General features: G+C 49.9%; 6 long non-coding RNA genes, 1 other non-coding gene and 1 pseudogene across 12 annotated transcripts in view; all 8 read left to right on the forward strand.

Moving 5' to 3' along the window:
* The window catches only part of LOC109268974 (uncharacterized), a 14,309-nt gene extending 3,806 nt beyond the window's left edge, over positions 1–10,503 (forward strand). The window contains exon 2 of the long non-coding RNA XR_002080864.2: positions 8,842–10,503. This is a non-coding gene — a long non-coding RNA (uncharacterized LOC109268974). The remainder of the gene's footprint in view (positions 1–8,841) is intronic.
* A 24,006-nt stretch (positions 10,504–34,509) lies between these two features.
* LOC109268977 (uncharacterized) lies at positions 34,510–195,600 on the forward strand. 5 transcript variants are annotated; one of them, XR_008418125.1, is made up of 10 exons: positions 34,510–34,888; positions 36,262–36,447; positions 37,716–37,858; positions 38,966–39,163; positions 39,975–40,113; positions 114,003–114,120; positions 114,624–115,008; positions 115,893–116,792; positions 190,512–190,749; positions 195,011–195,600. It is a non-coding gene; the product is annotated as an uncharacterized LOC109268977 (long non-coding RNA). The 5 variants fall into 5 exon arrangements; XR_008418124.1 differs by having other exon boundaries at positions 114,624–116,792; positions 190,512–190,815; XR_008418123.1 differs by having other exon boundaries at positions 114,624–116,792.
* On the forward strand, positions 37,246–37,352 carry LOC128773722 (U6 spliceosomal RNA). The gene has a single exon (XR_008418156.1). It is a non-coding gene; the product is annotated as a U6 spliceosomal RNA (small nuclear RNA).
* On the forward strand, positions 41,076–45,331 carry LOC128773693 (uncharacterized). The gene is made up of 2 exons (XR_008418128.1): positions 41,076–41,381; positions 44,997–45,331. It is a non-coding gene; the product is annotated as an uncharacterized LOC128773693 (long non-coding RNA).
* On the forward strand, positions 155,825–158,723 carry LOC109267386 (uncharacterized). The gene is made up of 2 exons (XR_002080085.2): positions 155,825–156,183; positions 158,089–158,723. It is a non-coding gene; the product is annotated as an uncharacterized LOC109267386 (long non-coding RNA).
* Positions 195,601–200,770: 5,170 nt separating the features above from the next.
* LOC109268994 (uncharacterized) lies at positions 200,771–207,322 on the forward strand. Its single transcript, XR_002080878.2, has 2 exons — positions 200,771–202,531; positions 203,185–207,322. It is a non-coding gene; the product is annotated as an uncharacterized LOC109268994 (long non-coding RNA).
* A 60,242-nt stretch (positions 207,323–267,564) lies between these two features.
* LOC128773708 (U4 spliceosomal RNA) lies at positions 267,565–267,636 on the forward strand (annotated as a pseudogene).
* A 5,017-nt stretch (positions 267,637–272,653) lies between these two features.
* LOC109268998 (uncharacterized) lies at positions 272,654–276,594 on the forward strand. Of its 2 annotated transcripts, none has more exons than XR_008418129.1 (3): positions 272,654–273,132; positions 275,078–275,369; positions 276,317–276,594. It is a non-coding gene; the product is annotated as an uncharacterized LOC109268998 (long non-coding RNA). The 2 variants fall into 2 exon arrangements; XR_002080882.2 differs by having other exon boundaries at positions 275,081–275,369.
* The last annotated feature ends 9,020 nt before the right edge of the window (positions 276,595–285,614 follow it).

Consider the following 285,614-nt stretch of genomic DNA (forward strand, 5'->3'; position numbering starts at 1 on the left):
GCCGGCTTCTGGATCCTCGGGAGGTGAAGTCAAATGCTGGCAGCAGAGGGAGGAGGCAGCTCTGAACTTGGAGGAGGGTGAAGGAAGGTGGCCGCAGCTCCCTGGGGCTGGCGGCCAGGCTGGGCGAGCACCGAGAATCTCCGGTTCCAGCTCAGGCTCTCAGGCTGCTGCAGGGACACGGGCATCTTTTGAGACTTGGGTTTCCTCTTGTGGAGGTAATGTAGGGGCAGGGTCGAGTTCCGGTCCCAGTGTACCTCCGACCTTGCGTGACCTTGGGCAGCTTGCTGTCTCCCTGGGCCTTGGCTTTCTTATCTCTGTAATGAGGAGGCCAGACTAGAAAAGCAATAAGGCCCCCTAGAGACCTGGGATTAAATTTAAGGCCACAGTTTGAAGATTGTATTTATTTCGCTCCTGATTAGCATAGGAGAGGCGGAAATGAGAAGTTAATATTGAGGCATGCCTGAAACACGAACCTAAGAAGTGGGAATTTCATTACTACTTTGGGATTTTGCATTGGGTTCTTTTCCAGAGAATTTAGGTTTGTAGGTTAATTACAAAAACGTTACCGGGGGGGAAAAACCCTCCTGATTTTTCATGGTTGATTTATGTGGTTGTTGAGTGCCCTTGTCTGTTTCTCTTCTGTCCGTTTGATGTCGGCATCTAGATTATTTCAAGGCTCTTTGGCTTCAACAGCCGACAGGGGAATAGTGAGGCAAGAGGGTGAAGGCTTTGTTTTTGTTACATGTTGGCAAGCTCTGATGAAATCATCTATTTCTTCACTGGCTTGTTCTTACATTCATCAACAAACCCTTAGTGAAAAGATGGATGAATGAATACGTGTGGGGATTGAGAAAGAGTGTGGAGAGACCATTTAATAATTTCATTTATCTCTGCTCTTTTGACCTCCGCCTGTTATAATGAAAAATTATGGAAATTGAAAATAGGCCATTTATGACATTCATGAGGGGAAGGCAAGCAAAGAGAAAGCAAGTGGATTATGAGTGCATTTAGCTATGTACTGAAACTAAGTTTGGAGTTAACACTGGTCTCAAGGGATTTGGGAAATGTGAATGGGGACATTGTTTTCTCTCGTAAAACAAGCACCTCGAAGCCATACGGCAATACGTAATGCATCCTAACGAAAGGAAGCATGTTGAAGAGAAAATAATATTTCTATTCCTTCAGACTCCGTTTACAGGTTGAGAGAACACCGGGGAACTTGGAAGCTCCTCTTATCCGAATCCCGTGAGTCTTGACCCAAGTCATCAACCATCTCCTAGCCCCACCCTCTTTCCCTCTGTGAGAGAAGAAAGGTCTTTAAGAGCATCTGTACTCTTGTGCAGGCCGTGGAGACACAGCTCCGCCTCCATCCCTCCCCGTCCTTGGGACACTTGCCTTTTTTCCTTCTGATTCCAGATGTTTGTTGAAGCAATTCAATTTCATCTTCCTGGGGTAACTTACTCTGGAGTCTCCTAAGCTGCTCGAAGTGCACTGGCCGCTCTCTGGGCATCTGAACTCAGTGTCCTCCATGCAACTCCATGATCCCAGGGGATTCCTTTGTTTCTGTTTTCAAAAATGAACTGAAGTGTTGTATGCAAACAAAAAAGCACACAGAGCATAAGTACGTATCTTGATGAATTATCACAAAGGGCGTATGCAGTTGTCAAGAAATAGAACTTTATTAGTACCCTAGAAGCATCCCTTATTTCTCTCCTAGTAACCATCCCTATCCTGCTCTCCAAAGGCAACCACTATCCTGATTTCTTCTCCTTCTCCTTCTTCTCCTCCCCTTCCCCCTGCCCCTCCTCTTCCTCCTCCTCCTCCTTCCTCTTCTTCTTCTTCTCCTCCTTCTTCTTCTTGCTCTTCTTCCTCTTCTTCTCCTCCTCCTCCTCCTCCTCCTCCTTCTTCTTCCTCTCCTCCTCCTCCTCCTCCTTCTTCTCCTTCTTCTTCCTCTTCTTCTTCCTTTTCTCCTTCTCCTCCTCCTCCTCCTCCTTCTTCTTCTTCTTCTTCTTCTTCTTCTTCTTCTTCTTCTTCTTCTTCTTATTCTTCTTCCTCTTCTTCTTCTTCTTCTTCTTCAGTAGTCATCACACCCAGCATGGAGTAGAGCCCAATGTAGGGCTTGATTTCAAACCCTGAGATCAAGACCTGAGCTGAGATCAATACTCAGGCACTTAAACAACTGAGCCACCTAGGCACCCATATCCTGACTTCTAATAACACAGATTAGTTTTGCTGTTTTTCACTTTCATATAAATTGAATTATACTCTTTGAGGAAGAAAATGTAGTTTGCTGTTGTTGGATGGAATATTCTATAAGTCACAGTGAGATCACACTGGCTGTTTAGGTCATCTATACTCTTACTGATTTTCTGCCTGCTGTATCTATCATTTACTGATTGAGGGTGTTGAAGTCTACAGCTACAATGGTTGATGTGTTTACTTCTCTTTGCATTTCTATAAGTTTTTGCTTTATGTATTTTGATGCTCTGTTATTAGGTGCATTCATGTTAGGGATTTTTATGACTTTTTGGAGAATTGACCCTTTTATGTAATGCCCTTCATTATCCCTGGTAATCTCCCTATTTTGAAGCCTGCTTTGTTTGAAATTAATGTGGCTTCTCCAGCTTTCTTTTGATTAGTGTTAGCATGTTATAATATGCGTTCCCAACCTATTTCCATGAAACGATGATCCCTGTTAACTATGTTCCCCTGCCATTTCCTGGGTAGGCAATATAGGAAAGCTAGAGGGTACTATATTGGGGGAAATGCCCTTTCCCAAGCTGTGATAGCCCTGGCAGTCTTCTTCCTTGGAAAATTGGCATCTGTTATGGAGAATACTTGGGGCATGTTACACATGATTACCTTCCTTCCTCCTGCCAGAACCATGGCAGGGATATTTCTTGATTCTTCATTGTGAGAACTTGGTGGGGTTCCTGGAAGTAAACCCCCCTCCCAAAATGTGAGAGCCAATCAATCCTGCAGCCCCAAGAGTTTCTGTCTTTTAGACCAGTCCACACTCACCCTCCAGCAATTTGTTAAAATTATCACTTAAGTGTCTCTACCAGTTTATGACTCTAGTTTATGACTTTTGCTCTAGGTAAGATCTTGGTTAAGATTTGGGATGTACCTTGTCTCTCCTGACTTAGGGGTGGTGGTTTGTCCTGCAACACCAGGTCTCTGATGAGTCCAAAAAAAGTCATTATTTTCAGTTTTCCATCTCGTAAGAATGGTGGGTGACAACTTCCAAGGTATTTACATGTTGGAGCTAAAACTGGAAGTCTGAAGCTTACTCTTTGATCATGTCTTGTGTTGGGTTTCATGCATATTTTTATAGTCTTTGCTCTTCTTTTGGTGGAACAAATCTTCCAATAGCTTCTTTTATAAAGTTTATTTTGAGAGAGAGAGAGAGAGCAAGTGCGAGTGGGGTTGGGTGGGGAGGAAGGGCAGAGAGAGAGGAAGAAAGAGACTCCCAAGCAGGCTCTTCACTGTCAGCATGAAGCCTGACCTGGGGTCCATCCCATGAGCCATCAGATCCTGGGCTGAGCCAAAGTCAAGAGTTGGATGCTTAACTGACTGAGCCACTCAGGTGCCCCAGAATCTTCCAATAGCTTCCTGAAGGTATGTGGGAGGTAAATATTTTGACCCTTTGAATGACTAACACTATCTTCCTTGTACCCTCACACTGAATTGATAGTTTGGTTTGGTACAGAATTCTGGTTTAGGAATGATTTCCCCCTTCCCAGATTTTGAAGACCCTGAATTGTAATCTAGTATCCAGGGTTGCTCTTGAGAATCATAATCATTCTGATTCCTGATCCTTTGTATGAGACCTATTTTTATCTCCCTGACAGCTTGTAAGGTTTTCTTTTGTCCTCAATATTCTTTTTTTTAAAAGTTTATTTATTTGAAAGAGAGAGAGAGAGAGAGAGCAGGGGAGGGACAGAGAGAGGGAGAGAATCCCAAGCAGCCTCCACTCTGTTAGTGCAGAGCCCGACCTGGGGCTCAAACTCATGAACTGTGAGATCATGACCTGAACTGAAACCAAGAATTGATGTTTAACCAACTGAGCCACCCAGGCACCCCTATCTTCCAATCTTTCTAGTGAGAGGCAACAGTCTGTGGGAGGTATGGATGGAGAAATGACCAGGCCCCTCTGACATGGATGAATTGGGGGTGGGAAAGAAGAGAAGGGTCAGCAGCAGGGACTCTTCTCGTGATGCAATGTTCTGACACAGAAGTCAGAGATGTCTGAGAATTCCAATCTGAATCTGGCAGTTAGAGCTTACATTACGTCCTCCAAAGAAGGTGTGTTGAAGTCTGAACCCCCAGCACCTTAGATTGTGACCTTTAGAAATAGGGTCCTTGTCGAATGTCATTAGTTAAGATAAAGTCGTATTGGAGTAGAGAGAGTCCCTAAGCCAATATAAGTGGTGTGTTTATTGTTTATAAGAAGGCCATGTAAAGACAGATGGGCAGGGAGAAAGCCACATGAGGACAGAGACAGTGATGGACCTATAAGCTATGGGATGCTAGGATTGCCGGCTGTCACCAGGACACAGGCATGGGTCAGTTTATCCCTCAAAGCCCTCAAAGGGAACCAGCCTTACCCATACTCTGATTTCAGACTTCCAGCCTCCAGAACTGTATTGTTTTATGCTCTGCAACGTGTAGTACCTTGTTAGCGAGTCCTAGCAAGCTAACACGTCGTCCTTTTATATTATCAAGAAGGCACGTTTGTCAAGGTAGAAGAGAGACGGCAGTTTTTAATCTTCTCAGCAAAGTTTGTTATCCTGATTCAGCCTTTTTTTCAGAGTTAGGGCACGTGGCTTGCTTCGGTACTCCTGCCCAGGCCTTACAAATGTCAAGGGCAACTGGCTTCTTGGCCCTCTCAATTCTGGTTTAGGATTGAGCTTGATTATCCTACTTGTCTAGCCGCTTACCATGCATCCCGTGCTTTCCAGCTCCCAGCATTCTCCCGCAGTGCTTTCCCTACCACCTTCGCTCTTTGTGGGGCTCTACCAGCATAGTCCAATAGAATCTTCTGTGATGCCAGAATTGTTCTTTATCTGTGCTGCTCAGTATGCGAGCCGCTGGCCGTCTGCAACCGTTGAGCGCTTGAGGTGCGGCTAGTGCACGGCACACACTAAATGTGAGAATTTATTTCGTAAAAATGTAAACGTGGCACACGTGGCCATTGGCTGCCATATTGGATAGCACAGATCTGTAAAACAAAACAAGAAAGTTTTCGTTTTCAAGGTAATGAGGGACGTAGTGAAAGTACAGGAATGTCTTCTATCTGCTGTCTTTACCCTAATGTCTCTTGCAAGCCTTAAATTTTATTTCAAAGAGACCTTAGAGCTAAACCAGCGATAGTGAATATAAAACGAAGTTCTGGCCCCATGTAGCAGGTGAGCCCTGTTGTATGGTTCTACGTGTAGGAGGCGGCCCTTGTGGTGGTTCCTCCCGTCACAGGGGAGGGCCTGGGCGGGTAGGGAGGTGGGAAGGGTCGGTGCTACCTGTGGACGCAGAACGGACTTGGGACCCCCGTCCCCAGGCCTGTTCTGGCTGAAGCCTAGCTTTCCTTCCGTGCTCCCGGCTCCTTGGCCAAGTGGCCATACCTGTCAGCTGAGGTATGCTTGAAGCTTCCTGAGACCCACACCTATGTGAGTCCCGAATATTCAAGTTGGCCTTCCGGGCCCTGCGGCCACTGGGCTGCTGGAAAACAGATTGGATCGGTAAAAATATATGTGTGTGTGTGTTCTCACAAAACCTGAGAAAATCGCACCTCCACTTTGACAAAAAAATCTGTTTGTGCTGCTCCAATAATCACTTCCTAGCTGGTGGGAAAGCAGGCCATATGTCTGCGGAGCGGCTCGCAGAGGAGATGCCGAGGAGATGGTCTACTTCCCTCGCGCCACGCAAAACACCTTTTCTCCAGCCGATCGGCCCCGAAATAAAAAGAACCCAAGCCACACGCGCTTCCGCTTCCAAACAGTAGTCCCTGTGCACACTGCAGACGGGTGGAGTGGGGACCAGAAGCAGGGCCCCCAAGGCTCACGACACGCCTGCGTCGTCGGGAAGTACCAGCCAATGGGAGTTTGGGTTCAGAGGTTCAGCGGTGGGCATGGGGAGACGCCCGGCACCCACATGTAAACCAGGAAGGTTCCATCGGCAGAAAGTGGGGTTTGGTTTACTGGGGAGGCCTGCGGTCCCTCCTGGGGACCGTGGCACCCGACTCTGAGGGCAGGTGCTAGGCGAGCAGCCCACAAGCCTCCCTCCGCCTCCACTCCTGGCCTGCAAGCCTTCTTGAGGGTGTGGCTCCAGAATTCAACCCTGAAAGTGGTGGCGGTGGTCCCAGGGAGGCTAGTGCGCGTGGTAGAAAAGCAGAACACCAAGGAGTTTTCTTCTCTGAGCCCCTTTCCCAAGAGTCAACTTAGAGGTATTCTGGAGTTAATGATCATCTTTCCCGCAGTGCCGTTTCTGGAACAAGCCTGTCACTCCACAATTGGTTTTGTGGCCTCAGGTCAATCCCAAACGTTGTGTTTTGATTTTTTTTTTCACCTGGGACTCCAAAAGGTAGTGTGAAAAGAAATCAAGTTAAGGGATACAAAAGTACTTAAAAAAATTTTTTTTTAATGGTTTATTTATTTTTGAGAGAAAGAGAGACAGGGCATGAGCGGGGAGGGGCAGAGACAGAGGGAAACATAGAATCTGAAGCAGGCTCCAGGCTCTGAGCTGCCAGCACAGAGCCCGACGTGGGGCTTGAACTCACGAACTGAACCGTGGGATCATGACCCGAGCTGAAGTCGGATACTCAACTGACTGAGCCCCCCAGGCACCCCTGAAAGTACTTCTAAAAAGTTACTGATTTTTGTGCCCATTTCAGTTTTTTTTAAGAGAAAGTGCAAGCAGGGGAGGGGCAGAGAGAGAGAGATAGAGAGAGAGAGAGAGAGAGAGGGTGAGAGGGAATCCCAAGCAGGCTCAGCACAGAGCCCGGTGGGGGGCTTGAACTCACGAACCGTGAGATCATGACTCTGGGCCAAAGTCAGACACTGAACTGGCTGAGCCACCCAGGCACCCCTGATTTCAGTTTCATTTAAAAAAAATTTATTTGTTTTATAAATAAACAGCTAATCAATTTTCTATGTAAACCCTCTCTCTTTTTTAGAAAAAATATTGATGTCCCTTGTGCTCTGAGTGTATTATTTGGAAGACTCAGGAAGCAAAGCTTACCTCTTGGAGTTTTCATTATCCATCAGGAGGGACTTTATAAAGAAATGCAAGGGGCTGAATGCTTGTATCCCCCCACCCCCAATTCAGATGTCCCCCCCACAAATCCCCAAGGATGGTATTTGGAGGCAAGGCCTTTGGGAGCCGATTCAGCTGCGAGGGGGGCGCCCCCATAAATGGGGTTAGTGCCTTGTTATCAAAAGAGACACGATGAGATGATCTCTCTCTGCACCCCACGAGGACGGGGCCAGAAAGCGGCATCTGGAAGCCAGGAAGAGGGCCTTCGCCAGAACCCAGCGAGGCCGGTGCCCTGAGCCCTTCCGGCCCCCGGAACCGTGAGACAAGGTGTTTGGGTAGGCCACCTCCTCTGCAGCCTGGGCTGAGATGGAGAACATGGCCTGTAATTGTCAAAGCTGATCCCGCGTGGTCTGCGCCAGTCTGGCCAACTGCGTGCGACGCGCGTGCTCACTCCATCCTGGGGCCTGCTCGGACACCTGTAGCTCCCGCAATCCCAGGAGTGCCTCTGGAGACCCAAGAGCCAGCTCTTCCGACCACATTGGCTTCGCGATGCCGTGGCTCATGCGGGGAACAAAGGGTGTTCAGCAAAAGAGCACTTCCAGCGGCAGCTAATTAAACCGAGAAGGAAGCCCAGGGGAGATGAAGGAGGGACAGCATTAATCCAGACCCTGGCAGTGACATTGGCATGCATAGATGAGGCCTGGACCCCAAGGGCCCTGCCTCAGATGCTGCTTTCCTGATCTCTTCCAGCTGGAAGTAATCTCCCTTTGGAGCTCCCTCAGCACTTTATCTGCTCGTCTCTGGGGCACTTATTACTGTCTGCCTCCAGTGAGTTATTTCTGAACCTGCCTTATCTCGCCTCTTGGACCGCTAGCGTCTCAAGGGTTGGGACTGTCGTAAACACCTGCTATCTTCCTGCCGAGGGCCTTTGCACAAGGGGTTATCAGTTAGCTGAATCCAGTCCTTGTTGCCTCCGACTCTGTCCCCGGATTTCGGGCCCGGCGACTTCCGCACCAGCAGGCTGGCGCCCTGGAAATGGGGCAGCGTCCGCACGGGCTGCCATCTTGGAAACTGAAAGCCCCCTGGAGGAAGTGCCCTGGGACGGCTGTGGTGGTTTATTGGCCCCCTTCGCCATTCCTGCCGTGCTCCGCCCTGCTGCGTGTTCAGTGTCTTTCCATCAAGTACTCCTCCCTCTGCTGTGTCTTCTCCCAGCTGATGGTCATTCTTCCACCTCTCCTTGTTCAGTGCTCACCTTGCTGGACACTTCCTCTCCCTCAACCTTCCGTCTTCTTGGCCAGGCTTCTCCCACGGGGTCCGGTGGCCCGCTATTTGCTGGACGTGGTGTGTGGTTTTTAGCCTTCATCTGACTTGCGTGTCTGTGTATTTCACCCCGCTGATGACTGATGACTGATGACTCTCTTCTGGAAGCTTCTGCTCCCTTGGCATCCTCATCAGACTCTCCTTGTTCTTCTCGGACGGCAGCATCTTTCCTACTCCTTCTCTGAGTCCTTTTCCTGTTCTTTTTCTTCAGCTCTTCGTGTTCTCTGCCCATTGCTCGCCTCACACGCCCAGACGCTTTCTTTCCTTCTGCAGGGCTTCAGCCACCACCTGGACGCGGACACCCCTCCAGCCTGCAGCTGCGGTTCTAGGCTTTTCCCCGATGTCATTTCACATACACGTTCCCGGTCGTCCTCTGTTTATTGCCAGAAGCTCCCCACACCCTGGTGTCTGAGATGCAAGTGAAGACTGACCTTCTGGCATCTCCCGCCACAGTTAACGACCCCCCGCCCCCACCCCGTCACCTGGCTGCCCATCCTGGACTCGCCTCTGTCCTCGGCCCCGTCCAGTCCAGTGACCAGGGCTCCGATCGCCCCGGCGCGGTCAGGTGGGCTACGCTGTGTGACAGGTGGCCCGGAAGCCTCAGTGGCTCCCCGTCTCGAACGTTTGTGTCCTGCCCGCGTGCAGTCTGACGTGGGTGGGGCACGACCCCAAGCGGCTCGCCTCCAGGTAGCCTCTCGGAGATTGTTCCAGCTCTAGGCCTGCCAGCTGGAGCCCACGCCTCTAGGATTGCTGCGGAAGGGAAGGAGCACGCCAGGGGACCCTGCCAGACGCCGGGGAAAGGCTCACGTCACCTCTGCCCCATCCCACTGACCAGAACTCAGCCCGTGGCCCCCACGCTCCCTGCCAGGGGAGCAGGCGATGCGGCGCCTTGTGTGCTGGGGGGAGGAGATGAGCCGGTGCCCGCGGCGTCTCCTCCGCCTGCCGCCCTTCCTTCTGCCTCTGCCGCCACCCTCACGGCCACGGCCCTCGTCTCGGCCCGTGTCATCTCTACCCGGACCCGGGGGCACCCCTCGCGGCAGCAGGAACGTCTTTGTCTTCCGCGGACACCCCCGCCTCCTGCTCACGCTCTTGCGGAGGTGCGACTCCCGTGCCCCGGGGCCTCCGTCCATTCTCTCTTTCAGCATCGACCCAGGCGGGCGGCTCTCAGCCCCTCCGCTCTCTTTTCCCACCGCCGTCCCCGACGCAGCTTTCTCTCCAGAGGCCACGGGCTCCTCGCGGTTCCCCAGATGGCGCGCTGTCTTCTCAAGTGCCCCACCTTTGCCTCCCAGCGGTCTCTCTTCTGGAAGGTGGCCTCGGATCCCCATGCCAGAGCCAGCCCACAGGTTTGCGTGCTCCACTGCGGCCGAGACAGAGGCTCTCTCCTCTGGGCTTCCAGAGCCCTTCCCAGCCCTGTAGGCGGACGCTTGTTGCGTTTTTTTTGGGGGAGGGGGGTCATCGCTTCGCAGAGAATCTGACCCTACCCGCTGACCGAAGGTGACCCGGGCTTCTGTGTGCCAATCCCCGTGCTCGGAACAGCGTCACAGGTTTTGACTCACTGGGTCCTCACGAGCACCCTGTGCGAGAGGGACGACTGCGGTTTCTATTGAAAATCATGGTGGGGAACCTGAGGCACAGAGAGCTTTGGGAACTTGCCCCAGGTCACACAGCCGGCAAGCGGTGGAGGCAGGTTGGCTCCTAGTCCGCAGGTGTGGCCGCGGCCTCTGTCACCGACTGAGCTCTGCGCTCTTTGCCCACAGAAGGCCGGTTGCTGACGTTCGGTCAGACGCACACGTGGGCGAGTTCTGTTTTCGGGTCGTCTTCAACCTCCCCCTCTGCCCGCCTCCACCCTCGCGCCTCTCGGAAGTCTCCCTGTCTTCACTTCTTGCTCCGATCCTGTAACTTAAGAAGTAAGAAAATAAATCCACGAGACTTTCATTATGTTTTATTCAAATAGATGAACGGTCTTGTCTTAACAGCGGGCACCCCTCCCCTTAGACGGTCGCCCCAGGGATGTCATCACCGCCCGGAACGTTCTGGAAGGCTTCTTTGGGGTCTGGTTGCAGAGGTAGCTTACCGGTCACACAGAAGGGCCATTTCCATGACTTGAGGATCACTGTCTGCACAGTCTGAGCGACATCCTAGGGATTCTCCCGAATAGATGTTACTAATTAAACGTGCTTCACCCAACGTGTCGTTAATTTCAGTAGGCGTGCCCAAAGTGATGTGCTTTACGGTTCCCATTCCCTAAACGGCTGCCGTGTCATGGAGCAGCCGAGAAGGGCACTGTAGTCCTGTCCCGGGGCTGCCATAACCAAGACCCTAGACTAGCCGGTTTGAGCAGCAGAGATTGGTTTCGTGTGGTTCTGGAGGCCGTAAGTCCAAGATCCAGGTGTCGGCCGGGCCAGTTCTCTTGAGCCCTCTTTCCTTGGCTTGTGGACGGCCACCTTCTCGCTGTGTCTTTACTTGGTCTTCCCTCTGTGTGTGTCTGTGTCCTAATCTCCTTTTTAAGGATACCAGTCATACTGGATTAGGGCCCACCCATATGACCTCATTTTACCTTAGTTGACTCTTCGAGAGCCTTGTCTCCAAATACAGTCACATTTGGAGGTACTGGGGATAAGGACTCAACATTGGAGTTTTGCGGCAACACAGTTCGGTCCACAGCAGGCAATGACCGAAGCTCGCGTCCAGCACCTCCGTGACCTTGGACCAGGTCCCGCCTCCACGGGTTTCAGTCTCCTCATCACCCACGTGGGGAGTCAGACTAGATCACCCTGGGTCTTTACAGCCTCAAGGCTCTGCCATGACCACTAATGGCATCATGTTAGGATGACACACAGCTTCGGTGTCACAGGCACCACCAGGGCTTCAGCATTCAAGGCCACCAACCCCTGGGGTGCTCTGGTTTCTCAACAGCTGACGACAAACTTTGTTATCTCTGTTAGCAAGCTAAGCATTTCTCCTGGGCTCTGAAAGCCACAGCGACACCATCTCTGCTGGAAGCATCCCCAGGGAAACACCGTTCAGGCTTTTCCAGTCCATTCAGTCCTGAGATAGAAGCCCCTGATCACTCACCGAAAGAAGGAAGGAAGACGTCTGGGGCCTTCGGAATGGAACAAGGGCACTTTCTATCCGGGGTAATTCTATATACATGCACTGGTAAAGATCATGGTCAAAGCAAACCAACCAGTGAAGGAAAAGCAGTCAGCAAGGGCAGCAGGACCCTTCTCGTGGGCGCCAGGGCAGACCCCCTCATTCACAGTTGGCTTTGGCTAGCTTGGAGCCCGTCTGCAGCTTTCCAGGTCCCTGGAGTCGGCCAGGGTAGGCGATGCTCCACAGACGAGCCCGAAGCTTGCAGCCCATTCTTCACCGAACAGCGCTGTGGCGGGCTCCTGTAGGGTATGCCAGCCCCGGTCCTATGTCCTAGGGCAGCAGCTGTGTGGGACCAGCTGGCCTCCTTCAGCCAGCGGGGCACTGACGGGGAGATAAGCAGGTATGGGTGGGAGGAAGGGGAGCTCTGAGCAGGACCAGGTTCTTCCACCTCGAGTGGGATCTTCATCCTTCTGTCCACTTTGAGAGGCTGGTCTGCAAACCCAGCTCCCCGTATTCATGCAGGCAACCAAGCTTTCCAGATTTCTGTTTCCTTCTCCGAGACACGGACGCCCAGGAGAATAGTCGTGAGGCCTGTGATTTCCCACGGGGAATGCTGAGCTCAGCGTGGCGGTCTTCACGATGCACATGGACACCCCACTTGGGGGTGACGTGCATTCTCCCTCCCACCCCCTCCATCACGCTGTGAGGTCAGTGCTGCCCCTTTCTCTTTACACGAGGGATACTGGAGAAGCAGGGGTTAACGCCAGCCCTGCCGGGGTCACACGGGTGGGGGTGGGGTGGGGGGAAGGTTGCGGGAAGAGCCTGGCCTGGGCCCCCTCGCGCTGCTCTGACCTTCTGCAGCTCGGGGACCAGGCTCCATTCACGGTCCCAGCGCTCACGACGGTCCTGCAGAAACCCTGCCTCCGGCCCTGCACCGGCTTGTCAGACGTTGGAGCCTTTCCAGAGTCATCACGGGAGCCTAGAGGGTTTCAGTTCATCTGAGCGCGCCATCGCGAGATCCGAACGGACGTGCTGCGCAGGGGTCTCAAGATACAGCAAAGACGTGGCCTTATTGAGGTGTCTTCTCTTTACCACACATGGGAGACCATTTCTGCATCATCTGCCTAAAAGAAACTTGCTAAAAACTCAGACTGATTGTTACCCATATCAGGCCAAATTATTTGAAGCTCTGGCATATTTTCAAAATTTGCGAAGGCCCAACATCCTTCTCTTATTGTAGGAAACAGTGGAGTGGCCACGGGGTGTAAAATTAGGGTTTATGAGGGGTTGACCAGACACAGGGCCCAAGAGGTCTGCCTGGACTTTCTCATGCTAATGCAGGCAAGTGGCTCTAATGGCCTCAGGATGGGTCTTCGTGGGGGAGGAACCTCCCATAACGTCTATCTCCTCAGACTTCTTTCTTTCTCGATTGCCTACCGGAGTTGTCATACCAGTTAGGGAATTCTGTGTGTGGTGTTGTCACAAGGAGAGGCATTCAGGGGAATTTGTCCTTGATCTTCCCCACAGAGGTGGATCCCTTCCCAGGACAAAGGGCAGGTAAACAGAAGCTTAAAATGCACGTGACCTCGCAGTGCCCAGTTCAGGCTGACAGGCCTGCGGTGGGCGTAGCAGAGTTAGTTATTGGGACAATGACACCATGGCACCATCATTCCTGCAAACATGAGGGCTGCCTCCTCTGCGCCGGGCCCTGCGCTCCAGTCTGAGAACGAGTGACTTTGTCTGGGGCCGATGCAGAGAGCTTAACCCCATGTAGGGGATGCCATGGTGGGCTCACTGTTCCTGTCCATCCGTCCAGCTCTGTGCTTAGCTTATCCACTTCCTCCAAGTGAGGACTCTTGACCCCTTGCCGGACTCCAGCGCACGTCCCTAACCTCTGCCCATGCCACTCACTTGCCTTCCCACTGTGTTCCAGATCCCGTGGTGACTTCTCTTGGGTTCCTGCCTCCTTTTCTCGCCTCGCCTTGGGTTCCAACGCCCCCATCCGCCGCCAAGCGTTGGTCCAGCTGACCCTCTGCCTTAGCCCTGGTAGCTCCCTCTTCTGAGAACTTTCCTGCAGCCTCGCCATCCCAACAGCCTCCACTGGTCACCTCCACTGCTGTCCACTCTCAGGCCGTGCTACTCAAAGATGGCTTCGAGGGTGTGGTTTCTCACAGTCAATCATGACACTGACTTTAGGTTTCTTTTGGAAAGGGCCCCAGGGGTGGCCAAGCTTCCTGGCTGGTGTCGCCAGGGCTCCAGGAAGCACCCGCCCCCATCACGTGCCCCAGCACTGGGGGTCACAGGACCAGTAGCCGGAGGCCTGGGCTGCCGGCCCTCCCTAGCGCCTCCCGCCACAACAATCCTTCTGCTCCCCAGGCCCAAGCCCCCAGGCCTACAAGCACACCCACAGAAAGCGGGGCCTTCTCCATGGCCCGCTCTATGCCTCAGTTTTCCTCCAGAGCAGCACGGCACTGCAGCAGACCCCGCGTGGAAAGAGTGGTTGTTGGCTGGCAGTCAGACGAGTTTAAGAATGACGGCATTTTTTCTTTACAAGAAATAAAGGAAAAGACTGTCTTGCTAAATCAACAAAGCTGCTTATATTGCTGTGCATTTGGCCAGGCAACTCCTCGTTGACTTGTGATGGGTTTTGGCTCTTCCAAACCCATTTTCCTCTGCAATCAAGATGATTTATCATTGAAAGCATTCAGCGCATCGATGGCCAGGTAGAGGAGCTCACCATCGGCTGGCAGGGTGGGTTGCGGACACGAGGGCAGAAATCACCCCGGGGGTCTCGGATCCCAGCCCTTTCTTTCTGTGGCTGAGTGCTGGGAGGCCTCGGCCCCGGGAGAAGGGCTCCCCGTTGATGGTGCCTGGTGCTGGACAAGAGCTCCCGCTGAAGGACTCGGCCCAAGGGGGACGCCTCACTGATGTCCCTTATGAACGATTCTTATGCGAGATGCTGTCTCTGGTGGCCCCTCCTTGGGAAACGTGGAAGGGCTCATGGAGAGAGGGTCCCACTGTAGCATCTGCAAGCATGGGGGACGTGCCGGGAGGGAAGCAACGTCCACTTCCCTCTGCCACAGTCAGGCTCGCAAACCTGGATGGATACGACCAGGCATTTCCTAAACGCAACCAAGAAAGAGTGGCTTTGAACTTTACGGGGCATCTTTATGGCATCGCTCATCACGGCGCTGGAGAGGAAATGGCATTCAGAATTTCGTTTGTGGGCAATATAGAACTTAGGCGTCTGGCTTGGAGTCACACAGGCTCAGCGAGGGAGGTGTAGGCTAGAACTGGGCATCTCCTGACCTCTCCTCCTGGTTTCCCCCGCTCTCTGTGTCCTTGAACCGATGGCCCATCTGGTGGATGTGTTCGACTTTTAGGCGAACTGGGGGAGACTTGTTCTATATGCTGCTTCGGAGCAGAAAGCTTGACCATCTGTGCGAAATCACAGAGAGGTGACTTCGAGCTCGGCACAGAATCCCATCAGCACCGCCCCGGAGCTGGGGGAGCCGCCTTGTGGGGTGGTGAGGGGGGCTCCTTTCGCACTGGGGGTCGCCACGGGGGCGGCAGGGCCATCTGCCCGGAGCACTTCGGGGCCAGGGCTCCTGTCGGGGGTGGCAAGCTGGACCCGACCAATGTCATGTACACCCAGTCTGTCCCAGAGCTGCCAGCCCGCCGGTTTTCCCGCTGTCGTCTCTGTGGTTAGGTTATTGAAGCCGACTTCACTCCTGGAGTCAGTTCTGGGTTAAATGGAAGAGAAAGTAAGGGACCTTGCCCTTCAGGGAAAAGTGTCTCTTGTTCACCAGGAAATCTGTCACCTCTGGTCCGTGGCAGCCTGCCTACCTGGCGCTGTCACCTAAAGGTGACGTTGGGCCAGGACGGGCTTCGAGTGGAGGTTGCAGAGCACCAAGTGACCCGAGAGCAGAGGCAGAGCTTCAGAGGGTCACAGGGTTGGTTACCTGCTCACAGCCCAGGGTAGCTGAGAAGAGCTGACCTGAAACTTTTCTTGGACAACAGGAAGGGATCTTTGCTCAAAGCTGGAGACAGAGGACGGCGCGTGGACGGGGTCCCTGCTGGGAGGCCAAGAGCAGCACTTGCATCTGAGACACTGGGCTCCCGAGGTTACTCAAGTCCAGAGGGTAGGTTTATAATAATAATAATAATAGTAAATTCAGGTTGGGCAATTCCCGCTTGACCGTATATCCTAATCGCGGATTAGTTTAGTGTATGTAAACCTAGTGTTTGTAGACATAGTCTCCATTTTCTTGAAGCCAATGTTATTTTTTTTTTTTTTATCCCCAAAGCACCAACGGATCTGAAATCTCTGTGTGAACAGTGCCTTGTGTTATTAACTCAAGGAGAGGGCATTCCACTCATTCTCTGCTGAGGTCATCTTAATGCCTCCCCTCCCCCCCAGTGCAAAAGGTGCTTTTATTATAGCACAGGGACAGGACCCATGGGCAGAAAGAGCCACACTGATCTAAATGCTTTTCTAGTGGCTGTTGGTGGGAAATTCAACAGTACTAGGGGTAAGAGTCTTTGCAACTATTACCTGGGTTTATCTCTCTCTCTCTCTCTCTCTCTCTCTATATATATATATATCGATATCAATATAGATAGATAGATAGTTGAGGTGTAATTCACATACCTTAAAATCCACTCCTTTAAAGCATGTGATACAGTGGTTAATATATTCATACAATTGTGCAGTCTTCATTACTATCTAATTCCAGAACATTTGCAACATCCTCCGAAGAAAATCTCTTACCTATAAGCAGTCACCCTTCCTCCCCCCACACCCTCCAGGCCCCGGCAACCTGGCAACTAATCTACTTTCAGTCTGTGTGGATTTGCTATATTTCCTATAAGAAAATCATATAATATATGGCCTTTTGTGTCTAGTTTCTCTCACTGAGCGTAACGTGTTCACGGTCCATCTGTGATGTAGTGTGTCAGTTATTCATTATTTTACTGGCAGAGAATATTCCATTTTGTGGACATACCATATTTTATTTGTCCATTCATCAGTCGGTGGACATTTGAGTTGCTTCCACTTTTTGACTAGCATGAATCTGCTGCTGTACACAATCCTGTACAAGTTTTTGGGTGGACCGATGTTTTCAGTTCTCTCAGCTAGAAACCTTGCAGTAGAATTTCTGGGTCACAGGCTAATGAAGTTTAGCTTTTGGAGGAACCGTGAAACTGGTTTCCCAAGTGGACGCACCATTTTACATCTTCACCAACAATGTCCGAAGGCTCCAATCTCTCCTCCTCCTCCTTCTCATCACTTCCTATTGTCCATCCTTTTGGTTCCAGGATCTAGTTGGTGAAAGGGAGTTTCTCATTGTGGTGTTGATTTACGTCTCCCCAATGACTGATGCCGTTGAGCAACTTTTCATGTGCTTATTCAACATTTGCATGTCTTCTTTGGAGAAACGCCTATTCAGATCTTTTGCCCATTTTTAAGTTGAGTTACTTTTCCTTCTATTTTTGAGTTGTGAGAGTTATTTGATGTGTTCTGGTGCTATCCCCTTATCAGACCCATGATTTGCAAATATTCACTCCCATTGTGTGGGTTCTTTTTTTCATTTTCTTGTGGATGTCCTTTGTCACACGAGTTTTTAATTCTGTTGAAGTCCAATTGACCTATTTTTTTCTTTGCTTGTTTGTGCTTTTGGTGTCACCTGTGAGAAACCATTGCCTAATCCAAGGTTATGAAGATTTATAGCTATGTTGTCTTCTAAAGAGTTTTACAGTCTTAGCTCTTAACTCATAGGTGTTTTTATGCTTAAATTACTATGTTCAGCTCTGGGAACATGTCTTCCATTTTCAAATAATTTTTACTGTATAAAAGAAAAAAGTTAAGAAATTAAAATTAAAAAAATATATATATTTAAAAAATTTTTTTAATGTTTTTATTTATTTTTGAGACAGAGAGAGACAGAGCATGAGCAGGGGAGGGGCAGAGACAGAGGGAGACACAGAATCCGAAGCAGGCTCCAGGCTCTGAGCTGTCAGCACAGAGCCCGACATGGGGCTCGAACTCACGGACTGTGAGATCATGACCTGAGCTGAAGTCGGACGCTTAACCGACTGAGCCACCCAGGCGCCCCTAAAAAAATATATTTGAAAGAAGAGGTATCAGACTGTAAGATCGATTTTTGTAATTCACTTTTTATTCATCTAGTATATCTGAAACATTTCTCTACATCATAGCTTTGATTTGAGTGTTCTGTGGTTTGGATAGATATGTTTTGTTTTATCCTTTCCTAGATTCTTCTCATCAAAAAAATGGAAGTAGTCCAGCAATGAATGTATGATAATTTCCTTAGAATAAATACTCAGAAATAGTTTTTAAAGAGTAAACTCCTATTTCCAGCATCCTAATAAAACAAGTATAACAACGGTTCCCTGACGGAGAACATTCAGGAACAAAATAAAGGACAGTTAGATAGGTAAAAAAAAAACAAAACAAAAAATGAACTTAATACTGTGTTCATTTTTGAGAAAGTGCCTTCTTCACCTTGTCTAATATTCACATATTTTCTGTAGATTACCATGCAATAATACCAAGAAACTTTTATTTGTTACTAGTTATCATTTTAATCACTGTGTAATATTCTATTGATTTGATGTAACATAATTTATTTTTGATGTACAGATGTTGAATATCTAAGTTGCATTCAACTTTTAAAAAAAAAATTTTTTTAATGTTTATTTATTTTTGAAAGAGAGAGAGAGAGACAGAGTGTGAGTGTGGGAGGGGTAGAGAGAGAGACACACACAGAATCTGAAGCAGGCTCCGGGCTCTGAGCTGTCAGCACAGAGCCCGATGAGGGGCTCGAACTCACGAACTGTGAGATCATGACCTGAGCTGAAGTCAGCCGCCCAACCGACTGAGCCACCCAGGCGCCCGCATTCAACTTTTAATAACTAGAAAACACCACAGTGAAACATATTTGATATCTGTGCACACAGAATTTTTTTCTTCTGATTCGTTTCCTTAGGGCAGGTTCCCAGCAGATTGATTTCAGGGTCAAAGGGTTAGAACATTTGGAGGGTCTACATATGGTTCTGTTGCTTCTGGAAAGGGTTATAACAATTTTTACTGCCTTCAGGAGTTTATGAGAATCCAGTCACCAGGCAAGCACACCTCCACTCTGACAAATGTTTTAAAATGTTTCAGCAAAGTGTCCAGGTGAATGATTCTTGAGCTAGGGGAGGGCAAAATTACCTTCTATTTTATTGCTATTTTCAATTTTAAAATTTAAATTGAAGAACGATTCTTTGTGGACTGCATATTTCACATGCCTCCCTTTCTTGTTTGCAGAGAATGAAGTTTCAAAAATTATCTTTAATAAAACAATATATGAGGCTATGCTATATTAGTAGGATTGATGTTCACGGTCTCTGAACTGTGAAATGTTGAAAGTGCACAGAGAGATATGACATAGCTTCTAAGTGAAAAAAAAAAGCCTATTTTTTTTTCGTGCAGTGTTCTTCCAGAGACGAAGATTCTCCCCATTTTATTGTTTTGTAACCAGCCCACGCCCTCCCATCCCCCACGATGGCTATAGATGGCTCACCATCACTGCCAACGTGGATCTTTGGGGATTTCTGAGTGTGACGAGTGTGAAAATCATTTCGCAGTTATTGTAAATTCCCTCAGCTGCCTGGGTCCTCATCACCCGAGGGAGGTGGATTCACCCGCTGTGTGATGTGCCCACCTCGGCCACCGGGAGGGCCGGGGACTCAACACCCAAGCCCTTTAATGAGAATCCGCTGCTGCCCTGAGAGCACTTGGTGCCTCGACTGTTCTGTCAGTCGTTTATAACGATATCATTTCCTTGGGGCAGGTTAGCCCAAGAGGGTGTTTGTGCTCTGTCTCTCAGAAGCAGAAAACCTGCTCTTCTGTGGTCACTGTGGGACCCTCCCACCAAGTCAGGGTGGTTTGGCCACGTCAGCCTGGTGGGTTTGGAGGAGAAGTGGGGGGTGGAGGAGGGGCGCTGCTCCCGGGGGAAGTTGGTGAGAAAGCAAGGGGCTTTCTTGGAAAGTTCATGACAGCCGAGGGCAGCCTTCCCTGTCTGTAGAAGCCTGTGAGGACAACCGGTGCGTGTTTGGTGACCGATGCTGCTTCCTCCGGTTGTTGAGGCAGCCCGGATCCTTTGCCTCTGTTTAGAGACGTGTGGAGGGGAGGGTCCTGGCCCTAGGAGTTTTGATGCTGAAAAATGGCTTTGGTGGGATCCTGCAGACCTGACTGAGGAAGAAAACTTTTCACCTGGAAACAGATATGAGCCCTGCCCCCGGGATTGGTCCCCATGAGCATGGCGTCTCCCTGGGAGATAGCGAGTTTCTGGGCTGAGGTGACCCAAGGGCACCTCCAATCTCTCAGCCTGTCTTTCACTTGTGCACCTGTGTCTGTTTGAGTCTAGGCCCTCCCCGTTGCCCTGGGTGGACTTGAACTCTGGCTTGCCCACGTGGTCTGCCTCGGGGAGATCTCGTGGCCCAGTTCTGGACTCTCTGAACCCGGCCCTCCCCCACCTAGGGGGCGGGAACGTGGGCCTTTCTGGTTCTTCCTCCGGAGTGGGAAAGAGCAGGATGTGTTTTCCTACAAACCAGCTCACGTGTAGGCACGTGATGCCTCCGTGGATCCTCCTTACCCGCGCTGGTGACAGCAGTGGCCAGAAGACTGAGATGGGCTTCTGGGAAGGCTGCCAGGAGGAAGCAGACACAACATTGCCGGGAGAGTTGACTTGTCTCAGACTCACACCCTCATATCTTGCAGATGGCACCATGGCCCTGGCTGTCTCCCCAGTTAGAGACCACTGAAACCCCACACCCTGTGGGTGACCCTGTCCTGGTGTCTGCCCTGTGACACCTCTGCCCACCCCTCCCATTTCTGCTCCCACCCTCCAGGAACCCTCTGGGTTCAGGCCTTCATCATATATCGCATAGGGACTCCCTTCTTTTTTTTTTTTTTTTTAAACGTTTATTTATTTTTGAGACAGAGAGAGACAGAGCATGAACAGGGGAGGGGCAGAGAGAGAGGGAGACACAGAATCGGAAGCAGGCTCCAGGCTCTGAGCCATCAGCCCAGAGCCCGACGCGGGGCTCGAACCCACGGACCGCAAGATCGTGACCTGGGCTGAAGTCAGACGTCTAACCGACTGAGCCACCCAGGCGCCCCGGGACTCCCTTCTTAATGAAGGATGCACATTAGCACTTTTCTCGTTAACCGAAAGAAATCAGAAGAGCAGGGAGAGTGGTCCCCCCAAGCGCCTTCCCCGGGAACCAAACTCCGCAGCTCGGCATCCGGCCTCCAGAGCTCTGAACTGTGTCTGTGAGCATCTGCGATTTATCTTGACTTATTTCGAGCATCTGTTAGCAAGATGTGTGCTAAGGTATGAGAAAAGCCTAAGAGAGGTGATTTTGGGAGTCTGGGAAAGCTCAACAATTTCTCCATACACATTAATGGTAATTGTCTCTTCGCTTCATGCCGGTTTAGCTTATGGAAGTTTTCGCAGGAAGGCTTTACTTTCGACAGCAGGGCAAAGCCGTATTTCCGTTGTGTTTTATATATTGCACGTTTATCACGCGTAGTGTGTTTACCATGTATTGTATCCTCATGGAATATCGTGTAGCCATGGTATCTCGCATACTGCGTATCGACTGTGTACCGTTCGTTCCTCGGATGCCGACTCATGGCCATGCGGCAGGGCTCGCGAGTGGCCTCTGTGTCAGGGCTCGCCAACCCTGCGCGCCCCGTGTGTTGGGCTGAGTGGCTGTTTTCCATCCAGCGAAGCCTGTTGCACTCACCTGCCCTGGGTCACGGGTCGGGTTACGTTGTCTCCGTTAGGCCTGAGGGTCCCCGGCCTGGGCCTCCCTGGCAACTTCCTTGCCTGCCTGTCGCTCCTCCTGGTTCTTACGTTCCTTGACGTGTCTGCTGTCTCGCCTTCCAGGCTCAGCAGAGACCTGCCTTTTCTGCCAGGATCAGCCGCAGGTCTTTTCTGGAAACGTGCAGGCAGTTACACAGCACGGGATGGCTCACACAGCGCCTCGGTGGACTTGAGTCCATTCTCTTGACCGTCGTCCCAGGGAAGTCTGGTTGGCGTCTGAGGCGGCCAGACTGAGGGGGCTGAGGTTGGCTGGCTGGAGCAGGGTCACGCAGCTCCGGTGAGGCGGGCTGGGGTCTGACCCATTCTTCCGCCTCCAGAGCCAGGCGATTCCATGGCCCCTGGGATTCACGGAAAGGTCTGCATTAATGCCCCTGACTGTGGAACGAGATTTATCTCCATGACCCTCACTAACCTGCTAATTGTGCTCGGTCTTTATGGGCCACTGGGGACATTCCTCTGAACTTGATTCTCCATGTGGTCTTTATCTCAGTCGATTTTAGCTTTAGCTCTGCTAAAGGGATCCCGTGGGGGATCCCTCGTGGTCCTGTCCGGTCCTCGATAACCTGCCGACGTGCTGGGGCTCAGGGCTCAAGAAGGGGAGCTTCCTGTCGCGCCCCGTCCTCCTGTGCAGCGGTTCCCCGACCTGGAGATCCACACCTCACCCCTCCACCCGCAGCCTCCCTCCAACACACCGCACGCGTGGTGCCTGCAACCTCACTCACTCACGAGCACACATGGCACTCTTCATGCTCATGTGCTTGTTCACAGTCACCACACACGTGCTCACACCCTCATTGCACAGGCGCTCACACCAAGGGCCAGTCACGGTAAACACGCTCACGCACAGCCACGTACCACATGACACACCAGTGCTGGTGCGCCTGTGGTCCACACCTTGACACGCACTCGCTTACCTTTTGGTCACTAATTGGTCCCGGAAGCGGGGGACCCCCCCCCCCCCCAGCATGCTCCAAGGATGCTCTGTAATCCAGGTTCCGGAGGAAGCCCCACTGCCCTCTTCTCCAGGGCCCGTAACTCCCAAGTGCCAGCTGTCTCCAGATAATCAGGTAGTTTTCCTGGTAGACTGATGGATGCATGCTCAAGGTATCCTTGTCTTTCGGGTGAGGGAGGGAAGCGGGAGAAGGAGGAGAGCTGACACAGGAAGCAGGACAGCCCGCCACACTTGGGAAATGCTCCTGGCAGTGCGTGAGTTTCCCTTGGGCAAAATTACGACTTTAGTCTCTGATTTGGGCATTGCCCCGCCCCTTCCCGACGCCTCCAGTTAGTCTGAGCGTTTAAATTCCTTTTCCGGGGCGCCTGGGTGGCTCAGTTGGTTAAGCGTCCGACTTCGGCTCAGGTCACGATCTCGCGGTATGTGAGTTCGAGCCCCGCATCGGGCTCTGTGCTGACTGCTCAGAGCCTGGAGCCCGTTTCAGATTCTGTGTCTCCCTCTCTCTCTGACCCTCCCCCATTCATGCTCTGTCTCTCTCTGTCTCAAAAATAAATAAATGTTAAAAAAAAAAAATTTTAAATTCCTTTTCCTTATCGAGTATTGCAACTTCTGGACACACGACTGCATGTAGTTTGGCGAAGGTGTCAGTGTGTGTGCATCCCCGAGGGCATGGGTCTCCGTGCAAGGTGCGTGTGTCTGTGTGTTTGCCCCGTGTGTGTGTTTGGCCTTGTGCCGGAACTATTTGGGAAAAAAAGAAAAGGATTCTAGGGTGCCTGATGAAAAAGTTCCCGGTGTGAACACTCAGGAATACTTAGGAGCTGTGGAGTCGTGGTGTGAAAGGTTGACCCCTTTCTCCAGGCTGGCGCTTCACCCTTCTGACTTGGTCTGTGAAGATCTGGAATGGGCCATGGGGCCTAGGATGTGGTGGGGGCCCAGTGTCTTCTCCTGTCCCCTCCCCCCTGGCTTGGAGGAGTCTGGGGGCTGCAGTGGGGGCTCCTGTGGAGCTAGGGGGTGTGGCATGCTGAGGACTGGGCCCAGGGAGGAGGCGAAGGGCCAGTCCCCAGGGATGAGGCTGAAAAGTGTGTCTGGAAACGAGGCATGGAGCCGGGCATCTGGGCTGCAGGCCCCTGCGCAGGACCATTGGAACAGCGGGGAGCACACGGGTGGGCTCTGTGCAGCCCGAGGGGGAGCAGGGAGGAGCGGTGAGCGGGGAAGTGGGTGTCAGCAGCATCCACGTGGCCAGATTGCCGTCTGCACCACAGCGGGCGGGGTGGGGGGGGGGCGGGGGTGGCGGGGAACCCCTCGCAGGGAAATTCCAGCCCAGAAAGCAGGCACAGAGAGAGGCTGCAGGAGGTGAGGGCCGGGCGCTCCCAATCCGGGGTATGTGCTCACTACGCTTTGCTAGAGAAAAGAATATTTGGAAACCACTTGTCCTGGGAAGGATGAGAATTAGCTTCTAGCACTTTCGAATTGGCTTGCTGGCCGAATGACTCATCGGAACAGATATGGGTGAGGAGAGAAGGGACACGTGCAAGGGGAAAATTTCTGACGTGGGGTGGGGGGTGAGCTTTTCGCTCACAAGACCGTGCTCAGCAGCTTAAGTTTGTAATCAGATGGGAGGACGTTGGGCATAGAGTCGCTGAAGGCAGAGTGCGGACCACGTTGTAAGGGACCCTGGTGTCCGGTTCTGGATCTCGTGGTTCTGGATCGGGATTTGCAGTGTGACAAGCGGGCACAGCAGGGATCCTTTCTCAGGCCCTGGGGCCGTCTAGTGACAGCTGGTGACTCCATGACTCACGTCCTTTCTGCTTTCTGCTCATTTGCATGTTAGTACCCGCGTGTCTTTCCAAGGAAAACACATTTGTTATGAAGACAAAAAACAAACTACCTGTTATTTACTATTTAACATTTTTTTTTTGGTATGTGAAATCTCAACGTGCATCTAGAAGAGAGTCATTCGAATAAAGAGAAACATTAATTTTTTTTTCTTTTTTTTTTTTTTTAATTTTTTTTTAACGTTTATTTATTTTGAGACAGAGAGAGACAGAGCATGAACGGGGGAGGGGCAGAGAGAGAGGGAGACACAGAACCAGAAGCAGGCTCCAGGCTCTGAGCCATCAGCCCAGAGCCCGACGCGGGACTCGAACTCACGGAATGTGAGATTGTGACCTGAGCTGAAGTCGGATGCTTAACCGACTGAGCCACCCAGGCGCCCGAGAAACATTAATTTTTATGAAGGCATGGGCTGGAGGGCAATTTTAGTCTTGGGTTCTTATTTTATTCTTTATTTTATGGGTTTTTTTTTTTCAATAAAATAACAGCAGGAAAAATAAAAATTTGTTTTTATGGTGTATTTTTTCAAGGGTTTTCACCGGATGGAGAAACAGGCTTCATTGTTTCCAGCTAGGCAGAAAGGAAGAAGCCCACATTGTAGCTTGGGCTAAATGACATCTTTTGAAAGTTTAAAAGGGGCAAAAGCCATCGCCAAATGTCCTCCTGGTTTTGGTGGGTAGATGCACTTTCGGCCGTCTACAACCCTTCGTTCCAGGCCAGCGGCTTCCTGCGGGGAAGAGCAGCCTTAGCAGTGAATGAACGTGGCTTCCCAGCCAAGACGACACTTCTGGGCTCCTGGCAGCTGAGGTGTTCTCTCGCGAGGAAAATGAAGTTAAGGGCGTTTCCGGGGAGAGCTGGGGGGCTCTCTGCCCCGCTGCAGGGGAGGCGCTGGCCCACTTAGAACCCCACTCCATTCGGCCTTCTCCACGCTCCTGGCTAGGGATCCAGCCCACCTGGGCGCCACCCAGCAAATGAAGCTACTAAGCGTGTCTCCTCAGAGTGGGCAGGAAACAGAGGCCTGGACACATTCCGTGGATGGCCCAGACCCGCTCTTAAAGTTATAGCCACATTGTTATTTATTGAACAGGAAAGGGAAATACATTTGGTCAAGTGTGCCGTGGCCTGGGGCAAAGCTTTACCTGGGGTGGGGCGGGAGGGCAGGTGGAGGTAGGCAGCGAGGAGGAGAAGGAGAAATAAGCTGAGACTGTTTCATCACACAGGTCAGCTGACACTTGAACCCCTCTTGTCACCTTGCAAAGATCTCCCCTTTCTCAAGGTGGTGCCGAAATCGGGATTTACCATGGGCTATAACCAGTGCTTGAATCAGTAGGAGCAAACTTCTCTTTTACTGAGGCATGGACGTGTGTGGGGGACAGCCCTTATAAGGAATTTTAATCCACTCTTCTAATGAGGGCAGCCACAGAATGCTCCAAAATGAGATGAAAAATATGGAGGCGAGAGATAATTATTTATTAGTTTACTGGAACTGCCATAAAACTGAATACCAGACTGGGTAGCTTAAACAACAGGAATTTACGGTCTCCCATTTCTGGAGGCTGGAAGTTCAAGATCAAGGGGTTGGTTTCTCCTGAGGCCTCTCTCCTTGCCTTGTAGGCGGCCACCTTCTCTCTGCCTTCTGTTCCATCTTGGGATGAATTCTCAATGTGGGACAAGTCTGCATGGACCATGGGCCCTGCAGCGGCTTGGAATTCTCCCCCTCTGGCCTTCTAGGTTCTTCACAGATATGATCGTATGCATCTTTGGAGAGACTCTCGTAGAATTATTGCTTTTTTCTCTTTCAGCAGTGTCTGGGTGATGGGCCATCAGCCAAGGATGGATTTTTACCTGGCCTTCGGAACCCTGTGCTGATTTTGGTCACCTGCACAAGGTGAGAAGGGACCAGGTGCTATTTAGAAGACCGTGGACGGGAAGCCGAGTGGCTCCCCAAGGCTGAAGTTAGTCAGCAGCAGAGCCCAGAACAGAGTCAGGTCTCTTATCGCAGCCCCAGAATCCAGCATACCCGTCCCTTCTGAGAACCATCAATCCCACCTTGCCGACACCTGATAAGCAGGGAAGCCACTCAGGCATGTGAATGAGGGGAGGCTGTCGCTCAGGATTCAGCCAAGAGCCCTCTTCTCGAAGCTCTGTTCCTGTTACATTCTGCTCCCCACCTGCCCCCTCCCATGGACTCTTGGCTTCTAATGATAGTCTTTGTATGTGTCTGTCTGTCTGCTAACTGGTGATCTGTCTGACTCAGGGCCTCTGTGCCGTGGGGAAATTTGTGCATTGCAAAACCCGCCCAGCTGGGCACGACAGCCCTTGTCTCATCTATAGTGTCAGACTGTAACCCCCTGAATTCAGGAAAGATTTAGGGTTCAGCTTTCTGTGGGTGACTCCCAGCATGTTGCTGGGCATAGAGGAAGCTTTCTGTATGCTTGTTGAATAAATGAATGAATGAATTTCAACATGGAATTTTGGATATGGTAAAAAAAAACACCGCTTCTTTCTTCTGACAGGTGCAGACATCTCTACGATGTCTTTGACTGCATGACCTTGAATGTTGTCAGGGATGGGGCACCCACTCACCAAGTAACAATTTCCCTACTGGGAAACATGGGCACTAAAAACAATTTGTTATAGCCGTTGAACTTTGGTTCCTTCTCTTTTACCCTGTGCTCTTAGCTCAGGGCAGGACTTTGGAGGTCCCTCATGCAGGGGTTCTCAGAAGGGAGAAAGAAAATGCCTTCTGGGTGGGGCCCAGTAGGGTGGAGAAGTCAAAGATCACTTGAGAAAACTAACGCACTGTTATATATTTTGAAATTTGGAAAATGAGAGAAAAACCCTATTATTTTAATGATAACAATTATTAGCAATAAAAGGATGAGAAATTATAAGGGGAGGGACAAGGTGGGGGGGGTGATCTGTCATGAGGTGGAAACCGATTTCTCAGAGTTTACCTGGTTATGTTGTTTTGAGTTTTGAACCACATGAATATTACCGCCTGGGTGGAGTGGACATTAAAATGTTAAAATGAAAATCAGGACAAACACAATAAAAGGAGACGAATCTTACTCAGTTGGGATGAGAAGGACATAATGATTCCCTAGCCCATCCCCCACCCAATTGCTTTTGGCTGCCAAAACGGGGTCCCTTTTCGTGAAGGTTACCAGACACTTGGGTGATTAGGCCCCCTCTCTTTGGGGGAAGAACTGGAAACTAAAGAGGTAGTGTTCAGTCCAGTTACCAAACAGTCACCTCCATTTCTCTGCCTTTCGGACGCCCCATGTGCATAGGGATTTCAGATGCATAGGACACAGTTTGGCCTGAAAATGTCTGTGAACCCCTCCATTCAATTCCTTATGAGTTATTACCTTGGAGCTGACATCAGGTGTAGGTATTTGCTCCTCAGCTATGGAGAGAAACATTTGAAAACTTACTTCTCAACTTCTCTGCACCTACATTACATGACAAAATGAAACACCAGTCACTTGGGAATACGCAAAAAGGATGCTCATTTTTGACTTTATTGACTCATACTTGCAAATCAGATCAAGATGCCAATTTCTTTTCCAATTATATTGGCCAAGATGAGAGCGTTTGGTCGTCTGCAGTATTGACGAGGTCGTGAAATAGGGTTCTCAAACGCTCTCGGTGGTAGTCCCCAGATTTGTGTAAATTGATTCAGATTTCATTTTATTTAGTGGCAATTTTACATTAAATATCAACTTCACAAGTGCATATATTTTGAGTCTTCCTTTTATTTTATTTTTTATTTTGGAAGGAGAGCAAGTGAGCAGGGAAGAGGGGCAGAGGAAGAGAGGGAATCCCAGGCAGACCCCAAGCCTGATACTAGGCTTGATCCTACAACCCTGAGATCATGACCTGAGTCGAAGTCAAGAGTCGGACACTCAATGGACTGAGCCACCCAGGCCCCCCGAGGCTTCCGTTTCTAATTCTAGGGATTTATGCTGCAACTATACTCTGACAATGTGAGCATAGGTAGGTGAGCAAGGTAAGAGCTTGGTAGGTAAATTCTGATACACTATAGAACAGAATATTATACTGCCACTGAAATGAGTAAGACACTTTTTGTGTGGAAAATATGACAAGATAGGCTATTTGACGTAAACAAAAAAGCACAAACTAGTGATGATGATATACAACTATTCTTTGCACAGAGATATTTGTACGTGTCTGTGTAGATGAAAAATTTCTGGATGGTTGCATAGAAAACTGTAGACAGTGATTACATCTAGAGAGTGAGGGGCTCTACGAAATGAGCCGGAAACTGTCTTGAGATTATATAACATTTTGGAGTGACCAAATTTGTTCTCTATGGGCACATGAAATTTTTGTTTTGACAAGGCAGCCCCTCCTGCCACCAAAAATCTAACCCCTCATAAGCCATTCTGAAAATCAGATTGGATAATTCAATTCTCAATTCAATAAACTTTTATACACATGGATAATGTTCCAGCCACTGGGTAATGTATGTAAAAAAAAACTGCTTCACAAACTGTTAACCACCGTAAAAACTGAGAGCAACGATTTATTTTCAATAGTACGGCTAATTAACCAAATATTTATAAGAACCAGCTTCCATTTATAAGAAGGAACCTTCTAGAACATCGAGATTCATTGCAAATAAGCAGCCATTTTATCAAGTGCGGGATTTTAACAATACAGAATCACAGCCTTAAAAAAGCACATACCTAACAGCTCCCTCCAAAGCCGTCCAGAAAGCCAGAAAGCGGTGTGAAGAAATTTTAGGAGCTTGGAGAGGCGGTACATGTCACAAGGCCTGTGATGGGCGGGAGGCGAGGGGACAGAGAAGGCTATGTCGCACCCATCTGTGGGTCACAGGGCAGGCATCCTTTCTCAGGGGAGCCATTACACCACCTTCATTCTCTGACTCATCCTTACTGTGACTTCTCAGCTTGTAGAGGTTTAAAGGTGTTGTAAATATTCGTCATTCCATTAAATAACATCTGGTCTGAGCACCCACCACCTCTGACTGCAGTGCTGGGCAGGGGGGTGGGGTTGATTTCCATCTCCCTGGACACTCCCAGGGCACTGATGGCATCAGGCAAGTCTCTTTAGCTCAGATTTCTTCTGTAGCCAGATGGCCTGCCAGCTCTGGGCAGGTTTCTCCTTGGATTGTAGGAAATGGGCTATAGCGTGTGTCCTAATGGTCCTACGAGGCTGCGGCCGGTGCGTATTCCAACCTCGTCCCCCAGACCAGCGTGAGTCCACAGATCAATGAGCCGGCCATCCTGGCTCTTCCAGGACTATTCCTAGTAGGTAGAAGAGGATACAATTTCTTAGAGTCCAAAAGACACTACACTGCCCTTCGGGGTTTCACACGGCTGTCCTTCCTCCCCCTTCCTTGCAGGAAGCAGTCAGTGTGCATGGCCCAGCTGCTTCGTGCTTTGGAGGAGGGAAGACAGGCTGTCCCGCAGGCAGGATGGCTACTGAGATCGGTCTCACCAGGCGATGCTCTTCCTGGGGAGACAGGCCTGGAGCCATGTGACTTGGGCTCAAGTCCCAGCTCTGGTGCTAACTAACACCCTGGGTGGTCCAGGCAGCCTCTCTGTGCCTTAGTTTCCTGTCTGTGAAAGAGGGATAACAACAGTGAGATCACCCAGTGAGCCAGGACAGGAAGAGCAGAGGGGACCGGACTTTGGTTACAGAGGATAAAGGGAGCACGGAGCCACAGGCACCTTTCTTCTTCTCTCCTTCTAGTCATGCTTTGGGTTGCAAGACTGTTCTGGTTGATCTGTTTTGGAGGCTTTTGACCTGAGGGCCTGTGGGACTCCGTGGGGCTCTGGGAAAGCCAGGGGGGTCAGTGTGGACCCTGAGCAGAGGAGGGTGAGGAGGGCTGCTCAAGGCCAGAAGCTCTAAGGGGAGGGGTACGAGGCTCTGAAAGGTGGACCCCGCTTCAAACGGGGCTCTGCCTTTGACTGGCTGGCTCTCCGGGTTCTGGTTTCCAAATCTGTAAAACGTAGATGGCCTTACACCAAGTTGGTTCAAGAACTGGAGAGATTAGGCATTTAGTGCAATGTGCCAAACTGGTATTTATCACGGAGCTGTTGGCTCTGCGACTGGAACTGGGGGAGGCGGGCAGGACTCAGGAGGAAAGCCCTGCTTCGGGGAGGGAACCAGAGGGCTTCCCCTGGTTGTACCTGGGCCCTGCAGCACCCAGGCTTGCTGCAAAGCCCTGCCATTGTTCCGTGGCACTCATGGTTGGGGCCTGCTACGGCGGGCTGGCAGCTATGGTGACATTTGTTACTGCTGGAGGACACCTTGAGTGAGACAATGAGCTGGGACCAGGGAGACGGGGTGGATCTGGGAGTACAGGGTGTCTGTGCCGTGGCGGTGCCGCTGGTATATCCTGCCTGGCAGCCTTCTAGCAGGCAGAGCCCTTAGGGGAAAGCCAGGTTCCCCAGGAACCTGGGGAAGGGAAGGGAAGGGCCACCTCCCCCCCCCCCCCCCACCCCCAGGAAGGCCGGTGGGGGAGGGGAAGCAGAAGTTGGACCGCTCACTTCCTCCCCTCTCTGGTGCGCACTCAGCACGCTGTACTCCTTGGGGTCTCGATCGGGTTCACCCCAGAGTAAGGCCGGCAGCCTCGGAGGGTCAGATGTGCCCTTCCAGCTGGGCTGGGCGTCTGCCTGGGGCGGCCTGGTGTTCACACCTGGGGTCCCAGCCCCAGAGCAGGCCTCCGGGCAGCCAGGGAGACCCTGCTATTCCTGCCGCACCGCCAAGTGCCGAGTCTGCCCTCACCCCTCGTTTTCTCACTTTACGGCAAAAGTGGGTAGAGTTGACAAGGTTTTTGACCTTCCAAACTCCAGTCTTTGGGTTTTGTGGCACACCCATCCCAAATTTGGGGCGGCTTTAAGATTTGTGGCTGGCTGTCTTGAGCTCTTCCATGCCCTGTCTTGGAAATGAGCTGTTCTGGCTCTGGAGGGGGTGATCTGACCCAGGACCGCCTTCGAGGCCCCTGTGGGGTCCGGCCTGGCCCCTGGCTGACTCTGACTCCACCCACGTCGGTGTGGACGGCTGCTCACCCCGCCCCCACCTCGCCCAGGCTCTGCCCCACCCCCTTGCTGCAGCCCCTCTCTACTCTACCCTGCGGCTCTCAACTCCTAGGCTTGTTCTGAGCGGTAAACGAACCAACCAGAAGTCCCCCTGGCTCTGTACCCATTGCTCTGTCTTCTGAATTTGGTTCGAATCCTGCCTCCTGGACCCTTGGCACTGTGACCCCTGTGGCTTGCCCAGACCTACTCTGGCGTCCCCAGGGGTCCAATGTGAATTCGACTTTAGGAAGAGGCAGGCAAAGCTGGACACCTACAGAGGGGTGGACCGTTACTCGCTGCCTTCCCTCCTGCCCCTCGGCCTCTGAGAACTGCCAGCCCCTTTCTTGGAGCCCAGCGTCTCCTCCTGTGTTGCCAGCAGCTGAGGGCCAGGCTCCTGTTTGTGAGCTCAGAGCTGTGTTGAGGACAGGGTGTGGGAATACCATATGATTTCACTCATATGTGGAATTTAAGGAACAAGCAAAGGGAAAGAGAGAGAGAGAGAGAGGGAGAGAGAAACCAAGAAACAGACTGTTAATTACAGAGAGCAATCTGCTGGTCACCAGAGGGGAGGTTGGTGGGGATTTGGGTTAAACAGGTGATGGGGGTTAAGGAGTGCGCTTGCCGTAATGAGCACCCGGTGATGTAGGGAATCGTCTAGACGGTAGGCCTGAAACTAATATGACACTGTAAAAAAATAAAAGTAAAGTTACACTTACAAAAAAAGTAAAAAAGAAGTCTAACTCCACCCACACATGAAAAACATAGGGGAAAATAAAAAAGAAGGGATGTGGGAGCTGGTATCATGGAGGAAAAGCTTCTTCTAGAAGTGCCCAGTGCCATCTCTGGGGGACCAAGTTCCGCACTCCGTCGCCAGGAACCTGATCACTTCCGGGGCGCCTTCAACACGGCCACCTTTCCTTCTGTTTCTGAGCACGATGTCTTCTCAAATGTCAGGATCTTCAATTGTCACCTTGCACCGTCCATGTCAGGTGACTTGCGGCCAACTTAGAAATGGAAATTCCAGACATTTCTGTGTGGTTTGAATAACAGTAATGAAAAAGGATCCTAAAACAAAATGCAAAAGGCCCCAGAAAACCCAAACGTTCACAGATCCCCAAACTCAGTTGTGCTTCTCCTTCCTCAGGAAAGCGACGGAGTCTTGAGCTCTTGCTGCTGAGGTGTGTGACCGAGGGCACGTTTCAGGTGCTCTGGTGCCGTGCGGGTTCGTGGCAACGGCGAGTGGGTCGCTCCGGTTCCAAATGGACCGGGAAGGTTGCAGCTTGCATTAGTCTCTGGACTAATACGAGGGTTCTCGGGAGAAACAGAACCAGTAGCTGATAGGAAGGGTATGTGTGCCTACATCAACAATTTTCTCACCCGTAAAACAGGTAACACTACTTTTTAACTTGTAGGGTTCTTATAAAGATTAAATTAAATGATGGATGATGTATATTTGATATGCTAGCCAACACTGGCTGGGTGTTTCCCAACAGTCCTGGACACTGTTCTAAGTACTGTACAGACTCATTTAACTCCTTCCCACAACCCTATCAGGTAGATATATTATTATTATTAATAATAATTTTTAATGTTTATTTTTGAGAGAGAGACAGAGAGAGAACTGGCCTGTGTAAGCTGGGGAGGGGCAGAGAGAGAGAGAGAGAGAGAGAGAGAGAGATCCAAAGGATCCAGGGGATCCACAGCAAGCTCCATGCTGACAGCAGAGAGCCTAACTCAGGGCTTGAACACCAAATATCACCTCCACGTATTTTTATTTTTTAAAAACAGTTTTATTGAGACATAATCCACATATGATTCATTGCTTCTTGATAGATTACATTATCAGCTTTGTAAAATTGTGATAAATCATACGTAACATAAAAATGTCCATTGAAACCACTTGAAGTGACAATTCAGTGACATTAATTACATTTACAGTGCTCTGCAGCCCCCACCACTATTTCCCAAACTTTTCATCTCCCCCAAACAGAAACTGTGTGAGTGTTAAGCATATTATACCCATTTCATGGATGAGAAAACCGAGGCACAGAAAGGTGAGGAAACTTATCCAAGGTTACTCAATAAACACGTGGTGGAGGCAAGGTTTGGCTCAGGTAATCTGGGTCCAGAGCTTGTGTTCCGAATCTCCAGTCTGCACTGGGTATCCGATAATGGCTAATGTGTACTGACAGCCCGGAAGTGCCCCCGCTTTTCTTCATTCCTTACAGGAAGGCTACAGATAGCTATTTATTGTCCCTATTTTACAGTTGAAGAAACTGAGGCTCAGGGAGGTTGCCTAAGCACAATCATGGTGTGTGGCAGGCAGAGTTGGCCTGCCTGCCCCGAAGGGTCACGGTCTTCCCACCTTGCAGCACACCCTTGCGCCGGACCAACGGGGTCTTACGGCTCTACTGGTCCTCTAACACTCAGCGCACGTCCGGTGCCCCAAAGACCAGCGGAAATGCCCTCCAAGACTGCACTTGGGAGGCAAGCCCGGCGGTTTCCAGGAGCCAGAGGACAACGCAAGGCAGGGCGGAGGAAACTTCAACCGAAAGGCAGGGCCCGGGGTTCCTACTCTGGGTCACGAGAGTCGGCAGGGGAAGGCTCAGTGTGGAGCTGGAAGTGCGCGCGGGGGAAGGGATGCGAGTCCTCTCCATTCCATTCCACAGACGGTCCTCAAGGAGCCCCCAGGGTCCGGCGGCAGGGCGGCCCCGGGAATCTGCCTGAAGCACAGAGAGTCTGATCAGCCGTAGAGGTTCGCACAAGTTGCGAGGGTGGGGGTAGGGTTTTGGGGGAGTGTGGAGGTGGGGTGATTAAAAGAGAGAAAAATTATATCTGGGTCCAGGAATAACGAAAGGCCTCCTCTAAAAAAGTCTTGAGCAAAGAAACGGGATTTAAAAAGAGGTGATTTTGAGTTTCGGGAGATGCCAGGAGGCAGGCACCGGAGGGCGTAGGGCGGACCAGGCTGGGAGGTTCACCAGGTGGAAACCCGGGCGGGGCGGGCGGCGCAGCGAGCGCGGGGTGGGCGGGGCCCCTCCGAGCCCCGCCCTGGGCCCGCCCCGGGGCCCGCCGCCTCTTCCCGTGAGAGGCGGCGGGCGGGTCCCGCCGCGGAACCTGCGCCTGCGCCCGCGCTGCGGACGCGGCGACCGGTTTTTCTGACCCAGCTGGAAGGGCCGGCGCGGGTGGCCTCGAGTGCGTGTTCCTCTTGGCCTCTGATGTCTGCGAGGGGAATTCAGCAACAGGGACTCCTGTCTGGTGCTCTGACCCCAGCTTCCTCAATCCAGGCTCTAGAGAGGCGCCCTCAGCCGAGCCCCGGGGTCCCGCGGGCCGCGGACCCTCCCTCCCTTTCCCTGCTCTGCACCCCGGGCCGGCGCTCCGTCCTGGGCGGATGCCCCTCTGCGCCCTGTGGGCCCGCGCCGGCGCTTGTCCCCGTCCCGACCTGGGTTGGCCATCACCCTGCGTTGGGTCGGGTAAGCACCAGTCTCCCCACCCCCCCCCTCCCCCCAGCTCTGAGACCGCTTCTGTTTTAAGACCGCGCGTCGTGAGGCATCCAGGGCGTGTTACGGGACGAACGCGTGAGTGTGTGATGCCCGCGTGCCTCGGGCAGAGCGCCCCTTCCCCATGGCCGTGAGCAGGTGGAGAAAACACCGTCAGGGGGCATCTCCAGGGCAGGAGTGGGGCCTCCTCCCCGCCAGGCCCACATCCCACAGCGCAGGTGTGTCGCCCCTAGCCTGTCCTCTGGCATTGAGTCCCCAAGCTGGGTGAGGCCTGGGGCGGGGGAGGAGGAAGCAGCTCCAACACGCAGAGGAAAGGCTCTTTCCTACCGATTTGGGGCTGGTGGGGGTGGTGGCAGCCCGGGCCCCCGCGTCTCGGGACTGCCTGCCCTCAGAACAGGAGCTGGGGGACCTGTGACTGGGACAGTGCCCTGTATTTCAGGGCTGCGGAAGGCAGCTCTAGACTTCTTCAACATTCCTGGAAAATGACCTCAATTTTCTGGAAGAGGGAAGGAGGATCTGGTTCTTGGAACATTCCCACTTCTTCACACAGATGCCACTCACTCAGTTGCACGTGAAGGCTGGGGCATCTGTGGTCAGCACTGGCCACCGCCCTCGGTCAGGCTGTCCCCAGCCAGGGAGCCCAGCCCTGGCTCAGCTCCTGCGGTGGCGATCCGTCCAGCGGCTCTGCGTGGACCTGCCTGCTCTCTCATGCCTGTCCTGAGCCTCCTTGACCGGAAGCCGGTCAAGCAGGCCAGTAACGGCCCTGGGGGCTTCCTGGGGGAACTCTGTTATGCTGTAAATGGCGTCCTCGGGCTGCTCTGTCCCAGGGCTGACTGGCCACCTGCCACACATCTTTCTCTCTTCTGCCACTGTGCCTTTCCTGCGTGTGGCCTCTCTGACCAAGTCCTGCTGAGCAGGGAAGGACTAAGAGGTTAAGCAAGGGCAGGAGGAAGGTGGGGGTGGAAGGGCTTGCCACCTCTGGGCTCTGGGACCATATTGTGACCAAGGAGGATAAGTGTCAGTGGATCCGTTTGGTGTCAGAAAAAGCAGGCGCCCTGGCCCTTTTCCGGAGGTGCTGGGATCCTTTCTCCATCTTTCCCTCCAGCAGGTGCCTCTGGCCTTGGTGTTATTCCTGCTTCCCTCCAGGGTGTCCTCATCCTAGAGGGCCGTCTGGGGGGTCCTCTGGGACCTTGGGTTGGCGGTGTCTCGGGGCCGCAGTCCACTTCACCTGAGCCCTTTGTGTCACGTGGCTCTCTCACAATTCCCCAGCGGGACTTGGGGCTTTGTTGCTGCATCTGGCTGTACCCGGGAGGCACTGACATGTCTGTTCACCGCTTGACCCGCAGGGGCTGTGTTTGTGCTTTCTGGCATTGTATTCGGCCCCAAGCGCTTACTGGACACTCAACAAATGGCTGTCCCTTCTCTGGCTGCTGTCTGCTAGCCCTCTCACCAGCCTGGGCTCTGTCACTCGGCCTGTCTGCTTTAAGGAGTACTCAGTCTACCCCAGCACGCTCCCTCTGCTTGAAGAGTGGGTGAGTTCTCTGAGTGTCTCTCTAAGCCCCGTCTCACATCCTCTCCCCCTCTCCTGGCTTTCGGTTCACAAAGGGCTGCCCCAGGTCCTCCCATGTACACAGAGGTGCTGCAATTTCCAGAAGAATCCTGGGGCCCGAAGAACCCACCCAGCAGGCAGTCGGCCCCATCACCCCGCTGGCCATTTCCTGGCCTCCCTAGGCCCTTCTCTCTACAAGCCCAGCTCTTGGGAACCCCGGCTCTTCCCTGCCAAAGGGGAAGGCCTCACCCCCACCTCTGTGACCCCAGGACAGTTTTGTTCCCCCTGCCTCAGCAGCTCTCCCACCTCTGGTAGGGTCAGCAGATTCTCTCCTGCCTGTTGGGCACCCTGCTCCAGGCCACATGATCTGGGCCACGTCACAGCTACCCACATATCTGTTCCGTTGCAACCTGTGACCTTGTTCTCTAAGACAAGGCCGTAGGTTTTTCTCATTTGCCCCAGAGTTACCTAAAGGGCTGTAGGGTGGTAGGCAGCCCCCACACCCTGAGGGCCAGGGCATGATCTGATGTGGTCACCCAAGGTTTCTCAAGGGAGCGTCATGAAAAATTTCTGAGTTCCACATTGTCGCAGAACAAAATAAAACCCTAATTGCTTCACACCCTATACCACCCTACCAGGGACAAAATCAGAGCTTGCACTGGGGGGGCAGTGATGGGTGCCTTTGTCACGGGGTGTGCAAAATTGCGTGCCTGCCCTTTCCCCTGCCTAGCCCAGTTCCCTGAACCCTGGGACGTATGGAAAGTCACAAGTGTTTTTTCTCGTGCTCGCTTCGACAGCACGTAGACTAAAATGGAAGCAACACAGAGAAGATTAGCGTGGCCCGGGCGCTGGGATGACACCCAGATTCACGAGGCGTTCCGTATGAAAAAAATAAAGTCACAACTGATTTTTCTTTTCAAGTCTGTTGACAAGTTGCAGAGTTTGCCTTCCGAAAATGGATGCTCTGTTCAGTTTAACGCATTCGTTAAATAAGTAGAATTGCTTGAGTCCCTGCTATCGTGGGGACACAACAGGGAGCAGGGCAGACGCAGACCGCCCTCCCCGTCTTTGAATTCGGCTCACATCCCAATTCTGCCGTTTACCGGGTCACCTTGTGCAAGTCTTCGAATCTCTCTGCGCTTCAGTGCTTTTTTCCTATCAGACGAAGATGGGAGTTCCTGCCTCGCTGTATTTGCCTGGCAAGTAGTAGGTGTTCAATAAACGGCCGCTATTCTCATTGCTCTTTTCCAGGCTGGAAGGAGAAAGGTGTCCTCTTTCTGCTCATGTGGAAATTGCCTGGGAAGCTAGTAAGCTGTTGGCTCTGAAGGCAGTTGGCTGTCCTGAGTTTTCGAGTCCCTTGGAAGGATTCTGGGGAGTTGGCCGATTGGCTGCAGGTACCTGCCAGGCTGCGGGCCGTGCCGAGTGACCCGGAGTTGGGGCTGTCGCTAATGTCCTGTTCTAATTTCTGTTTCTCTGTGTGCTTTGTAATTGGGCCACTCTTTCAGTCGGCTAGAGCAGTTAATGACCTTGAGAAATGATCCCAGCCCTGAATATAGAATCCTGCTCTGTTGAAGTCACCCACTTCCTTTGTGGGTCTAAACGTGTTTGTGTTTTCCCTCTCGGGCATGCCTTCTCTTCTGCTTTGATGCCCGCCTCTGTAACAACAGGGCTCGGAATTATTAATTCCTACTGCACAGTGAGGTGCAGTTTTATTACACAGAAAGGGGGAAAATATAATTGCTGTCTCGAGTAATCATTTTCTGAAGGCTGCAAGCATAACCTTTCATTAATATTTCATTCGCGGCCAGGGTGGGTAACTTGAATAGGCCTAAAAATATTGTCCCCTTTGCATGGCGAGATCAGGAGCTGGGAGCCAGTGGCTCTTCAGTTATTTGCAATTATTTCTAAAATTAAAAATGTTTAACCCATTAACCCATAAAAAAGCAGATGAGAGACTTACAGAGACACAGCTTTTTACTGATTGGGGGAAAGGTGCAAATCCCAGGCATAACGCATCTCAGCCCCTCCGTTTGGGGAGTCATCTCACTACCCTCGCGGTGGATTTGGGGCACGGGGTCTGGGGGCCAGTGACTCACTGATCAAAGTGAGGCCGTCAGGTCATGTCCTATAGGTGCCGTGAGGCCGGACATTCGCAGGTCACTGGGTTTAAGGATGCCGTGGGAAGTGCCATGGTCTTTGATGTTCCCTGGAGAGAGGCACTTGAAGCCTTCAAAGTGTCTCCCTGGAGAGAGCCAAAAGCTGATTCTCAGGTTGGGAACTGGGGAGACTCTGCTCTTGGGGCAGAGGGGAGGCAGGCCAGTGGGGAGGGCAGGAGCTGAGCAGGTGGAGGGAGCGTTTCGGAGCCTCAGTGACTGCTGGCCATTCTGGGCAGCTTCCTTCAGCTTCCTTCCCAGTCCTGGGGAGTCCAGCTGGTTGGGGACCCAGTGATGGCTCCTGGGTGACTAAAGTCCCTGCTTTTCATGTCCTCACATATTTCACAGACCCGAGCTCATCTGACGATGTGAACAGCCTCCTGAGACCTGCAGGAATGTGATGACATCAGTCCTTGTCCCCCTAGCTGGTCCACTTTAGCTCATGGGATCCTCTGACGACCTCCCTGGAAGGAGACGCTCCCTTACAGATGGGGAAGCTGGGCCTTTTGGCTGAAGTCATTGATTCCTGAGGTCACATGGCTGTAGGTGAGCTGGGATTACTCAGTGGCCTGGCCGGGTGTGGGCGCCTGTGGATCCTGGTGGGGGTGTGGGCTGCTCAGCGCTGGGTGACCACAGCGGGACTGATGTGCGAGGCCACCGCACTGTGGGTTCTTGCCCGCCGGGCCTCCCTCCACGTTTGGGTTTGCAGGGGTCCTGACTCCTAACTCCGGGTGTGTCCACGTGAAGGGGGGAAGATCACTAAACTCTGTAAGCATGATGGGGATTTTTAAGAACACCCTTGCTCAGGCCTGGGGTTGCTATGTTTCGGTGTTCTTGGCTCACTGTGTTTTCCTGGAAAAATAAATAAATCAAAAACACTGGCCAATAGGTTTATTGCCATATATCATTCGTGACAAAGATGGTTATCTTTCTTAGTTACTAATCACCTTGGGATTTCTAATGTTTATTTATTTTTGAGAGAGAGATAGAGCATGAGTGGGGGAGGGGCAGAGAGAGAGGGAGACACGGAATCTGAAACAGGCTCCAGGCTCCGAGCTGTCAGCACAGAGCCTGACACGGGGCTCGAACCCACAAACTGTGAGATTGTGACCTGAGCCGAAGTCGGACGCTTAAGCGATGGAGCCCCCCAGGTGCCCCAGTCATCTTGGGGTTTCTAGATGTGCTCACGTTTGGGCCCCAAGATGTGGTGTTGTCAGGGGCTCTCTCTTCAGGAGAAAGGCCACAGGGTCCGTAAACCCTGAGACCGGGCTGGGGGCCCTGGGGGAGGCTGGAGAGGAGTGAGGACTTGAGGAGCAGCCGTGAGATTAGTTTTTCTTTTCCTCTGCACCCGGAACAGGGCAGAAGGCGGCAGGACAGACACCGATGGCGGCCCCCCTGTTCCGGGTGCTCGCTGTTGAGCCCGTTTGACCTGCTGACCTCGTGTTACACACGAGGAAATGGAAGTCCTCCGAGGCGAAACAACACCCAGGCGCCAGGTGAGTGCACAGAGCAGGGTTCGAAGCCAGGTCCTGTCCCCGCCAGCCCAGGGGAGAGCTGACCCCACAAAGCGGTGGCTCCTGGCCTCTCCCTCTGCCGGACGTTTCCCCTCTTCCTCCCTTCGCTCCGTGATTATGTGGCTCTGCTCCTGCCAGATCCAGACCTGCTGGTAAAACCACTTCTGAAGAGGTTTAGACAGTGACTGCATTTCGTTTATTTCCCCCCCGTACTCATTCCGCTTCATAAACATAAAGTATTGCTTACTGAGAGCCTGAGTTTTCTTTCCTAATCCCGTGCCCCAGAAGGAGCCGCAGCTGATGGCCTGGTGTGTGATGGGCCGGACTTCTGTTTCCAGGCAGATATGAACCTTTAAAGATATATGTAGATCTCTACACGCAGAGAACTTTTTATTTATCCAGAACGAGTACCTATAAGCAGATGATTATAGTGATGCTTGTGAAAGTCAAAGATTGCCAGTAGCCTTAATAGGGGTTCGGTTCGATCTGTGATAGAGCCTTCCGGAGAATTACTGTTTGTCTGGTAGAAAAAGGGCTCTGCACGCACAGCCGTGAGAGCTGTTTACAACATGTCATTAAACGTAAAAACCGAAGGACAGATTGTCGGCATCATGCGGACACGGCGTCCTGGGCAGCTTCACATGGAAGCGTATCCGGCTTGGGCAGCCGTGGCAGACACAGTCCAGAATCCCCTGGGCCGACTTGACAGTACGGTCGGTGGCTGGATGTCTGTGGCCCAAGCTGCCTGTGACACCGTGACGCCTCCAGCAAGCCCTGGGCTCCCCTCCCCCCGGAAGTTACTCGCTGCCGTGTGCCAGAGAAGTCCTGTGGAAAGTGCTCGTTGGGCAGGGGCGGGGAGGGGCCGAGGGCAGGGGAGACCGTGGTGATCCCCAGCTTGAACTGAACCCTCCCTGGAGGGCAGCGCCTCAGAACTGTTCCATTTGCACACAGGCAGAAACCCAGGCCCGGAGGGGGAAAGTGCTGTGTCTGAGGTCACACGGCAGGGCTGTGGTGGGGCTCAGCAGGCTCCCCAGAAGCACTCTGGGTGTGACTCTGGCATCTGTGCTGGGGTGGGGTGGAGGGGGCTGCCGCAGGTCTCTTCTAGCCTTCCGTGGCATCTCCTCAACTTTCCTCTTCCTCTCCCTTCTCCCTCCTGTCTGCACCCCCCTCAATGTGGTCTACATACCCCCTTGTCAGAGCTGAGGAAACTGGGGCAACTTGTTGGGGAAATCGGGGCAAGCAGATCCTGGGTGAGAATCTGGTTTGATGCCCCTTGGATGTTCCTGGTGTGTGCTTTGTGCCTGTGTGTGTGCGTATGGGTGTGCGTGCGCACATGTGTATGTATGTGCGTGCGCGCGCGTTTGTCCATATGTGTGTGCGTGTGTATAATGCTTTTACATGTGTGCTGTGTGCACGGGTGTGAGTGCCCATATATGTGTGCGTGTATGGTGTGGGTGGTACATGCCTGTGTGTGTGCTGTGTGCATCTGCGTAAATGTGAACGTGCATGAGTATGTGCACACACGCATGCTGCGTGTTAGAGGAGACAGGGTGACTCCCAGCCACAGCAGTGTTGGAAGTGACCCCGGAGCAGGGGCAGCCCCGGGCCGCCGCGTCACCCTTCCTGCAGGCTTCCACGGGAGTCGTGTCTCCAGAGCCCGTCCCTCCCGGCAGAGCCTGGGGCTCCGGGTGAAGAGAGGCGCACGCTCAGAAATAGTAAACCACTGTTTTCTTGCCGGCTGTTTGCCCTTATTAATTCAGGTAGCAATTACCCATTGCGAATATTTGGCGACTAATTAGTTTTTCCTGTGGAGAAGGCAGAATGAGGGATGGTTTGCTCTGACCCGATCCACTTTCTGGGTTTCCTGAGGAGGGGGCTGGAGGGACGGAAGGAGGGAAGGGACAGAGGCTGAGAGAAACCTGCCCGGCGCCTGGGATGCCCCTTTGGCTGTTGGGTCTTTGCTGCAAGTCTACAGTGTGATAAAAATAACCCACCCAGTTTTGGTTTTGTTCTTGCTTTCATGTTGCCTGGCCCATTTCCCCTGCGGGTGCCGCTCCTGGCAGTTTGCCTGGTGATGTATCCGTGGTGTCAGAGCAAGAGTTCGAGGCCGCTTGCTAAGCCGGCGTCACCCCCTTTGGGAGTTGTGCCCCCTGAATCCACCAGGGGACCAGGGACCCTGCGTGCAGGCACGGCATGCCTGGTGAGAGGAGGGGCACCGTTGTGGAGGCTGGGAGGCCGAGAGGTGCACCTTTCGGGGGGACAGGTTGGGAAAGACAGCCACGTGTCCCGTCTGCCTGAGCTTAGCTGGGAGTTGACTTGGAGGTTGCCTGTAGTCAACATCTGGCCTTGGTTCATTTCGCCTTTTTAGTTCTTGAACTTTTTGTTCCTGGGGAATTGTCATCAGGGCCTGTATTGCTTGTGTGTGTGTGTGTGTGTGTGTGTGTGTGTTTTAAAGTTTATTTATTTATTTTGAGAGAGAGAGAGCATGCATGCAAGCTGGGGAGGGGCAGAGAGAGAGAGGGAGACACAGAATCCGAAGCAGGCTCCAGGCTCCGAGCTGCCAGCACAGAGCCGGACGCGGGGCTCAAACTCACGAACCGTGAGATCATGATCTGAGCAGGAAATCAAGAGTCGGATGCTTAACTGACTGAGCCACCCGGACGCCCCAGGCCCTCTCTTGTTCTTCGAGGCACCTCTCAGAAAGAGTTCCAGTAGGCAGGAGGGTTTGTAAGTCAAGTCGGAGCAGCCTCCTGAAATGGAGCACGTGATGGGCATGAGTCTAGTTTGGGGAGGTGGTAAGTAGGTAAGTCAAACAAATATTGCTATACCTTCTCTGGGGACTGGGGAACCATGGCACCCAGACTGTGCGGGGGGAGGGGGGCGGGACACAGATCTGGGCACTGCAGCCCAGCTCACCAGAATGGGGAAGTGGGGGGCTTCCTCTGAGCCCCTCATGTGCTCGCTGCCTGCAGGGACACGCGTGGATCCACGAGGTCCTGGCTCTCCATCCAGCACTGTTGTGGTTTGTGTCCCTGAAGGGCACTCTCTACCCGCCTCCCATTTCAAATGAAAATTTCTGACCGGGATCGGAAGGCCTCCCGGCCACCTTCTTCCTGCAGCCGTGTCGTGGGGCCTGGTCTTGGCCGGGCCTGCCACCCTACTTCCTCGTTCTCAGCGGCCACCTAGGGCGGGCATCAGCACTTACGGCCTGACACCGGCTGGCTGCACCGGCCCCGCCCCCGCACAGCTGCAGAGGCCTCCTCCAGCCCCACCGTGCCCCTGACCGCTCCGCACGTGCTTGTCTGTCTGTCTGACACAGCTGGGCCGGCTCTGCTGATGCAGGAATTTGGCTCTGGTCATTTGCACAGTTGCACGGCCGCCTCACAGCTTTCTGTAGTTCAAGGCCACAGACCTTGTCTTCTGCTGTGTGGGGTTTCCCCGGAGTGCCAAGGCTTGTGCTCTGTGGCAGAGGGTGGCTGATGCCCGGCGACCATGCGGGCTGGTTTCCCCAAACTGTGGTGGCTCCAGTTCCTGCTCAGGGAAAGTGCCAGGGCCTCGGAGTCAGGCTTGGCTCTGTGTCCCGCTTCTTCCAGTTAGGTGCGACCTTGGGCAGCTTACGTAATCTGTTTGAGCACCGCCTCCCTTGTGATGCCTGTGTCTGTGGTGTGTGCTACCCGCATAGTTGGCATCAGAAGGAGCCGGACGCTCAGAGTTCCCGGTGAGCAGCCTGGACAGGTGGCCCTGCGGGCTCCCTTTAATTCCCCAGGAGCCTGTGGGGAACAGGCCATGGCCCCCTCCTCCCTGAGGCCCAGGCCGGGAGTTGGAGCGCCCTGCGGGAATGGGTCCGCTTATAGCCGAGGGAGGGCGACTCCCAGATGGGTTCCAGGTTACCCGAGGGGTGACGTTTAAATAAGCCCCCGCACCGAACCGTGTTTCCAGGCGGGGATGTGAAGCGGCTCGGGGCCCAGTCCAGCTGTCCCGATGGCCACAGACGGGTTTCCTCCAAGGCGTGAAGCTTCCTACACAATCCCTTCAGCTGTCTTGGGAAATGCAAAACACCAGGTGCAGGACTGTCGGTTAGAGTTTCCATTTACATTACCTGGGGCTTTTCTGCTCAGCTTCCCCCACCCCCCTCCTGCAGCTAGGACTTCGCTGTTCCCAGGCCAAAGCCACCTGAGGAATGTGCCAGTCAGCTGGGCTGCTTACAGCGGGCGAGGTACCTTCCACAGGGACTTTTGACCCCGAGAGTCTGGGCGGCACAACGGCTTTGGAGGCAGGGATCCTTGGTCCAGATCTCTCTCATTACCTGGGCGGGCTTGGGACAGCCATCTGAGCGTGGAGACTGTAATGCTTCCTTGGGGGCCGGGTGAGGCTGAGGTAAGCTAAGGAACAGAGACGTTTTGGCACAGGGCTTGATAAGTGACAGCTGATAGTATATTAACAGCAGCCACCCATGCGAGGCTTCCCAAACGTCAGCTCTGCGGAGTGCCTGAGAGCATCCCTCCTTCAGAGGGCGCAGCGATCTTAGAAAGCATGATTGCCCCCATTTTACTGATGGGGAAACTGAGGCACAGAGAAGAGAAGTAACGTGCCCAAGTTCACAGAGCTGGTAATAGGCAGAAGCCCACATGTGCACCCAGGGAGTCGGGCTCCAGGGCCCGTGGGGTCCCCATTCCTCTGTCCATGCAAGATGTCACCACGCTTGGAGGCTGCTGGCCAGTTTGAGCCTGGTTGAGATTCTCTCTCTCTCTCTCTCTGCCCCTCCCCGCTCGCACACTTGTGGTCTCTCTCAAAAGAAATAAATAAACATTAAAGCAAACTTAAATTGTTTTCAACATTTTTTTACATTTCTTTTTTTTCTAGAGAGAGAGAGAGCGGAGGAGAGGGGGCCGAGGGAGCCTGACATGGAGCTTGATCCCACAAGTGATTGAGTGATCTTCTCACAGTATCATTTCACCTTTCCCAGAACATCATATAGTTGGAGTTCTGCAGCACATGGTCTTTGCAGAGTGGATTATTTCACCCAGAAACATGCATTTACGTTTCTTCCACATCTTTTCATGGCTCGCAGCTCATTTCTTTTCGGTGCTGAATAATATTCCGGTGTCTGGAGCGTATTTATCCATAAGCGCAGCTACCGAAGGACGTCTTGCTCGCTCCCGAGCTTTGGCTCTTAGGAATAAAGCTGCTGTGCACGTCATGTGCAGCTTCTCATGTGGATATGCTTCCAGCTCGTTGGGGGCAAACACCGAGAAGCACAACCGCTGGGTCACAAGGTAACGGTCTGGTTTTGTAAGGGGCCACCCGGCTGTCTCCCAGAGTGGCCGCTCCCCTCTGCACGCCCTCCAGTGAGCGTTCCTGCTTCTCCTCGCCCTGGCCCAGCGGGCGGTGTCCTCGGGGCTCCGGGGTTTGGTCCTTCTGGTCAGCGTGCAGTGGGGTCTCCTTTCAGTTCCAATGGATGTTAGCTTTCATTTCTAACCTTACCTAGGTTCCCCTGCTGTTTCTTTTTATGCTTTGCTTATTCAACAAACCTTTCCGGAGGAACTTTTCCTTTGAAGTGGGTGGGTTAATGGGCACGACTCAGTCCTTTCTCATTGCCTGTTAGAATCTGCATGGTGCCTTGTGTGGGTGCGTGTTGCATGGGTGATACCTAATTATAAGGATGTATCGGTGAAAGGGCTCTGCAAACAGGGTTCTGGCAGAGGTACTGGGGGCGGTTGGGGGCATGAATCACTGCAGCATTTACCTGCTCCTTGAGAGTCCAGGCAGGGACCCCTCCTGCCTGTTCTCTGCTTGTTGTCAGCCCTGCAAAGTGCCTGAGCCCCGGGGGGACACTCAGGAAACGTTTGTTGAATGAAGAAGAGGAAATCAAAGAAGGCTTCCTGGAGGAGGTGGCCCTTAAGCTGAGGCTGAAACGGAATTCCCGTTTCATGAGGGAGAGCAGAGGGGAGATGGCAGGCGCCAGACTCAGAGACGTGGAAGGTGCACACAGCTTGCAGACCGTAATCAAGCAAGAGGTCTGGTTGGGCTTTGTTTTGTCACAAGCTATGTGTTTGGGGCAAGCGAGTTCCTGGAAGAAAGTAATAAAGATCCATCTGTTTGTTCAATAAACATTTACTTGCCATATACCCTGTCTGAGGCTTGCGGAAGGCTGACACGAAGCTGTGGGCAGCGCTGGCAGGCGAGTGGGGGAGCCAGTGGGGCTCCCATGGTGTCCTGGGCGCTGGGTGGGAGTCATGCAGGGAGAGGGCGTAGGAGGAGGGCGTCGGGCCAGGGTCAGAAAGGAGGGCGCCCTGTGGGAGCGGGTGTCAGAGAGGGAGGGACAGGCGCAGCAAGGAAGCTGGGGATGCAGGAGCCTCAGTGTGGGTGCCCTTGGGAGGGCCCTGGACGTGCCACGTGGAGGTTGGCAGGCGTGCAACGTTTTCAGGGCAGTGTGCTCATGTCTCACTGAGCTAGGAACTGCTTGGTAAAAGTGCAGATCCTTGGTTTCGACCTTGGTGCAGAATGCAGAGATTTTGACCCCATGGGCCCAGGCATGTGCATTTTCATTTTGTGGGCATGTTTTTGGCACCCCAGGAAATTCCGATTCTGCTGACCCTTCGACAGAGCAGAAATGCCTCTCTCAGGGCCTCGGGAACCCCTGCAGCGCAAACCCGTTAAGGTGCCTAACCTTGCCGCTTCTGCGGGGGCCTGAGGCTTGTGTCTGGACTGCCTGTTCTGCTGTCAGCTGGCCCCTGGGGACACATGGTCCCGGAGGCCACATGCAGGGACATCATATCGGGGCCTGATTTCCCTCCTTGGTCAGGTGACAATCTGACAGCTCATCTTGATTTCATCTCATTTCACATGTTGCCTGTTCAAGAAGCAATTTCAGGTGGCTTATAAGGCATAAAATACATGAATATGGCATAAATTAAAAGTGGAGAAAGATAGAAAAACAGGGGACGAAACAGAGTGAAGAATAATGACGCTCAGTTATCGGGCGTCACTTCCCTGAAACCTGTTCTAATTTCTTGCAGGGTTTATGGCTACTTTGCGGGCCGTGTGGAGGATTAGGGTTTAAGCTGCCAGTGCTCCTTCCGCTGCAAAAAGCCTCGAGTCTCTATAGAAGCTAAAGCCACCAAATCCGTACTTGATTTGTTTAATGAAATGTGCTTCTTAGCAGGCGCGCGATGTCGAGCGAGTATTGTCTGGCGGTGAGAAAGTCTGGATGCCCGGCCCGCAGTGCCGAGCGCTGCCAGTGACTTTTTTGTGCCGGTGAATGCGGGGTCCCGCGGCTGCTCGCTAAGCCGGCCCTGAATGCACAGCAGCTGGCTGCAGGGCCGCTGGGCTCTGTCCCTGACCCAGGGGGTTCCCAGGTCCCGGAGACTCAGGCCTTGGGTCAGCTGTAGGCGGCCACCCCACACTCCGGGGCCTTCCGGGAGCCAGCGGGACAGTGGGCCCCCATCTTTAGGGTGTTGGGTTCTAGGGGAAGCATCTGTGATAACATTTGCTTCATGGAGAGAGAAACCCCTGGTCCAGTAGGGTTAAAAGCCTCCACTCTTCTGTGATCTCCGTACCGCAGACCTGCCCTCCCCCCCAATTTGCTTTTGTGTTCCTGGTGGTAAGAATACACTTGTGAGTGAATGAACCTCCCGGCTGACAAGGTCAAGCAAGCTAAGCTGGATCCGCCAGAGCAACAGCAACCTCCCTGTCCCAGCCTCTCCAAGGAGGGCGGGGCCATGCTGTGTTGTCTCCGAGGAGGGCGGGGCCATGTGTGGTTACCTGCCCAAACATAGGATTTTTTTCTTTTCTTTTTCTTTTTTCTTTTTTTTTTTTTTAGGTTTGTTTATTTTGAGAAAGTGAGTGAGGGACCAGGGGAGGGGCAGAGAGAGCGAGGGAGAGAGAGAGGATCCCAAGCAGGCTCCTTGCTGTCAGCGAAGAGCCCGACCCAGGGCTCGAACTTACCAACTGTGAGATCACGACCTGAGCCGAAACCGACGATGGGCCCTCAACCGACTCGGCGCCCTGAAACATAGGATTTCTGAGATCTGTGGTAATTTCAGTCAATGTTCTTGGAATAGAGAAGTTGATTCTTTAATCCAGTGATCTTTCTTGTCTCCCCTTCTTGAATTTCCTCAGGAGCGCTATGCCAGTGCAGCATCTGCACCGTGTGTGTGTGTGTGTGTGTGTGGGGGGGGGGGGGGTCGCGACTTTCTCTGCAGAGTAATGATTAAGCAAAACCAAAGGGCAGTCTTCTGTAAGGGCGCTGTTGACAAATATTTCGGTTACATAACCGTGAACTGAGGTTGCAAAGTGGTGTATCCCTAGGTCCTTAACTCACCCCTCCCGCCACTGGCTCGGGAGCTGGGCCTGGTCCCCTGGTTGACACCACCTTGTCCACAGGGGTGGCTTCTCTCCTGGGACATAGTCTTCACCCCTTCCCTCTACCCTCCCTCCTAGTGTGGCTTTTCCGGGGCTCTTCATGCGGGTTCCTGCTGCAGCGTCCTGAGGCCCTGGTGCTTTGGCTCATCTTGGCTGGTGAGAGCCTTTGGCTGTAGGGAGGAGCGTGCGTGCGGGTGTCCAGCCCAGGGCTCATCATCTTGGCCCGCGAGGCTCCTGGCTGCCAGTGGGGAGGATGAGGCAGGGCTTAGGTTGGGCTGCTGGTGCAGTGCCCACAGGGGGGCCCCAGGCATGTGGCCTCAGGAAGTGTCCCCTCTGTGCAGCCCAGGGCTTTGGATGAACAGGGGCAGGTGAAGCAGTGGAAGAAGAAGGGTGCTCGGCGGGTGAACACTGGGGCTGCTTTCCAGGCTGGGGATCTATGGGTTGTGTGGGCGGGGAGAAGCAGGGGCCGGGAAAAGCGAGGGGCTGGTAGAGGCGGGGGGGCCAGGAGAAGTGGGGGGCCGGGAGAGGTGGGGGCAGGGTTGGGCTCACCTGGGTGGCAGTCACCGTGGGTCCCAGATGGGTCACCAGGGAAGCGTGATGGGAGCTCAGTCCTCCGTGGGGTAGGAGCTGGTCTTACAGCCTCAGATGGCAAGTGGTTGGCAGAGGCCCAGACCAGGCTGGTGGGTGACCTGGAGGGAGCATTTAGCGGGGCACAGGGCTGGGACGTAACCCTCCCTCCCTCCTTCTCTCCTGTCCCTCCTTCCCTCACTTACTCATCGCCCACTCTGTGTGTCATGGCCTCGCGTTAGGCACCGGGGAGGTGGAGAATGTGGCACGGCCCACACTCAGGAGGTTTCTAGCCCCTGACTTCCTGGGGTAGGAGGGTCCGTAAACACCAGAGGGCCAGGCCCCAGAATTTCCAGCAGTCTGTGTGCCTCAGGAAACAAGGATTAGGGGTGTTTCTGTAGTACCTTCCAGCAAAGAGTGACACCCCCTGATCTGGGTCCCGCCTCAGCCCTTGCTGTGTCAGGACCCCGGCTCGGGAGAGGAAGTGACCTGCCCCTGGCCCAGGCAGCGTGCCCCAGTCTTTCACAGAGCCAACCTGCTGCCCATGTAGATGGGATACTGACACGGAGAACATTCTAGAGGATCTGTAAGAGAGGACTCTGGGTGTCAATGGGGCTTTATTCAATGTGATCTAAATTATGAGGCATAATTAGATGTATTAGGTTAACTGTATAGAATTACTGTTTTTACAGGGCAAAGATGGTCAAATACGGTTTCATAGGGTCTGGCTAATGGTTGCAGGGAATATAAAGAGAACTCATATTGTATTTTAGAATATATTAGTTGCCTCATTCTGACTGAGGCAGTGCCTCCAAGGATACCCGTTCGACAGTATTTCTCGAAGAGTAACCTGAGGATCTGTTTGGGGTTGGACTTGGGGGGTCGGGCTTCGACAGTCAATGTTTGAAGGCATAGCCCCATATTCTCCTGGGTTTAGAGATGTCCTGTGACTTGTTAGTTCATTAGCCACGAGTATATTCAGCCTCTGTTCCAGTCTGTGTGATATACTTTAGTATCTTTTGGGATAAGCAGTGTTTACCGTCTGCTTTGAAATGTTATTCCTTTTTTGCCTCTATATTAGGGTTTTCCAGAGAAGCAGAATCAGTTAATGTGTGTGTATATTTATCTGTCTGTGTCTATGTCTGTGTCTATCTCTACCTGTATCTATCTCTATCTCTATCTCTATCTCTGTATCTATCTATCTGAAAGAGTGAGCAAGCAAGCAAGAAATTTTAAGGAATTGGCTTACATGATTAAGACTGGCAAGTCTGAAATCTGCAAGGTGGGCCATCAGACTGGAGACCCAGGGAAGAGCTGACGTTGTATTTCAAGGCCAAAGTCCCTCTGCTGGCAGATTTCCCTCTTGTTTGGGGAACATCAGTCTTTGTTCTATTCAGCCCTTCAACTGATTGGATGAGGCCCACCTACATTATGGAGGGCAATCTGCTTACTCAAAATTCACCAATTTAAATTTTTTAAAAATGTTTTTATTTAGTTTTGAAGGAGAGAGAGAGAGAGACAGAGCATGAGCAGGGGAGGAACAGAGAGAGAGGGAGACACAGAATCCGAAGCAGGCTCCAGGCTCTAAGCTGTCAGCACAGAGCCCGATGCGGGGCTCGAACCCACAAACTGTGAGATCATGACCTGAGCCAAAGCCGGACACTCAACCGACCGAGCCACCCAGGTGCCGCTCAAAATTCACCAATTTAAATGTTAATCTCATCTGAAAACATCCCCATAGGAACTTCCAGATTAATGTGTGACCACATATCTGGGCCCAGCCAAACTGGAAAACAAATAACTATCACAGCACCTAAAATGACATCTTTCAAATAGCCAGAAGTTCCTTTGGTTCTAGAAGGCCGATATAATTAGTATATGCAAGGTAGGTTCTAGATCCCATGGGGTGACAGGAATGCTTAAAAATGATCAATAGATAGAAAGCCTGAGTTCTTTCTACCAATTAATTGGTAGGCATGGGATAGCCATTCTGTGCCCATCTTGGACAAGTGCACGCATTACATGGTTAATAACATATGTCAGAGTCTTCCTTATTGCAACTCAATTTTTTTGCCAAACCCACCCTTCCATCCTCTTCCCCTCCTTTCCTCCCCTCCCCTCCCTTCTCACTTCCTCCTTCCCTTCTTCCTTCCTTCCTTCCTTCCTTCCTTCCTTCCTTCCTTCCTTCCTTCCTTCCTTCCATATTTATTGGGCATCTAGCATATTCCAGGTACTAGGCCAGGCCCTGGGAGGTAGGGGCGGGGGGGGGGGGGTGGGGGTCAGGAATGAAGACATCCTACTATCAACAGTGGCTTAGAGCCTGAGAGGGGCTCCTGGTGTAGAGTTAGTTTCCCGAAGGTTTGAGGTCAGCCTTGGAAATCAAGTTCCTTTCCCTTTCTCCAGGGCTTCCTCAACAACATGAGGTCTTAACACGCAGCCTGCAATAGTCCTGGGTGGTCCTGGGGGGCAACACCGTGTCTTTCTTATAATGCGTCTTTTCTTCTAGACAGAGGGACCTTGCCCTCTTTCCCGAAAGGAGGGATGGAGGGCCAGCACCTCACCTGGCAGCTGGTTCGAAGTGCAGACCTCAGGTGCACTCACAGCAGCCTACCCAGGGAGCATCTGCATTTTAACAAGATCTTCAGGACATTCTTGTGCACGAAAGCCTCACATGTGCTTTCCTAGTCCTCCTTTCCCTCAAAGACACAAAGTTCCCTTTAAGATCTGGAAGAAGTGAAGGTCTAGCCAATGGACTCGCTTCCTCGGGAAGATTCTCAACAAGTGCAAGAGGTGGAACTTTATTCTGAAACCAAGCAAAATAAAGCGTCCTCTTCTCAGGCTCCCCCCCGAGGGGGAGACGCTGTGTCTCTGCACCTGAGCTGTCCTCTGGAGGGAGCTGGGGCAAGATGCTTCACTTCTCCAAGACAGTTTTCCCTTCTGTAAAATGGGGATGAGAAAAAAGATCCTCCTTTCTGAGTTGTGGGGAAAGTTCACAGATCCACACGGGGTGGACGGTGTGTTGGGAGCCAGGTGTGGCTTATGATGTCACTGCAGTGGGGAGGGCTGGAGCCGGGCTCCTCATCGCTAAGTGGGGGTAATGCCTGCTGCATGGGCTGGCCCAAGGATTAAGAGGCTATGCACGCACGATGCCAGGGTGACAGCTATTATTTTCATAACAACTGGCTTGTGTAACTGCCCTGAGCGCGTGGCAATCAGCCGTGGCTTCAGGGAGGCCCTGGTACCTGAATCATCCAAGGACAGGTGGGGGCAGGTGGAGGAAGAGGCCACTTTGGGCTGTGGCAGTGCCTTCTAGATCATTCACAGAGGCACGGTTTATCCCAGGGCACTCAGGCCTAGATTCCTGAGAGAATCCGTAAGAAGCACTGAAGTTGACATGACATGTTGCTAAGTAGATTTCTTTTAAAAGGTGTTCTCTCTCTGAGGTAATGACAGATGTGAGTGTTGCTATGGTGACAGGTTGTCTGTTTGGAAGTACACAGCACAACGGTTCAGGTGGCTTGCCTACAATTTATGGTCGTAGAATGTAAGCAAGGCCCCTTTTGGGAAATTTTTCCAAGGGGTCTTCTCCTTCTGGGTTCTGGTTTCCAAAGCCGAGTTTATTTTGTGCCTTGGGTGACTGCGCAAGATGGGGAGACCATTGCATGTATTTAGAAGGACAGAATCTATGCACACCACACGGTTGAAAGTTCAGGGCTTTCCAGGAACTGAAGGTGATTGAAAAAAGTCCCACGTGGAGCTTAGAGCATCAAAGGGAAGCAGAATCTGCAGTGAGCCTCGAAGTTATTTTAATACGACAAGCGCTCGGGGGTGCCCGCTGTGTGCTGAGGGTCCCATGGAGGTGGAGGGTGGGTGATGAGGTACGAGTGAGCCGCGGTCCCTGCCCTTCAGAGGTCAGGGCAGAGAGCCCAACGCAGAGCGGACTGGGCTACAGGCTTCAAGTGCTATGGACACAGCTGGGTGTTTGGGGGCTGGGACCAGTCCCAGTGTGAGGGCCGTGGTCTGGGGACTGTGGCAGGATCTTGAAGGATGAGCAGGGTTCCTGCAGAGTCCGTTTATACAGTTGCCTATCATTTCATCCTATGGAAACACAACATGTGTTTGTTTTTTTTGCGGGGGAGGGATCTCCTCTTCGAGGCTCACCTAGGCTGCTTCCAAATCATCTCTGTTATGAGCAGGGTGGTGAGCACTGTCTATGCCTTTTGAGCAAGACAGTTGAAATAGGAGATACGTGAGTGTAGGCAGTGTGTTGTTTTGTTTTAAGAAAGGCAGACTCCCACCCGCAGCGCCTCATTTGGACGTGTCTGGGGTCTTGGAAGCTTGTCTACCCTACGTTCTCCTCCCAGTGGTCCTTGAGAGCTTGCTGGGAGGTCCATCGGTAGGAGGGCAGCATAGTCACTCATATACCCTTGCCCCAAGAATGGTCCTCCTGTGCTGGGGACGATCATCCTCTTCTACCGAGCACGTAGCTTCTGGAGGGACACACATGGGCGGAGGGGGACACCCGCCTAGCCAGCCAGATCAGCCAGATCAACTCTGGAGATCAATGGGGTGACAGATGTCGCAGCCAGAAAGCCCCAGTATCCTGTTCCAGAGAAGCGTACCCCCAGGTCTCCCCGTCTGCCAGGGCCTGGCCTGCCAGTGTTTCACCTTGAGCAGACGCAAATCCTCGTCTTGGTGTTTTATGGCCTCTGCATCTGTTCTTTGATTTTTCTGTATTGTGTCTCTTTTGAATGAGAGGAAAAAATGCCCGTTTATGAGAACAGAAAAAAAACAAGTTTCAGGAAGTGCGGCTCATTTCTTGGTGTACCAATGAATGGCATCTCGTTGCTGTCCAGCAAGTGGTCTGCTGTGGTTTGTTCACCAGGACCATGAGCTGTCACCGACACCGTCCCGGGAACTTTCTTCTCAGGCGTCGGCTCTAAGCTCATCCTCTTGGGTTATTCTCTAGTTGCTTCTATTCTCTTTTCCCGGCACAGCCTAGAAGGCAGCCACTCTCTCCAGAATCCAGAGCCTGCCCTGCTCTTCTTCTCCTACTGGATCTTCTGATCACAGATCCACTGATGGAGGAGGGAAACTGTCTGAGGACAGCCCCGCTCCAGTGACGTCATTTCCTGCCTAGTATTCGGGACTCCTTTTGTTGGAATTACGAGAAACACGTGACACCTGTAAGGGGCTGCCTGGTACCTTTCCTGCGACAGTTTCCAGCAGGGATGGGACAGGGAAGGAAAGGAGATTGCCATCTGTGGGCCTCTATCAGACGTGGACCCTGGCCTAGGTACCCACGCACCAGCTAACAATTGGCTTTGACCTCACATCTGGGCTGTCTTGCGGCACTAAGTCGCAGACTTGCCAGCTGGCTTGTACGATGGCCGGTCAACTGTGTATAATCCCACAGATGTGGACCCAGCAGAACCACCCAGCTACGGCTTGTCGCTGAGCGCACAACTGGGCTTGGACAGAGTCAGTTTGGATGACAGCTGTGTGAAAGGTCACATAGCAGTTTGCACATGGGCAGTGGGCAAATTCTCACAGTCCAGGGGCTGGGCTAGCTGTGCAGGCTCAGACAACAAATCGCAAATCCCTCTCTCTGGGGTAGACTCACATTAACCACGCTCATGGCACTGATGTCTATGCTGGATGTCAGCTTGTTATTTTACAATGAGAACTCCATCTGTCGAAGGGTCTAGAGGGCTGAGTCCTCGGCTTACCCTATTCTGTGTGGAGAAATCTACCTGGCAAACGGTTGATCTTAATCCAACGGTTGCCTGGTGACTGTGGGATCAGAGCCAGGGAGCAGGTTAGCAGATTTGAATGCTTAGTGACATTAGGTTTCCATGCATTTCTTCCCCCGATGTGTTGTGAGAGGTGCTTGCCATCGGGACTGGAGAATTAAAACCCATTCCTCAGACAGACCTGTTTCTCTTCTGGCTCCCTGTTGTTCTGGGTTTCTGTGGCTGAAAGCTTCTCTGCTCTAAAGAATCATTTTCTTTCGTTATGAGACTTGTTTCACAGGCTGTCTTGACTTTCTCACTCTTTCACTTACATCGTGGCTGTTCTGATCTCCAGGCTAATGGTGTTTCCTGTAAAATTGCCCGAGTTTCTCAGCACACAGTGAAAAATGACTTCTGGGGTTTCACTGGGGTTATGTCTGCCCATTGGTAGTTCTTTGTTTTGGGGGGATTGGTTCTTAGTTCCTCTTTTCTGACCTTGCTTGTCGCTGCTCAGCCTGTAGGAAGGCCTACAAAAGGCTTGAGTGGGAAATGTGCCTGCCCCTGTACAGGGCTGTGACACCAGCGTGAGCAGTTGTAAGGGCAGATGCAGCTTTATCGGGCTTATTCTTTTTAGGCTCCTCTTTAAGATGAAAGTACAAAATGTAAAATGTAGTATTAGGCACAAAAAATAACTACTTTTTTTTTACATTTATTTTTTTGGACAGAGGGAGAGCAAGCAGGGGAGGGGCAGAGAGAGAGGGAGAGAGAGAATCCCAGCAGGCTTCACTCTGTCAGCACAGAACCCAACGTGGGGCTCAATCTCATGACCACAAGGTCATGACCTGAGCCAAGAGCAAGAATCAGATGCTTAGCTGACTGAGCCACCGAGGCACCCTCAAAACGACTACTTATTTAAATAGGGCCTAGGTTAGTAAGGACCCTGAGTTTTATGAAATGCATGAAAAATTGACCTCTTCCAGAGGCTGTGGTACAGATAGGGTGGGTTTGGGTCCAGAGAAGCCTTGATCACAGACCATGGGCACTCAGGATAGGGTCTTAAAAGTTCCTGTGCTTAAGCGTAAAAAGTTCACATTGACAATATTTACACCAATAACGCATGGATTTGCTCTTACACAACACAGAACAATCCAGAGTGAAAAGGACATAATTCTCCTCTAACTAATTCTGTTTCTCAACCTGCCTTCTGTAAGTAATCCCTATGGACAATTCAGGACGCACCCCGCCGCCGCCCCCCCCCCCCCCGGGCCTTTTTCATAACATACGCAGAGGCACATCTACCTTGTTATTTCAAAGGATGTGTAGTAATCCAAGCCAAGTGTACTTGGCCAATCACTTATTGATGAGCATGTGGGTTTATTTCAATTGGTTGCTTTTACAAACAGTGTGGCAGTGATTGTCAAAAAAAAAAAAGAGCATGTTTTTGCACATCTGGATGTATGGGGACATTTCTGCGGGGTAGGTGACTAGAAATGGCAGGTCGGGTGAAAGTGGGCGGGATTGAACGTGCTAGATTCAGTGAATCGATCTCCAGGAAGACGACCCCAATTTACGCTCCTACGATGGTATAATGGTACTTCTTTCTCTGTATGCTTATCGGTATCTATTTTTAATCAACATGATGGGTGAAGAATGGCATTACTGGTTTTTTGGGGGATTCTGCTTCCACATGAACGTATACGATCGTCAGGGAGTACGTAACTCACTTGACTTGGGCTAACCCCAGAATGAATGTATTATCTTAAAATCGAGAAAGCCAGAACATCCCATTGAGCCAACGTCCGAAGTATGTACAGGTTCTGGACACTTCCGCCCACCTGCCCTGTTACCACCTGGTGGGTGCCACCATCTTCCATGGCCTGGGCAACCGCCGTAGAGCCCTCGCTGGTCTTCCTGCCTCTCGTCTTGGCTATTTTCAGTGATGGCCGTCAGATCGTCCCGTTACAACTCCCGGGTTGGAGACCTTCCAGAGCTCCTGACCTCCCCTCCCGCCCATCAGTGAGTGTCCACCGAGGGCTTTGGCACTGGCTGTTCCGTCCATCTGGAAGGTTCTTCCCCCAGATGTCCACAGAGACAACTACCTCACCTCTGTCACACCTCTGTTTAAATGTCATTTTCTCAGTAAAGCCTTCCCACGTTGAAAATGGCAAACTCTCAATCTCTCTGGCTGTGTTTATAGATTTTATGGCACTTTCAAACATATTATATAATTACTTACCATTCTGCGTATTGTTCATTATCTGTCTCTCCCAGCTATAACGTCAGATTCTTGAGCAGAGGGCTCTTCCCCCACCCCCTTAATTTATTTAAACAAACAAACAAAATACTAAAAACGGCTCACCCAATTCTCCCAACCCCTACACCCCACCTCTGGCAACCACCAATCTGTTCTCTATGAGCTTGGGAATCTGAGTGTGGATTTTTTTTTAATTAATTTTTCCCCCCTAAGATGCCACATGTAAGAGAGATCATTTATCTTTCTCTGTCTGACTTTTTCACTTAGCATCATGCCCTTGAGGTCCACTCGTGTGGCAAATGGCAAAATTTCATCCCTTTTCGTGGCCGAATAACATTCTATGACATAGATATACCACAGTTTCCTTACCCATTCATCCATCAGTGGACACTCAGATTGGTTTCCATGCCTTGGCTATTATAATAATGCTGCAAAGAATATGGGGGTGCATCCTTTGAAGCTGGCGTTTTCATTTTCTTTGGATAAATCTGCAGACGGGGAATTGCTGGATCATATGGCAGTTCTATTTTTTTGAGGTACCTCCATACCATTTTCCATAGTGGCCACACCAATTTATGTTCCCACCAAAAAGGTGGCGGTTGCGAGGGCGCCCTTTTCGCCACATCCTCGCCAACACTGGCTATTTCTAGTCTTCTTGATGATAGCCACTCAAACAGGGGTGAGGTGATGTCTTATTGTGGTTTTGATTTGCATTTCCCTGATGATTAATGATGTAGAGCATCTTTCTGGGGACCAGCGGGCCATCTGTAGGTCTTCTTTGGAAAAACATCTATTCAGATCTTCTGCCCATTTTTAACTGGATTTTTTTTCTTTTTTGTTGTTTTTTTGTTTGCTTTTTGCTATTGAGTGGCCTGAGCTCCTTATACTCAGATATTAGCCCCTTATCGGATATAGAATGTGCAATCAGTAGGAAAACAGCAGCAGGCAATGTTGACAACCTTCTCTTGTGACAGAAATTCAGATGAGTGCTAAGGTCACTGCAAGGTGAGGGTCACCAAAGTTCCTCAAGAGGGAAGGCCCGGGTAGGACAGGACTCAGGTTAGAGCACACCTGAAGGACCTCGTGGACAGAAAGCCAGCGGCTGCTGGGTACTCCCTGGCCGCGCCCGGTGGTCTAGACGTCACCTGTGAGTGCGTGCTGGGTGCTTTGGTTCCAGGTGTCAGTACCTATCTTGCAGGTACTTCCTGTTTGAGTCCCCTGTGCCGACTCCGCTCCTCTCGGAGTGTCTGAGTCAAAATGGTCAGCAGCCTGTCCTCCGCCCCGCCTCCCCTTTGCCTTGACGCCTGTCCCGGAGCACTGTGCCTCGTGGGATGGGGTCTGGCCCTGCCCTGCAGTGGGGGAGAGTCCCTCACGGCTGGTACAGGAGGAGGCCCTTGCTGGGCGGGCTGGTGCGCCCCCTTCCCGGCGTGGGGGCTGTGCTTACTGGGGTGGCCGCTCCCGCACAGCTTCCCCCAGATGCAGGGCATCCCTGCTTCATGCTCAGCTGCCGGACCGGAGCCTGTGGGCACCCCCCCCAGGTCACCCGTACTGTCACCCGTGCCCCCGCCGGAAGGTGATGATGGCAGGTCGCCTGCCACCATCTCCTCCCGGCCCTGCAAGACTCAGGTGTCGGGGGCCCTGTTGCCGGGCCTCTCTCTCCTCACTGACAGGAGGGGGAGGAGAGAGCCAGGAGGGCTGCCCGTAGTTGAACTTTTCTAGATTCCTAGACACACTGTCACCTGAGACAGGGGCCACGTGCTGCCTGGGGGGTGAGAAAGCCGGCGGGTTGCGGAGGCCCTCCCACCGAGCTCAGGGCCCCGGGCCCGGCCCATCTGCCGAGTGCCAACAGTTGCCTCTAGTGAGGTCGTCATCAGGAGCTCGCTGGGTCCCCACAGCAGCACCGCCAAGCAGGCCCATTGTACAGCCGAGGAAACCGAGGCAGAGAGCAATCGGAAACCGGACCCACTCACGTGGCGGAGCCATGAGAGAGCCGGGATTCCAACGCGGCGACCTGGCTCCGGGGTCCATGGCCGGGAACGTCCGTCTCGCTGTTGTCCCACACCTCAGAGAAAACGAACAAGGGTGAAAGAAGCGCACTGATTTTTTAAAATGTTGTTAAATGAAAAGGAATTAAATGATCAGAATGGCTTCGTGTGGCCCAACGTCATGGGTCATCGGCGAGGGGCTGGGTTTCTTGTCCAGGCTTTCTGCACAGCACGGTGTTGATGAAAAGGACAACTCACTGCCAAACCCAGTTGTTTCAGACCTGAAAATAAATGAAATGAGTCTATTTCTTTAAGAAAAATATCTGACAATATTTGTTGCCAATTATAAAATTGTAATTTTCAAGCGGCACCTGGGTGGCTCAGTTGGTTAGGCGTCTGACTCTTGATGTGGCTCAGGTCATGATTTCACAGTTCATGGGTTCAAGTCCCATGCCAGGCTCCGTGCTGTCAGTGGGGAGCCTGCTTGGGATTCTCCGTTTCTCCCCCTCTCCCTGCCCCCCCCGCCCCCCCGACTTGTGCTTTCTCTCCATCTGAAAATAAATAGATAAACTTAAAAAAATTGAAACTTTCAAGTGAAAATTAGAATTTTAGAAAACTTGTATCCACTGCTGTGAGTTTGATAGCTTCCTAATTCAGAGTTTTCTGATGAGCTTAAATGGTTATGTTATTGCTATGATTTATGGATGTTGTATAAGGAGATATGTCAACATATCACACATGCTCATAACTCAATGAATCAGTATTTCCCAAGTGTTGAATGCATGATGTTGCAAATGCTTGACCAGGTAAAGAAATATCCAAAATATATTACAGTGGGTTTCAATGCAACGGTGTTTGAAAAATTAACTGATATGGTTTCAGATTTGACAGTGCAACTAACCTTCAAGAAAGTACCAAACAGGTGCCTGGGTGGCTCAACCGGTTAAGTGTCTGACTCCGGATTTCAGCTCGGGTCGTGATCTCTCGGTTTGTGGGATCGAGACCCACGGCTGGCTTTGTGCTGACAGGCTGGAGCCTGCTCGGGATTCTCTCTCTCTCTCCTCTCCCTCTACCCCTCCCCCACTTGCTCTCTTCCTCTCTCTCCCTCAAAAGAAATACACACATAAAAAAAAAAAAAAAAAAAAAAGGAAGTACCATATGTTGAGTTTTGGTGTACTATCAAAGAAGAACATCCACAATGACGTGAAAAAGCCATCACGACGTTGTTCTCTCTTGTCCAACTATATATTTGAGGCTGACTTTCCTTCACGTCCCTCAACGAAAACAGCATAATGTGCACATTGAAAGCAGAAGCAGATGTGAGGATACAGCTGTCTTCCATTAATTCAGACACTTAGGGAGCTTGGGAAATGCATAAACTGTTGCCATTCTGCTCACTGTTATTTTTGCTTTGGAAAATGCAGTTATTTTCTTAAAATGTAAAAATGTATGCCAATGTGTGATGAATCTATATTGTGATTTTTGATACAAATTGAAAAATATTCAAAGATTTTCTCAGTTTTAATTTCCAGTACAGTAAATATCTTCAAATACAACTCACATGAACACAAGCTCCTTAGGGATGCTCGATAATTTTTAAGAATATAAAGTGGTCCTGAGATGGAAAAGCCTGAGAGAAGGTGCTTTTTAGAAAAGCCAGCCTTAGTTTAGAATAGTCAAGAGACTTCCTTCGAGGCCCCCGGTCGGGGATGGCAGTGCCCTTCCCCGTCAGCTCCCACTAGCTCTAACTTCTGCCTTCCATGCAAATGGCCTGGACCCCATCTGGTGTGGCTGCGAGAGCCCTAGGCGAATCTCCCCTGTGGCAGGCTATTAATTTTTTTTTTTTTAATGTTTATTCATTATTTTTGAGAGAGAGAGAGAGAGCATGAGCAGGGGAGGGGCAAAGAGAGAGGAAGACACAGAATTTGAAGCAGGCTCCAGGCTCTGTCAACACAGAACCCGACAGGAGCTCGAACCCACGGACCATGAGATTGGGACCTGAGCCGAAGTCAGACGCTTAACCGACGGAGCCACCCCGGCGCCCCATGCGGCAGGCTGTTTAAAAGCAAAATGTAATGTGGGCACCAGCGTTTATTTCTGAACAACGTGCGAAAAGAGAAGAGCAGGATATAAAGTTCAAGAGTGAATGTGTAGTGAGTAATGTGGGTGTCATGTCCCGCGGCCGGGGAGCGGGAGGCGGCACCTGGAAGCCTTGGGGGCCACGCCGACACGGGGAGTGTGGGTGCGATGCTCCAGTGCGCACCGCGGGCCTGCTTCACGTCGGCCTCTCACATCCGCACCTCCGTCTGCTGCCTGCCTGTCTCACCCTGGACTGTTGGACCCCGGGACCTCGCACGCACCGCCTCAGTGGCTCCACAGCTATGGCAGAGGAGGCCGTTGTTCACTGTTGACCTCGAGCATCCCTGTGCTTTCCTCCCTGGCAGGACGGTACCGAGTTTATGTCCTTTGATTTTGAAGTGGAAAGATGTCCTTGGATTTCTGAGCACTAAAGAAAGAACGAGTGAAGCACCTTTGGTGTGTTTTATGCAGGAGTCCTATCAATGAACATTCTTCATCTTCTTCACCATTCCCGACCATGTTTTCCGTGTCTGGGCCCTGCTCTGGATTCAGGGATGAATCAGACTCAGCGGATGAAAGTGCTTAGTCTAACTGGGATTACCTGGGCAGCGGGAGATATGTGGGGCCCGGAGAAAGCCGTCTCTTAGGACATGGGGTTGGGTGGTGGCCAGCGGTCATACAGAAGGATGTTGGGAACGTTGTGCAGGTGAGCCGGAAGGCTGAGTCCAGAGTGCCCCGGCGGGAGTAAGCAGGTAGTGGTGATGAGGACAAGGCTGTAGGTTTAGGGAGGAAAACTCAGACAACTTTTCTGGAGTGGTTTCCTTGCTTTGATGAGTATTTTTTTTTTTTTTAAGTTTATTTATTTGGGAGAGGGTGATAGAGAGAGAGACAGAGAGAGAGCAGGAGGGGCAGAGAGAGAGAAAGATCTCAAGCAGGCTCTGCACTATCAGCACAGCCTGATGAGGGCTTTGAACTCACGAACTGTGAGATCATGACCTGAGCTGAAACCAAGAGTTGGAAGCTCAACCGACTGAGCCACCCAGGGGCCCCTTGATGAGTGTTTTTATTTAGCTGACCTTGTTGAACACGCACTGCCTTCCGCCAGGCCTGGCCTTGGGTTGCTGGAGGAGTCTTGGAGAAGTTCATTGAGAAGGTGGGGCATGGACTTGGCCGTGAAGGGTGGCCAAGATTTGAGTAGGTGAAGAGGAGCAGGAAAAACACTCAAGGCTTAGGAAATGGGGTGAACGGAGGCATGGGAACGGGAAGATTCAAGGCACATGGACCAGCTTAACTGGACCACCGTTACGTGGGGAGCAGGTTTGGGCTGCAGAATGGAAGGTCTTGAACTCCGGGCTTGAGTTCGGAGCCACGGATGGCCTTTGAGTGGTGACCGGGCCTGTGTGCGAAGGGCTCTCGGAAGGGACGTTGATGGCGGTGCTTGGAAATGACAGAAGGAGAAACTCTAGCCCTGGAGCCACAGGGTGCCTCCTCTTTAACGGGCAGTGGGAGAGAAGAGGAAAAGATATAGAGAGAAGCACTCTAGGGGGGCCGCCCGAAGTCGTATGGCGAGGGCGTGGGAGTGAAACCTGCTGCCAAGTTTTGAGCCCGACACCAGCGAAATACAAATACACTTGTGTTTCCTTACATAGCCGAGTGCGCCGCTGATCTTTAAGAAGTGCTTGTCTTATTTGGCACTTAGTTTCTGGGAAGAACAGGAGGAAGAATTCTCTCAGGCTGGGAATCAAGTTTTAGCTCACTTCGAGACTATTATTCTTACTTAAGAACACACAGTTGGGATCTCTGGGGTTAGGAACCGGGCGGGGGGGGGGGCGTAGATAATGAGCTCACGCCTCACATTGTTTGTGGACGCCTGTCTCCTCCGCTAGCCCGATGTGGCGGGCGGCCTCTGAGGTGGCCCACGGCCCTCACTTCCGGTGTCCGTGCCCTACTGCAATCCGCTTGGGTGTTGGCCAGATCCGATGACCTTGCCTCTCGTCAAAAGACAACAGACAACGGCAAAAACGATGAGATGTCGCTTCCGTGACTGGAATACAAGTCAACGGTGACCTCTGTCCTGTTCTCCCTCTCTCCTGTTCCCTCGCTCTGAGCAGAGTGGCTGCTGTGGTGTGAGCTGCCCCTTGGAGAGGCCCACGAGGCAAGGAGGTGAGGAATCCAGCAACAGCCAGCTGAGACCTGAGGCCTGCCGGTCACCGCGAGAGCGAGCTAGGAACCAAGTCTTCCCCCAGTCTCCCCCAGAGGGGACACGGGCTCTCATCTTACTGCAGCTCAAGAGAGGCCAAAAGCCAGTCCCAGATTCCCGACCCGTGGGACGTGCAAGATGACAACTCTGTGTTGTGTCAGGCTGCTAAGTGGGGGGACATTTGTTACACAGCTGTAGATAGCTAATACACTCAGATCCTCTTGGTGGTGTCTGAGAGCACTATTGGAGGCCAGGCTGCATAGGTTCAAGGCCTGGCTCTGCCGTTTACAAGCTGCCCAACCTTAAGACAATTACTCCCGAGTGTCCCAGTTTCTTGTCTGCAAAATGAGAACAAGAATAACACCTGTGTTGTAGGGTGATTGTGAGAATTAGGTAAGACAATCCTCATAAATTGATCAGAACAGTGTTAGCGCTCAGTAAGTATTAGCTGCCATTGTTATTATTTTCTGTTCTTTAAAGGGGAACCTGATGCTAATCCCTCCTGCAGTTTCTATTGTACTGCTCAGCCCATGCTGACCTCTCCTGCTTGGAGTTTCTGTGGCATCTTGTCTGTACCTTATGCCCTACTTTTCCATTTAAAGCCCTCGGTCTTATTCTCTGATCGTGTCAGATGTCGACACTCTTCCTAATGCTGAAGGGTCTCCAGGACTCAGCAGTGCGCTTGACACAGAAAAGGGGGTTAGGGATTAAATAAGGCAGGCAGATGAAGAGGGAAACAGGATCAGAAGTGACCTCCTTGAGGCCAGGGACATGTGGAGTTATTGGTTCCTGTGCGACCAGGGCCAAGCGCTGCCCCAGCACAGAACGGTACGAAGCCATCTTGTTAAACTGGTGGATCGAGCGCGCACAAGACCGTAGACCCAAGACGCGAGACGTGCTGGACCGCACGCATGTGCACAACGGGAGAGGCCAGCACAGGGGGAACGTGGAGGCGCGTGCCGGGGTGGTCCCGATGACACAAAGTGGGTGCCGGACAGATGTCTGTCGCATGAATGGACACGGAACCCGAGGTGAATTCATTGGTGAAAGTTCACCAAACTGGCTGCAGTGATTGGAATCTGGATGATGGGGAGAGAGGCTCATCATGTGAGAGGAAGTGCAGAGGGGGAAGCCAGAGGGAAGAGCTGGGGCCTTGATCTGGGGCAGTACCCATCCCCCACTGGCCCTCCCCTCCCTGATGGCCTGGCCCGAGAGTCTGGTTCTTCTTGGCAGTCAGCTCCACACGGGGCAGGGCTACGTGGAAGTTTGGCAGCAGGTGGGGAGAAGGCAGAGAGCCCGACAAGCAGAGAAAAGGTGCCAGCGGCTTCTCCTGGGCACACGGTCAAGTGAGGATCGACCTTGTCACCCTGTGCCCGGAGTGGCCACAGATGGTGAGACGGTGAAGGGGCTGACCGTGCTCCTCTGTGCTGGAGCTCTGGGCGGGCACCGCGAGGCGACTCTGTCGCCCGGGAGGTGAGGCTCACTGTCAAGTCCCACCACAGGCCAGATGGCCTCCTGAACCCCCACTGCAAGTCCCTGAGTGGTGCCTGCCATGGCGGCCGGCGTGGCTTGTTCAAAACCCTCAGGCAGGAGCTCCGTTCCCTCATCCACGCGTGTTTTCAGAGCATCCACTCTGTACTGGGCCATCCACGGGGGCAGGGCACACCTAGATGCACTCCTGTCCCCTCTGCTCTCACCATCTAGGGCAGGAGGCCGGGGGCCAGCCTGCCAGGGTGTGTGGAAATGTCCACGGGCTTCTAATGCCGTCACAGTGGCTGGCAGGGCCACAGGCATTTGGTGGGTGGGGCCGGGCCCTCCTGCCAGTTCGCAGACAATGCCCCAGGGTAAAGCATTACCCTGCTCAAAATGCTGGTCTGCTCTGGCTTTGGGGACTCCTAGCCCAGGGGGAGAGATAAATGTTAATTAACCACACATGTAAGTGAATAGTTCCAAGCCTATTAACAGCTATGACAAAAATGATACAGGAAGGCCGGTGCGGGGGGGGGGGGGGGGGGATAATACAAGGTATCTCCTGTGTGCGGGTAAGGAGCAGAGGTGGCACAGGGAAGAAGGAAGGTCTTCCCGCGAAAGCAGTGCTTAGGCTGGAATCAGAAGCACGAACGGGGCATTGGGTTGCAGGGGTGAGTGCAGGGGCAGATAAGAGGAACATCGTTTGGGAAGAAAGGGGAGAGACAAAGAGAAAGAGAAATAGTCTGAGGCTAGTTATGCAGGCCCTAAGAGGCCACATTGGGATTCTGGTCTGTGTCCAAGAGCGTCCTGGGTGAGGGGGACCTGACCGCGTCTCAGGTGTGGGAGCAGACGGCGGACCGGAGGGCGAAGCGTGGAGGTGGAAGGACAGCTGGGTGGCTGTAGCGTTGCCTGGTCCCTGAGATGGTCCTGGCTTACGCTGGGGGGGGTGGGGCAAAGACAGAGGACCAAGTGGATGCGTTTGCCAGATGCCAGGAGGGAAACAACTCGGGGTACGTTAGTCCGGGGCAGGGGAAGGGGTGGTGGCAAAGAATCCATGGGGGTGACCATTCAGGAAGCTGCCGACTCGGGAAGCAGAACAGGTCCAGGGAGGGAGTCAGGAGCTCGGGTTTGGACGGGCTGAGCCGGAGGCGTCTCTGACCGGGCCGGAGGGGCTGGTTCGGACTTGCGCTGGTGTTGCTGTGGGGGCCGAGGGGAAGCCCGGACTGAGGAATCCGGGGGAGGCTGGGATACACACAGAGCAGCAGAGACCATGGGAGTGGGCGAGCTTACCCACACGGCGGTGAGCAGGGGCCACGTGACCCCGTCTGAGGCTGGAGGCACCCTCATTTATCGGCCAGGCAGAGAAGGATGACCCAGGCAAAGAGATGGGGAAAAGAAGCAGGAGAGGAACGAGGGACACACATGTCCCTGAGGCTGAGGGGTCAGCAGGTCCTAATGGAAAGTTGAGTAAGAGGATGATTGAGAAATGTGTCGTGGATCGGAAAGTGGGGCCACCGGTGACGTGGGCAAGAACTGACGTGGTGGCTTGACGGGGGCAGCGGGTGGACCAGTGGGCGGGAGGACAGGAAATGGAGGCGGCCTGACATCCCTTTGAAGAAGTGTCGGAGGGAGGAGAGAGAAAGCGGCAGTGAGGGGGTGTCGGGTCAAGCGCAGGCGTGTCTGTGTTTGATTTGGGGTGGGTGAGCCTCTCACGTGCTCCTTCCAGACCAGAGCTGGCCGGGAGAGCCCCGTGTTTGACCTCAGTTACATCATCTAAAATAATAGCTCATTATGTACAGATTATCACCACCAGACAGTTATCCTTATAACGAGCGTGGCGCGACGGCTGTCCTCGCTTCACATAAGAAGCCCAGAGTGGTTCTGTAACGTGCCCAAGGCCACACAGCTAGTCAGCAGAGCTGGGCTTTAACCAGACACAGTTAACCACAGGGTTAACTGAAGTGTCCACGTCTTAACTCTTACACGTGTCCCCCTAAGCCTCAGGCTGTCCCGCGAGCCTCATGTGGGGCGGCTGGTATATTCATCGCCAGTGATGTGCTGGTCGGTGGAGCTCATGGCAGCTGAGCGCGCTGTCTTCCCAAGTCCACGTTCGGAGATCGCACTGGCCACGATGGGAGCATTTCCATCACCGAGGTTGGCACAAATCACACTCTGTTTCAGTCTCTGGCAGAGCCAGCGTTAGCGTCCCCCCGGAGGACACGAGGGTGAACTCTGCAGAAAGCCACCATCTCGGGCAAGCCTTCTGTGCTGGACAAGCCACCTGAGGGCCTCCTGGCTCCCTTGGAGCGCCTGCCCCCAGCGGCTCTGCACTTGGGGGGCTTCCCACCCCTCAGAGGCCACTTGGCCTAGGCTCTACGGGCTGAGCTCTAGGGGGGGCGGGCGGGAGAGAGTCGGGGCCTCCAGCCACCAGGCTGAGTGCCGCCTTCGCTGCCGGTCACACGCGCGGCCTGCGGGTCCCTTCCTGTCACCTTCTTCCCCTCTGAGTGTGCGCCCGCACGGCGTCAGCCCAGAGCGTGCCACTCTCACTTGCCAGAACGCAGCATGGTTTAAGTAAGGACACGTGAGAGGGGAGAGAGGCTGAGGACGCCCTCATGCCTCAGGGAGTGAGCCCGGCCCTCCCCAGCTGTGCATTCATTCGGAGAGCACCTGCCTGTGTGGGGCTCCTGGTAGGGACCCTCTACCCTCCCGGGATGATGCGACTACGCTTTATAGGTAAACAAAGTGAGGGGAAGCGGGGGAGGTGCCCCAGAGCACACGGATGGTGAGTGGCAGTTCTGAGATTTTCTCCAGCCCCACGACAGCCTCGCTTCTGCGTTCTGCTGCCCCGGGGCCTGCCTTGTGTGCGCTCCAGGCTCAAGGTCCTCGCTGTGGCCCTGGGGCTCCTGGGGTCAGCACTGTCGTGGGGCTTGAGCGGGGCTGCGTCCGCCCCGCCACCTGCCTCACACGAGGCCAGGCAGACAGCGGGTGCCCGAGGCTTCCCTTTTCTGCCTTCCACGCCTCGGCCACAGAGGCTGGAGCCCCGGCCCTGTGTCCCAACCTGCAGCCGGCCGCGCCCACCCCCACGTGACGGACTGGCCCATACATTTCCCCATTCAGCTGATGGTGAGTGCTGTGCTATTTTAAGCCCACATGGAAGTATTTTTTTTTTTTTTTTGTAAGGACCATCTGCTACCGGCCCCAGCCCAGATGATACAGTTAGAACCTACCCACAGCATCCTCTCCCGCCTTCAGACAGTTCCAGGAACAAGGGTGAGTCAGTCGCCCAGCTGAACTCCTGTCTTGCTACCCTGAGAGCTGGCCTCAGTGCCAGCAGACGGGCCGCTCCTGCCAGAGGGGCAGGTGCCCCTAGCGGCTTCTCAGCCCCTGGAAGGGCACCCCCGCTCCCCCAGCACTGCTGTCTGCAGGGAGAGCCGAGGAAGGCCCCTGGAGAGCTCCAGCCAGCCCTTCTCAGCTAAGCCCCACCCCCTGGGGCTGCAGTCTGGTTCTCAAGTTCCACTGCACATATGACAGCTTCCACCGCAGCTCCTCAGGAAGCCTGCTGCAGAGAAGCGAGGTCCAGAGGTCTCTGGAAGGACCCCTGGGTCTTTTCTGGGGAGTGCAAAGAGGCTGGGCCCCTTCTCGCTGGGCGGGGTGGGCCCGGCCCAGGGAGGATGTCATTAAACACTGACCGCAGGCACTCAGCTGGGGGCTTTGCTCGCCTGCCCTCCTTCCCTCACCTCCACACCTCCAGGCTCTCTGTGAATAGAGGCTATTTCACCGGGCGCACAGCGCAGAGACTGCACTCAGGTCGTGACTCTGGGTGCTACCAGGGCAAGGTGTACGTAATCCCCTGAGCCTCAGTCTGTTCGCCTGTAAAATGGGGGGAAATGTGACCTACTTCCGAGGGTGTCTGAGCAGTCAAGAGTGGGAGGGACCTGGTACAGCACCTGGCTATTATTTTCTCTATCATGAACTTCAGAGGGTCTGTCCTTTGAATGGCCCACAGTGCTGGGGGACTTTTCGACAACGTGGGCCTGTAACTCAGCACTTCCCCCCCACGCACTCTCCGTGGGCCTGGCCTCTCTCCTCCTGCCAGCTGGCTGTTTTTGCTGCAGGGACCCAGGTTTACGAAGCACATGGGCTTCAGCAGACTGGATCCCAAGGGTGTGATCATCAGAACCACTGCCCTCCCCACCTCCGCCGGTGACAGAAGCCCCTGGAACTCGCAGCCCCGGGGTTTTCTCAGTGCCCCTCTGTCCCTCTGACCCCGCTGCTCCTCCCCGGGGTGGGGGCCCGTGCCCGGCTGGCCTCGCCCTTCACTTCCCCGCGACCCCCCAGCCGCGTCGCCGAGCATTATCGGGCGTGTGCAGCCGGCGGTGGCCCGGGAGCGCCCCGGGAGCGGGCGTGGGGCCGAGGCCCGCCGGCGCCGCTTCCTGTCCCGGAGTCAATCTGCCGCTGCTCTGCGGAGTCCTACAGTTTATCTGTGGTCAGTGCTCCTACCCATTTCCTGCCAGCTGCTACTGGTTTTCTAGCCCCGCGGGCTACAGTAACTGGGAAGGGGCCCGGGCTTCGTGATTCCCCGGCGCGGGGCTGACCCGGTCCGAGGGGCGCAGGGGGACGCCCCGCCTCTGTGTCCGGGCCTTCCCCGGGCCGCGCCGGCGCCGCCGCCCAGAAGGCCCACACACTCATCGCCAACCGAAAGCTGGCGTGCATGCCTGCGCGCGTGCCCGCGTGTGCGTGCGTGTGCGCTGGCAGGGCTTCCCCTCCCCGCCCCCCCCCCCACCCCCCCCCTCCACCCCCCGAATGTGCCCGAGCCAAAATCAATGGTAGCGTGTCGTGAGAAGTCAGAGCGTTCCTCTAGGCTGGGCTTCACCCCTGTCACGGGCAGCCCCGGGTCCCCGAGGCGTAACTGTGGTGAGTTTGCAGGGCCCCGGATTGGGATATCACAGTCACCCTGAAAATTTTACTTCCTGGCATTTCTATAAATACAGAGCAAAATTCCCCGCTGTCACAAATGACTCCTTCAACTAGAAAACGGAGAATGGGTTCTTGAATTTTTTTTTTTTTTTAACGTTGTGGGCCAGAGTTTCGAAGTTGACCAGGATGTGGGGTACGCGTGTAGTCGACTGTCTTGATTGTCTAGAGCATTTCTTCCTAAGGATAAGCACAAGGCGAGGGAGCGGGCGTGGCGGGGGGCGGGGCCAGGCCAGAACCTGCTGAGGGAGCACCTGGGAGCTCTGGAGAAGTGCAGGATCTCCGGCGCCCCTGCAGGCTGGTGGGGCCAGAACCTCTGACGCTGGGGGTGGGGGTGGGGTGGGGGTGGGGGCAGGCGGTCTGGGTTTTACTTGGCTCTCCAGGTGGTCCTGTTTTGCATTCAAGCATGACTTTCATAGTAGATTTTATTAATTTTCTTGACACATGTGGTTTGTGAGGAAGGAAAACAGTCCCCCAGTGCTGAATGGAGCTGTTCATTCGGTGCCTATTTCTTGCCTCCTCCCGGGTCGACTGGGCTCTGTGCTGGACCCAGCAAGGCACTGCCTGGCAGCCGGAGCCCAAACCTACTCTCAGGGGTCCTGCTCTGGAGGAGACAGGATGTCACCTGATCTGGAGAAGCTCCCTCTTCTGACCTGGGCCTGGGGGGCTGGGGAGGAGTGAGCAGGGGCTGACTGGAATCGTAGGTGATTTGGGGATGATTTCATCCATGGTGGGAATTAGACAAAGGGGCGGGAGAAAATGGAGAGAGGGTGGTGGTGGTGGTGGTGTGCAGAGAATGGCCTTGGGGGGCTTGGGACTCATCCCAGGTCTGACAGCGTACAGTGCCGGAAGCTCCGACAGGGCTCCGTGCTAAGCCTCAGTGTTCTCATCTGTATAGTGGGTTTAATGATACTTCCTTTGCTGACTGTGTTGAGCCTTAAAGGAGGTAATACGTGCAGAGTGCTGAGCACAGCCCTCTCTAGAGTCTAAATGGACAATGGTGATTATTGCATCTGAAGACCCTGGGGCACCATCGAAGGGTTTCTGTCTCGTGAGTGACGTGAACACCGTAATCACCCCAGGAATGCCTCGTACACTTAGGCCAGCAGAAGCTCTCTGTTGAGCCGAAGATCCATATACCACTAATATTTCAAGCTATAATCATGTTTAAAGTGTGTCTGAGAAAATATCTTAAATCCTAAAAAGCATCCCTCCCTTCTCTCCATTGCCATATTTTTGGATTCTGAAATCAACAAATGCAGAATCTGACCACTTTCCAAAGCAACGTGCCTTTGGACTGAGCACAAAATTACCGAGCAAAGCTTTACTTTTTTCCTCTCAAAAAGACACAATGCCCAGAAGACAAGGGAACCTTGGCTTTCGAAACCCGCGCTTCTTGGGGGTGGCTGACAAGCCCCACTGCGCACGGGCACGACCAGCTCTGGAAGGCCCCGCTCTGGTGACCTGCTCTCCGCACTTGCTGGCGGGAACAGCCGTGGGCAATGCCGAGGAAGTGAGCCGAGCAGGATTTGTTCTTTCAAAGACGGACGCCCCCTCCGTCGCCCCCCAGGGAGCAGAGCGGGAGGTGAGCCCTTGGGAAGCATCACCGCCCCCAGGACCCTCTGGGGAAAGCCCCATTTCAGCGCAGCTCAGCACAGACGGCCTTTATCCTGCACAGGAATGCTGGGCGCCCTGCTCGCTCCGGTCTTCAGCGGGGGAGATGCTGTGCATTCAGCAAATCGAGCTCCAAGAACGAGGGCCCTGGTCCCGCAGCCACGCAGGGCTCTGCTCGGCTGCGTCTCCTTTCTGGCCCTAGGGTTGGCCCGACTGTCTGCCACCGTCAGAAGGGGGGACGGCATTTCAGGTGGGGCACCTCGCGGCACCCGGATGCCCACATTTGGACGTGACACGGGCGACCAGGTGCATTCGCAGGAAAACGCGTGCAGCTGCTGCACCCACATCAAAAGCGTGTGGTCCAAGCGTGGGAGTCCAGGGCGACGGGAGTGCTATTCCCGGCACAGGCACGGACTTCCTGATGCACAGCCTCCCTCTATCTCGGTTTCTCCATCTCTAAAACGGGGCGAGGTCGAATTTTCCTGGTTCCACAAAACCTCGTGGGCAAGCCACTTCCCTGGGAGGACCCGGGGCACCAGGGACACGCCAGACCCTGCAGTGTGCTCCCCGAGGTTTTCTGAGAATGTACCGGACACGGTCTGCACTGTGTTTCTTCGAGGAAGCGAGGCCATGAGAAGCTCCCTGGTTTCCAGGGCAAGCTTCTCGGTGGCTCTCCCAGCTCCGGCCTGGCGTCTGCACTGCCTCGCAAGGGCGGCTCCTGACCCACAGCCTCGCTCTGCCTCTGAGGTGAACGTGCTCGCAGCCCAGAGCAACTTCGAGTTCCCCAGCGGGGCGGGCCCCTTTCCAAGTCCCGGGGCCTCTGCAAATGCTCCTCCCTCTGTACACTGTTCTCCCTTCTAGTCGACTCGGCAGACTCCTCTTCATCCTTCAGAACCCAGCTCCTTTCCATGCCCTCTGGGAAGTCTTCTCCGGGCCCTGCTACTCCCTCCACCCTCAGGCTCAGCAAATGGGGGCAGTGGTGCCCGGAAGCCTGCTCCCCGCCCCCACCCCCAGGCCGGGCTGGCCGGAGCGCTGCCCCCTTCGGGACTCCTGCCCCCTACAAGGGGGCCTGGAAGTCTGGGGTAGCCCAGGGCCTGTTCTTAGGAGGGGCTGGTGCCCGTGGGGGCCCCTCTCTGTCATTTAGCACAAATCCACGTGGGGTCCTTGTTTGCCAGAAGCCTAGGGGAGGGCGGAGGGCCACCGGGTGCCAAGGATCCTCCTGCCCTCAGGAGGAAGAGGTGGCCGTGAGAAAGGCTGGCCCGACTGCACAGGAGATAAAGCCTGGGAAGGGAGGTGCTGGCAGCCGGTCCCCTTCCTGCCCCAGGCTGACAGCTTGTGACATTCAGATAGCTCCCTGGGTCTGGTTTTTCCTGTTCCTGGAATTGCTGCAGCATGGCCGTTTCTCCGGGCTAGGTCAGAAGTGGCCGTTGTGTGTGTGTGTCTCAGTTCACGGAAACAGGAAATTCGGGATTTGTACGAGCACCGAGTCCCACGCTGCCTTATTTCCTAGAAAGGACAGGGCTGATGGCACCGAGCTGGACCCCCACTGAGGTCTGGGCTTGGAGGAAGGGGCTCGCTCCTGGGTCTGACCTGGCTTTGGCCCATGGCAGTGTCTGATCCCGGCGTGTCCTTTTTCTTCTCTGCTAGGATGAGGCCCAAAGCACTTGCCTGCCAGCCTGGAAGGTGCCGGTGTGGGTGCTGGGCTGGCTCAGTGAGGTCCTGGACTCGGCCTCTTGCCATGTCTCCAAGTTCTGGTGGCCTCTGTCCCGGGAAAGGCACCGCTGATGGGTGACATGGGCCCAGAGTGAGGGCAAGGCTATCCTGGAAGGGAGGGGGGTTACTGCGGGCCAGGAGCGGCTGGACGGCCATGGAATTCGGTGGCTGGGGGGGCTCCTGGGATCTGTGAAGTGGCAGGTTCCAGACGGTTTAAGGCAGCGGGGCAGCTAGTGTCCTTCACAGTGGAGGAAACTGAGGCCACAGAAGTTGAGTGACTGGCCCAGGGTCCCGTGGCTCTCAGCTGCTGACACCACCAGCCCCCACATGACAGTCTGAGACGTCCACGCTCTGAATTCCTGGAGGTGCGTGTTCCTTCCCTCCTCGCTGAGGGAGCCTCCCCTCAGTGCAGGCCGCGCGGGCCTCCCTGCTGGGGCATCTGGGCCAGAAGCCTCCAGTGTAAGCGCAGGGGTCTGGCTTCTCAGGTCACCATGAGGGAGCCGGCCCTGTGGCCCCTCGGGGTAACGAGGTCGGGCTTCCTGGGCTCCGCAGAACAGGTCATGGAGCTTGAACTCTTTGGACGTATCTCTGTCTCTATCTGCTAATCTTACTCTGCTCAGAAGAAACATGGTTTGGGTGTCCACATAGGAGGTACCCTCATGGGACGGGGAGGAGGCCTGGAGCAGCCCGGGGTGGGGGTGGGGGCGTGTCCTGGAGTCTGGGTTGTGGGTTCTGGGCCTCTCCCTGGAGTCTGTTTCTCTGGAGCTCCTGGGACCCAGACCTCAGATGTCAGGTCTCCCCACAGGCCTTCCCTCTGGAGGCACCTCCGCCTGAGCCCCCCCTCAGTGCTCCTTGCTCCCGTGGTTGAGTGGGCGCCTCTGGGAGGGGAGCTGGGACAGAGCCTGGGGCGGCCCGGGCCGGAACAGCTCACTCTGCACAGTCTCCCTGCACCAATTTCCCCCTTAGCTTGTTCCACTTTTAAAAATAGCTAATGAGGAAATTAATTTTGTCACCCAGATGTATTCGGTAAAAACATGTCAGGGAGAGATAATTAACCTCTGCACTGATAAATCCTTCCCAAATTAATGAAGTTAATATTTGTAGATATTGGGACATTCATTTGGGGAGAGGTTCCATGAAAGTAGGGGCCCCCAGGCAGAGAAGGAGAAACAAAGAAAAGGGGGTAAGAGGGGGAGGAGGAGAGGGAGAGGAAGGGAGAAAGGAGAGAGAGTAAGAGAGAGAGAGGCAGAGAAGAAGGGAGAGAGAGGGAAGGAGAGAGGGAGGAAGAGAGAAAGAGGGAGAGAGGAAGGGAGAGAGAGGGAGGAAGGGAGAGGAAGGGAGAGAGGAAGGGAGAGAGAGGGAAGGAGGGAGAGAGGGGGAAGGAGAGAGGGAGGGAGAGAAAAGAAGGGAGAGGGAGGAGAGAGGGAGGGGGAGGGAGAGAGGGGGAAGGACTGGCTGAGCAACACAGAGAGAGGGAAGGGGAGGCAAGAGGGAGCTTCTAGGGAGCAGGGGAGAATGTTAAACTTTCGAGGCATTCACCTGCTGTAGGCTCTGGGCAGGAGGAGGCTTGACAAAAGTGAGTCACAGAATGAAGCATTGGGATGTGTTTAAGATAAGGAATGTTCAAGCCCACTCTGATGGGGTCTGCTCTCTGCTTAAGGGCTCTGGATTCTTCTTCTCATCCGAGGAGGCCTTGGGGAGCCCAGGCCCCGGGGAGTGGCTCACCAGCAGGAGGGGCCAGGCCAGGGGTGGGGGGTGGGGGGGCTGGCTGGTTCCCGAACAGCCATCCCATGTCTCCTTGGAGAGTTCCAGAACCCTGACTGGAGGCGCCCCCAGGTTGAACCTCCCACCCAGCGAGGACGCCTACTTCGCCTCCTGCCCCTTCACGTCCAGGAGTCAGGCTGCAGACGACAACCCCTTAGAAGAGGCCAGCCTCTGCCTGAGTTAGACCTGTGCTTCCCAGGCTGGCGCTGGGGAGAAAGACAGCTGAGCTCATGTTAGCGAGCGGAGCGGTCAGGGGGTGCAGGCAGGCCGGCTCCCCCGTGGGCAGCCCAGCCAGGCCCTGGGCGCTTGCCCCTGTGGAGATTTGGCCCCCATCCGAGGAGCGCCAGCTTGGGAAGCAAACTGTGATGGGGCACTCGGGGAACTCAGATTGAAACGGAAACTTCTCGGGGGACTTCTGGCTTTGGAGACGTCCGCTAGAATGGCCGAGGGGCTGTGTGAGCTCTCGGGGTTCGGCCACCTCTAAGACTGAAGTTGGGCCGCTTCTGGGGTGCTGACTGGCAGGAGGCACCCGTGGAACCTGGCTGGCGTGTTTTCCCAGAGGGGGAGACCTGGCTGTCAGACGCCAGCCAGAGACGCTGCTCTGCTCTCCTGCATTAAAAGACCATGTCTTTATTCATTTCTCCCAAGTGCGTTAAATGCCAGCGAGACACAAGCATTCACCGTTTAATCCTGTCCAATGACCACTTCTGGGAAGGGGGTTCAGGACCGGGGTGGGGGGGTGGGACCTGTATTGCCGTGGAGTTTCAGTCGGGAGGCAGAGAAGAAATGCGAGAGACACGTTCGACCGGGAGCCTGTCCAGAAAACCCAGAGGAAGCGACGATGACCAGCCAATGGGAGGTCCCCGAAGGCTTGGGCCACCATTTTGGGAACCTGAAAGGCCCTTGGGCGAGAGCTAATGGTGTGGAGGCTGAGACCCCGAGGGACCTTGCAAAGGAGAGGCCTGCCGCTCCTTCTACACTTGAAAAAGTGCCAGCGACGCTTGTGTCATGGGCGCTACGGGCACAGACAGAAGACAACCAGATATGAGTTATCTTGAGTTGGATTTATGATGACCGGGTCCTCACTAATCTAATCTTTGCAGGCAGAGTGACAGGCTTGCAGATTGCAGGGAACCGATAGATGTTACCTATCTTGAGTTCGGTTAGACTGTTGCTCTGCTCTGAGTGACATACGTCCCCCTGCTCCCAACCAGGAAACAGGAGGGATATTTGTCCTGATCTCTGGATCCCAAGTTGAGTAGGTCAGAGACGTCAAGGGCCCACCCGACTCAGACAGGGTCTCAGAGTGACCTCTCAGGGCCCAGATGGTGGCTAACACCCGGACGGAGGGCAGGACACCCAGCCGGTTTTGCAGAGGGCCCAGTGTGAGCCGGGAAGGCAGGGGGCCGGGCAGAGAGGCTCTAGATCCGTATGGACCGTGGGGAACTGCGAAGTGGAGAGAAATAGAGCCGAGGTACAGGGGCCAAGGGCAGAGCAGGGCTGGACGCACAGGGCGGAGGGCTCGCCTGGGCACCGCAGGGTCTGGGCCTGTTCATGGCAGGCTGTTTCCCAGCACTGAGCAGGACCGTGTACCGTCTCATTCTGTCTCATTCCAGGGAGAGGGGGAGCCCGGTGACGCCTGCCAACTTCCACAGCGGGCTCTCTCTGCCTCCCACCTGCCTCCCACCCCCAGACCGCTGCCCCCAGAGATTAGTAAAGGCTGGAAAATTAGAAGCAGGAGGGAAGTTTGGGGGAAGCTGAGTCTGAGGGATGATGGTTACGTCTGCAGGAACACGAGGGTTTTTGCAGAATGGGTGTCGAGTGGGTGGTTCTCTGTCTTCTGCTCTGGGCAGAGCACAGGAAGCTGGCTCAGGCTGCTCGGGCCCAGGGCTGGGTTAGAGGTAAGGGGGGGGCGGAGGGGGGGGCGGGATTCGCCAGCGGGGTTGGCTCTGAGCTCATTAGCCATGGGAGCTCCCTGGAGGACATTCCTGGCAGTGGCTAGGTGCTGCCTTCCGGTGGGTCGGTCGTGACCCATCCCGTCTGTGACAGGTGCATTGTGCTTCTGGGAGTCCCTCAGGCTTGAATTCCCGCCCAGCTACCCAGCCAGCCCCAGTCTCAGTTTCCCCATCTGTGTATTAACACGACAGCTTTTTTTTTTTTTTTAAATTTTTAATGTTTATTTGTTTTTGAGAGAAAGAGGGGGAGAGAGTGAGTGGCGGAGGGGCAGAGAGAGAGGGAGACCCAGAACCCGAAGCAGGCTCCAGGCTCCGAGCTGCCATCTCAGAGCCTGATGTGGGGCTCGAACCCGCGAACCGTGAGATGATGACCTGAGCTGACGTCGGACGCCCAACCGACGGAGCCACCCAGGCGCCCCTGAACACGACAGCTTTCACCTCGTGGGGTTGCCGCGAGGATTGGAGGGAATAACACATGTAACACGTGGGTTTTTGGTTCCGCAAGACCACATGCCTGCTGCTGCCCCAGTGACACACGCGTCTGCCAGCAAGTGCCCTGGGTTGGGATGAATTGAGCGTGTTTCGGGGAGCGCCCTGCTGCTCTTTGGCACTCACCCACTTCCCCGGCACCTTCCCGAGGCACAGCAGACGGCACCCGTCTGCGTGAGTAACTAGGTGAGACCCCCCTCGGTTATCTTACCCCCTCTTCTGACCTTTCTCTGGGAGGTGAGGGGAAAGAATCCAGCAGAGCAAGGTCGCTGTCTGGGTTCACTCCCTCCAGGATGCTGACTCAGGACGACTCTTGAGGAGCACCCGCCCCCCACCCCCACCCCAGGAAGGGAGGTTTCATATACCCCTGGCGGCTCCAGGCCTGGGCTGTCCCTGCTGCCCCCAAATCCCTCGGCAGGGGCCCCTCCCTCTGGGCTGGGCCCGGCTGGCCTTAGGCGGCTCCGCGGACCCCCAAGCCAGGCTTTGCTACTGTCAGGGGTTAATTAGCAACCACGCAGGGCAGAAGGGTGGGTACAAAAGGGGAAAAAGTGGGGAAGTGGCAGAAGTTGAAGAAACCTCCCAGAGCTCTGCGAGCCGGGGAACTAGTTCCTGATTGCTTGTTGAGATAGTGCCTCCGGCTCCCCTTCCACCCTGCAGAGAGCAGGGGGCCACTGACTCAGCTCCTTCTTCAGGGGGTGACCATGGCCAGGGGTCAAGTGCATTTCCCAGCTGGCCTGGACTGGATGCCTCATACTCAGGGAGGTCAAGGGACGAGCGCCCTGCTGAAGTTCACAGGGTCAGCGGTGCACCGCGGCGTGCGGGTTGGTGCCCGGAACTCGGCCCCGCTCGGGTCGAGGAACCTTGGCGAAAAGGTCTCAGTGATCCAGACCTCCCGCATCCTCACCTGTAAAACAGGTGCCATTATAGCTCCCGGGCACTTGTGTTGGTCGCTGGGGCAGCCGTGACGACATAGCTCAGAGTGGCGTAGCCGGCAGAGGCCCGTGATCTCCGGCTTCTGGAGGCTGGAAGTCACTATCAAGGTGTCAGCATGCTCCGTTTCTTCGGCGGCTGGGAGGGAGGCGCTCTCCCCTGGCTGCCGGGGGTCTGCTGAGCTCTTGTGTGCCAGGCTGTCCTCCAAGGCCTTTCCATGTCCCCTCACAGCCCCTAAGGGCCCTGCGCCTGCCTCCCCCTGTTGGCTGCCAGCCCTTCCTTGGTGCTGACTAAGCTCCAGCCCCAAAGCCAGATGCCGATTCTCAGGCTGCGGGACGGAGTCCTCCCGCTCCCGCCCGGTTCTGCGTCCTCCCTGCCCCACCGCAGCCGGACCCGGATTGCCAAGGAAGAGCGTTCTTCTTGCTGAGCCTTAGGGACCAGGCAGGGACTGACGGGGGCTTCTTTTCCTCCGGTCTCTTTTGAATGAAAAAAAAAACCCCGAATGTGTCGCCCAGTTTGCGTGCCTCTTGGAATTTGTCTCTGCGGCCGGCTGCTAATCTTACTGCCGTCCTGAGTTGTAATTAGTACCTGGGAAGGACGGTGGATGGATGTCCAGGGCTGGCGTGTGTTCAGCGCGGGGATTCCTCCCGGAGGCATCCAGAGCATTCCTCAGAGACTGCTGCTTTGTGGGGGAGGGGAGCCACCGGTCCGCCAAGGAGATCATGGTCAGGGGCCAGGGGCTGAAGTGCACTTTGGTCTCTCCGTCGTCTTGGCCAGACGTACAGCATCCTTTTCGGAACTGCTAGGGCCGACCTGACCCTGTCACTTGGAGCGGCCAGAGCCAAAGCGGAAGGCAGTTTCCCTTGGACGAGGAGGGTGGGCACACCCCGCAGGAGGGGTAAATTAGGCCCAACGGGGCCCCTCCCTGGCCTCTCCCATCCCCCCCCTTCTCTCTCTGTCCCTCCCTCCCTTCTTTCCTCTCCGTAGCTGTCTGTGTCTCTTTTTATTTTTTTATTTTTAGCCCATTCTTTCAGCCTCTATCTGTCTCTGTTTCTCTATGTCCCTCAGTCTCTCTCGCTGCCTGGCGTCTTCCGTGCATGTGTCTTCTGTGCTCCCAAGCCATATCCGTGCTCCTCTTCTCCACCCTGTCCTCGGGTGCAGAGATCTGTGTGGGACCCTGAGTGGGTGCCTTCCACCACGAGGGAGGGGACGCTGTGAGAGCTGTTTCCGTCCCACGGATGAAGGACAGCGGGAGCCCTCTGGAGAAATCCTTGTCCCCTACAGGCCCGGCCGCCAGGATTCGGCCCAGCATCTCAGAGAAGCCCGTGGCCCGCTGGGCACCAGACGCATGCCCTCTCCCACCACGCGGTTCTGTCTTTAAGTCTTTTAGTGGCCGAAGGGGAACAGATATCCTCCTTCCTTTTCATTTTGAGGCAACTTGGATTTTGTTCTCGTGTGGAACAAATTAGTCTAAAAAATCGTTATGGTTTGAGTTTCAGCTGTGCTCCCCGTGTAAATATTTTAACCCAAATTATCAGAAGAATAATTACAGCCTGTGTCAGCGGGGCTCTGAAGGACGGCTCTGTTCTGTCTCTGGTGGCGGGTGCCCGCACCTTTCAGGTCGCCTTCCGAAGCCGTGCTTCCCCCTCCCTCTGCCGCCTCTGGTTTTCTTTCCCTTTTTCCACTTCCCCGATCTCAATAAGACATAGCCCTGGCTTGCTGGCTTGCTTTTTTTTTTTTTTTTTTTTCCAGAAGGCAGCAACCTTCATCAAGCTCATAACTTGATGAGAGCTCATAACTCCCCAGGGAGATAGATAGGCTTTGCTTGTTCCCATTTTACAGGTGACCGAAAGGAGACTTGAGGAGCTACCCAGCGACTCTTGGCGGGTCTTGCGGTCAGGGCAGGGCGGCCGGGACCCACGCACGATCGTGGGAGGTCGGAGCAGCTGGCAGCAGACAGAAGGGCTGGGGGGGATGTGTGGACGTGCGTGGACGTGCATGCGCGTGTGCAGTGCGTGCGTGCACGGGAACACACGTGTGCATCCCTCTAACGCTCCAGGGTGCGGGTGCCTGTGCCTGCGGTGCCTGGGGCTGGCCCGGGTCGCAGTGAGCCACACAGTGGCTGGCGATGTTGCAGGAGCCAGTCCTGGGACCACGTACGGGGCGCCAAGGACACGGTGCTGAGTCTGACCACTGTCATGCAGGACCTGGGGAGACACAGCTTTCAGTGGGAAAGTGTGTGGTCAGGAGTGTGTTTTGGAAGGCTCACCCCGAGAGCAGTTTGGAGCGTGGACTTGGGGGCAGTAGAGAGAGGGGAGGTGAGGAGGCCAGAGCACAATGCCTGGAGAAAGCCAGTGACGCTTGGTGGGGGCAGGTGGCCATGGGGGGGACACGGCTACTCAGGACAAAGGAGGCCGAATTTCCAGGACCAGCGAACGGGCTGGGCGAGTGCACACGGGGCTCCGGTCTGGCGGGCATGAATGTGTGTGCACTGAGACCCTTCCCCAGGATGGAAGGGAATGTATAGAGGGAGGAGAAGTGGGCTTGGGGGCGAAGGGGCTTTGAATGCAAGACTTTGAGGACCAGAGGCCCTAATTCTCTCCATTCTACTGTCCCAAATCTAGAGGAATGGGAGTGAGCAACCCATCCCCGGAGGTATTCAAGCCTAGTCAGAGGGCCTCTTGGTGGGGGTTGTTCAGAGGGCCTTCCTGAAGGTCTGGGAGGGCAGGCGGAGGATGTCTTAGCTTGGACCGCCCTCCAGAGCACAAATTGCTGAAGACCGTGGGGTGTGACAGCAGAAATTCTCACAGTTCTAGAGGCTGGGAGTCCAGATCAAGGTCTGGCAGGGTCAGGTTCTGGTGAGAAGGTGACAAAGAGAGTGCTCCGGTCTCTTCTCCTAAGGCCACCCAAATTGCCTCTCCAAAGCCCTATCTTCAAATACAGTCGCCCTGGAGGTGAGGGCTTCCGCGTGTGAACTCTGGGGGGCACAGCTCAGCCTGTGGCAGTCGATCAGCCCACCTGGTCCCTCTGGCTCACCACGCTGCGGCCCTGCTCAGCCTGAGCCCCTGGTGGCTCAGAGGAGGGGGAGAGAGCCAGCAAGCGGCGGCATGGCCCTGACCTTGGTCACGGTCCTCGGGGCCTCGGGTGTGCGTGGAGAGTGGAAGAGCCACCTGTGTGCGGGCCGGCCTCTGCCTGTGCCCCTCGGCTTTCCATCGTCCTGCGGAAGTCACCTTGGAGCCGACGAGCTGTTCTCCGCGTCCCGTGGCTGCCGCTGGCGCATCTAATTCGTCCTGCCCTCCAGCTGACAGCTCTCAGCCCCTCTGACTAAATGGCGGTTTCCCCCCAAGTGCTTCCCTCTGGCAAAGCTAAATATTAATTATCTCGCTTTATTTCGTGATTATTCATGGGCGCCAGCGTCACCCCGTGACCGAGTGAGAAGGCAGCACCGGGAGAGGTGAAAAAGTCGTGTGTCATAGTGAACGGCCCAGCAGTCCTGGAACGCGTCAGAGATGGTTCGTTGCCCGGGGATCCCGGGCCTGTTTGTTACCGGGCGGCCTCGGAGCCATGCCTGATGCACGGGCCGCCGTCTCGGGTGGGATTTCAGGGCCCCAGGGAAGAGACACAGTTTGCCCAGGCAGGAAGCGGGGGGCGGGGGACGGGGGGCGGGGGGAGACAGATGTCACCTGGAAGGGCCCTGTACGGCTCAGGAGCTAACGGGTGAAAACCACCCACGGGGCACCCAGGACACTGCTGGTAACAAGGCGGCCCTGGAGGAGAAGATACGGCCCACTGAGCGTGCCGTGCTAAGTCTAAAACCAGACACATGGCAGGAACCAGCCCCGGGGGGTGTGAATCTGGGTATACTGGCGTGTGTGTGTGGGGGACATTTGGCACACCGGGGTGACGGGGAGTAAGGGGAATGGTGAGCTGTGACGAAAGATCCATTTCTTCATATGACACGCCTTCTCGGCACGTGGAGTTCACCACACGTCCGCGTATCAACTGAGACACAGCTGGCCGGGGTCCCGCCCCAGCCCTCAACTCTGGGCGTGCGGTCCCTCCGAAGGCCACTGGTGTGGAGGTTGCCATACAGCCCAGAGCCCCCAGCGTGGCGGGTGGAGAATGCGTCGGAACATTCTGATCATCTCCTAGTGACAGAGGTCATGAGGTTGTCTTAATTAGAATGGTATATAAATAATGTCTAGTTAGGCACCGTCCCACCTTTTCGAGACTTGTCATAGATTCAGATGGGAAACCTTTCAGCTTCTCTGTGGTGAGCCTTAAAATTCTCCATTAGTGTCCCGTCTCTCTCTCTCTCTCTCTCTCTCTCTCTCTCTGTCCCTCCTAGCAAGTGACAGGGCAGACCACATGCTCACCTTCCACGTATGCTCAGCCTGTGTGCTGGCCTGCCTTGGCCCATCTGCCATGCAGAGGGAGAGGCAGAGGGAGGGAGCCCAGGGGGAGACGGGAAGGGTTTGGAGAGGGCCACACTGCCCCTTTTGCCCATGGGGACTCTCCTCTTCCAGGAGACAGTGTCATTGAGGACGGGAGGCTCACAGTAGGCTCCGGGACACCTGACCTCCTGCCTTGGCCCGACTTCCCTCGCCAGGCTCCCCTGTGAATGCCCCGTGTCTCTCTGACCCTTGGTTTCTTCATCTGTGAAACGGAGCTGGTTTTTGAGTGGAGGTCAAAGAGGGAAGGGAAATACACAATGGTTCTTAAACAGAGTTTCTAGGAATCTCACTTTTCAAGATGGAGGGGAGGGTTTTGCTGCTAAAACCTAATGGTAATATCTCCCCCTGGGTGGTAGATGGAGTGACACAGCGTCCAGCGGCAGCGTTGGGACCCCATCTCATGGACTTGCAGGAGACTTGGCCCCTCTCAGGCATCTCTGAGTACTCTGCTCACTCCTGCTCACCTCCAGCCAGGTTGCCACGCTGGGCCTTTCCCCCTGGGCCCTCAGACCAGCTGGTCGCAGCATGTGTCGGCCCCACCCTTTCTGCCCCGCTCCAACAGTGACAGAGCCCTCCCCGTGTCCCCCAAGCTGCCATGTTCACCTGACCTCACCGACGCTGACGAGAAGGTGAGGCCAGAACCCGGCTCTGCGTCTGCTCACGTTCCTGGTCTGAGGCTGGCCTTTGGTCTCCTCACCCCCTCTTCCTCCTCGCTCGTGTGGCTGGGGCAGGTCTCCTTCCTCCAGACCGAGTGTCCCCTCCCCTCTTGCTCCTCCTCCTGCCCCTGCCTTTGAGACTCGAAGATGGGCCTTAACACCGTGCTCTGAAGAATCTGCATTTGGGGTATTTTACCGTTTAGGGCTTCCCCCAAATAACGGGGAAACACTCACCTCGCATCTGCATGAATGAAAGGCCAATCTAAGAGAAAGTCAGGGTTCTTTCTGAACATCAAACGGATGCAGTCACCAGAACGGACAGACTGCCTGGAAACCCAGTCGCCTCCTTTGTGTCAGGTCTTCTCACACAGACCAGGACATCCTGTTTGAAGTTTCTCTTTCATAAAATTTTAAATTGCGGCAAAATACTCAAAATGGCAAAATTCACCATCTTAACTATTTTAAGGTGTGCACATCAGTGGAATTAAGTTTCTCTGCCATAATTTTTAATAGCTGTTACTGGTTACCACCTGACAGTTGTACTGTCTTCTCTGAGGTGGGACAGAATAACATTTGAAGTCGAATGTCCCTGTGCCCTCGGGTGACAGGGGGCACCCGTCTTGGGGACACGTCTGGAGCCCTTCCCAGCCGAAGTTTTGGATTCTGCCCCTATTCGATGTCGGCCCAGAATCCTCTGCTTATTAGCTCTGTGGCTTTGGACGGGTGTCTTTGGTTTTCTTGTCTGTAAAATCTAAACAGTGAGACTTCCCCGGAGAGAGAGAATGAGTAAGAGAATAACGCCCAGAGAGCAGCCAGTGCCGGCTGGTGGCAGTGAGAGGCACATCTCACTGAGGCCGCCCTCGGGTGGTCACGAGCAGTGTCTTTGCCAAGCAGGAAGTGCTGAACAGGCCGGATCCTGTTAGAGCAGGTTAAAAAAATGAAAGTAACTCCAGCAGGAAGAGACTGGGTGAAAACCAGCCCGGCCTGAAGCCGATCACTGACCTCCTGCTTCGTGAAGTCGATACCGACTATCCATTTCCTTTCTGAGCCTTCACCTAGTAGGAAAGTCCCTGCAGGTGTGAGCTGGGACTTACAAAGAAGGTCGGGAGATAGCAGCCCTGGAAAAATAATTCCACCTATAAACACCTGTGTTAACAAGTGCTGTATTTGTACAGCTCTTTTCTTTTTCAAATACTGTTTACACACACCTATTCTCTTACCCGCTCAGGTGTGGGTTGCATGGCATCTGGGGACCCACTGGCTGGGGGCCAGCCTGCCTGGCAACGCGCGGCTCTGAGGCCGGGCCTTCCTGCGGCCTGTTGTGGCGCCCCCGCTCCTGGGGCGACCGTCTGGAGCTCAGCCAAGTCCCGACGAGCGAGCGTGCATACTGAGACAGACTTGGGGCCCATTAGGGGACAGTGACCCCAGCTGGATAAAAGAGGACACCTGCTCCCAGGTCGCTTTGCATTTTCACACGGAGAGGAAATCTGAACCCAGCAAGCACCTGATTACAGCCCCGACCCAGGACGCGGGAATGGGAGTCACCAAGGACCAAGAGCGAGTGGACGGCAGGAGAGGAAGCCGGTTCTGTGCAGACGGGTCTGTAAGAGCTCTAGATTTTGGCTAGAATCCCATTGGATTCCAGGGAAGCCCTTGGACGAACCCCCGTCTCAGCCTGGAGAGAGGTCTCCGCCGTCGTGCACGGGAGCCTCACCCTCTTTGGATGCCTGGTGCTCGGGCCCGGACTCCGCACGAAAATCTCTGCATCAGCGTGACGTGGGGGCGGTTAAGAACAAGTACCCTGGTGGGAGAGCCAGACGCCTCTGCGCGTTTATTCACTATAAACCTTTCATCTAGAAGAGCTGTGCATTTACACCCCCCCCTTGCTAACAGCTGACAAAGCCACGGCGTGTTTGTCTCCAGCAGGCCCCAGCGTCCACTCGTCACTGCGAGCTGAACTCCGCAGGTTGTTGGGATTTCGCTAGTTTTTCCCGGGTCCTTTTTCTGCCCCAGGATTTCCCCCCGGGATCCCTCATGACATTTGGTTTCATGTCTCCGGGATCTCTTGGGCCCCGTGACAGTTTCTCAGACTCTCCCCGTTTTGGATGACCTTGATGGTTTTGAGGTCAGCTGTTTTGTAGGACGCCGCTCAGGTTGGGCTTGTCTGACGTCTTTCTTTTCATGGTTTGTCTCGGGTGAAGGGTTTGGAGAGAAGACCACAGAGGTGAAGTGTCATTTCATGATGTCATGTGAAGGGAGCGTCCCATCAGGTGCCGGAGACTCTCGCTGTGGCCTTTGAATGCCTCTGCCAGGGGTCTCCGCTCTCAAGTCCCCCTGTGCCCCTTCCACGTCGTCCTCCTCAGAGGCAAGTCGCAGAGAGCAGTCCACACCCAAAGCGGGGGGCTGGTTCCTCTCCAGGGGCAGTACTTACGGAAATGATTTAGTATTCTCCTGCAGGGTGAATCCTTTCTTCTCCACATTGTGTATCTACTCAATCGTTTATTTACGGGGGTGCCGTTGATACTTATTTCCAGCTTTGTGCCACATTACCTATTTTGTTGCTCACCTGGGACAGTCCAGCTGAGGCTCCTTCAGGTTGGCTCCTGTGTTCGGGGCACGCTCCCATCCATTTGGTTTTCAGGGGCTCCCTTGAGAAGAAAGGAACTGCTTCGCTCGACACCTGCTGGCTTCTGTTTTGGGCGCTTTATTTGCATTTTCACTGTTTAATAATAACCACTCATTTCTTTCCTTAACACACTCTCTCTCTCTTCCTCTCCGACCTTCAGTTTTCACTCTTGTCCTAAGAGTGGCGTCACGGGGTAGTGAAAGGAACACGGATGGAGAGGCAGGCGGTCAAATTTATCCCAGTTTCACTCCTCACCAGTTGTGTGACCTCGAACCCCAGCCTCCAGCCTCCGATCTATGAGGTGGAGACACCACCGTGCAGCTCAGAGGAGGGCTGTGTGTGCCTGGGACCCGTGCAGACCGTGCCCGGCACATGGGAGGTCCTCACAGACACAGCTTTGCCTTTCCTGTCCCTGGCTCTGTCACTAATGACTGTGTGATCTTCTCAATGCTTTGAAGCTCAGTTTTCTTATCTGTAAAATCGGGACTGGACCAGATGGTCTCCAAGATTCCCTTCCTGACGTTGCCTGTGGGCTCAGGTGCAGTTGGTCGGTGGGGGGAGGCGAGGGGTGGGAGGGGAGAGAGAACAGGACAGAGGCAGCGCGTCCCGCAGCCGGCCCCAGCCCCAGCCCCAGATCAGAATGAGCTTTGCAATCTACCAAGCAGAGAAGATGGCATTTTGCACTAAATTTTACACTGAAAACGTACCCTGCACGTCTGGGCGGAGCCCCCCATGTGATTCAGCACTTAGCGTACCTTGGCTGGCTGGGCACCAGCTGGAGATCATAAGCCAGTCCGGTCTGCCAGAACGTGAGGCACGTTTGCTCTCACTCGTGTACAGATACGCACGTCTGTGTCATTCGTTCTTAGATATCGGGTCTTTTCAGCTTGCTGTGTCCTTCTCTCCCCACAGTGGTATTTGTCAGCTTCTGTCGGAAAGTGGGATTTGGGTTGGGGTATGAGGTTGGGTTTCTGGTGTGAATTTCCGAGGTTACAGGTGCTGAAACCAGGCTCCGGGGCCTGGCTGTCGGTGGGGTGTGGCCGCCCACCGAGCATCCTGTGGGAACTGGGTCTCAGTAGTGATGTGGGCCCGTTCATCAGAGCAGAAAAGGGGCAGATTGGGAGGGCAGGCCCTGGAAATGGCGCCCGGGGGTGCCGGGCAGTGCCGGGGGGAGCGGAGCAGGTGGCCACGGCTTGTTTGGCTGCGAGCGGATGGGGGTGGGCTGCAGAGAGGGCTGCTTAGAGCGAGCCTGAGTCTCGGCCCCAGAGGAAGAAGGCCAAAGACACTCACCCAAGCTGGGTCTCCGGTTAGCAGGAGCCCAGGGCTTTGGCCAAGGTGGTGGGTGTTCCATGGTTCAGGGCTGGCAGGGGGGCGAGTGAAGGGGAAGGGGAATCGAAGTGTGAGCCTCGGTGTTGGTGGACCCAGGGAGAGCGAAGGAGGCCTCAGAATTTCCAGTCAAGGGGGTGAGTGGGAACAAGGACAGGATCCAAGGGGACAGGTCTACTGGCCTCCCTTCTAAACGAACGATTGCACAGATTATTGTACATTACTGGGAAGATGTCTTCCCACATGTGTATAAGGATGCATCTACTAGGATGTTTGAGGAGGCAGTGTTTGTAATAGGGTAAAACTGAGACAATGAGAGTGTCCATCAGCAGGGGATCAGGGTTTATCTGAAATATGTATCTATACCGTGGGATACTCTGGGCATATTGCAAAGAATAAAACAGGCCCGTAGGAATTGATATGGAAAACACTGAAGAGGTGCATTGCGGAGGGGAGAAACCAAGTGCAAAGCACAGAGTATCTTATTCCAATAAGTGAATCTACAAATAGTGCTTGTATATCATATCAATTAGGATGGGTTTTCCCGCAAGGAACAAAAGACACGACTAATACTGGTTAAAAAAAATAATAAGGGTTTATGTTTCTCCTGTAATCCCACATCTGGAGGGAAGTAATTGCGTCTTACCTAGGTTTTCAGGGATCCGGGTTCTTTCTTTCCTGGGCCACCTGCATGAAACACGTTGGCTTTTAAATCCTTCCACTTATTTCCTCATGGTCCTAAAGTGGCTGGTATAGCTGCCAAGTTCACATCCAAGTTCACGGAATGAGGAAGGGGACTGGTCAGTGCCAGATGCAATTGTCTTTTTTTTTTTTTTTTTTAATAATCTGGTCATCGAGAGCTTTCCAGATGCCGCCTGGCCCCTCCTTCCCCTGCCATGGGCCAGTTCAGTCCCATATCTTGTTCGGGACAGGGCCACATGCCCTTGCCCAGTTGCAGGGAAGGATGGGAGAGCAAACGTCTGGCTTTGTAGCCACTCCAACAAGGAGAGAGAGTCCGAAAAAGCAGTTAAGTTGGCCAGCCCATAGTGTTAGCCCTGTGCATGTAAAAGGCTTGTTGGAAGGGTCCCCAGGGGTGGGGGGCTCTTGATAGTAACAGCCACTGGGGCACGGGCTGTGGGCTCAGAGAGGGGAGAAGCAGCCTGTTTTTTCATTGTATATCTTCTCACGCTCCGACTTGTTTGTTGCCGTGTGTATATATGGATTTTTCAATTATAAAAGCATAGTTAATTAAAATCAAACTAAAGCATAATGGAATGTGGGGGATGAATATGCCCAACTGAGACAGTTGATTCAGGAGACAGTCGGGGTGAGCCCTGAGGCTCCTGCTTGTGGGGGGCTTGGGGGCGTGGCCCAGGCCTGGGTGAGCAGGCTGCTGATGGGGGGGGTGGGGCGGCGGTGGTGGCCGCAGATCCCTGTGCTGGGCATCTGGGTGTGGAGCACGGGGGTGGGTCTCACCCAGGTCAGCACCAGCAGTGAGGAGAGAAGGGAGGCAGGCGCAGGGGGGCTGGGAGAGCCGGATCCCCTCGTCTTCTGAGCATTGACTGGGTGGGCATTCATGGCTTTCTTGCTGCCTCTTCTTCTAGAGGGCAGTGTTGAAACTAACTTCTGAGGAAAGTCCCTCCCTGTCTTGCCATCGAGACTGATGTATGTTTCTAATTCTGCTCACCAGCTGGACACATGTCTTTGATGACACAACTCCAAGTGGAAATGGGAAGATGATCCGAATCAGTCCTTGAACCCAGTGACCGAGGTGAAATTGGGAGAGAGTGCAGGACCATGTGGTTTTGCTTTTCCTGAGGGTGATCTCACTTCTGGTGGGCAAAGGGGGGCATTTGTGGCACTGCACCTGTGGGGGAGGGCCAGAGGGAAGGGGAGGCCAGCGGCCCCAGTAAGGGTCAACTCTGTCTTTCCCCACCTGGTGAGTGATCTGTCATGGCCCTACATGTCATGTAGACTCGGGACAGGACTTCTGTGTGGACCAGAGAATGGAACACTCTGGAACACTCTGACCTTGACCTGGTTTTAAAATCAAGTTGCAGAGTTTTGCAGGAGAATGGTCCCCCAGCTCTCCATCGATCTATCTATAGGAGGGGCTTCCCCATCAAAGTCTAAGGTGGGATATACGTAGTTTGAGCCCTTGAAATTTCCCTTTAGCGAAGGATCTGTCTGTACCAGTGGGTATTTGATTTGCTTGCGTGTCAAGAGAACGCTCAGCATCGCATGAATCTCGATGCTCGTGAGCTGAAAAACCAGTGGAGAGTAAGTAGTGCTCCAGGACCTTCCTGGCAATGTATCGGGACTGACCGTAGAGTCCAGGAAGGGTTTTATAGAGACTCCAAGACTTTTCTGGTAGCCGTTCCTTAAACTACAAAGTACACGAACTGCCTGGATCTGAGGACATAAGGGCAAGTGTGTCAGTCAGAACTCACTGCGGGAAACAGAAACCGCTACAGACACGTTAAGTGGAAAGGGTCTTAATACAGGGGATTTGGTGTTTAGAAAGGGCCGAAGGAGCAGGTTCTAGGCTGGGCTACTGACAGGATCCTAGAAGAACACAGAGCTGGCCATCGGGAGAGCGGCTGCCTCTGAGCAGGGCTGGAAGCACGATGTACTGTGGCATCTGATTCCACTGGAGAATCACCCCCCCCGCCACACACACACACACTGAAGGCTGCAGTCCAGGGCTCAGGAAGCCAGATCAGAACACCCAGGAACTGGAGGACGGATGCTGTAAAGTTGCTGCTGATATCTCTACTGCTTCTTTGACAGCAGCGGTGAGGCTCTTACAGGAATATCGTATCCACCTCACTCCGCCTGCTGATGGTGTCCTTTGGTGCGAGCCAGTTTGCATCCAGAACCTAGCTGTGAGGAGGCCTGTGAAATGCCTTCCAGTTCTTGCCTGGGGCAGAAGGAAAGGCCGAATGGGCCATTCCAGAGAGTCCGGCTCCCGGGGCAAGGCCAACAGGTATTGGATGGCTAGCGTGGATGTGTGCAACATTGATTCTCTAGGAAAAGTTCGGCTCAGACAGACCTCATGCTTTGGGTGGGTACGTTATGAAAAGCAACCATGTCTCCCAGTTTCCACCTGTGATGCTAGATGCTTTCGGTCTTAGCTCTCACCGTAGTTTCACACGTGGCCTTGAGCAAACCCCAGCCGCCCCAGTTGTCAAATGAAGGTGTGTGACAAACTCGAGGGCGGCTTTGAGCTCTGAGGCGATCCCGCACGGTATCTCTTGAGCTCACACTTTGGGTCTTGAGCTGAGCAAGTCTTATAAAACACTTCTGTGAAGAGTGACTCTTTGTTCCTGGGTTTTCCAGACCTCAAGGGCACTTCACTGGGGGGTTTTCTGAGAGCTCATGGAGATCAAAGCAAATTAGGAGGAAGAGAACTTGTGGAAAGCTTGGCAAAGCCCGGGCAAAAGTGGACTGTTGCCCAAGCAACCGTGTCTGCTGTTAAATGCTAGGCTTCGTAACCTCCAGGGCTCTGTCTCATTTGCTGCTTCCATGCTATAGCCTCTTTTCGCAGATGAGGACCCGTGGCTTGGCCAGCCTTGTGACGTTGGGGTGAGGCCGTAGGGACACATGGCAGTGGAGAGAAGAGCTGCCTTGGTCCCATGATATGTCCACTCAACCAACAAGGGTAAAGGGCATTTTTCCCCTTGGAAGTCTGTCAGTTCCCAGCCAGCTCCTTGGTATCCAAAGGAGGAAAGCGGGGGGCTGGGGGGGAATCAAAGCGTCGGATGGGATCCCTCCTACCTGTCTACTGCTGGGCTCCAGTGATACGCCAGAAGCTGTTTAACAACTGACCAAAAGAAGAAGGAAAAAGCCCGTGTTTGACCATTTTTGTGCTGTCAATACTGTCGTCCTGTAGCATCTCAGGCCGGCCAGCGAGATATCCCCGAACGCACATTTGGGAAGCGATGGTCACGCTTGGCTTAGCGATCTGGTGAGGGCTGGCCTTAGCATGCCACCGACTTCTGTGGTCCCCCTCATTCATACCCGTCGGTGAAATCCCCCGGTATTTATGGAGGGGCGAAGAGCAACCAGCCTGAGGCTCAAGGAGACGGGGGAGCACAGGTTGCTGAGCCCAAGGGGTCTTGCCCTGAGGAGGCAGAGGTCGCCCTGAGGTGGAAGATGGTCTAATGTCACATGCGGTGACTGTTCTCCGGAAGGAATGGTTTCAGGGCCCCACCCTAACCATTTCCTGTCCGGTGCCAGTGACGTCAGATCAGGGACTTGTCCAAGGTCACATAGTAAGTAAGTGCCCTTCTCCAAAGCTCTTGCCTCAGCTCTGTAGATAAGCTCGTTGATTGGACGCCTCGGAGGGAGTGATGCTTCCTTGCGCAGTGGGCCAGAGGGGAAAATGCTGACCCGAGGCCTGCGTGGTCACTTCCCCACGCCCCCAGCCCTACCGGAACCGCACTCTCTCTCACCCGTGGCTTGCTCCTCCTTCCTTCCCCTCTTCCAGACCCAGGAGGGAGCTGGAGTCCCAGGGCGTGCAGAGGACGTCCAAGGGTTGCTCCTGGAGTTGTTGGAGAAGCCCTGCGGAGACCCCTTCCAGCAGCGGGGCTGAGCCGGGCTGGCACGGGGCACAGATCACAGATGCCCCCGTGGCTTTTCTTCAAGGACTCCAACAGGAAGGGTCCCTCCCCCCCCCCCCCCCCCCGCCGCCTCCCCCCGTCTCTGTTTCTAAGCCTCAGGCAACACTGCATCCTTGGGAATATCGCCTCCGGGACCCCACCTCCCACCGCAGGTGCATCCGCTGTCTGGGGGAAGATGCCCAGGATCAGAAGAACTCAGACGGGCCCGCAGTGCAGCTGGCGCTTCTGAGCCGTGTGACAAGGAGCCTTTTGCTCCACCTCTCTGAGCCTTGTTTTCCTACCCTTAGCCAGGAAGCAAAGTGTTGCCATTTTTACTGGCATTGATTGTGAGGAGGAAGGAGGCACCTTTGTGAATGCTGAGTGAGCTCATCGAAATGTAGCCGACCCAGGGTGGGAGCACGGTCTCTCAAACCCTAGTGCCGAGCACTCCTCCCTTAGGGCACTCCTCCCCAAACCCTGTGAGGAGTCATAGTTCTTAGTAACCCAGCCTCCAGATGATCTGATGGAGGCCGAGGGCCGTGCCACCTGCCCAGAGGCCACAGAGCCAGGCCACAGCCGGGTGGGTGCTCGCCTCACCGTAAGCTCTCAGGCCACCCAGGAGGCCCTGCCCCCTCCTTCCTGTCTTTCCTCCTTTTGCCGTGTTTGAGGAACTCGGCTCGAGAAGCAGCGGCCACAGTCCTGAATGGGCCCTTTCTTCCAGGAGGACACCTGGATGGAGGCTGGGGCATCCGGAGGTGGCACAGTGACAGCAGATGTACAGTGGTTTCTGTTTGCTCCTTGGTTCTTGAGTTTTTCCTCTGATAACATTCACGGAGGGCCTGCCCTGCTGGACATTTTCTTCCCGCCCTGAGGGCTGTCCGGGGCCCCGGCTGGGGAGGAGGGGGAGGGGCAGGAGGAGGAGGAGCGGGAGCCTGAGCACACTGCTCCTGAAGGTGTTTAGAGAGTGGCGTTTTCTCCACAGGACCTTCCTTCTGGGCTGAGGAGTTCTGAGACATTTGCAATGTAAAGGGCGGCCGTCCCTCCATGACGCAGGGGGGACGAGATACCATCGGAACAAGGGTATATTTAGAAGACAGGAAATAAGCCCTCCAGCCTGCCCTGATGTTACCACAGGCGTTTCTCGCCCTGCGAGCACAGCGGCGGGCGGTGTTGAAGGAGGCCGCAGAGCCGAGTGAGAGGAAATGGCTAGGGCCTTCATGCTAATGCATCCTTTTTTTTTCTTCCCTTTTTCTCCTCCCTCTCTTGCTCTGTCTCTCGGCTGGCTGGGGTTGTCCCAAGGTGACGGGGAGAAATTGCTAGGAACTGAGTCATTTTGCTGGATTTTTTTTCAGCTGAGTCCCTGATTAGTAAACCTGTTTCAAGAATGGGAAAATGCACAGGGCTATTTTTAAGTGTTCTTAGCACCAACGTTCCTAACCAATTGCCTTTCTGCCTTCGAGTGTAGACAAACACTTAGCAGCTGCATGACCTTTGGCTAATTAGACTTGCTGAGCGCCAGTTTGCTCATCTGTAAAATGGGGTTAATAGCACCTACCTCAGAGGGCAAAGGACGCGATGATCTTGCGTGCGTGTCCTCCCCGGGCCCCCGCCCCCGGGCGAAGTGCCTCTTGTTGCTGCTGGGGTAAGGCTGACTGTTCCAGGACCCGCGTGGGGCCCGGCTGAGTTCCCCATGTGTTTTGTGCAGGTGTGTTTACGAGTTTCCAGTCTATCTTTGGTTAGCTACTGGAGGAACCAAACCAAAACTTATACTTAGATCATCAACCGGGGGAAACTTGGCGAGTTTGTTGAGTAAACGGGCATTTGCCAAGCCCCTCTGTGCTTGCCCTGGGAAGGCCACTGGAGACAGAGGCAACACGGCCGGGGCCGGGGACTCTGTCTGGGGTGGAGACAGACACAGGAATGATTACAGTGGCAGTGTTGAGGGAGAGGTGGGTGTGGAGGCAGCCAGCTCAGCCTGGGGACTTGGGGAATGGCTTCTCTACAGAAAGTCCGAGGGTACCCTGGGGTGCAGCGGCATGAGAAAGGCTGGGGCAGCTGATCAAGGAGTTTCTACAGGTATGCTCAGGGCAGACACATTCTCTAATTTTTTTTTTTTAATGTTTATTTATTTTTGAGAGAGAGAGAGAGTCAGAGAGAGAAAGACAGAGTGCAAGTGGGTGGGGGGAGGCAGAGAGAGAGGGAGACACAGAATCCGAAACAGGCTCCAGGCTCTGAGTTGTCAGCACGGAGCCCGACGCGGGGCTCGAACTCGTGAACCGTGAGATCAGGACCCACGCCGAAGTCGGACGTTTAACTGACTGAGCCACCCAGGCGCCCCCAGACACATTCTCTCAGAACAAGACACGTGGGATACGCTACCTTCCAAGAGAAACGCATCTATGTGTCTAATATAAGTACCAGTTACTGTCCGGTTAGTGTTTGTCGAGGGCTGGGCACTGTGCTCAGGGCTCTGCAGGGGCTTCTGTCTTCAAAGCAGCTCCGTGGCGTCAGGACCGTAACCATCTCCAGTTTACAGATGGGGCCCAGACACACGCTAAACTTTTTACAGCGGAGAGAGGGCGAGGTGGGATTTGGACAGAGGAGGCCTCAGCCGCTGGGTGAAGGGCCGGCGTGAGGCTCACCTGGGCAGTGTGTGCCGAGAGCGTGGGATTAGCCTCGCCGTGGGATGCCCAGCGTGCTTCACAAAAATCCTGGTTAAAGAACTTCAGCAGAATTACTGCTCTCCTCCACGATGTAGCTCAGTGTGTCACATCACACGCGTTTATATTATGCGGGAAATAGGATACACAATTAGCTATATTATATATCACATGATTGCCGTCTTAGTTAATTCCCAGCCCCGCGGCTTTCTTGCCAGAGGGTCAGGGTTGAACTGAAATTAGTCCGTGTGGCTACCGGTTAGCATTTTCCATAAGTTCAGAGAGGGGGCCCGTGGGAGCTGTGGTTGGAAGGATCATAGGCGAGTCTTGACACTGGGGAACGGGCATTTGGATTATTCTCGAATGACCTGGAAAGCCCAGGTGTGATAGTCTGAATGCAGTTGAAGCATCGCACCTGGGGTTTGGGAGGCTGGTGTGCTGGGGAGGAGGGCCCCTGAGGTGTTGACCTGCATCCCTCAGAGCAGCTCAGTGTCTCGTGTGTGAAGTGAGGAAAAATCACGTTCCCCTGTTAAGAAAGAACAAAAACGCCAGCACAGAAAGCCATGTGCCGGGGCGATGACAAGGGCCACGAAAGAGTGATGGTTCTCAGCTGGGAAAGAGCCCCCGTGCACTCTCAGGGTGCCGTGATTGTGGGTGACGGCAGGGCTGAGGCATCTGGAGGGTTTGCGGAAGTTCTAATGTGCGCAGAGGCCCCAGTGGGTTTGCAGTGTCTGAGGTCCCCCAGCCCCTGCCCAGCTGCCGGGCTCTTAGGAAAAGAGGCCGAGGTGGTGCAGGAGGCCTCTTGCTGGCTCAGGCCTCGGCTTTGGTTTCCTTCTGTGCTCTCTAGCCACTCAGAGCCCCTGCGGGGGACCAGTCAAGACCCCGAGGCCCATCCTTACGTTCTACTCGTTGTCTGGAACCCACCGGACACTCCACGTTTGGTGACAGGAGGAGCAGTGAGGCGTGGAGAGTGCCCGGAAAATTCTGGCTGTGTGGCCTCAGGCCGTTTAAACTCTTAGAGCCTCAATTTTATCTTCTTTCCAGTGGGGATAAAAATATTTACGGCTCTCAGTGCAGAGAGAGGTAAACCACATGAGATATTTGCGGAACGCGCCCAGCACAGCGCCTGGCATACAGAAGGTATTTGATACGCAGAAACTATTATTAATAAAACACAGCAGTTTGGGACAGCAGATTTGGCTTCTTTAAGGGAGCTGCCTGGGGTAGAGTTTTACAACCTACTGTACTGCTAAAGAGACAACTAAATTCCTGTTTACATATAAACCTAAACGCTCTTATTCTAACTGTGCCACCACCTTAAAAGACATATATTTATGCTTTCGGTTTTAACTGTTCATATGTTTAAAAGTGGCACGCACTTCCAGAGTGATTATGCTAATGTACATAAGGAGTTTAACAATCGCACTGACTGCACTAACCATCTATTTGAACTACATTGTGCAAATAAGATGTTATCTTAAATAAGCTCCTAATATAACCCAGTAATCACTGTAATGCTTTTTGGTGAAATTGTGGTGTTATTACTGAATTTAGCCACGAGTCTCAAATACCAAACCTTTGAGGAAACACCAGCACTGCCCGGCTGCTGCGTTCCTGGCCCCAGAGGTGTCGGATGGGTCTGTCCTCGTAGGCGGGGGAGAGCCAGGGTCGGCTGGTATGTGCACGGTCCCGGGACCCGACCCCCACAGCAGCAGGTGAGCCCGTGTGAAGGATCGCACCTACCAGAGGTAGAGCCGCCTTTCTCAGAAGCCTCACCAAAGAGAGGAAAAGGAACTATAAACATCACGCCGCGTACCCATTCCTGTGACGGCAGAGGCAAGAGTGGGGCTCGGCCTGACTCACCTAGTGGAATGCAGACCAGAAGGGACTTCCGCCGGCTCCCTGCCCTCTCTGCAGGGCAGACCCCACCTGCCTGGCCTCCTGATGCTCACAAGGAGGGTGAGAGGGGGCCGTGGGACCTTTTGGGGCAGGTGGATTTCTCTGACTGGCTCCAGGCTGAAGGGAGCGCTCAAGTCTTGAAACCAGGAGTTCGTCCTCCCATCTCATTAATGAAATGGGAAAATAGAACCTCAAGGTACAAACGGAGGATTTAAAAATATAATGACCTTCCTTCCTTCCTTTTTAAAATTTCAATGGTTGGAAGCATTTAGGTTCAAAGAAGGAAATGAGAGCCGAGCCAGCAGAACGCAAGGGATCACATCAAACGCCCTTCCAGGAGAACTTCGGAAGCCTTGGTTAGCCAAGGAGTCTGAAGGCAAGTTCAATGCCTGGCGGGGACATTTCAGGGCGGCTCTCGTGCAGTGCAGGTCCCTGAACTTTCCACAGGGGGAACAAAGCTTTGTCTGTGTGCCGTGGAGACAGTGCTGATCTGGTCAGCAGACCTAGGTGAAGAGTCCCCGTGGCAGGTCACTTAACCTCTCCGGGTCTGAGTATTCAGGGAGGCAATGTGCTGTCCCAGGGACACGTGTTGGCCGCCTATTAAACGATGGGCGCCGTGAGGCACTTCGCACACCTAAGGCGGTCTTGGAATATCTGCGGGAGCTAGAGCGGAGAAGAGCTTGCCTATGTGACCTGCTTGTCAGGACATACGGAGGAAGCTAACATGATACATAGAGGCTCACTACGACTCTGCATAATGTTCACTTACGTAAGGAGTTGTTAGAAACGATCCCACGGTCAAGTGCCTGATGAACTTCCTTTGCACCTGGAGAAAGTAATCCCGGGAGTGGCTATGGCACTTGCCCCCAGTCAGTCAGTCAAGATGCAGAGAGGCTTACGAGTGGGGTCTCCCTGTCCGGAAGGCAATGTCCTTTCTTCCTTGCCCTACCAGCTTGAGGAGTGGCACACGTTTGCCTTCTCTTTTCTGATTTTATGGGTGAGCAGCTGGGAGTCCACAGGTGGAGTGTTTACATCATGAACAAAAATGGCGCCGGGATCTGGAACCTTGGGGCTTCTCTCTCTTTCTTCTGGAATGCAGGGTGGCCTCACCTGCACCCGTCCGTCCACTCAGGAGGACACTCCTGCAGAGGACAGTGAAAGCTGGCTGGCTGGCCGGACCTATCGAGGGGCGTGTCTGTCTGCGTCAGGGGTGCCTCTGTGGTCTTGAACCCTCTAGAAGAACTGCGATCTGTTTTCCTTCACAGACTCATAGACATTCAAAGAGGCCGGCGGAGTTTGGTGTGCAGGCGGTCTCAGGCAGGGGACTTATACCTGTGATTTAAATTAAATTATGGCTGTAAAATTAAACTTCCGAGGCATGTACAGTGTGTGTCCTCAGGTAGCTTCCATGTGGCGGGGCCATTTCTGTTTGCCCCTTGTCCTCGCCCCGAGGTGCTTACTGGTGCAGACTTCGCGACTTAGGGATTTAGTATTAACTTCCCCATTTTACAGGTGAGGATATTGAGGCTTGGCGAGCTTTAAGCACGTGGCTTGCCAGAGACTGGAGCTGGGCAGGGAGTCTGACCCATGAGCCTTTTGTCTTCCAACCCAAAGCTCTTCTGCAAACGAGTGGGAACTTTCTTCAGGCTCCAGTTCAATTTACAGGGCCGTGGAGAGGAGAGAGAGCACGTCTAAAAAGGTGGTGGGAGGGGCAGAGGCTACAGGCTCAGGGCGAGCACTGGACTCTGGCCTCTAACACCAATTTGCTGTGAGATCTAGGAAAAGCCTGGGCTTTCTCGTCTGTAAAACAACAGTTGGGGTGATATTATGGTCTGATTTGTGTACCCCACGTTCATATGCTGAGGTCCTCGCTCCCAGTACCTCAGAATGTGACTGTATTTGGAGAGTGAGTTTTTAAAGAGAAGATGACGGTAAAACGAGGTCCTCTGAACGGGCCCTTGTCCGGTAGGACCGGTGACCACGTCAGAAGAGGCGATGGGGACACAGGCACACACAGAGGGCCGACCCTGTGAGGACACCGTGAGAACATGGCCATCTGCAAGCCACGAAGAGAGGCCTTGGGAGAAACCATCCCTCCCCACACGTCGATCGTGGACTGCCAGCCCCCGGACCTGTGAGAGCCGGACCTCTGTGGTTGGAAGGGCCCAGGGCGTGGTGCTGAGCTGCGGCGGCTCTGGCTGGCTAACCAGACGAGAGGACGCCGCACGTACAGATGGAAACGGCCGTGTAGGGAAACCTCGTTCCCCGCTGCGGGTTACGGCAGACCCTCGCACGATCCGTGGTTGCGGTTAGCTGGGCGCTGAGCAAACGAGACTGAGGTCTTGAGCTGACGTGTGTGTTCAGGGGACACCCTCCGCGCCCTCCCTCCTCACCGCCAGCACGCTGCCCTCCGGCTTCGTCTTAGCCAGTTTTGTCCAGATGTGAGACACAGAAAGCACAGCGACCCAGTAAGTGGTGTCGAAGGAGCAGGGAGAAAGGTCGGAAACGGTCTTCCACGGCCAAGGCCGGCCGGCCTCGGTGGAATGAGCGGCCCTCCCGGTCCCGTCGGTGGGGCCGGCGCACACGCGGCATCACCTGTCCGGGCCCCGCACCCCGCAGGTGGGACCCTCGGGCCGGGGGAAGCGTGGGGTGCCCAGGCGGGGCTGCTCCTGGACCACCCATCCCTCGAGCGCCACTCGCGATTTTTACCCCGGATCGTACTCCGTGTGGGGAGCAGAAAAGGAATAAAACTTCTCTTCAGTTTCAAAAATGCCTGAAGCGGAGACAACAACCCGGGGGAGCTCCAGAAGTCTCCTCTGAAAGCAATTGCTTGTTTGTAAGGCTCATTCTTGGCTGTCTGCAGCGTTTTTAGAAACAGACGTTATCATCCGCCCATTGTGAGAGAACGACAGCCAAGGTCAGAGAAACACACACGCTTATCTCGACTCATCTGAAAATGACCCTCATCACCGGCATTGTCTGTGTCCCGCAGAAGCCCGGGCGCCAGTCTCACGGGGCTCTCTCCAGGTGCGCCCAGGTGAGGGCCGCAGAGGCGGGGGCCGGGCAGGATGCGCTCTGCTGCCTCCCACGGAAGGTGCCGGGTGACTCTGTGGCTGCTGAACGCCTCCCAGACCAGCCTGGCCTCAGCCCGGACTTTCTAAAGAACGGGCCTCGTGACCGGTGTCAGAAGGAAGCAAGACCAGTGGAGCTGACCATGGAAGGCAGCTGCCGACCATGACCTGGGTTCAACTAGGTTCTGCAAACTGTAGCCTCCGATAATTGGGAGCCCACTGCGCGTGCTTGTCTGCGGGGCCTACACAGCTCTGCAGGGCTTGTCATATTGCAGAGAGGACGTGGAGGGGCACAGGGGTTTGGGGACCCACGTGCCCAGAGTCACACAGCCAGAGAATGGGCAGAGCTGGAATTCACCTGTTTGTGGCAAAGCTGAACCCCTTCGTTCGACCCAATGCCCGTGACCTGGGGGGCTTGGTCCCTGACTTGGGACCGTCACAGCGGAGCATCAGGGTTCATCCAGAGAGCCACGGGCGTGGGGCTGGCGGGAGGTAGAACAGGGAGCACAGGTCTTTGAACAATGAAGTGCATGTCTAATTAAACAAGTCGTACTCATCGCTGCAAATTTTAAAATGCAAAAAGAGTAAAGAGAAGAGAAGAAAAAGAAATTGCTTGTATTTCCCCAACCAGAAGTTTGCTACTTCATGCTTTGGTACGTCTTGTTCTGGTCTGGTTTCTCCTACACAGTAATTTTCTTACCTGGTTGCAATTGTCTCCTGGCTGTAGGCCTTGGTAGACAGGATCCAAATTTCTCTCATTTTCCATTTTGTTCCTCTGACCTTTTAGTGCTCAACAACAAGTGGTTTTATTTTTATGTATTTTTTTAAGTTCATTTATTTATTTTGGGGGGGGGGTAGGGGCAGAGAGAGAAGGAGAGAGAGAATCCCAAGCAGGCTCCCTGCTGTCAGTGTAGAGCATGATGCAAGGCTCGAACTCAAAAACCTAGAGATCATGACCTGAGCCAAAATCAAGAGTCGGACGCTTAACTGACTGAGCCACCCAGGTGCCCCTCAACAAGTGGGTTTTTTTTTAACTTTTTAAAATGTTTTTATTTATTTTTGAGACAGAGAGAGAGCATGAGCAGGGGAGGGGCAAAGAGAGAGACTGAGACACAGAATCTGAAGCAGGCTCCAGGCTCTGAGCTGTAGGCACAGAGCCCGACGCGGGGCTTGAACCCACAAACCGTGAGATCGTGACCTGAGCTGAAGTCGCACGCTTAACCGACTGAGCCACCCAGGCACCCCTACAAGTGGTTTTAAAAACAGTTGTGGAAAAAGAATATAAGAACAAAACAAAAAAAAAAAAAAAAAAAGAAAAAGAATATATATCCAGTTTCGTAGCCTCTTGCTCTCATTTAAAATTAAATGTGTTTTCCCACATTTTCACTGTCTTTTTCCAACTAGCATCTTTTAAATAAATGCATATAAAACATAATTTAATGTACATCGCTGTTTCCCTACTGTTGGACATTTAGGTGTTTTCAGTTTTTCAGAATACAGTGTATTCTTAATAAATAATGAAGCAATGAACATCTTTGTACATAAAGCTTTATTTCCATATTCTGGGGTATTTCATTTGGATGGATTCCCGGAAGGGACTTAACGGACCAAAGCATACGAGTGTATCTTTTTCAGAGCCTTTGATACAGATGGCCACTAACAATTTTTCAGAGCACTGTGTCCGCGTGGGCTCCCAGCAGTAGGGCAAGAGGCTCAGGCAGACAGCCTGGGAGGTCTGAGGTCTACACAGCTTCTGCAGGGCCGCTTACCCCACAGGAGGGGAAATGCAGGGGCAGGGGGGTTGAATCCTGGCTTTGCTACTTACTTGCAAGGGACTGTGGTCAATCACTTAACCTCTCTTGGCCTCAGTTTCCCCATTTGTAAAGTGGACATGATAGTGCGTAGCACCCGGGGCTCAGGTGTAATACTTGGGGCTTAGGAGGTTAGTCCTAAGAATGCTGTACTTTCCTGTCCACCTCCTCCGCCTGGGTGGAATCTGAGCCACAGCTTCTCGTGTGTTCCAGTTCTATGACTCAGTTTGCGGTTTGCTCCCTGGCCTGAGTACACAGCCTCACTGTTCTGTTACTCGTGGCTTCCAACGCTCTGTTTGCCAAAGGATCACGTCCAGAAGCACTCGGAAGTGAGCAGTGTAACTTCTTTTTTCTGGTTAGATAGATCAACATCAGAACCATCCCCAGAAGTCTCTTCCCAAAGCTGCAGAGGCAAAGGAAGAACTCGAAGAAACACATGCTGAATTGCAGCCCCCGGTTGGTGAGGGACAGGTCATAGGAAGGGACGAGGCCAGCAGAGGGTCACTGCACAAAGGGAATACACACCTGGGGAACGAGTTCATTTCCCACCCTCATCCCTCTTCAGCTTCCCTTCTTTCCTGTGTGCTCCTTTATGCAGTGTGCACTTGTGGTGGGGACGTGAGGACTCAAAGGCTCAGCCCTGGCTCTTAGGGGCTCTGGCTCTCAAGGCTGCCACTTGGCAGGCAGGTGGGCTCTGGGGGACGGGGCGGGGGCTGGGCCCTGGGGCTGGGTGCCTCAGGGGACAGAGATGCTGCCTGGTCCAAGGCGGGGCGGGGCGGGGGGGGGGGGCAGCCAGGACTCCCCGGGCCCAGGAAAACCTCTCTCCCAGATCCAAAGGGGGTGGCAAATTCTCCTGCTGCAGCTGTGCTGAGAACGTGCGGCACTCTCCGTATCCGGAAGGAAGCTGCTTCGCTGCTCGAACACATCTTCCCATCTCGGCGGACTCCCGTGCCGGGAGCGGGGCTTTCTCAAGTCAGAGCGTGCGCTGACCATCAGGGGGAAAAGGGCTTCCCCTTTTGGGTCTGCGCTATCGAGGATGGGGAACCAACTAGGTGTTTCTTTCTCCTGTCCTTCTGGGACTACACTTGGCCGTCTGTAAAAACGCACAGGTGCTGTGGCTTGCCCCAGCGTTAAAGAAAAATATCAGTAAGTGCGTGTATGGAGGGCACTCCACGTGCCAGGCCCTGGGCTTGCACGCTGAAACCCTGTGCTCTAAAGAAGCCCGCGGGTTAGGGACCACACGTCGCCGTTTTACAGGCGAGGATCCGAAGCTGAGAGATGCCAAGTGGCTTGGGCCAGATCACACAGCTGGTAAAAGGCAGACAGCAGGCCATCGATGCTGGGATGCACGGTCCTAACCACTCCTCTGTGCACCTGCGGCGGAAGAAAGGGCACGGCAGCATGTGTGGTGTGCCTGGCTTCCAGGGAGTTCTGCATTAGGGAGCTGGAGTTGTCGGGCCCCGGTCTGGAAGCCTCCAAATAACGTTCATCTGGGCCAGGCCCCGGAAGCAGGTCTGGGTCAGAGGCACAGGCCGACGACTTCCGAACGTCTGAAGGAAGATCGACACAGAAAGGGATTAAAACGGTGATTGGTGGGCTAAGACGTGGAAGGGAGGTTAGAGGGCGGAAAATAGCTCACGGAGAAATTTAGCACAATAGAAATGAGGGGCCCTATTAATAATGAGATCAATGGTAAATGTGGACTAAGCCGAGAAATGTGCTCGGGCCAGCTCGCGTTCCAACGGCATCACGCATCCGTGGGAGCCTGGGGCTGCCTTAATTCTTCTGAGTCTCCCTTTATCTTCAGTTGGAGAGGGTAAGGCAACGTGTAACTCACAAGGTACTTGTACAGATTAAGGAGAAAATATACTTGGAGGCACCTAGACTCACTGGCACACACTAGGGGCTCAGTAAGTCGTATTTCCTTTCCAACAGTGAGAACTAAAAATGGAATAATCTGCCTCCGTGGGTGGGAGACACCCCACTGGGGCCTCAGATAGCCTCGTGGTGGGCTAAGGCATGAGAAGGATACTGTGATACGGCCCCTCCCCCCAGCGCGATGGCACAAGGACAGTGCAGGGGAGAATCCCTGCCCAAGGGCTGGGGGATCGCTCCGGGCTCTCGCGGGCAGCAGGGGGGCTTCTGCAGCCCTCTTGTCGTCTGCCTCCTGCCTGATAAGGACGTTCACTGTGTTGAGGACTCGGCTTGAAATCCGCCACACTAAACAGAGGGATGGTGGGCGCGGTGGTCGGAGTGGGGCATGTTTCCTGTGGTTAGGATCCTGGTCAAGGGAGGGGCAGACGTGGGGGACCTTCCCTGACCTTCCATCACAGCCGATAGCAAAGCATGCGAACCGGGTCCTGCCCTGATGCCAAACCCCTGCTTTCTATTTGGGGAGGAAGATCTATTCCCATCAAAAGTCAACAGCAGTAGGGGACGACTTATGATTGAGCAGCATCAGGTAAGAAGTCTGAGTGGTGAGGTTACTGGGGCCGGGGGTGGGGGGCTCTGGAGGGGGTACAGGGATGGGACCGCCAACACCCGCTGTGTGTGCTCCCCGCTTCCGTTGACGCCACAGGAGCCCAAGACAGCACGTCGGACAGGTCGGGAGCGCTGAAAACTTTGGCTTGACCGCGGCCACTGGAAGGGGTGACGGTCCTCCTGCTGACTGTCACCTGCTGAGCACCAGCCACGCAGCACGAGCTGTGCTAGGGGCTTGACACACACACGCTCAGCCATTTCCCTGAGGAAATGGACACAAGACGAAGAAGCGGATGGCTCGGTGCAGCGGGCCAGCAAGGGGTTCTGGGACAGAAGCACAACTCCCCGTTCTCCAGCCCCCCCTCCGGCTGCCACGTGGTGGAGACTTCCTCACGTTTTCTAGGTCCGGGGAGCAACCTCCCCATGGGGGGGTCAGCCATTCCCTCTGTTGCTCAGCATTTGCCCTTCCCTGAGTGGCGGACTTGGAGCCATTGGCCAGAAGCTGGTCCCCAGTAAGTGCTAATGGTCTGGAGGACTGTCTCATTCCACCCCCCCCCCCCCCCGCCCCCGTGGTCATGGTCAGTCCACAGTTTTCAGCGCTCCCAACCTGTCCAAGGCACTGTCCCGGGCTCCTGTGTGTCAACAGCACGATCGGCTGTTTCCGTGCCCAGCGGGTTCCTTGCAGGAAGGTGGGCAGTGGAGGCCGAGTGAGTGACTTCTGCAGAAATCCTGCAGGTGATTTGTGAATCTCAGAGGGCTCACAGGGCCCAGCGCCGGCCGCCTGCGCTCAGGGTTATCTCTCCTGGGCTCAGTTATGACGGCCAGTCGCTGTCGAGCCGACGGTTCTACACAGTAAGCGTGGGTGTCGGCCAAGCGAGACTGTCCCTGGTTCTTCAGGTCTTCCCATCTCTACCACGTCCTGTCTGCATCTTCTTTCATCTAAGGAGCAGGAAGTGTTAATGTCTGCTGATAGGTTCGGTTAAGTATGTGTGAGGTCCCTCCACTTTGTTGAACATTTATGGAGTGTCTGCTACTTGACAGGGGCCATGGGGGAAAGGAAAAGCTCTGAAGAGCTTGCAAAACACTAAGAGAAATAAAATTATTCATTATTCTGACATAAAGTAGAAGGCAGCTGAGTCCCTTATGAGGAATAAAGGTTAGGGACGTGGATCTCGGTTTCTTTGCAATGGAGGCCACACAAAGAAGCTGGGGGGGGGGGGCATTTAAACTGGATGCTGTGAGAATGGGAAGGGCTCTCCTGGAGGAAGGAACAGCATGGGCAAAGTGCAGAGGTGGACATGGGCCGGGGGTGTGGGGGACCCTTGGGCTGGTGCATTACGACAGTGTGGTGACAGCTCATGGGGGGCCTGGAAGAAAGACTGGGGTGTGGACTTCATTCTCTGAGCAAAGAGCAGGAACTGAAAGGTTTTGGTGACCGTTATGGGTTGCCTCGCGTGCCCCCAAAAGATATGTTGAAGCCCTAGCCCCTCAGTACCTCAGAATGTGACCCTGATTTGGAAATACGGTCTTTGTAGGTGTAATTAGTTACGATGAGGTCACGCGGAACCCGGGTGGGCCCCTGACCCAGTATGACTGGTGCCCTTATAAGAAGAAGAGAAGACACGGACATGAGGGGAGGTGGCCACATGACCATGGAGAAGGAGACTCCGGTGTTTCAGTTTCTGGCCAAGGAACGCCAAGCGTGTCTTAGCTCGCTCGGGCCGCTCTCATGAAACACCATAAACTGTGTGGCTTGTCCACAACAGAGGTTGATTTCCCACGGTTCTGGGGCTGGAAGTCCAAGACCGGGGTGCCAGCATGCTCAGGTGCTGGTGAGGGCCCTCTTCTGGCTGGCCCTGTCTCCTCGTGCATCCTTGCAGGGCAGAGAGAGAGTGAGCTAGCTGGCTGGCCTTGTCCCCTAAGGACACCGATCCTGTTCATGAGGGCGGTACCCCCAAGGCCCTGCCTCCAAATATCATCACACTCGGGCTAGGGGTTCAATGTGTGGATTTGAGGGGGACGTCAGTGCTCAGTCCACAGCACTGGGGATGGATGGCCAACCCCTGGAAGCCTGAAGAGGCAAGGAAGGATCCTCTGCTGCACGTTTCAGGGGGTCGTCGCACTGTTGACCTTCATTCTGGACTTCTTTCCCTCAGAACTGTGAAAGAATAAATTTGTGTCGTCTTATGCTCCCAGTTGGTGGCAGGGGGAGTCTGTTGGTGGCACTGATGGCCTGTTTGGCCTTGCTGTCTTAGCCCAGGGCCCCCTGGGCATGGGTTGCTCCTCAGCTCACTCCTGACCTCCAGAGTTGTGTGTGTGTGTGTGTGTGTGTGTGTCTGTGTATGTGTGTGGGGGTGCTGTTCACTGTTTCCACCCAAGCCCAGCTGAACCACCCAGTTCTGATGACGTTATGGGTCGGTGGTCAAAAGCTTGAATATATTTGTTGGTGTTGTTTTTGGGGAAAAGATACGGGCTTTGGGAAGAAAACGATATCGTATGAAGAAGAGAATTTAGGGGCAGAGTGCTAAAGTCCCTATGGGGGGAATGGGTGCTGAGGCCAGGGAGGAAGGGAAGGGGGAGGCACCTGTCAGTCAGGTGCAGGGACCGAGGATGCCATGGCCTGCGTGGGTCTGGTTGGGGAGAAATGCCGTGTGCTTCTGGCTTTACCTGGTTAAACTATCGTCTGTGTGGCTGTTTCTGCACACGCTAGGAAAAGCAAACAGGGCTGTGGGGCTGGCTTCAGCTGATGGCTGCAACCTGTTTGAACCTGGCTTGGCTGGCTTTGCGTGAGTCCAGGGCGGTAGCTGCATCTACTGAGAGAGCATTGACATGGCTTTCCCGTCGCCCACTGTGTCCTGTGCAGCTCTTCTCACTGCCAACACCGTCCCCCCGCCCAGCTCCTTCATCAGCCTGTTTGTTCAGAAGAGGTGAAAGAAAAAGTCACCCTTACTGGATACCGATAGACTGGCTGCCTGTGTCCTGCACACTGAGGACATTGTTCAAGACGGTGCCACCTCTGTAAAAATATTGGTTCTGTAGTGTTGCCAAGATTTCTGAGTTAGCTATCAACCGGCTCTCCTTGGGCAAACCCAATCTGCCTTCTGACAGGTTTAATCAGCGTGCAATCCCTTTAAGAAACTGCACACAGTATTTGTGTGCACACTTGCTCTGTGCCCTGCTTGCCACCGGCAGCCCCTGGGGTAGGGGTGACGTGACGCTGTGAACTTGGGGGCAGAAGTGGGCGATCAGAAAAGGCAAACAGAAAAGGGCGGGAGAGCTCTTGCTTGGACGGGCTGGGAGAGATGTCGTCTCCCAGAGATGCCGTACGGATGTGTCTTTAGAGAAGACCTTCAGCCAAAGATTAAAAGGAAAGGTGTCCCATCGCTGGAGGAGACCCACTGTTGGTGCTGGAACCTTTGGCGTGTAGATGCTGAGACCGTCATTAAGGAGGATTTTGAACCACAGGTATCTACTGGCCTGGAAGGGAAAACTTGGTGGTATTTCCTTTGATGCAATCACCTTGGAAGATGGAGTGTTGCAATTCTGAGGCTCTCAGCAAACTCCACAATCTGTTTTTGGTAAAATAATTTTATACAGGTACGGAGGTTGACAGGTAGAATTTCTCTGAGAGTGCGGTTATTTTAGCCATTAATCCACATGGGATTAGAAAAGATTGTTTTCAAGTTCTGAAAATAAATAAGGAGCTCAAAACGTAAGCAAACCTTCGGTTAACATTAAAACAAATGAAGCATGGACCAAAATTAGTAATAAAATATGCTGGACCTTTGAAGCAACTGATTTGATACTCAGCGTGGACAAAGGACAATAATTTGATAAAATTATCAGATACATTTCCACGCGCCTTTCCTGACTCTCTCGCAAGTGTCCTAAAAATGACTGTCTTGTATTACGGACTTACAGTAGGAAATTAATAGAGACACGTGTACTTGGGGCAGGGGGCTGGGAAGTTAGTGTTTGGGCCGCTCTTCTCTGCTCTTGACTTACTGAGTGACCGTGGCTGAAGCGATTAACTTCTTCGGGTCTCAGCTTCTCCATCTGTGAAAGAGGACTATTGAGTGTCAGCTGCCATACAAGGGAGTAAGACAAATGAGCCAGCACTTGGGAAGACAAATAAGGAAAAGGCTCAGAGACCTTCGGATGAAAAGCAGTAAGGGGAAGAACAAATGGTAACCCCCCCCAACCCCCCACCCCCCCATTCCCCATGCCTCTGATTCTGGCCCCTTCTCAGGACTGGTTGGTGCCTCATTATCTGTGGTGCCATGTTGATTTGGTCTGTGACTCAAAAATACTGAAAGCCGACATTAACTCTAGATAACGTAACTTGAGCCACGTGAAGGCCAGTGAACCCAGAAAAAGAAAACTATCAACCGTATTTTAAAAGGATGGCACACGATGTTTCCAGAACTGCTCATAAATTCCTGGTTTGTGGCAGCAAGAACACGTTTGAGAAATTAATGCTGGGGTATCTCGAGGCAGCTTTATAATCGTGTCAGATCTGCACGCTGTCCCCGATTGCTGAAACTCTTCATGGCTGATAAGGTGCTTGTTACAGAAAATGGGAACTAAATTCATAGTCAGCTTCTGTAGAGCCAATTTACATGTTGTGCTGCTGGAGCTGAGAAGGAAAGGAAATGTGCTTGAAGCCAAAATTGGCTTTGTGGCTCTGGTTGCCTCGGCTCAGCACCACCTGCCTCCAATCAAACTGTCCAATTACAGGAAACAATTGTTTTCTTGCTTTCTGGGAAGTGAAGAAATTCATCCAGTAAAGGTCTGATTTCTAAATGTTTCTCCCCCTTCCCCACCAACCCCCCCCCCCGCCGCCCCTTAAAAAGAAAAAAGAGCAGGAAAAAAAACAAAAAAACAAAAACAAAAATCCAAAACATCAACACTGTTTTGGGGGAGAAAATGTTTCTTTAGCAAATTGCTTTCCAAGCTCAAAAATCAGGACGATGCAGTCCATGCATTTTGGTGTTATTGACCAGACACCTGATCTATAATTACCTCGTATAATAACGTTATTAGCCATTCAGAAGAAAGAGTCTCCCTTTTAAGACGTGAGGCAGTAATTAAAGGCTGTGAATTTTGCAGGTGAAATCTTGCAGAAAGTGCAGTTTTAAAGTCAAAGAATTTAGTGATCCACCTCTGGTTAATTAAACTTTCTTCTCAAAATAAAATCTTGTATTTGAAACAATGAAATCGGTGGCAATGATACTATTTATCTCCGAGCCCAAGCCTCGTTTCTTTAAGCTCTGATTTGACTTGCTAAAGCTTACTTCTCTGAAATGGTTGAGGACTTGAAGGAGAAGAGACCATCGGATGCATGTAGATGATATTGAGCATACACAGAGCACGGATGTAATTACAGAGCATGGGTTCCTCTGGCAGGTGACATTTTAATGGAACTAACAAGCAAACGTCACTTGATATGTTTCTATGTCATCTCCTGAGTTTTGCTTTTTTTAAAAAATAAAAACAGAACTTCTCAATATTTCATGATCCGGTTAAAATGTGACCTCACGAAAACCCCTTATAGGTACCTTTTCATATTCGAAAGCATTTTTATCTTTCTGAGACTACCTCCCCAAAGCTGACTTATACATTGGATTTGTGCCACATCTGGGATGCCCCGAAGTTATTTCGAGGGAATAATCCCACTCCACGCCATGAGTTCTCCTGTGCTTGGGACATTGGCTCCTAAGTATTCCTGTTTTCCTCCTCCAGGAAGCCCCCCGGTCTGATCAGCTCTCAAGTTTGTCCCTGGTCAGCCCTGGTTTGGCCTCCGTCCCGGGCGGTGGTTTCAGACCTGCCCTGCAGACCAGTCCCCTGGGAATATGAACTTGTTGAGGACCAGCCTACCTTTTCCATTCAGAAAAAAACGAATAGGTGGATGGTTTCCTCCTCTTTTTCTGGGTATTTCCTCTGAGGTCCCTTAGAGCCGTTTCCTTCTCACCGGGAGTCCATCCTTAACACCTTTTCCTTTCATTCCAAACACTGCCTGGGGACCTTGTGCCCTTTCGTGAGCCCACTATACCTTGTGGCCCCCAAACAGCCAGGCAGAGGTCTTGGGGGGGGGGGGGGCCAAGCATACAGGCTCTAGAGCCTGACCTCAGGGTGGGTGCAATCACCTGAGTCTTTGTTTTCTTACCTCATCGGGGGTGGGATCCCGGCAAGGTCAAATCGCTCTACAGACCTCGGCTCTGCTCATGGGTCATGGCTCTGAGGTCTCGGCTGCCTGCAGGCCCACCTCTGCCACCAGCTTCACGCGGCCCAGGGACCTCCCCCATGGCGGGCAGGACCTGCTGCTTGCTCCTGTCAGAGCCACTGGGAGGTAAGTTTCTCTGGGGCCGGGGCTGAGTGTTACTGAGCCTCGTTTCCCTCTTGTCTAGAAGGCTCTCAGGAAATCTTCACTGAGTGGATGTTTTAACAACAGAGTCTGTCTCGTCCTGCACGATGCTCTTTATCCACAAGAATGAGTTTCGGGTACTGAAAATCTACCGCTCCACGGTGATCTGGTGACTCAGGGGCTAATTGTGGGCATGGGGGCTTTCCAGCAACCTAGTTAGATGAAACCACATAGCAACCTTCCCACCCCACGGGGTGACCTATTTCTCAATTTCTGTAGTCTCAACATCCATTGCCGCAGGAATCTGATGAGGCGGGGCCCTTTCGCCGCCGGTGTTTGATGAGAAAAGGGAATTGAAATGGAGGTGATTGATTTGGACCTTGAGACGCTGATAGGAAGTCATCCCGTTCTTTACCGACCGTGGGAGCTGCTCTGTGTAACGGAGGCTTCCCGTGACCCCTACTAGGCCTCCCGGGTCTAATCTGTCCCCACGGGGCGAGCGGGGTAGGAAGGCTGCCTGGTCTTACCGAGCAAGAGACTGATTGTCTGGGCTCTCGTAGCCTCTCTGAGTGAGTTTCCCAATTAGAATGAAAAATCTCTAACAATTCTGTTTCCACCCAGATCCTCATTTTGCTTCATAGAGCTGAAGTGAAAATTGAACTCTGTGAGTCTTGCCTGATGGCGTTCATCTATGAGGCAATCGGGCTGGTGCGTGGAGGTCCTCTGGGCCGCTGGGCAGAGGTTCCTTCCTCCCCACGCCCAGCGGGACCCAGAGGGGGGCAGAAGCCGGCCGTGTTCTCTCTGCCTGCTTAGCGGTACGCAGCAGGGGAGATAGGTTTCTTTTTCTCCCTTGTCCCGTCGGCTAACTCTTACCATATTAAAGTGCCCCCCCACCATGTATCCTTCCCTGACGATCCCCACTCCTCCCCAAAGTACGTGGCCCAGATCTCACCCCTGTGACCTCCCTCGTGCCCTGGATCTCCCCAGCGGGGAAACTCCTCACATTGGGTGTGGCTCACTCAGCCTGCCACCCGCCTGGCAACTCCTGGAGGGCAGGAAGTGGGTCGCTGACCACTGACAGGGGCACAGCAAGAGGGACCACTCAGCACACATTTGTAAGGAATGAGAAAAGCGTGTGATAGTAATTAGCCCTCTGCCCGGTGGGCTATTAGAATCTTCCAAGGATTGAAAAAAGCACGCAGAAGCCCAGGCCCTACCCTGGGCCAATGGAATCAAAATCTCTGGTGCCGAGGCCTGGGCATCAGCATTTAAAAAGTTTCCGAGGGGGTTTCTGCTGTGAGGCTAACTCAAAATGGCAGAAGCCAGGCTTGGGTACCTGACTGCCTGGGCCTGTCCCTGGCTTCTCTGCCGACTGTGGTTTTCTCAGTTATAATGGGGAGGCCTGTGAGGTGAGGTTGCTGGTTTCTAAAGTACCTCGAAGAGACTAGGCATCCAGTGACCTTTAACCTCGTAGGCGGAAATGCTTGGCACGCTTGGGTGTAGGCCTATAAGCCTTGGAGTTAGGCAAGGCCTGGTTTGAGCAAGTTACCAAATATCTGAATCTGGGTAGGCCATTTGACTTCTCTGAGTCTCAGTTGTTTCTGTGTGAAATGGGGATAATAATATTGCCTGCATCACGGAGGCGTAAGGATGAAATGAGCTAAGACATTCTAGTAATAATGTTTGCTCGGTAGCTATTTATTATTGTTATTATTAGGTCATTGGATATGCAGGGGAAGAGCATAGGGTGAGTGCTGATTGAGTTTACAGAAGAAAACACAGGCAGATAATGCATACAAATTGTGTTAATTCGGACCTCCCTTCTAAACATCCCTCTTTAAGCCTTGAACTTTAAGGAAAAGCTGTGTGCTTTGATTTCTCACCTTCGTAGGTCAAAATCGATTAGACTTTGTCTCTATTATATAATGCTGGGTTTGTGAACCTTCCAATACATTTCTGGAGTGGAAATACATTTTCATCTGCTAATTTCTGTTAACAAGGCAACAAGCTTTCTTAAATAAACAATTATATTTTTAGGGAAGTGTAAATTAAAGCAGTATTCTTAATTTTGCTAAACTTGTCCTCCCTCTGACTGTAATTTACTCTGACGATCTCAGTGTTCTTGTAGTTGCTGAATTATGCCGCTCACAGCTAGCCCTGGGTCCTAGCTGTTAGAGCACTGTGATAGAGATTCTGTTTGGGACTGAGGCCTGTGGACTGGGAGGCAGAGTTTACAAGCTGGTAACTGAGCCCCTGGCAGCCCCCCGGCCCTTCATTCCCTACCAGGGTTACTGGAGGTAAGGACACCATGATCCAAAGGTCAGCAACTCAGCCTTCTAGTATGCGGATGAATGGGCGAATGCATTCCAGCCATGAAAAACCAGGGAAATGTTTCCAAATTATGGAGGAAAATTATGAACATTAATTCATAAAAATGATGGATATCAAACTGGCTCAAAAGCTGCTACCTGAGCGAGACCGTGAGGCTCCTCCCAGAGTGCCCCCCAAGTATTTCTGGCATTTCCCCAAAGTCCCCCCACAAACCAGGTCACTTGGGGTCACCGACGTCTCTGCCATCGAGGGCTGCCGCTTGCGAACAAATAAGCTGGCGTCTTACTGCTGTCATTGTCAGCTTCCAGAAGGCCACTGTCCAGGGCACAGTGCTACCTCCGGGGGTCTCCCCAAATCTCCGGGCCTCAGGGGGACAGCAGGTGCTGAGTTTCCTGCAGAGATGGATGAACAAGGCACATGTGCTGCCCGGTGTCTCCCCATGCATCCAGGGAGTAGTTCTGGGGTCCCCTTCCTTGGGGTGGCCCCCCAGGCTGGTCGGGGAAGGTACTTGCAGTCCTCCCCACACTGGACACCTTGTTACAGAGCACAGTCCCTGCGTGTGCACGGATGCAAACGGGTACAGATGTGTGAGTTCAGAGGAGGGAGTAATAGGTGAGGTCCTCACTTCGCCAGCTGAAAATTCCCAGGTACGTAAGTAAAATCCAAACCGATCTCATGAAGCAGCCGACAAAGGTAGCATGACGTGGTAATGCCTTCCTAGAGAGCAACTTGGCAATATTGATCAAGAGTCTTAAAAATGTTCACAGCCTTTTACTCAGCATTTTAACTCCTAGCAATTTCTTCCTAGGAACTCTTTCGATGTGTTCGTAAAGATCTATGTTTGAGGATTTCATTCTAAAATTTAATCTCACTGACATAGGTATAAAATTGGAAACTAACAACCTTAATGTCCAAAATAGAGGAATAGCTAAATATATTCTGATATGTACATATATATTTTAAAATATTTTGAAGCCATTAAAATCATATTGAAGAGTAGTTCAGGATATAGGAAGATGTTTATTCTGGAATGTTACGTTTAAGCTATTGCATATAGAATTATCAGTATAGTGTGAGCCAATCATGTAGAAGCATGTATATGTAGCATATATTTTTTATGTGTGTGTGTATGTGTGTGTGTGTATCATCATAAAAGGACTAGAAAGAATGCCACCAAGACACAGAGAGTGGCTATACCTGCGCAATGAGACAACTTAGAATTTTTTTTCTCTTTTATAAGTAGTCTGTTTTCGGGGCGCCTGGGTGGCTCAGTCGGTTAGGTGCCTGACTTCCGCTCAGGTCATGATCTCGAGGTTCATGGGTTCAAGCCCTGCGTCGGGCTCTGTGCTGACAGCTCCGATCCTGGAGCCTGCTTTGGATTCTGTGTCTCCCTCTTTCTCTGCCCCTCTCCCTCTCCCCCTCTGTCTTTCCCTCTCCCTCTCTCAAAGCTAAATAAACATTAAAAAAAAACTACTCTGTTTTCCCCTAATTTTCTCTACAGAACATGTATGACCCATCTCAGATGCTGCAGACTTTGCCTGGGACCTGTGTGAGTCTGAGCCCTGAGCCCGGGAGAGCCATCGTCCCTGTGGGGTCCTGCGGCTGGCAGACAGTAGCAGGTAAAGGCATGGGCTCTAGGTTCAGCTAAGTCCGTGCTGGCTTCCCAGCTCCGCTGCTTAAATACCTTCGGACTTGGATGGGTCTCCTCACCTCTAAAAACCTTAGTTTCCTTACCTGTCAAATGGGGATAACCATAGCACCTGCAGGATCATAAGGGAGATGATATATAACAGGGGCTTATTATTGTCCCTGCCATGTAATAGATGCCCTGTAACTGCTGTGTGTGTATGTGTGTGTGTGCAAGTGTGTGTGTATGTGTGTATGTGCACCTGTGTGGCTGGGTGTGTGTTTTCACCTGATAAATGGATCCACGGTCATTTTCACCGCTCTCTTCTTCGAGCTTTGCATGAATTTATGTAAGAGCTGTGTTGTGTGACCCCCTGGGCCCATGCCAGGTGGGGCAGGTGGGGGTCTCTTTGTGCTGAGGAAAAGAAGGGGGTCAGGGAAGGGTGCTCGCCATTCGCATGCGGACAGAACTGTTGTCGCCCTCTTCTCTCCACAGCGGAGTGGAGGAGGGCTACCTGTCCACCCTCCGTACCCACTCTCCTCCCAGCCATGCGCTTGGACCACGGCTTCCCTGGGCCAGACACACTTTGCTAGGCAGAAGAGCCCAAAACAGTTGCGAATGCCATTTCCCTCCCCCCAACAAGGAAATGATGCGCTTGAAAGGAAGCCGTGTAAGGAGTGGATGAGGTCCAGGTGTTTTCCTGGAAGCTCGGAACCTGCCGTGGCCCTGCCGTGGCCCTGCAGTGGCCCTGCCGTGGCCCTGCCGTGGCCCCTGCCCTCCCTTTGCCTCCGGTTCCCTCCTCTGGACTCGCCCTGCTCAGAAGCAGCCGTTCACGGACCTGACCATACCCCTTTCTGGAAAGCACTGCTGCGGCTGTTAGGTGAGCTGGCGGGAAGGCAGGGTGTTCTGGGCCCGGCTGCGATGCCAGCCGCGGAGGCCGTGATGGAGCTTCCGGGCCATCCTGGCAACGGGCGCGCGTACAGTTTACGGCGATCCCGTGCTCGCACCATGGGGGTGATGCCGGCGAGAACGACACGGCACGGGGCCAAACGCAAATTGTTTTAAAACGCACGAGCGAACTTGGTTCAGGTGGTGCCAGAGAATTCTCGATTTCAGCGGAGGGTGATTTTGTGCACGTTTACTGCTCTCATCCAATAAAAATGCAACTGCTCGTGGAGACATTGGGTTGCGGTTTTAGGAGACGCTGTCAAGGAAAGGCCACAAATTGAACCCAATTTGCCACACTGAGTTTGGTTGCTTTCTTCAAAGCGCCGTCAGCCCTTCAAATCCGCGAGCTTTCTTTTTCTCTGCGAAATGGTTACTCTGACCGTTTGGAATAATTTGAGTAAGCGACGCTCAACTTGAGCCACTCAAAGTGCCCGAGTGCCCTCAGGTGAGGCCTGTCAGGTGTGTGGTGTGGTTCCTGATCCCAAGGAGTTACAGAAAGACAGCCTCGAATGGCAGGGTGTTCACGGGAAAACGTGGCACGGGCCGTAGGTCCCACCAGGGGTCAGGGAACGAACGGCTGGGGTCACCCACCGTGTAAGCAACACCTGCTCCATCCCGAGCTGAATTCACAGTGTATGACCCGCGTAGCTGTAGAGAGGGGGTCACGCCAGGGTGCATCACGTCTGCACTTAGAAGGGTCCTGCCCGTGATCGAATGCTCCGTGTCACCGTTTTGAAACACTTGGTCACCAGAGGCCTAGAACTGTGTATTTGCATTTTGTGCCAAAGCCGTTTGCTTTTCTTTCTGGACACACAGCTCGACCCCATCGCTCACAGTCTCTTGCAGCCAGGAATGGCCACGTGACTAGGTTTAGCCAAAGGAATGTGAGTGCCGTTTGCGCGCCTGGCCCTCCCCCAACACGAGCTTGGTTCAGGGGGGTGCCAGAGAGTTCTGGAGCTCAGCGGAGGGTTACTTGTGCGCTTTCACAGCCGCCAGCCAGCCACGATGCAGCTGCTCACGGGGTCATTGGGTTGTGCTTCTAGAAGCTGCTGTCAAGGAAAGTAGACCAGGCTTCCCCCCCTGTGGCTCACTGGGCTGTGTCCCCCAGGGGGCTGTGGAAGCCCGCGCTGAGGCTGGCGTAGCCGCTGCTGGCCTGTGTCTGGGCGTCCGGATAACTGTGCGGAGCAGGAGGCCCCCTCCCTGTCCCGGGCACTCGGAGCTGCTCAGGACTCTCACCGGAGCAAAAAATAAATGTCTCTCGTCAAGAGACTCCAGACTCAGTTCTGTGTTTTCTGTAGCCCCACCTGCCGCGATGCTTCTTTTCAGAGGAAGGAAGTCTTTCTCAGAAGTCTCCCCGCGACTCCCTCCCCTTGGATTGTTGTTTGGAATTCAGCCTCGTGGCCGTCCCTACACCGATCCCCGTCCAGGGCAAGGGCCCTGCCACCATCCGCTTGGATAATCAGGACTTGCTCCTGGAAGGCCCGTGGCTCTGCACAGCTCAGCACAACTGGGCTTTGAACAGCGGGCAATGAGAGACACTTGCCAGTGGGAGAGCAGCCAAACAGTATTTGCCACAGGGCAGGAAAAGGAAGGCTGTGGGTTTTCTTTTTCCCAGCTTTATGGAGATAAAATCGACTTATAACATCGCATAAGCTTCAAGTGCACAAGGTGATGATCTGATCCACGTATGTGTCAGGAAACAGTTACCACAATAAGGTTAGTGAATACATCCATCACCTCACATAATCACATTTGTTTTGTGTGGTGAGAACATTAAAGATGTACTCTCTTAGCAACTTTCAAGTCTATGTGCTTTTTTTTTTTTTTTAGGAAACAACAAATATTCAGTTTTGATTTTCTTAGGTGAGAGAGTGACCATTTTATTTATTTATTTATTTATTTATTTATTTATTTATTTTGAGGTTTATTTATTTATTTTTGAGAGACAGAGCACCAGCAGTGGGGAGGGGCGGAGAGAGAGAGAGAGAGAGAGAGAGAGAGAGAGAGAGAATATCTCAAGCAGGCTCCACACTGTCAGCACAGAGCCCGACACGGGGCTCAAACTCACAGACCATGAGATCATGACCTGAGCCGAAATCAAGAGTCAGACACTTAACCGGCTGAGCCCCCCAGGTGCCCCTATTTATTTTTTTGAGTAACAGATCATCCTGTGTAAGTTCTCATGAACTGGGGGAGGGAGGTGAAAAAATGATACATGTTGCACTGGGGAAGAGAAACCTGCCCCGTGACCGTGACATTTCTCTGAAAATAAGAACGTTCCGTGTGGCTCTCCAACAATAACTTCTAGCGTAAGCCCTCCATTTTCCCACCTCGAATGGTCACAGTGCCACACAGGGACAAAGACTGCACAGAGCTCCCTGGGAGTTAGTTAAAATAGGCCACCGGGTCCAGGGTGGGGCCGCGGTGATTGAGTGCCTGTGGAGTTGCCTAAGCCGTCGGACAAATGACTCTCTGCTTTGGTCCCCTGGCCAGAACGGGGTGACGCCCCCCGCCCCCTGCTACCAGGGAGGCCGGAGAGCGAGGAGCATGTGGTTAAGACTGGCTTAGACCAATCACGGCCGTCACCCGGGCCTGTCCTACGGCTGCTCTGAACCGAAGTGGGATTCTTCCAGCAAGAAACAAGGAAGGAATGGACATCGACTAGGCAGCAAATCGTGTATGTCACGGTCTGCAAAGACGTCCGGGAGAGGTTTATAAAAACAGGACAAGTGAGGTTTAAAAAAAACATCGCCTGCCCAGGGGGTGGGAGGGTCTAGGTCTGGAATACTTCTTGATACAAGCAAAGCTGAGATCAAGGTGAAAACTGGAGCACAGCTGGAATCTGAGCTGATGCTGATGTCCAGCACGGAATCTAACATTCTTGCTGTTAGCGTTTGTCCTACTGTTAATCCCGTCCCTGTTATCTTTCTTGGGTGTCATTGAGTCTCTCTAGGACAGGCCGTGAGCGTGGCAGATGGCCTGTCCAGTCAGCTAGAGCGCTGGTGAGCAGGGCTTGACCTTCATATTTGAGCTCTTTAGGCCCGAGTGTAGCATTTCACGGGCATCCCCGTGGCCTTCCTTGTGGGCCTTCCTTCACTGTCTCTGCCTCCCTGGGTCACAGGAGCTCTGTGGAGCTCTGTCCCCTCGCCGTCCCCACCAGGTCTGAGCCTGGAGAGCAGCGCCGCCCAATAGACGTCCCAGGTGAGCCGCACCCCTAACTTCAAACTGTCTAGGAGCTGTGTTTTAAAAAGTAAAAAAGAAACCCGTGGAAATAAATTACAGACTGTATTTTAGTGGGCCCCGTATAATACAAATGTTGGTTCAATACCCAATCATAGAAAAATTATTAGTGCGCTACGTCTCCCTCTCTTCCAGCCCACGTCTTTCAAGTGTGGTTTGTAGCTCACACTTTACACGTGTCGGTGCAGACTAGCCACGTTTCAAGTGATCAGTAGCTGCACGTGGCTAGTAGCTACCGTGTCAGGGTGCAGTCGTAGAGGACACGCGCGGTTCCCTTCACCTCAACAGTAGGCCCTTAGTAAGTGCTGAAAGAACACGGGTGGCCACACTGTTGGGAATGGGTCTCGCTCAAACATAGATATTGGAGAGGTAGACCAGGAAGCCTTGGAGCAGTGTGGGTGGCAGTCAGGACCACGGACTCGTATACCCAGCCCTAGGTGTGGCGTTGTCATCGGGTGGGCCAGATCAACCCGTTCGGCCTCTTTATGGCAGAGAGTCACAGCCACATCTATCTTGCAAGCCGCGAAGAAGATCAAATGGGAAGGTGTACTCAAGCTGCGTGTGTAGTACCTGGCACGTAGGAAAGACGGGAGAGGCAGTCGCTGTATTATTTTAAACTAGATGTTCTGCGAGTCACGTGGACAGCTCGGGTTTTCGCGGCAGCAGTGTGGCTTGGCCGGAGCAGTGCCGATGTAAGGTAGGGTTTCTCCCTGCTTTGGGAATTATCCTGGGGAAACCTCAAAGCGGTTCTTCTAATTGTTTTTCTTTTTGGCCGGAGCCGCCAAAAGTCACATGCCATCCATGGGGCTTGATAAGTATGGGCAAATGCCAAAGGGGGGCGGCCCTCGCCCTGGGAGCTGCTAACTGTTCATTGTCTGTCCACGGCCTGAGGGTTCAGCTTCCCCTGGGAACTTGGTGGTAGTCAGGCCCTTTCAGAGCGGGGTGAGGACCCGGGTCCCTATGCCTGCCGTCTTCTGCTCCCACCGGGTCAACCTCACATGCCTTACCCCTCCTCCCTGCCCTCCTCACGATGCCCATTGACGTGTTTTGTCGAAATTGACTGTCTTGAAATATGGTTGTTTTAAGCAGTGGAAACAAGCGTTTCCTTATCATACCCAGTTTTGAAAACAAAACAAAAAAAAATGGGCAAAACAAGCCACATGCATAGTGACATTAAGAAAAGGAAAGGCTAACTTTATTAAAAAGCTTCTTTGTGGTATCAGGCAGGAAGTGAAATGGCTTTAAATGGCAAACATTTCTCAATCATTTCATGCACCAGTAATCTTGGCATTCTTTTCTGTCCCCTTGAAGAAAAAAAAAAAAAAAAACAGTGCCCAGATATAACCCAGACAAGAGAGGGGGAGGAAATTGAGTCAGTGCATTGTCATGGAGTCCCTCGGAAGGCCACTTACCCCTTCTGCGAAGGTTCGCGGGAGGGCCAGTGATGGACGCATTCGTAGAGGAAGGTGCACTTTCTGTTGTATGTTTGAGCCTGGGCCACCCAATGAATTGCTTTCTTTTCGTTGGTTCTTCTGACCAACTGGTTCTCTCAAATCTGTCCCTGGTGGAAATACCAGAAATGTCAACTTTTGGATTTTACCTTGGAAATCCATGTTCAGAGGATGGTAAAACCCCAGCCCCCACATACAACATTTACTCCTCTGGCCAAATGCCATTGTCCTTCTTTCTACTGTAAGTTACTCTCTTTGCACAGAAAATAAAAACGCAGTGAAGCATGAGCGGCTAAATCTTTTCTTGAAGAGAAAAAAAGTTGCACTTCCTTGGTGAGTACCAAATGAATAGAAATGAAAGGGGGAAACCAGGAGATTTATAGCAGATATACTCTTGCTTAGTTGCACTTTTTAAGACTTATTTATAGATGTCAAACAGGATATGGCACATGGGAGGTGTTCAGTGAATACTCCTCAATTGATTACGACACAGAAATACATTTGAAAATCTTTAAGGAAACAGGTAGACTTAAAAAAAAAATAGCAGTTAATTTTAATCGGTAACAAAAAATGGTGGCCGGATGAAGTAGGACATCAAGTCTGCCCATTATAAAATAGCTCTCAAGTGTTAGGATTTTAGGATCTCCTCTAAAAATTCTCAGGATGGTTTCCAACATCTTTTTTTTTTAATTAAAAAAAATTTTTTTAATGTTTATTTGTTTTTGAGAGAGAGAGAGCACAAAGAGGGGAGAGACACAGAGAGAGGGGGAGAACCAGAATCCGAAGCAGGCTCCAGGCTCCGAGCTGTCAGCACAGAGCCCGACACCGGGGCTCGAACCCACAAACTGTGAGATCATGACCTGAGCCGGAGTCAGAGACTTAACTGACTGAGCCGCCCAGGCGCCCCTCTCACATCTTCTTTTAATCTTTGCACTGTTCTGTCCTATCAGGTGGCAGTCATTCAGAAAATGTACTAAGGAAGTAGAAGTTATGTCCCAAGATGTGGCTGGAACTCAACAGTTTCTGGACTTCCAACACCATTCTTTCTCATCCTATCTCCACATGTGTCCTTCCAGCAAAATCACCCTGTCCATAAACCTCAGAGTGGAGGGGTTGGTTGCCATATCACCTGCTCCTACCCCTGGTATGGTACTGGTCCCCGGTCCCCGTTAATATCGTTGTTTGCTTAGTGTCTGTGTTTCTCATGTGGGCGCCTCAAGGACACAGGCCTAGAATTATTTTCCTTGACATCCTGGTCACTCCCACGGTGTCTGGGAGGTAATAGTTAACAAACCCTGTTGAATGAATGAAGAGCAGATTTATTATTCTTTGGCGTTCAAAGCTATTACCTCACTTTGTTGGTGGTGTTCTTCGTGGTATATTTCTCATCTTGCTTCTTGTCCTTGTCCCCTTTCTCCTGAAGATAAATAATGAAGCCAGACTTCTCACCTTGCAAAAGGTTAGTCCTATTTCTAAAGCCATTTGGTGGGCTCTTTTGAGAGGCTTGAAATGTCTCCTGGATCCCCGGGGAGACTCTTAGGTGAGGGGCTGGCCGCTGTGGCTGCAAACCAAAAGAGCTTGCCCTTGAAGTTAAATGAAAAAGGTCATTGTGTCCCTTCTCTTTTAATTTTAATCCCCGTCATTGTCATCGGTCTGGCAGGGAACTATGCAGGTTGGGGAAGCCTGGTTTCTCTGCTTCCCCGAACTCCCTGTAGCCAGACATAGTTTGTGATTTTCCTCTCTTTGTTGTTGTTGTTGTTTTTATCCTGCTTAAATGTACTTGAAATAACCTTCTTGAATATAGCAAGGGGCGGCCGCATAGTCCCAGCAGCGGGCAGGGGTCTGCCCTTATGCTGGCGGTGCCGGGCTGATTTCAGCAAAGTGCTTTTGTGAAGCCCTGACAGCAAGTGGGTTTTCCCAGGTGGTGCTATTGTATAAACCTTCTAAACAATGGCTGCTTGTGGAGCCCAGTAGAACTTGTTGGGCTCACATGTCTCCAAAAGTGCTCACGGGTTGATGGCCGGGTTACGGTTCTTCCTTGTTTCAATCCGTCTGATTATTCTAATCATCAGACCCATGATTCCCTGTTTGGTAAGGCTCCAACCGTTCAAGGGAAGTCCTCGTCATCTGGGCACCTGGTTTCAGGGACAAAGTGCTCAGCTCCCAGCCGGGTAAGCCATTTCAAAATAACCTTTGTTCAGGGATCTGAAAGAGCCCAGTAACTCAGCAGTGAGGACCATCCTACTAGCTGGGCAGGGGGCAGGGATTTCAGCCGAGCGGGGCTTTGGCAGTTGCCATGGAGACTATCAATCGGTTGCCGAAACCTGCTGGGAGGGGGTGGGGGTGAGAAACTACAAGACAATCATCTGCCTTTCGGCAATTTGTTAGCACCTAATGTAGCTCTCAGACTCAAGCCTTCGCAGGGGGAGCGTTATTTGGGGCACCTGCTTCGCAGGGGGAGCGTTATTTGGAGCGTTATTTGGGGCACCTCTTAACTTCTCTTAAGAAATGCATCTGATTTGTGCATCCAGGGGCCTTGTGATTCTTTTGAGGCCCTCAGAGCCTGACGCTAATTTTGTTGTACGTGTGTGCATGCGGGGTGGGGGGTGCTCTTTACCGTAAGTCCCCTCTTGGGGCCTGTGCACAACCTGGCGGCTGTAGAATTCCCTGGCTACAAAGAGGAATCCTCTTCTCGAGTTTTCTGTTCGGAAGCCTAGTAACTGGTCGCTCCAGTGTCGGGTGTTCAGCTAAGGGGCGGTAATGTCAGCTGTCCCGTATCGAGGACCTCCCGGGTGCCAAGGCATTGCCCACACCGTCCCATTAGTTCTTACAAAAACTTTGCAAGGAGGTCTTGTTAACTGTCTTTTGCAGAGGAGGAAGCAGAGGTCCAAAGGATGGAAATAACCTCTTTGAGGCCACGAGCTAATAACTGCCAGAACAGAGCCTTCACACCCGCTGACGGTGAACTTCGTGTTGGTCCACTGCGGTGTTGTCTCGGGGGATTTGATGAAGGCACGCCCTCTGTGGCATTGCTAACAGGCAGTCACTTGGGGGAACTGCTTCATCAGCAAATCCAACGGCCCCTAGGGATGGCCTTGTTTCAGTTCTCTGCAACGTTCATCAGTTTGATGCACGCCCTTCCTTGAGAGGGGCCAGTCAGGACTGTCACCTGCTAACACTTGGTGGGGTAAAGGGGGGGCCCTCAGCCATTGGCCACCCTGGGTCCTGCCGAGGGCCAAGTCTGTCAGTCTGATCAACTGAACGTGGGTTTCCAACTTTGCAAAATGGCTTCCAACAGAACCCCCCGTGAAAAGAACTGCACTTTGGTTGTTCTCGTGGACACTCAACAGATTTGTCAGTCTAGAAACTCAAGCACTGCTACTGACCGAGGGTGAGGGTTCCGTGATGACTTGGGGCATGGACGGCTCTCCTGGGGAAGTGACTTAGACCACCATGATGCTGTCGCTTCCTCGTTAGACTTGGGTTTCTTGACATGGGCTCCTTTTCTTATGGGGAGGACTCCAGACTCTATGGACAGGTGGGGCTAGCTGGGGTCCCGGTAACCGTTTCCCTGGCTATGGTGTCTGTTTATGCCTCTTCGACCATGTCCCTAAAGAAGGACTGCCTTAGAAGAGCAGGAAAGGAAAAGTCGAAGTCTTCCTGGTTCATCATCTTATTTACAATATCTAACGACCCCTGTGGCTTGTGGGAACTCTTCTTCTAGAGCCGTAAGCAACAACACTGGGAGAGGGGGTGTGGCGGTGGCAGTGGCACCAGACAGACCTGGCTCTACCGGGACCGTGAGGGGGAGGTCATTTACCTCTGAACCTCACACTCCATACCTGCAAAAATGAGAAGAATAATGTCCCTATTGCAAGGATAAAAAATAATGCAGGTTAAGCACCTGGTAACAACCATAAGAGGTTGTTGTTGTTGTCATCATTATATAACAATCTTATCATACGAACCTCAAGTTTTCAAGGTCTATCTGCGCTCATGGGAGTTGGAGGGGCTTAGCAACATTGTTCCCAGAAAGGATCCCACCGTTCTCTCCCTCCTGCAGTTCTTGGCTGGTCTGGCCGCGAGATGTGTTGAGTGACCAGCTTGTCATTACATTCAAATACAGACTGTGTCTCATCTGACTCTTAGATGGAAGCTCACAGTTGGTGGTGGAGCTGAGTACGAACACTCATCCTGGTCCTCATTCCAGGGGGATAGGGAGCGTGAGGCAGCAAGCTCTTGAAACTCAGTTTCTATTGATTTTGCACAGAGGTGGGGACTAGCAGGTCTCCGCTGTCCCTAACTGGGCCAGGGGACCGGGGCATGCCTTCTGGCCTCTGGCACACTGCATATTTGGTAGGAGCTTACCAACTTGCTGGCTTTCCAGTCAAGGCAGGCGGCATGGCTCAGAAGCACCCCTAGAGATACGGGCGGAAGCTCCTGATAAAGAGGACAGCCGTGGAGGAAGTGCTCAGAGAGTGCGGGGCTAGCAGGAAGTGGGAGCTGTTTCTAGCACAGACAAGGTATGAGAAATGAAAGTCAAGGAGGAAGTAGAAGTAGGATCCGTAGGTGCCTCGAGGACAAGGAAGTGGCTTTGTTGGCAAAGGTGGAAGGAGAAAACAGCATCTAGGCTGAGCGTGGAGGTGGGTGTGGAAGCCATTTTCTCCTCTTATAATGTGTGCGTGAGGGCTGGTGTTGGAAGCCCGGGGTTAGACATCTGGTCAACGGAAATCCTCAGTCAGCCCTCATGGAAGCCACTCGAGGAGAAATTTCACTCCTGAAGGCAAAGAAACACTGAGTTCGAAGAGGTTTGGTTGACTGGCTTGTGCTGGTGTTTTAGTTCCGAGGCAACGTGAGGTCCTGTGGGGCGTGCTGGTTCCTCTCGCGAGGCAGCTCTGGTTTGCCTTGACAGTGAGGGACTTCATAAGGTGTACCGCCCGCTGAGCACCAACCAGGTGCTGGGGGTTTACAGATATTGAAGAATTTTATCCGCACAATAACACCACGGAGTGGGCAAATGCTATTACCCACATTTTACAGAGATGAGGCAGCTGAGAGTCACGGTACCTGGGTATCTTGTCCAAAAGTAGAGTTCAGCTGGCAACGCGATCTCAACCAGGTCTCTCTGATGCCAGAATCGAGACTCTTTCTGCCAAGCCGCCTGTTCACATACGGATCTTGCCTGAAACATTTTCTCCCGTGTATAAGAACAGGGAGCGTCATCAGAGGCCATATTTTGGGTCAAGGACCCCTTTGAAAGTCAGATGAAAGCTAATATGTGAAAGTAAACATCCTCTACAACTTTAGGGGTCAAGGACTCTCTGAAGTGATCCATAATAAGCCTCTTACTGTCCACGGACCCAGTTCAGGAACTCCTGAGGTAAAGAGAAGGTAGCCCGGAGAAGTTAGAAAAGAAAGAAACTTCAACAGAAACAGATTTAAAAATTGAATTCTCAATACAACGTGTACATTCTGAATTTGTTGCCTGGCACTTAACCATCTAAATAAACATGGTTGTATTACCTCACAGGATAAACGTCCTTCTTGTGTGCAATGTACATGTGAAAAGGGACAACCCATTTGAACATGGTACAGGTAGATCTTTTTTCCTACCGTGGGGCCAAAACCTAAAATAACTTAAAACACTATAGTGGGATGCCTACACCATAGGATCCATTTCCTTTTCCCTTCCTACACAAATATTTTATGCTTTGGGTGACCATCCATTCTTACAAGTCATGTAGGGGTGACTTCCGTGAAGTTATCCAGAATCGTCTTGCAATACTGTTGAAGTAATTTTTTTAATGTTTATTTTTGAGACAGAGAGAGAGAGAGAGAGAGAATGTGAGCAGGGGGAGGGGCAGAGAGAGGGAGACACAGAATCCAAAGCTGGTTCCAAAGCTGCCTGCACAGAGCCCGATGCGGGGCTCAAACCCACGAACCAAGAGATCATGACCTGAGCCCCAGTCGGACGCTTAGCTGACGAAGCCACCCAGGCGCCCCTGCTAATCTTGAAGTAATCTTAAGAGGACTTGCATCTCATTGGAATATAGTTATTTGTATACGTTTTATTAAACTTATTGTTTATTTTATGTCACTTTTAGACAATACTTGAAAATGCTCATGCCAGAGACTCATGAGCTACCAAAGATAGCAGGGAGCTCAGAGATCATCCAGCCCAAATCCTCCTCCTTTGCAGAAGGGGAAATTGAGGCAAAGAGAGGTTACACTGACAGTCTCCAGGCTACTGGTTGAGTTCGTAGCAGAGGGACTAGGGCCCTAGTGTCCCGACTTCTTTTAGGGCTCATTTCCTGGCAACATGTCTGTCCTCCAGGCATTCAGTGCCTACCTGTTAAATGTTTGGCCAGATGGAATTTTCTTCTAGCCTTACTCCCTCCTTCCTTCTGCTCCAATGTTCTGGAAAGGAGGGCATCTTTGGTCACAGAGGGAAGGCACAGAGGCTTTGCTAGCCAAGAGACCCCATGCTCCTGATGAGGGCCATGGCCATGGTCAGAGAAAGTGTGCTGGTCCAGGATGTATAGGTAAGACCTACCTCTGCCCTGGGGATGGGGCCAGAAATAATGGTCATCACCAGCCCAAGGACTGTGGGTAGCAGCTCTGGGGTGGGATGATGTCCTACGTGGCCAGAAAGTTCTGGCATGTGGGGCAGGGACAGGAGGGCTGTGGGCCCTAGAGGAGAGGACTCTCAGTGCTCCCTGAAGTAGACCCTGTGTAGATTGACAGGTGACCTGACAGCAAAAGTGAAACAATGTGGCTTGGTGTCTTATGCCTCTTGTGTGTTTGGGACCATCTGGGGTGGGGGCAGAGCCCGGCTATCGGCAAGTGTGAAGGCACTTGCGTGAGCACATTTTGGAGGTGCCATGGGAAGTCATACAGGGTGGGAGTTGGGGGGTCTCCCTCCCAAGTTTCCTAACCTCAGAGGCTGATGTGATTAGGTTCAAATTAGCCCCTTAACCTTCGGGACTTCGTATTTTCAGACATTTCTCCCGTTGGATTAAAACCTGGCTTGAAATGCAGTGCAGGCCATCACCGACTGGGCAGCCTTGAATAAGTGAATCTCTTACTTTCTTCCATCCTAGATTTCCTTGCTGGCCTAATGGGGCTTCTTCCGGACAAGTAATTGGAAACAACCCACTTTAAGATTTAAACTCTCATTCAAATGAGAGGAGAAAAAGAACCTGGCTCCAATCAGGTCACAATATGAGCACGCCCAAGGAAAGAGTGTGTATTTGCCAAGGGGAGCGACAGTCCTGGAGGGGAACACTCAGGGGGCAGACCCTGGGGACGGTGCCCAGCCTGGGACCGCCCACCTCCAGTGTCAACAGGGCCCTGCTATGAGAACAGGCTCACCTGACATCAGGACACATTCAAATCGTAGCCAGTTCTCCACGCTCTCGCTCTGAGGTCACTGAACAAACTTCTGATTGTAATTTGGTTTCCGTGTAATTTGCCTCCACGGAGCAAATGTTTGGCCATAGGAAGTGAGTGCTGTGCCCTCGATGGTCATACTTTGTTTTAATACGTTGACCCACTCTGGTGTCTGCACTCTGTTCCCCTGTGGGTTGGTGAACAGGAGTCAGCATGGCCCACATGCACAGCCTCTGACCCCAGTGCTGTGTCCTTCCACAACAACGTGTCATTCTCTTTCCTCCCAGCCACTGCCGCTGTCCCTCTTCGCTGACCACCAAGCATTCTGAGGCAGTTTTAATTCCAAGGGAAGGCTGTGGGCTGTCGCTCAGCCCCCATAACCCCATCCTATTGTAGGAGGATCTGTGCCCACAACCTGAGCCGAAAGGCCTGGCAACACTCAAAAATGCTAACGAAGGAATGAATGCTTGGATTTATGCAGAAAGATGATGGAAGGCAAAACTCTGTCATTTGGAGGGTGTCCCTATTTGAAGTTAGTGGCGGGAGCTTTAGACATGGGGACTGGGGCTGTAGGCTGGTTCTTCCTTTGGTTCTCTGCACCATTGTGGGAATGTCAATGGGGTCCTTATTGGTAAAACAAAGTCGTTAGAGTTGGGACCTCGGTATCATGGGTGGGAAGGGACAACATCACAAAGGCTTCAGTACAAACTTAATACTAATCTACAAATTCCATGCAACTCATGAAACTTAAATAGAGAATTCTAAAGTTCACGTGCAAGAGTAAAGAACCAAGCTAATTTTAAAGGAAAAGAATGTGATGTGGGACTTGTTTTCTAAATAATAGGATTTATTAAAAATAAAAAGCTGTTGTGATTAAGACAGTACATTGAAGTTACAATAGGAAGTCAATCAACTGGGCAGGCCAGAAAACCCAGAAAGTGAGCCATACGGAAAGTTGATCTAGGACAGAGGTATATTTACAAATTACTGGGGAACGTCTGATTGAGACATTTGACCATCTATATGGGTAAAAAAATGTCACATTAGATCTTTACCTCATAGCATACAAAGAGGCCAATTCCAGTAAGTTAAAGATTTACATGGGAAATGTGGAAATAGAGAATATCTTCTAACATTGCAGGTGGGAAAGCATTTTAAATAAGATACCAGAAACAAAAGTCATCATGAAACATTCATAAATTTTATATTCAAATTAAAATTTTGTACAATAAAGATGAAGACAATCATGGGGGGGGAGGATAATTGCCACAAATATAATCAATAAAATATAAGTATTAGGAACGTGTAAAAGTGACAACAGTGTGACAGCTCCTCAAAGAATTAAACATAGAATAGTCACATGATCCAGTAATTCCCTTGCTGGGTATATATCCAGAATAATTGATAGTGAGGACTTAAATATATATTTGCACACCAATGTTCATAGCAGCGTAATATCCAAAAGGTGGAAACAGCCTGAGTGTCCGTGAATGGATGATGAATGAATGGATCAACAAAATGTGGTCTGTACACACGATGGAATCTTATTTAGGCTTAAAAAATAAGGAAATTCTGGCACAAGCCACAACAACGGACGGGACCTTGAAGACATCAGGCTAAGTGAAGTAAGCCAGCCACAAATGGACAGATACTGGCTAATTTCACTTATATGATGTGCTTAGAGTTAGTCAAACTCATAGAGACAGAAAGTAGGATAGCAGTTGCCAGGGGCTGGAGGGAAGAGGGATGGTGGGGAGTTTTTGTTGAGTGGATATAGAGTTTTGGTTTGGGAAGAGGAAAATTTTCTGGAGATGGATGTTGGTGATGGTGGCATCACGATGTACTTAGTGGCACAGAATTTGTACGCTTCAAGATGCTTCCAGTGGCACCTTTTATGTTATGTACACTTTACTGCAATAAAAAAATAAATCAAGTGTGGTTACATGTCACAACAAGGACAAACCTTGAAAATATACTACACGAAAGAGGACAATTACAAAAGACCATATGTTGTAGGATTCCATTTGTATGAAATGTCCAGAATAGGCAAATCCAGGGGGATAGAAAAAAGATTCGTGGTTGCCTGGGGAAATGAGGAGACTGGAGGTAGGGGCTAAAGCGCACAGAGTATTTCTGGGGGCTAATGAAAATTTTCTGGAATTCTAGAAATTGCTTCTAGGATTGATTTAGTGATGGACACCCAACTCTGTGAGTATACTAGAAGCCACTGGATTGTGCACTTCAAATGAGTGAACTGTATGGTATGTGAATTATCTTTTAATGAAGATGTCACCAAAAAAGTAAAAAAAAAAAAAAAAAAAAAAAAAAGAATATACAAATAACTCCTTTAAAGTAAGGGCAAGCAACACGGAGCAAAGTGGGCAATAAAAAAAAATGTGATTAGATAATTCTCAGGAGACTTGAAAGGACAGCAAATATATGAGGCCAAGTTCAACCCCAGAGACACGCCCGTGAGAGCGACAATGAGATTGTGTCTTACACTCTCCGATGGGCAAAAATTCAAGTCTGAAAGGCTGGGCGTTGGGGAAGATGTGAAACAGTGGGGACCATCACGTGCCACTGTGTTGAAGGCAGAGAACTTGGAAACACCTGAATGTGTATCCCGAGCTAAGAGATGAACAAATTGTCATATGTTCAAACAGTAGAATACTATACGGCAGGGAAAACGTACCCTACGTGGGCTGTGTTAATGTCGATGAGGTTTTCAAACAAAGCATGAAGTGAAAAAAATTAGCTATTAAAGATAAGTAGCACGTGCCACTTATATAATGTTTATAAACCGGCAATACAATATTCATATTACTTATAAAAAGGGCTTTAAGACATCCGCGTTGTTCTTTTCTCTTTTATTTTTTTAATTTTTAATTAAAAATGTTAAATTCCAGTACAATTAATGTACAGTGTTCTATTAGTTTCAGGTGTGCAATGCAGTGAGTCGACAATTCTGTCCTTTGCTCAGTTCTAATCACAGTAAGTGTTCTCTCAGTCCCTCCACCTTTTTACCCGCTCCCCCACCCCCATCCCCTCTGGTGACCACCCATTTGTTTTCTATAGTTAAGAGTCTCTTCCTTGGTTTGTCCCTTTCTTTTTTCCCTTTGGTCGTTTGTTTCTTAAATTCCACATATGAGTGAAATCCTATGGTATTGGTCTTTTTCTAACTTATTTCACTTAGTGTACCATTTAGATCCATCCACACTGCTGTAAATGGCAAGATTTCATTTTTTATGGCTGAGTAATATTCCGTTGCATGTATACGTATCGCTTCTTTATCCATTCGTCTGTAGATGAACACTATGGGTAGCTTCCTTATCTGTATTGTTTTTTCAAAATACCTTTTTCCTTTGGGGTGCCCGGGTGGTTCAACTGGTTGAGCATCTGACTTTGACTCAAGTCATGACCTCACCTGAGATCACGTGGCTACGAGCCCCTCATCGGGCTCCCTGCTGTCAGTGCAGAGCCCGCTTCCGATCCCCTGCCCCTCCCACTCTGCACTTCCCCTGCTCACGCGTGCGCTCTCGCTCTCTCTCTCTCAAAAATAAATAAACATTAAAAAATCACTTCTTCCCCTCTCAAATGAAAGCCCTGAAGGAAATTTGTCAAAATGTTAGGAATTATTAAATCCCAAATGTATTCCTATGGGTGTTGTATTATTTGTATAATTTTCTGTGTATTGGAAATATTACACAGCTCAAAAAATATTTTAAAGACACTGTTATATAATCGAAGTCGTGTACATTATTTTGGAAAGTAGAGGCTTCCCCGCATTTCATTTAATGGTAACCTAACCAGCAGGTCTCCTAGACCAGGGGGTAAGTAAGCCATTTTTAGCATCTAGACTCACTCTGTGCCATGACTCAAAGAGCAAACACTTCTCAGTCACCCCCAGCGGGAGCAGCGTGAGGGCACGTCCCGAGTCCTACTAAGCTTTTTTTGTGCCTGCCCTGGTACCCGGCATAAGTGATTGCCTAGTGGGTGAACTGCTACCTTGACATACTCAGATAGGAAATGCTGACTTGAACCTGAAGAACTGATTGGGGTTTTACAGAAATGAAGGTGTCGAAACCTCAATGGCTCTGCCAGCTCGATAACAAAGCTATGTCTAAAGATATTCACCTTCTGCTTGTTTTTCTAGATTGAAATGCAAACCTACATGCCACGGGGCCACCTTAGTAGGCTCATTTGGTCTTATGGAAGACCCTTCTATTTTTAATTTTTAAAAAGAAAAATAATTTATATTGAAGGTGTACAACGTGATGATTCGATGCACAGGAAAAGGATTACTAGAGTCAGGCTAATTAACATCCCCCCTCAGAGTTGCCATATTTCTCTTGTGATGAGACAAATCCGGAGTCTACTCTCTTAGCAAGTTTCTGGTGCTCAATACAATATTATTAACTATAGTCATCATTGCAGTACTTTAGATCTCTCGATTTCCTCGTCCTACATAACTGCAACTTTGTCCCCTTTGACCAACACCTCCCCTTTCTACCACGTCTCCACCCCTGGTAACCACTGTCCTACTCTCTGCTTCTCTGTAGTTGGTTTTTATAGATTCCACATATAAGTAAGATCATGCAGTTTTCTTCTTTCTGTGTTTGCCTTATTTCACTCACTATAATGTCCTCCACGTTCCGCCATGTTTTTGCTAATGGCGGGATTTCCTTCTTTTTTTAGGCTGAATAATATTTTATTGTCTATCTATCTATCTATCTATCTATCTATCTATCATCTATTATCTATCTATCTATCTATCTATCTATCTATCTATCACCTATCTATCTACCTACCTACCTGCCTATCTGTAGGTGTATATTTATATACCATGATTTCTTTATCCATTCGTTCTTGGAAGATACTTCTTAACCATGTGGGCAACCACAACCTCTCTCAATAGTGTGAGTATTTTTAATTAAATGAAGTAATGCTCATCACAAGGCTATCTATACCCCTTTCTTAAAAATGAAAACAACTTTATTACTTTCAGGCAACTTGATAAAGTAGGCTGGGGTGTGTGCCCCTGCTAGGCTGAGCAGAGATGTTGGGCTTTCATTGCAAGTGGCGGAAAGAAAGAAAGCATAGCAGCTTCTCTTTTGTTGACGTGATTCTTTTCCTGACACGGGCAAGGGGGAGCTGACTGTTACGGACACAAGAGACAAGACAGTTTTGCTGGGAGAGGTACATGTGTGCACGCGTGGGTGCACAAAGGGAAGAGAAAGCAGTAGTTTTCCTCTTTAAACTAAATTATTTGATTTTGCCCTCATGAGCATAGCAAGATGCTGGCCACCGCCCTGGCGGTGAACGCACGACTGTCTCACTTCTGGTCCAGCAGAATAGCCCGGACACCGTCTCCACCGAGCGCTGAAGCATCAGGAAAGCCCGCAGTGCCTTTAATAAAAGCCCTTGCTCCTCATTTCTGTGCAGAAGAAGGAGTTTAACAATCATTACCTTAGCAGCTGAGATCCAGGCGGCAGATTTCCAAGTGTTGACGGCTTCAGAAATGTGTTTGCTTGGCCTCCAAGTAATGACTGAGAATATATTCAATTTAATGCTGAAAATCTGAAAATAGTGCCCAATTAGCTTAGTGTGGAAGAGTGTGATAATATTTTAATAATATGGGCTTTATGCAAAAATTTGCTTTCATCTGAGTAATTAGGGCTGGTGAAAGGTTTAATGTGTATTTATTGAGCACATAGTAATAACAGCACGTGAGCTGAATAACAAGGCAATATGGATGCATTAGGGGCTTTCTTTTCCGTTCACTGAAAGTTGAGTCCTTTTTTCATTATGTCTGTCATGCTGAACAATAAGATTGGTTCTCAATTGAAATTAGAATGTCTAAGTGTTCAGCCCAAGCGTATTAGAAAAATTACATTGGTAGAACACTTCCTTCCTCTTGAAATGCTTTTGGGAAAATAGTTTCTTAAATTGGCCTTGCAGAGCCTTTGACAATATTCTCAGTGCTACAAAAGCCTTATTAAAGAACGCCACAAATCTTTGCTTTAGTCTAACCAGTGGGGAGTGATGGACGGCAGAAGAGAAGAGTATCGTTTAGTTTTGAATTTTAAAGCACTTTGTGTAACATGTTTCTTTCATGTCCGTCGACCTCCCATTTAGAAAATAACCCAGCTCTAGGAGAAATGGTTTCGTGGGATTTGGACTCTTGATTCCCCCGAGAGGGATTTTCCTCTGTGGATGTCACCTGGCAGAGAGCAGGCAAACGGTAGGTGGGGACCGACAGGATAAGGGGCAGTGTCTGGCCTGTGTCAGTGGCAGGATCCATGCACCGGGGGGGCCCCGGCATAGCCTGACTTGGGTGGGCAGCCGGCCAGCCCGCCCGAGGGCCCGAGGGCCAGGACACCGCATGGCTGCTTTAAACGGTGGAATCAATGTCAAATCCACAGAGAAGTCATAACGTGTGACCAGAATGACAAATTGGGGTTAAAAATTCAGAGCCATGTCTTTAGTTTCATTCTTTGACCTTAGCAGTTAACATTAATTTCTTTCTTAAGTAGGTGATTTCAATGCAGCTTATCAGAGGATTTTTTTTTTTTTTGAGTCTCTGTGGTTCCTTTTATGTAGCTTTTTTTTTTTTCTTCCCCTTTGCTTTTCCCTCACTAAGTGCTTTACAAGGCACGACTTTGAGAAAATAGTCATGTCTCTAGGGTCTGTCCCAGCAGATCCTTGGAACCACATCCAGCAAGGAAGCAGGAATCCAGGCCAGGCTGGGATGGAGACAGAGCTCCTATGTCCCTGCCTGACAGCGTGTCCTGCCCACGGCCTTGACCGGGCTCTGTCTGGCTATCCTTACTCAGGGTCCACACTGGCTGCTGGGGAGGGTGGTGGGTGGGCCTCCGGGAGCCAGCTGGGTGGTTGGGTTCTTCCACCTGGCTTCTGAACTGCCTTCAGGGGCCAACCCATGCCTTCTCCCTTGACCCTCATCCGCAGCTTTTTAAAATTTACTTAGAACACTTTTAGGGTCTCCTCTTACTTCAAACTGCTCCCCCACGATGGTCTCTATGTTCCTCATTGCCTGACCTCTCTCGCCATGGGTCTGCTGTCCTTAGCCGCCCCCTTGCTCTACTCCAGCCTCCTAGACACGCACCTTCTCTTTGGTTCCGTCCTTAACCGACTTCCCTTCATCCTCCACGTTTTCTCCCCCTGGGTTTTATCCACGACTCCGTGCCAGTTTTTTGTTTCTATGCGATACCCTTCTCCCATCTCCTGAGGCTCAGCCCCACATTTCTATTTTCCACTGGCTTTTCCCATCAAGACAAGTTCTCAGTCCTAAAACCGAAACCCACGTCCCATCCTTCCCTGTATCACAGCCCCTGGATCCTGCCTGGATCTTACAAGAGCCAGTCCCCGGTGGGGGGTGGGTGGGGGGGAGGACTTTCCACTTCCTCTCTCATCTACCCCTTCTTTCTGTTTGTCTACTTGCCCCTCGCCAGCACATCCCTCGTCCTTTGCAGAGACTTCAAAGTCAGTTCTCTCCCCTCCATCTCAGCCCTCTCCAGTCTATCCTGGGTACTGCGGATGTCATTCTCCCCAAAATGGGCACCCCTCTTCCCTGCTTGTCTTCCGAGCATATTAAGAACGGAGACGGTGAGTAACGAAGGAGGCATCTTTATTCCTGACGGAGGACATGACTCTGCATGTGTGAACCAAGTGGCTTTCTGGACAGACCTCAGTGTAGGCTGACCACACGGTGGGTAGAAAGCAGGGCAGTGCCTAAAGTCCTACAATTAGCGGATGACAGACACACCAGCGGAGTCCCGCTCAGGTGGATTCCACAACCGGGTGCCTTCCGTCAACACTGCCCCGTCTCCTTGATGAAAACTCCATTTTTCTCTGAGTCCCACCAGCCTTTTCTTTCACACTGCCTGTGTTCCATATTGTATTCTACTTGTTTGGGTAGGAGGTACAATGTATCGCAAGGAACCACCGCTCACTTTTTCCCCCTTGAATTCCTTTTTTAAGTTTATTTATTTATTTTGAGAGAGGGAGCGTGCGTGAGCAGGGGAGGGGCAGAGAAAAAGGGAGAGACAGAGAATCGCAAGCAGGCTTTGCACTGTAAGTGTGGAGCCCTCTGCGGGGCTCAAACTCGTGAATCATGAGATCATGACCTGAGTGGAAGTCAAGAGTCCGATGTTCAGCTGGCTGAGCCACCCAGGCGCCCTTCCCCAACCCGGCTTTGAATTCCTCAACTGGAATCCTATGAGAAGGTAGTGCAGTGACTGGAGTATGAGGTCAGGGTAGAATCTGTTCCCCAGTACCGACGGCAGATTCCTGTCTGGTCACAAAGGGACTGCCATGAAGACTCCATCAGTGGGAAGAACTAATCAACCGATTGGCAAGGATATTTGAGCTCCTTCTGGACTAAACTACACTTGCTCCTTTTGGGCAGGACCCAGAAAAAGAAAAAGACGAAGACATGGGCCCTGCCCACGAAGATACACATGGGGAGACCAAAACATCCCACGTGAAACCACGGTGAACACGACAGGACAGCCTTATAATTAAGTGCTCATTTGAAGGACGAGAAGGGATGCTGGATTCAGGGGTGGGAGAGATTTGGGAGAGCTGGAGCAGCCTGGAAAGACTTCGTGGAGAAGGTGGGACCTCATTTCAGTTCGGAAAGACGAGCAGGATTTGGAGGAGGACAGAGGGCACTTTAGGCCAGGGCAACAAATATCCCAAAACACTGCCTTCATGTCTCAGAGACAGAGCATCTCTGTGGTGTTGTTTGTGTTGGGCACTCTGACTTCATGCTAGGGAGCCTCCACCACTGCCAAAAGTGACTTGATATTTATTCAGACTTTAAAATACATTGGCCTATTACATCAGGTATGAGGAATCTCATTTGGACAGTGACTAGATTTGAAGCGTTGGTTCTTTTGCAGTGTCGGTTTTGTGTGTGTGTGTGTGTGTGTGTGTGTTAATTCCATGGCGAATTCAGTGAATCGAAGTTAAATGAAAAGCTGACATTAATATAATTTTTTAACTCAATGAAATCTGAAAGTCTGGGAGCCGCTGATCTCAGAACACAGGGAGAAGGGGACAGTGAGGAAGGACAACTGGTCGTAGCCTTTTTAATCCTTTGATTTGTTTGCTCATGCACTCAGGGAATATTTATTACTGGCCCTGGAGCCCACGGTTCTTGTTTAATCTGAGCCACTGCAGACTTTTGAGGAGATGAGGGGGGAAAACGGTCCTGTGCTGCATGCGTGCTGGCTTTGTGGGGTCCCCCTGCAGACTCATTTAAGGTGACCAGGCCAGCTCTCACAGGGGAGGGAGCCTTGGGGGTACAGGAAGAGTAAAGGGCTGAAGAAAATCAGGGAGCCAAACACACATACCTTAAGGGACATTCAAACTGAAAAAGTGTAAACATGGCAGGTTCTTCTGGCAATTGTGGGTCCAACAAGGAATGTTTACTGAGCGTAAGCCACATGTTGTGCCAGATAAGTCCTAGGTTACTGAATAACGATGTTGATTTCCCCAACCTAAGTTGGGTTTTAAAGACCAAATGGGGGGCGCCTGCGTGGCTCAGTCGGTTGAGCGTCCGACTTTGGCTCAGGTCATGATCTCATGGTTTGTGGGTTCGAGCCCGTGTCGGGCTCTGTGCTGACAGCTCAGAGCCTGGAGCCTGCTTTGGATTCTGTGTCTCCCTCTCTCTCTGTCCCTCCCCAGCTCATGCTTTCTCTCTCTGTCTCTCTCAAAAATAAATAAATATTAAAAAATAATTTAAAAAAAAAAAGACCAAACGAAATCACAAAGTGATCAGAAGTCCCTGTATCTTCTGATTGTTTCAGGGAGTCAGTAGTTGAGAAAAACACTGGGGTGAATTTAGTGTGTCGATGCATAGTCATGCATGCATGGAGTGCAGTGGAAAGATGCCTGCATGACTGGGATTGGCGGGGCCATGACGTTTCTGGGGTGGGGAAGGGACCCACGCAAGAGCCAGAAGTTCAGGGACTCACTGGTTTTTGAAAATCCCATTTGTAGGCCCGGTGTGGCTTATGCCACTGATCCAAATATTATGCACCTCACTGCAAACTTGTACCTGGTCACGTCAGTATGGTTAGCAGTTGTGGCTCAGGTGGTAAGGTGGGTGGGATTTAATGCCCAGACACTTAATGCCTGGAGACGTGAGTTGGACTCCTGACATCATTTCAGAGTCAGAACTCAAGTATGCCAGCTTAGGGAGGAAGCAGGTCTGGTCACGGACTGACACTGGAGTAGGGGCTGATGAGTCACGCAGGGTGTGGTGCCCAGGTGACATGCTGCCTGCTTTCGGCTGGGCATTTGTGTGAACACGAGCATTCTAGGTTTATGTCCTTCCTCTGCTCCACGGTGTAATTTAGTAATGATTTGAGCAAGGTAATAATCCTCATTTCAGTATGAAATATGCCACAGACACGAAACTAACCTATGAGACCAGAGGAGCAGACGGGCAGATAGATGAAGTCAGTCTACAGCATGGCGGGTCCCCCGGTTCCCACCTGGAGTAACGGATCTGTAGAAAGGAAAAAAAAACCCAACAACACTCATGTCTTCTCTCTATCCCATCAGCTTGCTTGCATGCCACATTTAGAATGCATTCACTCCCTCAGTTGGAAATTGGGATTTTCTAGTAAGGCACTAAACATCAGTAAGTAAATATGGCAACAGTGGGGGCTACCCTGGGAGCTCGAAGAAATAATACAGAAACCAGGCAGAAAATGCAAGGTATTTTCCTGTGGTGTAACCCAGCACTTAGTTTTTTATGCTGATTATATAGTTACTATTCAGTGTTATTTCACATCTGGAAAATTGACTTTACTGTTCAGAGAGGGCAGACTGTAGGATGGGGTGGGGAAGGGAACGTTCACAGGCCTTAAGTGGAATTAAAACTGCTTGCTTACATCAAACAAGGAAGGTACCAAGAAAAACAAAACAAGCCAGAAAAGGTCCAGGAACCCAGTGAGACCCTAAATATAGTAGAGCAGGTAACAGAGGATAAATATTTCTAGCAGGTAAAAGCCTAGAAGGTAAATACCAGGTGGCCTGCCCTGGTTTTTCTTATCTAACTTTTAAGATAAGCTGTCACTGGTTTCCCGTTTTTCCACACCTCCAGCTGAGGAAGGAGACTGTTCCTGTAGGAAGATTCTGTTTGCAGTGGTTTCTCTACATCCCCTTCCACAAGGCTCTGGCTTTTCCGATGATTTCATCTTATGGATTTACCCGCCATGAGGAAGAAGGCCTTTGAAACCCGGGCTTGGGATACGTGGTTGCTTATTTTCCATTTTTTTATTGAATACGCTTAAATACATAAATGAGCCCTGAGTCATTTCTCCACACTTCTTTCTGCAAGAACTGTGTGCGTATATACATCCATACTCAGTAAAGTTAGAAAGAAAGAAGGGCTTGAGAGCGTCTCTCTGTTGCACAGACCTGCACGGCTGGCTGAGTAACTCCACCCCACCCCTCCCTGCGTGGGGCTCAGAAACCCAGCTTTCCTGCCCGGCTCAAGGGTGCAAGGGTGCGGGTAGGCAGGAGCGCGGTGCCACAGGCTCCAAGGTGGGGAGGGGAGACAGGGGAGCGAGCGCGCCCAGCTTCCTCGCAGGTGCAGTCACCCGGGGCAGGGCGTGGGTGCAGCCTGGAGACAGGCGCCGCCACGGCACCCCCTCCCCCGCGCTCCCCCACCTTTGGCCTCCCGTTCCCCCTCCATTCCTGCCCCCCCCACGCCCCTCCATCCCTCGCGCCCCCACCCCGCTCCCACCAGCGACCTCCAGGGGGCGGGGGCGGGGAGCAGGTGCGTCCCCCAGGGCTGTCCTGGGGACCCGAGCAGGGAGCAGGGGGAGCAGCCTCTAGCCTGGCAGGTGATGCCGCCGGCGCGGGGCTAAGCATCCTTATCGGTCCTGAGTCAGAAAAGACTGCCAGGTGGACTGAGTTCTCCGACACCTCTCAGGCCACGGAGACTCAGTTTCCCCTCCGAAGGTGTCTGAGGCAGCGCAATCCCGGGAGAGGGGGGTGGGGTGGGGTGGGTGGCGGGGACAGCGCCCCCAACTCCCGGTGGATGAGGCTGCGGGCTGAGGCCCGGCCGGGGATCCTGCACACCCACCCCCAGTGCCCGCCCAGGTGCCCCAGTGCTCGGGCTGCCCTGCCTTCTGCATCCTCCCTGAGGGGCTCTAACCAAGCCCCGAAGCCGCCTCCTGGGATGCAAGATTATAGGGGCCCCATTGCCCCTTGGCCCGAACAGCCAACTTGCCCGTTGCCCATCCCAAGACGAGCAACAGAAGAGCCCCCACCCAACATACAGCCTCGGCTGACAGCGCTCACTGGGGTCCGTGGACCTCCTGGTGGAGGCTTCCTCAGAGGAGCCCCCGCCCCCCCCAACCTGCCGGAGTCGGTGGCTTTGGGACATCACAGAATCTCAAAGATCTGCTACTTTACCCACAAAGCCAGCCTTCCCTACCTGCACCCCCCCCCCCCCCCCCCCCGTTTGCTTTGGCTGTGAGTGAGGCTGCAGACCTGGGGGAGGGGGGAGGGAGGAGGGGGGCGAGAGGAAGGCTGCGGGCAGATGGGGCTTTGCGTTAAGGGGGGACCTGCACTGAGAGCCTTTGAAGGGCGTTTTTGGGGAGCAGGGAGGCTGAGTTCCAGGGACCAGACAGCTTTCGTTTCCTTGGTGGCCTTCATCAAGATACCTCATGCTTTGACATTTCCTGCCCAGAAACCTTTGAACCAAATAGATGTATTTTTTGCTGATTGTGTGTTGTGCTCTCTGAAGGCATGGGTTTTGAGTCTTTGCTGTGGCCCGGTGCCCTGTCAGGCCGAGGGAAGGTGGATGGGTGGATGCGTCTCTGCCCCACTGTGGGCCGGAGAGCGGGTGAAATGGGAGGCCTGTCTCAGGCCTCGTGCCATCTGTGGGACATCACGATCCCCTCCCTGCGCCGTCGTACTGGTCAGGGAGAACCCGACCTTGTTTAAAGGAACCCAGGACAAATACCCAAGTGCCCTCCTCAGATCAGACACGTGCTGTTGCCTACATGCCTCTCTTGGTCGGTTGCCCTCTGACTCTCAGATCTGAGCACGTCTTTGTGAGTAGGCACGTCACCGCCACGGCCAGCGCCGAGAGAACGTCCACTGACCTGTCAGCGATGCCGTATTTGGTATCTGGGTCAAGATGGAAAAAAACTGCTTTTCTGTTCAAAGGTTCCTTATGAGTCATCTGTGAGGACATACTTTCTTGGTGTTCAGGGAACATGTGAAACGGGTGCTGATGGCCGGATCTGGGGGAAATTCCCACAGAGCTTACGATGTCCCCTGGTCTCCCATTTGTCACGGCCGTGTCTGCTCTGGTCTTGGGTGGCGTTGTCTCTGGGTCTGTCCTGGTAACCCGTCTTTGTGTGCTTCCAACCTGGAGGGGGCTTAGGGGCTGTGCCTTCTCCCCACCTGATGTTTCTCCCCCCGGCCTGTGTGAACATGGTTCCCTGAGGGTGGAGTGGGGTGGGGCTGGGGGTGTGGGCCTGAGGCTCTGCTTTCTCTAGTAATGGTTTCCGTGGCATGTGGTGGAGGGAAGGGAATAAGCAGCTAGGTCCGGAATCCAGCCACTGGCCTGTGTTTTCATGCTTTGGCCTGATGAGGAATGGCCTCTACAGACAGGATGGCTGGGCTCGATGGGGTGCCATCAGAGGAACTCCCGGAAGGTGGCGCTGGACTCCTGGGAGCCCTCACCCCCAGATGGCCCCAAGAGTGACGCAGGAGCCACTGCCATCCCTGATCTCCATAAAGGAAGTACCTTTCTTCCCCCATCAGCCCCGATTGCTCGCTGTGATGATGCATTATCATACTGGGTGTCTTGAGTGTGGGCACCGTGAAGCGCCATATTGAATGGAGGAGAGGTCTAATGAGTACACCCGGGTGGCTGGGGTGACGTGAGGGGATGGTTGGATGCTGCGGCCTTAGAAAGGATTGTGGCCTTTAGGGGTTGTTTTAAATTTCTATAACGACACTTGTGCTTCCCAGAGTCCTCTTCCTTTGCTTTAAAACTTTTTTGTCTTCAGCTCAGCATCCAGAGCCGTCCCTGCTCCACTTCTGAAACATCCATGTCACAAAGTGTAGACTCAGGAGGTAGACCACCTGGGTTGGAATCCAGGTTGGAATCTGGTGGCCAATTATTAGTTGTGTGGCCTAAGTGTCTGCGCCTCAGTGTCCTCATTTGTCAGTTGGGGGATAATAGCAGTATGAACTTCACAGGGTTGACTGAGTTAATGTAGGTGAAGCTTCTGGATGGAGCATGATGCACTCGAGGGCTCTGAGCTGTTATTTTACTCTTGTGTTGTTTGGCTAAGCCACTGATCTTTATCTAGCTCTTGGTGCGTGACGTCGAATTTTCTTGTTTAGAGAGAGAGGGAGTGACAGAGAAAGAGAGAGAGAGAGAGAAACCTATTTGACCTATTTCACTATTTGACCTAATGGAAACCATTTGCTAATGTGCTAATGTACATCCTGGGGTTATCATTTACTTAGTAGATTCATGTGGGAATAACCGGGTTAATTTCATGTGAGTTTCTAGGTCTTTAGACAGTTTGGAGTGGTGAGGCTTGAGTGGAGTTCTGGAAGAACACTGGTGCCATGCACTGTTTACCCTGGCGAGGGCTCCATGAAGGGGAACCTATTCCAGGAGGTGCCGGTCTGGGCAGAGTCAGTGTTAGCTCCAAGTTTATATAAAATGCCGTTTTAGGAGACTGTTGGTCAAAACAGCCCCTAGTCTTATGAATGTGAAAAATGAAGAAAGTATGGTGATTGTGTCAGTCTGGTCACTCGGCACCAGTATCTGAAGGTCGCAGGCATGCCCCGCCAGAGGGAAATCTCTGGAAAACCCAGATGGAGCCGCGGGCTGGGCAGAGGTTTGCTGTCTATTTCTGACCAGTGTGAGGCTGGGCAGCATGTCAGGCTGGGACACATTGAGCAGGACGTGCACGAGAGCCTTGTGTGGCTGCGCCTGTGGTTGCTCGGAATGTCCACCCCACCTTCGGGAGAATTCTCGGGCGCAGTGCCTGCCGATGGGTTCCGTGTCCTGAAATTCTTCCTCTTCTGGGAAGCTCTTTATGGCAATGATTCCCAATGGAGAGCTCTGGGAGTGTGTTTGGGAGCCTGCATTTGTTGTTCTTATTTAAAAAAAATTTTTATGTTTATTTATTTTTGAGAGAGAGAGAGAGAGAGAGAGAGAGAGAGAGAGAGAAAGCAGGTGCAAGCAGGGGAGGGACAGAGAGGGGCAGAGGATCCGAAGCGGATCCTGTGCTGACAGCAGGGAGCCTGACATGGGACTCGAACTCACCAGCCAACCATGAGATCATGACCTGAGCTGAAGTCGGAGGCTTAACGGAGCGAGCCACCCAGGCGCCCCCGGAAGCCTGCGTTTGCGACACCCGGATGATAATCCCTGGAGCAAGTACTGACTACTGAGTCAGGGAGCACAGTGGAAACCCCTGGTTTGCACCATGTACAGAATGGGCCATAACTCAGAGCAACTGTGCCGCAGACTCAGTCTCACTAAGACAAAGTGGTTTGAGTTGTTTTTCTAGAAATGGAAACAGGCTTGCCCTGAGTCATTCACACCCTGGCCAAATCGCTTTTGTTAGCAATCGTTCACATTTCCTAGATAATCTTATACGCACGTAGGCTCTTCTCAAACACACCTCCTCCACGCGGCCTGCGGAGTGACCAGGATTATGACCTGGGAAGTCGTCACTCCCTGAGCCAGCTGGGAAACTCAGAAGGATGCCCGGTGGAAGTGTCACCATCTTAAAAAAGAGATTAATGACGATACAGAAGAGAAAGGGCCAGCCACTGGCTGCTGTTCATTGTGCAACAGCTATATGCGTGCGCTGGCTAAGGGCTTACACCCCCAGATCACATCTGCAATCTTCATAGGCAGCGTGCCGTCTGCGTCGGACAGATAAGGACAGTGAAGCTGAGCGAGGACGTGTTCGTCTTAGGGTGGATTTCAGAGCGAAAGGAAAGGCTGCTGACACATCGCCAGCGGGTTGTGTTCTACCCCTGGGAGGGGCGACGATGTGCTGATTCTCCACCGCCTGTTGTTTCACGTGGTCTCCTCTGTGGCTGCCGTTTTGAACGTGACCGGGCGTGGGGCGAGAGAGGGACAGCGGACGAGCAGCGAGGCCCGACAGGGGACCGTGTGAGGACTCCAGCTGTCCGCCACCTTGACCTTGGCTGGGGAGGCAGACTTACTGCTCTTTGCTGCTGTTCCATGCACGTCTCCCAGTTCGGAAAGCTGCACGCTTGTTGCCTTAGGGCAGATGCAGTGCAACGGAAGAGGGGAAGCTCAGGCTTGAGTTTCAGAAGAACTCAGGGTGTGAACAATACACTCGGCAGAATAGTAGCTTGGGGCCAGTTTTTGTTCCAAGCCTCCCGGAGATTAAAAAAAGGTTCTAGAGACTGGGGAAGGGAAGAAGGGCTCCGAGTGGGTGCCCAGCTGTGAGTCCTGGGTGGGAGGGGTCGTGGAGGGTCCCTACAGAGACTCCAGATATGCTGGAGACGCCCCGCGGGTCTCCTGTCACCCCTGAAATTCCCTGGGGGGATCCGGGAAAGTAGCTTTAACCCAGAGTCACCCTAGACGGGCAGGTGAACGTTTTCCCCAGGGATTTAGGCAGACAGGTCTGAGGGGCCTCAGCACGGGCTCCTTGACCTTGTGCTGACTCTCCCCGCGTGCAGAACAGGCAACAGCTCAGAATGTTGACTTTGTGGCCAGAGAGGCCCAGGGGCCGCTGTACCTGCAGAGGGCCCACAGCTGGGACAAGGAAGATGTAGGTCATGAACTGCCACCGGGAAACCAGATGGAAGGAGAACGTTTTGGTGAACACCAAAAACGTATCCGCTAATAGATGGCGGTGACCAAGGGCCATATCCTCACACTAATGTTTCCGTCCCACCTCACTGTCTGGGCACGAGGCACTTCAGGGCTTTGATGTGACCCGGTACAGGAGGAAATGAGACCCTAAAGTTAAATGTAGGCATCACAAAACTAAACGAACTGTTGTTTCTTGTGCACTCAAATCTGAAAGCCAAGATTTGCAGCCATTGCTTGCATTGGCTAGTGACGAATTTGCTCTCATAGAGGTGCTGGCAATTAGAGTTCTTGGTCACGGTAAGGTTTTAGACACACCTTTAGTGACAGTGCTGCAGGGTCATAGGAGAAGGGTCATGGGAGTTTGAAAGCCTGGTGTTTGGTTCTGACCTTGACCTTTACTCAAAGCATGGCTTTGACCATTGATTCATTATTCTGGACCTTTATTTTTTTTTTTAAGTGTTTTATTTATTTTTGTGAAAGAGAGAGGGGGGCAGAGAGAGAGAGGGAGACAGAATTCGAAGCAGTCTCCAGGCTCTGAGCTGACAGCACGGAGCCCAGTGTTGGGCTCGAACTCATGAACCATGAGACCATGACCTGAGCCGAAGTTGGACACTTAACGGACTGAGCCACCCAGGAGCCCCTCTATTTTTTATTTATAAATTCATGTTGGGTGAACTATCTCTAATGTCCCTCGGAGTCCCAATTTTATAAGATCATAAAATTAAAATCAGATATTAAATTCATTTCAGATGGGGAAAGGAAGACACCACATGGCCTTCCTTTCCCCCCGTTACTCATATTATCAACCAACTCACAGTCTTTTCATTTCTACCCTATTTTGTGCTTACTTCTGAGGCAGCCTCTCATTGTGTGGCTTTTCTCCCAGGTGGCTGCCTAGGAATTCTTGATGTTTGCACTGGTCCTTGGTTCTCTGGTATCCTGCATTTGGTCTTAAAATAGGCACATGCTTAATCATGTGCTGACCTACTAATGTGAAGAAATCCCCAGTGTCGATGAGGTTTAAAAAGGGAGCCCCAGGACGATCACAGCATTCTTGACCCCAGTGACAGTCATTAAGTATGCAGCCTTCTTCATGCGGACATCTGTCCTTGGATGTAAGTTTTGCACTTTTCAAAACCATGGTACCAGGAAGATCAAAACAGCGTATTTAGTACATACGTTATTCCCCAAACAAGTAGGAATATCTATATTGGAAGATGCGTGAATTCTGATATTTCATATTTTCACTACTGTCCTAATTGTTGAACATATTATTTAGTTCCAAGGGAAGACTGAAGGAGGATATAGAGAGATGTAGTTACACCAGCAAATTGTGCACCTCTCTCTGTGCCTGTGTCCTACACATGATGGCCAAGAATTTAAGAATTCAGCGATACAAAATATGACTTTACAGAAATAACAGTGCGTTTCCTGTGATTTGGACTAGCTATTCGCCCTCCCCCAGCATGGTGTCAGGTGCCCCTCTTCTGTGTTCTCATGGCACCCTTGACTTACCTCTCCTATAGCATTTGTCACCCTTTCTGGTGATTTCTGCTAACTTGTCTACTTTGCACAATGGATGGTGAGCTCCTTGAAGACAGGAATTGTGTCGTTCATTATTGTAACACGAGTGCCTACTGAAGGGTTGAATGGATGGAAGGATGGGTGGGTGGGTGGATGGGTGAAGGGTGAGGGGCAGAGGTGGTGAGTAGAAAAAAGGAGCAGAAAACAAGTGACAATTGTTTGGCACAACGAATCCCTGTCAAGTGATGCATGAAGTTAAACTGATGTAGGTGAGCTGCCCGACCAGTTGGAAACACTCTATGGTGCAAAAGTACGGCTCGTAGCTAGAATTGTTGATTTGCACACGGGTTTTAAAGAGGGTAAAGATAATTCATCATGTAAGCAATTTACTTGTCCATGGAGGCATGAGGCATATTTGTCCAATTACCAACTTGATTAGTGAAGTGATGTAGGAAGTCGGGTTTGGCTCATTTGATGTAGTTGACCAATTTCAAGAAGGATGTCTAATTTGAAGCTCTGCTCGTTTTAAAAATACCAAGCTCGTTATCTCATAGCATTGGTTCTCAGGCTCGGTTATACAGGTGATCCTTGAACAACTCGGGGATTAAGGGTGCCAACCTCTGGGGCAGTTGAAAATCTGTGTATAGCTTTGACTCCCCCCAAACCTTAACTACTAATAGCCTACTGTTGACTGGAAGGAAGCCTTGCCGATAACATAAATGCTCGATTAACACATGCTTTGTATGTCGTCTGTATTATATACAGCATTCTTACAATAAGCACAGAAAAGAGAGTCATAAGGAAGAGAAAAGACATTTACAGTCCTGGGCTGTAAAACATCGTGTATAAGTGGACACAACACAGTTTAAGCCCACATTGTCAAAGGTCAACTGTATGTTAGAAGCACTGGGGAAACTTGGGAAAAAAACCCTGATTCTCGGGGATTGTCTCAGATTCCTGGAGGTGGTACCCAGGCAGCAATGGCTGTTAAAGCTCTCCGAGTGATTCCAAGAGGCATAATGACCTCTTAACTGGGCTCTGACATACACATGGACACTAGACTATAAATTCCAAGAAGGAATTGGCCCAAATACAGCAGCAACTTCGTCTGGAGCTTTAAAATGGATACTTTCTTTAAAAAAATTTTTGTTAAATATTTATTTTTGAGAGAGAGAGAGAGAGAGAGAGAGATAGAGAGAGAGAATGATATTTATTTTTGAGAGGGGGGGGAAGGGCAGAGAGAGAGGGAGACAGAGAATCTGAGCTGTCAGCACAGAGCTGGACACGGGGCTCGAACTCACAGACCGCGAGATCATGACCTGAGCCAAAGTCAGACGCTTAACTGACGCAGCCACCCAGGCGCCCCTAAAATAGATACTTTCTAAAAGCATCTTCAATTAATAGTTTAAAAACTCATACTCACTAAAAATAGTGAAAGTGCCCTGCAAGTCAGTTTCATTGTTTTGAATTCATTATTAACTAAAGTCATTGTTTTGTGCCCAACTTCACTGGATGTCACGCACTGAATCGAGCTTTCCCCATGCTTGGAAAGATAAAGATGTTTACAGCTCCGTGTAGACGCTGTGTGCGTGGGACATGGGCCGGTTTCCTGGCTCAGCTGCCACTCACTTTGTCTCAAATGCCACAGGTGCGGCAGGCCAAGTCTTTTAATACCACGTCCACCCTTGGGGATTAAATTCATTCCCAGAGAAAAGGGATTCATAAATCCTGGCCCTGCCTTCCAAACGGCAGTCTGATTTCACCAGGGTGATAAATTGCTCCTATCAAAACAGACATCACGTCTCCCAGGGAAATAATGGGATCCGACAGAACTGAGGGGAATGTCTTCAGCACTTACCAACAGGGGACCGATGAAGAATCAGGTCTTGGGAAATCAGTGACTATTTTGTTTCATTATTATTTTCGAGCCTCTCTCAACCTCTCTCTTTTTTTTTTTTTTTTTACTTTTTTTTTTTTTAACGTTTATTTATTTTTGAGACAGAGAGAGACCGAGCATGAATGGGGGAGGGTCAGAGAGAGAGGGAGACACAGAATGTGAAACAGGCTCCAGGCTCTGAACTGTCAGCACAGAGCCCGACGCGGGGCTCGAACTCACGGACCGCGAGATCGTGACCTGAGCCGAAGTCAGACGTTCAACCGACTGAGCCACCCAGGCGCCCCACTCTCAACCTCTCTTAAGCGGTAAGAGGTACAGAAAAGCAGATAGAAGGGATAAGGTGATTAACTTTAAATGAAAAAAATCCGTCATAAAAATGTCCCAGCCACGCGTCCGTTGGAGGGTGTGGGATCGGGCCGGGGGTTGGGTGGGCTGGCGCAAAGGCGTGTGGGGTTTTCTCTTATAGTCTCTTTGGCGAGAGGGGGGCGTGGGGAAGCCGCCGCAGGGGTGAGGTGATTTCCTGGGCAGAGAGGCAGTCCTTGCCGAGAACCCCTTCCTGCCCACCCTGCCCCACAGTGAGACCTATGGTCTCATGTTCCTGGTTGGGGGGTGGGTGGCGTGAGACAGTCCGAGGGCCTTGGAGAAAATGCGAATGTTATCCGGCCAGAAAAACTTCTTAAACTCTGACTAGCTAGTAACAATTTATGGTAAATCACTTTCCCCAAATAGCCAACTGGCCTCTTCCTTGGGCCTACGAATAAATGGGAGAGTGGAAATTGATTACATAACTTCTCTTTTGCCGATTTCCCAGCACCGTATCTTGCCAGACTTTAGGTTTCACTTGTACTAGGACAATAGCCTCTTCCCGGACTCCCAGTGTGAGTCAGGTTCCTGTGGCTGTTTCCTCGGCTGGAGATCTTCTGGCTGTATCTTCTGCCCTCCCCACCCTCCCAAAGCTCTTGGAAGTCTCTCCGAACATCCCCAGGAGGATTATCGGCTGCTTTTATCGCTCTTTGTATGTCCTCTAATACTTGGGAGCAGAGAATAGCCCTTTGAGTGCATTCACTCGTGCATTCATTCAATAAGACATATCGAGCTCCTCCTCCTATGTGCCAAGCACTGTGCCACATACCCAGGATAGAAAAAGAGAGAGTGGAGACAGATCTGTCCCTGCGGAGACCCAGATCAATGTGCTTTGCGTGGAATTTCAGTGGTACTGGGAGGCTGCCCTGGGTCCTGTGAGGAGGGGGCAGAAGGGGCTGACTTTCCTTGCGGAGACCTGGCTTTCGTCAGCAGTCCAGAACACTGGAAGCGTCTTCCAGTTCTGAGTTTCTGTGAACTGGAGTCATCTGAACCAGAAAGCCTTTTTTTTTTTTTTTAAGATGTGATTTGTTTGGTCCCTTAATTGCTAAAGTGATATACCTTCCTTATGGAAAGTTTGTACCATACAATGAATCGGAAAGGAAATAAATTCGTCATAATTCCACCACTTAGGGATAATCACCGGTTAACGTGCTGCCTTGATAATCAGGCTTTCATTATGCATTTATTCCTTTAATGAGGTCAGGAGCAACTACTTTCTTGTTTGTCCATGAATTCCCACAGGCATATATTGTTTTCCCCCTCAGTGGGTCTTCCCCTTCGACACGATTTTTACGGTTTACTGTTACTACTGCTACCATTAGGATTAGTTCTTTTATCATTAATTGGCGTGGGTCAAGTGTTCACAACGCGTCAGGCACGATTCCGAATGCCCAGTGTCCAGGTAAAGCGGGTGGTTACCGCTGTTTCTCACACGAGCCCATCGAAGCCCACAGTGCCTGTACAGCAGGCTGAAGACTCACCTTGCAAATCGGTGTCCCGGCTGAGGAGCCTGGGTGTCCGCTGATCACACCACACGACCCGGAGCTCCACATCTTTTCCACGTCTGAGTTCCAAATATCGGGCCCATCGCTGCTACTCGCCAGTTTCCCACCGTTAGAAATGACGCCTTGAGGGGCGCCTGGGTGGCTCAGTCGGTTAAGCGTCCGACTTCAGCTCAGGTCACGATCTCGCGGTCCGCGAGTTCGAGCCCCGCGTCGGGCTCTGGGCTGACGGCTCAGGGACTGGAGCCTGCTTCCGATTCTGTGTCTCCCTCTCTCTCTGCCCCTCCCCCATTCATGCTCTGTCTCTCTCTGTCTCCAAAATAAATAAACGTTAAAAAAAAAATTAAAAAAAAAAAAAAAGAAATGACACTTTGATCGAACCCTTGCAGCTACAAATTTGCATAGGGTGTATTCTTTTTTAATTCAGATGAATCCTCGCTGTAGAATCATAAAGTCAAAGGACATGCTAGCTCTCGGTGTATGTTGCCAATCGCTCCTCTGTCCATAAGTAGAGGTGAGATGTCCAGTGCCCCAAACCAGGCAATGAACAGACAGAGGGACCGGATGCGATGCTGAGGTGGAAAAGATCAGACACATCCAAAGACAGACCAGGACGCTGAGTATGGAGGGAGAGGGCTCACCGCATCCTGGCACGCCCAGCTTTGCCTGTACCAGGAACCCTTGATTTATGTTTCGTTTTTAAAATTTATTTACTTATTTTGAAAGAGAGAGGAAAAGCAGGGGAGGGGCAGAGGGAGAGGAGAGAGGGAATCCCAAGGAGGCTCCGCACTTTCAGCTCAGAGTCCAATGTGGGGCTTGAACTCACCAAGCGTGAGATCACGACCTGAGCTGAAACTCAGGTTTCGCTTAAGCGACTGAACCACCCAGGTGCCCCGGAACCCTTGATTTATAGCAGGTCCAGGGACAGCCTTATAGGTTATGGGTTTTACCAGCTACATCATCTAAAGTTAACTGATACCACACAAATGCTGACTTTTCATTTGCCCCCAGTTAAAAAAAAAAATTGTGGGTCTTTATTGTCTTTCTCTGCCTTAGTCAAGCCTGAAGCTCATGCCGACTCTTCCCATGTAGAAATGTCAGACGAAATCCCAGTGCCATCAAATGAGACCTTTCTTCCTCCACCTGCACATTATGACTCTAATAAACACGTTATCAGCTCATGAAAATGATGGCAAACAGGTGACTGAAGGGTTTGGTAAGTCAGCGGCAAAGATTAACAGTTCCTTTCAGAGCAAGCTGTAAGAGGTTCCCCTATTTAAAACAATTGTGGCATGTGAATTTACAGCACTTAAATCATTATCGGCAATTAGTCCTTGTCAAAAAGGTTGCAGCTGGCTTCAATTACAGGTAAGATTTTTCTAATTTGAACTTAGTAGTGCGTCTGATAAGTAGGACTTGGAGAAGCACCCTTTGGGAGATTTACAATTTGAAGGAAACTATGGCATTTCAAAATTCAAAAATTCATCCTTGTCAGCAACGCTTTGTCACTGACGTCTGTTCTTAAGCATCTAGAAAAATTTCCATAAACTTCATCCTTCAGCTGGAGGCTTCCCTAACACAAAATTTTACTGATGATTAAAAAATTGCTTTTTAGATTACAAAGCACTACATGCCCATTATATAAACAAAATTCTGAGAAGTATAGAGGATACAAAGTAAAAATAACTGTCTTTGACATCCCCTCATCCTTACTCCACTAAGGTTCAGAACTAAGCAATTTTGGTTTTAAGATCTAAGCAATTTTGGTTTTAATTCTTCTAGAAATTACTACCATAGCTTTATCTAGAATTATTTTTACCCCTGTATCTTAATCAATTAACTTTGGACCATGTGTATTAACTATTTACTAAGGAAGATGTGGGGGGCGCCTGGCTGGCTCAGTCGGTAGAGCATGCAACTCTTGATCTTGGGGTTGTGAGTTCAAGCCCCACGTAGGGCCTACTTAAAAAAAAAAAAAAAGAAAGGAAAGAAAGATGTGAGACTTAGTGCCTTTACATACCCTCCCATCTTTCCTTCGCATGTTGACTTTTGCTGATTAGGTGCTTAAGTTTTTCTGTAGCTTCAGAACTTTAAGTACTGTGCTTATCTATTCCTTGATCCAACAACTTTAGATTTTCGCCATTCTGATAGGTGTGTTGTGGTATTTTGTGGTTGTTTTAATTTGCATCTCCCTGATGACATAGATGTGGAGCATCTTTTTTTTTTTAAGTTTAAAACAAAATTTATTTATTCATTTTGAGAGAGAGCATGAGCAGGGGAGAGGCAGAGAGAGAGAGAGAGAGAGAATCCCCAGCAGGCTCTGCAGGGTCAGCACAGAGCCTGACATGGGGCTTGAACTCACAAAACCGTGAGATCATGATCTGAGCTAAAATCAAGAGTTGGACACTTAACCAGCTGAGGCACCCTGGAGCATCTTTTCATGGGCTTACTCGTTGCTAGTCTATCTTCTTCAGTAAAGTGCCTGTTCAGCTCTTTTGCTCATTTCTAAATCCGTTGTTTACTTTCTTATTGTTGAGTTTTAAGTGATTTTTGGGTACATTTGGGGTAACAATTTTTCCCAGATACATATTTTGCAAGTATTTTCTCCCAGTCTGTGGCTTGTGTTCTCATTCTTTTGACCATGTCTTTCCCAGAGGAGACGTTTGTAATATTAATGAAGTCCAGCTTATTAATTCTTTATGGCTCATATCTTTGGTGTTGAGGAGCCATCAACTTGAGGCATTATCTGTTGATTGCCCATTAAGAAAGGTGAGAAAATTAGCATCTTTGTAATCCCCACCTTTATTCTCTCTTTATCCAGCTATGTCATCTACTTTTATATTATATTTACATGTTTATTGTAACTAAAAGTTTTCTATGTTCCTAAGGATCAATTCTGAAAACAAAGAGTTGAAAAAACAGCATTTATATTACAACAATTATTTGTTTGTTTGTTTGTTTGTTTATTTATTTTAAGTTTATTTATTTATTTTGAGAGAGACAGAGACAGCATGAGCAGGGGAGGGGCAGACAGAAGGAGACCAAGAATCCCAAGCAGGCTCTGCCCTGTTTGCGCAGAACCTGACGCAAAGCTTGAACCTGTGAACTGTGAGATCATGACCAGAGCCGACATCAAGAGTCAGACGCTTGGGGCACCTGGGTGGCTTAGTCGGTTAAGCATCCTATTTCAGCTCAGCTCATCACCTCGTGGTCTGTGGGTTCAAGCCCCATGTCAGGCTCTGTGCTGACAGCTCAGAGCCTGGAGCCTATTTCAGATTCCGTGTCTCCCTCTCTCTCTGTGCCTGCCCCACCTCTCAAAAATAAATAAATATTAAAACAATTTAAAAAAAAGAGTCAGATGCTTAACCAGCTGAGCCACCCAGGTGCCCCACTACTGCGGTTATTTAATATTTTTCCTGCAAAACAAATGAAGGAAGAGTTCTCTGTTATTACACTGGTGCTATTTGAAGGATAATCTTCCAAGACTCAAGATTAAACATATTTTTTTCCCCTAAACTCCATCTATTACTCAAAATTAGGACACCTTTAAATTTGCACCTTCTTTAGGTCATGCATATTTTGCACTCCTGCCTCTTACCCCCTGGTGTTTCTTGTTTCCATTCTTTTTCTTTGTTTTTTATTTTTGTAGCCATTGACTGAAGGAACATTTGCATCCTCCTGTCTTTTAGACCTTTTAGGATCTTAATTATACAATATCCATAAATGGATTTGTTTCTGTCTTGAAGACTTTCCCTGAGCCCTCTTGGTTTCTCTTTTTATGGGTCCATTGCTTTCCAGACACCCAGCACAGCCCTCAGCCTTGGACTGCTTTCCTTGATCTCCTCCTTAGCTCACTGTGAGTTAAATTTTATAGCATCTTTTTTTACTTTTATTTTTTTTACTTGAGAGAGGGGTGGGGAGAGGGGCAGATGGAGAGAGAGAGAGAGAGAGAGAGAGAGAGAGAGAGAGAGAGAGAGAGAGAGAATCCCAAGCAGGCTCCATGCTCAGTGCAGAGCCTGACATGGGGCTCGATCCCATGACCCTGGGATCATGACCTGAGCCAAAATCAAGAGTTGGATGCTCAACCGACTGCCCAGTGTCTTTTTTTCTTGAGTTCCTGTTTCATTTTGCCAAAGTGTAACTTCTCTGTGCCACAGTTTTTTCATCTATAAATTTAGAGTAAAAATAATGCCATAGGGTTGATGTGAAGGCTCAAAGTTAGTTCCCGCGAAGTGCTAAGAAGACTACCTTGCAAGTATTGCTCTGTAATATTTTCAGAAAGGGAAGTAAAACTCCCTGAGTCCAAAAACTCTTGAAATATCTTTATTTTCTACCACACCACTTGGTTGATAGTTTGGAATAGAATTTCAATTTCAAAATAACTTTCCCTTAAAACCTGTGCCTTCATCCTCCAACATTATATTCTGTTGGTAAGTCTAGGGTCAATTCAGTTCTCGTCCTTTGTAGACCATCTTTTTTTTTTTCTTCCTTCTAGAAGCAGCTAGGGCTCTTGTTTTCTCATTGGGGTTCTACAATGTTAACAGAGTATAGGAGGTAGTTTTGTATTCCCTTCCACTCGTCCTACTTGGTACTTGCTATGCCCTTTCTATTTCAAAACTCAGGTTCTGTCTTTAGTTGAGAAGATTCTCCTGTTTTATTTCCTTTCTTTTCCCTCCTCTATTGTCCTTGTTATCTGATTCTGGAGATCTAAGGATGCCATTAGAATTTTAAAAAATTATCTTCTCTTCCAATAGTTATTTCTCTTCCCACTGGGATTAGTTGTCCATTTCTTCCTCTTGGATATTCTATTTTCTTTTTTTCCTTTTCAAATTCCTGCTGTTTTTTGGTTGCATCTTCATGAATGTTGAACAAAGGTAGTTGGTGAGCAAAGGTAGTTGATGTGGTTTCCTGTGCAAATGTGTTGGTCTGTAAAGCAGAACCATCACCCTCTTGACCTGGACGCACATGGGCGGCTCTGGTAACAGGTGCGCTTCCCCTGGGGTGCCAGAGCAGAGAACAGGCTTGAAACCTTCCATGATCGGTTCTTTCCCCAGATGATCCCAATTCTTCAGAGGTAAAAAATATATCCAGTAAAATAATTATTTAGTTGTCTCGTAAGGCAAATCCATACATTAACTGAATTTTATCTGCTTTCATTCTGGGGAGAAGAAGGCAGCAGAGCACATGATAAGGGACCGAATTGTAATGAAGGACTAGGCGGAGAGTTGATAGAGCGGCATAAACGTTTGCAGAGACAAAGCACCATTACGTTTCTCCATTCGTGATTGCCCGTGGCTCATCTGGTGTTTTGTTGCCCAAGAGGCTGACAGCCTGATGGGCCTTCCCACGTGCCCCTCCATGCATTCCCGGGGCATCACTCACTAGACGCTGGTGCTGGATCCATGTGGTGGGTCTCTTCCTACCTGGTCCCCATCTCTGGGGTCTCCTTGCAGTGGCTGACTCTCCTGGGATCTCTGTGGGATCTCAGCCATCATCACCGTGGTTAAACCTCCGTCTCTAGCCCACGTCTCTCTCTGAAGTCCCACCTGGGGGTCCCCTTCTCCCACTCACAGCCCCCAGGCTGAGGTCAGCATTTTTCCTGCTCTCTTGTTCCCAAGTGCCCCATCTATCTATCTATCCAGTGTCCCATCTATCCAGTGATCCGAGCCTGGCAGCAGGAGACATTACACGCAGGGCCCTTTATTTCACCTCTGACATCTTAGTAATTACATGATCTTGTCTTTCGTAGTGTGAGCTGCTTTAACAAACACCACGGACTGGGGGGCTTAAACAACAGAGATTTATTTCTCACAGTTTTGGGGGCTGGAAATCTGAGATCGGGGTACGGCCTGAGCAGCTGGGGGTCCTCTCTGTAGTTTGCAGATGCACGCCTCTAGCAGAGAGAAGGTCACCTCTGGTGTCTCTCTTAGAAGGGCACTAATGCCACTGAGGGGGCTCCACGCTTATGACCTACTCACCTCCCAGAGGCCCCTCTCCTGATATTGTCACACTGGGGACTGGGCTTTAATGCGTGGATTTTGGGGGACACTCACTTTCAGTCCGTGGACTATCTTGTATCTTTCACGCACCTGTTGTGTGTCCCCTTCTCAGTCTTCTCATGCTTTAGCTCAAGTCTTCCTTGTCCTGGTCTGCGTGGCCTCTAGATATTTTCTCCCTGCGCTTGTGTGTGTTTTTCTCTGATGACACTGCACACATCCAGAGTGTGGCTCTTGTGCTGCAAGGTCTTGTGTGTGGGACCATACCTGTCTGTCTTGTCTGTCTGTCTTCTCCTCTAAGTCCTTAGCGCCTCCGTCCCCAATCTCTTATGCACCCACAACAACAACAACAACAACAACAACAACAACGACAACCAGTGGCAATTAAGCTCCCCATGGGTAGGGCTTTTTATACTTTTCCTGTTTTATTCGCGGCTGGTCTCCAGGACCTAGAACAGTGCACGACCTATCATTGGTGTCGAAGAAATAGGGTATGAATCCAGTCATACCTATTTCCATCCATCTGACAAGTGAGTCTTCCCCAGCTCCTGTCCCTGTCTCCTGATTTTTCCTCTTTCCCTCCCTATCAGGTGTCACACACGGATACAAACCACTCTGATAGCACCTTCCGGATAATAGTGGAGAAGAATGCATTGGCCACGCCTGTGGCTGCATCCCGTGGGCTGGGACACGTTAATCAGCTCTGGCAAAGCTACTCCGACTGGAAGTCACAAAGGGGGTTGCTGCTTGGTTGACCTGTCCTGTAGAGTGTGTCGGGATTGTTTCCAGGCCAGATTGGTGAATGGAATAGATGTGTGTTGGGTTCATACCCTGCACCCCCCTCAGTCTTCAACCTCTGGTGTTCCTTCCAGGTATGTGATGTATTTTTGGTTTCCTGTTAATGGGGCAGGAAAGCATTTCAGGGACTTCCATTTAATTTGCCCACCGAGCCTACTCTAGAAATGAATGTAGTAGTTTTCCAACTTCCAAAGTCCCTTTAAATTATATCTTTGGGGGCCAGGGGAAGGCCACGGTTGGGTCTGTGGACACGGGAAAGCCACTCTGAGCCAGACCTAGCCGGGTCTTCCTTACAGCTGGCCCCCACGCCTCCACTTTAGTGGGGGGCTTCAGGATCATGCCTCAGGTCCCCAGTGATCAGTGTCACCTCAGGTCTTGTGCCCAATAGTCCTCAGCGGGGCTGGGCGTCTCTACTGTCCTCCAGGGTGTGGTCACCTGAGTATGTGGGGTGGCCTCTCTAGGGAAGAACGAGGGGAGTCACTCACACGTGCACTTGCTGTGAAGCTGCGGGTCTTTCCTGGGGACCCTTCTGTTCTTGGGTCAGTGGGTTCTAGACCTAAAAGCTGGCTCCGGTCCAGGTACCAAGTCTGGTGCTGAGATCTGGCTTTTTCTGGGGCGGTTCGATTGTCCTGGTTCAGCCTCTTGATTGTCTTTCCTTGATTTTTTTCTTTTTTTTTTGAGTGTATAGGTTGCACAATACATCTCTCTTGGCCACCCATCTCCTACAATCCCAGGCATGCTGTGTCCACGACTGTCTCTGGGTCAGGCCCCTCTGGAGGCCGCTCCAGCCATGTTGCCAAATTATAGCTGTGCCCCCTCCCCCCATCTTGCATCTAGTTCAATGCCACAGTGTCTTTTACCATTTCAAGACTCCACCAGCCCATTTCCAGTAGGGAGTCCAGTTCTGCAACAACAGGACGGCCACTTCTGGGCTTTGCAGCCGCGTTCTCCCAGCCGGGGCGGCCCTCTCATTGGCTGTGCACACGAGTGCTGTTTCCGGGGCTCTTTTTTTTTTTTTTTATGTTTATTTATTTTTGGCAAAGAGAGAGACAGAGCATGAGCAGGGGAGGGGCAGAGAGAGGGAGACACAGAATCGAAAGCAGGCTCCAGGCTCTGAGCTGCCAGCACAGAGCCCGATGCAGGGCTCGAACTCACAGACCGCGAGATCATGACCTGAGCCGAAGTTGGACGCTCGACCGACTGAGCCACCCAGGTGCCCCTTCCGGGGCCCTTTTGATGCACATGGCTGGTTGGTGTTCGGAACTCACGTGATACCTCTGCTCTGGAAAGCCCACTTCCCTGAGCCTCTTCCTCTTTACTACCTGCTTGGCCGTCCTGACATTTCTGCTTTTTTAGTGTGGGCCGTCCCAGGAGCATGTCAGCACAGCCTTGGGGCCTTGCCGGAGCTAACACTGTGCGTGTTATGGCAGACACGCCCATGTGGATGTATTCTCCCTATTGCACACTTAGGGTCTGTGCATCTCGGTCTGGCCCGTGTGTTCCCTTGGGTCCCGTCCATGCCTCTCAGCCACTTCCCCCCCTGGGTGTTGCTGTGACCTGGTCTGGGGGTAAGAAGGCAAGTGGGAGAAATCGCTTCTTGTGGGGCACAGGCCTCTGCAGCATTTTCACACCAGGGAGGAGTGCTAGCCTTCGATAGAAAGAGAGGGTCACTTCTGCAGGCCCAGAGGGTCCTTAAGGGGTTTTCTGTGACCTCTGACCTAGAAGTCCCCATTACAAATATCAGGGTCCCACTCCCGTCAGCCTTTGGCATTATGGACTTGTCGGGGCTGAGGATCTAACCTTCTCTGGAGCTTTGCAGCCCTGATAATTAAGTCCTGAGCCTGATCTTCAGCGTTCCCTAACCTCTGGCTAGAAGAGATGCGTCTTCTCAGATGCTGCCGGTGAGGTCTCTGACTTGCACGAGTCACCTTAAATTGGTGATTAATAATTCTCAGGTGCTCATTGTCTTTCTCCCATAGATGATGAGACTCAGGGACCGCCGTTCAACTCCATTATCCTCGTAATTACCACTTTCCAAAGTTCTCCAGCATCTGAGATGTTGTACTTACAGTGCGTTCCTCCCCTTCCACGCTGTCTGTCCCAGTGCGCCAGTGGCCAAAGTTTTAACACTGCGCCATGACATCCTGCCAAGGGCTTTCAGTACCCCACCTGCCACCAGTGTGGTAGATGGATGCCGTGCACTCCAGGGCTGAGTTCTCCCATCTGAATTGCTACTTGTAGACAATCTGATGGACTGGGCACCTTGGGAGCGTAAGGAAGATGCCAAGGGTAATTCTTCAGCCTTTGTTCTGACGAAGAGCACAGGGCGCGTGTGTATTCCCACTGCATTGATTTGAAAATACTTGTGTGTGTTTACAGAGGAGGGGACTTGCCAGTTGCAATGGTGGTGGGCCTCATGGGCGCAGGGACGCCTGGCGGGGACCTAGGGACCAGCAGGGGATTTCCATCACCCAGAAGAGAGAGGTAACTTAGGCCAAGAGTGAACTTGTTTTAAATGACAGTAGTGGCTAAAGACTCAGGTAAATGAAGAGAGAGAAAGACAAGATTTGAAGAATCTGGTAAATAAATAGTTAGCCTTTGTGTGTCCTAGGAATTTTTATTTTTTCGGGATTTTTATTTGCATTATTATATTTTTGAAGCTTATTTATTTATTTTGAGAGAAAGAGAGAGAGAGGGGGAGAGAGAAAGCTCCCCGTGCTGTCAGTGCAGAGCCCGACACGGGGCTCGAACACACGAACCACGAGATCATGATCTGAGCTGAAACCAAGAGTTGGATGCTTAACTGGCTGAACTACCCAAGCGCCCCTTTTTTCCAAGATTCTTAAGAAACATACTGTCGAGCCAGTAATTCTCACCATCAAGTTAGTAAACAAGGCCACACTATTTTCTCGGGAAGGACCTTGGCATAATCTCTTGAAAAATGACACGTGACATGGCACCATCCCTGCCCCACCCACCGCCTTCTCCCTCCCCTCTTTCCTTCCTCTCAGTCGTGTCTCTTTATTGAATGCCTACCCTGTGCCACACACCAGCATCGTCCAGGGATCACTCAGCCAGAGGGTCTGTTCTGTCCTTCCCTAGTGGTCTCATTAGCTTGGGAATGACCTCGAGGGACTCGAGCTTTCTAGGCTCCATTCTCACAGATTCCCTCTCCAATGTATCCAGGCCCCTTCATAAGGACTCCCTCCTTGACAGAATGAACGGAATGATACTTTACATTGATTTAAGGAGTCTTAATTATTATTTATAGAGTGTTGTTGAACATGCAAAGCACAACTGCGACAAATGTGAACTTAGGACACATTTTACTGAGTTTCTGTAATTGCTAGCATGTTGGCCTGGCAGGGTGTTATCGGCACGACCTGTTACCGACTGCATACATTTCCTGGTTTTAAAAAGAAAAATCTCATTAAGGAAAAACTCATACGTTAGAGTCATCCTTTACACGGGAATCCACATGCAAGCCGGCAGGCCTGGTGGCTTTCTGTTTCTTCACGCGGGAGCCAATGCATCCAGTAATTAATCTTTTGTTGACTTCGAACTTTCACGTTCAAAAGGTTTCGTTTTCACTTCCAAACTCCCTGCGCTTTTGTGCACTGAATAACTGTACTGTATTTCTAATTACGAGGCTTCACTGCGACTCTTGAACACCGCTTTTCTTCTCGTTCCTCGTCTGAGAAGTGCGCAAGGAAAGCAGAATTTGTACGTTTCCCTGGTTTGCACGTACCCTCACGTGGGGCGGTCTCCGTTTGGTCCTGGGATCTCTGTCTTCTCTGTGTTTGGACTATATACAGCATAGATATGGTCCTCTCAAGATTCCGACCGGCAAGGAGCTGCTTATTTTGGTCACCAATCCTTTCAAGCCAGAATTTTTTGAAATAATAAAAGGAATTTATAAAACGCGTCCCCTGGGAGCAGCTGTGAGGCCACACAAGCGGAGGGCTGAAGCGCTCACTCTCCTTGACGTACCTGTGCTTCCCGCTGATTTGCTTTTAGTCCCCTTGCTTTCACTGAGTTTGGTCGCTCTAGGAAACTGACAGTCTTGCATGGACATTCTTGGGAGAGCAAGGAAAGAAAGCAGGTATGGGTTTGCCCGCCCCCAGTGTTTGGCCCGTGGAGGGAAGGGATGGTTGTGTCCTCATCTTCGACTCATCAGGATTTGGCTCCATTGGGAACTGGAGAAACAAAAGAATGAATGATTAAAAGAATGAATGGGTAGGGGCACCTGGGTCACTCAGCAGGTTGAGCATCCAACTCTTGATTTGGGCTCAGGTCATGATCCCAGGGTTGTGGGATCGAGCCCCGCATTGGGCTGTGTGCTGAGCGTGGATCCTGCTTCGGATTCTCTCTCTCCCTCTGCCCCTCCTCTCCCTCCTCTCTAAAATCAATCAATCACTCACTCAATCAATCAACAAACAAACAAATGGGTGAATAGTAGGTGTGCAATCAATGTTTACATTAACTCTGTGATGTAACTCTGTATATCTGTAGAGTACACAGAGGCATGTGCTATCTCCCTGTGTGGTTGGAATTCCATTCTTATTTAGATTTCCCTTCCTTTCTCCTTCCCTTCCTCCTCCCTCCTTTCTTCCTCCGTTCTTCTTCCCTCCTTTCCTTCCCTCCTCTTCTCCTCCTCCATCTTCTTTTATGGACCAGAATCTCAGTATCTGTGAGCCGCTGGCTCACATATATCGAGTCATCAGCTTTACAGCGCCATCAAGAATTCTTCTGTCTCACTGACTATGCCTTACCTTTATATAATACCCCAGAGCAGAGCCAATTTATCCATTAGGTATGGAGGAGACGGTGCCTGAGGCCCAAGATAGTTCCCGGGGCCTAAGAAACGTTTTAACTTTAACTGAAATTGAGACAAGAATTTTTACATTGAAGAAAATGCCTGAATAAATAATATTAACATATTCATCTTTTTAGCAACATGTAGTAAAATATAATTTTAAGTATTGTTTTATGGAAGGAAAAGAGGCAAATGCCTACAGCCATGAAAGTCGTAATGAGGTTCCATCTATGAGGCTTCATAGATTTTGATACAGCCTATGGTTCTGGGTCTTGGCTGGACATTATGTCACCTACCTTTTGAAAAAAAGCCCAGACTCCATACCATTCTTTTTTTTTTTTTTAATGTTTATTTATTTTTGAGAGAGAGAGAGAGAGGGAGTGTGTGTGTGAGTGGGGAAGGGACAGAGAGAGAGGGAGACACAGAATCCAAAACCAGCTCCAGGCTCTGAACTGTCAGCATGGAGCCCGACACGGGGCTTGAACTCACGAGCTGTGAGATCATGATCTGAGCCAAAGTTGGACGCTTAACCGACTGAGCCACCCAGGCGCCCCAGGCTCCACACCATTCTTAGGGATTCTGAATTAACATGTCTGGGGTGGGGCTCAGGCAGGGGTTATCTGAAAGCCCCTCAGATTATTTGGATATGCAGTCCAGGTTGAGAACCACTGGTTTGAGTGTTAGATGCTTTCAAACTCTACCGTATACAGCAGTCACCTGGGGGGTTCGGTAACTGGAGATTCTGGTGCAGTTGGCCCGGTGCTGGGGCCAAAACCCCACATTTCTAACAGGGTCCTAGGCGATGGTGCTGCTGCTGGTTTGTGTCCCACTCTTCCTGAACAGGGGTCTAGAGCGTGTCCTTCATGGAGGGAACATGCCATTGTCTGCCCGTAGTTCTAGCACCTGCTATTTGTTGAGCACTGCTATTTGCTGGTCACTAGGTGTGTTTTCCATGCTATTTTTAATGTCATAACTTCCTTGTGAGGGAGGTGGTATTATCCCTGTTTTACGGATGAATAAATAGAGGTTTGGAGAAGCTAAGATCGGATCCCAGGATCCCACAGAAACGAACTGGTAGTGCTGGGATTCGAGGCAGTTCTGAACCGTGCTACGCCCACAGTCTTTCCCCAGCACCCTGCTCCTCTGGCCCCCAAGCGTCTGCCTTGCTGGATGCAGAGCCCTGCAGCCAGGGGGTCATCGCCTTCTTGCCATGGTTTTGAGGAAAGAAGCGTGGTTTAAAAAGAGAGAACAAATAAAAATCAAGACGCGAACTACATTATTTTATGTTATATGGTGGACCATATTATGTGTCATATTGGCTAACTCCAGCCTGCATTGTCTCCTATTGCTCAATTAAACCCAACATTGGTCTCATGGCATCATCCCCCTGCTCACAGGCCGGCTAAACCATCTGAGTAATGGTCAAGGACCTCTGCAGTCTGGCTCGGCACACCGTAGAAACTTCCCAACACACACTCACTCACTCAGCAACCATTTCTGAGCCTCTGCTCTGATGCAAGGCTCTTGTCTACACGCTGGACCTCCTGGTTTGTGGAGGGGCCGTCGCTATTTGGGCAAGCAGTAAAATAAAGACTTACGTAACTTAAATTGTATTCTAGATGAAATTTAATTTTCTTGACACAGCTTCAGCAGAATAATTATACTGTTATACTTAAGATTCCCACAGAATTTGTGTCCTATTTACAGCGAATATCTCAATGGATAAAATATCAAATGCAACTGTTTTCAAAGTCTACAAAATTTGAATACATTTTCATTAAGGTATACATTTTAAGTATGCTAAAACTTCAAGCTATCAGAGTTATTTTTCACATATGTTTTCAAGGAGTTAGTTTTCTTCCAAATTGTTTGATCTGTTCCAAAGCAAAGTTAGATTGTAATTCATACGTTCTGACAGTTAACATCGAAATTATTTGAATGTAACTGGTCTTTGTTTTTGAAAAATGAATCTATTGCGGTTTTCAATAGAAAGAAAAGTTTGCAATTCTAGTATTCAATACCCATTCGGTTGCCCATATAAAGAATTGGTACCATGTTTTATGTCTGGACCTACATATATACAAATATAAGAGTAATTGCTTCATATTGCAGAATATTCCTCAGTCACCGTGTCCACACCGAATGGTGTAGGCTTCTGGAACCATGAGTTGGAACACGAAGAGAAGCAGGAACAAGAATGATTAGCTTGTCTGGGAATCCACTGCAGGTGTGCCCTTTGAGAGAAGGGATTAGACAAGAACATTAATCTGTCTTTTCTCTCACCTCATTGTTTCTACTGCTCCAACCCTTCCTTCCTTTCAAAGCAGTAGCAGTATCCAACCCTCAGACCTTCATGGCCTTTGGATACGGCCATTTGATTTCGAAGACCCAGGGCCAGCAGCGTGGTGAGGCACAAGCCTGGGCCTGCACGGTGTTATCATGAGAACAGGGGTTCCCGTGTGCTACGTGAACTTCCTGCTGCCTCCGTAATAAGTCGCACCACCAGGAGGGCTGACAACAACAGGACCGTGTTCTGTCTCAGTTCTGGAGGGCAGAAGTGTGAAGTCCGCATCACCGGGCTGTAGTCAAGGCGATGGTAGGGCTGATCTCCCTCAGAAGGCTCTAGAGGAGCCAGTGGTCTGGTGGCCGCTGGCATTTCTTGACTTGCCATAACCTCTGCCTCCGTGGTCACATCAGTTCCTCCTCTTGCACACATGTCAGAGCTCCCTCTGCCTCTCTTTTAGAAAGATATTTATGATGGCACATAGGCCCCCCTTGGTAATTCGGGAGAATCTCCCCATCTCAAGATCCTTAACCACATCTGCAAAATCCTATACAAGGTACTATTTATAGGATCTGGGGATTAAAACGGAAATTTTGGGGGGTCCATATTCAGCAGACCCTAGGTGAGCTATGTCATTGTTGCATGCCAGATCATGAGTGACAAGGTGCTCCCATGTTCTTTATTGAAATTTGTTTTGTGTCATGCTGTGTTGGACCGTAAGCATGACGCCTAAGCAGGGGTTCTCCTTCTCTCTTGCCTGTCCTGAGGGCAGTATTGGCTATGAAGGTTACCATCACTCGGTGCTTAGAAGAGCGCCTGGCATATAACAAGAACTATATAAATGTTAGCTCTTATAGTTAGGACCAGGTCGCGGTGTCTGGTCCTGAAGTGTTAATCAATGATCTCGGGCTCAGGGCCTTTCTAGGCGCCATGTTGGAAACAGAGGTTTGATGATGGGGAAGACTTGGTACCTGCCCTCAACAGGCTCATGGTCTGCAGGGCTTCTCAAACTTGAGGCATATAGTGACTCCTTTTAAAGGACAAGAAATCTCAGTCAACTGGCGTTGTTTTAGACAAGTTCTGTTTGTACAAACGCACAACAAAGACTTGACTTTTGATGCTTGTAAGCTCCTACACTTCTCCAAAACACATTTTTCTACTTTGGTGCTAACCAAACTGAAGTCTACTCAAGTCTAAATTCCAGCGGTGGCGTTTTGCAGACAGGAATGGGTTGTGCCGCTGGCGGCCAGGCCAGGCCCTGACGAGCGTGTGGCCCTTGCTGTCTGCCTTGTCCCTGGGCGACTCAGCTTTCCCACCCGAATCCTCTGTTTGAACTTGTGCGACCTTTCGTTCCTACAGTGCCCTGTGAAGTCATCTGACTTTTCTCTCTGTTCCATTTCATTATCTGTGCGTCAGGTGGGTCTCTTCTTCTCTCGCGAGACTGCATCCATCACAGCAGACTGCCACCACCACCAAAGCACAGAGGCACACAGGTGCCTGGTTATTAGGAAACTCACCAGGTGACAGAGAGGCAAAGAGTAGCATCTTCTTTCAAGGTGATGATCACAATGAAAAGTTTTCCAAAGGACAAGCATAGACCATTGAGAATATACGCTGGGCTCTGCGTCTGATAAACACCCATCCAGTGACCATATCTCACGTGTCCGGGGCCCTTTCTCGTGTCACATGTCCAGCTTCTTTGTCTCTTTGCTCGCTGCGCGACACTGCCCCATTTTGGGTTGAAGAACGGTGGCCCCAGACTTAGCTTCTGGCCACCGACCTTGAGTCATTTGCGCTGTGCCTTTGCTGACACCCTTCCCATCATCTGGGATGCTTCTGTCTCTTTCTGGCTGTTGAAATTTTCTCACCCTTCAGGGGCCAGCTCCCATGCGGCTTCTTCCACGAAGCCCTCTCAGCTCTTGACCCAGTTCTTTTCCATCACGGCACCGACGGTGAATGGCCACGTGTGCTTCATCCATTCCGTGCTTGATGTTCTATCCTCCCGGATACTTGTGGGAGTCCTCTCTTCACCCCACAGCTCCTGAAGGAGGGTCTGCTCACACCGGGCGCTCGGGGCAGCTTTGGAACTCAGCTGGATTTGCGGGTCTCTCTTCTGCATGATGGAGGGACCGTGGAGCTGGCGAACGGCCACCATGGGAACAGGGACACCTGGCCTTGTGTCCCTCAGCTGAGTTCCAGCCGACTTTGCCACACTGATGTGCCGAGGAAGACCCAGGAAGATGCTGGAACAGGGACGAGCGGTGTGCGCCTGTGCGCGTGTGCCAGCCTGTGTGTGTTTACTCACATCCTGGAGGTGCACGTGGAGGTGAGGAAAACGGTGGGACATTCTTCTCCCCCCCCCCGCCCAGGAGGTGTCCTGCCCCTGGTCTCCCCACATCCCTCCCCACTTTGTCTCCTTCCCGAGGGCTTAGCAGTGAATAAAAGGGCAGTCAGATGCTCTTGAGGAATTTTGCTTCCTGGCAGTGTCGTTGCAAAGGGATTGTGGGAGGTGATTTCCCGTGTGAACTCATCTGCCACCGTCCTTTGATGCAGACACCCTAATCGCGCCCCCGGGGGGTTGCCAGATACAGGAGCTTCTGAGCATCTCTCCTTCCCAAGTGGTGCAATAACATCTCTGACGATGCACAACCCTCCAGGGTTTTTTGTTTGTTTGTTTGTTTGTTTTTGCTTGTATAAATAAATCACTTATTTAAGGCGATGGCTTTGATCACTACGAGCTGCTGTTTGTGGTGGAAAACCTTAGCTGCTCTCCGGGAGCTCCCTGCCCCCGCCCCCCCGCGAGCGGTGCAGCCCTCCTCGGGGAGCCCTGTGCGTGTGTGCATGTTGCCACCTTGATGACATCGGTGGCCGGGAGCCCCCTGCCCGTGCAGCGCCAGGGACCACGTGCAATTCCCACCGGCCGCCCCTCCTCTGCGACGGTGGCCTCTGGTCCAGGCTGAGCAGACACTGAGTGCGTCCACGGTGCCCGTGATCTCTGTCCCCTTCCACGGTGCACCGCTCCCTGCCTTTGGGGGATTCATGCAGTGTGTTTTCTGGGTTGGGTGACAAGAATTTGGGGGTCACTTGGGATCTGGAGAGATTAGCATTTATGTCATATTAATGAGGTGTTGGGGCGCCTGGGTGGCGCAGTCGGTTAAGCGTCCGACTTCAGCCAGGTCACGATCTCGCGGTCCGTGAGTTCGAGCCCCGCGTCAGGCTCTGGGCTGATGGCTCGGAGCCTGGAGCCTGTTTCCGATTCTGTGTCTCCCTCTCTCTCTGCCCCTCCCCCGTTCATGCTCTGTCTCTCTCTGTCCAAAAATAAATAAAAAAAAAAAAAAAAAAAAAAAAAAAAAAAAAAAAAAAAAAAATGAGGTGTTAATTGCTCTTGCAACCTTTTTAATGCAAATGAATCTAGTGCCAGTTACCCAGTGCAATACCTTCTAGCCTTTCTATTCTTGTCAAAGCACTTAGTGGTGCGCTGTTAATGAATAACATGTTCTGTGTCTGCTCGCCTCTACACACCGGGTGTCTTTTGGGGCGAAAGAGACTGTTCCAACATTGTTCGGGTCACTGTAAAGTTACCGTCTCTCCCAAACACAGGGACATCTGACAGAATCTGCACTGACATCTGCATGTGGAATTTGCCTGGATGGGACCAGCCTGCAGGGCTGGGGACTCTGATGCCATCCAAGACCCCGCTTTGCCCATCTCCTCTCTGCTTTCATTGTGGATGAAATGATGAGCGGTTTGAGTGAGGGGGAGGGGCAAACTGGGGCCTGAAGCAAAAGGAAGGCTCTGCCCCACATGGTACTTAGTAAAAGGTCCTTCAGGATTCGAACCACAGAGACAACGTGGATAGAGGCCGTGCAATAAAAAAAACTGTGGCTACATAGAAAGCCCACACTGCCCACTGTGTTTGCACCCCACTGTTGGTCCTTGCGGAGCCGTCCCGAGGGGTCTCACAGGCCGAGGGGACAGGAACCACCACTGGGAGGGGGTCCCACTGCTGGGAAACTGGAGGATCATGAAACAAACCACAACCCGTCTTTGTTTCACATTTTTGAGATTTTGTACACCACGGAGACTTTGCATTAATTTTTGCCTTTAAAAATGTTACATTGGAAATCATTTTGTCTTGATTTCTGAGACGTTTGACTCCTCAGATGATGTCTTACTACGCCCCGTCCCGGCCCTGCCCTGAGCACTTGAATGAGTGACTGTACTGATTTTGTGGCAAGGGTGGTGGCCCCGGTTTAGACAGAGTATTGCTCTAGGGGCTTGGGGATTCAGGGACTTTCTTGGGCTTCCCACCTTCTGAAACAGTTGGGGAAAATCCCAACATCTTCATTATCTTTAAAGTTGAGAGATCACTCCGCTATGTAGATGGTGGCAGGGTTTTAATAGAGGTAGCTATTCTAAATCTTCTTAGATAGAGATTGGATATTATAAGTAAGACAAATAATTCTTTAGATAAAATTGAGTCATCTGAACATGTGCAGTGTTGAAGGTGGACTTTGGATGCAGAGAGTAGGTTTTAATTAGGCTCTTCCACTTTTTAGCTGAGTCAGGTTAGATTAGTTGCTTACGATCATTGAACCTCCGTTTTCTTATCAGTAAATGAAAAAGGTGCCTATTTATAGAGTTGTTATAAGGATTAAATAAAACGAGCCGAGCAGAGGCGCCTGGGTGGCTCAGTCGGTTAAGCGTCCGACTCTTGATTTGATCTCAGATCATGATCTCACGGCTTCATGAGTTCAAGCCCCATGTCGACCTCTGCGCTGACAGCACGAAGCCTGCTTGGGATTCTGTCCCTCCCTCTCTCTTTCTGCCCCTCCCCTGCTCATTCTCTCTCAAAATAAGTAAATAAACATTTAAAACAAACAAACCAAAAAACAATCCGAGCAAAAATTCAGCACGTGTTAGATGTGGCCGATTCCTAGTTTCCCTCTTCCTCTGGAAGGAGGACCTGTGTTCACAAATGAATTCTCAGTTCAGTGCCCCAGTAAAGGGTCATGCGGTCTCTTTCATTTATTCTATCACATGATGAGTAGATCCTAGTCACTGAATGTCACCGTGTTTCCCCAAAGCCCAGGGATTTCAGTGTGGTCTATGCTGTGGCAGGACCTTTAGCGCAGGCAAAGCCTTCAGTAATTTCTGGAAGAACTGGGGCTCTGCACAGACGCATGCCAGTCCCTTCTCTTCTCCCTGTGGCACCTCCCTTTGTCCTTCTTTTCTGCTCAAGCACCCCTGGAAACACCTGTGTGTGCCACAGAGCCCTCCACTGCTGTGGTGGAGAGGGGCACACCAGTACGGGTGGTGCCGTCACCATGTGAGGCGGTCCTCGGCATGTCCAAAGCACTCTGTGTTCTTTGCAGATGTAGGAGGAAGCTGCTTTCTTGGGTTGGGAGTGTGGGTGTTACTGCCTATCCCAAAGCCTAATCCTGTATGACAGGACTCCTCTTAAGGGAGATACTGCTGGCTGGTGGTCCCAACCTCCGTTTCCAATGCCCCTTCTAGTTAGGGGTGACCACATGGAACAGGGCTGGCCCAAGGGACAAAAGGAAGCCATGTTTGCTTAGAGTTCCTGAAAATTTGTGCTACGGTGTTGACTTCTTTCTTCTTTCGGATGGAACTAAAGCAGATGTGGTCGGTGGCGCCCCTATAGTTCTTGCCAAGCCAAGGCCACAAGGGAGGAGCCACTAAAGTCTTAGAATGGCGCCACTGGACCAGAAAAATAAGTCCCTTCTTTGTTTAAGCAATGCTGTGGTTAGGTTTTCTGTGACTTTCAACCAAAAGCCTTCCTTTCTATTGCACCAGCGTCTCCAGTAATCCAGGGTGGATTAAGAGCCCCCAGAGGGTAAATATGAGACAAGGCCACTCCAGTGCTTGGGATGGTCATCCCTGCATGTGATGAAGCCTGTGTCCCTGGCCTTCTCCAACCTTCAGATGAGTCGTCGTGGAGGCCCTGTTGTTCCTGAGGCAGGTAGAACCCTTCAGGGTCCAGCCCACCTTTCAGCCAGACCTGCCCAGTCGTGTCAATCAAGACGTCAGCCTTTGCTTGGGCTCCAGCTGGGCCTCCTGCTTCTGGAAGTGCATAGTGAAGCTCTCGGGGAGAAGAGATGTTTCCTGCAAAGTAAATACCTGAGAAGAGTGACCAGGGGGGCTTTTTAACACCATCGTTAAACGCCAAAATATGGCCTTATTCTAAGAAATTCTTAAAAACCTACCCCTATCGATTTAAAGTTGGTTGATGAAAAGGCATACAAGTACTTATGTAAAACTGGAGGGAAAGGGTGTTTCAGAATCAGAAGTCATGAAACGTGATTTTCAACACATTCTAAGTACGTCAAGTATGTTGGAGTAAGCGAGGTTATGTTTTATCTGCTTTTCAGCCAGGCTGCAGTGTGTGATGAGGACAGCGAGGTTGGGGTCCTCGGGTTGCTCATTGCGTGCCCCCTCCCTCTTGGGCTCTATGGCCCTGCCGGGCCCCGGGGCCCCTCTGGCCTCCTTTGTCCCTCCTTCCAGCTAGATCCTGCCTATCACCAGCTGTTGACGTCTGAGCTGATTACTAATGTCAACAGCAGGTGAACACATGACGTAAATTCAGTTTTCCAAAGATTCTGCAAGTTTTAACCCAAAGGAGTGAATAGAATCTCAGGTACCAGAATAGACTTTGTTGGACTGGGCGGGGGGCGGGGGGTGGTGGTGGCTGATGAGCATTGGTGAGTCGTGGAAGCATGACATTTTTTTTTTATCAGACAGTAAGATGTATAACCCTCTTCCAAAATTCTTATTATATGTAAGGGTGGCATATGTTTATCTAGAATAGATCCTGATGAATCTGCTTTTTAAAAAGCTTTAGACAAAAACAGTCTTCTGTAGGTTGTGGCAACTGTGGGGATGCTAATTTTATAATAAGCCCTAAATTGATTGACAGGAGGAAAAACAATAATGGGGAAGAAGACAATTGGCTCAGAGAGAGAAGCTGGCAGCTAACAGGAGGTGACTTGGTTGGAAGAGGTGGGTGAGGACACTTGAAGCATGACGCCATAAAACAAGCATGGGGAGGGATTCCCACCAGAGGTCATGGGGCTCAGTCATGGGCTCCAGTGGAGCTTGGAGTATCAGAAGGCCCTCGACGTTGACCAGGCTGCACTCTCTGGCTTGTTGAAGGGAGGTCTGGGGCTGAGCGATGGGGAAGGAGGTACTTTCTGAGTGGAGGCAGTAACACCTGTAGCTCAGGCACAAAGAACCACCATGCCCAGACCTGCAGAGAGCTCCAAAGAGAAACGTTTCTGGTCTAGGAGAAGGAGCAGAACAGGAAGAGCTCAATTTGGATTTTCAAGTTTCATCTTTGTTCCTGTAGTTTGCTTGCCTTTGAGTCATTTGTTACTTAAGCTCAACATCAAGACTCAAGTGATTGCAGTCATTGAGGGTGGGGTCTTTTCCCTCTGCTGTTTCCAGCCTGATGTTTGAACACAGCGGCCACACTGGCGTGTTTGCTGATCAAATGGAAACACTCATGTTGGTGGAGAGAAATGAGACAGGGCACTACGGTCTAAGAGAGAAGAAGCTCGTATTCCTTTGCTGGTGGTACTGGGGGTGCTGGCCTCTGCTTTGGGAAATCTGCTGCGGGAATCTCTCTCCCCCCCTGTAGATTCAGTCCTTTGGGGACAAACTGGTGAGAGACAAGACATGTCACTTTCTGGGCCAGACCTTTGCCTCTGGGTCTGCTACCCCTAACCAACAACAATAACATCAGAGGCAGGATGACCAGAGCACATTTTCTCAGGGTTTCTCATGAATGGTTTTGGTCGGGAACACGTAGGCACAGTCCAAGTGTGATTTTGAGTGAGACTTGAATTTTCACTTGATCAATTTTTCTAAATGGGCCCCATTTGTAGAGTTCTTTGCAAACTCATATGGACCGTTCCCTGCCCCATGGCTCACTGTACAAGCTTCCATGACGGTACCAGTGTACCCGACGCCATCATTGAATGCCAAAATATCACTTCAGTGTCCTTGTTCTATGGCGGCCCTCCTCTGATGAGACTGGGGCTTATTTTTGCCACCCACACGTTTTGTGGCACACGCATATAGTCAACACACATAGGCATTTTGCTGAAAATGCCTCCAATGCTAAGATTCCTTTGACGTGTATCTTTCATATACGGTGTGAAGTCCATGCTTCAAACAATTACCCAGCTGTTTCAAACCAAGAAGTTTACTTTGACTTCAGCTGCCTCTGGGTTTTAGGAGAAATTCTTTTTTTTTTTTTTTTTACCTGAAATATATAAATAACAACCCTCTGCCTCCTAACGCTTGCTCAAATAAATAGGTCATTGGCCTTCCCAGGTACAGTGGAGTCCATGGGTGACAGTGCATGAAGCATTCACAAAAATAAGATGTGGGTCAATTATGGTTCGGTAGTTCACTTTGGCTGCCCCGCCCCAGTGTGTGTGTGTGCGTGTATGTGTGTGTGGGCACGCATGCACGATTGGGGACTGACAGCATCTGTGCATAGGATAGTACCGGTATTTTGTGGCAGCTCTCTGCTGGGCTAGTCCCCAGGCCTGATGCTACTCTGGGTTACAAATGTCCTCACAAGAAGTAAGATTACATACAGAGGTTTAAAAACTCCCTGCAAGTCACATATGCAAAGAGAAAGGAGAAGCCCCTATGTTTGTTTAGCGATGTCTTCTAGTAATTAAAATAGTTTTAAAAGGACAGAAAGTTGAGTTCAAGGGTGAATTTAACAATGTTAAATCGATTAATGCTTAGCAGCTACCCTCTCCGATGGGTCAAAGGGTGAATTGGGAATGGTATCTGCTCCCAAGGAGCCGAAACTCCATTACAAGGAGAAAGATCTAGATAGATATGGATGTTTGGAGACAGGTAGGCAGGCAGGTAGATGAAGTGCCCATGTATTGAGCATTTATTATATGCCAGCCTCTGATGCCTTACTTATATCATCACAATGACTCTCCGCAGTCTTCCTGGGGAGTAGGTGTTGTTACTGGCGCCCTTTTTCACTCAGGCACACAATAGTGACGTCACTCGTCAAGGCATACACAGTTGGTAAGCAGAAAAGGCAGAGTTCAAAGCTGGATTTGATGACTGGGACGCTTTTCCCATGGGCCATATTGGCCCCGTGTTGTTTGAGATTCTGATTTCAGCTTGCTCATCCATAGTCAGCCTAGGATGTGATCGACCCAACTGACAGAGGAGAAGGGGTGTTGAAGGGGTGGCAGGGATCATGGAAGTTGGGTGCTGTTGGAGTCTCTGTCCTTCTGGGGGCGAGAGGCCGACTTCGGGGTGTCTTGCCTGCACAGGGCCAAAGGGAAGTGTGGGAGAGGGGAGGGCGCAGGCAATCACATCTCCCTGGTGGCACCACACAGGGGACTCTGAATTTCCCAGGCCAGTTGTTAAGCATCGCCATGTGTTGGCAGAGTGAGTGGTTTTAGAAGACTTTTTTTTTTTTTTTTAAATTGAAGCACAAGTCAAAATCAAGTTTAATCTGACACCGAAAGTTAGAACCTGGTTAAGGTTAAGGAGTGGTTCAAACTTTGGAAACAAATGGATCAACCACATGAAGTTATGAGAGGTTAAGGACTGATTAGTTTTCAATTAAAATAAGATTTTGGAGCTGGGATACAGGTTTGTTGGCAACAGATGTATCAGGGAGGATAACAGAAAAACTAAAGTCAGAGAGATATTAAGTCCAGCTGACTGCTTGGTTCAGATAAGTGAAAACACTAAAATATATATGGAAGAAAGGCTGTTAGAAATCCTTTCCTTATGTAGTCACGCATTGTTTGCATTCATGCGCTGAGTAATTCATGCCATATTTTAGAGGGTCTTGACATAAGCCCACCTTGAGAACATCAGTACTCTGTTCTGCTGCTGGAGTTATTGACAATATTGGATTTCCTCTTTCCAGAAGATAAACTATTGCTGTGAACAGGAATATCAAGTAAGAAATATTGTTGCCATGGTGGTGATCCCAGATGCTTGAAGACGAGGTGGCCATTGGAAGAGGCCAGTGGACTGCAGGGCACAGTCCCGCACGATGTAAAGACCACCGAGACATTGCAGATGTGGGTCTCAGAAAGCAGAGGCCTGCTTGTCCACTCATGTGGGGGCCTTTCCACTCTGGGGGAGTGAGCACACTTTTGCAACCATCTGGTAAAGCTGACATTTAAAAATGATGTTTACGTCCCACAGAGAGCTACAAAACTCTGATGCAGGCAGGCTGTGGGGTAAAAATGTGGCAACCCTGATTGGCCACTTAATTTCTGAAAGCCAGAAAGATTCCACAAAAAGGTAGAACATAGGGAAACAGTGCATTCACTCATCCGTCCATCCACCATCCATCCATCCATCCACCATCCATCCATCCATTCATCCATCCATGCATCCATCCACCCGTCCATCCATCCACCATCCATCCATCCATCCATCTATCCCTCCATCTATCCGTCCACCATCCATCCATCCATCCATCCACTTATCCATCCATCCACCATCCATCCATCCATCCATCCACCATCCATCCATCCATTCATCCATCCATGCATCCATCCACCCGTCCATCCATCCACCATCCATCCATCCATCCATCCATCCACCTGTCCATCCATCCACCATCCATCCATCCATCCATCCACCTATCCATCCATCCACCTATCCATCCATCCATCCGTCCGTCCATCCAACCATCCACCATCCATCCATCCACCATCCATCCATCCATCCATCCACCTATCCATCCATCCATCCATCTGTCCATCCAACCATCCACCATCCATCAATCCATCCATCCATCCACCCATCCATCCATCCATTTAAGGAAGCACTATTGAGCACTATTTGATTTGTGCCTGTTTCAGGGCAAGATGCTGAGAACTCCCAGAGGCACAGGCTTGGTCCACGGCTAGTTGTGGAGAGGGTAGCCAGACACACAGGGTTGTGAGGCCTGACCAGCAGAAGCATGTCCAGTGTGCAGGCCCGTGGCAGGAAGGCTGATGCTATAATTGGAGCAAGAGGGCCAGGACCCCAAAGGGAACCCTATGGAGGTGACTTTAAGTTGCATGTTGCAGAAGGCTCAGGAAGACAGTAAAGGGAGGTGTAAGTGAGGCCTCCCTGATTGTGCAGTGTCCTGGGGGTTTGAAGCAGCCTCCTGACTCAGGGGAGTAGTCTACCGAGTCTCTTGACTTTCTGAGATTTTCTAGTTTGTGTGGACTCAGTACCATAGAATCTGGGATCGGATTATTTTCATAAGTTTCTTTCTTCCCCAGTTACATCTGTGTGGCTCCTGCAGGACACAGAGCAGGGCATTGGACACAAAGAAGGCGCTCAGTAGCTGAGAAACCACAAATGTGTGGATCTTCATTTTCAGAAATAAAAAGTGGCTCCATCCACACCACCACCTTCCTGGAGATGACTACTTAACACTGCAAAATCCAGTTGTTCTTGAACCATAAGACCCTTTTCATTTCAGACTGAATGGGGTGGCACTCATTTGTGATAATTCAGGGATCAACCGGAGTTTTAGGCTGTTGGAACGAGTTACAGCAATACAAGAAAGATAGAAATGTTGCCCTTTAAGAGTCTTTAGGGAGCTACGATACTAAATGTTTAACAGTGACTTACTTCCTGTGACAGTTATTTGCAAGTGAGTGCCTCCGACGTGTGGAAACAATGGATTCTCTGATGTGTTTGACTCCCCCCCGCCCCCACCATACTGTTTATAAATTTAAATTGCGGTGTGAAGGGACACAAGGTAGCTGTGCAAAGTTAGGCTTCTGCCCTAGTACCAATGATTTCAATCCAGTGGATTCTGAGTTAGTGAAGTTTTACTTTACCTCACATTAATAGGTTTTGCTTTGCCAACGTGTGAAATATGCTTGGGGAAGGGGAAGAGGTGGAGGCCATGTTTTGGAGGATGAATGGATTTTGGGGGGACAGCCCACAGAAAACAGAATTCAGGGAAGTTCTAGTTCCATCACATTGACCCACACAGAACAGGTGTATTGACAATAGGTGTGCTTCCGCAGTGACCGCTCTCCCAGCTGCCTGCTTTTTGCACGTTGTCTCCATCCGAAGAGTCCTGGAATGCTAGCCTTGTCTCAAGGTCAGTAGATCTGCTGAGCCCAGAGGGAGAGCCCGGAGCCCAGAGCATTCCGCGTGCACTACGCAGGCTGCCTTAAAGTGGGCGTGCGGGCTTACAGCTTGGCCATGGCCGTGCCGCTGGGGAGAGAAACGCTTCCTCTTCCTCTACCGTGTACCTCTTGATACACGCTCCTCATTAACCCACATGATACTCCAACACCAGGAGCGTCATCAAGAGGTGACCGCACCAAGGTGGAGGTGTGAGGTGCTGGGAAGCGCTTCCCTCCTTTTGGTTTGCATTTGACCATGGGTCTAGGGGACTCAGGTGTATTTTTTCTCTTTTTCATATTCTTTTTTTTTTTTTTTTAATGTTTATTTTTGAGAGAGAAAGAGAATGTGTGAGCAGGAGAGGGGCAGAGAGAGAGAAAGAGAGAGAGAGAGAAGAGCCAAAGTGAGCTCTGCACTAACAGCAGAGGGTCTGATACAGCACTCGCACCCACGAACCATGAAATCGTGACCTGAGCTGAAGTTGGATGCTTAACCGATGAGCCCCCTGGTCTCCCCTCCTTTCTTCTTTTTTTGTTGAGAGATCCAGGGGTAAAAATTCGAGAAGAAGCTGTTGCTACCTTGCTACCTGTTGATTTTGTGGGTTTTTAAAATCATGGTGTCCCTGACTTCAGACTTTTTAGGGTGCTTTCTTTTTTGGGGGAGAGGCTGGGCTTGAAGAAAGCCCATCTCAAACTACTTGTCCTTGACGTAGCAGACAAGAGCAGCGCCGGGGGATTGGCCAGCTCTGAGGTTCTGAGGGAAGCTTTGAAGCTGCCACATGTTCTGTATCCGTTTCTCACCTCTTTTTCAACATCACCTGATTCGAATACAAATTATTTTTGCCATGCAGAGACACTTAGACACGTGAGGCAAAGCTTCACTTTTATGGGCTTATTTTTCAAGGGGAGACACGCGGATGCCTGCCAGATGACGGTTGCCTACCTTTGAATCATCTGGTCCCATCTCTAACTCGCTTGCACACCTCTTGCTACATGTTTTCCTGTTTGTAGAGGCATGCTGGTGTGTTGAAAGGATTTCACAAGAGCGCTGGCCCATTTCTCCTCCAGTCCTGCCCGGATTTTATTGCCTGCTTTTGCTGATAAGAAATGCCCATGCAATTTAGGTCGAAACGGCATCGGGGAAAACGGGCAAAGCACCAAGTCTGGGGAGAGCGTCTTTAAAAAGAAAGTCGGTTTTGGCCTTTATAACCTTGGTACACTTCATCCTCTTCACCAAGGATTTAATTCACAGGGCACACCGCTCAGAGTGGTAACCGTGCTTACTCGTTTGCCTGGCCAGTACTGGTTAAGACCCAGATGGCCAGGTGAAATTAGTAATAATTTCTCTGTTTGCTCCCCAAAATGGCCTACTTTGGACACTATGTTATGCGAGCGATCTGCTCAGAGCACAGAGTTTTTGGAACAGTCTTTCCTTGTATTTGCATATTGCATTTACTTTGCATTTTCGTTTAATGTTTATTTATTTTTGCGAGAGGGAGAAAGAGACAGAATGTGAGCGGGGGAGGGGCAGAGAGAGAGGGAGACACAGAATCTGAAGCAGGCACCAGGCTCTGAGCTGTCAGCACAGAGCCCGACGTGGGGCTCGAACCCACGAACTGTGAGATCAAGACCTTAGCCGAAGTTGGAAGCTTAACCAACTGAGCCACCCAGGCGCCCCGCTATTTGCATTTTCAAAGTTGCATCTTTACAGCTGACCTTGTGTGGGAAAACAATCCCATTTATTTCCAAGTCATTCATAGTTTGGTGACCAAATTGTTTGACCCCTGGCTCCTTAAAAAAACCCGAAGTGTCAAAATGTGCCTGGTGTTTCTTGACCAGTTTTCAGTTGCAAACTGAGAATAGAGAAGTGTACTTGCCTGATTCCTTACACCCTCCGAGGTTGATGCAGCGAGAATAAAAATGATCTTTAGAGTTTAACGGGGGGTGGTGGGAAACGCTTGGGCATCGGGGTGCATCTGGGCAGCCTGCCTGACTAGAGGCTCTGAGGTGAGTTTGCAGCCAGGAGAAATGTCTGTGTCCCCGTGATGTTATAATGGAGCTTGTTTTTCTGTCTGGCTGTCTGTTGCATTTTATAATGTAATTTCCCCAGATCCTTGAGGAATGTTTCCTCACAAAGGCCTGCTCTTGCAACGCCCGAGGGAGTCGTTCTGTCTCGATTTTCCCCTGTGCTTTTTATTACCCCACGCTTGATGAACTTTTCCTGGCCATTTCAACTGTCAGCGTCTGAAGTCCACTAGTGAATGTTGGTTGGCTTTCTCTGCGCTAAACTGTGGCAATTATAGTTCTTAATCAGCATGAGAAATTTGAGGGAAAGGTAGGTCTTCCAAGAGTCTGTCAATGTAGCAGCAGGAAGTAGGTCTGGCAGAAAATGGAGGGAAACCATGGTCCATTCTATTCTTGTGGGACAGAATGTGGCACGGAAGGTCCCACAGAAATAAAGCCAAAAGGAAAAACAAACAAAAAAAAGATGCTACATTGATTTCTCCCTTCGCTGCTATTGTTTATACTATACAATTGGCGTTTGATCCATTCATTTTTGGGTTTATAAATCATTAATGGAATGCCTACTTCAGACCAGGCGGTGCCTAGGCATTATTCCAGAGACTTCTAGATAATTGTGAGTGATTCCGGACTCTGAGATTAGTAGGATAACCAGCAATGAACTGCTCTTGGGGAATAGTCCCTGCAAGGGGAGACAGACCTGGGGTATTATGAAGGCCCAGAGGGGCACCCATTTTGGCCTGAGGAGGGCCTGGGAAGCTGACAAGCAGGGAGCCAGCTGGACAATTTACGAAGGCAAGCAAAAGTCCTGTCTTCTGGAATGATGTGTCTAGAGAACTGGAAAGAGTTCAGAAGGGCCAGAGGAAAGGTTCTTATGGAGCCTATGGAAAATTCATTCATTCATTCATTCATTCATTCATTCATTCATTCATTGTTTCATTCATTCCACAGTTATTTAAAAATTTTTTTAATGTTTGTTTATTTTTGAGAGAGAGAGAGAGAGAGAGAGACAGCACAAGCAGGGGAGGGGCAGAGACAGAGGGAGACACAGGATCCCAAGTAGGCTCCAGGCTCAGAGATGTCAGCACAGAGCCCGACGACATGGGGCTCGAACTCATGCACCATGAGATCATGACCTGAGTCAAAGTTGGACGCTTAACCGACTGAGCCACTCAGGCACCCCTATTCCACAGTTATTTACTGAGAGCCTGCTCGGTGCTAAATGTGAAGTTGGCCATTATGAAGATGGGGCCAGACAGGCAGATGAGACGATGAAGAGCCTTGTGCATTGGCAGGAGTATAGGCATTATCCAGAGAGCCGTGGAGACATGTGGGAGGCCTTAACCACGAGATGACATGATTTGACATGTGTGTTGACTGTGGGGTTGGAGATGTGCTGGGGGTGATGCAGCCTGGAGGCAGAGAGGATGGACAGAGGAGAAATGATAAGCCAGTGGCAGTTGGGGTGGAAAGGAGTTTAGGTTTTGAGTAAATCCGGTCTATTTACTGGCTGGACGATGAAGGGCAAGTCTCGGATGAGCATCTGAGTTCTCTTTGGGGTAATTGCCAGATGGTGATATCATTACCCAGATCAGGGGCAAAAGAGGAAAGGTTGGCGAAGATACTGAGTTCTGTTTTCAGCGGGTCTGACGAGTCCGGGGTAGCGGCCGGCATTGCAGGAGTGAGGGCGATGTGCCCCAGACTCGTGGGTTGGCCGGCTGGTGGCCTGGAGAGCGCCAGCCCTTTGGGAACCGGCTGGGGGCTCTCAGCCTGCAAACGATGAGGAAATCGTGGTGTGGATGAGATCACTCGGGAGGGGCACAGCAACCCACAGTGACTACATCTGTGAACAGTGACTACGTGTGTGCTAAGTGCCCCACGAAGCACTACACCCTTTCAGCCTCAGTAGGACCCTATGAGAGACTGCTGTCAGTCGTCCCCAGTTTACAGAGGGGCCCTCGGAGGCAGAAAGCAGTTAAGTAGCTTGCCTGAGGCTGCACAGCATGGAGGGGGAGTTGGGGCCAGGTGGAGTTTGGGGCACGAAGAGGGCAGGGCAGTACCATGATGAGGGCCGGGGCAGGGAGGAACAGGTACAAGTCAGGGGGCAGTCCAGCTCTCTTTCACCTGGGAACCCCCGCCCCCCAGGTTCCCGGTCTGACCGCTGACCCATAACTGCTGAATGTTGATGCCCTGCCCTCCTTGCAGGGCAGGGAGACCATGTCTCAAGATCACCCTGTCTTAAGAGGGCACAGGATGTGAACGCAAGGTGCACGGCCCACAGCCTGTGAGACCTCCTGCTTCAAACCTCCAGGAAGGGAAGAGAGCTTTGTGCCTGGCTTTCTTCAAGCCCAAACCAACCTCCCATCTTGGTAGGTTGAAATCCTACTCACCCTGGAGGCTCATGATAAATGGCGACCTCTCTGAGAAGCTCTATAGACTCTTCCGGTCACACGGGGTCCCTCTCGTCTCTACAGTCCCCTGTTGCTTTGCACAATCAAATAACTCACTTCTTTCCACTCGTGTTTCGGTCTTGATGTCCTGGGCGGGGGGTGAGGGGGTGGGGAGGGCAGAAACTCTTCCTTATTTATTTGTGTGCCCTGCCTGTAGCAGGCATGTAATATTAGTATCATTAGGTGCTCAGTGATTGGATTTGAATGAAGGGAGAAAAGGTCCTGGAAGCTTCTTTCCCCCAACTTTCCCCTTTATAGGTGATTTTGCAACTGAGCTATCCTTGTGGGCTATCCTGTTGCCTCTCTGTTCCTTCCCTGCATGTTCCCTGGGTTTCCTATTGCTTCCGCGTCAGCCTGACATGTTAGAATTGACTCCATCAGCCTGACATGTTAGGATTAGCTGTTCTGTGTGCCTGGGTCCTCCCCAAACTCCACGTCCTGGACGGCTGGGTTCTTACTCTTCTCTAGCTGCCAAGCCCGGTACCTGTAACTCGTGCAGGCACGTAAGTGGCAGCAACGTGGGTGGGATGCTAGTCCCCCTCGAAGCCCCTCTCCAGTCATCCCTGGTTCATCCCCCCCGCCCTCCTCCCCAACACACACACCCGGTTCTCCCCGGGGCAGTCAGCTGTACCCTTTCCTCCCATCCTAATGGGGGAGCAGGTGGCCCAGCCTTGCTCCATGCCCCTTCTGTGCTTTTCTGGGTCTTCCCAGGCCCAGGCTCACACATGATGCTACAGTGATATGGGCTTCAGCTCTGATCAAAGCTGAAAACCGCAGCTGAGGCCCGAACTGGCTGGTAAATGAGCAAAGACTCACTTCAGCCAGTTGGGCCAGCGTCTGCAAACAGCGGGTGCCAAGAGCCTTTGCCACAGTTACAAGTCAGAACCTTCTAAGCTGTTCCTTAAAGAGAGAGGCACCGTGGGGGAGAAGACGGCTGTGTTGCAGATGTAGGATAACATCGAAGAGGCTCCCTGTGACCGAGAAGAGAGCAGATGCATTTGTCACTGCTGATTTTCTGCCAGGTTACTCCCCGTCTCTTAATAAAGAGTGAAGGATAAGACAGAGGGGTGACAGGCAAGGAGAGAGCAGGCGTGTGTTTCGCTTACTTATTTCCAACGTAAACATCTCAAGCAAGCTCATTGGGGTAATGTTTTCAGTGAAAATACATATTTCTACTGGACACAGTGCAAGAATTTTTTGCTCATGGAATTTTCACTCAACAATAGGAAAAAAGATGTTTTCACACAGGCATTTTTAGCTCCATATACGGATTTGACAATGTTTCCCCCGATGCCAGCAGGACCGAGGAGTGCAGCTGCTTTGGAAATTTCAGAACCCTCAAAAAGAACCTCAGATGCATTAAAAAAAAAAAAAATCACTAAGTCACGTATTTAAATTGTGCTTTCTGTCATTGTTCCCAACACTTGAGGACGATCATTGGAGAGATCTGGGAGATCTCGGGTGAGAGGAACCTTCAGCATTCGGTGAGCCGGTGGGCTTTCTGCCTTTCACGGGGCATCGTGGCGAAATAGCCTGTTTGGCTACTTTCCCATCGTCTTCGCCATGGATTTTACTCTCGGGGCCAAAGACACTGATGTTTGGGTGTTCAGAACAGAAAGACGATCTGAATATGAAACTCTTGTGCCTTTGTAGTACACGTAGTGAAGCCTCACCGCTACAATCCAAGTCAAAAGCCACCCAGCACGTCTCCTCTGTCTGCTGGGATTTCTGGTCGGCTTAATACATCGGTGCGAAAACACACGGTCAGAATCAAAGAAAGACAGGGCCTTTATTCCACGTGATGGTGTTTTGAACCAGCCCAGTGGTGACCATCGCCACCGGGCTCAATGCAATTGATTGGCTCATAGAAGAGAATTGTATGACCTCCCTCTTACAATCATGCTGGAACTTTCCCTGGGGCCTTGAGATTGTCTCAGAGATGACTCAGCTCTCTCACGGTTGTATGTTTTTTTTAAAGCTTTTTTCACTCGGGCTTCACATTGGTTTTCTCTCTCAGTTCCTTCTAGGTAATCTTATTATCTTCCAAATGTAAAACTACCCTGCTCAATTTTAAATTAATTTATATGCCGCAGATTTGCAGATTTGTTTTAGGTGGCTTTCTTTAATAGTGCCATCTTGCAGGGAGGGATCATGCTGACCTCTTAGAGCCCGTCCTGGGATTAATGGGCAATTGAGTTCACACGCAATAAAACCTTCCCAAATATTCACATTAACTGATAGATGTGGCTTGAGTGAAGATAACCTCACTGTGAGGACAGAACAAGAGGCCCTCATTGGCTTTGCTGTCCCACGCATGTGGGTGGTAGGTGTGGAGAGGGAGAGTGACCTCTCCTTAAGTCCTTCTTGATTTTTAGGGTGACACCTGTTGAACTTTGACTCGATGTTACCTTTTCCAGTCACCTGAATTGGTACCGTCGCTGGGATCTGTATTTAACATAACCAGGTAAATCAGATCGGACTTTCTTTGGATGGTTCAAGTAGGGGTTGGGAAGGTCACTTTGCTTATGTTGGGAGCTCATGAAAAAGCTCCCATCTCGAGGCCCCAGAAGTGCTTTCAGTGCGTCGCTGGATCCGGGAAAGCGAGGACGGGAGAGGTCACTTCGTGGGAACAAGCTGCTGGCTGCCGTGGGAGAGATCGTGACGTCAGGAGGAGCTGGGAGTACGAGGACACGTGAGTCGCACGGCAGTGATGAGTGGAAGCACGAAGCTGGCCATAGGATGCCCCGGAGTGTAGCCAGATGGGCAGCTTGGAGCCTCCAGCCCGAATGGACATGAGCTCGGGCCGGGGGCAGGGAGGGGGCTGACTGGTGTGTCAGGGCTGTGCGAGGGGAGTGAACTGCAAGGGAACTGCAAGCTCGGGACCGTCCAGAGACCCTCTTGTCACGGCGGGCCGCGGCTCACAGCCCGAAAGGACGGCGGGCCACCAGCCTCACAGGACAGCTTCAGATACTGAGGCCATTCCTAGCGAAGATTTTGGCTCAGACACAGGTTCAAAAAGTCCGCTCAAAGACACTGTTTTTGGGATCCCCAAGAGGAAAAGGCAACTCACCTGCCTTTGCTGCCTGGCCCGATGGTGCCACTCATCATGGAGAAGACAGGAGGGTTAGGATTGAAAGCGAAAGCCGGGAATGCTCAGAAAGGACAAGGAAGTGGGGGAAGTTAAGAGGAAAGGAGCGAACACACACAGACGCGAGAATAGATGTGGGTGGGACAATGCCTGGAACGAATGCCGGTGGGTTTCTATTGTGGGAACTCGCTTCGAGACAGGATCTCCTGCTACCGCCTCTCTTAGGCTTGGTTTCAGACGTCATTGGTCAAACTGTGGTCGTAATTTAAGGGAGCCCAGGCACACCGCGAAGTGGCTCTCCAGCACTTGGACACCCTTACGCTTCGGTGTTGCTTCGTTGACAAGATTCTTAAATGCCTGGACCATTTCTTTTTGAGCCATTGGGGAGATGATCATTTTCCCTCTTGAGTACTCCTCCCACTCAGATCTTTTCCATCACTGGGGACTGGGGGTAAGGGGAATAACTGGGTTTGTTTCCAAAGTGACCAAGCCAGGGTTGGTCTTGGGGAAGGGCACCCTGTTTCGCACCAGATACCCAAAGGTCAAGAGTTCATTGATTTCCCTCCATTTATGCCAAGTAGATGGTACCTAAGCCAAAGGGCAGAGCAGAGTTTCTGTTAGAAAAGGAGGCTAACATCAAGTTTCCAACCAGTGGATTTGGAGCAGAGACCCTGGATGTCTGTCTGTCTTCCGCGGATGTCCAAGATTTATCAGCCGACTCAAAAAGAGAGCCTGTCTGTGTCAGGAAACGCTGATAACCAAGGGATCTGTGGACAACAGGGCCACGTACCCCCAGGACAGGTGATAGAAGGGACACAGTCTGGTAGGATAAGAGGCACTGGGCGAATCTCTGATTTACAGTCGCCGGTTGGCCCACGACCAGGAATCCGGGTGGAAGGGGCAGGAGGGAAGAGATTTGTTCTACGGAGTTACGCTCTCTCCAAATGGTGCCTGAAAACTTACTGAAATGAGCTGGTGAGAGTCATGAATGAAAACAGAAGCCATGGGCAGGATGCGTCTGCAGTCGTCACAGGGACTGCTCCAGCACCCCGGTGGGGACTGAGGTCGCCTCTGTCGCAGAGGTCACAGAGCACTCCAGCTTCAGGGATGCTGTCCCAGCCCCCTGGAGTAACGGACAGCCCGCTGCAGGAGCCCTGGCGCTGGAAGCGGTGATGACTGTAGATGTGAAAGACAACACCCTCCTTCCTCTGAGCGCACTTGGCTGGCACATCCTGTTCCACGGGAATGGTGGCGCTCTGTGAGTGGGTTCACAGGGGAGCCCTGTTATAAGGTGGTCCCGTATCCTTGCCCGTGGGCAGCCACTGGCCACTGCGTCTGGAGCCCCAGGTTGGGAACGGGTCCTGTCCCCACTGCGGTGGGGGGAGGGTGGGGGCCCAGAGACAAGGCACAGATGCTCCAGGATCCTCGGGGCCCAAATGTGCAGGTGCACATGTTGGGGACTTTGCTAGAAGGGCAGGCAAGGCGCCTCACTTTCAGGAGGGTCCAGAGTGCCTGTCATTGACCAGCTCCCTCCCCTTGTTCCCAGGCAGCCCCCCCCCCCCCCCCCCCCCGTCCTCATCTCTGCTTGGTTCCCTTCAACCCAAGTCTGTATCAGGCCCTTCGGGGTGTTCTGGCTTCAGTGTACCTTTTCCTGGCCTAAATATGTGCTTTTTGGCGCCCAGGACTTCCGGTTTCACTCTGCCTTCCAGCTTTGCACCCCGTGGGTTAAAGACACCCCCTCTTTCAGCCAGGCCCCCAGGAGAGCAGCCCCCCGCCCCCTTCAAGCTCTGTCTGCCAGGTCTGCAGCTGGAGAAGGGAGGGAGGGAGGCTCACGGGTGGAGAATGAATTCCCCAAGAAACAAAGGTGATTCTGGAAACTCCTGCCTCTTACAGTCTGGGAGTAGAGGTGCCCGATTCTGGTCCTGTGGTATCACCCACTACATCAAACCCCAAAGTTGATACAATGCAGGAGGAGCCACAGGCATGAGACTGGTGGGGAATGAACGCCAGGAGAGAGGGGCCAGAGGGCAGCCTGGTCCAGAGAGGAGAAGGCTCAGTAAACTGTCATCCAGACCGACGCCAGGTGCATTTCGAGTCGGGGAAGTGACCCAAGGCCACGGCCGGTGGACTGTGACAGGCGCTGTGTTAGATGCTGTGTTTGGGCGGGAGCACTGATCCCATCCGGCCGATGAAGGAATAGTGCTCCGGGGGTAAGCCTGTCGCTGTGCTGCCGAGGGCAGACGCGAGCTTGTGGCCTGGGTCTGGTCCCCTCCGTGTGAAGGAAGGACTCTACCTCTAGCTGAGACCCGCCAGCCCCGCGCCAGACGGAGTCATCTGGTAACGCTCAGGGGCAGACACTGCTCAGCATTGCTTCCTGCCTTCTTTTCAGAGCAATTAAACGCGATCCAGTCGGGCTCCCAGGAACAAATAATTTAAGACCGATTCCCGACCGAACAGGTAACTGTAAAATCGTGGGCTGCTCGAAACAGCTCACACGGTGAAGCGCAGGACAAAATGAATAAAGTCGACTTAGAATTTAATAAGGCTTCTCTGGCACGCACATCGAGCTGTTGAGCTGTGTGCTGCAACGAATCTAAATTTAGAGGGGAAATTAGAGCAACAGTACCTATTTATTAACGCACCACTTTGCAGTGAACTGTTGTCCTGTTACGGGCAGGCAACTGACACATACTATCTTCCCCACTAAAACCACAAAATTTACATTTTCTCGAGCATCTTGTCTTTGATTAACTTTCCTGAGTGCTCTATTTTAAGAGCTATGCTGCCTTTTCATCCCATTTCTTTACTACATGTGTATTTCCAGGATCTTCTACTTTTCCTTTATGGAAACGAGTTGGCCGCGCCGAGATTCTCTCCGTGTTCCCCAGGTATGGCGTAATTACTGGTTGCCAATTATTCTTCCGTAAGGGATACTCTAAGGCTTATTTTAAAAGCGTTTCTCCTCCGAAAACTGGCACAACACGAGGCCTTCGCGAGAGTCATGCCAATCCCAAAGGAGAGGCGTTCCTGTGCCGAAGGCTGAAGGCTGGAGGCCTCCTCGCCTCCAGACAAATGCTGGAGACTGCAGAGGGGCCAGGGCTCAGGATGGCCCTTTTCGCTGCTGATTGGAGAGGGGAGAGAATGCATTAAATGGTGCCGTGCTGAGAGGTGGCAAATCACTGCTCCGTTGGAAGGAAAGTTGTGAAAGTGGGTATGTTTCTCCCTAGGGAGGCAGTTCTCAAATTTGAAAACCGCGAGAGTGGATCAAATATCTGAAGAGGGCGAATGGAGAGCATAAGTCATTCATCTATTCATGCAAAGATGCAGGGCAGTGATCTGAAGGACGGGTGAGACCTGATGAGGGAGAAGGTGAGTAAGAGTGTTCTCAGCACAGTGAGCAGCGTGGATAAAGGCCCTGTGGTCAGAGGGAGTAAGTAAGGCAAGTGGGAGGAATTGCAAGGCCAGTGTGTTTGGAGGTCTTAGAGTGAATCCTAGGAACCAGAAGGTATAGGGTCTTATGTGTCAAGTTCAGAAGTTGTGTTTTACCTTAAGAGTGCTAGAAAGCCAGTGAAGGTCTTCCAGTGGAGTGTGTTCATGCGGGTGCATGCGCGTGAGTATGTGGGCAGGTTGGAGCGGGGATAGTTGTCATGACTTGATGTGTACTTGGCTGGATCCCTTCCGCTGTAGGTCAGAGAGCTGAGGGGATGGAGGAAGGCTAGTGGCCATCTACTGCAGCTGTCCAGGTTGGACACGGAAGGAATTTGGGCAAGAGTATGGTATGGAGATTGGAAAGAAGTGGATGGATCTGCGTGTCAACTGTAGGGTTTGGCGATGGTTTGCTTACCAGCCATGGGAAAGAGCAAAGGGTAAAGAACGACCTGTGGACTCCGCCCCCACAGCTAGGTAAATGGTGGCCATTCCCTGAGCTGGCCAAAGGGTGCTCAAAGGGGACGAGGATTAGGAGGGGGGTCATGGATTCAGATCACATTTCAGGTGTCTGTTTGAGTTGTCTTTGAGGTGTCCTAAGGGAGGACAGCCAGGCACCGAGGTGGATCTGGAATGCAGAAAGCTTCGGGCTGAGTCGTGCGTTCTGCGGGGTCCGTGCTGGGAGGTGGCTGGATCTGAGTGCCACTGAGCTTTCCCAGACAAAGGGTCCAGCAGGAGAGGAGGGGCATCTGGACTTGAGCCTTCAGGAGCTCTACCAGCGAATGGCTTGGGGAAAGTCAGCAAAGGAGACAGAGACGGTGAGACCGGACAGGCAGCAGGTGGACAGAATAAGACAGGGCTTCCGGGGTCAGAATACGGTGGGTGGTGCTGAAGACTGCTGTGGGGTTAAATTAGATGAGGGGGGAGCATTTTTGGCTGAAGCGGTTGGCATTTTTTGATCATGCTAGGATTTTGCAGAACAAGCCTTCCAGGTCATATCGGAAAAGACTCTTTCTTACAGAGGCAGAATTAAAGGAGGTAATCTCAGCCGAGCACTGGTACACTCAAGGCACTCAAGTACAGAGGACGATTTCTCTTATTTTCTACAAGAAGGACGGTTTATAATTGGTACATCCGAGGTTTTCACCCTCGGCACTGCGGACACTCGGGGCAGGAGGATTCCCGGTCGTGGGGGCTGTCCTGTACACCATAGGATGTCTAGAAGCATCCCTGGCCTCCACCCACGAGACACCAGTATATCCTCCCTCCCCAGGAGTAACAAGAAAGACACGATCCACACCTGGGGAGCAAAAATCTGCCAGCTGCCCCCCCCCCCCCCACTTTGGGGCTTATGCTTCACGACAAACTTTTGTTAATATTTATGAAGAGACTTAATGCCTTTTGGTGTCAAAAAAAAATCTAAATGAACATTGCTAGCAGGATGGTACCCTGTCTCCCAAAGCGTATAATCTCCCTTTTGGGGTTACCACACACTGACATCAGCATTTATCTTTGACACCCTGTGCTATTGAAATTCTTGACGCCTGAGAGCTGACTTCAGCAAACAAATTTAACAGCCTAGTTAAAACCAAATAGTTTTATAGAGAGGCTGTAACTTCTTTTTTTTTTTTAAGTTATAGCAGGACAGATTAGGGAGGCAGACAATAAAAGTCCTGTGGTTGCTCATATACTGTATACTTCTGCAGAGAAGGAATGCACTAACACCAGCCTCAGAGGCGGCCTGGGATGACTGCGTTTCTAGAATTCAGGGCTCCTTTCTCTCAGCCCTCCTCTGTGCCAGAACAAAGGGCAGTTTAATTTCCTGCTATACTGCGCAGTTTTACAGGAGCATTTGTTGAATAATTTTTTTTTTTTTTTACCCTAAACGAACTAGTACAAAAATCATGCTAATCAGTTCCGATGGGATGCTGTGAGGAAGGGCAGACTTCTCAACAGGATGGGGTGGCATTGTTTTTCCAAGAGAAGCCAATGATGCTGGAACAGGAGCTCTGGACTGTTTGGGCCACCCACAAAAAGAGACTCCTGAGCCCCTGGAAGAGGAATCACAGACTTTGTCTTACTTTTTCTCTAAACGAGTCAGAGAAGACTGTTCTTTTGTTTCACAAGGTATGCGTGTGAGCTAGTAGCTCATGGCTCCATTTCTGGGTCGATTCAGCCTCATCATGTTACAAATACGGAGCGTTCTGGATGGGTATCATGGAGAATCTGCTATAGGATTATAATCCGGAATCACAAAGGACATAATGAAGGAAGGGGGAAGAGGGAAGGGCTAGTTTTTATAAGCCTCTTCTTGGCAGCCGTGGCCCACTGGAAGGCAGAGTTCTTCAAGTGTCTTCACAATGGTGTGCAAGAAGTTATCTTCATTCTCACGAGGACAGTGGAAACCACCTCATGGGGTCATCTGGACCATGAGTCTCTTGATGGGTGTATTTGTCAGGGTTTCCCAGAGAAACAGAACCAACAGGCTATGTATAGATAGATGATAGATCTAAAAAGAATCGGTTCATGCAACAATTATGGAGTCCCATGATCTGGCATCTGGAAGCGGGAGACCCAGGGAAGCCCGCGGTGTAATTCAGGCTGAGCCTTCAGGGGAGCAGAGCGTGTAGATCCCAGTTCAGATCTGAAAGCCTGAGAAGCAGAGATCAGTGCCCTAGCCCACCAGTCAGGCCCAGTTCTGCCTCCCCCCACCTTCCTGTTCCACTCGGGTCCTGAAGAGATTGGATGATGCCCATCCACACTGGGGAGGGCAGACTGCTTTCCCGAACCTACCAATTCAAATGCTCATTTCACCTGGAAACATCCTTGCAGACGCACCCAGAAACAATGTTTAGCCAAATATCTGGGGCACCCCATGCTCCAGTCAGGGTGACACATAAAATTGACCATCACAGTGAGTCTTTTGGGAAGGCTGTTCTGATTCCAGGAATGTCAGGGTTTCTATCATGGAATAGAGGGGATTTTTGCTGAAAGAGCCCTGTAGAGCTTCAAATGCAGGTAGGTTGTGGGAACAGAGGAGGAAGGTAAATCCCAGAAAGGTGATGGGACTTGACCCAAGTCGCACACTAAGTAGAGACAGAGGGGGACCAGGGCCTCGATCTTTTGACCCCTAAGCAGTATGTTCATCACCTTGGGCTGACCGTTTCGTGTGATCCCCACAAAAGACAAAATGGCGAAACGGCAGAGGAGCTCTGGGCAGCTGAAGCCCCTGGGCGGGGCGGGGGTGGGGGTGGGGGGTCAGCCTGCTTCCATTGGGCCATATGGTTGTCACTCCCTTGAGCCCCGTGACCGAGTTGTGAGGTGATAGCACTGCCATCTTTGTGCCCCATCCAACGACCCACACTGCTTCTCTCCTTGTCCCATCGATCTTTGCCTTAGAGACACCCGCCAGTCACGTCTTAGAAATTAGGTCATTACCTCCTCCAGAAGGGCCAGAGACAGCCGTCCGCACCTCCCTACCTCAGCTTCCTTTCTGCGTTCTACTTCCTCCTTCCCGCCTGCTGACCTCATGACTTCCCCCAAACCTAACTGACGAGCTAGAAACCCACAGGGAAGCCTGTGGCCTGCAGAGGGGAAGGGAGCCGTCCTATTTCTGGTTCTGGAAGATGGCCCCCATGGAGAGCTTCCGCGAATGACCCTGCTCATTGTAGTCGGTCACCTTTCCAGGAGAGGGTCCCGGGGCCCCAGCCTGGAACGAGTTATCCAGGAACAAGAAGGGCGCACAGCTTCGGCCTGGCTTAGCGGCTGGAGCCAAAGCACAGGAAGACATTGGCAATGTATACCTTGATTTCTCATTTTCACTATTTTTGTCACCACGTTTAGAAGATTCAGCCTATTTAAAGGGAGGTCCTCTTTGCTTCACGAATGTGAATTTCTTGCAGAGAAAGTCCAGTTACTTAGTACTAGCCCTTCATCCTGGGCTCTCCGGCATTTTCACACAAATTTTTACAAACCGACCAATGTTTGCGGGACATGGAATACAGGCTATCTGTCGCGGACACCGCAGGGAGAGGGGGACATAGCCCTGCCTTCACGGGGTTTCTAATCTAGAAGGAAAGTCAAACTGAAGCCAGGATAAGTTGACTAACAGTGAAGAAACTGTGATTTAAAATGTTCTTTTTTTTTTTTCTTTTTAAGCTTATTTGTTTGTCTTAAGAGGGAGAGAGAGGATCCCAAGCAGGCTCTGCGCTGTCAGCTGGGAGCCCGACGTAAGGCTCGAACTCACGAACCCGGAGATCATGACCTGAGCCAAAATCAAGAGGTGGACGCTTAACCGACTGAGCCACCCAGGTGTCCTGAAGAAGCTGTGATTTAAATAATAAGGATTTCTCGGAGCAGCAAAGGGCCAGAGGCCGACAGGGCTGTGCTTTCTGAGGTGAGCAGTGGCCATCTGGGATTCCAGGATTTGAACTCACTGGGTGCAGGATAAGCAGAGAAGCAGGTATTCTTTTAATCTTTTTTAAAAAGTGTTTTTATTACTTCTGAGAGAGAGAGAGAGAGAGAGAGAGAGAGAGAAAGCAGGGAAGGGGCAGAGAGAGAGGGAAACACAGAATCCGAAGCAGGCTCCGGGCTCTGAGCTGTCTGCACAGAGCCTGACGCGGGGCTCGAACTCACGAGCCATAAGATCATGATCTGAGCTGAAGTCGGACGCTTAACCGACTGAGCCACCCAGGCACCCCCAGAGGAAGGTATGCTTTAGACGGATTCCTTCTTCCTCAGAAGGTCACGGGCTCTGTGACGTGGGGACTCTGGTATAACGTCACCTCTGAGGCTGTCGTGTGTGTGAGGAACGAGTTAATACGCGTAAAGCTCCTGGAACAGCACCTCCCCATGGCAAGGCCAGGCTAAGCTGGCTGTTACGAGGCCCTGCAAGACAGGGACTTTTATCACAGTGTCACATAGGACGAAAGCAAAGTCGTGCTCACGTGAATCACGCGGCTGGAACCCAGGTCTGGCTTGGCACCCCCTCCGCCCGGAATTCCTGCCCTGGAAGATACATCAGCACGCCCCGGGAAGGTGTTTAAATAACGACTTCAATTTTCAGGCGATAAAGACGCCCCATTGTAGGGTTGACCACAGAGACAGTGTCAAGAGAGAAACAAGCTTCAGGGGGTTTTCTGTGCGGCACTCAAGGCCACGGAAACATTTCCTTCTTCCTCTTGTGTATTTTTCCCGTCAGGTCAAGAGAGTGCTCTTCCCTGTCAGTGCTAAAGAAACAAAAAATTAACCTTTTCTTCCCTCCCCAAATACACCTTATACTCCAGAAGCCTTCTGCAGTGCCAATGCCCTGGGGCACGAAAGTACACTTACGGGGAAGGGTACCCTGAGGCTCATTCAGGAAAGAACCGTTTCCTTCCAAATGTGGACTTACGGGTGCTTCGCATCTGACTCGTTTCTGCTTATCATGCTAACAGCTTATGTCTTCCATACATGTCTCCTCCAGCCTGAGCCTCCCGCATCTTTCTCGGTGGCATCCCTGCATCCCGTGTCCCAGGCCGGAGACCTGGCACGGTTTGCTGTCTTCTTCCCCTTGCCCCCAGCCCCCGCCTCAAGTGGCTGCCAATTCCCGCCCCTCCGGTCTCTCCCAAGCTTTCCCTCTGGAGACCATCCTTCAGGACACACCCCCACTGGCCTGTTAGTGCGCTTGTCAAGGATGGGGACAGGTGTGGGGGGGGAACTTCTGGGGACAGAAGTCCCCCAGCTCGCCTCCCAGGCCTGGGTCTGCCCCAAAGCTGGGCACAGCGGATGGGAGATGGGCTGATGGGGGGGACACCTCGGAAACAGCGAAGACCGGCGATGCTGGGGTGGGAAGGGAGGAGGGCCGGGCAAGTGGGCTCAGCCGGGAGCCCACCTCGGCATACGGCCGGCTGGCGGGGCCCTCTGCCACCTGTGCACTAGGATCTCAGGGCCTCCTGGACAGCAACTCTCTGTATTTGTTCCCCGAGACCTGACCCTGGGGCTGGACCCCTAGTTGGGCCTGAGAGAATTAGGTTGAAGCTAATGGAGTTCTGGGCACCCCTCATTTCCATTGGCAAGGAATACGCTCGCTTTGGGAGCTTCAGGTCTGCGTGGGCTGAAGCTTCTTTGTCTCACGGGGACTTCCAGCTCCCACGGATTTGCTTTAGGGGGACCTGCTTCTCACCCTCCTTCGGCACTTTCCCAGGGGCTAGTGAGCATTTGAGACTAGCTGTTCCCTATCGAAATGCACTGTCTGTTCTGACTGAGCACGCCTTGCTTTTTTGCCTAGTAGCCGTTATTCAAAGGACTCCTCTCCCGGAGCAAATTTGCCTAGCCCCCCTGCTGGGTAGTATTTCTTTTTTTTTTTTTTTTTTCAGGAGCACTTACCTCCTCAGAGCAGGGTTTGAGATGGGGACTACAGGAGACAACCACTGAGTGCTCAGCAGCCCTAAAAGCCCGTGATTCTTTGATTCTAAACAAAGATTTCCTTATAAGGAGCTTGCTTAGGGTAGGAGAATTCTGCCTGGAGCTATCCCTGTGACCTGTGGCAGGCTGTGACCCCAGAGGGAGCTGGCCTCCTGGAGTAGCCTACCAGGTCTCGGGGAGAGCTCAGGGCTTGCCCTGGGGATGAGGGCCGCAGGCCTAAGGAGCACAGGCTGATTTTTAAGGTGTAAGAGATTCCAAGTCCTGTTTGGCCTGGCCACTTGTCCCTCCCGAAAGCAGCAGGGCAGCCCAGGAGGACCCTTCCCTCTGCTGCATGAAACGTGTTGCCTGCTTTGGCCAGATGTGACCCTTTTTCAACCTCGAGGGCCTGCAGCGGGTTCAGCATCTCTTGGCCCTCGGACGCAGACCTGCAAGGGTGGCCGTCACCGTTCGGTCCCAGCTGTCTCTTTCCGGCTCTGCCCTGAGTCCCTGCCTTGGGGCTCCAGTCCCCAGGCCTCAGGGATTCCGTTCGGGCTCCTCCGATGGCACGTGTCAGGGGACCTCGGACTCTGGGAGGCAGCTGAGGTCTTGTCGCGCTGGCTGCGAGCCTTGAAGCCACAGCAAGACCGTGCCGTGTTCTCCAGAAAGAAAAGCAAACCTTTCCTTGTACTCCACCTCTCGCAGATGTCTGGAGGGAAAGAAGTGAGGTGTGGTGCGTGCAAGCTCCCCTACCCTCGGGGTCACCCTCTGCGTCCAGACGCCCGGTGATCCTGTCTCCTGAATCGGCTGGGCAGTCCCCGCACACCCCATGCCCTTCCTCTGGAACTCTCTTTGGTTGGGCGGGCCCACCCCACGCACCCAGGCATCTGTGCCTGACTTCTCTGACTGCGCCCGCTGGGGGTTAGGTGTATGTCCCTGCAAGGCTACTCAGCCTCACTCTGACTCAGTTTTCTCACCTGTAAAAGGGGAACTCACAAGGCCATCCCTCTTTTGCAGTAAGTGCCAGGCACGTAGCAAATTGTAGCAACTGCCCCAAATTTTGTGTGTTTCCATGCCCATGAACAAGGCAGCGCCTCCACTCTCCATCGGGTGTGAGTGAATCCGGCCCACGTCCCCGAGCCTTTTCTCACGTCCCCCGCAGATTCGGTTCTATGCTCTACCTGGGCTCCAGGAGGGAGGGATCATTAAAATTTTTTTTTTCTTAATTAGAAAAAAAGGGGGCACCTGGGTGGCTCAGTCGGTCAAGCCTCTGACGTCGGCTCAGGTCATGATCCCACGGTTCGTGAGTTCGGTCCCCGCGTCGGGGTCTGTGCTGATGGTTCGAAGCCTGCTTAGTATTCTCTCTCTCTCTCTCTCTCTCCCTCTCTCCCTCTGCCTCTCCCCCATTTCACACTCTCTCTCAAAATAAATAAACTTTAAAAAAAAAGAAACAATAGGAGTTAAATACTATTTACAGCTTCTCACTGCTTCAACAGTTTCTGGCCCCTTTGGAGGAGACGGGGGTGGGAATGTCGCATCAGGCTTGCTCTGGAGCTGTTATTACCGTCCACGCTGTCACATAGTGGTTTGTCCTAGATGCCTCTGTCCTACGGGAGTGTCAGCTGGTCGGAGCGGAAGGAAGGAAGGCGGGAATACACGAATGCTACGGTGCCCGAGGTACTTGACCCAAGATTTTCAAAGTGATTAAAACAGCCAGCTGTGCTCTCTCCTCTTCCAGTTAGGGTTGAGAGTCTTCTGTTGGGCAACAATTTATTTCTTTCCATTTGAAGAATCTTGTGACTGCAGCTGTCTCAGATTTTTTCAGAAGAATAAATTTTGTATCACTTTTTCCTAGGAGTGTTGGGAGGAAGGTTTGGGGTGTGGACTTTCTGGTTAAAAATTGAGGGCACGAAGGGGTCGGATTGTGTATTTTCTGACGGCTCAGTTCCTATTTATGGTACGGGGATGACTTTCTTCCCCAGGAGCCAAGCTGGAATTTCAGTGATTGACCAAGGGGGAAGTAATTCATTCCCTTCTGCCATCTCACCCTCTTTTCTCCGGGACTCTCTCTTCCTGTTCAGTTTCTATTATGAACTTTCTTTGTCAAGGACGTTTCTCATGATTAAGTGCTTATACCTGCTGCTTCCCAACATATCTGTGTGGATAGATTTAGGACAGATCAGAATGCTAAAAATAGCCTGGTTTCCCTTTACTCCGGACAGAAACCTAAGGAAGATTTTTCACTGACGGCCTCTGACTTGTTTCCATTATTACAGAATTGTCCATCTTTGTGCTCTATAGTCCTCTGAAGTCCAGATCTTCCTGGTATTAAAGAAAACATGAAAAGCTGGAGGAAACTACCTGGCACCACCTAATCCTTTCTGTTTAATAGAGATTGAAGATAGTTGGCCATCTGGAAAAGACACCGGGAAACAGAGGGGACTTTGTCCCTGAGCTGGGCTCTGAGCCTTTATGAAATGGGTCCTGATATCAAGAAGAATGTCTTGCTTGAAGCCAGTTTCATTCGGGGTGAAGTCTGCACTTGAAGTTCCTCTGCTGACCTGACTCTGTGTGCAGGTGGGGCGGGACGGATGGAGAACCTCGGCCAACAGCCCACCCACCTTGGGTCCCTTTCTGTAACCACGAGGGCTGTGTGGAACTACAACTGTAGGTCTTGTGGAAGTGAAAACTGTAGTGGTCCCCACCCCCCATGTTTATTTTGGGGCTTCTGGTTTGGGACTCACCTCACCTATCTGAAGGACTGGCTTGAAGTGGACTTATTTGGGACCTTTCTTTAAAGAACTCAAAAGCCTTTGTTTGTAGCCGTATCTTCTTTGATAATACCTACTGACATTAGAAGCAGAGATAGCTTGGGGCGCCTGGGTGGCGCAGTCGGTTAAGCGTCCGACTTCAGCCAGGTCACGATCTCGCGGTCCGTGAGTTCGAGCCCCGCGTCAGGCTCTGGGCTGATGGCTCGGAGCCTGGAGCCTGTTTCCGATTCTGTGTCTCCCTCTCTCTCTGCCCCTCCCCCGTTCATGCTCTGTCTCTCTCTGTCCCAAAAATAAATAAAAAACGTTGAAAAAAAAAAAATTAAAAAAAAAAGAAGCAGAGATAGCTTCAACGACAGTGTTCCACAACTCACGTTTTTTTTGTCCCAACCTCTGTGGTCGCTGGCAGAACTGCCCTGAGTTCAGGTCTCATTCCCAGAATGTAGCCTGGGTATAAAAACCTGGGGCCAGGAAGGTCTGAGTACTGGCGGTTGGACCTGTGGTATGACCAGAGCTAAATCGAAACACAGATAACAACTGCCCTCCTCACTCCCCCACCCTTCGGAAGAGCAGAAACTGAACTTGAAGCTGCTGAGAGCTATAAAGAGTGTTTAACTTCTTTTATTATTATTATTTTAAAGACAGCACACGCGAGTGGGGTAGAGGGGCAAAGGGGGAGAGAGAGAGAGAGAGAGAGAGAGAGACAGACAGAATCCCAAGCAGGCTGCACACTCAGTGCAGAGCCTGACGTGGGGCTTTATCCCACGACCCTGGGATCATGACCGGAACCAAAATCAAGAGTCAGATGCTCGGGACGCTTGGGTGGCTCAGTTGGTTAAGCGTCCCACTTCGGCTCAGGTCATGATCTCATAGTTCATGAGTTCCAGCCCGTGTTGGGCTCTGTGCTGACAGCTTGGAGCCCAGAGCCTGCTTCGTATTCTGTGTCTCCCTCTCTCTCTGCCCCTCCCCTGTTCATGCTCTGTCTCTTAATAATAAATAAACGTTAAAAAAAAGAAAAAGAGTTGGATGCTCATCTGAGCCACCCAGGCGCCCCAAGAGTATTTAACTTCTGTTTTTTTTTTTTTTCAATTCTGATTTTTAAATGATCCATTCTGAGGTTGTTAGAACATAATGTAGAATTTGATTAGAGTAAAACCAGAGTGACTTGTATAACTTGCTTTAACCCCTGCAGGTGCAATTGTGGTAATATCACTTCCAAGCTTCCAATTAATTTATTACACATGCACATGCTCTTCTGTAACCTGCCTCTTGAGGGTATCTTCCAAAATGTGTGTAAACTTGGAAGGAGGGATAACTTAGTCCAAAGACGGTCGGTTAATTCTGCTTCTAAATGTCAGCCGTAGAAGGAACTGGAAAGTTGCTCAATCTCCACCATCGTACCTGCCCCTTACTATCACCTGGTGTCACTGCTGCAGATTATCCTGCAACAGCTCTATGGATGCTTGTCCATTATGCGTTGATGTTCTGTGTTCTCTGCCCTGCACAGGCTGGGATGATGGTTCATGGGTGGCCTCTCAGGGCACAGTTCTCTAGTTCACAAGGGTAAACATAAGCCAGGTGTTCCTGGAGCAGAGCACAGTGCCTGGATGCTGTGCTCTGAGGAGTTACCAGCATAGGCTATGCCAGAAGAGTCCTTCCCGACAAGCCTTAGGCCACGTATCGAAATCCAGCCAACAAGTAGACTCCTAATGACTTGCTAGGTGAATTTCTCTTTGGGACTCTTGATATCGCTTCTTACAGATCTTGGGTCAGGGCCACCACTGTTCTCCCCGACAGGCCCTTAATTTTGAACATCTGGCTCTTTTGTTTTTTCCCCCATAGGCTTTGGGCTTCCTTTATGTATCTCTTTGTCTTCAGTGGCCAGTTCCTCATACCGAGAGGAAGGAGATGTTTGCTTTTGTCCAAATACAACATGTCCACTAGGTCCCAAAGGAGGACCTCAGGTGAAGCACCGTTGAGCAAAGAAAATACATTCAGAAGTGGATTTGTGTCACGCGCAAAGAAGGATGTGTGTGTCTGTGGCAAAGGGTGGCGGGTTGGGTAGCAAATAGTTTTGGTATTTGGTTACAAAAGACTCAAAACCCTAATGGTTTTGCATTTAATGGTTTGCATATAGCACTCATGGTCTCTGGGCTATGGACATCGAATCTCTCTACAAACTGTTCAATATCAGAAAGTCTCACAAGTTACTTGTTGGTAAAGTAACCCAAAGCTTCCAGATTGGTTTCTAAAATTTAAGTAATTCCTTTTCATAAGAACAAATTCTTCAAAATCTGGGGGAATATTTCTTTAAAAATGACTTTTGTATTTTTACTATTAAAAAGTAGACCTATGTTAAAGGCTAGTTTTTAAAGAATTCTTTAGAGCCTTAAGGCCTATAACCCTTAGACAAATACAAATGAATGCCCATCAAAGATTTTACTTAACTCATTAATTAACGAGGGAACCAATAAAATGTTACAACCAGCTCAAATGAGAATTCAAAATACACACACACACACACACACACACACACACACACAGAGGCCATCAGGAGCACTGAAGTGAATTTACAAATAGATGTAAAACTGGTCAAAATCTATAGAGTGATAATCAATTGCATCACCACACAACACAATTTGCACTTCTAGAACAATAATTTCTATTATTAGAGGGAAAGTGGAATGAACAATGTCCAACTTCCACCCAAGTGCTCTTGAACTTGGCCTATTTTCTTTTGCTAATCATTGTACTGACAGACTCTCTTCTACACCATTATTACTTTCTTTCTTCCCCAGGAAGAGAAAAAGTCTTCTCAGGATGCACATTAATTTTAGAACCTTTACATTATTAGGAAAATCAGGTGAGATAAAGCTAGAAGTCATTAAAAAGTTTGTAGAATCGTTTGGCTTTAGAAGAACGTTTACTTAAAATCTTTCTTTCTGGCCATAAAAATGAATCAAGGCAAACAATTAAACGTGAAAGTGAGCAGTAAAGAGAGACAAACGTATTGGTAATGGGGAGAGTCATTGTGTAAAGTTTGTAAGGTGTGCCCTTCCCCACGATCTCCACGGCTGTGACTTGTAGACTGGCGTGACGTGTAAGCCCGTCCCCTGGGGTCTGCCCCCCACGGTGTTATACAATGGAAACGAGCCTTTAATTCTGTTGAAGTTCATATAGGGTCTTGCTGTGTAGTTTAGCCTGGTTTACACTGACTGGACAATATATAGTAATGCAGGGTTTGCACTATTCTGGAATGAGGCCCTATATACCGCTCTGACAAAACATTTTATGTGTCACTTTAACCTTGGATATTGAGAATTTTCTCCATATATCCTTCGTAAGAATAACCTTGCTCTCACTGCCGAGAGTTGAGTGGATTTTGGATGCCATGTGAACCTCCCAAGTCATGCGTTTCTTCTATGCGCATCTGTCTGTGGATGACCCATCTTGTGAGTCTAAGAAGGATGGGCCAGAGCAGGGGTTTTATAGTTTGGCTTAAATGTAGCTCCGGAATCCGCTCAAAAAAATACTTTTTCCTGGATTTTATGGCAAGGGTTTTTGCTGTCGCTGTTGTTTTGATCTCCTTTTCAGTTGTTTTCTGTCCCCACCTATGTTTCCTTCTTCTGTTCTTACCCACTCACTAATGCGACAGCTCCAAAGCGGGCTTGGCCTCCCCACGGGCTCATGACCGCTTGGTGAGCGGAGCACCTGTCTTGTTCACGGGTGGGCCCCTTGCTCAGTATCAGGCCCAGACAAAATTCCTAGCCAATGTTTACTGAATAAATTGGTAGTGCACCTCGTAATGTAGGGCTGTGGGGCAAAGGGGAGATTTTGTATTTCAGTATTAAACCAAGTTCGGTCTAACAGGGGCATTCTGATTTCCCTGTGTTTGGGGTCATAGCATGGTAATATTGCTATTTATGTTTGGAGCAAGTCCAAGATCACCACTCTAGTGAAGGCACTTCCATCTGAGAATGGAATGAAGGCAGGATGAAAGGGAGGCCAAGCAGACAATGTCAAGAAGAGAACTGATGGAGGGAAACCGTTAGAGATCATCAGGTCCCAGGCCACAGTTACTCTGAAATCTGGACTAGACCCCACGGGGGCCACCAGAATCTGGGCAGCCCTGCACCCAGTCATGCTCCCTCCCTCAATCCCTAAGGACTAGGCTGTGGAGCTTGAAGGAGAAAAGTATGGACACCACCATGGTGCAGGGAGAAGACCCCTTGGCTTCCACTCAAGCGGCTACGGAGTCAAGGTTTTGCATTCCTAGTCATGCAAACGTGACCTCTGCAAAATGGGAGAATGCTGCTGAATTCAGAGTCGTTTTATATGGATTAAGCAAAACAATGTCTGTGAAAATGGATGTGGCACATGCAAGGTGCAACACAGAGGGTCAGACCACGACCCGATCCAGGTGTTGGGTCTTAAACTGTTCCAGTGTCATCTTTTTTTTTTTTCTCATTTTATCAATGAATGATCTGTTTCCTCATCCAGGAGTTCAACAGTGCTTACTGAGCACCTGCTAGAAATCAGGGGTGCTCGGGGAATTGGGAATATTAAGATAAGCGTGTCATCCTGGGGGGCCTGACTGGCTCAGTTGGTTAAACAACTGACTTCAGCTCAGGTCATGATCTTGCGGTCTGTGAGTTCGAGCCCCACATCGGGCTCTGGGCTGACAGCTCAGAGCCTGGAGCCTACTTCGGGTTCTGTGTCTCCCTCTCTCTCTCTCTCTGTCCCTCCCCTGCTCACACTATCTGTCTCTTAAAAATAAACAAAAACATTTAAAAAAAAGTGCCATCCTATGCCAGCCTCTTTGTGGGGGGCAGGGATGGTTTGGGGTCACACCGTCTTCACTGTCAGCATGGAGACTCCAGGGACACACAGGCGAGGCGTCAGTCCAAGCTAATGGATTCTGGCGGGAACCCCAGTGGGGATTCTGAAAGCCTCCTGCAGGGAGGCTACTTATGATTTGCAGGTGATTTAAGAGATTCTCCAAAATTTTGTCAAGAGTGAAAACATCCTGTGATCTGACATCTAATGGTGTTATGTTTGTCGCCCTCTGACATGTGTAGACTCCTTATCATGTTGGTAAAAGAATTCTATTCAAGGGGGCATCTGGGTAGCGCAGTCGGTTAAGCGTTTGACTTCAGCTCAGGTCACGATCTCATGGTTTGTGGGTTCGAGCCCCGTATCCATCCCTTTGGTGTCAGCGAGGAGTCTACTTCAGATCCCCCGTCTCCCCCCTCTCTGCACCCCCCTGCCCGCACTCTCTCTCAAAAATAAATAAACATTAAAAAAAATTCTATTCAATCAAAAGCAGTCCTGCACTCTGGTTCGAGATTTCCCTTGATGTAGAACAGGACAGCGTTCCCACTAGACAGAGGCCTGTGAAGTGCTCTGTGAAAAAGGGTCAAACAATTGGAGACACATTCTTGCTCTAGCCTCCTCCTAAGGAGTCATCACGTACAAAGGTTTGGAGAGGATGCACAGACCTATTGAAACTTAGTTCTGGTTACCTCCAGGGCTGGGACTAGAGAAGAGAAGAAGAGATTATCAATATTTATTTTATAAACATCTGAATTGTCTGTTTGCCAGGAGCTTGTCTTATTTTTAAGTTAAAACCTTCTACAGGGACGCCTGGGTGGCTCAGTCGGTTGAGCGTCCAACTTCGGCTCAGGTCACGATCTTGCAATCTTTGAGTTTGAGCCCCGCATCAGGCTCTGCACTGACAGCTCGGAGCCTGGAGCCTGCTTCGGATTCTGTGTCTCCCTCTCTCTGTGCCCCTAACCCACTCGCATTCTGTCTCTGTCTCTCTCAAAAATAAATACACATTAAAAGAAAACTTAAAAAAATTCTATCAAATAAAGAAAAATAAACAAAAAAGGATACCAGAAAAAGGTTCTGAGAAGTCCTGCCCTAAGAAACCCAGCCCTTCCCACATGTCTCTGATCAGGCATCCCTTACCTGGCTCTCTGGAGCATTCTCTGGGGGGCGCTGTTCTCATAAGCATCCAGTTTCCTCGACTGCGTACGTCTTAGGATAATTTAACTCTAGAGTTAGAAGAGAGTTGACATGTAACCCATGAGCTTTATTTTACTTGAAAACAAAGTGAGGACCTGAGAGTTTAGGTGGCTTGCCTCAGGTGACATGGCTCAGTGGTGGCAGATGGGGAGGGAGCTCCCCATCTCCTTCACCAGGGAGAAGAAGCCTCCTGTGACCCACTCCTGGGGGGCAGGACACCCTCACCTTCATAACTGAGACAGGTGAGCAAGAGGGGCCATGGAGACAGGTCATGTGTCCTGGGAAGTCAGAACACCAGCTCGGCCGTGTGAACTGCACCGAGACACTCACCATCGTATGTCTTCTGGAAAGATAAATAAACTTTCAGATCTGGGCTCAGAGACTCACTGTCACCACCCTTGGCTACAAGAATACGTCATCACCCCTCTCTGTCCCGACGCCCATCCTCCACCAGGGTAGAGTCTGGGTGAGGGCGGCCCGCATCTTGGCTCTCCAAGGCATCGCAGCCGGACCTCGAGCCCTCACCTCCTTGATGCACTTCTGCCCGGCTTCCCAGATTCTGCAGACGCTGGACAGAAGCAGGAGACACAGCAAATGACTGACTTTGGGCATCCTTCACCTGGGCCCCGGTAGGACATTTTGTGGGAAACTTTTGTGGGTATCAGCCAGCTTCCCCCACCAAATGAGAAAGCGGCCCAGCGCTTCCTGTGATCGCCAAGGTGATTTCGGCCTCCATCCACGTCCCAAAGGAACTGTCTTTGCAAGGGGACACGGAAGGGACCAGGGGCACAGCTGCAGTTCTACAGCCAGCGAAACACAGGAGGCACAAAGATTTTAATCTTGACATTCCTTAATTCAAAAAATAAAACCAGAACACAACCGGCACGCTTGCCAAGACCAGGCCTGAAGCCTCCTCGGGAATGAGGAGCAGAGGACAGCCAGGGGGTGCCGGGCAGGGTCAGGCGGTCTCTGATCCAGGATCACTCACATCTCTTATAAAAGGTAAGTGCGCCGGCCCCCTGGGGGCCCTGAGCGCCACACCGCAGCTGTGATTTATGAGGAGGAGACTGGCTACGAATCAAACGGCTTTAAGTAGTAGTTTCAGTGCAGCAAATGAATTGACACGCAAAGAGAATGGAAAATGGCTCTCTGTTTTAATCCACAAGTGTCATAGAACTCGGTTTTCAGGCTGGAACAAAGTTTTTGCTCTCTTTGACAAAGCGCCTCTGCGTGGAGTACTCAGTGGGGGTCAGAGACCAGAGAGCGACTGTTGGGCGCCTCCTGGTCGATGGCTTTGTCACCTGAGAGAAAGCCAGCCTCAAAGTAGGTTAGTAAATGCTTTCTCCGAGGTCTTAGTGGGGATCCAGTCTTGCAATCGCTCCAAAGGGCTGCTGGGGAGCTCGTTAGCTACAGGGGATCATATATCCAAGAGGGGAAAAGAGTATATACGTGCTTGCAAGCAGTTCTCCAAATACTTGTGTGTCACGGGGTATAATTTGTTACGGTTGTAAAAACCGAGGTTTTCTGATTTCTGAATAGACACAAGAAAGACCCTTAGGTCATCTTCATGCATTATGTTTCTATCGTATCTGATTGCTCCAAAATATCACATGCCTCTGCTTCACTGGTTTTCCGGTTCTTCCTGTTTTTGATAGCTCCTTGAGGTCACTTGAGGTGGTCACAGAAGGCTGACATCAGTCACCTCCTGTAGCTTTCGTGCAGAGCCCGGGGGGCCCCAGCGAGAAGCCTTCCGAGCTGGAAACCAAGGAGTCCGTTCGTCTTGCTGCTGGTGGTACAAGGCGTTCAGAGCTCTCAGAGCATCTCTGCCAGGAAAAAGTCTTGGGCTGTCATTGTCACCACCGCTTTTGCGCCATGTGAAATTGCTGGTCCTGGCGTGAACTAAATCCCGAAGGATGCAAAGGCGAGACTGGGGTTCATACCCGTCAGCCCCCCACCCCACACCGTAGCTGGGGATGAGACAGAAGATGTGGCTGGAGAACACCAAGCCAGTGACCAGAATTTCTAGAATACATTCGTTCTGTTAATTTGAACATTGAATACCTCTTATATCTTAATAATGGTTCCTAATTATTTCACACGCATAGATCTCATATCGCTCAAAAGATGAAAAGCTTCCCCCAAAACAGGGATCAAACTTATGGTCCTCTTGTATTTCTCAAAATGCCTAGCACTTTGGGAAAGAATAGATTGAAGACGTACTTGTTGCCTTGAGTCAAATGTCTGTGGAGACAGGAGGGAGCCACTGCATGATCATCGAAGTCCCGGAATTATTCAAAGCCCTGATTTCAGCTGTGGAATTGAGCACTCTTTCCCCTAAAGCCTCTTATCATAAACACAAGTAGAGAAAAAAGGGGGTTATTATGATACCATCTCTCTTTGCTTCTCCTACTCTCCTGCTGGTATTGAAATGATCAAGAGAGTAGAAAAGTGGCCAAAAAAACCAAGAAAAAAACCAAACCTACGCAGAGGCAACACATGAAGAGAGCCTTGAGAACCACAAATAAGGCAGCCCTAGAATGACTGAGCAGACCAAGACCTTAGAAACCCCTGCCTATTTCTTGTGAAACTATCAAGTCTCAAAGTGTCCGAATAACAGAGACTTCTTTTTGGTTTTGGTGATGGCTTTCCCAGCCGGGGCAAGCTCGTTTTTATACATTTGCATATGTTTTCACCTTATGGTTTCAGGTTGACTTTGAAGTTCATTCTTTCAAGGACAGAAGGGAATTCCTAACAGATCACTAACAGTCAAGTTCCTGGCAAAGAATTTCATCTGCATACCGTTGCTGTAGACTTGGGTGTTCATGGAGATTTTTATACTTTCTGTTTTAAAAGAGAATCTTTTCATTGCATGTAACTGTTCTGTTTCTAATAAAATTTTGAAGCATTATATGCATCTATCAGAAGGCGATATGGCCTGAAGGCGACCTACAGATGGTCAGTATTTTCTAGATAGCCGTAATTGTTGGCAGGGAGAACCAGGCCATGTTACTTATGAGTTGTGCTGAGTGGATTCCAGCTAAGACAAGGACCCTGCCCTACAGATCCCAGAGGGGAATTGCTGCTGTGTTGGGTAAAGGGAAGACCAGAAAGTTTCTGGAACTGCTCACTTATTCCCTTAACAACCATTCATGGAAGGTATTGCACTGGGGGTTGAGAATATAGTGACCGAGGGCAATGCAGTCCGTGCCCTCCAGGAGCTTGGGGTCTCTCAGGAAGGAGGGCTGTGGTGATAGATATGTCCCGGGCTCTGGAAGGGATCCCCCAGAGTGACAAGGGACAGGAGAGGGGACCTGCCTCAGCCAACCGAGGGAGGTGCTGGGGGAAGGGAAGGGTGTTGTTGGGTTAAGAGATTTGATTCACTTTTGAGTGATGTGTCCTATAGCCAAAGAAGTGGGAAAGGCGTTTCAGCTATGCAGATAGATACCGGGATTTGAAAGGACAATATTTGGGTAAGGTGCCTTTTCCAAAACACAAATATGATAGAAAATCAAACCCTTTTTAGTCTAAAATCCTGATGATTGGTGCATTAGGGGAGGCACTGGGCTGAACTCCTAGAGCACAGCCTCCTTGTGTTCTCATCGACCAGCACTATCGCCGGGCACAGGATAGGGGCCCAGTTTGTGTTTGTGGAAGAATCAATGAACCTCTTAAACTTTTATTTCCTTCATCTCCTTCTTTTCACACTGAGAAATTAGTAGAAGTAGAAAAAAATGTAACTGCGTCTAATTTAATGACTATCTTCTAAGACAATGTACTCTGCATTATCATAGCCTAATTTTCTCTACATAAATCCGTCTGGTTCTTCTAAGGTGACCAATCATTCTGCTACTGTCTCCCTGGCCCAGTGGAAGAAAGTAGGTTGGGGGTTTTTTTTTCGTTTTTTGTTTTGTTTTTCGAGAGGGAGAATTTTAAAATATGAGAAGTCCGTAAGCTGTGGGTTCCCTTTGTGCCAAAGTCAGAGGTAGAGCACGGGTTTCTGGTTTTTCAGTTGTCTTACCTTCTCACACACCAAGAAACCACAGACAGAGAATTAGGACCGAAAGACTCAAGCCCCACACATACCCCGCGGGCTCACTCTCCGTCAGCAGGCAACCAAAGGGGACACTCGCTTTTCAAAAGAGCTGCACGGAGACCCCAACCCTGAAAACGAATCGTAGCTACACTTCTGAACCAGCAGCCACGCTCCAGTTACTGTTTCAGTGCTCCACGAGAATGAACTCATTCACTCCTCACGGCAGAAGGGTGAGGAAGAAACCGTGATCGTCTTTAGTTTACAGATGGGGAAGCCGAGTCACAGGAGGGCAAGAATTTGCTCAGCGTTACCAGCTGGTACATGCCGGGGCTGGACTCGGGAGGCACGGAGAGTGGGCTGCAGCTAAAGTGCAGACAACATCACCTCCGTCCTGAAGAAGGGAAAACGCTGTGCCACGGATGAGACAAGTGCACCGGAACGATGCTGGTACATTTTGTGCTTAAAAACACTAGCAATATAGGACACTACGTGTTCAGTGTAAAACAACTTGAAAGGTTGTTATAAGAGAATCGAAATTAGAGCAGTCGTTGCTTTTTTTTTTTTTTTCCAAGTGACTGAGATGTGCGTTTTGAGACCTAGAATTTGATGAGCATTCCAAGTCTCCAAAGAATCCTTCAGAACTAGTTCTTAGGAGCACATGAGACAACGTTCAAACCTACGAAGCAAGTACAGTGAAAAGGAAGCCTCCCCTCCACTTGTGATTCATAGTCACTGAACTTCTTCCCTCAGAGGCGACCAGAATCAGGTGTTTGTTGTGTAACCTTCTGGAGATATTCTGTGCACATACAAGCTTATGTGTCTACATAGATGATTTGGGGTATGGGTGGGAGAAATGATAATTTACTACGTCCAAGCAGTTCAGCACTTTGCTATTTTTACTTAAGATTATATGAAGGAGTGGGTGCCTGGGTGGCTCAGTCAGTTAAGCGTCCAACTTCGGCTCAGCTTATGATCTCACCGTCCGTGAGTTCGAGACCTGCACCAGGCTCTGTGCTGACAGCGCAGAGCCTGGAGTCTGCTTCGGATTCTGTGTCTCCCTCTCTCTCTCTGCTCCTTCCCCTCTTGCGCTCTGTCTTTCTTTCTCAAAAATAAAATAAAAGCATAAAAAAAAAAGATTGTATGCAAGATCAATACTTGGTCCATAGTAGTATATTGAGTCTCGTCAATGTGGTCATTACAGTTGCTTTTAATTGTTTTTTATATTGCTTATAAAAGCAATTGATTTTCTCTCTAGAAAATTTGCATCCAGCCATCGTTCTAAATTCTCCTGGTGTCTGTGATAGTGTTTTCAATGATTCCCTTGTATGTTCCAAGTAAGAGGTCATATAATTTGAATTCCTCATTCTAATTTTTATACTTCAATGTATTTCTCTTATCAGATTGGATGGACTAGTACCTCTAACACAGTGTCAGTGGGCATTCTTGTCTTTTTCTTGACTGAATTGGAAGCTACTAGTTTTTCTCTATTAAACATGATGCTCATTTTGGGGTTGATGCACACACACAAACTAAATATCCATCCATCCATACTTAATTGACACTCTTTTTATAGATGTTATATTTTTATATCATATTGATGAATCATCTATCTTTTCCTGTATTTCAGAATATTTATTAAGAATGGATGTCAACTCCTATAAAATGTCCCTTATTCATAGATGGAGATGATCATTTGATTTTTTTTCTTCTGATGTGTCCAACAATGATTTATGGTTTTTAATAAAAAAATTTTAATTCCAGTATTGTTAATATGCAGTATCATATTAGTTTCAGGTGTACAATAGAGTGATTCAACAGTTCTGTATACTACTCAGTGCTCATGATAAGGGTCCCCTTTATCCCTTCATCCATTTCACCCATCCCCCACCCAAGTCCCCTCTCACAACCATCAGTATGTTCTCAGTGGTTTGTCTCTTTTTCCTTTGTTCATTTGTTTTGTTTCTTAAATTCCACTTATCAGTGAAATCATATGGTATTTGTCTTTCTCTGACTCATTTCACTTGGATCGCCCTCTAGGTCCACCCATGTTGTTGCAAATGGCAAGATTTTGTTCTTTTTATGGCCACTTAATATATACTGTGTGTGTATATGTATATACACACTATTTCTTTATTCATCTGTTGATGGACACTAGGGTTGCTTCCATAATTTGGCTATTATAAATAATGCTGTAATAAACATAGGGGTGCATATATCTTTTAAAAGTTGGTTCCACACCCAGTGTAGAGCGCAATGTGGGGCTTGAATTCATGACCCTGAGATCAAGATCTGCCCTGAGACCAAGAGTCGGGTGCTTCACTAACTGAGACACCCAGGTGCCCTGTGCATATATCTTTTTGAATAAGTGTTTTTATACTCTTCGAGTAAATAACCTGTAGTAGGAATACCAGATAATATAGTAACTCTATTTTTAAATTTTTGAGCAACCTCCATATGGTTTTCCATAGTGGCTGCACCAGTTTTCATTCCCACCAACAGTGCACAAGGGTTCTTTTTTCTCCACATCGTCACCAACACTTGATGTTTCTCGGGTTTTGATTTTAATCATTCTGACAGGTGTGAGGTGCTATCTCGTTGTGGTTTTGATCTGCATTTCCTTGATGATTACTAATGTTGAGCTTCTTTTCATGTGTCTGTTGGCCATCTGTAAGTCTTCTTTAGAGGAATGTCTGTTCATGTCTTCTGCCCATTTTTGAATTGGATTATTATTTTTTGTTTATTTATTTATGTATTTTGGTGTTGAGTTGTGTAAGTTCTTTATATATTTTGGATATCAACTCTATCAGATATATCATTTGCAAATATCTTCTCCCATTCACTAGGTTGCCTTTTAGTTTGTTAATTGTTTCCTTTGCTGTGCAGAAGCTTTTTTATTTCGATGTAGTCCTAGTAGTTTATTTTTGCTTTTGTTTCCTTTGCCTCGGGGGACCTATCTAGAAAAAAATGTTATGGCTGATGTCAGAGAAATTACTGCCTGTGCTGTCTTCTAGGATTTTTATGGTTTCAAGTCTCAGATTTAGGTGTTTTTTTTTTTCCATTGTGAGTTTATTTTTTGTGCATCGTGTAAGAAAGTGGCTCTGTTTCATTCTTTTGCATGTAGCTGTCCAGTTTTTCCAACACCATTTGTTGAAGAGACTGTCTTTTTTCATCATTGTATATTCTTGCCTCCTTTGTCAAAGATTACTGGACCACTTAATCGTGGGTATATTTCTGGGCTGTCTATTCTGTTCTATTGATCTATGTGTCTATTTTTATGCCAGTACCATACTGTTTTAATTACTACAGATCTGTAGTATATCTTGATATCTGGGGTTGTGATACCTCCAGTTTTGTTCTTTTTCAAGATCGCTTTGGCTGTTCAGAGTCTTTTGTGGTTCCACATGCATTTGAGGATTATTTGTTCTAGTTCTGTGAAAAATGCTGTTGGTATTTTGATAGGGATTAAATGTGTAGATTGCTCTGGGAAGTGTGGACATTTAAACAATATTTGCTCTTTCAATTCATGAGCAGGGAATATCTTTCCATTTGTTTCTGTTCCAGTTTCTTTCAACAATGTTTTATAATTTTCAGAGTACAAGTCTTCACCTCTTTGGTTCAGTTTATTCCTAAGTATTTAATTCTTTTTGGTGCAATTGTAAGTGGGATTGTTTTCTTAATTTCTCTTTCTGCTTTTTCTGTTATTAGTGTATAGAAATGCAATGGATTTCTGTGTATTGATTTTGTATCCTGTGATCTTATTGAAATCATTTATGAGTTTTAATAATTTTTTGGTGGAGTCTTTAGAGTTTTCTATGTATAGTATCATGTCATCTGCAGATAATGAGAGTTTTACTTCTTCTTTACCAATTTGGATGCCTTTCTTTCTTTCTTTCTTTCTTTCTTTCTTTCTTTCTTTCTCTCTTGTCTGATTTCTATGGCTAGGACTTCTAGTACTATGTTGAATAAAAGTGGTGAGAGTGGACATCCTTGTCTTATTCCTGACCTTAGCAGAGAAGCTCTCAGTTTTTCCCCATTGAGGATGATGTTAGCTGTGGATTTTTCATAGATGGACTTTATTATGTTGAGGAATGTTCCCTCTAAACCTATTGTTGAGGATTCTTATCATAAACGGATGTTGCATTTTGTCAAATGCTTTTCCTGCATCTATTGAAATCATAGTATGGTTTTTATCCTTTTTTTGTTGATGTGATGTGTCATGTTGATTGATTTGTGAATATTGAACCCCACCTGCCTCCCAGGAATAAATCCTACTTGATTGTGATGAATTATTTTTAAAAATTTTTAAAAAATGTTTATGTATTTTTGAGAGACAGAGACAGACAGAGAGAGAGAGCATGAGTGGGAGAGGGGCAGAGAGAGAGGGAGACACAGAATCTGAAGCAGGCTCCAGGCTCCAAGCTGTCAGCACAGAGCCTGCTGTGGGGCTTGAACTCACAGACCGCGAGATCATGACCCAAGCTGAAGTCACACGCCCAATCAACTGAGCCACCCAGGCGCCCCTCGATGAATGATTTTTTTAATGTAGTGTTGGATTCAGTTTGCTAACATTTTGTTGAGGATTTTTGCATCTATGTTCTTCAGAGACATTGGCCTGTATTTCTCTCTCTCTTTTTTTTTGTAGTGTCTTTATCTGGTTTTTGTAACAAGGTAATGTTGGTCTCATGGAATGAATTTGGAAGCTTTCCTTCCTTTTCTGTTTTTTGGAATAGTTTGAGAAGAATAGGTATTAACTCTTCCATAATGTGTGGTAGAATTCTCCTGTGAAGCCATCTGGTCCTGGACTTCTGTTTGTTGGGAGTTTTCTGATTACTGATTCCATTTCATTGTTGTTCTGTTCAAATTTTCTATTCCTCCCTGATTCAGTTTTGGGAGGTTTTATGTTTCCAGAAATTTATCCATTTCTTCTAAGTTGTCCAATTTGTTGGCATATAAATTTTCAAAATACTCTCTTATGATCCTTTGTATTTATCTGAGTTGGTTGTTATTTCTCCTCTTTCATTTCTAATTTTCTTTGAGTCCTCTCAGTCTCTCTCTTATGAGTCTGGCTAAAGGTTTATCTTTTTTTTTTTTTTTTTTTTTTTTTTTATCTTTTCAGAGAAAGAGCTCCTGGTTTCATTGACCTCCTCCTCCTCCTCCTCCTCCTCCTCCTCCTCCTCCTCCTCCTCCAACTCCTCCTTCCCCCCCCTCCTCCTCCCCCTCTTCTTCTTCTTCTTCTTCTTCTTCTTCTTCTTCTTCTTTTTAGTTTCTATTTCATTTATTTCTACTCTAATCTTTATTGTTTCCTTCCTTCTACTAGTTTGGAGTTTTCTTTGTTCTTCTTTTTCTAGTTCCTTTTCGTGTAACGTTAGGTTGTTTGAGATTTTTCTTGCTCTTTAAGCTAAGGCTGTGTTGTTATATACTTCCCTCTTAGAATAACTTTTGCTGCATCCCAAAGATTTTGGACTATTGTGTTTTCATTTTCATTTGTCTCTATGTATTTTTTGATTTTCGATTTAATCCCTTGGTTGATCCATTCATTGTTTAGTAGCATATTATTTAATTTCCATGTGTTTTTGTTCTTTCTAGATTTTTTATTGTGGTTGATTTCTACTTTCAGTGTTGTGGTGGGAAAAGACACATGAAATGACTTCAATCTGTTTGAATTTGTTGAGACTCGTTTTGTGACCTAAAATGTGATGTAATGTGGAGAATGTTCCATGTGAATTTGAAAGGAATGTGTATTCTGCTGTTTTAGGATGGAATGTTCTGAATACATCTGCTAGATCCATCTTGTCCAATATATGATTCAAAACCACTGTTTCCTTATTGATTTTCTGTTTGGGTAATCTATCCATTGATGTAAGTGTGGTATTAAAACCCCCTACTATTATTGTATTAGTTCAATTATTTTCTTTTTGTTTATTATTGGCTACTTTATGTATTTGGGTACTTTCGTGTTGGGTGCATAAATATTTTCAATTATTATATCTTCTGGTTGGATTGTTACTTTTATGATTATATAGTGTCCTTCTTTGTCTCTTGTTACAGTCTTTATTTTAAAGTCTATTTTTTCTGATATAAGTATTGCTACCTCAGCTTTCTTTTAACTTCCATTTGCCTGATAAATGCTTTTCCATCTCTTTACTTTCAATCTGCATGTATCTTTAGGTCTGACGTGAGTCTCTTGCAGGCAGCATACAGATGGGTCTCACTTTTTTATCCATTCCCTGTGTCACTGTATGTCTTTTGATTGGAGTGTTTAGTCCATTTACATTCAAAGTAATTATTGGTAGGTATGTACTTATAGCCATTTTGTTTCGTGTTGTATCATTCCTTTTGTAGTTCTATCTGTCCCTTTCTTCTCTTGTTCACTTCTCTCACAGTTTTCTGACTTTCTTTAGTAATATATTGGGATGCCTTTCTCTTTATTTTTTGCATATCTATTATGGGTTTTTGATTTGTGGCTACCATTCGGTTTATATATAATAATATAATACAGACTGCATCTAGCAGTCTGTATTAAGTTGATGATTGCTTTAAGTTTGGGCCCATTCTTGACTTCTATCCCTTCCCACATTTTAGTATATGATGTCATAATTTACATCCTTTTGTTTTGTGAATTCCTTGACATATTTTTATAGATAGACTTAATTTTTCTGCTTTTGTGCTTCCTACTTTTCTTACTCCTGCTTATGGTTTATCCTTTCTACTCAAAGAGTCCTCTTTAACATTTCTTGTAAGGCTGGGTAGTGATGATAAATTCCTTTAACTTTTGTTTGTCTGGGAAACTATCTCTCCTTCTATGCTGAATGATTGCCTTGTTGGATAGAATATTCTTGGGTGCAGGTTTATTCTTTCAACACTTTGAGTATATCATGCCACTCCCTTCTGGCCTGCAAAGTTTCTGCTGAAAAATCAGCTGATAGTCTTTTGGGATTTCTTTGGTATGTAACTGTTTTCTTTTATCCTGCTGCTTTTAAAATTCTCTATCACTACTTTTGCCACTTTAATTACTATGTGTCTGGTGTGGACCTCCTTGGGTTGATTTTGTTGGAGGCTCTCTGTGCTTTCTAGATCCAGATTTCTCTTTCCTTCCTTTTATTCAGGAAGTTTTCAGCTATTATTTCTTCAAATAATTTTTCTGCCTCCTTTTCTCTCTTCTCTTTCTGGGATCCCTGTAATATGAATGCTATTATGCTTGATGGTGTTACTGAGTTCCTTTAGTCTATTTTAAATTTTTATTCTTTTTTCCCTCCTTCTCCCGTTCAGCTTGATTGCTGTCCATTACTGTCTTCCAGGTCACTGGTCCACTCTTCTACTTCTTCTCATCTATTCTTTATTCCCTCTAGTATATTTTTTGTTTCAGTTATTGAGTTCTTCCTCTCTGATTGGTTCCTTTGTATGTTTTCTGTCCCTTTGTTGAGGGTCTTACTGATGTCCTCCACTCTTTTCTCAAGTTCAGTGAGTATCTCTTTATGGCCATTAGTTTAAATTCTCTATCAGGAATACTACTTATCTCAGTTTCATTTAGCAGCTGTGCCGTGATTTTGCCTTGTTCTGTCATTTGGGCCATATTACTCTGTCTCCTCATTTTGTCTAACTCTCTGCATATGTTTCTATGTGTTAGGAAGTCAGCTATGTCTCCTGCTCTTGAAAGTAGTGGCCTTATGAAGAAGAGTTCCTATAGTGTCCTGTAGTGCAATCTCCCCTATTTACCAGAACTTGATGCTTCAGGGGTGTCCCCTATGTGTGTTGCATGTGCCCTGCTCTTATGGTTGAGCCGCATTTGCCTTTAGTCCAGTCACATGCAGTGGTTCTCTTTTCTTGTTGTGAGCAGGGTTTAGCCCCTGTGTTGTTAGGGGGCCAGTCTGTGGTCGCTTTGGACTTGAGTTGAGTTAGACCTGTTGTTGGCCAGAGATGCAGTGTCACCAAGCTGCAGAGTGCTTTCCCTGTGTTGTCCCCTGAGAAGCTATGGTTGGTGGTTGGGTCCTGCAGAGAGACCTGATATCTGCTCTTACCCCACCATGAGAGTTGCAGTTGGACTGGTGTGTGTGGTTATCTGCTCCTTTCACTGGGGCAGGAATCACTTTAGAGTAGTGTTGACCCCTGTCAGGGCTGCTACACACTGCAAGGCTTGTGGCACCACTTTGGATGAACTCTGGACAAAGGCACATTGGAGGGGGCAGGTCTGCAGGAGAATGCAGGTGCATAGTGTCAGCAAGGTCTATGCTGTCCGCTGCAGGAGGGGGTCTGAAGCAACCTGAGAAAATTCTTACTTAGGTTGGCCAGGTTGAGAGAGGCAGATCTGCAGAAGCTCACCAAGGTGGGGCATGCTGTTAGTAAGCTAGGTGGAGAGTGTTGGCACTGTGCTAGCTCCTGAAACTGTCCCTGTATCTGGTGTATCTCAGCAGGGGCTGTTTGTTATGCTGTCTCTTTAAGGGTGGGGACTCATTTTCCTATTGCTCTCCAGCTCTCCCAGAGCCAAGTCCACTGAATTTTAAAGTTCAGTGCTAAGCCCCACTGATTGTAAGAACTCATGAAGCCAGGCCCCTTTAGTTTTCAAAGCCAAATGTTACAGGGATTTGTCTTCCCTGTGTGGGCCCCCCATATCTGGGGTGCTTGGAGTGGGGGTCTACTCCTTTGCCCTCTCTGCACCGCCATGTCTCTCCCTCTCACCAACAGTCTTGTGGGTCCATTTGACTCCCAGCTGTGTTTCCATTCTTTCTACCCTCTTTTATGTGGCTGCTTCTCTACATTTAGCTCTGGAGGGTCTGTTCTGTCAGTCTTTCGGTCATTTTCTGGGTTATTTACACTGATGTGGCTGTTATCTAGCTGTATCCATGGGGGGAGATGAGCTTCGTGTCCTCCTGCTCCTACATCTTCCCCAGAAGTTCCTCAATGATGATTTGTGTTAATCAACTCAATAAATTGTAAACATTCTTGAATTTTGAGATTAATGATACTTGGTTGTTGTATATTGTTCTTTTAATATCTTCTTAAAGATTTTGCATTGATATTCATAAATTATGGTTTCTTTTTTCATGTAATCTTTGTTGTTGTGTTAAATATTATGGTAGCTTAAAACAGGATTGGTAATCTTCCTTATTTTTCCCTGATCTAGAATACTTTAAAAGAACAGTGAGATTACCTGTTTCTTAAAGAATTGAATAGAATTCTCCTGCCAAATAATCTTAACTTACTGCTTTTGGGGAAGTGTCAACCCTTTAGCAATTTCTTTTTAATTTCCTCTAGAGTAGTTGATCTACTTTGAATTTTCATTTTTTAATGTTTATTTATTTATCAAAATTTTTTTATGTTTATTTATTTTTGATACAGAGAGAGAGAGGCAGACAGAGTGCAAGCAAGGGAGGTGCAGAGTGCGAGGGAGACACAGAATCCGAAGCAGGCTCCAGGCTCTGTGCTATGAGCACAGAACCTGATGCAGGGCTTGAACCCACGAACTGTGAGATCATGACCTGAGCTGAAGTTGGACTCTTAACCGACTTGGCCACCAGGCACCCCTAATGTTTATTTTAAGAGAGAGAGAGAGAGAGAGAGAGAGAGAGCATGAGTGGGGAGAGGGGCAGAGACAGAGAGAGGGAGAGAGAGAATCTCAAGCAGACTCCACGCTGTCAGCACAGAGCTGGCCGTGTGGCTTGATCTCATGAACCATGAGATCATGACCTGAGCTGAAACCCAGAGTCTGATGCTTAACGTAGCCACTCAGGTGCCCCTGAATTTTCATTTTTATATAAGTTTTGGAAATTATTATTTTACAGAAAATAATATCTTCAATTCAGGTTCTTAGAATCATATAGAGTTCAGAAAAGTGGTGTCTTCTGATTCCTGAAGTTTCTCTCCTTGTAATTTCTTAGACTGTTTATTTGTGCTTTCTTATTTGTTAAAAATTAGGCTAAAAACATTAGGCTAGATAATAGTTGATGTATGTATGAATGTATGTAGGTACTTAAATTCTTGGATTTATCATTACTATCATTTTCACTTTTCTAGTTAGTTTTATATTTTGTTTACTAATTCCTCCCTTCTGTTTTTCTTGGCTTTCTTTTCTTATCTATTTTCTAACATTTTTCATTGGATAATCTACTCATGTATTTTTTATTTTTTCTGGTTATAATATACATACAGGACTATGCACTTTTCTCTGAGCTCTGCTGTAGATGTAGCCCATGGATTCTTCTAGGCATCCTTTTAGTTGTTGCAGTTTTCTAGTTATACAATTTTAGTCCTGACTTCTTTTCTGACTATGGATTGAGAGTCTTTAAGTTGGCAAGTGGTAGATATTGTTTGTTAGTTTTTTGTGTTTTGGTTTCATTATTAATTTTTAGTTTGCTCATTGTGATCAAAGCATTTTGTCTTATTATTTCTACTTTTGGGAATTACTTGAGGTTATCTTTGTGGCCTGATATTTTGGTATATGTATGTTTCTTTCAGTATTATCGAAGGTTTGAATTTTTGTTCTGGCATTCCTTTATAGAATACACCTTCTCTTTTATTTCTTCAGTATGTCTATTGCCTCTGTCAGTTTTTCCTGGGAACCGCCTTTTGATTCTGCAGATTGAGATGTTTTATTTCTGGAAAGTTCTCTCTTAAAAATTTTTTTTTAATGTTTATTTTATTTTTTGGGGGGGGAGGGGCAGGGAGAGAGAGGGAGCCAGAGAATCAAAGCAGGCTTCAGGCTCTAAGCTGTCAGCACAGAGCCTGATGTGGGGTTCAAACCCATGAACTCTGAGATCATGACCTGAGCCAAAGTTGAACACTCAACCAACTGAGCCACTCAGGCTCCCCTGGAAAGTTTTCTTAACATATGTATTTAAACATATGTATTTAACCCTGTCCCACCTTGTCAATACCAATTAGGCATTTGTTGGATCTCTTGTTTGTCTTTCTTATCTTTCATTTCTTTCTAGTCCTTGTTAATTCTTTGCATATTTTCACTTTATTTTGATTGTTTTTCAATCTTGATTGTTATGTCTTTGGGTAGGTTCTCAACATTTTCTTTAGTCCTCAGAACTTTTCCAGCTAATTGCAAAATAACACAATGAAGGGCAGGGCTATGGACACATTTGTAGGAATTCTTCAAAGGACACAGGGACTTGGGTTTGAGAGCACTTTCCCCAGACTTTACTTGTAAAGTCCTCTGAAATGTTCAGAAGCAACTCTGCCCATAATGTCAAGATTCACTTCTACTTCTTGCCTCACCAACAGACTACTTCCTGAATATATGGCGGGTCTGGCTGATTGCCCATCTAGCCCGTCATATCCCACTTTCCTTGTGCCAAACTCAGACTATGGGAGCTACTCACTGCTCACCTCTGCCAGCTGTCCTCAACAACAGAGGTGCGCGTGACCTTAGACTATGCCACTTTCTTTGGGACTTTTACCCTCTCAGCCTTGTCTAAATTTCTGCAGCCATGGAATCCTCTTTTCTGCTTGACCAGCAGTCACCACATTTCCTTTCCATTTCTTATATACTTTGGTTTGGGATTACCTGTGCCTTTGAGTTTTGTCAAAACTTGCAGGTTGCCTTTGAAGAAGGTTGAAATTCCTTTTGTACTCTTCCGTATTAAAATGGGAGGTCTCCATCATGTTTTCAACATATTTGTATTTTAAGTATAGAGAAGTTCAATTTTGGGGAAGGAGTTTGTGCTGCAACACCTGTAATATTTTAGTACTCTCTCCTGGCACATACTTTTTTTTTTTTTTTTTTTTTTATTTATTTATTTATTTTTTTATTTTATTTTTTAATATATGAAATTTACTGTCAAATTGGTTTCCATACAACACCCAGTGCTCATCCCAAAAGGTGCCCTCCTCAATACCCATCACCCACCCTGCCCTCCCTCCCACCCTGCCCTCCCTCCCACCCCCCATCAACCCTCAGTTTGTTCTCAGTTTTTAACAGTCTCTAATGCTTTGGCTCTCTCCCACTCTAACCTCTTTTTTTTTTTTTTCTTCCATCCCCTCCCCCATGGGTTTCTGTTATGTTTCTCAGGATCCACATAAGAGTGAAACCATATGGTATCTGTCTTTCTCTGTATGGCTTATTTCACTTAGCATCACACTCTCCAGTTCCATCCATGTTGCTACAAAAGGCCATATTTCATTTTTTCTCATTGCCACATAGTATTCCATTGTGTATATAAACCAAAATTTCTTTATCCATTCATCAGTTGATGGACATTTAGGCTCTTTCCATAATTTGGCTATTGTTGAGAGTGTCCTGGCACATACTTTGTCACAATTCAAGAATTTTTGTTACATACAGAATTTTATATGGCTTATAAATTAAAAAAAAAAAAAATTTAATGTTTATTTGAGACAGAGCATGACCAGGGGAAGGTGAGAGAGAGAGGGAGACACAGAACCTGAAGCAGGCTCCAGGCTCTGAGCTGTCAGCACAGAGCCCCACACAGGGCTCAAACTCACGAACTGTGAGATCATGACCTGAGCCGAAGTCGGACGCTTAACTGACTGAGCCACGCAGGCGCCCCTATATGGCTTATAACTTTAACTTGATTATCAGATAAAAGTTTTTGATATGAAGAAGTATTTATGTGATTTGTGAATTCTTATACTTAGGCAGTTATATTTTATTTTCTGCATAAATACAATTTTGGTAGAGTTTACATGAAACTCTCTCTAAAATTTTTAATGTCTAACAAAACTGGTATCACATGCTAAAATCCTCAAAATGCTTAATGTTGCAAAAATATACACACTCATGTGAAAATATAACAATTTCTCTTTGCATGATTCAAATATTAAGGCCTATTTTCATCCTCTTTTTTTACCATCAGGTGGTGCTAAATATGTCATATTCTTAATGATAAAAATTTCAGGAATATTCTCTACGTATAGTTAATGAAGGTAGGATCTTTGGGTAGATTTGACACGATTATTGCATCAAAATTAAAAACAGCATGATTGGAAAGTACAGGAGTTTAATATAATTCTATAAACTATAGAGATATATTAAGTATCAATGTATCAACCACATTTTTATTGGGTCAGTACGAACGGCATCCTATGCAAAAGTGAATCTGTGGCCTTTTGGGAAGAGCTGATTGGGAGTACCTCATCCCATGTTTAATGAAGGTATGAAACCTTTTATCAGTATCATTTTACTCCTTCGTCTTCGGTAAGTTAAAGCTGGTTTACTTAACATCGGTGTATCTGATTTTTTCCACGTCATATTTGATTTTGGTTTATTGCATTAATTTTGATGCTTGGATGAAAGATAGTTTCTCCAATTTGCTTATTTGGAGACTGTGGGTGATGAACTTCACATAATTACAGCCTCAACAATTTTTTTCTCTTACATTTACGCTTCTGCTTATTACGGATCTTGAAATGTAATTGACCTTCCAAAGGGGAGCAGGTGACTCTTAGGGGCTCTGAATTGAATTTCAGTGGCCAGACGGTTACACTGAATAGTTCGTGTTTAGCAACAGCATAATTGTTAAATTTCTTTAGAAAAGGGGAAAAAAAGAGAGAGGTCATGTGTTACTGATGCACAAATCCCCGGGGAGCGCTTACAGTTATCCAATGCTATGTTCTTGTAACACACATTCTCCTTGACAAATAGCTATTCTTTCTTATATTTTGAAACTATAGTAGAACTATGAATGCAGATATTTGGAGACTCTCCATTATCTATTTTTAAGAAGTGTCTTTAAATTGTTAAGGGCTTTTATAGCTCTATTGTTAAGCCACCCTCACCCTAGGCAGTGGTGAGCTGCATGTGTTAAGTTCAGGGCAGCTCAGTGGTTACCTGAGCCAGGTGGGAGATGACTTAGGGGACAGTGTAGGCATAAAAAGGGGGTGATCAGTCTTGCCTCTTATACATGGGTGGCTCTTAACAGACAGGATGGTGAGGAGACTCGGAAAATAGCCCCCTTTCCATCCCAGTTTTCGTGTGTTCTCGTGGTCCTAAGGGACCGGCCCATCATCCTATGATGGCTCCTTGCTGATGGGGTCATAATGTGGAGGCCAGAGACGCTCTTGTGCTGCTCAGGCCTGGGGTATGGGTGAGGGAGGAAAAGAAGGAAAGGGGGGAGGCCGCAAGGGAGACCCGCCTGTCTCTGCAGTGACTGTCCCTGCCCCCTCCTGCGTTTAAGCTCCGGGGACTCTGAAGGCTAGGCAGGGAGTGCAGTCAGATGGCTGAGCCCTCCTGTCGGGTAACTGGGGAGACTGGGCACCCGTAGCTTGCATGACAAGGATTTTATTCCTGGCCAGAGTGCTGAGCTGTCAACGGTGGGGAGATGTTCTGGGCACAGTGGCTTTCTTCAAATCACAGTCTTGGCCAACTGCCATCCATGTGAACAAATGGCCGCACTCACCTGTGTGCTTTCATGAGGAGCTTTTCCAACAGAGGGATCTGCTGGGAGGATCCCCCGACAGGGGCTTATCTCCCAGCTAAAGAGCATCTGAATGGGTTCCAAGCCTGGCCCTTTCCCAAAGGACGATCAGGCATGTGCAGGCCACTGTGTGGCCCGCATGCATAGATCACTATTAAAATAAAGCACATGCCGAGAATTTAACCAATTCTTCCTACCGGAGACATTTCATTCATTAATTAAATATTTTAGTTGTACCAACTTCTCTGGAACGTTTCTGCAGGCTTGGCTTTTTTTCCTTTCTTTTTTTTTTTTTCTTTTTGGCATCAGTCTCTGTTTGGGGGATTACATTTTAAGCAGGGAGTAGAGGGATGGGGGGGAGACTCAAATTTTATGTGGTGATCGGTGGCTGGAAACTAAACACAGATGAAGGAGAGGGTGGCCGCCAAGGTCTCCATTTGCTGGCAGAGGATGGCCCCTGGGGTCATTAAGGGAGGGGACTTGAAAGAAGGGACAGAGAGCATTCTTGTTCAGGCGGAGGGTGGGGGGTGGTGGTTAACAGGCAGAAGACCAGACTCGGAAACTCTCAGGGGAGATACTGGGAGCTGGCGTAGGGTTATCTGGAGATGATTAGTGGAATATTAGGGTGGCTTCAGTTGGGACCTTAGCTGTGGGTGGGAGAAGGAAATAGGACATCAGGCTGGGAAGGAGTTCTCTGGAGAAGCAGAGAGGACAAGCCAAGGGCTTGGGGAGCAAGCAGGTGGGGGTGGGGGTGGGGCTCGGAGGGAGGACTCAGAAGCGTCCATCCCCCCCCCCCCCCCACCCGGGGTTCGGTTCCCTGGAGACCAGACCTGCCATCAGCGGTTCAGAAGTAGGCCATGGCAGGAGGGCGGTGCAGCCTCAGGACTGGTCCTCTAGAAAACTTGGAATGGACTAAACTTTCCTTCAGGCAATTCCCTTTCCCCTCCGAATCTGATCTTCTGTCATGGTGTCTTAGTTTGCTCAGGCTGCCATTACACTACACCACAGAATGGGTCGCTTAATCAACAGACATTTATATTTTCACTAAGGTCCCAGCAGAGTTGGCTTCCCTGGATGTCTCTCTCCTTGGCTTGCAAATGTCCACCCTCTTGTTAACTTCTTCACATGGTCACCTCTCTGTGCAAACGTGCCCTGGTGTCTCTCTCCTCCTGACGCCAGTCATCTTGGATTAGGGTCCAGCCTAAGGGTCTTAGTTTAATTTAATCACATCTTTAAAGACCTTGTTTCCAAAGAGTGTTGCCTTCTAAGGTGCTAGGGGTTGGGATGAAAAGAATTTGGGGGGTGGGCACAACCCCACTCATAAGTATCTTGCTGTCTCTAGCCACCCAGGGAAATATTCCAGTTATGAAACCAGCATTTCATGCCTTTGTGAATCTCTTAAAGCTTAAACATGATAAGAGTTATCCAAAACAGTCACACATAATTTCTCTTTCCAGGGCTTAAAAATAAGGGATGCTTCTCTCTTGGTAAACAAGGAATGCATTTACAGGCATCCTCGTAGGCAATGAGGACTTATTTTGGACAGGCCAGAATTTCTCAAAGCCGGGGGTGGGTTCAGGTTTTGTGGGGTTTGAAGCCTATATGGTTTTTGGTACTTTCTTTAAAAAAAAAAGAATACAAAATGATGAATATAACATTAAGAATGGAAGGTAAAATTTATTTAGGGTGGAGAAAAATCACAGCAAATTACAAATCTAAAACACTGACCAGTATCACAACCATAACAAAAATCCAGAAATCTAGCATACCTGGATTACTGAACTGCCTGACACATCTCCACAATACCTTTGTCCCCTAGCGTTTTTGGCTCTGTGTTTTTTGAACGTCTCTTCGTAGGACAATAATTTTGGAATATTATTGCCTTTTGAGTGCGTAGAAAGAGAATTCAGTCTTTCTCCTGGCATGGCTGAGGGGTACTTGTTTCGGATTACTGGCACTCTAGGGAAGTCCCTTTCAGCTGCGAGACCATGTGCTGGCACCTGGGGGCCGCCTCTGTAGGACTGCGATAGCCTCGAGCATGGAGCTGAGCCAACAGGACGGACAGCTGCCTTTCAGATCTTCTTGATCAGACTCGGCGCGCGGTCAGGGCTGGCTTGTTGCAGTGGCCGGGGTGGCCACAGCCGCTTTCCATCCCCAGGACCGCCCCCCAGGCTGGACAAGCTGCATGCTTGCAGAGTGGGCTGGAGGCACTTCTTCCCCTATACATCCAGGAGCGGAACATGCGGGGCCTTGGAAGGGGACCCATCCAAGTGAAGGCTCTGGGGCTTCAGCTGCATGAGCAGATGGCATCTGCTTAGAAAGCCACCCTTGGCTGTCATGACCCACCCCCCAAGTGAAGATGGATGAGGGGTTTCTTTTCCTTCCTGAGTGTTATAGGGCAACAGAGATGAGCTGTGTAAATGTGTAGCTAAGTTTCTGTCTCGTGGTAACTGTTCAGTCACTGGCAGCTATATGGTTATTAGTAAATTACCATCTGCTTTAATCATTCTCCTATGAGTTTTATCTGAACTTACGAGTTTCCCAGAGCCCGCTCATGCTTGTGAGAACTCACAGTGCTGAGGACCACCTCCAACCAGGACTCTCCGGGTTCAGTCCCCGCTTCGCTGGAACACCTTGAACAGACATGTGGATGCTGCTTGGTGAACAGTGTGTGAATTTTCTTGCCACGTCACGATCTGAGCAGTTCATTCCCTCAGGGGGTGTTAGCTGAGTGCGTCCTCCGGGGGCAGCATGCTGGGTCCAGTGGAGGATACACACAGAGAAAGATACCTGGCTCTTGCACTAATCGATTGCCCCAGAGCGGAGGGAATTCAACACGTTGTTCATTTAGATGCTTTGATCGCAAGGCAGACATTCTCTTCCATAGCTTAAGCCAAAGAAGGGAATTTATTGATTTATACAATCGAAAAGTTTAGGGTCGGACTCGCTGGCTCAAGTGAGCAGAACTGGAGAAAGAGCTAAATGGAGTCACGGAGTCTTGACCTGCCCCGGCAGGTGGTTCTGGTGTTCAGGTGTACTTTCTCCGCACGGCGGATCCAGGCAAATTCAGCCTTCTGTCTCCCCAGGTCAGATAAACCAGTGGACAGAAAACATCAGTCTCCTATTTTCTTTCCCCCAGTATTCCAGGGACTGATGCTCTGGTTCTGACTGGCCTATACTGGGTCACATTCTCCCTTGCCCTGCTTGTCGTGCCAGAATGACAGGCAGCTCCCGCGGCCCAGGCCTGAGCACCGTATCAGTCTAACCCTCGCCATCTGCCTTGAGAGTGGACGGGGGCCCCTGAAAGTACAGCCTGGTCCTTCCCCACAGCTGGGGCTGTGGGTGTTAGGTAAGCAAATATTGTAATATACACAGTAAAATAATGAACAGTAACTAGATTATGAAACTATCACTGGCCTTGTAGCATCTGATATAAATGATAAATTTGGCCACAATGCTGAGCAAGTGATCAAGAAATGTTCCTGATTTGATTTGCCTCCAGACTTTCTGGGAACACTGTTGTATTATTATCATCCTGCATATTGCTTAGTATATACAGCGTTTTCAAAAGGATGTGTTGAGTGACTTTGCTATAGGATTTTGCGGTGGGGAGGAAGAGAGCATATTAAGATTGCTTTGCCCTCAGGGCCTGAGATGATTAATTTCTGGGACCACAGGGCTGCATTCTTTTGAAAATACAATGCTACCCTTTTTCCCCCCGCTTTTGTAAATTTTCAAATTAAAATGTGAAGGGAGCCATGGGTTTGTGGCCCCTGGGAAGAAGGTGCCAATTCCACGAACATGGGTCAAGCCTGTTTATTCATGACGTCATAGGAGTGTTTAGTTTTTCTTGTGTTTTCAGACTTCATGTTACAGTGATTCCTTAGAGGCCATGACAGATGGATCTCAATATACGTTCCCTTATATGAACAAGTTGTTACATATTCACCTGTCCACACACCTATCCTTGTCCTCCAACGCCGTGTGGGAGGCCGCATGGCTGGTGAACCCCAGGTGCAGAATTGGTACTTCCTCCTTGGGGCTACAGCCAGCACCCTCCTCCTCTGTCCAGGTCTCTCTCACATCAAGGGCACATATGTTTCCTTGTCTGTTCCCCTCCCCAACCAGGGAGGAGCCCGGTCATATTGATGCCGGGGTCCCCTGTACCCGGCACCAACGCCCGGCGCACAGCATGTGCTCAAGAAAATATGTACGAACCGAAGGATTAGGGCCGTTTTGAGGAATATAACCTTTAAAAGGCGGGGGAGGGTGGCTATGGGTTACTTTGGGAAAAAGTCTATTGAAAGAGGGTGGAACATCTAAATTCATGCTGCAGCGTAAATACACAGAAGGTCATATGAAGCGTTTTTTATTCCGCCTCGGGACAGGCTCTGTGGGAGTCACAGGACGATATAAAATGAGACCCTTGCCTGGTTGAGGAGCTCAGGTTATATTCAAGAAGGCGTTAACAAAAACCCCAAATCATCATGTCCTCTAAGCCACAGAAGTGTGACACAGCTCTGTTCTCTCTACCCTTTGGAGGTTGTGTGGAAAAGGCAGGCCAGGAACTGACCTCGAAGGTGATTGGTTGGTCAGGATTCTTCCAGGTGCAATGACAGGAAACCCCAGTGGGACCCATTTGCTCTCTGCATGGTCTGGCTCTGGTCCCCTCGGGGGGGGGGGGGCGTTGCCTCCGGCCGTCACCTGCACAGTCCCCAAGCAGCTCCAGCCTTCCGTCCTCATGGGTTTGGCAGAAAGTGGGACCCTCTTTCCAGATGGCTCCAGTAAATGTCCTGGCTGAATTCCAACTGGCTCTGATCGCCCGCAGCCCTGCACCAAGCCCCATGGGAATGCAAGGTGCTGTGTCTCAGCCTGAATGGCCAGCTCCCTCCTGTTGCTGGGGTGGGGTCAGTAATCACACCTGTCAATAACGTGCATAGAATGTAGAATGAAGACATGAATAAATGAGTGAGCCAATCAATGGCAGGATGGACTGTGGATTTGGGGAAAGCCAGGGCCATAGTACAGAGTGAAATGTGCTTTTGGCTTCTGCGGCTATATAGCCCTCTTACTTGTAGCCCCAAAGGGGGCCCAACACGGCTCACAGATGCACTGCCTCATATGCTGCCTGAGTTTACTACCTGGCAGCGGGACATGGATGCCACACAGCATGGGCCATGGCCGCCTGCTGATGGAGAGGCACCCGCTTTCTTTCCTGAGCAGGTGCAGGGTCCCCTGAAGGCTTAAGCTTCTGGCCCTTACCTGTCCCTGGATGGCCGAGCCCAGGAGTGGGCTGAGGCACGGTGCAGTGGACACGTGGGGATGTCGAGAAGCTGGTCTTGCTTTAAACTCTGACGGCAAGACAAGGCACGGGTGCTGTCCCTGCCGAGATGGTGCGGTTGGGCACGGCCTTCCAAACGTCAGAATCTCAGGTTCTGAGCCCACGGGGACTTAGATGCTGGGAAGGTGGCACGATGCAGGCTTGAAGGATGTGTGTGGCTCCAGGCCTCTCACCAATGGGTTCCCTCGTCCCTGGGGCACAGTGGGTCACCCTTACCACCTGACTGTTAACCGTTAATGTCTGACTCTGAACACTGGGGGCTCGGGATGTAGGCTGCACTCTGCAAATGGCAGGACCCTGCTGTGATGGTGGTCCCCCCCGCCCCCCTTGTCGGGCACCCGGGTCCTGCTCCAAGCGAGCTCGCTCAGCTGTCCCTGTTCCTATTCTGAGTGTTAGTCACACAAACACACCCTCCTCCCTGTCTCCCACCTCCACTCTCTTCCTTATATGACGATTCCGAATGGAAATACGATGTTAGATACATAAATTAGAGAGAGATGATGAATCAAAGCACAAATACTCTGTATGACATATTGTGATCCATGGCATGGCATATTAAGTCTTACAAGGTGACTCTTCTAATTATTCATCAGTTTTCAGATTGATCTTTCAAAGATTTGTATTATTAGTCAGCTTTCTAAGTTGATATGCGCGAGCTGCCCTCACGTCTGTCTTCCCTGAATGCTGTTCTGGTCAGTCACGACATCAATTGCACATCTTCAGGCCTGTTGTTTGGATTTCTTGTCCAAATCACCCAACTGGTCTCTCTGCCTTTGACTCTGCTTATCTCCCGTCCATTTTCCATGCCTGGGTCAGCGTGATCCCACGGAAACCCCATCCATTTACTTCTTTTGCTGACCCCAGAGGAAGATCCCTATGGCCCGTGCAACCCCCGGGAGCAGTCTTGGCTCTCACCTGCTCCCTGGCACCGGGTCCTCTGTGAAGAAAGAGATCAGCTTTCTGGCAGAGGGTCACTAGGATGACCCTGATGTTTGCATCTTCTGGATTTCCTCCATCCAGAGCTCCCAGGTTCAGTGCTGACATCTGCCACTTCTGGAACAGGCAGGCGAATTTGTGTTCCTAACTGCTGCATTTGCAGTGAACCAATCTCTCCGACTTTCCCCCGAGAGGCACCATGGGCCAGGAGACTCTCTTGTCCCGACTCTCCTTTAACCTACCCGCAGAGCTCTGCTTTTGGCTCTCTTACATTTTGCACCCTCAGTTTTATCTTACTGACCTGAACAGGATGGCACGGGTCGCACAGCCCCAGCACAGCTGGAGTTCAGGGTCAATGCCAGTTTCCGTTCAGTTGCATATTCTTCTGCCTGTCTTCATGCCTTCCGCAAACATAAGCCGTGACCTTTGTTCCCTCTGAGTTATCGACCAAAATCTGGACGCTGGCAGTGCTGGGGGCAGGCTTCGGTGCCGGGGAGCAGACTTTATTCCACCATAACAGAGGCACTCATGGGGTTCGGTTTTGCAGTCAGTTAATCCTGTATTATTATTCTTTTTCAAGGAAACCATAACGAATTAGGTCAAGTTGATTGCTGAACGCCAGAAATACTACATGTAGGGTCTAGGCTGCCATCAGATGGAGCTGGGCTTAAATCACAGCTTCCTGGTGTGGCTCTGAGTGATCCCAGACACGTGGGGAGCATCTCTCAGCATTGCAATCTGCCCCGTGGGAGCCATGACCTGGGCTTAAGTCCTGGCTCCACCCATGTTTCCCCGTATGACTTTTGCTGAGTCTTAGTATCGAGTGCGCACCGGGTGATGACAACGATATGACCCCTGCAAATGGCTCAGGAAACAGGATCTATAAGAAACACCGAGCTGTGTTAGCTCTTGTGTTGGGTACAGGTACTACTACTTAACTTCTCTTCACCTCAGATCCCCATACCCGAAGTGGGGATCAGCTACTGAAAGCTGTCCCAGGGCTGTCATTAGAGGAAGGTTGGGGGGAATGTCCTCACCAGCATCTGGCCTGGCAGAAGTCCCCAGTCAGTGGCACTGGTGAAATGCATAGCACTCCCCCCATCTATCAGGAAACGAGACTGCACGGTAGGAGAGGGGCAGTGTGTGTGTGTGTGTGTGTGTGTGTGTGTGCGTGCCCGAGCTCAGCTCTAACAGATCTCCTCCTGTGTTTGGAAAAGCGTGATGGCTCCTTGATTTCACGAGTTCAATCCCTGCAGTACACCCCATCACAGGTTGGTAATTACACCCTTGGCAACTGGTATTCCCTAAGGATTAATGTTTGGTGCCAGGTTTAATGTTAGAACCATAATTAGAATATTCATTATGCTAATGGCATTACACCATCCATCTTATGTATATTTATGTATGAGAAGATATGATGATTCTATACAACTTACTGGGGAGCAGGTAGGCTAGTGTATCGCGTGAGACATCCTTTTCCTAATCAGCTGACACAGGAAGGAGGAGGAAATGAATAGTAACCAAGGACCTGCAATGCACCCAGACCCGCCTTAGGTGCTGTGCAGACGTGATTTCACCAAATCCTCACTGTCGTTGTGAAACAGGCGTTGCCATTATCTCCATTTCATGGGTGAAGAAAACAGGTTTGGGGCAGAAAGTACCTTATTCCTGTCACAGTAGTTAATTGGTGCTTAAGCCGGGAGGTGGCCACAAAGTCCCATTCACTGAAGTGTGAATTAAGACGGGCACTTCCCTGTCCAGCTCTGGGGACCTGGAGAAAGACCTCTGCTGTTCGGTCCCCCATTTTCACCTTCCCCACGAGAGGAGTAGCCAGACCCGGCTGAGATGTTTGCAAAGCAGGTGGGAGTGTTCAGCAAGAGAAGGACGAAGACAAACATGAGAGAAGGAGAATCCCAAGCAGGCTCCGCACCGTCGGCACAGAGCCCCACGTGGGGCTCAAACTCACGAACCATGAGATCGAGACCTGAGCCGAGACTGAAAGTTGGACGCTTAACCGACTGAGCCGCCCAGGTGCCCCTGGAAAGCACTGTTTAAATAAATGCAGAATCTTGGAACTTAAGTTCTTTATGAAAGGAATAGAAATGAGTTAGTGCTAAACCAGAAGCAGGGCTGAGAATAACGGCTGGTTCTCAGTCTTGGTCATTTTTAAGAGATTTCTAGTCTAGTCTAGGGGTGCAGTCTTTTCTGTCACCGTGACTATAGGGCCAAAGGGGCAGGAGCAGGAATGGAGGGGACCGAGAGAGGACGCGTTGAACATTTCAACCCTTCATCTTCCTGGAGGTGAGCTCTGGACTCGGGGCCTGGGCTCCTGCAAGTCCACACAGAGGATCTGGACAGGGCCCAGCAGGATGGCCCTGAGCGGGCCCTGGGAGCCCTGGGGTCTCCTTCCAGCTCCCATGAGCACTGTGTCACCTGTCCGGGCCCTCCCCTCCCCCCACAAGGTGACACTGTGCTAGCTGGAATTCTTTCAGTTGCAAGTGACAGAAAGTCCAGTCATTTGAGCTGAAGCTTCTTTATCTTGGCCTGCAGACCAGCCTCGTTGAGGCAGTGAGAAACTTGGCAGGTGGTGGCTATGGGCTTACCAGCCCCAGTTTAGGACTCTAGAGAAAAGAAGGCTATCCTCTCTAAGTGTCCACACCTAAAATTCCAGGGAAGGTTCTGGATGGTCTGTTCGGGGTCACAGCTTTACTCATGTGCCTGTGGCCAAGAGGGTGGGATTTTGTGGCTGATTTGTTGTCTCAAGAAGGTAGGGAGCCGAGATGCCGGGCAATTGCAATCGATGCCTGCCAAGGAGAGGGAATAATCCTCGTGAATTCCGAAATAAGCCAAAAAGTGTTTTCCTGTTTTACCAGTTAAATATTTACCAACTTCTCCCAACAAAAACTCTCTTCTTCCCTTGTTTTCTTCCCTCTTTAGTGTAAACAAAATTGTTTTCAGAGGAGGAAGGAGTTCAATCTGCCTGTTCAGTATTTCTCCCATTAAAGAGTTGTTTAATCACTGACTGGTTTCTCTTATCATTGGTAGGTGCAACAGATCGCCCTGCAAATCCTAGGGCACCCGCCCAACAGTCAGGACAGACTCCCACTGTGGGAAGGGGGCTCTTCCACTGCCTTCATCAGAACAGAGCAGGGACACCTGGGTGGCTCAGTGGGTTAAGCATCTGACTTCGGCTCAGGTCACGATCTCACAGTTCGTGAGTTCAAACCCTGCATCGGGCTCTGTGCTGACAGCTCAGAGCCTGGAGCCTGCTTCGGATTCTGTGTCTCCCTCTCTTTGCCCCTCCCCAGTGTGCACTCTGTCTCTGTCTGTCTCTTTCTCAAAAAATAAACTTTAAAAAAAATTAAAAAAAAAAAACAGAGAAAATTTAACTCCTCTCTACCCCTGTGTTAAAATGTACCCAGAGCAAGAGAACTTGCCCCGAGCACTCACACACACACACACACACACACACACACACACACTACATATGCACACTCAAATGACTAAGCAACCAGGAAACCAAAACAGTAACAGCAACGGCTCAATACATTTAACAGAGAGAAATTAAAATTTAAGGCAGCAAAGAAGTGAGTGGACGGGTGGAACACTGAGACATAAAATAATAAGAGCGACCATGATTTGAGATCACATTTGGTCCTGAGGTTCTCAGCATCAGGACAAAGAGACGTTTTGTGACCTTGGAGAGCATATCAGTTTCTCAGGGCAATGAAGTTTTCCCCCTCAAGATAGGCATTATCTTACTCACCTTTTCTTTTTTTTTAAGTTTATTTATTTATTTTGAGAGAGAGAGAGAGGAAGTGAATGCACACAGCAGGGGAGGGGCAGAGAGAGAGGGAGAAAGAGAATCCCAAACAGATTCTGTGTTGTCAGCACAGGACCCAATACAGACCTCGAACTCATGAACCATGAGATCGTGACCTGAGCCAAAAGCAAGAGTCAGATGCTCAAAGGACAGAGACACTGTATTCTAAATGAGATTTCATGTCTCGATTTCTCTATAAATATCTATGAATGGCACAAGGGATTATTTTCTGAACTACAGAAACAGACTGCATGTGGAAGGGTCTATTGATAGGAAACACAAGTTGTGATGTTGAGGCCTTCTGGCCGGTCTGACTGGGTCCAAATGTAGAATTCTTCCAGGGGGACAGGTGGGGGCACTCGTTTTAGAAACTAGGATGTGGTTACACACGTCGATGAGTGTTCGGTTCCAGGCATGTTGACCTGTTGCTTGAACGATTTCGCGTCTCCACATGCGGCCACGTGCCGTGTCCCCTTTCTGAAATGCCCTGATGCCCTTAATGTGCTTCAAATGCTACTTCTGGGGAGGTTTTCCGATTTCTCCTCAGGCGAGCCTGTCTTTCTCACCACACTCGGCCGCCTGAGGGCTCAGTCTGTCCACATACGCCTTGCATGGTGCCTGGTAGAGCGCAGTTGCTTAGCAGTTGTTTGTCTAATGAACGGACAAAATTTAAAGGCCAATGACCTCTAGAAAATCGAAAAAGAGACACTAGTTAGGCAAATATCAGGTGAACTAGCTTACAGTCTTGAATTAGATACCATTTTTAACGCACAGGCGATGATGAGACAGATAAAAATAACATCTACCAGGGGAATCCGAAGTAGGAACCTCCCAAAGGATTTAAATACTTTTATTTAAGCCATTCATCTGCAGAGAGCTGAAATCATGCTTATGTTGGAAGAGCCCGTCACTCTGTTGATGGTATTTAGAAGGCCTACTGCAAGTCTAGGCATTGGAGACCTAGCAAGGATAAGAGGGGGGACCCCATCTGTTTCTAGTGGGGAGAGACGCATGGTCAAACAGGTGAGGTCATTTCAGGCAGTGATAAGTAGTATAGAGAAGATGTCAGATGTGAAGGGGGGGGTGGCTCTAGTTTGAGGAGGAGATGGCTCTGGAGCTGAGACATGAATGGGGAGGAGACACAGCCGCGTGAGGACAGGAGGAGAGCAGCCGCGTGGGGGGAGAGATGCACACAAGTCCCGGGGCTGGAATGAGATTGGTCTGCGCCAGGGACAGAAGGCCAGTGTGGCTGGCACTTTCAGACGACACACAAAGACAAGTCACGTGACCAGGAAGAGCTGTATCACACAAGGGTTGGCGGGCCCACTGATTTGGACTTTATTATGAATACGTCAGGAAATTGCTAGAAGGTTCTAAGCTGGGGAGTGACGAGATCCCACCATAGGCTTTGCAAAGATTACATTGGATGCTTGGGTGGAGCCCGCTCTGAGTGAGGTGAGAGGAAGTGGGGAGACCAGACAGAAGTGTGGCAGTCGCTTAGGCTAGCACCCATGCCCAATGGCCATGAGGAGTGGACATGGAGCCATGCGGGGAACATGGGCAGCTGGACGGCGCTGTTTTGGAGCTCCCACTCATTGGATCCGCGGCTTCTAAGTTTCTGGCTAAGCTGCTAGATGATGTGACAGGGAGGTGGCTGCTGGCTTACAGGGAAGGGGGAAGGGGGTGGGGCCGCTGAAGAGAGTATTGTGACCATGTTGCATTTGAGACACCTACTGGATGTCCAAGTTGGTTATCAGTCGTGGGAAGCTGCTTCATTACAATTGCATTCTAAAAAAAAAGAAAAAATCTCAAACTACATTGTATTCTACTTCTATCACAGAGGTCTTCGTTTTATTTGACTTCTAGGTGCTAAACGCCACTTTGCCCACCAGGACATCACCCTCCTTTGGTGTTTCTCTCATCCTTCTCTTTCTATTAACTTTGTTTCTCTTCTGTTGCTTTGGAGGAAAAAGGATAAACCCCGTCATTTCCCACTGCCTTCAGATACAGCATTTCAATATAGCGAATGCCTGTGGTTCATTCATTCGCCCGCTCATTTATTCAGCAGATTTTATTGAACTTCTGGCTCTCCGCTAAGCTAACATAAGAAGTTGAACTAGGTAGGTACAGAGACGAGCTAGAACAGAACGTGGGATGTAGGGGTGGCCGAGTGGTAAATAAGTAGTTCTGACATTCAGTTGCCAGGAACAGAGAGAAGAGGGGACCCATAGAGGAGGTGACCCTAGAGGAGGCTGAGGGTGTCTTTGCATGTGGAATTTGGGCTTTGAGAGGTTGGAGCCAAAGACTAAAATACTTTCACACGCTCTCCAGGGCTCCTGGTGGGACCCTTTGTACCTGCAGTCTCGTCACCCTGGGGACACGGTGCCCCAGCCATGACCCACTTACCATGGAACAGAGCTCGCTCTCTGGACCCCTGTTAGGCTGACCGTCGCCTCCAACTCTAGAAGGAATGAAGGGTAAAACCCACTGTGGGTGGTGGGATTGCTCATTGTCTTCTGTGGCCAAAAAAAGTCGGGGTTCCATCTGCCAGCGTTTTGAAATAAACATTCCAGTTTTTGCATCTGGTCAGACCCCACCCTGGTGGTGACACAGAAATGCACGTGTTAACGTGGCTGGTACGGTGGGCGTGAGCAGGTCTGTGGGTGAGCGTGAGCGGGCGTGAGTGTGTGCATCAAGTTGACTCCTCTGGCAGCCAGAGCTCACCTACTCTGAAAGAACTCATGTCAACGGGAAGATAAAACGCGTGCAAAGACGATTCAGAGGCAGAGAGAAGGGCTGTTTCCGTTGTGGGAGTATTTTCAGGCAGTTTAAAACAAGAGGCTTCCAGACGCGGTTGGAAGATACACTAAGTAGGGAAACAAAGACCTCTGCTGCAAAGCTCACGTGAAGGGCATGCCAGCCATAAATATTGAGCGTTATTAAATGCAAGTATTTATTGAAAACACGAGGCTTTATTTTAAAGGATGTCTGGGCTTATTGTGCTTCGTGTCAACCAGTGTTAGCGCGTACGGCTTTACCTTTCAGAGAAAAGGTTCAATAGCCTGTGTTTCGTGAGATCCCTGCACCTACAAGCTGCAGATGGCTTCATTTCCTAAGAGGTGAAACTGCATTTGGTGGAACTGATTAAATATAAAAACACCGCCATCTGCCATTTATCCGAATATAAAATGGTTTGGGCAGATGCTGACATCTTCCGAGATGACTGATTCATCCCTGACAAGAAGAGATGAGCAGAAGCTTCCAGCTGCCCACTGCTCAGACAATGCCGGTTTACAGGGGCAAATGCCAGGCCACGCAGGTCGGTGTGGACGTAGCAGGTGAACAGACGGCACTTTCATAACAAGCAGCCGGGAATTTCTATGCCCGCTCGCTGTCTTGTCCCCACTCCTCGCCTCCCTTGACTTTTGGCCCCCACTGAACACAGAATATTCTACACACACCCTGCATTCTATCACGAGCCTGATGCCTCAGCCCTGGGGTAAGTGGAGGAGTCTATTTCGGTGCTGAAAACTTTCAAATGCTTTATACATGTGCGACTGCTGAGTATAGAACGATCTTTCCTAAGTGGACTGTAGGACTTCATTGCGAAATATATTGTTTACAAAGAGGCCGGGCCACATGTTATGGACTGGCTTCAACACAGCTGTGTCCCTTTTGCTAACATCCATGTTGCTCCGGTGCCCTTTGCAGAAGTGTATAAACTATATCTTCGGGTAGGAATGTTTTCCTAACACGTTTTTTTTTTTTAACAATTTGGAAGGAAAATTTAGCCATCAAGACATTTATTTGGTGCTATGTTTATAAAATACCTTCTACTTACGTAGTGATGGCTCAAATGATTTATCTTCTCGGATAGAGTTAAAGCCAGAGGTGAAGCTGTTTTGTTGTTGTTGTTGTTGTTGTTGTTGTTGTTGTTTGTGCTGTCTGGTTCCTCACATTTTTAAATGTTTGCGTTCTTTATGGATAGTTAGGCAAAGTGATTTAAGACTATTTCTCGGTATTATTTCCGATTACATGGAGTGAGCCTACGTGTATCCCCATGCACTTGGGCTGCGATGACACGTGCATGTAATTGTTCATGTTTGCACAGATATGTTTCCATTTTGGTGCTGGTAGAAAATTTGGTTATTTTGAATCAAATGCTCCTTCGCTCATTTCCTTTCTATTTCTTGTTGCCCATTTCTTCTGCTGTCTTGTCTGGTAATCATACCAGGAGCATTAGAATTTGTCTATTCCTCTGCCAGCAGTTTAAGTGATCCTTGTAGTAAGTGTTACTACAAACTTCTTTCTTTTCTTAGCAACTCTTCTCTCTTCTTCTCCTACTCATGATTTAGTCTTTGAACATTTTTCATACCCGGCCTGCCTATTTTTACCCGCCACTTGTCCGCTGGCCTTCTTGATGCTGTTTATCATCTCATTTCTCCTGTTCCTCCAGATTTGGGGAACACTAGGGTTCACCTTTTCGAAGTCACAGGACACCCTGAGGGTGGTTTCTGTACTACGTCACCATACCTATCCCCGCCCTTCTTCCCCAACTTTCTCTGTGTCCTTCCCTCACTTTTCTCTCCCTTTCTAGAACTACTTGCTGAGAGCTGGAAACACAGGAATAATCAGATACTGTTAGGGGTAGAACTGTGTCCCCTCCTTTCAGAAAAATTCTTCTGTTGAAATCCTAGCCCCCAGCCTCTCAGAACGTGGCCATATTTGGATATAGGGGCCTTAAAAAGTAATCAGGTTAAAGGGAGGTCATTAAGGTGGGCCCCTAGTGCAATCTGACTGGTGTCCTCCCAAGAAGAGAAAATTGGGACAGAGGCTCACAGAGAGGGAAGACACGCGGAGAACGCAGCCGTCCACAAGCCAAGCAGAGAGGCTGGACCAGAGTCTCCCTCACGGCTCTGCAGAGAGCTGGGTCTCCGACTTCCTGTCTCCAGAACTGTGAGAGAAGACATATCTGTTATGTAAGCCCCAAGTCTTTGGTGCTTTGTTACAGCAGCCCAGCTACCTAAGCCAGAGACCGCCGTGCCCTTGGGGGCTCCGCTGGATGGGAGCTGAAGTGGCCGTCTAATGGAGCTCGGAGAGTATGGGCGATCTGAAAGGGCCAGAAAGGCTTCTTGGAGGAGGGGGCATGAACGTGGCAACTTAAATGATGAATGAGGAGTTTTCTGGCAGGCATTTAGAGGAAAGTATTCTGGGCAAAGGGAAACTTGTGCAAAGTTAGGAAGGTGGAGGAGACCTGTGGTCATGGGTGTTTTGTCTAGTCGCTTGGGTAATGACGGTACATTTTCCCCGCACCCCCCGTCCCTTGCGACATGGCGCTACCTCCTGCTTCTACACCCGCCTTCACTGAAGGACAGTCTCTATTCAGTGAGCAAGTACGCTTGTCTCTGGAATCCTAGGTAGTGTTTCAAATCTTGGACTTGAAATGTGAGTGGAGCATGAGTCCTGCTCATCTCTCTGCACAAGTTACTGGTTTAAAACAACAACAATACACGGCTGTGTCTCACAGCTCAGCTAGGCGCTTCTCCCCAGGGTCTTACAGTCAGATGATGACCCGAACTGGAGTTTATCTGGAAGCCTGACCGGGTGGGGCTGCAGACGGCTTCTTCGCTCACGTCTGGCACCCAGCTCGATGGCTGAAACCGCTGCGGGTGCCTGGCTCTTCCTCTCCGGGCTGCTTCTCCACACGCTAGCTGGGGCTTCCTTGAACATGGCTTTCTCCATCACGAGCCTTTCAGGAGACCGAGGCAGAAATTTGCACGCCAGCCTCAGAAGTCACGCAGCCATGCTACAGCCACATTTTATCGGTGACGCCAAGCCAGCAAAGATTCAAAGTGAGAGGGGGCTGCAAGATGTTGGGGACACATTGTTAATTGGAGAGTAGTTCCCACGAGTATTTTTCAGGGAAGGACACCGGGTGTGTGCTGAGTTCCACCCCACTTGTGGTGGTGACGTGGTCTGTGAGGTCACAGTCAAGGACTTGAATGGCAATCGGCACAACCAAACAGGTTTTCTTTGCGCAAGAAAACTGGACCCCCGGAGGCTCAGACGTAGTGACTAGGTCTCCTCAGCGAGAGCCAGAATGCCTGCATGCAGATGTCACAGGCCAGCGGAGTGTCCAGCTGGGGCCAAAGTTTACGAGCAACGGAGATCAGAGAGTTTTCTGCCTGGTTTGATGGCTACAAGGTGACTCAAGGAATAAGAAGCATCTCTTGTGAAGCCGTTAGCCATTGAATGCATGAGGGCCCGTGAGATGACCATCCTGTCTGCTTATAGGGAGCATCTTTGAGCCCCTTGAAGTCACGATGGGGAAGCATTCGTGGAAAGCTTCTCTGAAACATAAGTTCGGCGAAAACTTAAACTGCGAGTTATCTTTCAATCCTACTTAAAAGAATTAATTCTTCCAAGCAAGGAGCCTTGTTGGCTAAAACGTTGCAAGAGTCATGGACGGCGGCAGGGACAGGACAGTTGGGTTTCACGTCGCAGGCAGATGCCAAGCGTGATCTGAACTTCCTAAGTGTGGCTTCCTTCCCGGGCTTGCCCACCTTTCTGGCGGCTCCCGGCTCCTGATCCTCAGGTGGCATCGCTCTGTCCACAGCCCCTCTAATGGCTCTCCCTAATTTGCGCCATTTTCCCTGTGATATTACTTTTCATTTTTTTCCCCCTGCAAGCAGATTTCTTCTGCCATATGCTCATTTAATTCTAATTGTGGTGCATGAACATCTTGTGTAGTAAGTGGCCGTGTCTCTGGAGGCTCCGTGAAGCTGAGTGCTGTGTGACCCGTGAAACCATGTCAATGTGAGAATCTCATTGGGCAGGTCTGATAAGTCGGATCTCCCATTCCTGATTAAAAATAGCACGGGTCCAGAATATTTTTGTCCTTTTAATAGGAAGGCCATACTGTTTGATTGCTCCCAAACTGCATCACGATTTCATATCTGTTGGGGGGGGGGCATCGCTACGCAATGTATTTTTAGGAGTTCAGTTTCTCTGAGTACAGGACCCCAAAGTTTGAAACTGGCAAGCGAGGGCTGAAAGAAGGAGTGTTAATTTTTAAATTTCTCACGCCACGAGTAGAAGTTTCCCAGGCCTGGCAAGTTGACAAGATGTTGACGGTCCTCACCAGTAGGTCTTTTTGGGAACGTCCAAGGCACGCTTGCTTTCAGATATGCGCCTTGTCAGTGGAAAGGTTGGTTTCCATCTGTTCGATGTCGCCCTATCTGTGCTGCAGGTGAAGGGAGGGGGAGGAAGGGCGGGGATGGCAGGCTGCCCCATGGTGCTGAGCTCCTGCCTCAGAGCTAAACAAGGGGACGGCCTGAATTTGGGGCAGAACTGTAGCATCTCTCTTTCTGGAAACTATCTGATACCTCTCTGTTCACACTGGCCAAGGGTCGTCAACCGTTTCCTCTCCGTGCCCCTCCTACAGGCTGTCCTTCCCGAGAAGCACTCCCGAACTTGGGAGCTCTTTGGATGGATGCTCAACGCTGTCAGTTTTTGTGTTGTGGTTTCCGCCATCTGGAGGGGTGCTGGCGACATCTTTGTTAATCATTCCAGGTGAATGGTGGTGGCCACCCCGAGGCTGTGAGCTCAAGTCTGTTACGTCAGCAATTTGATAGAAAGAGATGTTTTCTGTAAATCACTATGAACCAGGTTCTTTCACACCTCTGAGATTTTTGTCGGTTCTGTCTGAAATGCCCTTCTTTCCCTTGTATACTCATCCCTAGCAAAACAAAACAAAACAAAACAAAACAAAACAAAACAAAACAAAACCCCACAGCTAGATTTGAGTCACTTTTGTTGAAGTTGATCTCCATCCAGCATACAGAAATGATCAACAATGCTAGTTTAAATTTTTTTTTTTTTTTTTTACCGCTTACTGCCTTTTTGGCCTCCGTTGGCTCATTTGTCACTCTTTGTATTTCCAAACTATTTGCACATGGATACACTTCTAATCTTTTGGGTTATTTTTGTTGCCTGGCTTCTGGTTCTCTTGCCTCGTTCTGCAGAGACGTCCACCAGACCAGCACAGGGTGTTTTCAGGGGAAAATTAATTCCTTTGCCATTTCACAAAGATTTAATCTGATCTTGTTTTTTGTTTTGTTTTGTTTTTGTTTTGTTTTTTTTTTCACAAGAACTGCGTTCACTGTGTAACGGTTGACAGATGCTTTTTGTTTACCTTACGATCATGTTTCATAGTTTGGCTTGCTGTTTAGAAGGCAGAAATACCTTGAACTTTCAAGAAATAGCCTGGACCAACTCCTTGAAGTCTCCCGTGGTGGTTAAACACAGCCTTTCTTCAAATCAGCCACAGTGGGTGCAGTTACACCATGGAAATTGGCAGACATTGCAAAGCAGGCTTTTCTTGTCTTGTCTCGTCTTTCCTTTTTTAACGGAGAGCCAGTTTGCTGTTGCATCTGTAGTTACTGCGGGTCGCTTTGCGCCCCGTGGGCTCAGATGTATGATTTAGATACGCGTATGGCTCGTGAGGCATTGGTATGCTATGGGACTGTGATAGATGTTCATTCAGAAAAGAAAAGGGATTTTGAAGAATTATGGGGTAAACACGGTTAAAAAAGGACTTCTTATGGGCTTTAAAAATGGTAACGTGCATTGTGAATATTCACGACAGAGGGAGATATTGAATGAGGTCTTTCCTTAGTTATTTAATCAAAGAACCCTCTCCCCCCAGCACACTTAACCTGCGATGTCACTGACTGAGAGATCCTGGTTGAACTCTTTGTCCTGAAAGTGTTACGAGCTAGACTTATCTCAGTTATTCCCCCAGTGGGTTTGTGAAAGCTTGCTGTAGAAGGGGTGCCACCGGAACTATGGGGGAGCTCCAGGACTTCCTGGTCTGCACTCGTCTCTCCCTCTCTCCCAGTTCTCACCCAACATCTCCTTTGTATAAAAACATCCTTATCGGGAACGCACAGTCTTTGGGACTTGATGACATATCTTTTTTGAAAGTCTAAGTAAATCTGTTGTGTTCGTTTTTCCTCAAGTGCCGTCTTCCCTTCTCTAAAATCCAAATTGGTTAGATATTGCTGTAAGGAGAAGGCTGTCCCCCAATAATTGTGTTGATGTGCTGGGTGATACTGCCCTTGACTATGGGTCATGTCTGCGTGTGATGCATGCAGTGGTGCTAATCTAAATACAACATAGTCACACGGCTTCTCCTCTTATAGCCGTGATTCAGCGCCTATGTTTGCACAAGCCTGGGACGGGTCATTTTGCCTAAATTCAGTGAAATGTTGAAGGCCACATCAATGTTTCTTATCAAGCGTTTTTGTATGTTTTTAGCATTTTTTAGTGGTCCGTCGATATGAATTGTGAGAAACAGTTCAAATGAAGTGTGACTAACAAGAAAAGATTTTAATATGGAACTGAGACTCAGAAAGGAATTGTTAACTCTACGAGTAAATACACGTACACTTTCTCAAGATATTACCGGCATGTTTCCTGAGGTCCGTGCTCTGATGGTTTGTAGATCTGTCTTATGGGGATTTTCCTGGGGGATGGGGGGGTCAGAGGTGACTAGTGGCCTCTAGTCACCTCTTAGACCTTATGGACGGTCTAAACCAGTGAACTTTCCGGTGATAGATGCCCTTGAAGTCTCAGAGCTGTTGGGATAGGGGACGTCTCACGTGAATATTCATGAGGTAAGAGCTGCTGCACCCAGCTCAGCTTGGCAATTGGTGACAACCTCAGACGGGCTTGGATGTGATGATTTCACTTTTAGGAGCTTAGGTGAAAGAGTAACATGCAAGGATATTCACTGCAGCACCCTACAGGTAAAAGGTGGAGAACGTTCATGTCTAGCAATGGGGGATTTGTAAACCACACTTTGGTAGGAATGTAACATAAGTACTAAACCAGTCACTTAAAATGATGATATTGATTTGTACTTATTGACATGGGAAATATGCATCACCTATCGTTACATAAAAAATAAAGCTGCTGATCAAACAGTCTGTTAGTGTAAGTACCTCTTTGGGACAGATTTTATATGTGTATGTTCGTTAAACCCCACAAATATCTGTGTGCATATGTGTAGGAATAACATGGAGGTTTACATATCAGGGTGTTAATGATAGATTTCTTTTAAGGAAAGAAACGTAGGTTAAGTTTCTTCTTTGCGTTTTCTTCATTATCTGATTTTTTAAAACCACCACAGCTTTGTGTTATTTATTTATTTATTTATTATTTATTTATTTATTTATTTATTTTTTATTTATTTTTGGGACAGAGAGAGACAGAGCATGAACGGGGGAGGGGCAGAGAGAGAGGGAGACACAGAATCGGAAACAGGCTCCAGGCTCCGAGCCATCAGCCCAGAGCCTGACGCGGGGCTCGAACTCACAGACCGCGAGATCGTGACCTGGCTGAAGTCGGACGCTTAACCGTCTGCGCCACCCAGGCGCCCCCATTTTATTTATTTATTTTAAAAAGTAACCCCGAAACTGTGGGTTTTACATGTCAGGTCTGGGTATATTTGCGAGAAATCCCTTACTTTCCACTACTGGGAGCCACTCCCATCTACCCGCCACCCGCCGGCCCAGGCCCATGTGTTTCTGTCTCCGTGGCCAGCCTGACTATGGGCAGGGGTACCTGAGCTCTGTATTCTGGAGTCCTATGATCTGGAGTTCAGCCTCCAGGGGTCTATCTGGAATTCTCCTTGTTCCTGAGCCCTGTATGGGGGTCCTTGGCTTTCTTGGCTTTTTTTTTTTTTTTTTTTTGGATTCCTGTCTTTGAGTCCTTCCTTGTAATCTGTAAGATCTCTGTTCTTCCAGTGCCGTCCTATCTTTGTCAGCTGCCCCTGACATTGGCATGTGGCCTAACCCCCTGCTGTGGTTGCCGGCATCTTGCTACCTGCTGCCAGATGCTCTGAAGACCTCCCTTCTTAGGGTCCATCACCCACTGAGATGGTTACCTCACTGGCCACCCACCATATGCCTGGGATCTGGGATCTGTGCTGTACCCACCAGGCTGGACTGCCTCTCAGGGCCCGCAGGGGGTCTTGGCCCCTCATCACTGTGACTGGCCGTGCGGTGGGTCTCCTCCCTGCTCAGGCCTGCCCCATTTCACCTGGCACCCGCATCCATTCTCGGGTATGAATTGAGGGAGATTCCACCCCGTGAGGCCCCATGGCCTTAGACAAACCAATTCAGACCTGATGTGAGATATATGTGGTCGAAATGATAAATCTGGATAAACTCACCCATTTAATGAGAAGTCTGTTGGAACCAACAATATGCCAGGCACAGAAAATCTTATATGGAGTCATGACAAGAGCAGTGTGTGGATCATGGGCCCTTCTGAGGATTTGGTGAGGATGCTTCTGTGCTGTCATTTTTGGGCACTCTGCAGCCTTCCCCCGTCCATCCCCGTGGGCCTGCTTTCTGATAGAAAACCAAAGGAGATTTGCCAATGGACTATTACGACTAGGGATCAAGGGTCTGTCTTTGAGTGGTCTTCTTGGATACTGTTCCAGCCCCAAGCCAGGCTAGGGTGACACCGGGCAGGCATCACACGTCACCATCCATGTGTAGGGTCACCTGGCCCATCCCGGGCCAGCTGTAGAGCTTGGGCCTCTCTCTGAGCACCAGCCGCTGTCTGTGTGCCAGGCTTTGTCTCCTGCCCCACTCTGTGTTCATCTCTGCCTTTTTCACAGTATTGGTCCTTCGGCCCCCATTTCCATCACTGATGAGTTTTGCAGGACATGCTTCAACCCGTAACTGTCCACGCTCAGGCCCCTAAAAATCTGTGTCCTTCTCACATGCAAGATGCACGGCTACCCATTCTCTTGGCCTAGTCGAGTGACCCTAGGTGAACCACGAGGGGCTCTGACATGTAGCCTATCTGGGAGACAGGTTTTTTAGGTGGGTTTACCATACGCAGAACGCGTTTGTGTCATGAACTCATCGGATACAACCTGTGGTAGATAGACCGGGCCTGAGGCCAGTGGAGCAGACGTTTGACACAATTATTTTAAAGCCTGGAAACGAGCCCAGGGGGTGTCAGTGGGAGGTAGAAGATCCCAAGGCTGGCGGGGGAGGGGGAGGGGCCAGATCGAGACCCTCTTCAGGTTCCCACTGCTCCCACTCTGTAACACGCATTTGTCTGTATCTTGTCTAGCGGGAATTGATTTCTTGGTGGCTGACCTCAAAATCAATGCATTTTTTTCAGGTAGTGTATGTAATATGCATGGTGTGGGGCAGAACTGGGGACAAGAAGTCACCTGAAAGGCCAAAAGCATCCTGGAAATCACCATTGTGGGTTCTCATGACTGTTGGTGTCTTCTCTTTAGTCCAACTGTTTGGAATTCGATTTCGGGGATTCTACCGCATTGGTATTAGCGTGGAGAGCACACCAATTATGCTTTCGGAAGGTTGGAGAAGTTCTCTCTTGCTGCCCAGGGAGTCTGGGAGGGCGTTCATTCTCTTTGGTGGCTCTCCCACCCCTCTTGTTACTCAGTCACGTCCCAGCCACGCTGGGGGAGGCCTCTGCCTCTTGTACGAGACGTCGGCTTTTCCCTTCGGCTTTGTTAAATGTCCTGGTAAAATACACACGGTCTCCGGCGGTTCAAACGATGTTGCTTTTGTGAAGCAACATCTCCCTATTCACTTCCACTATCACAGGCCTTATCTCAATAGGTAAGATACATGCCCCTTAGTGTTAAAATTGAATAAATGGGCAGCGGAAACAGTGTGAGATGTGATTGCCTAGAGTAACAACGGGAGGCTCTTTTCTTGCTGTGGCCAAGATACCCTTTTTCGCGGTCCCTCTGTGCAAGTCACTTAAAATCTTTTCTTTTCCTGTCTCTTTCTGCCTTATCCCGTTCGAAAATTCATTTTGCAGATCAATATTATACCTCCGGTGCCAAATAATTGATACAAAAGCCTCTTTCTCATTCAGAGGCCATTTGCAAAAAAGGAAAATCATTCCTCTGATGAAAATTGGGCTTTAAAAATTTTGCAAGGGAATTAGCTATAGAAATGGCGCTATTAGAAAATGTCCATCGTAAATCATGCAAGTATAGTACTTAAAGCTTATTAAAGTCATGCTTTACTACGCAGAGCAATTTTGGGCTATTGTGAATGTGGCTCATTTGTATTGTATCACTATGTAGTCTAGGCCACTGCACGGAGTTTCAGAAGGCTTACAACCAGGTGCACAGACTGAGACCGAACCGTGTGTGACACCTGGGAAATTCTTGTTGCCAGAATAATGTCATTTGTTTCCACTCGTCAGCAGAAAGCTCATCCATAGAAATCTGGAACAGAAGTTAAAACAGACACAGCAAGGCTCTGCCTCTGCTCTCTCCCCTGTTTCAACTACTTACCCTGGCATGCTATCCTCCCCCAGCTCAGTGCCTCAGTTTCCTACCTGCACCTGCGCCCTGTGCCTGTTGGAAGGTGGAGTGAAATAACACACACTAAGTGTTGAAAAGAAAGCCTGCGTGCAGTGAGCACACAACTAATGCTAGATATTATTTAAAATTTTTTTTTCTTTAATTTTGGGGCTTCTGGGTGGCTCAGTCGGGTAAGCGTCTGACTTCGGCTCAAGTCATGATCTCACGGTTCATGGGTTCAAGGCCCGAGTTGGGCTCTGCACTGACAGCTCAGAGCTTGGAGCCTGCTTTGGATTCTGTGTCCCTTATCTGTTCCTCCTCTGCCTGTGCTCCCCCCTTCTCAAAAATAAATAAATAAACATAAAAATTTTTTTAAATTTTATGTTTATTTATTTTTGACAGAGAGTGAGAGAGAGAGAGAGAGACAGAGCATGAGTGGGAGAGGGGCAGAGAGAGAGGGAGACACAGAATCCCAGGTAGGCTCCAGGCTCCGAGCCATCGGCACAGAACCGGATGTGGGGCTCGAACCCACAAACCGTGAGATCATGGCCTGACCCGAAGTTGGACGCTTAGCTGACTGAGCCACCCAGGAGCCCCATATACTATTTTTTTTAATGTTAATTTTGAGAGAGAGCGGTGGAGGGGCAGAGAGAGAGAAGGAGAGTGAATCTCAAGTAGGCTCCACACTGTCAGCATGGAGCCCAACGTGGGGCTCAAACTCATGAACTGTGAGATCATGACTTGAGTCGAAGTCAAGAGTCAGACGTTGAACCAACTGAGCCACCCAGGCACCCCTAGTCTTAAATACTAGGATCATTGTTATAATTCCACTAGCCGCCCAGATGCAGCTTGGGTCCTATTCTTCAAAGGTAGTACTCAGCACAGCCACATTTATGTCAGATGAGGCTTTCCACAACCGGAACTGCAGGGTGTTGTGCTGGGGAGCGTGCACAGCTACTTGTGGAACAGCTCACAGACTGGACATTCGTGCTTCTTGGAGCTAAAACCTGCTTTAAGCAAAGTCCACTCAGACGTGTCAGGAGGACCCGAGTCAGGTGGCTTCCAACAGTGCACGGGGAGATGGCAGAAATCACGTATGGCTTGATCCTTTTACATAAAACCTACCGAATTTTGTGACCTGAACCCTGGACGTCGGTCTTATATACATTGTCAGCTCACTGTTGCAGTGGTCAGATGATGTATTTTGACAGTGACGTCTGTCAGCCCTTACGTGGCCTGTGTTTGTTCGGTTGGTGGAGCTGCCTATGTGGGATCCCGTGCCACCTGCTACTTCCTGTGCATCTTCCCAAACTCCAGGAGCTTTAAATTAACGCCGCTTCTGCTGGAGGAGGAAGGACCTCTGGCCTCAGCTATAACCTCTAATCACATGCCAACAGCCTGTGCTGTTGCCAAGCACGGGATTGCTTGATAATCATCAAACGCGTTCGAGTATCCCCTGTGCACAAGGCCCTTGGGAAGAGTAAACACACAGGATTTGTCATGAGACTTGGTTATGGTTGCAGTAAAGGTGAGAATTACTATAAAACCAGGAGCCAGAGCTCATTTCCGTGAGAATGTGCAGCTACCTCTCCCCAACCACAGTTTTACCCAAGTTGTTAACAAGTCAATCTATGGACACGTGTGAGTTTCATTTGCAGTAAGATGATGCCGGGGCCTTTCTTGTGCAGCTAGGACCCAAGGGTATAAAACAAGACATGTGAAGTGCTCCCAGATCCCACACAGAGAGCTAGAGCTTGGGGTCGGATACCCCCGTACCACCCGTCACACACCCAGACGCATCCCCGGCCGTATGAGAAGAGCAGTGGGGAGAGGAAGCAGGTCTGGCGGCTGGCCTTCCTGGGGTGCAGCGTCTGGGGTGGGGATAGGGCCCTCTCTCATAGCTGGAGCTCCCTTCTCATCTCCCTCGGACCCAGGGAAGGCTTCCGGCCATGGCTACTTCCTGGTCTCCACTCCCTGGTCTGTTTCCTTTGCCTGCCCGCCACTCTGTCAACAGCCTCCTCATTCGTCTCATTGACAGCCCTCGAACGCGCTGTCTCTTTCCTGCTGGGACCTGACTGAGACGCCAGCCGCCTCACTAACCCTCCTTCATCCTGAGCTAGCGCCGAGGACCTCGCCATCCGATGCTGCTCATGGGCCAGCGGCATCGGCACTACCTGGGAATTTGTTCGAAAGGCAGAGTCTCTGGCCTCCCCCTTCCACCGGGGTCAGAATCCGTCCTTTAAGAATATCCAAGGGATCTCCACGTGAGTCTGCGGAGCACCCCCTGGAGGGGGAAGGAGGTGTGATGACGGGACCATGCCCTGCCCGACACTCCACCGTGTGTTTATAAACAAGCAAGGCAGGCTCCTCAAACACTGGCAACATACCTCTTCTTCCCTGTGCCTCTCCTGGGCACAGAACAGGAGGAGCTCATCCGTTCTGGATGCAACCAGCCTGGGTTCCAATTTGCCTCTCCCCCTCACTAGCTGTGCCGTTCAAGGAGAGTTCCTACCCCTCTCTGTTTCCTTGGGGGAGGGCAATGGTGCTTCCTTAGAGGACGGTGATGATTAAATCACAGGAGGCATAGGAAACAAGGACCAAGCCAGGTGGATATACATGGGAAGAACAACCCAAGCAAGGAAGGATGGTGAGGGTGTCGGTGAAGAATAACGAAGGCACTAAATGTCACTAAATGGATGCTGAGGAATATTGGTGGCAGGCATGGTGGTGTCATTTTGGGCAGGAGTGGAGGTGGTAGTTTTAAGTGATGCACAGAAAATTCGCTTGTGCATCTCTGCTCATTGATACAAGACGATCACCTGCAATGATACTCACTACAACATTTGCAATTACTGGAGAGTTTGCAAGGCCCTTTCGGAGACATAAAACAGATACTGAGGAGTATACGAAGCAAAGCCCTGAGAAGATAGTTCCAGGCAGCACTCAGTCAGATGGAGACCTTCCGGCACAAAGTTGACTGCAAATGAATCCCTGCTTCCAAATGTAATTCTGCAGATGCACTTTGATTTCACAGCCATTGATCAATAATTCATTTGGCTTGTGACTGCTGATGACATGATTTAATATGTCCAGCTAAATTATGTTCCCATAGGAACACTCATGCATACCAAAGGAAAAAATTACAATTACACAGTGCCGGCCGCTCGTTGAAGCCAGCCTGCATACGGGCCTGGACTTGCTGTTTGAAGAGAAAAGGGCCTTGTGATCAAATCAACAGAGGCCCCGAAGCAGGGGCACCTGGCATTGTCGGTCAACAGGTATAACACGCAGCACCGAGATCAGAAGTGGAAAGTCCAAGGTGATGTGCACCCAGGAAAATGAAAATTGCTTGGGAGAAACCCTAAGCACTCACTCGGGCTTTGCCCTTGTGACCCTCGGCGGGTGTCTCTGCCTACTTCTCTGCAACCCTCTCTCGGCCTCCTCGCACGTCTAAGGGCACCATGACGGAGGGTGTGTTACCTGCAGCAAAAATGTTCCAAGGCTTGGTTTCTAACAAAGAAAGGAATCTGGAACCCAGGAGGTTTGGTGCGATACAAAGTAGGACACTATGAAGAGTCAGAATGATCGCATACCTCCTTCGTGTTCACTGTGGTTGAACATTTGAAAGTCGAATCGGGTACGTTTCTCCTCATGTTGGGATCTCCTTTCCCCGGCTGCCGCCACTGCCCTTGAATGTAACGGCGACTACTGTGTAAAATAGTAGCTCAGAGCCCTGGCTTGGCATCAGACTTCCGGGCTTCAAACGGTAACTCCGTTGCTCCCTGGTTGTGTGAAGCCCTCTCTGCTTCTGTTGTCATGCTATGAACTAGGCTTAAGAACGTCATCTTAGCCCTGTGGTTGTTGTGAGGGTAAATGAGCCCTCAGGTTCACATTCTTAGCACGATGCTTGCTATATGCTTACAGTACATAAATATTAATTATGTGTAGTCTTTATTGTTATTGTCAGTAGGAGTATTACTATTATTATTACCAGTGGTCTCCTAATTGGCCACTGTTCACACCGCAGCCAAGGTAAAATTCCAGAAGACCTATTCTGATTAAAAAATAACCTTAGTGTCTTCCAAATTCCTATAAAATGAAGATCGGGGACTTTTGGAAGAATGTAGAAAACACCCATGACCTGGCCTGCTTATCTTTCCACCTTTCTCTAGCTCTGCTAGCTTATTCCCAGGTTTCTAGAAGTCCTGCATTTGTGAACTTGTATGTTCATGCTATCCCTTCCTTCTACCCACCTACCCATCCACTCACCCATCCATGCACCATCCATCCATCCACCTACTCACTCTCCCATGCACCCACCCACCCACCCATCCCTCTATCCATCCACACACCCACCTACCCATGCACCCACCCATCCATCCATCCACCCACCCACCCATCCTCTCAACAAATATTAATTGAACACTTACTCTGCCATGTGCAATGCTAAGCATTGAGGATGCTATGATGAATAAGTAAAGAAAAACAACAACAAAAAATATTTGGGATAATCACAACTGTTGCCAAGAAATGTAACCAGATGATGTGGGTAGAGATGTTTCTTCAGGCAGGCTAGTCAGGAATCCCCTTGTGGGTAAAAGGCATCTGAGTGAAGACTCAGGAGGCTGCTCTGGAAGGGTCTGGAATGAGAACATTCTAGGTAGGGGGAAGCCAAATGTTGCAACAAACAGTCCCCAGATTCCAATGGCTTAACACAGTAAGTGTGTTTCTTGTTCACTTTAGAAGCCAATACGGGTGGGCGGGGCCATTGTTCCCCCAGCTGCATCGATGATGTGACCTCACAGCCTCCGAGGGTCTCAGCATCTTGTGCACCTGGCAGTCAGGTGGTACAGAATGAAATTGTGGGGGATGGCAGAGCAGGGGCAGTGCAGTTTCGGGGGCTGGACAGGGCAAACATCATGCTTTACCCATACTATGTGCCCAGACTATGGCAAGAGGAGCTCAGAATGTTCGAGTAACAGAGAGAAGGTGCCCTTGGCTAGAGTTTCGCCTGCGAGGGGGTGAATGGGAGGGTACAGGGGCAAGAGGTAGGTTGTAACAGTTTGGATTTCATTCTAATACCAAATGGAAGGCTTGATAAAGAACTTTACGCTAGGAAGTGGCATGGAAAAATATATATCTTGAGGAGACCCTGGGGATGTGGAGACAGAATGGGGGAGTGTATTACTGCTATAAAAATTGCCACCAATTTAGTGGCTTAAGCCAGCACATGTTACTCTGTGACAGTCTGGCTGTCAAGAGTCTAAATTCAAAGTGTCAGCAGGGCTGTGTTCCTCCTGGAGGAGCTTCAGGGGAGAACTTGCTTCCTTGCCTTCCCAGCCTTTGGAGGTCCCCCCCTACACCTTCAGAGTGCACCCCTCCAGGCTCATGCCTCTGGCTGTCATTCTACTGTCCCTGTCTTACAAAAACCCTTCTGATTACCCTGGCTCATCCAGAAGATCCCAGATAATCTCCCCATCTCAAAATCTGTAACACAATCGCAGCTGCAAAATCCCTTTTGTCACATAAGGTAACATGGAGGTTCCAGGGATTAGGATGTGGACATCTTTGGGAGCCATTATTCAGCCACCACAGGGAACCAGGGTGATGACAAGATGGCCAGTCAAAAGGTTGATGTCATGGTCTCAAACTAACATAGCTGTGAGCGGCCAAGAGAAGTGTATGCATTTGAAAGCTGCTTGGGGGCAGAATGCACAGGTGATGGTCACGGGCTAGTCCCCGGAGATAATGAAGGAGGGTCAACAGAGACACCCAGGTTTCTTGCTCAGATGTTATTGATGAAATTGACCGGAATCATTCAAAAGAGTCTATTCAGTAACCAGTGATGAGTGAAAATTCTAAAATTGTCTGTAATTTGTAAGGTTTATGACAAGGAAAGAACTCATAATTATAAACTGGTTATCACTGGATATTACACACTGATTTTGTCTGAATCATTAATTAGCAAATGAATCAACAGCTGCTGATATCTCATAAACAAGCTATTCTAATTTGTTTTTTAAAAAGTACCATGCAGTAAAAGGGAAGACCTATAGAGGTGAAGATTGAGAAACATTCCTTAGAATTATTTTTATGTTTCAGGGTATCTTCTAAAAACGGTATTTGTGAGCTATCAACTTTTACTCAAAAAACAAAGCAAAGGCTGAGCTACAATAAATTAAACACTTTCATTTACAAATTGATGTGCAATAAACAGATGTGTATTTTCTTTTCTTTCCTTTTTTTAACTTTTTTTAACGTTTATTTTCACTTGAGAGACAGAGACAGAGTGAGAGAGGGGGAGAAGCAGAGAAAGGGAGACACAGAATCTGAAGCAGACTCCAGGCTGTCAGCACTGAGCCCGACGAGGGGCTCGAACTCACAAACCATGAGATCATGACCTGAGCTGAAGTCGGACGCTTAACCGACTGAGCCACCCAGGCGCCCCCAGATGTGTATTTTCTAATGTGTCAAAGATGTTTGAGATCATTACTCTTCAAAGACTCTGAGACTTCGCTTTGACTTCCATTTTCCCCTTATGTCTTCTTCAGCTCTGTTCTGGTGATCTCCTGCTGTATTGTGAACTGCCCCATAATGTGATGGCTAAAGGCAATAACCATTTCGGTATGGTTTATGGTTTTGTGGGTCAGGATTTTAGTCAGGGCTCAACAGATGGCTTCTACTTCCGTTGGTGTAGATTGGGATTACTTGTTGGCACCCATCTGGTGGCTGTTCTGGTCTGGACCATCTCAGATGGCTTCTCTCACACACCTGCACTTGGCAGGGTGGACGGCATGGCTGGGCTCAGTGGGATCTCCCTCCATGTCCTCCACATGGTCTTTCTGGCATGGTAGTTCAGACTTGTTACACCGTGGCGTAGGGCTCCAAGGAACCAACACAGAAGCTTCCGGTTCTCTTAAAAGCAAGTCTTTGGAGGGAATGTTCTTCAGAGCCCCAGTGGAGCAGTGGAGAAGGACAGCCAGATTTATTTGGAGTCTAAACATGGATCAAATGAGATATAGGCCAAGTGTTCCACAAAACGACTGTCAAAGATAAAGGCACGCTTTAGGACCTGTCCCAGCCAATAAATTCACTTGGATGAAAGGCCGTATGTAATAAAAATGTCGCATCGAAGAAATTAAATGATCTTGTCATTTATAACAAGGATTAATAGAATTTTAAAACAGAATGAGCTAAAACGAAGCTTGGTGAGTCACGATGGCCTTTCACATTTGCAATATTCCTGAGATAATTATTAATTAACACACCAGAAATGATTCTAATGTAACATTATGGTACAGATTTAAACACCCAAATGGAAAATGCTTCTTATTAAGCCTTCTCATCCTTTCTTAAAATTAAAATGCTAAGCTAATTAAAACCAAAGGTACTTTAAAAACAGTTTGCTTCCAAACAGATTTTTAATATATGCCAAGGCAAATATGAGCCTAGAACTCTTTGGTGGGGGTGGTGGTGGATAGAATCAGAAATTTATTAAAAATGAAATTTCTAATGCATATCCTAGCAGCCTCCCCTCTATCTCCATGTAACCTATATGGCAATAAAGACATTTAAGGCACAATTTGGCTCTACGTTGTGTATTTCTTAAGAGCATTAGTCAAAACTTTCTCAAAAATAAATCCCACTTTGTGATTATTTTGCTTAAGATATTCCTTTGGTCTTCCATTGTCCTCAGTGTCAATGTGGGTTTCCTTGCCATGACCTAGAAAGCCCTACATGATCTGGTCTGTACATATTTTTTCTCCCTTGTCTCATTTTTGTTATTGTTGTTATACATCAGCCATTTTAGCCTTCTTTTACTTTTTTGGACATGCCAAGCTTGTCCTTGTCCCCCAAGTTTTTGTATTTTCAGTATCTTCTAGAATGTTTTTACCCCAAATCATCACATAGCCAGCTCCTTCTCACCATTCCGGTTCTAACAGCCAACCTCTGTGATTAGAGTCTAACCTATTACCCTGTGTTATTCTCTTTAAGGTACTTATTCTCTAAAGTATCTTGAGATTTGTTTACCTATTATCTGTCTCTTCCAACTAGGATGTCAGGTCCATGAGCAGCAGGTCCTTCTCTGCTTTGTTCAGATCTGGATCCTGGATACTGGTAATTAGTCTCAGTCAATCGCTGTTGAATGAAGGAAGGTGCTTGCTTGCACCTTCCATAAACGACAATACATGACTATGGAGCAGCTGGCTGGGGAAATCACACTGGGTTTTAAAGAAGTTGCTCATGTCTCATTGTGAGACCTTGAAGAAATTTAGATAAAAGCGTGTGGGCAGGAAGTGGGAAGCATACACATTAATATGCTCACTTGCTCTCTGAATCAAAGAGAAAGGAATCAAGAATGAGGACATTAAAATAAGTCTCAGAACAGCGAGGGGTCTGAGGGATCGATGTGAAGAAATAGAGGCTGATGTTTTGTGATGTTTTTTCAATCTGAGTCTCTCTTTCTTTAAAAGGCCCAATTTACTTTCTTTCTAGATTTGGAAGTGTTCAGAAAAGGCTTGTCAAATGTTTATTTGGGAATCCCAATAGTCTCTCTCTCCTTAGTCCTCTTGGCCAATGATGACTCAGATAAACCCACAGTTGTCAATTAATGGCTTATTTACAATGGCTTATTCTGTTTCGCCCTGCCTCCTCTCTTTTCACGTAATGGTCACCCCAGTCTTCTCTGTCCTTCTGCGCCAGTTCACCTTCTGACCCGGCAGCACCTGCTTCCCAGAAACTTATCTGACAATGTGTGGATGGGTCATAGAGTTTTCTGGAAACTTGCTAGTGCTCTAGCACTAGGGACAGTCTTCAGAAAAGTCTCTGTCTTAGAAGTTTGGATCAAATTTTTAAAAAAAGTTTTAGGATTGTATGAGTGCTTTTTTCCCTTCTCTGTCTAAACGACTCTCTCATAATATCCTAAAGTCATACATTTGTTGTTATTTATCAGGAAGGTCTATGGCAGGAAGCGGAATCTGGTCACCAGCCTGTTAAAAATGAGCCTGGAATACTGAAGGACTCACTATATAGTACGTGTTAATAGTAACAGTGACTATAAATCTATACATAAAAAAGCTGAAGGAGAAAGAAAACTTTATCAGGGACCCTATTACCTTCTCATCGGTCTGCAAGATTACTAGAGATTACTATAGTTTTCCTTTAGCGTGGCTCTCATGTAATTTAGAAAAGATAGATTTAAATCAAAGACAATCTAGATGTCTATAGGTGTATATATTATATATGTAATACATATGCTGAGTAGACAATTCAGCGAGCACGGATTGAATGTCTCTATGTGCCAGGACACAGGGGGTTGAGTCAGCAGTGAATCCAGCCCAAAGCAAGGTCACCTCTGGTCAAGAATGTGCATTTGTCAGGAAGTAGCTCAACCACTTGATGATGTTTCTGAAATTCTAAAATATGGTTTCTGATTTCAGAACATTGAGCGATCGCCCTCTGTTCGTACTTTATCGCATTTTTGTCAAGAAAGAAAACCACCAAAGCAATAGTTGATTAAAGGGGAATGATTCATCAGGTCAGGGGGCCACCAAGCCACCAGTGAGCTTGGATAAAGAAAAGGTCTATTTTAGGAAATTAGCAGGAGCAGGGGAAAGAGCGTAGATTTGGGGATTATGAATGGCCGTCCTGAAATCCCACCCAAACTCTGCTAGTTGTTTAGCCTCAGTTCATTTGATCTCACCAAGTCTCACTCATGGCTTCGGTGAACCAGAGGGTAAGCCTCACCCTCGTCGTGCTGTTATGGGAATTACTCAAGGTAACACAGGTACGATGGCCAGCACAACACTGCGCCTGTGCTAGAACTGCTGAATAATCGCAAGTGATCGTGGGGCACCTGGGTGGCTCAGTCACTTAGGTGTCCAACTCTCCACCTTGGCTCAGTTCACGATCTCACAGTTTGTGAGTTCAAGCCCCACGTTGGGCTCTGCGCCTGCTTGGAATTTAGTCTCTCCCTCTCTCTCTGTCTCTCCCTGACATGTGCACCTGTGTGCTCTCTCTCAAAATAAATAAACTTAAAAAAAAAGTGATTGCAATTACTTTCCTTGGGTTACTGGTTTGCACATATACACCTAAAACTTTCACCTTCAAAGCACTATTTGTGTGTATGGCTTGTTGCAGTCTCCCTCCTATTCATCTGCCCCTTGGTGATCCTGTCACCTCTCCGAGGCTTGGTTTCACATTGAAACTTTTTAAAAAAAAAAAACTTTTCCACTTCTATTTATTATAATAATTTGCTTAAAGATCACACCTCAGTCGTAATCATTATTGGAGTTTTAAAAATCACGGTAATCATTCCTCACTCTCTAAAAAATAGTCTTGTAACCAAAATGAAAACATGTGACTGAATACATGAAATAATTAACTTGTTACATTTTAGAAATAATAATAATAATAATATTTTCTCCATTATTAAATTAGTGATTAAGAAAGGAAACTATAACACCAGTTGCTCGGTAAAATGGGAATCCATTCCAAATAGGAAATATAGTTATAAAGACTGAATGTAGACATTGAATAAAATATTATTTACTAAAATGTGATTAAAGAATGAATTACTTAATATTTATGTTCACATATATACTCATGTATTTTTAAATATTTTTATTTATTTTTAATTATTTCTTTTAATTTGAATCCAAGTTAGTTAACATACGGGGTAATAATAATTTCAGGGATAGAATTCAATGATTCATCACTTCCATATAATACCCAGTGCCCTTCTTAATGCCCCTCACCCCTTTAGCCCTTCCCCCCACCCAACACCCCACCAGCAACCTTTAGTTTGTTCTCTGTATTTAAGGGTCTCTCATGATTTGTTCCCCTTTCTGTTTTTATATTATTTTTGCTTCCCTTCCCTTATGTTCATCTGATTTGTATTTTAAACACCACATCTGAGTGAAATCATGATATTTGTCTTTCTATGACTGCCTTATTTCGCTTGTCATAATACACTCTAGTTTCATCCATGTTGTTGCAAATGGCAAGATTTCATTCTTCTTGATCGCTGAGTAATATTCCATTATATATACATATATATACACATGTGTATATGTGTATATATACATGTGTATATGTATATACATATATATATGTATATATATACCATGTTTTCTTTATCCATTGGATCCATGGATCCATGGATCCAATGGAGTAATATTCCATTATATATACATATATATACACATAATATTCCATATATATATATATATATATATTGCTGGGTTGCAGGGTAGTTCTATTTTTAGTTTTTTGAGGAACCTCCATACTGTTTTCCAGAGTGGCTGCACCAGTTTGCATTCCCACCAACAGTGCAAAAGGGTTCCTCTTTTCTTTGCAGCCTTGCCAACATCTGTTGTTGCCCGAGTTGTTAATTTTAGCCATTCTTACAGGTGTGAAGTGGTATCTCATTGTGATTTTGATTTGTATTTCCCAGATGATAAGTGATGGTGAGCATTTTTTTCATGTGTCTGTTAGCCATCCGGATGTGTTCTTTGGAAAAGTGTCTATTCATGTCTTTTGCCCATTCCTTCACTGGATTATTTGGGGTTTTTTTGGGGGGGGGTGTGTGAATTTGATAAGTTCTTTATAGATTTACCTAATCCTCTATCCCATATGTCATTGGCAAATATTTTCTCCCATTCTGTCAGTTGCCTTTTAGTTTTGTTGATTGTTTCCTTTGCCGTGCAGAAGTTTTTACCTTGATGAGGTCCCAATACTTTATTTTTGCTTTTATTTCCCTTGCCTCTGGAGACACGTCAAGTAAGAAGTAGCTGTGGGTGAGGTCAAAGAAGTTGTTGCCTGTTTTCTCCTCTAGGATTTTGATGGCTTCCTGTCTTACGTTTAGGTCTTCCATCCATTTGGGTTTATTTTCGTATATGGTGTAAGAAAGTGGTCCAGGTTCACTCTTCTGCATGTCGCTGTCCAGTTTTCCCAACACCATTTGCTGAAGGGACCGTCTTTTTTCCATGGGATATTCTTTCCTGCTTTGTCAAAGATTAGTTGGCCATACATTTGTGGGTCCATTTCTGGGTTCTCTATTCTGTTCCATTGATCTATGTCTCTGTTCTTGTGCCAGTACCATACTGTCTGGATGATTAAAGCTTTCTAATACAGCTTGAAGTCTGGAACTGTGACACCTCCAGCTTTGGTTTTCATTTTCAGGATTGCTTTGAATATTCAGCGTCTTTTCTGGTTCCATACAAATTTTAGGATTGTGTGTTTTAGCTCTGTGAAAAATGCTGGTGTTATTTTGGTAGGTATTGAATTGAATATGTAGATTGCTTTGGGTAGTATTGACATTTTTAATTTTTAACAATATTTATTCTTCCAATCCATGAGCATGGAATGTTTTTCCATTTTTTGGTGACTTCTTCAGCTTCTTTCATAAGCTTTCCATAGTTTCAGCGTATATATTTTTCACCTGTTTGGCTAGGTTTATTCCTAGGTATTTTATGGTTTTTGGTGCAATTGTAAATGGCATTGATTCCTTCATTTCTCTTTCTGCTGCTTCATTATTGGTATTTAGAAATGCAACTGATTTCTGTGCATTGATTTTATAACGTGCAACTTTGCTGAATTCATCTATCAGTTTTAGTAGTTTTTGATATCATGTCATCTGCCAGGAGTGAAAGTTTGACTTCCTCCTTGCTGCTTTGGATAGCTTTTATTTCTTTGTGTTGTCTGATTGCTGAGGCTAGGACTTCCAACACTATGTTGAATAACAGTGGGGCAAGTGGACATCCCTGTCTTGTTCCTGACCTTAGGGGCAAAGCTCTCAGTTTTTCCCCATTGAGGATGATATTAGAGGTGGGTCTTTCATATATGGCTTTTATGACCTTGAGGTATGATCCTTCTATTGCTACTTTCTTGAGGGTTTTTATCAAGAAAGGAAGCTGTATTTTGTCCAATGCTTTCCCTGTAGCTGTTGAGAGGATCACGTGGCTGTTGTCCTTTCTTTTATTGGTGATTTATCACATTGACTGATTTGCAGATATTGAACCAGCCCTGCATCCCAAGTATAAATCTCGCTTGATCGTGGTGAATAGTTCTTTTAATGTATGGTTGTATCCAGTTTGCTAATGTCTTGTTGAGAATTTTGCATCCATGTTTATCAGGGAAATTGGTTTTGTAGTTCTCTTTTTCAGTGGGGTTGTTGTCTGGTTTTGGAATCAAGGTAATGCTGGCCTTGTAGAATGAGTTTGGAAGTTTTCCTTCCACTTCTATTTTTTGGAACAGCTTGAAAAGCATAGGTGTTAACTCTTCTTTAAATGTGTGGTAGAACTCCCCTGGAAAGCCATCTGGCCCTGGACTCCTGTTTGTTGGGAGATAACACTGAAACTTTGATTCTTAATTCCTGGTGACTCAATGTTTACACAGTTTTCATTTCTAATGTGGTAAATATTGATAACGCTCATAAACAAAACTCCTTTGGAATTCCAGTGTTTTAGAGTGTGAAGAGGTCTCGAGACCAAAACCTTTGAGGTCTGTCGATCCATTTAATGGGATTAAAGCTTAGCTGGATATGTGGCATGGGATTCTCATCTCTTACGACTGCCAGTGGATATGGAGGCTGGGCTTGTGCTCTGCCCAGTGCCAGATTGATTGCTAACCTTGCCACCTCACTTTGCAGGATGGTTTCCAGCTCACAGAGTTGGTGGACAAGCCCTCTGTCTTTCCGGGAAATCTGCATGGCAGTTGAGGTGGCCACACCGATGACCCACATGGCAGTAACTGCTGCTTCTGCTTTTCTGCTTCTGGGGCAGCCCGAGTGTTGTGGGGCTACTCTGTGGTGGCCTCAGGTTAACAGTCACCTGCACCCAACGCCCCGAGGGGCGCAGCCCCGTGACGTTGACCGCTGATCAGAGTCCCGACAGATAACCATCTGCCGCGTCCCTTCACCTGCAACTACAATTGTAGACAGAGCTCTGAACACAGTTTGGGTTCTGTGGTCTTAGGTTGGTAACTGCCTTTTCTACACCCCGTTCCTCTTTGAAACCGTGTTCCTGGGCTCGGCCCTCAGAAGAATGGCCTCCTTTGACTGAGTTTTCTGCTCTTTTGCCACTTGGGGTTGGAGAGGCCACACGTGCTGTCAGAAAACTCTTCTTACTCCTGGCGTATTTGTGGTCTCTCTCATTCTTCTGTTGAATGCATGACCCAGTTTTCTTGCCTTCCTTCGCCACCAAGCGAAGGGGAATCAGAACAAAAAAAAAAATATTTTCAATAATTTTATGAGGAAATTCAGACGGACTGAAATTTCCCATTGGTTTAGCCCATGGGAAATTTCATCTTCGGTTTGTTTACACCGGACTTTCCAGAGAACTTCCAGGACTTAATATTTGCTTGACTATTCGGTGAGTGACATCATTTTACCCAAAATAGTTACATGCAAGGTCTGAATACAGAAACAGCCATGTTCTTTGGACTAGTTTTTACCTTTCTTATTATTACACTATTCCTTCTCAGGGGGGCGTCTTGTCTGATTAGTGTATTGTAGTATGATACACCCCTTCCCATTCTCAGTAAAACAATAGTAATAATGATATTGATTTGCATTAAGGGGTTCCGCAGTCTGCGCTTACTCCTTAGAGACCTTTAGTTTCATTTTACTCTGAAACTACCACCAAAAATATATAGCAAACCGTATAGCGTATCCGGAACACCTGTAGAGCATCTCATAGGCAGAGTCTGGAGGCAGCAGGTTCAACATTCGCTGGGCATCCATAGTACGTAAGCAGCATATTTCCTTGTTTTCAGGGTTCTACACCCCCCCCCCCACATGTACTAGCCTCTTCCCTTCCTCTTTTCTGAGACTTGAAATTCCTGGAATACTGGGGGTTCCATCACGATGGAGAGAAGAGGAGGAGAGGTCTCCAGGAAAGGACGCTGGCTACCAGCTTCCACCGCACGGCGTCCTCCAAATAGAGAGAACGCAGGCTCTGATGATCCCTGATTCGGGAAGAACACTGGCCCCAGAGAACTCAGCCTGGACCCCGGGTGTCAGGCCCCAAGTGGGATGCTGGAGACTAGCTCTGACCACCAGGGAGGAACTGGTCCCACCAGGCTCAGTTTTAGGGGCTGGAGGTAGGATCTTCCTTTCCTACCTCACATTGACTGCCCTGCCGGATCGCATGGCACTTCCGGTTCCGTACAACATTATACGTTTAAAGGTCACCATCGATGCCTCTGCCGTGTAAACCGGAGGGCCACGGCCCCGGAGCAGACTTGTTTGCGGTGGCAGTGTCGACGGCCCGGGTGAGTCAGGACGGCCGCACGGCTGGGGCCGCCTCTTCTGGTGAGGTCCCCCTGTCTGCACAGATGTTCCCGTGGCCTGAAGCGCCACGGTTTGGCGCGTGCACTGCTCGTGATGCATCATTTATGGACTAGCCGGTTCCAGGGCCCATGATGGCCCGTGCGTCTCCCGGCCAAGAGCCTCAGCTGTCTGGGCTCCGCACGGTGCCTGGAGTGGCCGTGAACGCCCTCTCTCGCTCTCCCCTTGGCTCACCGGGGCAGGGTCACGCTCACCTGCTTCGGGTCAGGGACCCCCGGTGAAGTGCGGAATGGCGATACCTGGGCGTTCTCTCCATCGGGTGCCGGATTGGGAGGGGGCCTTGGAAATCGTGCCGTTTAGCAAACACGTACTGCCTGTGGTATTAAGCCTTCCGCCTAATTGTTTCCCCTAACCCCACGACCACCTTCTGAGGAATACACCCAGAACTATCCTCCTCTTCACAGGCAAGGAAACCAAGGTCAAGAGCGGTTAGGTAACTTAGATACGGCCACACAGCTAGAGGTTCAGTGGCCGAGTGGCCACTCCCGGGAGCCCAGCGTTGGCGGTGACGCTGGTCACTGCCTGAGACGGTCTCTGCGTCCCTTGCTGGCTGCTCCCCGGGCCTGGAGGGCGGGGGATGAAAGCGAAGACCCCGTGCCTGCCCCCAGACTGCCCCCCACACCCCGTGGTGCGGGCACGTCCAGGTGAGCACAGAGAACTCGCACGTGGGGCTTTTCAGAGTTGAGGTCGAACTGGAACGTGCACAGAAGCTCACTTATCCGACCGGCAGCTCCGGGATTTCTCTCGGTGACATGTCACCGTGTCCGACGCTGGGCCCACCGGGGACTGGGCGCTCGAGGGCCCGGCCTGCGTGAGGAGGACAGGGTCCTGCCGACGCCTCGCCGTTGCTGCTCAGGAAGCACTCCTTGGAGGAACAAGTCGATGAAAAGTGACGCTGGCTGCCGCTGGCTTCTCTCCCGGCCCCGGTGAAAGCCGGCCACCACGTGGAGGTGACCGGGGCCGGGGGCGGGACAGCTGGGGAGGACCCTCCCGCTGGTCTCCAGGCCCCCCGTTACCTCACTCAGCCGCCTCTGGGCTCTGGGTTGAGTCCAAGCGTGTATTTTCAGAAAAGACTCCGTTAGGAAAACAATGTGTTTGCAGCAGGCAGAGGGAAGGCAGAGGGGGCGTCTGGGGATGGTGATGTGGGCATGTGGGCAGAACCCCCTGGTCGGGCCCGGAAGGAGAAGACGGACGGTGACGTCTGGGCCATCCTCAGCGAACAGGGGTTTAGTTCCCTCTGGCCTCGGAGGGGGTGATCCGTACTGTCGTCTCCAGCCTCTAGTGAGGGCCGTGAATATTATATTCTCTCCAAGAAAAGCAAGGCACCGCACAATTTCAGGAGCCCGGTGGACCCCCTGGATCTGGCTGGCTTTAGAAACTTTGCGGTAGAGGGGCGCCTGGGTGGTTCAGTCGGTTAAGCACCCGACTCTTGGTTTCACCTCAGGTCACGATCTCATGGTTTGTGGGTTCGAGCCCCGCATCAGACTCCGTGCTGATGGCAAGGAGCCTGCTTGGGATTCTGTCTCCCTCTCACTTTCCGCCTTCCAGCTCATGCTCTCTCTCTCTCTCTAAAGGAAATAAACATTAAAAAAAAGAAACTTTGCACTAGAGAGAAGAAAAGGGGTCATCACCGTAGGCCAGGCCAAACGAACAACAGTACAGGGATCCGAGGCTGTCCATTTGTTCTTTTATTTATTTACTTATATTTTCTACTTACTTATTTATATATTTTTTTAATTTTCTATAATTTATTGTCAAGTTAGCTAACATACAGTGTATACAGTGTGCTCTTGGTCTTGGGGGTAGATTCCCATGATTCATGGCTTCCATACAACACCCAGTGCTCATCCCAACAAGTGCCTTCCTCAATGCCCATCACCCATTTTCCTCTCCCCTCCACCCCCCATCAGCCCTCAGTTTGTTCTCTGTATTTAAGAATCTCTTACAGTTTGCCTTCCTCTCTGTTTGAAACTACATTTTCCCCTTCCCTCCCCCCCACGGTCTTCTGTTTGTTGTCTTTTAAACATCTGTATCATTTAATGAAATTACAGTCTTTAGCATTAAGAAATGGTCACAAGAATGCTAGTTCTTTCTATGTGTCAACTCGTTTTGTCCCTTGACTGGACTAAAGTTCACCTGGAAAAAATTCTGTACCCCTGAAACACAGAACACATGAAGGGTCATTCAAAGCTCTCTTTTGTGGGAGGGGGAGGCTCTGAGAGGCGAGGAACAAGTTCACCAACTTACTTCCCTGTAGGGTCACGGAAGAGGTGCACATCTTTACTAAATGTCTTCAAGGGCTTCCAGAAATCTGCCTGGGATCCCTGATGAAATGGTCACGGGACGTGATATTACTGCCTCTGCTGCTATCTGAGGCTTTCACGGGTTTATCTAGGTTGACTCACCCGGGCCACACGGCCAGGCCAGTGCACGGACACGGGAATTCCCAGAACCCCCCCACAAAGCTGTGTCCACGTCCTGCATTCGATGTTTTTGCCTTAATGAGGCTGTTAGCCTTTCGGCAACAGGAAGCAGTCACATCGCAGAGCCTGTGACCCCAGCCCTGGTCTGGACACTGGGCGTGAATAGAATCGGAGCGGGGGGGTTTGGGGTGGGGGGTCCAGGTGGGAGCAGGGCTGTGACCTTGGCAGGGGCGTTGGCTTGGCAGAGACCTTGCCCCAGGCCTGCCTTCTTGGACCGAGCCTCTCTGTGGCCAGCTGTGGCCCCATGACCCTGGCCCACGCCGGGGACGGCGGGAAGCGTGGTGGGAACGGCCGCCCTGTGTTAACACACCTGTGTTTTCCTCCCAGCTGTTTGCTTCACAACAGGGTTGTGCCTCCGGCAATCGTGAAACGCATGACACTGCCCACCCATACCCGCTGCTATGTAACATTTGTTGGCACTCACCATCGGGGTTGAACTGCCTTATTGTATGTATTTTTATTTAAAAAGGGACAGCAGAATCCTTTAGGTCTGGGAATAAGCCAGCCTGGCCCAGTGTTGAGTGCAGAAATATCCCATCTCCCTTCTGTGCCCAGGATTATTTTTGTTTTCTTCGATACACAACCTAGATACGGCTACAGCAAGGAAATCGGTTGATTTTTGAAAGCAGAACTCCTTTCCTGTTTATCGGTTTTGAAAAAAAAAAAAAAATTCCACTGCTGTTGACCATGATGCCAGTTTATCTCTGTGGGTGGTGTTCAGTTCATCTGCTCCGGGCTGCCATATTGCACCAAAGGAAGTAGCCATCGTGTCTTCGAGCCAAGGTTCGTGAGTTAATGTCATTAGTAGGATTGATCCTTAGCTCCTGGCACACAGGTAGGGCCTGGTGGTAGGTGGGACGTGGGCTGTGGCACGAGCCCACCGCGGACACTTAGGAGTTCGGTGACCGCGGCAAGTGTCTTGCCAACCGACCCAAGCTTCCTGGGCCTCATCGTGATGTGAACGGCATGCCCTAAGTGGGAGGGCGCTGTCGTGGCTGGTGGCTGGAGCTCTCAGTCTGCTGCCTCTTGGCCATGTCTGGAGCCACTCCAGTTCAAGCTCCACAAGGGCAGAAGCGCGTGGCTCTTCTGTCCTTTGCTGTATCTCCAGAGTGTGGTGCCCAGTGCAGAGCAGCCGATCAACAAATATATATGGACTAGATGAGTAAATGAGCGACTGAACGGATACTAGGGTGTGTGTTGGAACATAGCCTTCTCGAAGCACGTTCTTTTCATGAGTAAGGTGCACCGGATGCCTCAGGAGAATTTTGTGCCCGCCCAGCCGCTCTCTCTCGCCTGCCTCACCATGCTCCTGCCTCCATGGATGAATGAAAGAGGTTGAGTGAAAGGGGGACACGTCCTTGAAAATCCACAGGCACCCAGGGGGAGGGTTCTACTGGGAGCCCGGGTATTAAAGATCTTAACATTTAAAATTGTGCATTTAGCTTACAAATTGTTGCATGCAGTGCCTCCTTACCTTCCTCCTTATCTTGACCGGGGTGGCCAGCTTCAAATGTGCAATTCACATTCCTTGAGGCCTCGTCCAGCTCGCGGCAGCAGAGGGAGAGCTGGCTTCCAGCCCCAGCTGCCCAGAACCCTTCTCCCTCCCCACGCATCGCCTCTCACAGTGCCTCCTGGACCTCACTCCACCTGCTGGGGGCCTCCTGTCGAGTGTGCACTCTCCAGACCGAGTACCCAGCCCCTCAGTCACCACCTGCAATGGCGACCGTGGTCCCCCTGCCCGGATTCAGGGGTAGACACATCACAGTGGGTTTTCTGGAGGAGGACAGAAGACCAGGGAAGGGGCAGCACAGGCCCTGGAAAGTGGCTGGGTGATACCTGGGCCAGGGATTCTGGGGTCCTGGGTATACCCCAAATATAGTGTAAGTGGTGTCCTGTCCCCCAAGGGACATGTCCTGGTCCCACAGACTCCCGCCCCCTTGGAGAAAGGAGCAGCGGGGGATATCAGAACGGGGGCCTCCATACCGCAGGACCAAGGTAGGGGCTACACTGGTCAAAGAATGCCCCCTCCTTACGGCTGTGACACATGATAGGCCCCGGGAGAGGAAGGAGCCCACAGAAGGGCTGGCCTCTGTTTCCCTCACACAGGACGTGTTGGGCCAGGTTTTAGGCCAGTGTGGTAAAAGCTGCTCCCTGCTCTGCGGCCTCCAGGGCCCAGCCGGCTCTCCTGCGCCCTAAGAATAGCCCTGCAAGGCACCTTCCCTGACATCACCTGCTCGTGATTTGCACACCAGCCCCGGTCAGACCAGCCTAAGTCCTCACTCCACCTCAGAGAGGAAGTGGAGGTTCCAGAGGCCGGAAAGGCCTGGTTGGGACCGTTTCCGCCCAGAAGGGGTTCAAGGCCTCAGCCAGAAGCATGCGGCCGAGTGAAGGAAGGGACAGGTGCAGGCCCAGAACCCCCTTCTCTGTTGGCCTTCCCCAACCAGGGTCAGGATGGTTCCAGTTCGGCACTATGGCGCCGGCCTGGGCTCTGGGTTTTGCTCGGTCTCGAGAATGTCAACAACCCAGCCTGCTCTGATGGTCTAGCGCCCTAGCTCTGGGGGCAAAGGTGGCCCTGGACAACTTGGACGGGGCCCTCCCTCCAGACTTGCAAATTAGCCCAAGACTGAGGCATGTCACAGCCTCCCTGTCTGCAGTGACTTCTCCGAGGGACCCCAGGGCCCTGAGTCAGAGGCAGTTTGCCCTGCCTTTTGAGTCCCTAGGCCTCACTCGTCCCCTGGATCTCCAGGCTCTTACTCACGAAGCACGTGGGCAGCTTCTGGCCTCCCTGAGCCCCTCATCCCCAGCAGGGTGAGGGCACCAGGCACGGAGGCTCGTACCATTGTGTCTCCTTGTCCAGGCTTTGAAGGTCCAGGCTTCGAGGCTACCGGGAGAGGCGACTCCTAAGAAGTATAGGTGTTTACTGCTTGTGGGGTGTTGGTGAGCAGGTGCAGGAGGTGGCGGGGTGCTGGCCGCATGTTCTCAACCTTTCCCCTCTGTGTGTGTCAGCTTATGGCAGGGCTTTTCGGGGCAGCTGTTTCCAGATGTCCCATGTGGCACGGGGACACTTACTGTCTCTTGGTGGCCAGTGGAGCAAAATGCAGCTCCGTTCTGCTGTGTATCCTTCCCTCCCTTATTTTCCCGCCCCCTCTCTGTGCCTGTCCTGGACTGTACCTTCCGGTAAACCAGGCGATCTAAGCCTGGCCTCAGTTTCTACCTCCTAGACAACCTGAGCTAAGTAAGGCCTCGAGGTAGCCATCTGGGGCCGGGTTTCCTCAGTCTGCAGACGTGTCCCCTTCAGATGGCTGCTCCCGGCCTTCTGCTCCAGCTTTCATGTCCCTTTGTAAAGTTTCTTCTGTTCCAGCTTCCCTGGAGGAAAAAACAAAACAAACCAAAAATGAATCATAGAGCGATAGGCACTTGGCTGGAAATCCCGACTCACGAGCTTGACCGGAGCGGTCAACGTATCACAGCACTTGGGAAAGTGACCGCTGCAGTCAGCCTGTCTGTCTGTGCTTGTATCACAGCACTTACTGTGTGGCCTCGGGAAGGTTACTCGGCCTCTCTGGACCTCAGCATCAGCTTTTGCAAGATGAGGATAATGCCAACATGTATGCCACAGGACTGTTGAACAGATTAAATGAAATAATGAAAAAAATGAAAAAAAACATGGTAGTTAACATTATGAGCTACCCTCTTGGTCAAGTCTTAGCCTCGATGACCTGCCGGCTCTTCAAATATTTGATAATTGTTACCATTTGTTGAGTGTTTTCCTCACACCCAGAACTTCACCCAAACCTCTTCGTTTAACCGTTTGGCACTTTGTAGTGAGGAAACTGAGGCTTAAGATGAGCCAGGGGGCAAACGTGTTGAGTCAGAAGTTGTGCTCAGGTCCGTCTGATGCCACAGCCTCTATTCTTTCCTGTACACGGCACTGAAGAACATTCCCATTCTTCCCTTAGGCCCAAGGTACCTGCCCTTTCCTTTCTCCACAAGCCTTCCAGGCTGGCCTTGGGGGCGCAAGGAGGAAAGGGCAGGTGTTAAGCCACAGTGAATGGGCTCCACCAGGAGGGGAAGGTATGAGGGCTGGAAGCTGCGAAGAAGCAAGCTCATGGCAGGTGTTACCATGTACAGCAGGCCTTTCCTAATGAGCAAAACAAGAAGAGAAAACTGACAAACAGAATTTGGCTCCGTTTGAAGGTGTGAAGAGAACAGCCCAGCTCTGAGAGACATTTCCATGGAGCGCAAGACCCAGGAGGCCTGGCTCTGCCGATGCGGGAGGGCTGCGGTCACTGCCCAGCTTGGAGAGCAGCTGAGGCCCTGCCCTGAGGTCAGGCTGACGGACTTGTCTGCAGTGCCTCTCTCTCTCTCTTTAAGGTTTATTTATTTATTTATTTTGAGAGAGAGAGAGAGACAGAGAGACAGAGAGAGACAGTGTGTGTGCAAGCAGGGGAGGGGCAGAGAAAGGCAGAGAGAATCCCAGGAAGGCTCCACACCACCAGCACAGAGTCCAACGCGGGGCTCCCGAACTCACGAACTGTGAGATCACGACCTGAGCCAAAACCAAGAGTCGGAGTTTGACTGAGCCAGCCAGGTGTCCCTGCAGTGCCTCTCTTGAGGACACAGACACGTCTCCCCTCTGAGAGTCCGTGTCCCCTATGGTTGGACGGTGAGGGGCCATGAGAAGGGCAGCCCTGAAAGAGTCTGGCTGACACCTGCTGACAGGTATGACTGGGGTGGTCAAGCCCCGCCATTCACCTGGGCCGAGAGAAACACCGTCCTGTCACCAAGCAGTAGAAGCATGACTGTTATTAGTCTTTCTTTTCGAATTGATGCAAAAGGTGGCTTCTTCCACCCTCTCACACGTGTGGTCACCTGGGGTGAGATGCAAGGACAGCGTGAGGTTGCGGCCGCCGTTGTTAGCTCCTTTGGGACGGCACTGGTCGGGTCCTTCCACTGCTCAGTGGTGGCAGCCATCAGGGGGCATCAGGGCACTCCCGACAGTTGTTGGGGTTATGACGCTCTGATTTTTAGAGCACTCGGCCGTCATTAACTAAATGCCCACCCCTGATTACCGCCAGGCCGAGCTTGGCCGAGGTCTGAGGTCTGCAAACGTAGCATGGCGTCCATGCCACCTCCTCTGCCAGCTGCGAGGAAACTGCTTTCACTGGCAGCGATGATAACATCTCGGGCTTGACCTAGTTTTTTATTTTTAAACTTCACGGGCGTTGTTTGTCTAACTCAGCCTTTCAATAGCTGTCTGAGATTTGGCCTCTTACGAAACCGCCATAACAAAAAGAGACCTTTCAGGCAGCCGTGGGGGAGAGGGGTGCTTTAAGGACCAGGAAATGGGAAGACAAAGCCCCGGGTGATTTTCAGGTATTACAAAGGGCCTTCTGATTTGTATTTTAGAGGAAATGTGGAAGGTCTGTATTAGCATAAGTGATACCATAACGCTAAGTAAAGTGCAGATGAAATTCCCCCTTGTAATTTACCAGCTTCCCTCTGGTATTCGTGGATTTCAGAAGTAACACCAGCTGGGTTCATCTCCAGAAAATTCCTCCTTGGGATTGCTGATCCGTTATTGGGAAGTGTGGTGGGTTTTTGTTTTGTTTTGTTTTGTTTTTTTCTCTCTTTCATTAAAGAAAGTGTGCTTTGGCCCAAAGGAGAAATGTTTTGAAGATAGATCTGGATTTGGGTTTTGGTTCCGAGATTTGGTGACTTGGGACCCTGGGAAAGTGCATTTCTGATCTTCCACTTCCTCATCTGTAAAAGGGGGATCGAAGTGAAGATCTCAAGGGGTCATCAAGATCGGAGGTAACGTGCATGGAAAAGAGCAGAGAGAGGAGTTTCAATTAGTGCGCGTTCGCCGAGACAGAACGGCCGGCGGGCGGGCAGAGTTCGAGCAAGTCACCAGGTAGTGAAAGCACCGAGGCTGCTCCGTCAACGCGAGGTGCTTCTGTATTTTTCATGAAGAGTGAAGGAACAAACACGGGCAGCATCTGTCAGCGATGAACCAAATCACCGGTGGGAGAAACAAGATAAAAGCCTTGTAGGGCCCTGTGCTGCCTGCTGGCTCTTGGTTCAAAGACAAGGAGCACCTGATAATTCCTTAGGAGACTGTCCCTCCACGGCAAGGACAGCATGCCGGAGAGGACTTGATCACTTAGGGACTCTGGACGGGTAAATAAATCTCTACTTCCTGCATCTTCCAACCCAGATGCGAGACACCCGCTCGTTTGTTTTTATTAAGCTGATTGTGTTTACCTTCTGAAACTTCGCCTCAAGGCAAAGCAAGGGGCTGGGAGTAGAAAAGTACGGGTGTTAGCTTTGCGCGGTGGCAGTATCGAAGCCAATGAGGTTTATCCGAGGCGCGATTATTGCTAATAGAAAATATGGATGTCATTCTAGGCTGTTCCCAAGTGCATCCCTTCAGCTGCTGGATTTACGCTCCCTCACGTGTAGGTGAGGGTTTGGAATGGGGGGTGCCTTGGAGGCTGTCCTGCTCTGGGATTCTGGGGCCCCTACTAAATGGGGAGTGGCCATCTGGGCCACGTTCTACTCATGCTGGGGCACATCCCATTGGCAGAACAAGCACCTGGCCAATCCCATCGTACGCGGGGTAGGAAAGCATGCTTTCTTCCAAGGGCATGGGGGAGTGACTATTTGCTAAGCTATAATTCAATTTGTCACTGCCCGTCTGAAGGCAAAGAATTTAATTAAACAAATTCTCGAGCTCTCCGTCAGCTTTGTGTCTCTCCAGTTCCTATATAAAACATTCCAGGGAGCTTAGCTCTTCATCAGTGGAAACTGTCTAGTCATGCCCTGATCAGAATTCAAGGCCAAGCAGGGACCATTATTTGAGCTGTAGATTTAGCTGTTTGGTATTCACACATCCCTAATGATCTTGGAAAGTATAATGTTTTCTAACAGCTGTAAAGACAAGAGATTCTAACATGATCAACTATACATAATATCCATGGAATTACATTGAGTAATGTAATGATGTGTTATGCTGTAATTAACACATTATGAATACCTAATTTGAAAGGTTAATGAAATTGACAAACATACGAACACTGTGGGTATCATCAATAACACTTAATGACAAATCTCTTGTTTTCATTTACGGAATCAAATAAAATGGGAAGATTCCACCACTACAACTGCATTTTTTTTTGGTCATAAATTAAAAAGAGTCTGCACGATATATTTTGTTTTAATTTGGAGTGTAGGTTTGCAGAGTATTTTATACTGCAGATCTATGTGTAAATGATATTTAACACAACAAGCTCATAATTATTTTAAATGATCATTTTGTAGTTTTTCTGCAAAGGGTTATACTTACTAAGGGGGAATATTTTTTAGTTAGATCAAAGGAAGCGCCAGGACCAAGGGCAACTGCCATGGGAAAGCCATCCTCAACAGCAAGCTGTGTTCCTGCAGGAGGACCTTCCCATCTGGGCTAAAGATTTACAGTTTGTCATCTTAAAACCGGGAAGAATGATGTAAGAAGAAAATTTTGTTTCCCTTCAGATCCCTGGGTGAACTTTCAGTTTAACTGATAGGTTTTAAAGCCATGGAATCTACATCAATAAGCTAATTAATGTTAATAAAACTCAAACAAATAAAAGGGGCCCACTTTATTTTCATTTCTGATATAAAAGTCCTAAAAGAATGGATATCATCCATGTTAATGTTTTCATAGAAAGAAAAATTATGTTCTTTTTTTTAAATTTTATTTTTATTTTTTAATTTACATCCAAGTTAGTTAGCATCTACTGCAACAATGATTTCAGGAATAGATTCCTTAGTGCTCCTTGCCCATTTAGCCCATCCCCCCTTCCACAACCCCTCCAGCAACCCTCTGTTTTTTCTCCATATTGAAGAGTCTCTTCTGTTTTGTCCCCCTCCCTGTTTTTATATTATTTTTGTTTCCCTTCCCTTATGTTCATCTGTTTTGTCTCTTAAAGTCCTCATAGGAGTGAAATCATATGATATTTGTCTTTCTCTGACTGATTAATTTCACTTAGCATAATACCCTCCATTTCCATCCATCTAGTTGCAAATGGCAAGATTCCATTCTTTTTGACTGCTGAGTAAAACTCCACTGTATATATATATATATATATATATATATATATATATATATACCCTATCTTCCTTATCCATTCATCCATCGATGGACATCTGGGCTCTTTCCATACTTTGGCTATTGTTGATAGCGCTGCTATAAATATTGGGGTGCATGTGTCTCTTCTAAACAGCACACCTGTATCCCTTGGATGAATGCCTAGTAGTGCAATTGCTGGGTCTTAGGGTAGTTCTATTTTTAGTTTTTTGAGAAAAATTTTGTCCTTGAGTTCTTACCTCTACATCAATAATGCCAATACTAATACCAATACTACAGTATTGACAAGAGTAATGATAAGAAGGATGACTTCACATTACACAAAATACCTTAAATACACAATTGGTTGGACCCTTTTAGAAAGCCAGTAAAATTATTGAGAAAATGTTGTAACTCCATTTTGTTAACGATGAAATGAAATCTGGAGAGCTTAAATGACTTGCCCAAAGTATAATGGTTAAGACATGACAGGCTGTGACCTGCTAATTCTGTGCTTTTCCCGCTAAGCTTCACATTTCCATCTCTAGGCTTCCGGAAGCCATAGTTTTCTGTTAGCCATTTGTAGTTACACATTATTTTTGTTTTAAGTGATTAGTTTTCTGATTGTCAAAGTAACAAGTGGCCATTGTAGAAAATTTGAAAATATAGTGGAATATAAGGAAAAAATAGTAACCACCCTACTCCTGGAATCCAGCCCTGCAAAACTAACACATATTAACCGTTTCTCGTGTGTGTGTGTGTGTGTGCGTGTGTGTGTGTGTGTGTGTGTGAACTCCATCCTTCTTTGTCCTAGGTTTTTTCAGATGGTTGGATGTGACCAATCAGGATTTTGGAGGACACCAGGTCACAAAGCTGACCCAGTCCTGAGCCTCATGGAATCACAGAATCTGGAGGTCAGACAAAATGTAGGAATTGCTTTTGCAACATCTCAGGAAAACGGGCTTCCCACCCCATTTGACAGCCTCAGTTATTGTCAGGCTTACCGCTCATGTGTCGCTGTCCCCTGATGGTGTCTCAGGCTGTCCCAAGGCTGCTTTCTGGGTGGGGAGGGCTTCTTGGAGAGAGCTGAGAAGTTGGAATGTTCCCTCTTCATTCCTCAGACTCTCCAAGTCCACTTCACAACCAATTTCAAGTCACTTAACCTCTCTGAGCCTATCTTCATCTGTCACATGGTGATAGAAGCGTGGGATCAACACCTTGAATGGTGCCCAACCAGCGCTCATCCTCCATTAAGTGTTAATCCCCGAGATTGGTATTATTGTCATGACCACTGCCTCTGCCTACCTCGTTGGCTGTAGGCATGGACTGGGTCCGCTAGTACTCACTGGTTCCCCAGACGCTGTGCACCTGTATGTCTCCCCCTGATTCCCGTACCTTCCTCCTTAGGGGAGGCTCTGGAATATCCTCCTTCCTAGCCTGGTGCCCACACCATGCCCCCTCCCACCCTCTCTGAGAACTCTGGTTCACTGGAAGGAACTCAGCTCCAACCCACTTGCCTGGGGCACCCGGCCTCAGTGTGGGAGCCCAACGACTGGGGTGTGGGTGGGGGTCCAGCCTTTTTTTTTTTCACTTTTGGAGTATTTACTTAACAACCATGAGCCTCAGTGTTCTCACTCTTAAACCAAAGGGAATGTGCTGTGAATATGAATTGAGGCGAGCCCCTGAAGATGTGTTCAGGTAACACGTGTGCTTGAGGTATTGGCCATCTCCTCCTTCACACGCATTTTCTCTCTTGGTCCTCACTGCCACTCGGGGAGCAGGTGTCGCTACAGGTAAAAACACTGAGCTCTGTGGGAGAAGTGACAGGCTCAAGGCCACCCAGATCCTCTGACTGGGCTCAGAGGTGAATCTAGGACTCCAGATCCTACGTGTTATCTATCATAACGTGCAAATGTACTGTGACTGATCTAGTAGCTTTTCAAACTTTTTTGAATTAAATCAATTAAATCAAGTACAGCAGCAGAATACTATGATATTCTGATCTCGTATTTAAGTAATTTATTTGCATTTTATGCTGGGTTTTGATGCAGGACCGGGAAATCAACAAAACTTTTATTTTAAAGGGGAAAAAACTAGATGGATAGAGAAATTGCCTTCTCATAGCAGAGTACCAAAGGGAGTGTCCCAGGCTGCTTATTTTTTGGAGATTGAGACCCCAAATGTCACAACACTGGCATTCAAAAGCCCAAAAGGTGAAGCAGCTTCTTCTGGCATATTTGTGATGTTTCCTGTCACCAGAGTCTGTGCCTGGGATAACAGCAATACATCCATGCACTTTACTCTGCACAGAACATTTTTTTCAGCCTTGCTCGTTAGTAGATGTAAGCCAGCCAGTAACCCCGTGGTGTGTGTGTGTGTGTGTGTGTGTGTGTGTGTGTGTGTGCGCGCGCGCGAGCATACGCGTTGCATACTGCCCCCATTCCCTCGGGGATCTCCCTGGCAGCCCACGGGGGCTGTCCCCCTACCCCAGATTTCGTCTTGCAGCTTGCCCTTCTGAAATTGCTTCAGGTATGATTCTATCTCGAAGACTGAAGATCGGACTTGAAAAGGAGCCAGCTCTCATAGTGTCATTCCTGACAGATTTCTTAATTAATCTGCTCAGATTGTCAATAGTGTAATTCACTGTTGATTTAGAAACTAGTTATATGAGCACTGCTTAGTGCCATTGTGGGAAAACATCTGAATAATTCAGCTAATAGATGGGAAACTCACCCAGATTGCTGGGGCACAGGGAGCAAAGAGCTAACTCGCATGAGATGAGCTCGAGCAGGGTGATTCCAGCAAATTCCAGGGAGCGGGGAGAGGTTGTCATATTATTGGGGGCAGCAGCTGCCTGGTTTAATTATTGTCATTTCGGTTTTTGGAAAAAGGAACGTGGGCCTGGTATTCTCACAGGCAGAGGCCATTAGCACACTCTTGAAAAATATTGCAGAATTTCAGTGTAAAATGTGTGATCTCGTTGATTACTAACTCAGAGCTACTCAGTGTGTTAGTGGGTCTCATTCTTGCGATGCCATATTATTTTTATATGATTCTTATTCAACATATGTGAGTTTAGTGATATGTACCATCCAAGGAATATAAAAATGACTTCCTTCTCTTCTGGGAGATTCGTAATTATTTGGGGGTTTCCTAGAATTGAATAGATGTCTCCTGAGATTGGGGGGATCACCCATTTTACACCAAAACTTGGAGCTGTGTTGAAAATGAAGTTTATAGGTTGGTGAGTCTGCTTATGTGAAGAGTCTTACGTAAACATAAAAACTCAATCACTTTTAGTTATATACTTAACATTTTGTTTTTATTGAAAATCGTAAAATTATATGAAGTTGAGCTGTTATACTAAATTTTTTTGCCATGGTGGTTAGAGTTTTAACAACCCTTAAGTGCAGATGAGTTAGTGGCTAAATGTAAATGTTAATCAGAATCATGGTGCTTTTGATAGGAAATGTTAATTCAGTTCCATTTATCTGCAGCGTCTCACGCTTGTCTTCTATTTTCTATCTCCCTTTCTCCCTCCCAACATCCTTGCATGCATGACAGCTCATGTGCACACACACGTGCACACACACAAACATACATGTGCACACAGTACACCAACACATACACACGTGCACGCACCCACGTGTGCACACACAGGCACATGCACGCACACTCTTGTCTGTCACCTCTCTTCCAGCTTTCTATGGCAAGGTCTTCAGAAAAAGGGAAAGAGCAAACAGCATCCAAGGCTGATAGCCTGACACTGACGGACTTCTAGCAGGTGAGAGGCAATTCTGCATGGGGTTCTGTGGCCTTGGATTTGAATAAAGGCAGGACTGATTTTTAAATCCTAAACTACACTGGGAGCCTTAGGGGACACGATTGCCTTTTGGGGGGGTAGTGAACAGAAATGCAGCAAACGGTCCTTGAATGCATCTTGGCTGTCTGGAGAGGACATGGGTAAAGTAGGGCGTGGGTTAGAATCCGGCTTGGCTGGAGAGAACACGCCATGTCACAGTGGACCACACGGAGATAGGGATTCTCTCTCTCACCCAGGAAGTCTGGCGTGTGCAGCCGGGGGCTGGGGCGGCCACTCCACGTCACCGGGGACCCAGGCTCCTTCTGTCCTGCTGTTCCACCATCCTGGTCAGCGCACGATTTGCTCAAATCCCATGGTTCATTCATGGTCAAGATACGTGTGGGCGTTCGCGCTATCACACCCGTATCTCAGAGAGAAGGAAAGAGGCAGAGGACAAGGGGCACCGCTGCCCTCCCTTCTGCTTTTATTAAGCAGCTGTTCCGGAAGCGCTCCTTCCTTCGCCTCCACGCATTTCATCTTGCGCATCCTTGGCCGGAGCCCAGAGGGCCACACCTAGCTGCGGGGAGGCTGGGCAATGTCGTCTTTTCAGCTGGACACAAATAACACTGACGTTGTGTTACGGGAGAAGAGGGGACCGGGAATTTGATGGTAGCCTGAAGGCCACTTCCTACAAACAGTAGACGCTTTACAACAAGCAGTTGTTACAGCTCTAATGAAACCACAAATAAAGGCTTCCTATTTTTACCGAGTGCCCGGGTATTTTGAATGGAGAAGATGATTTGAAAGGATGATTGTTTCACGAGAGCCCGAGACAACAGCACTGATCACGGCTTTCTGTCACTTGTGCTGTCTACAACCCCAGCTCCGGTCAGGGAGTCGAGGGGCTGATAGATGCTGTCAGTATGGAAAGAATGGGTGACAGGTCCCTGAGTTTTCTAATAGCATTTGGAGAACGGTATGCCTTTTGTTGAAAAAAAAAAACAAAACGTATTGTTATTTATGTGTGTAACACCAGCCTTGTCTGATCGGGTATTCCCTGGGAATCTGATTTGTAAATAATTACTTGACAGAATGGAACTGGCTGGAAAAGTCTGAATATGCGGAGGCATATTAGAGGCAAGTTAGGAAAGCCAACCCTCAGGGCCCAGACACAGCGGACGCACTTAGCCAGTCATTAGCAGAGGTGCTGGGAGCAGCTGGTCTACCTGGGATCCTGACAGAACGCCTGTCCCCAGAGAACGGATACGGGGACAGCCGGGTTTTTCTCCCTGTGCAGAGTGGGAGGGCGGTGTTCAGGGGCAAGGAGGTGCTAGGGACTGAGGATTGGTGTCCCTGCCAGATTCTCGTGTGGAAGCCCAATTCCTAGTGTGGTTGCATTTGGCGATGGGCCTCTGAGGAGGTAACCAAGGTTAATTGAAGTCATGAGGGTGGGGCCGTGATCCGATAGAATCAGTGTCCTTGTGAGAAAAGGAGGATATGCCAGGGCCTTCTGTGGGTGGAAGCACCTGGGAGAGGTCACGTGAGGATAGCGAGAAGGCGGCTGTCTAGCGAGAGAGACAGGGAGAGAGCTCTCGCCAGCGTCCATCCCGCTGGACAGTAGTCTTGGACTTCTGCTTCCCGAACTGTGAGACAATAAATGCCCCTGCTTTGAGCTGGCCTGGCTGTGCTGTTTTGTTACAGCAACACAGACGCGCTAATACGGGGCGGTGAAATGGATGTGGGTGCCTCGGAAAGAATGTCAAAGCCAGATCCTGACAGTCTTGACTGGTCCCGTGGCTGTCCCGATGCTTCTGTTTTCACCACTGATGGGGCGTCAGCCTGGGCCTCCTCACTCGATTTACTCTCTGCGGTGAACACCCAGCCTTCCCCTCTCCTACTGATTCATTCTTCAGGTTATTCGTTTTAGCAGAGTGAGCACCTAGCAAGTCCCAACAGCCACGGGAAGAGGAAGGAGCCTGAGCTCTCGTGGTGACCCAGGGGGCGAACGCAGACAGCGGGGCCAGTATTCGTTACCTCTTCGGTGCCCTTCCTGCCGGCAGGGTCTACGGCAAATGCTCAGTAGTGCTGAATTGTAGGAGGCTCGCACTAAGCCTGCGAGGGAGGGGCTGGTTTTACCCTACTTTGCAGGAAAGAAAGAGGCCCTGAAGGTGAAGTGACCTCTCCATGGACAAACTGGACCTCTCCAGCTGGTAAAACTGGTAAGTGGCAGAGCCCGGGGTCACAGCCAGACAGTGGGGACCAGAGCCCCACAATCAACTCTGCGGTCAGACCAAATTGTTCCAACCCAACTTGGAAGTGCTTCCGTGGCTCGGGACCCTCTCAGGGGTGGCCGGCCAGGGAGAGTCTTCCCAGAAAGTCATGTCCGAGTGGGGATCTGGAGGACAGTGTAACTGGGTGTGAAGAATGAGAGGGAGGCTGCAGGCAGCAGGGGCAGGGGAACAGGGGAGCCACGGGGTGAGCCGGGAGCGTAGGATGCCCGAGGAGGTGAGGGTGGCAGGGACACGGGAGAGGGAGAAGGGGTCTGCATCACGGAGGAAAGTGAAAACCATAGAGAACCATCAAAGAGTTTTTATCAGGGGGATGACAGGGTCACGCTGCATTTTAGAAAGATTCCCATGGCTACACTGTGGGCGATGGGTGGGTAAAGTGGGAGAAGCAGGAGCTACTTTGGAGGCGGGGAGAAGGATGGTATAATACCCAGGATGCCTGAGCAGCTTGCAAGGTTGTAGAGGGAAGTGAAGGGATCACCCTGCGGTGAGCGGGAGGGCTGACTGGTTTTCTGGAATTTGGGGAGCTGGTTATTAAACACGGACAGCCGTTCTTAAAAATTAAGCTGTAACAGGGTGCCTGGGTGGCTCAGTCAGTTAAGCTTCTGACTTGATTTCATCTCGGGTCATGATCTTGTGGTTCAGGAGTTCGAGCCCCACGTCGGGCTCTGTATTGACAGTGTAGAACCTCCTCAGGATTCTCTCTCTCTGCCCCTTCCTTGCTCTCTCTCTCTCTCACAATAAATAAACTTCAAAAAAGTTAAGCTGTAACAATGTATAGTTACATAAACTAGAGTAAAAACAAAGATGAATATTGAGATTCATTACTTCCTGATTATCTTACTGTTACCCCTTCATTGTAATCTATTCTGTTGAAGGCACTTACGTCCGTTGCCCACGTCTGGTGGACACAAGGGTGTGCTGTTGTGAGTGGTGTCACATCTGTAACTTGGGACTGCCTCTGATTCGGTGGGAGTATTTACACCAAGGAAATCGGCAAACGTTACAGATGAGGTTTTGTCTCTTCAGCACGCTGTGGATGAGTCACCATCCTCCAGAGATAGAGCCTGAAAGAAACCTCCGCCTGCCTCCAGGGTCCACCCGCAAGCCTTCGCCAGCCTTCTCTTCTGGAGCCTCCTGATGAGCTTGGCACACCCTCCCCAAACATTAACCTCTGGTAACCTGCTGGTGTCTGCTTTTATAGTCATTCTCCAAGCATCTTGATTCTTCTGTCGGCAGAGCTCAGCACAGAGTAGAGCTCACTCTGCGCTCGTGGGATGAACCCACACGTGAGCGGGTGAGTAAATACGACTTCAGTTTTCTACATTTGTGTCTCTTTGGCCTTTGGGGTGGGCCGTACCTCACTAAAGGGCACAACACTAAGGTTATGATAAGCCCCAAACTGCTTTTGGCCTCAAAAACAGCCCGAAGCTGAAGTGACATTTCACACAAATGTGAGTCGCGCTTGATGTTGAAGTGTTTGCTGAGAAACTACTTGAAAAAGGCCGCTTTTGGAAGAAACTACTTCGAAGGCGACTTGACAGTCCACTGAGCTGAGAAAATGTGCCCAGGGAGCCAGGACCCACACATCAAAGGGATTCGGAAGGACAATTTGCAAGGAGAGCCACACGTCCGGATCACCTTGGGGAAAGCGGTCTTTGTCACTGATCCAAATCAAGGGCAGGAGGGTACAAGGACATCAGATTTGTTTGAAGAGAACAGCATCCTGTTAGTCTTGGAAAAGAATGACATGAAGCCACCAAAACACCACTTCCTCCCCTCCCCCAGGCCTGCTCGTCACCCGGTGAGACTCCGTACATCAAAGACTCTCTGAGCCCTGTGTCTGCCTTGTGTGTCACCCTAGTTAACGATTTGAAGGCAAATGCTCAGAACACTGATGTGAGGGGGTAGAAAGAGCTCCCTGCCCCTCCCATGTGGTTCTACCGTGTCCCCCTCCTCTGGGGCTCGCTCTTCCAGGCCTTGGCAATTTTTCTAGGTCCCAAGAGGCGGTGGACCCAAGCTCATGGGTTAACTCCACCAACCCCTGTAGGAGCCTGGGTAAATGACTTGAGTCTTTTGCCCCATCTGTAGGATTCGACTGTTACTTTGGCCTGTGTTACACCCCCGCCCCCACCCCCCACATGGCTACAGAGAGGTCCGGGGAAGTGATCTGTCATAGACTCCACGGAGCTGCAAGCTGCTGTTCTTAGCTTTGTCAATGCCATTACTAGTGTCTGGGTCCCCTCTTATTTGACACGAGAAACCTAAGGCCCGGAGATGTGAAGTGACTCGATGAGGTCCCTGCCAGGGCCTTACCCGGGGGTCTGGGAGTGGGTCCCGTGCCTCCTCTGTTAACAAATGCATTCCACTCTCGGTGGCCTTTCTTGTCAACTCTTACTTATCAGCCTCACAGCAGGTGAAGTCATCCAATAACAGAAAGCCACTGCCCATTTTGCTATGAATTTCTACCCAGGGAATGCGGACACACCCACATACCCCTGACCTACACCTCGCGTCACTCGGTTTTAGGATTAGTAGAAATACATACGCTCTTTTTTTTTTTTTAATTTATTTGAGAGAGAGAGAGAGAGATTGTGAGTGGGGGAGAGGGACAGAGGAGAGAGACAGAATCTCAAGCAGACTCCATGTTCAGCATGAACCTGATGCGGGGCTCTGTCCCACAACCTGGGATCATGACCTGAGCCAAAATCAAGAGTCGGATGCTCAACCTACTGAGCCACCCAGGTGCCCCCAAATACATACTCCTTAACGAGCCACATGAACGTGGGGGGGGGGGCATGCTCTCGCTCTCCTGGTTTGATACGCTATAAAATTGGATTTTGCAAATTCTATTCCTTCTGTACATTGTGCCCTCAGGACCATAGCTCTCTGGATAACCTGGCCTTACACAGACCTCAGCCACCCACCCCCCAAGATGGTCAGTGTCCATCCACTGGGGCTTCTAGCCCTTTCCCCGGGGAAGCGTATCATTCCCGTGCTCTACCTTCCAAAGCATCTCCTTGGGACCAGTGGTGCCCACATCAGCACTTGCTGCGTTCACTTGCACGCTGAGCGGTTTTACAAGCGGGACAATGAACCAGACATAGAGCTGATGACTGCAGTATACTCCAGTGAGTGCCCGGAGGGGCAGCAAAGCCTTTCAATGGAGGGCAAAGCCTGGGAACATCCTGTCTCCCGCCAGCGCCACCCTGAGTGTTCCACTGTCCCTTTGGCCCAATGACAGAGTTGGTCCTCAGTAAATGTTTATTGAGTGAATGCATTCCTGAGTCATCCCTGCCTTGCCAGGCTTGCTCATTCATTCACTCATCCACTCATTCAATCAGTGTTTCAGTCACCTTCCGTTGTGTGCCAATTATGTGCTAGGCGCTATACTAAGTACTGAAAGCACAGAGATGCATTAGATTCACACTCTGCCTCAAAGAACCTCATTCCAACAGGGGAGACAGAAATATGCACGATCACTTTGCAATGAAATGAGTGCAACTGTGGAGATGTGACAAGGCGTCCAGGAGAGCAGGCCTGGTGGATGGGAGGGACAAGGTATATAAGGGGTGGAGGAGGGATCAGGAAAGACCCCCTGGGTGGGGAGGCCAGCAAGTCCCCCTGAGGTACGAGGGTTGGAGAGCAGTGTCGGCAACAGTTTGCCCTGAAGGTCCACGGCCAGCAGTCTTTTCAGAACAGACGATGTCACCTCTCAGCACAGCTTTCCACCAGAGCTTCTTGCTCTGGCCTCTGGGGTGACACTTGGACCAAGGGGAAGAACACCTGGCTCCTGAGTCTGATTGCTTGACCCCCTTCCCTTTTCTTTCCTTTCCCAGCAACTTCCAGGTGGGCTCAAGAAAGTCGGAGTGCAGTCTCCACTTTTGTCCTCCAGAGTCCACGGTCCAGTTAGGAACGCCGCTCCCCTGTTCACTACCCAGTGAACTTCATCACCTCCCATCCTTCCTAGGACAGAGTGCTCCTTGAGTGCAGATTTCGAATACAACCCTCAGATAGGACAGTTTTCAAGGAACTTCAAAATGCAGATGGCCTCCTGGGTAGGCCTCAGGTTCCAGATCAACCAGAAGTCATTTAGAAACACTGTGAACTCTGTGACTAGCACCCACAGCCAGTACCTACCTTATATCTGAACAAGTGTCCATTTCTTTACGTTCCTTTTGGTTGAAAGAAAAGTCTGGGATGGGCAGACTTAGGGCGAGGTCCTTCCAAAGCTAGGTTCTTGCTAACAAGCTCACAGAAGCACCACGTCAAATGGGACTTGGGACTTGGATTTAATACTTGGTTCAAACTACTGATTTTATCGATAAGGAAACTGAGGTCAGGGGAAGTTCCAAGTAGCTCTGAACTAAAGCAACTCGTGGGTGGCAGAACTGGAGCCCAGCGTCTTGCCACTCAGGCCCTGCGCCTCCCACCACACTTTATCATCGGCATCGGAGCAGTAACTTCAAATAAAATTGATCGGGCATGGTCACCTACGCGACAAGCATTGTACCAGGTGTCGTGGGATACGGCACCAGTGGAGAGTGCAGAGCCCTGGTCTTTAAGTATATTGTGGTCCAGTCGGGGTCAAAACTCCTGTTTGTTAAACTCACGTTCAATGGCGAATGACATCGTTGTGGAGTAGAGAGGCGTAAGTAGCTACAAACTCCGGACAGTTCTTTTGAAAAATGGTATTTGAACCAGGACATGCACAACATACTGAGATGGGCAAAGACGTGGTAGACGGCTCCTGATATGCTCTGTCTCTGGAACCTACTTGGAAATCAAGGACTCTCTAAAAGCCCTACTTCCACTACAATTTTGACATCATTCTTGCATTTTATTCCTAAATAAAATAGAAGTTTTGACTTCCTTTTTCTTCTTCTTTTCCATTTTCCTGGGATGGGTGGTATTGTTTAAAGCTGTGAGCACACACGTGAGTACACATAATCCTTTGCACGCACGCTTATGCACTCACAGGCACGCTCTTGCACACATACACATGGGTGCGCGTGCACGCGCACACCCACGGACACACACACACTAGGAGCTTCCTTTTCAGGAAGGAACAGCAGCAGTTCACATGAAGAATCCTGCACCATAAACTCTTCTTCAGCTAGATTACATGCGGGACAAGTGCTGACTTTCAATTTATGCCTCTGACATGAGTCATTGAGTGCTCTGATTCTCAGTTTATTTGTCCTGTCTTCAGTACAACGGATTGAATGCAGGGTTATCCAGCCATGACGTGGCGCCTTGATGCCTCCAATATGGGGCTGATGAAGCCTGAGCGCCTGGCGCTGTCTTCCAGGAACACGAAAATTTGATTTGGGCTGGAGCCAGCCTCCCTCCTGCTCTGGAACCTGGGTGGAACGTCTGGGGGAAACGCTCAGGTCATTCACTGCAGCCTGGGGTATTTGCATAATACCTGATCTCTCGGGATCTGGCCTCAGATGTTGCTTACATAGCTTATCACAGTGATGAATGTCGCTTTCACATCTTCCGTCCCTCGTCTTTTGAAGCGTTATACAGAACTATGGTTCCATCGTTAAAGGTTCAGAAGATAACTGCATTCATTTCTAAATTAACGTTTCAGATTTCCAAACTTGCCTGGGTGCATCTCTCTGGAGATCCGGGACAGCCCCCCAAGCCACCTCCCAGACCTCCCAGGTGATGCTCCCGGGAGCGTTTGCAACCCTCACTGTGACTGCAGCTGATAAGTAAATCTCCAATGTGCTCGAATTTCCGCCAAGCTTACATCTTGCAACAGAAAGCAAGGTCAAGTGGACTCTCTCATTTGTAAGGACACCCGTCCAGGCTCAAGAAGACGTTCCTTAAACAGATACCATCTTTTAAAAACTCCAGGAAGCCAAGCGTTAAGCAAAAGTGGAACTTGAGACTTTTTCTCTTGGTTCCCTATTACGAGCATTGACTGTGTGTTTTGCAATTGCATTCGTGTGCACACTCACACATGCACATGCAAGGGCACACACACGTTCAGAGTGGACTCCTGCCCGAGGTGTGCAGATTCCCAGTGGCCCCAGAAAACAGCACTAGGTATTGACATTGATGGGTAGGTTAACAGGATATTCTGGACAGGCCTGTGGGATAAGATACCTCCCAGCCACCAGAGTAAACTACCAAAAAAAAAAAAAAAAAAAAAAAAGCAAATGAGGAAAACAGTCCTTTCGAAACACATCTGATATCCTAGCTCCCTATGCACAGAGATGACCACATTCTTCCAGAACCATGGAAGGTGCTTAGACTTACAGGTTTAAAGAAAATCATAGCTCTGCTCCTGGACTCCCGTGCTGTTTTGTCATTGTCTTCCTGCATTGGCCTGGGAAAAATAATTACATCTTTCTGAGCCTCAGTTTCCCCCTCTGTGGAGTGAGAAGTTTTATGAAATGTCATCTCAGATCCTTTGTAGTTACCAGATCATGGGAAATCTCTCCACAACAGATTTTTAACCCCTCGGGGCCATGGGTCATTCTAAATACCTGTTGTAAATGCGGACCTCCTGTCTAGAAATAAATGCAAAGGCATAGAAACACACAGAGTTTATGCAGAGAGTGTGAGAGAGGATTCAGAGAATTCTGGAGCCTGCGCTGGGGGACATGCTTCTAACTCTCAGAGGACATCTCTACAGACAGTCTCTCTGAAAAAGAAGTGAAAGATAAATCACATGGGGGAGATTTGGGTGGTGGCTCGGGAGGACTGTGCTGGATCTCCAGACAGACACAGCGTGCCTATGGTCCCATCTGCCTCATCAGAGACTGTGTCTTGTGAAAGCATAGACTCAGAAGCTGTTCGACTGCTAGAACCTTCAGAGACCAAGGGGTCTAAATCTTGAATTTCACCGGCTAAAGTAAGCGGGTCCGCCGTGACTGGCTCAGCGACAGGTCAGGGATGAAAGTCCCAAGCTTGGGGGCTTGCCCCAGTGTCCTCTTGATTAGTGACATTGGCCTGCAGTAGGTGACAACCCCAGAGCGAGTATCCAAGGAGGGGGCCACACCCATCAATCGTCAGCTCAGCAGTGCGGTACTGTGAAAAGCAGCACCACTGAGACAATTATGGGGCGCCTGGGTGGCTCAACTGGTTAAGCATCTGACTTCGGCTCAGGTCATGATCTCATGGTCCGTGAGTTTGAGCCCCATGTCGGGCTCTGTGCTGTCAGCTCAGAGCCTGGAGCCTGCTTTGAATTCTGTCTCCCTCTCTCACTGCCCCTCCCCTACCCACGTTCTGTCTCTGTCTCTCGAAAAAATGAATGAACGTTAAAAAAAATTAAAAAAAAAAAACAGAGACAATTACAAAAATGACAGACAGCGTGGAGGGTGATGCGCTAGGCACTTTACGAGAGCGGTTCCATTTAATCTTTGCAGCAATTTCCTGAAGTAAGTAGCGTCCTTACCATTGTCACCTACTCCAGGAGTGGCAAAACTGCAACTCCAAAATGGGAGTTTGTAAGATCGTGCTCTGAAGACTCCCAGGACTCTCGTCAGTCCGTCTGTCTGTTCTCTCCTGGAGCACACCCAAGCCACTCTGTGCTTCCTGCTGCTCAAAGGCCTTCATTGCCACTGAGCAGCGTGGGTGAGGAACGGTGAGCCTGGCGTCCTGGGGTCTGAGACACCCCGGCTGGTGGCTCCATCCCAGGTGAGGTGGGGTTTGGCTCAGCAGCTCTTTACTTCTTCCATTTACCTCCTGCTTCTCTGGCATCCCCTCTCCGTGGGGCATCAAGTGCTCAGACCAGAGGCATTTTGTAGCGATGTATAAATTGCTTTACAGCAATCGGCCCATTATTATTTACAATAATTTGCGTTTTATTTCCAAATAACAGTTTGCGAACCTTTTTCTTCTTTTCCTTTTTGGGTTCACGGTCCTGATTTTATTGTACCAAGTTCACCAAATCCACACATACATTCATTAATGGAACAAATAGGAGAACTTCCTATTCAGAGGTGCGTGGGGCTCAGTGCTCAGCACAGTCACATTGTTTTCTTTTTTCCCCTTTGACTGTTAACAACACAAAACTGTGATAAAAGTCTTGGTTTATATCCAGTTATCCAAATGCTTGTGGTGGATCACTTGTGTGTGGCCTGTGTTACTCCCCAGATATGATTCCCTGCCTTGGGAAGAGTCAAGAGTGGTTTGGCGACAGGGGGAGAATCCTTCACGGCCATGATGTGTCCTGTGTGCCAGGGCCTGGAGAGGCAGAGGCGAGTGTGACACAACCTTGACCTCTTGGCAGCCTCTGTCACTTGCCTGTATCTTGCATTCACTTAGATCCCTGACTAAAGAGCGGGAGGGGACCAAACCGTGGGAGGAACAGAAACCAGAGATCTGGGCTAGGCAGGACCCTCCCTGCTAACCTCAGAACTGCCATGGTGTCTTCTTGGTTTCCTGTCACTTGCCAGAAGGAATGGAGTTTTAGTCGGTTTCTCGATGGGTCAGATACCATGGCCTTTGGGTGGGTCTGACCCAGGTTGGCTCAGTGGGAATGTGCCCAATGTTTGGGTTGCCCTAGGGTCTGCTCAGGGCATGGGAAGTTCAGGGCCACCTGGTGGGCCAGCCCTGCTCTGCTGATGACAGTGGTGGTGGGAGGGGCTGAGGCTTGCCAAGAGGCCGGGGTTCTAGAAAGCATATGTATTGTGGACTTTCTTGTCAGGGTTGTGGAGCGTCAACCTTCTGCCCCCTCAGCCCTGGCTTTGGGGGCTTTTGGTCAGGCCCACAAGTCCCAAGGAGCCTCACCTCTTGGCCCAGGGTCCTGTTGGTCAGGGAGGATGCACATGAAATGGGTGGGGGTGGGGAGCAGTGATTTCAGCCCAAAGTTACTGCCATCTACAGTATGTAGTTTTTTCCCCTTAAAGCAAAATCAAAATGGTGGCCAACATCAAGCCTTCTTGGTAGCTAATGATAGAGAATGTGACCTTTCAATTCACAGAAAACGATGTACTGAAAGATTGGGGGAAAGCTTATAATAAAAAAGATAGTAACCTCTTGATAAACAGCTAGCATTCTTTGGAAGGATCCCAGCACATGAAAACAACTTTATAACTTCTGTTATTCTGCAACAAGAAATGATCTACCGATGCTCTGTACACATTACATATTTTAGTCCTTACAACACATTCAAAAGTTTGGGGTTCCTAACCCTTTTCATCACTGGGGAAACAACATTGTCAGAAGTTTGAGTGAAAGGCTCCCAGCCAGGAATCAGTAGGGCCGGGACTGAGCCACGGGTTTATGTGATGGGTCCTCAGGTCTCCATCCCCAGCCTTTCTCCTCAGGGAAGCCGTCCATACGGAAGCCTCCAGGGGAACTCTTTGCACAGGAAGTAGATGTTAGCTCCTGTCCTCGTGTGGGTGGCGGCTGCTCGCTCTTGTTTATGCGAATCTCTTACCCAACCTGCTCGAGGACCCTGTGGACAGCTGGTTTCTTCTGTGAACTCGCTGTGCGGACATAAAGTACAGCCTCGGAGGGTGGAGTAAGGCCAGTTTCTGGTTCTTCGCTCTAGAGATACACAGAGAAACCTTCTGGTTCAAGGCCGGGGCTCTGCCCGCCTGAGCCCGTGGCCCAGGGTCCTGGACATCTGCGGCACTGAGCACGCCTGGCCGTGTTTCCGTTTTCAGTTTTGTGCGCTTGCCTCGCTACTACAACACGTTTACCATAGTTTTCCTTTTCCCGTTTGAGGAAACAGTATGGTTTCTTCAGGTCTTTGCCTCAAATCTGTTGTGCTGTGTGATAACCCGACATCCTCCTTGGAAGTCTTAGGAAAGAGCCCTGGGCTTGGGGATGCTTGAAATGCCCTCCTGCTATACCTTGGGGCTCCTGCCTTTGGCCTGGAATCCCATAACTAGCCAGAAGGAATATAAATGAGTTGTTTGATGACCTCACGTATTTCCTCCACACTTGCTTTTGCTACCGTGTGAGGCTTGGAGGGTCCTGGGAGCTATAAGACAATTATGATCCCAGAGGCATTTCAGCATGGTGGGAAAGAGGGTGATGTGAACCGTGTCTTAGGGGTGCAGAATGGGGAAGGGGGACTCTTAGCAAACTGTCAAGTTGCTGGGTGGGATGATATTTTGAAATGTTAATTGAAGTTTCCTCTTTCACGCCAGATTTCTTTGTTCCTTTTTCTACTCTTCCTATTCAAACAAGACCTTTCTGCGGGTACCA

The sequence above is a fragment of the Panthera pardus genome, unplaced genomic scaffold (genome assembly GCF_024362965.1).
Source record: "Panthera pardus isolate Hobbes unplaced genomic scaffold, ASM2436296v1 HiC_scaffold_26, whole genome shotgun sequence".
Classification (NCBI taxonomy): domain Eukaryota; kingdom Metazoa; phylum Chordata; class Mammalia; order Carnivora; family Felidae; genus Panthera; species Panthera pardus.